Source organism: Anser brachyrhynchus (genome assembly GCF_964034855.1).
Source record: "Anser brachyrhynchus genome assembly, chromosome: 6".
In the NCBI taxonomy this organism is placed as follows: Eukaryota; Metazoa; Chordata; class Aves; order Anseriformes; family Anatidae; genus Anser; species Anser brachyrhynchus.
This window is the reverse complement of record NC_137700.1, coordinates 30,163,407-30,369,542: the sequence shown is the minus strand read 5'-3', so window position 1 is coordinate 30,369,542 and position 206,136 is coordinate 30,163,407. Positions and strand designations below refer to the sequence as shown.

Below are 206,136 nucleotides of genomic sequence, written 5' to 3'. Positions count from 1 at the left end.
AGCACCCACGTGCGCGGTGCCACCTGCAGCCTCCGCTCCTGCTGCGTCCCCTTCCTCAGATCTGGGCTCTCTGTCACCCCAACCTGTTGCTCCCCATTGAGACAGGACGAGGGGGCTGGGGGGGGGACATTCATGGGAACGTGGCATGGGAAGAGCCGGAGCCCAGCGGGACGTGCCGGGGCCACATTCCCCCATCCCCTTGGAGACGGGCCGTGCTGGGGGTGCTGGGCTGAGGACCCCATTAGAAACCCATTTGTCTGCAGGGGTTATCTGGGGCGCCCCCTCCCCTTCCTGCGATCGATGCCCCGGCCTGGCCAGCGCCCCCGTGCCGCCCCCAGCCCCTGCCCGCCGGATAAGGCGCTCTGCTAATGGGCGGCAGAGCAAACAGCCCGGCTGCAGGCAGGCGATAGCAGCTGCCCTTTGCCCCGGGCAGGGGGCAGGGAGGTCCCCAAAGCCCCTCCAGGAGCCATCCGCTATGGGGCCGTGCTGGCAGCCTCACCCGCACGCCGTGCCCGTGCCTGCAGCCCGCTCGCCCTGCCCGTTTCCACCGTGCTGGGCGCAGCGCCTTGGTCCGCAGCCCCCAGGGATGCTCGCTGCTGGCCTCGGGACTGAGCTCGGCTCTCCTGGGCCAAGCCCCGGAGATGGCACCGTTAATGTGTAACCGCCGGGAGCACGATAAGATAGAGCGGCCCCGTTATCAGGGCTGCCCGGTAGCAGGAGGGGAGGGTGCTGGAAGCGTCGGGTCGTCCCAGGAGGAGTGAGATTGCCCGGGGATAAATGGTGATGGGAAATAGCTAACCTGTGATGGATGGCCTGGGGCAGGGCAGCGGGCAGCTCGGCTGATTGCTGTGGGTTCTCCGCTGGGAAGGGGCCAGGGAGCGGGAGCTGCAGGGGCAGGGGTGGGAGCCTGCGGGATGGAGCTGTGGGGGCGTGCGGTGCCCGTGCGCGATGCTGAGCCTTGCCCTGAGCCCTACCCGGGGAGCAGCCTTGGCTGGTGGGACTGGGGATGGCGGGGGGGGGGGGGGGGGGCAAGGGGCTCCCTGCCAGCCCCTGGGCCCCCCGTCTGTCACGATGCCTTCATTAGAGCCACTGAGTCACCTCCTGGCAGCGAGGCTGGCAGCAGGGCTGGGCTTCAGAGGGTGTTCATAGGGACCGAAAAAAAATAAAAATAAAAAAGGCACGCTTAAAGGACAACGGTTGGGATGGGAAGAAGGACCTTGGCTCCTGGGGATGTGTCCCAGCTCTGGGGGTCCGTGCTGCACCCCTCAGCCCTTCTCAGCGGGGCTGTCACCCAGGTGCCCCCAGGGGAGGTGGAGCTGGGCCATGGGCAGGGCGATGGGATGGGGTCGGCGCCCTCCCGCTGTGGCAGCTCCCACGGCTGGGGATGAACGGCGCTGCCCTTCCCCGCACCCTGTCTGTGCAGGCTGTGCCCGTGCCCACGTCCCCAGCCGGCACCGCGCACTGGGCCGGAGGTGTGACACTTGCGCCTGTCACTCGGTGCAGCGAGGCCACCAGCCCTGCCACCGCCTGGGTCACCCTGCCCGGCACTGAGACCGGGACGGGGGCTATGGGGGCTGCCCCCTCTGCGGTGGGGACCCCAGGGATGGCCGGCCACGGGGACACGGTAAGGGGACGTCCCCTGCAGGGGGGCTGCCCCCAGCCCTGCCCCACTCCCCCATCAAGGCACCGGTGCCGGGCACGGGTTGCACCCAGCATGGAGCCACCGCCCCGCTTGCCCCGCGGTGGGGTGCCGGAGGGAGGTGAGGGCAGGGGGGGCACGGTGGGACCGAGCTGTCTGGGGGGCTGCGGGACCCCCAGGGCGGTCAGGATCGGCGGTGGCCACGCACTTGCCCTGCGCCCACACACGCTCGCGCTTGTCTCGCGGCCCCAGGAATGCGGCTGGCAGCGCTCCGGGCACAGCTGCGGGGCCGCGGCCGCCCTGGCGCCCTCCCAACCCCTCGGTGGCTCCTGCCCCGGCTCGTAAATCCTGCGAGCACACAGAGCACACAGAGCCGCTGTGTGCTGCCCGCCCGACCCCCGGCCCCGTGCGGGGCAGGGACCGCGTGGGGACCCCTCGACACGAGGCCGGGGGACGAGCCCCTTCCCTCGCCTTGTGCCTGGGGACGTGGGGACCTCTGGGCAGCGCCGTGCGGGGAGCAGGGGAGGTGTGGGAGCCAGCCCTCGCCCGGCCCGGCTTCCCAGCAGGAAGCTTTACAGAAGCTGGTCCGTCATTTTGGGCACCTCCTGCCCAAACCGCATCCCTCCCTGCCCGCTTGCTCGCAGAGCCGGCAGTGCGTGGGACCTGGTGCTGCATCCCCCTGGCCGCACACCCCGCGGGTGGATGCAGCCAGCCCTGGGGACATCGGTGTCCCCTCCCTCAGTGTGCCCAGACTGCGGGCAGCTTGGGGCAGCGTCCCTCTGGAGCAACACCTCCGGCACCAAGGGCCACACTGGGGTGCCTGGAGCTGTTTGCTGGTGGCTCGGGGTGTGGGGGATGTCCCCCCCCCCCCCCCCGGTGCTGACACACACACACCTGGTGCCTCCAGGAAAGGTTATCAGCTATCCTCCTCGCCTCCCAAATGTCACCGTTGTCCTCGACGGGGCGGTGAGATCACGCTCCCCCCTCGCCATTCATTCAAGCCCCCCCCAGCTGCCAGGGCTGGCACTGCCCTGGGTCCCTTTGAAGTGGAGCCGGGAGCTGCTGACAGCCCCGATGGGTGGCTGAGGAGGGGGCTCTGTGCCCCCCAGATGGGCAGGGGCTCGGTGCAGGATGGCGCTGCAGGGGGGTCCCCTCCGATGGTCCACAGCCACCGTGCTGGGAGTGCGGGGAGGGTCGGGGCTGTGGGCAGGGGGTGCAGCTCCATGCACCAGGGGACGTAGTGGTGGCACCCCCTGCTCCTGCACCCCCGTCCTGTGGGGAGGATGGCTCTGGAGCAGGGAATACCGGGAATAAAGGCAGCTCCCGCAGCAGCCGTGCGAGCGGTGGCCGCCTCTGCTGCCAGGCAGCCTAAAAATAGCCCCCTGGCAAGGCAGGGGGAGAAGGGCCGTCTGCTCACAGCTGGAGAGCCCACGGTGGGGCATCGGGGGGGGGTCTGGCAGGCCTGGGGGGCTCTGGGGAGCTGGGGAGTGCCATGGGGCAGGTCCCTGACACCAGGCAAGGCTCGGTCCCAGGCAGTGAGGCTGCACGGCAGCTCCTTTGGGACGGCAGCACCGCAGGGTGCATGCAGGTGGGCAGAGCCCGGGGGATGCATCTGGGGGCGGCAGGGACAGCTGGGCCCCCCCCGGCTGCTGTCGGCCCCTCGCCACCGCGTGGGAGAGCGAACCTCATCTCCTGGCATTGGAGACATTGCCATGGAAACTGGCACGGCCGCTGCCAGGCGGTGACGTGGTGTGGCACGCTGCACGGGAAGGGGCTGGCGAGCGGGGCCTGGCTCTGGGGGCATCCGGGGACACCCCGGGGTGTGCGAGCCTGTGCCCGTGGGTGCACGGGTGGGTGCATGCACGAGTGTGGGTGCACGCCTGTGCCTGTGCACATCCCCAGCTGTGTCCGTGCGCATCCCCAGCTGTGCCCGTGCGCATCCCCAGCTGTGTGTGTGCATCCCCAGCTGTGTCTGTGCACATTTCTATTTGTGTGCCATCCCCAGCCGTGTGCCCGTCCCCAGCTGTGTGCACACATTGCCAGGGCTCTGTCACCCTTTGCCCTGCCCGGTGTCCCCAGGCGCGGAGGGACGGGCTGGACGCCCTCCTGCCCCGCACAGGCCCTGAGCCCCCGGCCACCAGCCGTCACCCCCTTCCCTGCTGTGCCACCCCCTCCTCCTCCTCTGGGGACAGCGCCTGTTTTCTGCCCGTTTGCCTTCCTCTGGCTCTAACTGAGCTGTCACCGGGCAGAGATAACAGGGAATTCGTTACCGCTCCCCTTTGATGTCTGCCTGCGCCGTGACCGCAGCCCTCCCTCCGCAGCCGCAATTTCTGCCCCAGCAACGTGCCCCGGAGGGGGGGGGGCGGGCTGCCAGCCCCACTGCCGGCCCCCCCAGCGCCCTCCCCACGGCTGCCAGCCCCATAAGCACCCCCCGCACCCTCCCCAGGGCAGCCACCCCCCAAGCACCCCCCGCGCCCTCCCCACGGCAGCCACCCCCCAAGCACCCCCCGCGCCCTCCCCAGGGCAGTCAGCTCCATGAGCGCCCCGTGCGCCCTCCCCACGGCAGCCGCCCCCAAGCACCCCCGGCGGCACCCCCCCGGCAGCCGTTTCCGCGGCCCCCCGCGCCCCCCCCCGGGGCGGTGCGGCTCCTCCGGGGGTTCCCCGCTGACGGCTGCGGGCGCCCATCCCCGCGGCCCCGGGGCCGGCCCGGGCGGCTGCGCACACGGGGCCGTGCCGGGCCCGCCTCCGCCTCCGCCGCTCGGCTCGGCAGCACCGCGGACAGCGCCGGTCCCGCCCGCCCGGCTCGGCTCGGCTCGGCTCGGCTCGGCTCGGCCCGGCCCCGCGGACAGCTCCGCTCCCCCTGCTCCCGGCGCGGCGCGGGGCGCACGGCGCGCCATGGCCACGGAGGTGGGTGCGGGAGCCGCCCGGTGCGGGGCTGCGGCGGGGACCGGCCCCGGGGGGACGGAACCTCGGTCTGCGCCGGCTGCCCGGGGCTGGGGGTCGGAGGGGTGCGGGGGGTGGCAGGATGGGACCCGCGTGGGGCTGGGAGCTGGGGTCTGCGCGCACGGGTGGGTGCGGGGCTGGGGTCGGCGCGGGGTGCCCTTGCCGGAGGGGGCCGTGCGGGGCTGGGGTGCGGCGCCCTGCTCGCTGCGGGTGGGGCAGGTGGCAGGAGGCGATGCCACGCCGCACGAGGGGTACGAGGTGCCCTTGGCGCCGCCGTCCTCCTCTCCATCCCCGCTGCGACCCGCGGCTGGGGGAGCTGGTGGGGGTTCTCATCCCGCGCGGGGTGCCGGGGCTGGCCGGGCCCTGCCGATCCCTTTTGTGCCACCATTCCCCTGCTGCGCGGCCGCTGCAGAGCTGCTTTTGCAGCCCCCTGCTCGGCTCGTTGCCCTCCTCCTGCTGGGGACCGAGGGCTGACCCCATGCCGGTGACACCCCAGGGGATGCACAACCACGCACGCAGCAGCGGGTGCACACGGGGACAAACGCGGGGCCCACGCCGGGGGCTCCCTGGGGGAACGGCACCGCTGCTGGGCGCTCTGCCTGGGGACCCTCTCCCTGGCCGCAGCCCCCCGGCTCACCCCGCTGCCCCCCGGCCCCAGGTGCACAGCCTGCAGGAGCTGCGGCGCAGCGCGTCCCTGGCCACCAAGGTCTTTGTGCAGCGGGACTACAGTGACGGGACCACGTGCCAGTTCCAGACAAAGTTCCCCCCCGAGCTGGAGAGCCGGGTAGGGAACCCAGCGGCGTGTGTGTGTGTGTGTGGGGGTGCCCTATTTTCGGTGCCCTGTGGGGCCTGGGGGGTGGGAGAGGGGTCTGAAGGCAGGGGGTGTTGCAAGGCCCTGAGCCAGCCGATGCAGCTGGATTGTTGGGCGGTCCCTGGGGCAGGGCGTGTGCTGTCGCTGCACCCCTGCCTGGGGTTTGCAGGGACCGGGAGGCTCTGGTGGAGGCTCAGCAGGTCTTGGCATGCAGCGGCCAGAGAGCTGAGAGAGCAGCTGAGCAGGGAGGAGAGGTTTAAGTGGTCCCCAAGGCACTCCCTGGAGCGGGATGGGGCAGTGCAGGGGGCAGCTGCTGGCCAGGTTTGTCTTCACCGCAGCTTCTGCCCTAGATCGAGCGCCAGCTCTTCGAGGAGACCGTGAAAACTCTTAACAGCTTCTACGCCGAAGCGGAGAAGATCGGGGGCAGCTCGTACCTGGAGGGGTGCCTGGCCTGCGCCACCGCCTATTTCATCTTCCTCTGCATGGAGACACACTACGAGAAGGTGCCAATGCCCCGGGGAAGGCGCAGGGAGCGGGGGGGCTGGAGGCCAAGTGCAGGCACCCAGGGACTGCCGGGGGTGTGTGTGTGGGGGGGTGTCCTTGCTGGCAGGCCCCGAGCATCCCTCTGCATGCCGGCAGGTCCTGAAGAAGATCTCCAAGTACATCCAGGAGCAGAACGAGAAGATCTACGCGCCGCGGGGGCTGCTGCTCACCGACCCGCTGGAGCGTGGCATGAGGGTCGTATCCTCTGCAGCGGGGCGGTGGGGTGGGGAGGGCATTGCTGGGGGGAGGACGAGGGTGAGGGAGGGAGGCAGTGGGCAGTCGGGCGGTGGGTCTGCGTCTGGCGTGTCCCCGGCTGGTCCTTAGCAGCGCCCAGATCGAGATCTCCATCTACGAGGACCGGTGCAGCAGCGGCAGCTCCAGCAGCGGCAGCTCCAGCAGCAGCAGCGGTGGCGGGGGGGGCGGCGCGGGGGGCCGGTGACTGGCAGAGAGTCCCTGCAGGGACTCGTACTGCCGGGACAGTGGCCTCTCCGAAATCCGCAGGCTGCACTACCAGAGCACCCGCTTCTGAGCCCAGAGCGGGCGGGCAGGGGGGGCCCGGGGGCTGCCTGCCCCCCCTCTGCGACGTGCCCCCCACAGCGGCTCTGCCCCTGCTCAGACCCGCTGCGGGCAGGGGCTGCTGCTGGGGCGTCCCAGGTGCTTCCCACTGAGCCAAACCAGTGCCAAAGGGCTCCCGCAGCCCCCACCCCGGGGTGCTCTGCGCCGCCGCCCCTGCCCCGAGCAGCCCCAGTGCCTGCAGTGCCCCTGGCAGTGCTAAGGATGGGGGGGCTTAGCCCCATGCCCCCGGGGCGCCCTGCTCTTGGTGCCACGGGCCCGTTGCCCCAGTGCCACTTTGTCTGCGTGTCGGTGCCGTGCGCGCACCCCACACGCTGCCCATTGCTGCTCCTGGGGGCCCCGAGTGCTCCGGCAGCACCCCGCTCCCTGCCCGACCCCGTGCTGTCCCCGGCGAGCTCCCTGCTCCCACTGCTGAGCCCTCCTCTGCCCCACACGTCCTGCATGCCTCCGTCACCTCCCTGCATCAGGGGTGCCCTGCTCCCTGCAGGCACCAGCTCTGCAGAGCCCCCCCCCTCTGCCCCCAGCACCCCAGTTTTCAGCCTGTGGTGGGGACCCCTGGCTGCAAGAGAGGGCCAGGTGGGGGTTTGTCAGAATGGGGGAGCAGGAGATGAGCATCCCCACTACGCCCAGCACCCCAAGGAGAGTGGGTTCAGGGTGGAAGCGATCTGGCGTGGCCCTCCCGGGGCTGCAGGGGGAGGGCTCTGCCCCCCAGGACCCCCCTCAGCTCGGTCATTGTGCGCGTGGGGACCCCAGCCCCGTTGTTCCCGCTGGGGCACCCTGCATGGAGACCTTCAATAAACCTCACGCTTCATCCCCGCCGCCTGCCCTGCCTCCTCCTGCGCCTCAACAATGCCGGGGGCTGTGCTGGGGCTGGACGCCCCCTGGCACAATGGGGGGGCACCGAGCAGGCTGTGGGGGCAGCCCCGCAAGGAGGGTGAGCATGGGGGAAAATGAAAGGGAGCGACGGGGCAGCACAGCCCCAGCAGGACACGTCCCCACAGAAAAGGGTTGGGCTGGCAGAGCACACAGCCTGCACGGGGACCATGCCCAGGGGGGCTGGGGGGAACAGAGGCAGGTTAGGGGGGCCGGCAGCATCCACCCCCAGCCAGGGAGAAGCCACAGCAGCATCAACAGCATCATGCACAGGCCCCGTGGGTGGTGGTGCAGAGCTGGATGTGGTCCTGCAAGCCCTGGGGAGCAGCACCCACGGGCAAGGTGGGGGAGAAGCAAGGGGAGGCAGCACAGTCCCCAGGAGCAGGGAGCCTCCAGGCATCTCCTGCCCGCCTCCCCCCAGGGTCAGGGGGTGCTGGGGGTGCTCCCAGCCTGCACAGCCCAGTTAATAGACGGTGTATAGTTTATTGGGGACTAGGGCTGGAAGACTGAGCAGGGTCTGACTCCAAAGAGTGGGGTCAATACGTTAAAAAACAAACCGGGGGGGTCCCTCCCCTGCCGGGCTGGGGGGACCCTCCTCTGGCAGTGCTGGAGAGAGGGGTCCCCCCACTGCAGAGGGGACAGGAGAAGCAAAGAGGTCGCAGGCCAAACCAGCAGGCACATGGTACGGTATCAAGTCGACGGAGCAAGCGGCCGCCGGGGAGGTGCCGGCGAGGCGAGGGGAGCGCTGGGGCTGTTTTCCCTGGCTGCTGTCCCAGGGAAGGTGCCACCTTCCCCTGCCCTTCCCAAGGCGGCTGCCCCAGCATGGCACGGCCGGCGCTTGCAGGGCGGTTCGACATGGAGAGAGAGAGAGAGAGAGAAAGAGGAAGAGACAGGCAGAGGGCGGCCGGTCCTTCCGCCAAGGCTGCTCTGGCGAGTTACGGGCAGGGGCTAAAGTGCATAGAGGCAAAAGCAGAGTCCGAAGCCTAGAGGGAGGAGGACGCCTTGGGGAGGCCAGGGCCAGCTCCCAGCGGAGGGGTATCCCCCAAAAAAGGCCACTTGAGCTGCGCAGAGAATGAGAGAAGGAGCAAGAGAGAAAGAGAGAGAGAAGGGGAGTCAGTGGCGGCTCGGTGGGAGGCGCGGGACCAGTGGGTACAGAGGCGAGCAGCTACGGAGCCGGGGTGTGGGCAACGGGGCAGGTGCCCAGCGGGGTGCAGGAGGCAGCCGGGCCCTGGGCAGGGGCACAGCACCATCCCGGGGTGCAGCACCATCGGGGGGCACTGCCCCGGGGCTGTGGGCACCTGGTCCCCGCCGTCACTCACCCACGCAAGCCGTGCCGTCCTCGTTGGGCTCGAAGCCCCGGCTGCAGCGCTTGTTGCTGCGGCAGCGGTACCCGCCGTAGGTGTTGATGCACACGGGCTTGTCCCGGGGGCAGACGAAGGGGAACTCCGTGCACTCGTTGGTGTCTGCAGGCAGAGCGATGTGGGCTGGGAGCTGCTGGCAGTGGTCCCCCCGGCTCCCCCTGTGCATGTGCATGGATGGAGCCATGCACAAGCCCTGTGGCTCCCCATTCCCTGCTGCTCCATCCTCTGTGCCAGCCCCACGTCCCCCTGCCCTCCCCACCAGGTCCCCACACTTGCAGGCCACTTGCCCGTGTCCCCAGCAGCCACTCACCTACACAGCGTCCGTTCTCGTGCTGGGAGAATCCCTGCCCGCACTGCGTTTGGGGGAGAAGCAGACACAGCCAGGATGGGGCAGGAATCGGGAGAGCCCAGCCCCTCCTTTCTGCCCCTCAGAACTCCCCCTGCTCCCCACAGCCAGCCCTCACCTCCAGCGGGGCGGGCACCAGCGGCTCCTCAGCGTCCTGGGGGTAGGGGACCTCCAGCACAGAGTTGGTCTCACTGCTGGCCACGGCTCGCACCAGGACGCGGCCATCGGGCCAGGTCACCTCCAGGCTGCTGGCCTCGTCGCGCCCTGCAGGCGGGCAGCCTGTTACGGGGGTGCCTTTGGGGTGGGCAGGGACAAAACCTCCCCTCGCTCCCGCAGCTGGTCCCTGGGTGCTCGGCTGTGCTGGGGCCACAGAGCTGGCCCCTGCCCGGGGGTGCTGGCAGGGTTTTGTGTCCCCCCCCCCCGCCACTCCAGCTCACCCAGCCCAAAGTGTGCCACGGGCTCCATCTCGCACAGGTACCCCGAGCCGCCGTCGATGATGCGCAGGTGGGCGCCGCTGCGCCGCGTGAACAGCACCACCTTGGCCCCCCGCGCGAAGGCCCCGAAGCGGGTGCGGGGAATGACACGCAGCCAGTTGTTGTCAGTGCCCTGGGAGGGAGGGACGGGCAGGGGGTGAGCCGGGAGAGGTGGCAGGGACGGGGGACAACGCGAGGAGCCCCTGCTTGACTCACCTGGGTGCCCTTGAAGATGGAGATCGGCTGTGCCATGGACTCGCCATGGGACAGGATCAGGTCCAGCATCCCATCGCCGTCAAAATCTGTCACTGCACCCCCTGCAAGGACAGAAACAGGTCGTGCTTCGTTATGAGGGCACGTAATGACGGGCACACCCCAGCACAGGCCTCCCCTGACCCTGGGACCCACCCGTGCCCCGTCCCTCGGGCTCCAGCGCGTCCCCTGGGTTCAGCTCTTCCACGATGGGGTCTGAGTGCTCTCTGCGGGTGAGCCTGCCGGGCACAGATGGGGAGTTAGTGCCAGCCCCCATGTCCGCATGTCCCCCAGCAGCTTCTCCTGGCAAGTGCCTGCTCCCTCCTGGAGCAGCCTGGTAGAGAGGTGACAGCCCCGGTGGCACCTGGAGGCGATGGGGTTGGCAGGGGTGCTGCTGATGGCTGTGCAGGGTGATCAGGGGACTGGCCATGCACCTCACATCCCCAACCGTTGCCACAACCCTCGGGAATCAGAGAATCCCCCCCAGGGGCTCCCAGCTCCCTACAGCCCCCCACCCGCCTGCAGTCCCAGCAGCGGGCAGACAGCAGCGAGGTGAGGGGGTGCCGCCATGCAGCGGCGAGGAATTGATCCCCACAATTAGCAGCAGCCACGAGCAAGCTTCCAGGCAGCTGCTGATCAGCGGCACGGGGACCCCAGGGGCTGCTGCAGGCACGGCCACAGCAGCTGGTAGTGACACGGGGAAGGGCTCAGGCATGGCTCCTTCTGCGAGCAGAACCTGAGCGGGGACCCCCTGTGTGCCGCCGGTGGAGAGCGGTGCGGGCTGCTCGGCCCCCCGGTACGGGGCACGGCCCCCGGCCCTACCGGAAGAGGCGGTTGGCGGAGGAGCCGCGGTAGGCGATGTTGTTGAAGAAAACCTCCAGCTCCTGGTCGTTGTCGAAGTCGGCGGCGATGACGGTGCGGACGGGGGACGGCATGGAGAACTTGGGGGTGGCGATGTCCTGCGCAAGGGACGGGCAGGGGCTGCCAACGTGTATGGCGAGCGGGGCTCGGAGCCAAAGTGGGGTGAAGCTGGGGTCCCCCCAGCAGCGAGGGCTCAGCAGCCCCAGCCCTCACCCGAAATCGGACGCGGCCGGGGGCCCCCGCCTGCAGGTAGAGGCGGTGCGGCCCGTTCCAGTTGCCATAGACGATGTCCACGCGGCCGTCGCGGTTGAAGTCAGCCAGCGCCACGCCACGACCGTGCTGGTAGGGGTCATCCAGCCCTGCGAGCAGCAAGGGGACAGGGAGACGGGACCCTCCCTGCTGCTGTCTCCCCGGGAGACCCCTGGGGACATGGCCCTGTGGTCCTCAATCTCAGCCATCAGCCATCCCTGGCAGTCAGCGGGGCTGTTGGTCCCCGTGTCCTCTCCACCCAGGGTTGTCCCCCCCGTCCCCCTACTCACCCACGGCAGCAGCCACGTCCCGGTATGTCCCGTCCCCCCGGTTGTGGAAGAGGAAATTGGGGCTGTTCTCGTTACCGCAGAATATGTCGGAGGCACTGTCACTCAGGATGGGGCCCACGGCCACCCCACGGCCCCCTGGGGACAGCAGCCAGGGGTGAGGGGGCTGCCCTGCCCCAGGGGGGTGCGTACCCCTGTGCCAGTCCCGGTGCTCTCCGGACCCCCTGCGCCCCCTCCTCGCCTATCTCCCTCCTTCAGTCCCTCTCATCAGGAGCTAATTGAGGCTGGCAGCCGTTTGTGTCACTTCCAACCTAATCACTGCCATCGCCATGGTGACAACACTCCTAATTAGCGACAATTTGCCGCCACAGAGACGGGGCACGGCAGCGGTCCCCGTGGTGGCACGGGGCGCAGGCTGGCACACACCTCCGCCAGCATCCCCAAGCCCTGGCTGATGCCACGGGGGCGTCAGAAGGGTGACAACAGGCACGGGGGGGGGGGGGGGGGGGTCCCACAGGATGGGTGCCCCACAGGTCATTCCCACGGGCCGTGGGGCCGCTGATAGACAGGGTAGGCAGGCAGATGCGTGGCACGGGTTGCGGCAAGGGGCTGTGCCCCGTGCCCTCCGTACCTGTGTACCTGCTGACGCCCGCCTGGGCGGCCACATCCACCAGCACCACGACGCCGCGGGCAGGGTCGCTGGCGGCCACGTCCATCTCGATGAGGGCGTGGGGGCCCACGTTGCCGCTGGCGTAGTTGGCGATGTAGATGGAGTACCTGCCCGAGCCCTGCGGCCGGCGGCACCGCCTCAGCGCCCGCCCGCGCCGTGCGGCTTCACCCTGCTCCTCCCGGCCAAAACCTGGGCCCACGGGGATGGGTTCGGGCTTAATCCTCCCTGCCGTGGGGCTGGGTGCTCTCAGGGGCACTGGGTGCCCGGCATATAGGTAGCAGTGCCTGGTGAGGGCTGGGTGAGACCGTGGCTAAAAGCATGGTTTAGGGCACCCTGTCCCACCAGCTCCCCAGCGGGGCAGATGCCCCCCTCCCTCCCATCCCCCCACCACCCTCCTTGTCCCATGCAGCAGCAGCTGGGCCCTGATTTAGCGATAATCATTTGGAAACAAACTGCTGGGGGAGGAGGAAGAAGAAAGAGCAGATGACAGGAACATAAATCACCTCGACAGGCACGTTTATCAGCTAGCGGCAACCGCACGGACAGGCGCCCGGAGCCCTGACAGCCACCGGCTGCTGGGGGGGGGGGCGCCCCCAGCCCTGGCGAGGGTGGGATGGGGATGGTGCCCATGCAAGGGGAGAGCTCCGAGGGGCTGGCAGGGCAGTGGGGATGCGGGGATGCCCCCTGGCCACCCTGCCCTGCCTGCTCACCGTCCGGTCCACGCAGGCGACGGAGCGGCCGGCAAAGCGGCTGGCCACGTCCCGGTTCACCTTGTCGCTCAGCAGGTCCTCCCAGCGCCCGTTGCGTAGCTTGAAGAGCTTGTCCGTGTAGGTGGCCATGCCTGGGGGAGCACGGGTCAGGGGGCTGCGGCAGCCATCCTCCCCCCGAGCCCTGTGTGCAGCCCCCTGGGATGTGGGCTGGTGGTGCCAGATCCCAGTTTGCTCCTCGAGAGCAGGGATCAGCGCAGGGTGCCCCGTGGCAAGGCGAGCATCCCAGCCCCCTGCTCCTGTCACTGTGAGAGATCCCGTGGCTCTTAAGTGCCACCAGGAGACGGAGAGAAGAATCAACTCATTAAGGTAAAATGTGTCCCAACAGGGCACAGCCCCGTAGATCATCCCTGGCAAGGCAGAAACCGATGTGGTGCCAGGCGCAGGCAGCGAGCTGTGCTGCCTGTCACAGTGCCGGTGGCAGTGCCAGATTTAGGGACAGGCGTGCCAGCAACCTGGGTAATTGGGAGAATCTGGGACATACGTCTGCTGCCGTGGGTTGGGGACAGGGCAGAGCTGGGTTGGAGCAGAGACACAGGGAGCTCTGGGGGTGCCCGGTGCCAGCCTGGGGCACACAGGTCCCCTCTCCAGGAGGGGCATCCCCAGGAGCTCAGACAGCACCAGCAGGGCAGGATTAGATCCTGGCTTTGTCCAGAGGGCACAGCTGCTGCCAGGCACACCAGGACTGGCAACACAGGGTCCAGAGCACACATCCCCAGAGCACACATCCCCAGCGGCAAGGGGACGCTGCTGTCCCGCTTGGGGTGCCGCGGGGAGGGCGATGGGCAGCGGGAAGTGCTGACTCAGCAGCTGGCCGGGCTCCGCGTCCCACCCGCGCTGCCATCAATCAATGGAGCCACTCAACTGAGAAATTAACTCCAGCCCGCACACATCCCTCACGCGCCGAAGGTCGCGGGCAGCCGCGCCGGGAGCCTCCCCCCTCCCGGGGGCTCACCGGAGAAGGCGTTGTTGGTGTTGAGGAAGTAGACCTCCTCGCGGCCGTCCCCGTCGATGTCACAGGCTGTCACGCCGATGGCGTTGCCCTGCCGGTCCCGCAGCGCGTAGTAAGGGGAGCTGCGCTCGTCCTCCGCCACGTTCACCAGCCGGCCCCGCGCCTTGTCGTACTTGAGCACCAGGTTCGGGCCATTGTACCTGCGGGTGCGAGCAGGAGATGGCTCCCCAGGGATAAGGGACAGGATGAAAGCCCCTGTCCTGTCCCCGTGTCCCCTGGCACCGCACACTCCCCACGGTGGGCACAGCAAAGACCTGCGTGGTTTGCGGTGGCTGAGTGATGCATGCTGCCCTCAGCACCCAGACGTGGGTCTGGCTGCCCACGGGGAGGGCTCAGCCTGGGCCCCTTCCAGCACACATCGGGCTTCCTGCGTCTGCCCAGCCTGGGCACCCCAGGCAGTGCCAGGGCAGGATGGGGCACAGGTCCCTGCCTGCGGCCCTTTGGCAGGGCAGGGGAGGCAGCACGCAGGGCAAATCCTCTTGGCACGCTGCGCCCCACAGGCTCCCCGCCTGCTCCTGCCCTGCGCACCAGTAAACAAGTTATACAACGGGCACCGCTGCTTACAAAACTGCTGCTGGCTGCGAGCGGGGGCCTGTGCCCCTCCAGGGATCCCCAGCTGTGTGGGCTCGGTGCTCCCTTGGGCAGACACCAGGAGCCCCTGCAGGGATGAGCCCCCCCTCACAGGGGGAGCAGGTTCCTGAGCCAACCCAGCAGCACACAGCCATGCCTGTGCCCCTTGCCCCCAGCATCACGTTCTGTGCCATTGAGGGACAGCCGGGCTCCTACAGTCCCAAATGGGCTCACGGGTGAGGGATTCCCCCTCCAGGTGAGGGCATGTGTGTGTGCAAGCCTCCCTCATGGAGGAGTGTGCCGCACACACAGCCTGCGCCACTGTCCCCATGGCTGGACCCGCTGGCAGCAGCTGCTCCGTGTCCAGCCCCGCTCTGGTGCTGGGGCAGCGCAGCACACGGCTCCTGCCTTCCCGGTTCCTGCCAGCCCTTCCGAGCCATCACACCAATAAAGGGCTATAAAAAACCTCCAGCCAATTAAGCGAATCTCCAGAGAGCGCTGAGTCCTGTCAGCGGAGCCGAGCCGGCTCAGGGACACGCTGGCTGTGTGCTGCAGGGTGGGACCTGGCCATTGGGAAGCTTTCACAACCCTACAGAGGGTACCTGGCCCCAAAGCTGGGCTCAGGGCACACGTGTGGCCCCACACAGGTGTCCTGCCAGCAGTGAAGCAGTGGCACCACACACCTCCTGCCGGCTGGAGGGGCTCGGCAGGGCATGGGGATTAGCAGAGCAGTAAGCCTTCCCACAGTCAGGGAGCTCAGCTGGGCACCACGTGTGCTTTTTTTGGAGAAAACAGGGTTTGAGCAAGTCGGGAACTTGGCAGGGAGGCTGCCAGCACCAGGACATGGGGCTGCGAGGAGCTCCTGTCCCTGCAGGGCCACCACATCCCGCTGCCCCCAAGGCATCGCGTGCAGGCTGCCCCTACTCACCCCGCCACCACGATCTCAAAGTCACCGTCGGCATCCAGGTCGGTGACGGCCACGCCGTAGTTGAGCTGCGTGGGGTTGCTGTCGTAGTCGGGCGGCAGGAGGCGGTGGGTGACGGCGGTGAACATGGGCTCGCTGCGCTGCGAGCCCTCGCTGAGCCAGGCCAGGGACAGCAGGCACAGCGCCAGCATCCTGGGCACCTGGGGGAGACCTGCAGCCTGTTGGCTCCCCCCGCCAAGCCCCCGCTCCTTGGAGCCCGAGCACCCCTCTGCCCTTGCACGGGAGCCGCTCTCTTTCCCCTCCTCGCCCCCCACCCCACAGCCCCTCGTTCCTCCAGCCCCAACCCCCCCAGGCACTGCCACAGCACTGAGCCCCCGTACGCATGGCCCTGCCCGGCTGCAGCTCACCCTCCGGGCTCCTCGGGACAGAAGTGTGGCACAGTGAGCCGGGAGCAGGGCCGTGGGAGCCCATCCCGTGGGAGGGACCAGGGTGCTGACGAAGCTGGGCTCAGCCACGGCTCACCCTGCCCCAAGGGGCTGCGGGCACCCAGGATCCCAGCAAGAGATGTGGATCACTGGCTTGGCAGGGCCAGGGGGAGCAGGCAGTCGCCCGGCTGGGGAGGTTGTGCCCTGCCTGGCCAATCCTCCAGAGCTGGGAAGGCCCTGGGAGCAATGCCTGGTGACTCCAGTGTGCCTCAGTTTCCCCATCCTGACCCGCAGAATGCCCCGAGTTGGAAGGGACCCCCCAAAGGATCATTGAGTCCAGCTCCTGGCTGCACACAGGGCCACCAAAAATCAGACGGCACACCTGAGTTGTACGAACACTTCTTGATCTCTGTTAGACTCAGTGCCATGACCACGTCCCTGGGGAGCCTGTCCCAGTGCCCGACCCCCCTCTGGGTGCAGAGCCTTCCCCTAACCCCCAGCCTGACCCTCCCCTGTCCCAGCTCCATGCCGTTCCCTCGGGTCCTGTCGCTGTCCCCAGAGAGCAGAGCTCAGCGCCTGCCCCTCCGCTCCCCTCGGCAGGAGGCCGCCGGCCGCCACGAGGCCTCCCCTCGCCCAGGCTGGTGCTGTTCCTCCTGGGGACCCCGCGGGGCCAGCTCCCCCCCGGCTGGCAGGGAAGGTGCCTGCGCGGGGTTGTGGCCGCGGGAAGGAGGTGCAGGGAGGAGAGGCTCGATTAACCCGGACTGCGGAGAGCAGTGGCTGCCAGCACTGCTGGCAGGGCTGCGGAGCTTCTGGAGCTGGCTCTGACCTGGCTGTAGCGCAGGTGACAAGTGAGGTGGCACTCAGGACAGCCACCCACGGGGCAGGCAGTCCCCTCCGGGGGACAAAACCCCAGCAGCAGCGAGCTGCACGTCCCCAGCAGCGGGTACAGTCCCATGAGCTGGCTGGGAGCAGGAGAAACCAGCCCTGCTCCCATGGCCTGGAGGGATGGCTAGGTGGCCCAGCAGGGGACAATGGCTCTGTGGTGCCATTTGCCTGCTGTCCCCACTTCCCCTGAGCGGCAAGGTGTCCGGCAGCAAGGGAAGGGGAGTCTCTGCCCCCAGCCCACCTGGGCTCACCAAGGCAAGCTATCCACACACAGAGACAGGGGTGCAGGGCTGCCCTGTGACCCCAAGCCCCTCTCTCTGCCCCCAGCCCGCAGGGATGGTGGCTGTCCCCAGGCAGGGCTCTGCCTCCCCTCCAGCTCCCCCTCTCCGCAGCTTGGCCCGCTCCCTGGGTGCCCCCCCGCCCCATCCAGCTGCAGCCACAATCCCTCCAAGTTGGATGGAGCTTTTCCAGGAGGAAACAATGCTCCTGATTAGAGACAAAGGGCCCTTCCCCACGGATCCGGTGCTGGGTGCCATGGTGGGGGCTGCCCGGCCCAGAGCCAGGCCATTTTGGGAAAGGAGGAGGAAGATCCAAGCTCCTCGTGGCGGATGGGAGAGGCCCTGTGCCTTCCAGCATGGCAGGAGCCTCCACCGGGGCTTTGAGGACGCCAGGCCCTGCTCACGCAGCTGGCACAGGGCTCAGTCCCGTCTTGTCCTGACAGGGCTACATCCTGGCCCACGTTGTGGCGCCTGGGGGCAAGGTGACCCCAGGAGCTGCGGTCACCCCAGGGCACCTTGCTCTGCATGGCGGAGCCTGGTGGCACCGAGCCGAGCTGCGGAGGACAGGTAGAGGCGGCAAGAGGATGGGAGCGCCATGGGTGCCCACGCAGGGGACAGCTGGGCAGCACGGGGACAGGGTGCTGGCCCCACAGCTGCTCCATGGCAGGGAGGTGGCTGAAGGCTCTTCCATCTCCATGCATGGCCGCTGCCAGCAGTGCCCTGCAGGGACGAGGGGATGGGGCCGGGGTAGCAGCAGGGTGTGCGGGACCAGGAAGGGGGCTCTGGGGCAGGCAGGGGGTTGCACCCCACAAACCCCTCACCACAGCTGGGGAGGTGATATCCTCAGGGCTCCTCATGCACATCCCCATGACCCTCAGCACCCAGCATGGGGAGGCAGGAGCTGGCTGCCTGCACAGCCCCCCCATCCCGTGTGCCACCATGGTATCGCCACCCGCTGTGCCTCACGTCCCGGCCGTGTCACGCCCCACCACTGCAGCAGCATCCCATCCCGGGCCACAGCCACCACCAGCACCGCTATAACATCGCGTGACATCGCGCAGCAAGGGCCCTGTCACACCCCAAAGGCACCTCAGAGTGGTGACAACACAGTACCATGACAGTGCCCCATGGCATCCCGCTGCCTGTGTCCCAGTGACATGGTTCTCCCCTTCCTGCCACAGCTGTGCCTCCCAAGGTAGAGGAGGTCTAGGAGGTGCCCTGCAGACTCACTGCCCCTCACCCACAGGGGCCACGATACCATGGGGATGCCAGCAGCACCCCTTCCACAGCACCTCGACCCCAACCAGCCCAGACCCTGCAGTGCCTTTACTCCAGCCGAAACCGTGTGCCCCAGTCCGGGCTCAGTGGTGCTCCCTTCCACACCCCCTTGCAGACCCTGGCCCAGGCACGCATCCCACCAGGGGTGCTTCTGACGGGCCCGAAGCCCCCAGTTCCTACCTGTCCCCATCCCCATCCCCGTCCCCTCCCATGCAGGACTCCTCAGCGCCGGACCCGGCGCGCTGGGGCTCAGCCAGCAGCGGCTAACGCAGTGTGGAGACGAGCAGTCACCTTAGCCTCGGAGCTCAGCCCGAAGGGACACCGGGTCCTTGGGGGGCTTGGCTGGGGCAGCACAGCCGGACACACCGAGACCCCTCTCCCCACGTCCCCCACCGGGTGGGAACGCCGCCGAGAGAGGGGCTCCCCCTTCTCCCCTCTGCCCCTCACCACCGCCACGTCCCCCGCACCCCCTCTCCCACCACCCCAACCCCACCGCCGCCCCCTCCCCGCACCGGCTCCCAACTTCCCACGCCACCCCAAGACCCCGACAAAGTTACCGGGGGAGGGAAACGGGGTCGGGACGCGGGGGCGCGCCCCCTACTCACGGGCGCGGGGGGCTGCCCGGTGCCCCCGCGGCGGCGGCGGGGGGAGCGCATCCCGCGGCGCCCTCCTCGCCGCCCGCCTCCGGTTCCTCGGCGCCCGGCTCCCGGCGGCTCGGGCCGCCCGAGCGGGGTTTATGTAGGGCCGGGGCGGCCGCGGGCTCGCCAATGAGCGGGGCGAGGGGCGCCGCTGCCAATGGGGAGCGGGGAGGTGGGGCCGCGCCGCGCTGATTTACTGCCCGAAATTGCAGTGGGAGCGCGGCCGGGCAGCGCCGCTCGGTACCGAGCCGAAATAATACGGGGGGACCCGCTGGGGGATGCGCCGGGAGAGCGGCTCGTAACCTTCACGGGGTGGTGGCCCGACCCACCCCACCCCATCCCACCCCATCCCATCCCACCCCACCTGCCCCCAAGACCCCCCGGCGCACAGGTCCGGGTGCTCAGGAGCGGAGCCACCCAGCGGGCAGTCCCCGCAGAGGTTGCCACCCGTGGTGATTTCCACCCCGGGGCACGGCGAGGGTGGCTCCCCACCGGCTGCCCGCTGGGTGCGCATGGCCGTGGGTGCGCAGACCTGCCCCGTCCCCCGTGCCTCGCCCAGCAGGGCGGTGTGACTGTAGGCAGGGAGGGGAGAGGGAAGCCCCCAGAGCTGCACCCGAGCGCTCAGCATCTTCCCTGTGCCCTCACCTGTGGGGTCCGTGGGTGCTGTTCCACTGCCGCCACCTACCCTGCGGGGGCCCTGGACCAGCTGTGCCCTGTCGGGCAGCGTGGAACAGAGGCCCCATCTCAGGCCACGCAAGTCACGGACTTGCCAAAACCTCGCAGCCAGTGGGTACCTGAGCCGGGGTCACGCACAGCCCCCAAGGGCTGCCTTCCCCGGCACATCTTCCCCCTGGGCAGCCACTGTGCCGCACAGAGCACCTCGGGATGCAGAAAGGGGCTGTGGCAGGGATGGGGGCAGCGCTGGTGGGGCACTGCCTGGGTCACCCCACCGCAGCACATCCGCAGGCACCGCAGCGCAGAGGCTGCAGCCACACCACTTGTGCCGGGAGGCTGCAGGAGCCCACGGCGGCCTGGGCTGCTCCGAGTGGCTGCTCTCGTGCCCTGCTGAACCCCTTGTTTCTCACCAGAACGTGTCTGGCTGCAGCCTCTGCCCGTTTCTCCCGTTTCTCCTCTCCCTGCTGGATTCGAGAGCTCTCAGTCCCGGTGATTGTCTCCCACGGTGGTGCTTCCATGTGAGCATCAAGTACCCCTCCACTCCATTTCCAGCGATCCCTCTCCCAGGGCGCCTGCCTGAGCAGTGGGCTTCTGCACAGCTGCCTGAGCAGGGTCCCCACGGCTGGCAGGAGGGTGGCCAGGCATGGGTGGCCAGGGAACCCGCTGTGGGGCACTGCTTTGGGGCAGGAACCACCGCTGCCCTCAGTGTTCACCGTGAGGAGGCCAGGATGCCAGGCAAACGTGGTGTGAGGGTGCACACGTGCGTGCAATGCTGTGCTCATGTGTCCTTGTGTGCCCCAGAGCTGTGGGCGCACTGTGCCTGCAGCCTTGCACACACGTGTGCACTCAGGGCAAGCACCCCCCTGAGCCCAGAGCCCCGCTGAGCCGTTAGCTCGTCCCCGGTTTGGTAACCACCCCGGTAATTATTCGCACAAACTCTTCCAACACCCTCCTGGCGAGCAGCATGTACAGAAAATGAACACAGGCAGCAAGCCATCTCCGGCGTGCCGTGACTGCGAACGGTGCCGGCCACATGGGGCCTGGGGCATATGTGTGGGGCCGCAGGGTGCCCCCCGATACGTGCTGCCCCCCCCCAGGGCCCTCCCCATGGGCATTGTCCCCCCAGCAGGCTGGGACATTTCTCTGGGGGGACAAGAGCAGGACCACAGCCACGGTGGCCGTGCTTCAGTCCCTGTGCCCCTGTGCTAGCTGGGGACACGGGCGAGCACCCAGGAGCTGCAGAGGGGAGCGGAGGGTGGGCGTGAGATGAGCCGGGCTGTGCCGGGGAGGCGAGGTAGAGCGCGGGGCGCATGGAGCCTGGCTGCGCTGGGGACCGGTGGCGGTGGCGGCGGGGACAATGGACAGGAAATTAGAGCGAGGCGGCAGTGAGACATGCTGCGGGGGGGAGGGAGCCTGGGCTCCACGGAGGGCTGCAGGCAGGCTCAGGGAGGCTCTTTTCCTGTGGCCCTCGTGTGCTCGCTCCATCCCTGCCGACCCAGCCCCTGGCACCCTGCAGCCCTGCGCCTGGTGGCTCATCCCCCAGCAGGATGAGAATCAGCCCGGGACCAGCTGGGTTCACGGCCCCCCAGCGTGTCCCCTCCAGCAAACCCCAGGTGGTGCAGCACGGACTGGGCGCAGGTGAGCAGAGCAATGCTGACTCTGAGCACTGTCCTCCAAGACACTTTGCTGGGGCTGTCGTTGCTCTTTTTGGAGCACCGTGAAGGCCGAGGCACCTGCACACAGCCCAGCGAGCACACAGCACGCACACGCAGTGTGCACACTCGTGCATGCATGCAATACAGCCTGCGTGCAGCACCCCTGTCTGCACACACCCTGTGCACGCACATCACGTGTGAGCACCCAGCACAGTGCCCAAGCACACGTGCAGCCTGTGCGCACACCCAGCGTGCACACCACATGCACACACCGTGCATGCTGCATGCACACACCGTGCACGCTGCCCTGCACGCTGCTCCTCGCTGCATCTCCTGCCCCGGCTGGTGGCTGCCAGCACAGCACGGGCAGCAGCCTGCCAGGCCTCACCACGCACCCTTGCTGCTTTTTGACAGTAGAAGAGGGCGCATGATGTCGCCAGCAGCACGCCGCAGGATCCCTCAGCTGCTGAGCTGCCCCTGGCTCCTGGCACCGCTTCCTTCTCCGGAGGGGCTGTGCTGGGACCTCCCCGCTCCGAGGGTCTAATTTCCACCCTAAATGTATTCATGGATAATTTATCCCCAGTTGTTCCTGTGCTAATGTTGTCTTTTAGCTGAAATAGCTCTTCTCCTCCCTGGCGTTTACCCCGCTGATGTATTTATAGTGAGCGCTCTGTTCCCCCGCAGCCTGCGCCGTGCCATACACGAGCCGCCGGCCTCCCGCTGCGGGTCCCCCGGGCTCTGCCTCCCCCGGCAGCCCTGCGATGTCTCTGCTCCTCTCCTCCCAGCACTTGCAGGTCCCCGAGACCCACAGAGGGCCACAAGCGAGTCCCCAGCCCTGCCAGAAATGCCTCTCCTGGTGCCTCCTAGGATTGCTTTTGCCTCTCCCATGACTGCACGCCCCTCGCACGGTGGCTCACAGCCTGCAGGCGATGGATGCCCCCACTTGGCAGGCTCCTCGCTCCATGCCTCTCCTCCCTGCTGTCCCCTCCCCGTCACTGTCCCATGGCACCCGCCCTCCTCTCTCGCACACCGACCCCTGCCAGCTCTGCTCCTGCCCCTGGTGCCCAGACACTTCCCAGCCCGGGGCTCTTTGTGCCAGGGCTCGCAGTGACCTGCGGGCTCCCATCTGTCCCAGCACCCCCCCAGGAGCACAGGGGCTGCTGCCTCCCACTGGTGACATCCTCACGGCCCTTCCTGGGTCCTTTCCTCCTGCCAGCCAGCCTGGCAGCCCCTGGCGAGGTGCTAGCACTGAGGCCAGGTCAACCCCGAGGTGCATTTTGCCTCGTCTTCCAGTCCCCTTCGTCACGGGCTTGCCGTGCTCCCTTGGCGGCAGCAGGGCACGGAGGCAGTGCCCCAGCACCCTGCCCCTGGCTCTCCCCGTGCCCAGACCTGCACGGCCCCCAGCCGCTCCTGTCCCCGTGCGCAGTGCCCCCGGGTCCCCACGTGGACTCTTCCTGTCGCCGGGACATCATTAGAAATGTTAATTATTAATTATCACTAAAAGCCCTTTTTGCTGCATTGCTGTTCTCTGCCGATCTCTCTGCCCCGTGCTGCCTGTAACCGGATCTGCCCGCGATCGGCTCCTGCCTCGCGGTGCCTGTCCCTGCTTTCCCTCCCTACCTGCGGGGGCTCGTGCAGGGCAGTGACAGCGGACAGAGCCCCTGTCCCCTGCAGGACACTGCCCCGCGGACGAGCTGGGCTTGTCCCACCTGGGGACATGGAGGAGATGCGGGACCGCCCTGCCCTGTGCCAGGAGGGGGGACACAAGGCTGGGGAGGGAGCTGGTGGGTGCCGCGATGGGGCTTGGGCCCACCAGCTCTTCTTGGGCAGGGCCATGGGGTCCTCATAAGGGGGTACAGGGACGGGGCTGCCTGGCTGGGGGGGGTCTCAGGAGGGTGGAGAGCCTGGGCTGTGCCCAGATGGGGAACAGCAAATGGAGGCTGTGGGGAAAGCTGGGCGCTGCTGGCAGCCAGCTGGGGCTGGCAGGACCCGTGGGGAGGCTGCGTCGGAGGAGCCGTGCAGCTGTGGAGAGGCAGGGAGATGTGCAGCCTGCCCCGCTCGGCCTCCTCTGCCAGGGCTCCTGCAGGATTTATCAGCTCCAGGTGGGTCCCGCAGATGGATCGATTCAAATCATGGACCACGGAAAGCAGCCGGGTTCCTGCCCATGGGGCAGTGGCTGTCACCCACGGGCAGCAGTGCCACAGCCAGCGCCGGGCGAGACACAGACAGAGACCCAGGCACTGCTGGCGGGCAGGAACCACCTCCCAACAGCATCCTGGGTGCCTCCCAGGGACCACAGCCACAACGGATCAAGCTATGACAGTGACAACAGGGGCTAACTTGGGCAAAAGCACAGCCCGTATCCCCCCCGAGGCGTCTCTCCTGCTTATCCTGCCCATTTCCCAAGAGCCGGGCTGCCCGGGGAGCACGCTCCCCTGCTCAGGGGTTGTCACCCACGCCCCCATGCTGCTGCACGGCCATCAGGCACGGTCCTGCTGAGCAGGCTGGCAAACAAGACAGTACCGGGAAGGAGACAACAGCGATTGCTCAGGGAGATTGCGCTCGGGGGCAGGCTCCCGGGGGGAGTGCAGGGAGGAGCACCCAGGCTGTTCCTGGAGCGGTATTGATTCCTGCAGCACCGGCGCTGCTTTCCATGCCTATTTATTTTCGATGTGCAGGAGAACAGAGGGAGCAGGAGAGCCCTGCTCACCCCCCCAGGCCAGACCTGTGCTCCCAGGGGCACGGCCAGGGCTGCCGGCCCGCAGCCCCATCGCCTCCCTGCCCGCCAGCCGCCGGCAGCACCGGCGCCTGCCCGCACCGCGGGCTGCTTCCTCGCATTATACAGCGCTGTCACGAGCCGCCGGGTCCCCAGGTGTTTGGTGCAATAATGCAAAGCAGATCTAATCTGCCCCAGCCCCGAGCTCTCCGCAGTCCCCTCCCCTGGCTGCTGCAGGCTCCCAGGCCAGGCGCTGGGGAGAGCTGGGGTGCGGGCGCACATGGCTGTGGTGGGCGATGCCCCGTGTGCTCCTGTGTGCCCACTGCAGCTCCCAGGGCTTTTCTCCATCAAAAGCACTCCGCTAGCACTTGCTCTGCAGCAATAAATCAGCTGGGTGCTCACGGCAGCGTGGGCCCACGCTGGGTTCCCTAGAACGGCTCAGCAAGGTGGGAGCTCGGTGCCAGCTCCCGGCTGCGCAGCGTGACCCATTTATTGCCCGGTGTTTCCACAAGAAGCCCGACGTGCACAGCTCAGGGGTCGTCCTGGCAGCTCTCTGGGCTGTACCTGGCTCTCGGTGCCTCTCCTGCTCACAGCCTGGCAGGGAGCTGCGTGGGGAGCCCCCCCTGCCGTGATGCACCGTGCGTGTGTGTCGAGCTGGCAAGTTCTCAGCTCCGAGGACACGGGAGCCCTGGGGCCACGGGCAGGTGACCAGCACTAGGGCTCAGAGGCAGGGCTGGGGGAGAAGAGGCTGCTCGGGGAGCAAGGGCAGAGCCGAGGTCGCCCCGTGCCGCCTCTCCTCCCCGCTCCGGTCCCCGGGGCTCAGCGCAGCGCAGGATGCCGTGCGCGCAGGAGCTGGATGCACGACTCGCCTCCGATCGGAGCCGGATCTGGGGCTGCCGACAGCCCCTTTCTCTCCCGCGCTGCTCCTTTCAGCCTGTGCCTCCCCCCGGCCCCGGCTGACGCAGCTGCAGATGAAGAGACAAGGAGAGGCAGGCAGCACTCCCGGCCCGCTCTGCCGTCCCCTGGGAGGCACAGGCACGGCAGCTTCAGACCCAGGCTCTCTGGCAGCCCCGCTATCAGCAGAGAGCGGCCGGCCGGCTGGCTGCCTGCGCTGTGTCAGGGGGGTTAAGATGCCCAGGCAGCCAGAGCTGGGGTGCAGGGGGGGGTCTGGGACCCCTGGTGCAGAGCCATGGGGTGCTGCAGCTCCCACCAGCGCTCTCCCCACCTGGGATGACTCCCGGGAACCCTAAAACCACCGCAGCCCAGGAGAAGTGGGGGCACGGCCATACAAAGCCCTGCAGCCCCGTGCTGGGGCGGCCAGCCTCGGGGCTTGGTGCGAGCAGGGTGGCGGTGCGAGGGGTCCCTGTCCCCTTGTGGCACTCTGGAGGGGACCACAGTGTCCCTTGCGGGAGGCAGGAGCACACCAGGAGGGGACACTTGAGGATGTCTCCAGCAGGGGGAAGCAAGGGGGGGGGGTCCTCCTGCAGCCCACACCTCGCAGCGCTTGGACCACGCTGCTGCTGCCATGGAAACTGCCTGCGGAGCATCATCCTGCCGCTCCGGCCAGGGAGACAAGGCCACCGCTGTCCCCAGCCTTCCCAGGCCCCAGCCAGGGTGCTGTGACACCCTGAGCCCAGCCAGGAGCACCCGGGAACGAGCACTGCCCAAGCCTGGCAAGCCCAGTCCCCCCAGCTGCTGGTGGCTGCTGACCCCAAGCACGGAGATGGGCCCGTACGGGGTTTTGGGGTGGGCTGCATGGGTTTGACTGGGCAGGCATGGCTGGGTGCTGTGGTGGGGTGGGGGCACCCCGGAAGGGACACCCCGGGCGAAGCGGCGATGGAGAGGCCAGGGAAGTGCTGGCAGGGGCTGCCTGGTGCCGTTCCCAGACAAACCCAGCTCCCACGCGGCCAGGGGCTCCACGCTGCTTGGCCTCCCACAAACATAAATCATTTTCTAATTTATAACATGAATAATTGATTTTGCCTCCGTAGCTGGCGATAAATCTCCTGTGCGCACATGCATAAGAAAATAATAATAATGAAAGCGATCAGGAGCTGCCGCCATCGATTACCTGCAAGAGGGGCCACGGTCCCCTCTGGGACATGGTGGGCTGGGGCTGGGGCTGCTCCCGACGGGCGCCGGGTGGCCCTGCTCGGTGTGAGCCTTCCTCATCCTGCCCTGGGGCCACGGGGCTGGCAGGGATGGCCCTACACATCTCAGCCTTGCCCAAGGGTTGCCCTGCTCAGCTCCCAGGAGAGATCCTGCAGGGCTGCGGCGATGGAGCACAGCCTCCTTGTTTCCCACTGAGCCCAAATCAAGGGAAATAAAAGGAAAAATGCATCATCGCCTGGGCCTGCCACCCAGCATGGGATAACCAGGTCCTGGTGCTCAGGTGCCCCCGGTGCTGAGCCCTCAGGGCTGTACTGGCACGTAGGGGCAGGCACGCAGCTCCGTGTCCCCTGGGCTGTCCCCTGCCTCCAGCAGAGCCCAGCCGGTCCCCGTGCGCCCCGTCCCTCCAGCCCGGGAGTGCTCGGCGGCGGCAGCGCCTCATTAGGAGCCGAGGCTGCGCTGCTCCCCGGCGCGCTCCCCCGCCGCCCACGCCGCCGGCGAACGCGTGCGAGCGCCGGGGCCGCGTTCATTATCTGCTCGGCAGCCAGCCTCGCTCCACGCCAAACCCCAGGAAGGATGCGGAGCCACGCGGCCCGGCGCAGACACCTTCCCTCCGCCCGTTCGTCTGGGCCTCCGAGGCGCTGAGCACCCCGCAGCCCTCCGCCTGCAGCGGGAAGGCAGGATGCGGCCCGAGGGGCGCCTGGGAGCCTCCGAGCAGCCAGCAGCGCTCCCGCTGCCTACGTGACATTAAAAGCTAATGGGAAATCAATGGCAGCCTCCCGCGGGGTCACGCCGGCGGGCAGCGCTGCGGGAAGCGGGAGGCCTGCGCCCACCGCTCCTGTTGGCCATGGAGCCCCGTGTCCTTTTGTCCCTGTGTCCTTGTTGCCCCATACCCTCGTGTCCCTGTGTCCTTGTCACCCCATGTCCTTGTTACCCCGTGTCCTTGTGTCCCCGTGTTCTTGTGTCCCTGTGTCCTTGTGTCCCCATGTCGTTGTTGCCCCGTGTCCTTGTTTCCCCATGTCCTTGTCACCCTGTGTCCTTGTTGCCCCATGTCTTTGTGTCCCCATGTCCTCGTGTCCCCGTGTCCTTGTGTCCCCGTGTCCTCGTGTCCCCGTTTCCTTGTGTCCCTGTGTCCTTGTTGCCCGATGTCCTTGTTGCCTTGTGTCATTGTCACCCCATGTCCTTGTCATCCCATACCTTTGTCACCCCATACCTTTGTCACCCCATACCTTTGTCACCCCATATCCTTTTTGCCCCATATCCCTGTTGCCCCATAATATCCTTGTGTCCCCATATCCTTGTCACCCCATATCCTTGTCACCCCATGTCCTTGTCTCCCCACATCCTTGTCTCCCCATGTCCTTGTCTCCCCATGTCCTTGTCTCCCCATGTCCTTGCCTCCCCATGTCCTTGTCACCCCATGTCCTTGCGTCCCCATGTCCTCGTCCCGCTGCCCCCCAGCACAGCTCCCGGCAGCACATCCCACTTGCCCGTCGGGGTTCCCGCGCCCACGGACGCCCTAGAAGCCACCACCGACGACCCTCGGGGGGGTTCCCCGGGGGACACGGAGCCCCCGTAACGGGGAGGGAGCAGCCGGGCCACCGGGGTCACCCGCCGCCGCCGCCCCCCCGGCCGCCACGGCGCCCCCCGGGGCCGCCCCGCCGCGCTGCAGCCCGGTGGCGGGGGGCGGTGCCGCGCCCCCGCGGGTGCCGGTGCGGGTGTGGGCGCGCGGGGCGGTGCCGGTGCCGGTGCCGCCGCACTACAGGTCCCGGCGCACCCCGCGGCGGGACGGGGCGGGCTCGGCGTGGCGGAAGCGGCGGCGGCGGCGCGGAGCGGCGGGGGACCCGGCGAGGCCACCGGTAACGCCCGCGCCGAGCCCCCCCCCCCCCCCCCCCGACGGGCGGCCCCCGCTGCGGGCACGGGCACCGGGGGGGCACCGGCGAGGGGCGAGAGCGGCCCGGGGGGGGCGTCCCCTGCCCGGTCCCCGCCGTCCCCTTTCTGTCCGCTGCCCCGGCGCGCCCGGGCGGCTGCCGGAACCCCTCGGGCCGCGCAGCCCGGCTGCCTCGTCCCCGCTCCTCGTCCGACGGGGCGGGAGCTCGCCGTGCTGGGCGGCCGCGGGCTCCGGCCCCCCGCACCGGGGGCTGATTGTGCGCCCGTGCCCCCCGGCTCCGGCGCTGGGGGGCTGCGTTTTGGGGCTCGCTCGCCCTGCCACCGCCGTGCCCCCCGGTCAGCCCCCGTCGGGGCCGGCGGGCTCGTCGCCGCCGCGAGCCGTCCAGGTGCCCGGCTCTGCCCGGCCGCGCTGGTTTTGCTTCCCTGCAGCTGCCTTGGGGAGGCCCCCGCCTCGTTTGCATTTTTCTGGTTAAAAACAGTAATTCTGCCCTTTCGAGGCATCTTTATTTTTGGGCCGTCATTAATTTTCCCTCCCCCCTTATTTATTTATAGACCTCCTCGCTTTTGTGCTGATCCTGCCCTGGTATATATTTGTAAAGCCCTTCGTATTCGCCGTACCCCCCTCGCCTACTAACTCCTTCTGCTTTTGTGTTGTCCCTTTTTTTTTTTTTCCCCTGCAGCTGTTAAGGGACGGTATCGACCTATAAATCACCTCCTGCCTGAAACGTCCCCCGTCTCTTGTTCCAGGTATCTCCTAGGAGCATCGGGAGCGAGAGGCGCGATTGAAATCTCTCCCTTTTCTCCGCGTGTTTCCCTTTGACAGCCCGCCAGTGTCGACGCTTTGCCGTCTCCTCGCATGGTTCCGTGCCCGGTGCCGTGCCTGGAGCACGTCCCTCTCCCGGGGGCAGGGCAGGGAGGTCTCAGAGCCCCAGCAGCCGCAGGGCCGGGGCAGGCGTGGGGTGGGCAGCAGCCCTCCGCTCTCGGGGTGCTTTGCTTGGCGTCGCGTTGTGCCGGCGGCTCTGTGCCACTGCATCACCCCGTAGCCAGTCCGGCCTCAGCCTGCCAGGTACCCAGGTCCTTCCGTGGCCCTGCTGCGTGAGCCTGTCCTGCTCTGGTTAGAGCAAGAGAGGTGTGGAACGGCTGATATCTGTGATGGGAGACACCTGGGAAGCCTTGCAGCTTCCTAAAAGGGCGCAGGGAGGTGGCGGGTGCGGACGGGCAGCTCCTGTCCCCGTTCTGGGTGCTGGCACCGTGCAGCCAGCGAGCACTTCGAGGTGAGCTTCCTAATCGGGGCTGTTTAGAATCTCCTCGTAGCTTCGTTTTTATTAGTAGCTGTAGGATATTTTTCACCCGAGCTGCGGCAGGCTGTAAAGAGTGACATTGCCAGCGTGCGAGCTGCGCGCCGAGGCTGCGCGCGGTCCCCCTGGGGCGCTTCCCGCTCCCCGAGCAGCGCTGCGAGCCGCGGCCCCCGAGGTGTTGCCGTTCCCTGCCCGCCGTCAAGGCTTTAAGGTTACGTGCTCTATCGATGGCAGTATGGATTGAGTGGAATTAGAAACCTCGAAGGCTAAAAATACAGCGCCCTGCCAGGAAATGAGGCAGCCTGCTGGGAGGGCGCTGGGTGGCACTTCAACTTTTCCAGGAACTGGCACGCTGCGTGCGAGCCCGACAGCCCGGCATCCGTGCATGGCCCTAAGAGAGGGAGGAGAGGAGCGCTGCCCGTGCACGGTGCCGGTGGTTGCAGAGGAGCAGCACGGGCCGGCACGGTGCCCAGGCAGCTGCTCAGACCTCACAAACTCGTGCCGGGGCCTTGTGCGCCCCAGCCGAGCCCGCACGGCGCAGGGGAGAGGAGATGCAGGGCGAGCGGTGACTTGGTCCCCAAGTTTGGGGTCTGTGGGTCTGCCCTGCCCAGCGTAGTGTGAATGAGACCTGCAGCCAGGGCTGTTGCTCTGCCTCCCGGAGCGTGAAATCAGTCGGAGGTGACGCGTGGCCGTGGCATCTGATGAAGTGTGTAATAGACTGGGGGCAGGAGCTGCGCTGCCCTTAGCAGTAAAAAAAAAAACCCAAACCCTCTGTGCTGCGGTGTCCCTGCCAGCCCGGGCTGGCTGCTGGGGGCTGCTGCAACCTTGCTGTGTTTGTGCCTTGCTTTGCCTGGTGTTCCCTGCATGACACGCCGGGGGACAGGAGCTGCCTGCCGCATGGCTGCGGGACGCGGCTCGTCCCCGGCAGCGCGCGGGGAGAGGATGCTCCCAGCACCGCCCGTCTGGCTAATGCCGCACCATCTGCTCTGGAGGGTGAGGCAAGGTGAATGGCAAGCTTTCGAGGAGCCCATAAATCCTGCGTGCGAAGGCTCTTCTTGGAGGTGACTTGGGATGTGCCTGGAGCGATGCTGCTCCTGGCTGGGCTCCCCGAGCGGCGCTGGCACGTGCGGTGGCTGAAGGGAAAGGAGAGCACCCTTGCTGGGCAGCGTCCCGGGGCTGGAAATCCTTGCTCCCGCTGGGGAGCAGCGCTGATGGGGCTCAGCAGTCCCCCCGCAGGCTCAGCCCCTTTTGCTGGAGGGGAGCAGGAGCAGCACCAAAAGCCCCGGCTCCTGCACGGGGCGCAGGTCGCACGGTTGGTGCGGTGGCACAGCCACGTTGTCTGCCAGGCCTGGCTGCGGGGGGCATTTCCCTGGGGAAATTCCCCCCTTGGAGGGAGTGGAAGCAGCTCCGCAGCCTTGCGAGCGAGGCGAGTGGTGGAGAAAGCTCTTTTCCCTATATTTTAGCTTTAAAATGCCCCCTGCCCCATGGCCGTGCCTCCGAAACGGCATCAGGCGTGTGGCCTCGCAGCTGGGCGCTGCTCCCTGTGGGCAGGCAGATGTGGCTGGAAGGTGTTTGCTGAGGAAGCGTGTGTTAGATAGCCTTACGTGTGCCAAAATGCTGATGGCCGGGGGCTCCCGGTGCCCCCTCCCCACCGGCACACGGCTAGGCTGGGCTGCCGCTCGGTGAGAAAATGCATAGCGCCTCGGTGCTGAAAAATGACTAACCCCGAGCTTGGACGGTTTATAGGATGCGTTGCTTTTTTCTCAGTCGATAAAGATAAAGGGGACCATTCGGCCAGCGAAATTAGTGTATCAAAGAAGGGAAAAAAAAAGACAAGCGCCGCGTATGTCTCTGCAGCGAGAAAAATGGTGGGGGCAGCGTCGCCCCGGTGCCCCCTCCTGCCCCGCACCGAGCACCCACGGGGGTGGGCAGGGGCATGGAGCTCCTGGGGAGCACCGGGGCTGAGCCTTGAGGTGTGGGGTGAGACCCTGCTCTTTGGGGGCAGTGCTGGGCTGGGAGGTGTGAACAGGGGGCAGCCGGGTCTTTGCCGGTGGTTTCGCCACTGAAGCCGCCGAGCCGCCTGCTGTCTCCATCTCCCCGTGCCAGGCTTGCTGGCGGTTTCGTGAGAGCCGGGAGAGACCCATCCATCACGCCAGGGCTCTGCGGGGAGCGCTGCCTCCATCCGTCTGCCTGTCTGTCCGTCCATCCGGCAGGCGCGGGCAGCCCCAGGCGCTTCCTGGCCGGCCGCGGGGCACAGCGGGCTCTGGCAGCCCGGCACCGCCGGCTCTCCGAGCGGGGCCACGGGCACCGTGCGTGCCACCGCCGGCCGGGGCCGCCCGTCCCGGAGGCTCGGCGCGGTTCGCGGGGAGGGGAGAGGAGCCTAATGTACCGGAGGTGCCGCGGAAATGAGAGCCTTGGACGGATTCCTGGCCCTATTGATCCGCCGGCAGTTTATGCATCCTGACATTCATAATCTCGGTAGGCTCTGATGTTCCAGATTAATGGGCCCAGGGGCTGTCCATCCGTCACTTCACATTAATTACTGAAGAGGTGTTTTTCCAGTGATTTACCTGACAGCGGCCCGTGATGAATACCCCTAAACAGAGTGGGCAGTGATTAATCACGGGGCCCCGGCCCGGCCCCGCTCTGCCTTCCCCTCAGCCACAGCGCAGCCCCCCACCCCATCCGTCTCCATAAACGCTGCCTGATGCATATTTATAGGGGCACGGGGCCTGGTAGATAGCAGCGCGCCTGGTTGTGCCAAAGATGATGAAAAATAAATCTCTGCTGGGATGGGGCAGCCCGGGAGCCTGGCACGGCCACGACTTCTCGCCAGGATGTCCCCGTCCCGACCTGCTCAGCGTGCTGGCACCGGGGATGCTGTGGGTGTGTGTTCAGCCCCATGCATTCAGCAGGAGCTGAGCTTCCCGTGCCTGCAGCACCAGGGCTGGGGTGGGCAGTGGGGTCCCATTTTTGCTCTCAGCACCTCCTGTCTCCTGTGTGATGTTTGCACCGTGATGGTGATGGTGAGGCTGGTCCCCTCCAGGGGACCTGGAGCACGGTGCCGAGCCACCGGGAACTGTCCTGGGAACCGCAGGCAGCCCCCGTCCTCTGCCCAGCTCCTCTGGCTGTGCCGGTCCTTGCAGCAGCGAGTCCTGCTGGTTGCAAGGCGCTGCAGGCGGCGTGGCTGCCCCTGCTGGCTGGCTTTCAGCTTAGCCAGACCTTTGGTAGTTGCATGCCAGCTCCTCATCTCACACCCGTGTGCCAGGTCCCCGCTGCAGCTCCGTCTCCTCCGTGCGTGGCACGGTCGCTGGCTGCCCCTCGTCCCTGCGCTGCGATTCCGGGTGCCCTGCAGCCCGGTGCTCCAGGGACGGGAGCCCTGGGACTGCCTCCTACCTGCCCACCCCGCTCCCGTGGTGCTTGGCCCGAGGGCTGCTCGGGGCACGGGTGGCACTGACGCTTCTCCCCTCCGCAGGTGGCGGCGGCACCATGCAGCCGGAGGCGGAGGGCGGCCGGGTGCGCCGCAGGAAGCCCGACATGGCGCTCTACGTGCCCAAAGCGCGGCGGGAGAGAGCGGCGCAGGAGGCGGCTGCGAACCACCGGGAGCCCGAGAAGCAGCGCCCGGCGCTGGACGTCGGCCGGGGCGGCTCCGAGGGGCAGAGGCGAAGCCCTGGGGCCAGGACGCACGTGGGCAGAGCAGCCGGCAGAGAGAGCAAGGCGGGCGCTCGCCCCAAGGAGCCCCGGGCAGCCTCCGCCGGGGATGGAAGGGTACCAGGTGCGTGCAGCCGGGGCTCCAGGGCTGGCACGGAGCCGGGAGGCAGCCCGGAGAACCTGAGGGCATTGCCCAGTGTGCAGGAGCCAAGCGTGGATCTGAGCGCCGCCCAGCCCTCGGACAGGCAGGACGATGCGTCACAGGACGCAGGGCTCAGGGACCGAAGCTGTGGGGTGCTGAGGACAGTGCCGGACCCGCTGTCCCCGCAAGGTGCCCAGCCTGGGGATGCGGGGGTGACCCCTGAGCCTGGGGGTGACCCTGATAACCCAACGGCAGCTCCGCCGAGCGTGGTATGTCGGACAGAGCCAGGCGGGTCGGAGCGTCTGGGGGACAGCACCCCGGGTCCGGGCAGGGACCTCTCGGGGTGCCCAGCACAGGGTGCCCTGCAGCCGGCAGGGGAGGGCAGCCCGGGCAGTGTGCCCCAGCTCACCTGTGAGGGTGCGGGTCTGGAAGACCGGGAAGAGGAGAAAAAGGAGCATGGGGTGTCTCTCCTTGCAGGGCAGAGCGAGGGCTGTGCCCCCCGGGCCACAGGGGAGGAGGAGGAGAGGCAGGGAGGCAGCGCCGTGGCTGCCCCAGGAGGAGCTGCCTGCGACGCTGGGTGCTCAAGGGGCGGCGTGGGTGACGGGTTGGTGCCACCGGGGCAGGCTGCAGGCAGCACATCCCAGCTCCTGCCGGAGCACACGGGGCAGCTGCCGCCCGGCAAGGAGCAGAGCGCTGGCAGTGCCGGGCGTGCCGGTGGGGAGGGGGTCCCTGCGCCCCGTGGCAGCACCGGCGCTGGGAGCAGCCCACCAGGGGCAGAGAGTGGCACTGGGGAAGGGGCTCCCCCGCGAAGCCACGAAGCCCCGCCGTCCCTGGAGCTGCTGTGCTGCGCTGTGGCGCGGCTCTCGCCCGGGACCTGGGCTGAGGAGCGGGCGCAGGCGGATGAGGACGAAGACTCGCTGCAGCAGCACCGGGAGGAAGAGGAGGAAGAAGAGGAGGGAGGTCTCCGTAGCAGCTCCCCAAAGCCAGGGCAGGCGAGCACCGAGACCCAGAGCCACGGCAGCCCGGGCGGCGAGGAGAGCTGGGACGCGCTCTTCAACGACGACGGGGACTGCCTGGACCCACGCCTGCTGGAAGAGGTGAGCTCGGCGAGTCGGTGAGCCTGGGGGTGGCTGGGGGGTGGCTCTGGGCTCTGTCCTTGGGGTGCTGCCTGGCCGTGCAGCGTGCTGGCACTTCCAGCCACCCCCAGGGGACGAGTGGTGCCGAAAGGTCCAGGAGGGTGCTGCTGGGAGCTCCTCGCCCCTGCCTGGACCCATTCCCCTCCTGTCCCTCGGTGCCAGCGAGGCCCTGTGAAGGCTGGGGGAGATCTTCCCTTTGTAGTACATAAAGTGCACCCAGTAAAACGTGCTCAAGAGCCGTAAACTGCAACTGCACCCTCGTGAAAGCAGGGCTGGTAATAAAGAAATGGGCTGAGACGTATGGGCTCCCATTGAAATAGCAACATGAAGTTTCCTGAAAACTACATCTTCTTAATCAGCTGCGGCTCATTACCATGCCCTCCTGTAAGCGTGTGCCTAAATTTACTACAATTAGCTGCTTAGCACTGGGAGCCGTGCCGTTCTCCTGCCGTTCGCAAGGAAAGCTCGGCTTCTGCAATGAGCCTGGAAATCCATTATTGCATTTTAAATCAGCGGCGTAAAACTGGTAATGTTCGGAATGACATTAATGGACCCAAAGTAACAAACAGCGCTAATATTAAAAACGAATGTCCAGCCCTGACTGAGAGCGGGGCTCCAAGTGCCCGATAATAGCGGTGTGCAGAAATGGGATTAGCTCCGGAGGGTTTTCCCTGGGCTTGCACGGGGACGTGGCCGTGCCGTGTTATGGTGTGGCCGTGGGATGCTGCGGGCGGTTTGTGCCACGCAGCGTCAGTGCTGGCTCTGAGGAGCTCTGGAGCACCCGTGTTACATCCCCCGTGCACTCGCTCTGAGTCAGGGTTGGCCTTCCCAGGGAGCTTCCCCAGATGGGTGAAGAAGGACCTGAAAAGGGGATTTATCCGTGAAAAGTTGCTGTTTTTCCCCCCTCCACCCTCGGAGTCCCGTGCCGAGCCTGGTTGCTTCGCGATGCCTCCGAGCTGCTGGGAGGCAGATGCGCCTGCTCGGGGAGGGTTCGGGCTCTCGGGGAGATGTAGCTGTTGTTAATTAACTAAAAGGACAAGAAAATTAGTAGCGTTCTTCGTCATAACTGAATCCTTATGCGCTGCGGATAGCCGGCAGAGAGCAAGATTTATGACGTTCTGTGTCGGGAAGAGATTTCTGATAGCAGACGGCTCTTTAATCTAGCAGGAAAAAACATAACGAGATCCACTGGCTGGAAGCTGAAGCCAGCTGAAGCCAGACTCGAAGCCAGGCGCACGTTTTTAACACGGAGGGTACTTAACCACTGGAACAATTTCCTTGCGGCCTTGCCGGATTCTCCACCAGCTTGCCGTGGCTAAACCCGAGCCGGGTGTCGGCGTGTGAGGGACCCGCTGTGCCTCCCCGGGGCTCTGCCCTCTAAGAGGAGCTGTGGGGTGAGGACAGCGCCTGGGGCACTGCATGCTGGTGGCAGCAGCTCTCCGAATCCGTCCCCGCAGGGCGGGGTGGTGGCTGAGGCACCTGTGCGTGCTCCTGCACCTCTCGGCACCCGGATGGTGCTGCTCCGCGCTTCTCTGGCTGATGTCTTGGAGCAGGAGTGTAAGCAAGGTGGGATGGGGCTTTGGAGAGCAGCGAGCCGTGGCAGACAGACTTCATGTCCTGGGGCGTCCTGCCTTGGCCATCCACGTCCCGCAGCTCTCCCCGGAGCCTATCCATTGCAGGGGAGGGCAGGCTGAATCTGCCCCGTGTCCCCTTTGGTGGTGCCCTGGGATGCAAAGCTGCACCGCTGCTGTTAATCCTGCCTAGCCGGAGCATCCTTGTGCATCGGTGAGCTCGGGCTTGGTTCCTGCCCTGGCTGAGCAGGGCTGGGGGCCGTGCTGCTGCGGCTGGGGGGCTGCGGGCACAGGGGGACCTGTTGGGCCGTGCCTGCCGCGCAGCCGAGCCCGGCTGCCAGCCGGCTCCAGTCCTTGCCGCCCCGCCACACTCGGTGATTTGTGAAGGTCAAGGACCGCGCCGGCACTCCGCGCTCCGGCTCTCCAATCATCGTCCCGGCGCCTGGCGCTACCCCAGTGCCCTGCTCCCTCGAGCATCGCGGCAGGGCTTCATCCTGCTCCCTCGCGTCCCCCGGAGCAGGCAGGGGGGCTGGAGCCCAGCCAGCTGGGTCGCTCGGCCGGCGGGAGACGGTCCTGTCCGGCAGCGCTGGGCTGTCCTGCAAGCTCCATAACTCAGCTCTCCCCTCCGCCGGCATCCAGCCGCCCCGGCGGCACCCCCTCACCTGCCGTGAATCCATCTTCCCCATAAAATTGTCGGAACGAGCACTTTTTATTGACTGAGCTGCCCGGGATTTATGGACTCTAACCTTCCAGCCGTGGTGCGCTCCGCTACGACCGCTTGGGGGATCGGGCTGGGGACCCGGCTGAGTTATGTGCCCGCTCCCCGGCACCGCGCCGCAGCCCCTTGTCCCCCTGGCACTACATATTTTGGGAAGCTGAGGTGCAGCGAGTGGTGCTGGGGGGGCCCACTGGCACTGGTGCTGCTGGGACACGGGAGCGGGGTGGCCGCGTGCCACTGCCGCGTTGTGCAGCCGGCAGTGGGAGACTGATGCCTGTATTTTAAAGTGAAGGTTGAGAAATTGGAGAGGTAGAAAAGAGCTACAGCCGTCATCTTTTAGGGCTGGAGAAATGCCCCGCTGTGAGATACTAAACGAGCACAGCCCGTTCAGCTTATCAAGGCGAAGGCTGAGAAGTGACTTGATTACTGTGAGCGAGTGCCGTCACGGGGAGGGGATGCCTGGGACCCAGGGCTCCTTAATCCAGCAGAGAGGCAGAACGAGAACCAGCGGCTGGAAACTGAAGCCAGACAAATTCAAATTAGAAATAAGGCATAAATTTTTAGCGGCGCAAGTAGTTAACCGGTGGAACTGGCTCCTCGGGGGAGCGGTGGCTTTCCCAGCGTGGTGCCGCTGGTGTCTGGCAGGCGGCGGTGCGGGGAGGTGGGACGGGGCTCGGCGATCCCCCTGTTCCTGCATGGTGGGATGCTCGTAATGGGGAAAGCAACCGAGTGGCACGAGTGTCCTGGTGGCTAACTCCCTGTGTCCCAACGCTGTTAATCCAGCAGCAGTGCTGGTATGTGGCACGGGGGTGAGACTGCTGCCCGGGCAGTGCTGGTCGTCCACCAGGCGCTGGTGCTGGTGCCGGGGTCGCTCAGCACCGTCCCTCTCCCACCCCGCAGCTCTCGGGGGGCGAGAAGCGCCGGCAGAGCCTGCAGGAGCCCCGCTTCGACTACTACGGGGCCGAGCCGGCCGCGCCGGACCTCAGCGATGCCGAGCTGCCCCACGTCATCGAGATCTACGACTTCCCCCCGGATTTCCGCACCGAGGACCTGCTGCGCGTCTTCTGCAGCTACCAGTGAGTCCGCGGCTCTGCCCCGCGCTGCGGGCTCGGCGCCGGGCCCCGCTGGCAGCACCGGTGCCTTGCTGACCCTCCCTCCGTCTCTCCGGCAGGAAGAAGGGCTTTGACATCAAGTGGGTGGACGATACGCACGCCCTGGGCATCTTCTCCAGCCCCATAACAGGTAACAGCCCGCGGGGTGTTCGGTGGGAGGGCAGAGGGGGGACGTCCCCTCCTGGCACCGTCTGGGCGCACCCCTCGGCTCAGCCGTGCCCCGTGGCCGTGCTGGGCTGCCTGGCAATGCGCCGCCCTCCCCACAGCACGCGATGCCCTCAGCACCAAGCACCTGGTGGTGAAGACTCGCCCGCTGTCCCAGGGCACCCGGGCGGCCAAAGCCAAGGCCAGGGCCTATGCTGGTGAGTGGGGATGTGGGGGCACCCGCAGCGCGCTGAGCACCCTCATCCTGATTCCCTGGCTGGGCTGGGGGCCGTGCCAGCCCCCTGCGTGGGTGCCCACGCTGACGCCCTCCTCTGCTCTCCCCCAGACTACCTGCAGCCGGCCAAGGAGCGCCCCGAAACGTCGGCCGCCCTGGCACGGCGCCTGGTGATCGGCGCCCTGGGGGTGCGCAGCCCCCAGACCCCTGCCCAGCGGGACGCCGAGCGCAAGAAGCTGCAGGAGGCTCGGGGTGAGCTCTGGCCCTGGGAGCCTCTCCCTGCGCTGCCCTGGTTTTCTCCTGACCCTGGGGAAGAGCTGTGGGCAGCTGGGGGGCGATGGGGGCTCGGGATTTACCCGGTTTTTCCCTGCAGAGAGGAAGCGGCTGGAGAACAAGCAGCGGGAGGATGCCTGGGAAGGCCGGGAGTGAGCTGCCTTCGCTTTCAGCCCTGCTGGAGGTGCTGCCGGGGGCCCGAGCCCCTCTCTGCGGGCAGGCAGGGCGCCGGCACCTGGCGATGGAGCTGGGCCTGCCGCTGCCCCATGGGATCAGGATGGTGCTGGGGCACGGCCACGGGGTGCTCGAAGGCTCTTTGGGGCCATGCAAGCGCTGTCCCCGTTGGGTGCTGTCGGCCGGTGCTGCCCGTCCTGCCGGCGCAGGGTCCCCTGGTGCTGTGGTGGCAGCCAGCGGGACGCGGGGAGCTCGGCGGCGACAGCGCCGGCCACGCATTGCGGGTCAGCCACGGCCATGCTGGGCCTTGTGAACCAGAGTGTCTTTTATTTTGCTAATAAATACCATTTATTTTGCCACGCCTGGCCTCCGAGGAGGGGACGCAGCAGCGCGGGGTGCCGAGCTTGTCCTCCCTGCATCTCCCTTGGCGTGTGCCACGTGTGTGCTGCGTCCCCCCGGCCGCTGCTGGGGCTTTCCCCCCTGCGGGGCGGTGGGCGAGCGGCAGGAGGGGCAGGGAAGGGCTGGAATGTGCTGGCAGGGCCCCTGTTTACGTGCGCGGCCCCGAACAGAACAGCGGGGCCCTTGTTGGGCTGCGGGAAGGGCGGCCCCGTTCCCACCCCGGCCCCGTTCCCGGCCCCGCGCGGGGCTGTGATGTGGGCTGCGCACCTGGGCCTGGCGGCGGGGGGCTTCCTGCCCTGCCCCGCGGACCTGCCTTTCTCCCAGGGCCGTGGTGCATCAAAACCCTAAAACCACCCCTGCTGCCGCTGCCGAAGGAGCACAGCCTGCCCCGCAGCCCCCAAAACTCTCAGGGCCCTTGTCTGGGGGGCTCTCGTGCCCGCAGCAGCAGGTGGGGAGCGGTGCTGCTGCCTTTCCGCCGCCCGTGCCAGCGGGTTGTGTGTTTTGGGTCACCTCGTGGCAGCCGCCCCGTGTCCCCTGGCTGTCCCCCAGCTCGGTGGCGGAGGAGCTGGTCGTGACCCCGCGGCGGTGGCTGCCTGCCCCCGCTGCCAGCTGGGAACCGTCTCGGCCGTGGCTCTTGGCAGCGAGCGGCCGGGTGGCTCGGCCAGCGGAAAGTTTCAGGGCGAGAGGATGCTCTCACACGGAAAGCATCTTCCCCCGGTCCGGCGGGGAGCGGGGGGAGCCTTGGCGGGGCGAACCTCCGGCAGCACGCGCCTTGCCACGGGCCTCGCTCGCCGGCATCCCACGGGGCTACCAGCCCTTGCGGTCCTCCACGTGCGGGGACAACACGTGTGGAGCCTGTCCTGGCTCCGGGGGGGGAGGAGACGGGGGCTGGCAGCCCCCCTGTCCCGGGCTGGTGTGAGCCAGGGGCATTGGAACAGGGATAGGGATGGGGATGGGGTTGGGGATAGGGATGGGGATGGGGATGGGGCAGAGGGGAGGTTAGGGCTGCAGGAGGGGTTGGCGGTGCCGGGTGGCTTGCTAGGTGGGATTCCCATTTATATCCTTTAAAAAAATATATATGCTGGAAACCACCCAGGGGAAAGAAACAGAGAGCGGGGGCACTTCGTCCTCTGTGTCCCCACCTTGCCCTGAGGAGTGAGAGCTCCCAGGGGCAGAGCAGCCCCATCCCTGCTCCTAGGGCTGCTTTGGGGCCGGGGAGCTGCCAGGAACAGCCTGGGAAAGCCCAGCAAGGGCTGCAGCCGTGGCGGCCGGCGGGCTGGCTGCCGGCCCGCGCTGCCGCAGAGCTGGCTGTGCTGTGCTGCGCTGCGCTGTGCTGCTCACGGGGTCAGGCAGTTCAGGGACAGGGTGCCCCGGCCTGCGGGCACTGCTGGCCGGGAGCCGGAGCCGCCTGGCACCGGCCCCACGCGGCCTGCACGAGGGCTGGTGGCCCTGGGTGGCAGGGAGGGGACCTCCTGGGGGCAGGATCTGTCCCTGCAGGGACCAGCTGCGTGTCCCGGAGGGGAAGGAGCAGTGAGAGGGGAGGTGTGGGGAGCTGGGCTGGGCTGCTAATGGGCTACGTGGCCCCGTGCCGCTACAGCACCCCCGTCCCATTGCACAGCACCTTTATTGAGGACGCGACTGCTGCACGGGTGGCAGTGCCCGGGGCCTGTCCTGAGTCTGGGGGGGCGGCGGGGCCGGGCGGGCAGGCTGAGGTAGTCGTCCTGGGGGGCACCGGAGTGGCAGAGCTGGGGGCTGCCGCGGCACCAGGGTCCCTCCCGCGCATCCTGCTGGCAGCACGGGGCTCGGCCCCCCTCCGGCCACGACGTTCATCCCCATCCTCTGTGGCAGCATCAATAAATACAGAAGGCTTCGAGTCCCTGAGCTCAGTCGGGTGCTGCCGCGGCCGGGACACAGGCTGGGAGGCCCCCGGGTGCTGGGGGGGCAGCGTGGCGAGGCGGGGGCTCACACGAGGTTGTTGGCCAGGCGCTCCCGCCGCTCCATCTCGCTCACCACGTCGGCGCCGTAGGCATCGCCTGGGGAGGGTGATGGTGGCAGTGAGGGGACAGGACCTGCGGCACCCCTATCCTGGGTATTTCCCACTGCCCCCCCCCTCTGCCCCTGGCCCTCCTTACTCGTGTGGCAGCCGTGCACCCAGACGCGCTGCCCATCGTACTTGCACTGGCACCGCATCACGTTGTTGGAGAAGTCCGACTCGGCCACCTCGTGCTTGGGGTTCACGACCACCTGGGGAGGGCAACGGGCACGGCTGGGGGCACCGCGGCGGTGCCACCGTGCCTGCCACACACACACACCACCACGGGCACACGTGGGTGGCCAGGATAAACCCCAAAGCAGGCGGCGGCATGCACCCACAGGGTGCCGGTGGTGCCCGTGGACCCCAGCCCTCACCTCCCGTTCCCGTGTCCCCCCCAGCCCCTCCGTGCCCGTACCTGGAAGGTGTAGCTGCCCGGCGGCACGTCGGTGATGTCGATCCACTGGCAGTCGATGTCGTGCCGGTAGGTGTCCCAGCACCCCACGCTCACCCCCTGCTCCCCAAAGTTGGCGCAGGCAAAGCGGCGCTGCAGCCCTGGGAAAGGATGGGTGGAGGGGAACGTGAGGAGCGGCGGGGCTGGGGGGCTCCCTGTGCCCCGCCTGCAGCTGCCACCTACCCTCGGGGCAGTTGGTGTCCTCCAGGCAAAAGCTGGCCTTGTGCCCTTCGGCCACCTTGGAGCCGTTGAGCATCAGCAGGTCGTAGTGGGTGAAGACCTCGATGCTGTGGAAGTGCCTGCGGGGACAGGGGGTGAGCGGGGGCCGGGGCAGGACGGCGAGCGTGTGGCCGGCCCCAACGCCGAGCCAGGAGCAGGCAGCACCTAGAGGCGAGCGGCTCTGCACAAATTACAGCCTTGCAGCCAAATAAAGCCCTAATGACAGTGCCGGCCCGGACGCTGCTAATTACCCCGGGCGGGCCGGCCTCTGCCAGGGTGGGGGCCGTGTAGGAAGGATGGATCCCAGCAAGCGCCCTGCAGGGCACCCGCCCCCGGCAGGGGGGACGGGGCTGCCAGGTCCGCCTGTACCCAGCCTGGCCCTGCGCAGGGGCAGCCCTGGGATGCAGGGCACCCACCGGTGGCACTGGTGCCAGGTCCAGGCGTGCCGTCCCATGCGGGGTCGGAAGTCGGCTCTGCCCAGGTTGTGGATCTGGGAGGAGAAGCGCAGCAGGCGGCGGTGGCCGTAGGGCCACTGCATGCTGTCGGCCGAGCGGGAGAGGCAGCGCTCCTCGTGGGCGCAGTACAGCAGCCCCAGCGGCCGGTCCTCCAGGTAGGCCGTCTCCTGCACCAGCTGCGCGTTCATCACCAGGTCCGGGGCGTCTGGCACGGATGGGATCGGTGGGGACAGAGCTGCTGGCCACCAGCCTGCACCACCCCGGCCACACAGGGCTGGGTCCCGGGAGAAGGACGGGCGCCCTGTGGGCTGCCAGGTACTCACGGGTGGTGCAGGTGACCCCCGCCGAGAAGCGTCCCCCGCCGCTGGGGCAGTGCACGGGGCCGTGGCGCTGGCACTGCTGGAGGGCCAGCTCGGTGCCCGTGCAGCGCACCCCGCTCATCACCACCTCGGAGGCGTTGGGGCTGCCCGCCCAGTACCAGGTCTCCTGGGCAGGGGGGAGCACAGCGCTCAGACCAGCCCTCGGGCTCCCCAGCACTGCCACCGGGGCTTGTCCCCGTGTCCCCACGTGCCCTGTCCCAGCTGCCGAGCCATCCCAGCACGCCCAAGCTGTGCAGCCCCTCGCGCCGGGATCCAACTCACCTGCAGGGCGTGGCTGGCGAAGCCCAGCCCCAGCTGCCTGCAGACGACCATGGCCTCATTCAGCCCCCACTGAGCACCACACACTGCGCCCCACCGCAGCTTGCCCTGCACCGGCACCAGCACCTCCACGACGCCCTCCTCGGGGCTGCGGCCCCCGGCCAGGCGCACCTGTGGGCAAAGAGGGGCTGAAATGGGGCATGGGGCAGCCCCCCAGCTCCCTGGGAGTGGGTCAGGTAGCACCATCCATCCAGCTGAGCCTTCCTTCCACCTTCCTCTTCCTCCCACGAGACCGATTTCACCACTGGCTCACCCTGAGGATCCCGCATCAGCGTGGTTTGGGTGGCTCTGCCTGTCCCCATCCCCTGGGCCACGCTCGGAGCATCCACGCTGGGCAGGGGGCTTGGGGTGCTGGGGCAGGGGCTGAGCAATGGGGCCGGGGCTCAGCGGGTGCTGGCGGAGAGGCAGGGACTCACCTGGCTCTGGAAGTCCATGTGGGGCACGTGGCAGCGGACGGCCGCGTCGTTCTCGTGCCGGCACCCGCTCTGCTCGGCGTCCTGGAAGCGGCACTCGCCCAGGGAGTGCTCGTGGCCGGTGCAGCGCACCTCGCTCATGTGGATGGGGCCCAGGCCTGAAGCAGGGGGGGAGACATGAGCGCTCCTGCCCCTGTGCCCATCCCGGATCCCCCCGCACACCCCCGGATGCTCCAGCAGTGCACAGAGGGCTTTTCCCCATGCGCTTCCAGGCCCAGCAGCACCCCAAGTCCTTGCCCCATCTCCCGCCTCACCTTGGCCCATCCGGGCTCCCACCAGGGCTTGCTTCGCCGTCCCGTAGCCCAGCTGCCGACACACCACGCTGGCCGCCGCCAGGTCCCACCGCTTGTCACACACGGTGCCCCACTGCCCGTGGCGCAGCACCTCCACCCGGCCCTCGCCGGCGTGGGCGCCCGCTCGCAGGCGCACGGGGAGGCCCTGGCACGGGGAGCGGCCCGGTCAGCGGCTGCAAGGGGGGGGTGCCGGGGTGCTGCCTGGCCCCAGGAGCCTGCCTCAGGGGGTACGGGGCCGTGCCAGAGCTCACCTTTCCCGGAGAGGCTTTGCGGGGAGGTTTCTTGCCCTTGCCCTTGCCCTGTTGGAAGGCAGGGCCGGGGACGCAGCTGACGATGGCGTGCATGCCGCGGGGACAGGCGTGCTGGCGGGGGGCCGGGGGGGCCAGCTGCGTGGGGCAGCGGGCCAGGTGGGGCTCCGTGCCCTGGCACTGCACCTGGTGCACCCAGAAACTGCTCTTCTGGCTCAGGTTCTTCAGGCTGCCGAGGGAGAGGAGCAGGAGCGGCGGTATTTTGGGGGGTAGGGGCTCCCCTGCAGGTGCCCCCTGCCCAGAGCTGGGCCCTACCTGGAGCTGGGGTCCTTCAGCTTCATGTTCCACAGCTTCCTGCAAGGAGCACGGCCGGAGGTCAGGGGGGGCTCAGCACACCCACCCCGTGCCCCTGCCCTCCCCAGCACCCCACAGCAGCAGCTGGGGCTGGAGGATGCTCCCATGGCACGCTGGGGCCCTCTCCCCGGTGGCAATTCCCACACCAAAGCTGTGCCCCGGCGGGACAGCACGACGCCTGGCACCGGCAGGGACTCATTATGGGCTGTATTTATAGCCCCAGCACAAGGCTTGGCTCTCCTGTGCCTGCACCCACGCTGTGCAGGACAAGGTTGGGGAGCATCCTGCAGCTCCCCGGCTGCTGCCAAGCCCAGCTCTGCCCCGCTGAAGCCCCCAGGAAGGGGGCACAGGCATGGACAGGTGCCCGCACACCCAGCTATGAGCGCACCCCTTCCCTGGCACCCCCCCCCTTCACCCTACTGACCACCGTGCCCCAGCTGCTTGTCCCAGGAGCCCCACGGCACGTCCCGCCAGCCCCCTGGCACCCTGCCCCGTGGCTCATCCCGTTCCCTACCGGTAGAAGTTGGTGTTGACGTGCTTCTCCTGGGGGAAGCCCAGCATCCCGCAGACCACGCGGCTGTTGTTCCTGGTCCAGCCGGCGTCGCACACCTGCCTCCAGTGCCCGTTGTGTTTCACCTCCACGGCTCCCTCCGTCACCGGCATGCTCAGCTTGGCCCGCGCCAGGATGGGTTTGATCCGCACCTCCTCCAGGCTCAGCCCTGGTGCCTGCGGGGTGGGCACGGGGGCTCCAGAATGGGACACGGGGTGGAGGGTGGGGACAAGGGGACCTGCCCCAGCCCCTCGCCATCCCAGCGGGCGCCTGGTCCCCGCTCACCTCTCCCAGCAGACCAGGGGCTGTGGCCGGGTCGGGGCCGCTGTGCAGGCGCTGCCCCGAGCACACCACGCCGGTGTCCTCGCCGTGGTGGCAGTCGCTCACGCCCCAGCCGTTGTGGGTGCACTCGGCCAGGGAGGATTCGCTGCCCCCGCACCGCACGTTGTCCAGCCAGATGGGGCCTGGGGGGGATGGACGCGGGCTGGGGGTCACCGCTGGTGGGACCCCCTCAGCACCATGGATCCAACAAGTGCCCCCCTCTTCAGGCTGCCCCCTCCCACAGCACCCCATGCACGTTTCCCCAGCTGCCCCTTACCTTCCCCCTGGCCGTAGGTGGCACTGTGTGTCCAGGTGATGGCCGCGGTGTAGCCCAGCTGCCGGCAAGCGACGGTGGCCGCGTGGAAATCGAAGCCGTCGTCGCACACGGTGCCCCAGCGCCCCTGGTACAGCACCTCCAGCCGGCCCTCCCCGGCCGGCCCCCGCGGCCCCGCCAGCCGCAGCTGCAGCCCGGCCGCATCCTGCGTGCTGGGGACCAGCCGGCACAGCAGCAGCAGCACGAAGGGCAGCAGGATGGGGCTCGCACCAGCCGGCATCGCCATGGCGGCTCCTGGGGTGGGATGCCTGGGGACAGCCCGACGCTGAGCCCCTGGGGAGCGCAGCGGGGTGGGGTGCTCCCACAGCCCCCCCGTGCCCCAGCAGCGTGGTGGGGGGGGGATGTTGTGCCCCCTTGCATGGCTGGGGCATCCCCGTCCCCACACTGTGCGGGATGCACGGCTGGTCCCTCCCCGTCCTGCACACAGCCCTGTCCCCGTCCCCACACCTCTCCCCCTGCACCCTCACTGGGAGCACTGCCCCCCACCCCCCCGAGGTACCCGAGCCCCCCCGGGCCAGCCCAGCACTCACCCTGGGTGTCGGCGTGGGGCAGATGTGGGGCAGGCAGCGGCGTGGGGACGCGGTGCTGGCTCCCGCTGGCCTCCAGCAGCTCTCCTGCCGCCGAGCACCGCCTGCTGCCGCTTTTATGGTGCGGCGCGGTGGGACGCCCCGGGTGGGGGCCCACGCTGCCCAGCCCAGCCCCAGCCCCCCCCGCACACAGGGCCCAGAGGCCGGCCCTGCACCCTGCCCCCCTCCTCCAGCCCCACTCTGCCACCCTGGGGCAAAGCCACCCCCGCCCACCCCTAGAAGATTTTTGGGGGCGCAGAGCACACATGGGACAGCCCCCACCTGCCATACGCCTGCCCCCCCACCCCAGGATGAAGCCAGGACCCCCAGCGGGGGCTGCCCCCCGCCCAGCATCACTGCACCGCGGGGCTGGCCCCCAGCCAGGCAGAGCGTGGCTGTGCTGGAGGTGGCGAATTGTCCCACGGGGACTCCCCAGGAGGACACCCCTCGCCCCACGCGGTGCCTGAGGGGGGGTGCTTGGACATGGGGCGGCACAACGGGGCCAAGGACTTGGGGGGCACTGATACCAGCAAAGGGAGCCTGGGAGGGGCAGGGGGCAGCACCTGGGCTATCCCGGAGCCAGGCTGGCTGCGGGGGTCCCCAGGTGCTGCCACCCCCCCCCAGCCCTGCAGACAGGGGGTGACCCCCCCTGAGCAGTCCCCGGGGCACCCTGCGCCCCGCCGCGGGACGGGGATAAACAGGAAGCGCCTCTGCCCCGGCCGTGGCCACCGGCTGGCCAGGAATGTGCCGGTGGCTACCGGGTTGTTTGTTTGGAGTTAAAGCAGCCGGTTCCTGCCGGGACGAGCCAGGAACAACACGGCCGGGAATAGCCCGTGAGCTCATCGCCACGTCCCGCCAGGGCCTTCGGCACCCCCCCGGCACCCTGCGTCCCCACGTAGGGCACCCTCGCCCTTACCCTGCGCCCCAGCTGGGCTGGTGGCATGTGCTGCGGCATCTTCGGGGGGGGGGGGTGCTGGCCAGCCCTGGTGGCCCGGGAGGATAAAATAAGGATTTGGGGCCACGGGGTGCGTGCGTGGGCCACGGGGCAGCGGGATTGTGCTGCTGCCACGGGACGGCGGCCAGGGGAAGCCCTGGGGAAGGGCAGGGTTGGGTCCAGCAGCGGAGCTCGTGACTCACGGAGTCACCACAGCTCACGGTGTCTGGGTGTTTGGGAGCTCAATTGCCTGAGTGTGAGGCCAGGAGCCCCCCCCTCGTCCCCCAGGGGATGGCTGCAGGCGGGTAGGGACGCCTGGGTCCTGCTCCCAGCTCTGCCCCTGCTCCTGGGGGGAGCGAGAAGAGGGCGGGGGGGGCTCCGAGGAGCTCTCGGCACCATGCCCTGCCATGGTTAGGCTGGGGGGGGGGGGGGGGTGTCCCCTCCTTGCTGCCACCCCCAGCCCAGCCCTCGGGGCTCGCCGGGCACCGGCACCTGCAGTCCGTGCAGCCGGCGGCAGCTAAAAATACGGTGCTGCAGCAGGGCAGCCCCGGGCGCGGGAAGCTGTGGGCAGCGGGCGGGCGTGCGGGGCTATTCTGAGGGCTGCGGGCCTATTCCTGGCCGGTCAATATTGATTCTGCCAGCTCAGGTGCAGCAGCGCAGCCCGGAAGTGCCGTATTTAGGGCCCGGCGGGAGGAGAGGCTGGGAGCTGAATCGGGAGCATTGTCCCCGGGAGGAAGAGGGCAGGGAGAGGATGTGAGCTCTGTCATCTGCTGCGAGCGGCGCCCGGCAGCGGCACGGGGCAGAGCGTGGCACACCCAGCGTGGGCGGCCTGAGCGGGGCTCCTTGTCCCCGTTCACCGTGACACTCCTGTCCCCTCCGGCGGGGCCCCCAGGGGCTGCACCAGCACAGGCAGCGCAGGTGGCACAGCACAGCCGCTCACAGCCCAGGACCAGTGCACCCCATAAAGAGAGCTGAAAAACCATGGCGAGAGGGCCAATGCATAGCCTCTGGCTGTGTTTATTTCCGTGGGTGCCACAACACCCAGGGCATGGCGGGGCCTGGGGAGGGGGTCAGCCCGGGCCCTGCCAGCCTGCCCCCCCACACACAGGGGTGCTGCTGCCAGTGCTTGGCCCGCTGCAGGGGTGGCAAGCAAGGTGGGGACAGCAGGCTCTGCGTGGGGACAACAGGGCTCACTGCAGCCGCATCCCCACGTAGGTGAAGTCGGCGTCACCGCTGCCGTCACCGGCGCTTGAAGTCCCCGAGAGCCACCCGGGCTGCATTGCGTCCCGCTGCTCCCATCACGCCGCCTCCTGAAAGGCAGAAACGGGGAGCGGTGGCCCCAGCAGCGGGGGCTGCTCTGGGGGGGCTGCTCTGCCTCGCCGCCAGGGCTGAGAGTAGCAGACCTCACACCTTGTGCTCCCCTTGCACCTCGTCCATGCGCCCCTGCCCTCCTCCTGCAGCCCCCCGGGGTTTTCCCAGCTCCCAGCCCTACTCACCAGGGTGTGCTCCGCTCCCACACAGGTACAAGCCTGGAACTGGGGACCGGTAGCCCGAATAGGGTGGTGCTGGCCGGGCAAAGTACAGCTGGTCCAGGGACATCCCTCCATGGAAGATGTTCTGCAATCGGAGCCCGGGCAGGGTGAGCGGGCCGTGCCTGGCCGCTTGCTGTGCTCAGTGCCGAGTCCGCATGGTACCCACCCCGCCGGGCAGCCCGAAGACCCTCTCTAAGTCCGGGGGTGCCAGGATGTCCCTGCCGATGACGGACGCCTTGAAGCCCGGGGCATAGGCTTCGATGCAGTCGAACACTAGGGAGGGACAGAGGCACTGGCAGGCAGCTCGGGGGGACGCGGTGACCGGCCCCTGAGCACGAGGGTGGCTCTGCCTGCAGCAGGGACCAGCGCTCCTGGTGTTACCTGGCTCCACGCACATGCTACGTACCCGTGTCGGCATACGCATTTCTGGCCTGCTCGTCCCAGGGCCGCCCACCTGCCAGCTCATACGGGGTGTACTGGGTGAAGAGGGACACGACGTGGCAGCCCCGCGGGGCCAGCCCCGGGTCCAGCGCCGAGGGGATGCACAGCTCGATCATGGGCCTGGGGGAGCGGGACTGAGCCACCCCAAACATCCCCCAGCACTGCTGTCCTGCCCCTTCTCCGGGACACCATGGGCAGGGAGCGAGGGGGGTGGGCTCCTACCGGCCGGAGGGGTGCCCGCCAGCGGCCTCGGTGTAAGCCTGGTGCAGGAGGTGGGTGCCCTCGCAGTTGAGGTGGATGGAGCACTGGTGGTGGGGCAGGGGCTGGCCGTCACGGGCGTTGGGGGCAGCCAGGAAGCTGGGCAGGCGATCCACTGCCACTGGAATGGGGGGGAGACCGGGGTGCAGGCTCCTGGGGAGCCCTACAGCCTTGTGCTAGTGTGCCCCCCGAGGTGGGATGGCGGAGGAGGCAGCCCCTTGTACCTACCGTTGATTTTGGTGACGGGGGAGCGCGTGTCGACACGCCGGATCCGCCGGGCAAAATCCTCCGGCAGCTGCTCCTGGAGGGGGACAGGGGACACCGCAGTGATGGGGCCACCACGGGGGTGAGAGCCCACCGAGCCCCGCGGTGGCCCTGCGTGCCCCATACCTGGGGGGTGAGCTCCAGGAAGGTGATCTGGGGGGAGGCGTTGGACAGCACCACTTTGCTCCTCACCTCCGTCCCGTCCCGCAGCACGACGCCCTGCGCCTGCCCGTCCCTGCCCAGCAGCACGCGGCACACGGCCTGGGCAGAGGGGAAGGGGCCAGCACCTCACCCGGCTTCTCCCTGGGGCCACCGGGCAGCCCGTGGAGGTCCCCGTGCCCAGAAACCCGGTACCTTCTCGGTAAAGATGTGGGCGCCCCGGCTGGCCGCTGCGCGGGCGATGGCTTGGGACAGGGCCCCCATGCCGCCAGCCACGTAGCCCCAGGCGCCGCGCCGCCCCTCCAGCTCGCCCATGACATGGTGCAGCAGCACGTACCTGCAGGGATGGGGACAGACCTCACCCAGCCCCTGAGCCACTCCGGCAAGCCTCGGGGCCACGCCGGGCTGAGTGGCGTGGCCTGGAGGGGATGGCGTGGCCGTGAGCCCCAGGGAGGGGACGGGGCCCTCACCCGCTGCCGGGGCTGTGGGGGCTGCTCATGGCTCCAATCACCGCGTCGGTAGCCAGGGTTGCCTTCAGGGGCTCCGACTCAAACCAGTGATCCAGGATCTGGCCCAAGAGACAAGGAGAGAGCCGGGCTCAGGGCTGGGCTGCAGCCGGGACCTTGTGGGCACGCAGGGAGGTGGAGTGGGCACCCGGAGGGTGGCTCTGTGCCACTGCAGCCGGCACGCACCTTGGAGATGGGGGCTGTCAGCACCTCGTAATAGCGGGGCAGCTGCCGTCCCAGCGCCAGCCCTGCGGGGAGAGGCAGCTCTGGGGTCTGCACGGCTGCACCAGGACACAGCCACCGGCACCTGGTGGTGTTGGGGCCAAGCAGGAACCCGGGACCAGGCACACAGCCATTGCCAAGGGGATCCCAAACGTACCTGCCCGCAGCAGGGGCTGCAGGGCTCGCAGGGCTCTGAGCCGCTGGAGCAGGGAGCCCTGCCCCAGGGCAGCTGTATCCACAGGGGGGGCATCCAGCAGCGGGTCAATGGCAGACACTAAGCGCCCCATGAACGCCTCATACGCAGGGTAAGCCTGAAAGGGGACAGCGGGTGGCCAGAAGGGACTGAGCCGTGGTGGGTGCAAAGGACACCCTGCCGTGAGCATCCCTGCTGCTCCACGGGGCAGGGCAGCTCCTCTTTGGGGCTTTGCTTTGCCCCGGCCCCTGCGGTACCTGAGCATCCTTCTGGGAGAACTGGGCGATCTGCCGCTGGGTCTGGGCCATGTCGTGCCCCAGCAGGAGGGAGCGGGGCGGGCTCCTGTCCTCCAGCAGCGGGGTGAAGGAGTAGGGGTCCCGCGGGAGCACCCTGAGGCCATGCCGCTGCGAGACACGGAGGGCAGTGAGACAAGGAGGCAGCAGTGTCACCCTGCCATGTGCCAGGAGGTGCTGGTGGCCCAGCTGGGGACAGGCACTGTACCCGCAGCTCCAGCTCGGTGTAGATCTGCGGCCGCAGCAGGCTGAGCAGGTAGGATGCCCGGGAGAACTTAAAGCCTGGAAGACGCAGGGTGGTGAGGGGTAAAAGGGGCAGACAGGGATCAGGAGGACGTAGGGCACGTGGGGATACCTGGCACGATCTCCTCGGTGACGGCCGCGCCACCCAGCACGTGGCGCTTCTCCAGCACGGCCGTGCGCAGCCCTGCCCGCTGCAGGTAGGCAGCCTGCGGGGAGCGTGGCATCATGCTGCGGGTGGCACGCGTCCTCCTGGTCCCAACCACCTCCCCGACCCCTCGCCAGGGTGGTTCCTGCTTCCCGAATCCCTCTGGGAGCCCCCAGCCCCTGCTCTCGCTGCAGACCCTCCCCGGCCCCACAGCGTCCCCAGGGTGAGCGCTCTGCCTCCGGTACTCACTGCCACCAGCCCGTTGTGCCCTGCAAGGAGAGACGGAGGGGAGCTGAGCCCGGCTGAGCCAGGACGGCCCCATGGCACAGCACATCCCCACACCGGGGATGCAGGGCACCCAAATAACAAGCTCTGGACACTGTAGGGAGCATTCTCCCCCGTCCCTACATCCCTGGGCCCCAATGGGATGGGGTAGGGGACAAAGGCAGATCCCCCAGCTCTGCTCTGACCCCTTAGCCAGCAGCACGCCGGGCAGCTGCAGCACACACCCATCCCTGCCAGCCCCCATGCAGCTCCCCGGCACAAGCAGCATGCTGGGGGCCGCCCCCTCCCCGCCAGCTCCTCGCCCCGCGTTACCTGCCCCGATCACCACCGCATCGTACTCCTGCTGCAGCCGCGCTGCGGCCCCGCTGTGAGCCAGGCGCCGTCCCCGCAGCCCGCGGGCAGCACGGCCCGTGCCCAGCCTCGCAGGGAGCCCGGCCGCCATCTCCGTGCAGTGCCTGCAGCTCCTGGACTTTGCTTCCACGGCCCCACTTCTCACGGGGCACAGGGAGGGGACAGGGGGCCCAGGGCAGGGGTCACCTTGGCGCAGGGCCGGACGCTGCGTCCCGGGGCTTGCGGGGAGGCTGGGCAGGACACGGTGCCCACGGCAAGGTGCCAAGCCCTGGCCAAGCATTGCCCGGGGTGTGCAGGGAAGCTGGGGAGAGGCTTTGTGCAGGGCCAGATCCTGCCTGGTGCTCAGCAGGGTGCCGGGCACACCAGCTCACCGCCCTGCCGGCACCGCAGGGACCCAGGGCACTTGGCTAGGCCATCTGGCCACTGAGTGGTGTGGGGAGGGGGCGCTCAGCCCCCCCGGAGCAGCTGGGAAAGGGGCAGCCTGGGGCTGGGCTTGGCTCTGGACCCACAGCTTTTGCTCAGCGGGGCAAATTCCTACCCAGCAGGACAGGGTAAAGGCCCCGCCGCGGTCCAGCGCTCCCCGACCCACAGTGCCCAGCCCCAGCTGCACGGGGCAGCGGCTGCGCAGCCCCCGGAGCAGGGGGAGCCCCGGTGCCGTGCCCAGAGGGCTCGCACATGCACCGACACCAGATGTGTCTGGCGAGCACATGGCCTGCCTCGGCTCTGCCGCGTGCTGCCTGCCCAGCTCGGCCCCGCCGTGCCCGGGAGCTGCGTGCAGGCAGGGGGTGCATCCGGTGCACCCCATCCCTCGGGGACCCCGACCCCATCAGCCCCACATTTAGGGGCGCAGGGGGGGGAACGGGGTGCACCCCACGCCGTTCACCGCGCAGGTTTGGCTACAGCATTTTGTTCTCGGGCCAAAGCCAGGCGGCGGGGCCAAGCCAACGCCATAAATCCTGCTTTGGAAACGCGCTTTTCAACAAGGCCGTGATTTGCCAAAAAGCTCTCAGCCCCGCTCCCGGCCCGTCCCGGGAGGCTGCTGGGTGCCAGCCAAGCAGGCGGGGAGGGGAGAGGCGGGCAGCGCAGCCCTGGCCGAGGACGGGGAGGCTGCACGTGGCCGCCCCCAGGCACGGCCGGCCGTGCACCCAGCTCACGTGCACCCCCTGAAAGAGCAGCACGAGGAAACATCCGCACCCGCTTTAATCCCGGCCCCGGGGGCGGCTCAGAGCAGGGGGATGCGGGAAGGCTCCCAGAGGCGCCGGGCCAAGTCGCAGGCCTGCTGGACCACCAGCTCGGAGGGGATGATGCCCAGGTGCACGGTCAGCAGCTCGTAGCACTTCACCGCCTCTGCCTGGTGGTTCTTGCTGTAGTAGCGCAGCAGCTTCCTGGGGAGGAAAAGCGGGGGTGTTCTGCAGGGCACGGCGCAGCCTGCAGGGGACGGGTCTGCAAAATCACCCCCTTTTGGGTCGTCTTCCCCTAGAAAGCCCCTGCCAAGGACATCCCTGCAGGGCCGGGACCACAGCCCCGGGCTGCGTGGCACCCCAGCCCTCCCAGCACGGGTGCCCCTCCGCTGCCCCGTCCCAGCAAGCGCAGACACCGGTGCCAAGCAGCAGGGCTGGGGACTGCCGACCTGTAGTAGTCTCCTGCCAGCATCCCGATGGGAGCGGAGTCGTCGGGGAGGACGGGCACCTCCATCACCTCCAGCTTGTAGCCCTGGGGAGATGACAGCAGAGGGCAGGACCGTACCAGGGAGGGGAGGAGTGAGGGGCCGGACCCCAGGGGTGCTGTGAGAGGGGCTCAGCCCCGTCCCATCCCTCATACCAGCTCGTTCTCGAACCAGAGGAAGTAGGAGCAGCAGTAGTCGCCGTCCTGCAGCACCAGAGTCGTGTAGCCCTTCTGCAGGTATCGCCGGGCCAGCGCGACCAGGGACCAGACCTGGGGGACAAGGGGCACCCGAAGGCTGAGCACCAACAGCCGGCTGCACAGCGCTGGCCCCGCTCAGGCGCTGCAGGGCCGCATCCTGCCGGTACCTTGCTCTTGACGAACTCGGCCAGAGGCCCCTTGCCCAGCTCCGAGCTGGACTTCTCCGCCACGCTGAGCGACGGAGCCATCATCTGCCCAGCCGTGCGGTCGACGTAGATGAAGTGCACCAGGCCAGGAAAGTCCTCCAGGTACGTGGGGCCGGTTAAGGGCGTTCAACAACCTCGGTGCTCTTTTGGGACAGCCCCCAGGCCCCGGGGAAGCCCCCCTGACTGCCTTCACCTTGCCCCCATGCCCGCCTCCGCCCTCCCTGCGGGGGTCCCGGCCCGCCCGAGCCGCGGGGAGGGATATGACACCATGGTGATGTTGCGCCTGCTCTTCACCAGCAGGAAGTCCCGCCAGTCCAGCAGCTTCTCCCTGCCGAGGAGAGGTGTGGTGAGAGGCTGGGACACCCCAAGACTGTGGGGCAGCCCCCCGGGGGTGTGGGTACCCCCCTCACCTCATCAGCTTCTGGGCACGGTCCCGCAGGCCCTGCGACAGGCTCTGGCTGGCGGAGCTGAGGAAGAGCTGGCGGTACACGGAGCAGAGCTGCCGCTTCACCGTGCCCAGAGACTGCAGCAGCCTGGGCCGGGGGACGAAGGGGACCCGCTTTTAGCCTGTGGTCAGCACAGCAGGGAAAACCCCGGGGGCTGCAGGCATCCCCCGCCACCCCGTACTCACTCCAGGCTGCTCCCAGGCTCGCTGCGGGAGAATATCTTGTTCTTGAACTCCACCCAGGCGTTCTGCAACTAGACGGGGACAGGGCTCAGCGCCTGGCCAGCGGGACAGCAGGACGGGGTCCTTGCATTCCCGCTCCCACCTGGATGTCCTGCCCGCCCAGCTTCTTCACAAACTTGTCCATGCGCTGCCGCAGCTCGGTCAGGATGGGAAAGCTGCGGGGGGCTCCCACCTCCTGCCCCTCTTCCAGCTTCTTCTCCAGCAGCAAGAACCCATCCAGCAGCTGGTGCAAGGTGATGGCCACGTGGGTCGTAGGGCCCTGTCGCAGAAGAGGGAGAGGGGTCAGGCAGGACCCAGCCCAGCTCCGCTGCCTTCACCTTACAGCTCACCTTGGTCAGGAGCACGAGGGAGATGCCCGGCCAGAGTGGGAGGCAGTGCATGGTGTGGGGCAGCAAGGGGCAGTAGCCTTCCCGCAGGTTGGCATCCAGGAAGATCCTCCTGGGGTTTGAAGCTTCAGGGACCAGAGGCTCCAAGGTCTGGAGCAGGTCCTCTGCCACCTGGGCAGAGAACAGGGATGCTCAGCCCCCCGCGGGGACAAGACAGCCCGCACCAACCCAGAACCTTCTGGAGGGACACGGGGGCAGAAGCAACGTCCTGAGAGCTGCAGCCAGGCACAGCCGAACTGAGCAAGCTGGAGGGGGCAAAACATCAGCAGCGAGGGAAGCGCCCAGGAATCCCGAAAGAGCAGCACACAGAGGGGAGGCTGCTTGTGAGGGACAAGTGGCGAGGAGCAGAGGCAGCAGAGAGCACCACGACAGGCTGGGGAGGCACGGACCTGGGAGCAAGTGCGGTGCCCGCGCTCACCTGGACATCCGCAGAGTCTGCATCCCCAGCAGCCGCCGGCTCAGGGCTCTCGGACCAGCTCTCGCTGCCTGCAGGGAACGCAGCAGCTCCGCTCTGCCTGCCAGTCCCCCACGCCCCCCCAGGCCCCCTGTGGGGCTGCAGGACCGGCGCACGGCTCCTTCCCAGCCAGGCACTCACCCGTGCTTTGTCTGCCCGGCGAGGGCTGGGGCGTGTAGTAAACCTCGGGCGTGGAGAGATCATCTGTGTCCTGCCAGCCAGGAAGGGCTGGATCAGCCGTGCCCTGCAGGCACGACTCCGGTGCGAGCAGCACCGCCAGCGTCCCACGCTGCAGCTCCCAAAGGCCCTGGGGCAGCCACCCACTCTCACCTGATCGTCTGACTCCTTCTCTGCACCTCCGCGGGAGCCGGGGCTGCTCACCGGGATGCTCTCGCTTCTCTTGGGTCCTTGAGGCAACACCTTCCCTGCTTCAGACTTCCGAGACGAGAGAGGAAGAAAATCAAGCCCTGGCCCCCTAAACGTCAGCCCCCCAGGGGCACCCCAGCCCGCTGCCTCCACACCTGGGGGCCGAGCTCCTCCTCGGCGCTCTGGCTGGGGTACAGGTCCTGCACCAGGAGGATGAGGATGAGCAGGTCGGCGGGGCGGATGGAGCTGGCGTTGCGGCTGCGCAACAGAGAACGGAGGGGTCAGGAGGGATGGTGAGCGGCCGCCCCGGGAGGGTTGGTGGGGCCGGGGTTGGGCGCACCTGGAGTAGAAGGCCAGCAGCTTGGTGTGCACCAGGAGGAAGGCATGTCCCACCTCGTCCCCGCCGCGCTCGGGGCTGGCGTTGATGTACTGCACCACCTGCCTCTCCAGGAACTCGATGCACTGCTCGCACAGCTGGGGGTGGATCAGCCGCTCCACGGCCTGGGGCATGGCAGGGAGGATGCTGAGCCCCCCCCAGACCCGGCCACACAGCCCCAGGGCAGGCCTGGGCTGCTCCCTACCTCTATGTACCCCATGGCTTGGGGGGCTCCCTACAAAGAACTCTTCCCCAGATCCCGGGACCCCACGCAGCATCACACCCTGCCAGCCTGAGGGGCATCCCCGGGCTGTGACCAGCAGGTCCCAACGCACGGTACCTCCACAGCAAAGCTCTGGTCCTCCTCTCGCAGGCGGAGGTAGGTCTCCAGCAGGCCCCGCAGCAGGCTCCAGACGCGCTCCCGCTGCTCCGAATCGGCCGGCCGCAACCTGCGATGGCCTCAGAACATGAGCCACGTGTGGGATGTCACCACCCTGGGTGGGTGGGCACCCCAAACCCCAAAAGCAGCCCAGCAAAGAGAAAGCAGGTGGAAATCCCACCGTATGGGAGGGTCTCAGCTACGGGACGTGCTCCCAACCGCCCCGTTTGGCAGCTCCCCCGGAACCCCCGTGCCCCAGCCCGCCCTGGCCGGCGGTCCCCGCTCACTCCTTGCGGATGAGGTGGGAGTCGAGCGTGACGAGGCCGCAGTGAGCCTCCACCAGGCGCCGCAGCACGAAGAGCGTCCTGCGCAGGTCGTCCTCGCTCTCCGTCCCGTCGCCGTTGACCGCGATGTACAAGCAATCCCCAAACTGCAACACGCAGCGGGGTCAGACGCGGGAACGGCCGGGCCCCCCCGCATCCCCTGCCCAGCCCTACCATGTGCAGGACGTGGAGGTGCCGCCCGTGCTCGGCCCTGAAGCAGGTGTAGGTGTCCGACAGCTTCTCCAGCAGCGCCGTGCAGGAGATGATGAGGGGCGCGAACAGCGTGTTCAGGCTGTCCTCCACCGCCGGGCCCTGGGGTGCACGGCCGGCTCAGCACCCCGGGACCCCCGCACTCCCTGCCCCACCCCAGCTCCGCACCCTGCCCCCGGGGCCGCCCCGTCCCGTCCCGTCCCGTCCCGTCCCGTCCCGTCCCGTCCCGTCCCGTCCAGCCCCACCTGCACGGCGGCAGCGGCGGGCGGCCGGAGCCGGCGGAGGAAGGCGGCATCAGCCCAGTAGAAGAGCAGCTCGGCGGCGCTGCTGGCGATCAGGACGCACCGCATGGCTCCCCCCCGCCCCGTGCCACCGGGACCCCGGAGCACCGGGACCCCGCGGCTCCGCCCGCCCCGCGCCGCTTCCTGCTCCGCCGCCCGTGGCCGCCGCGCCCACGCGTGCAGCGCCCCCGGTGGCCCGGCGTAAGCCTGCACGGCCGGACCCGGCTGTCCCCCGCTGCCGGTGCCCGTGCCGCTGCCGGTGCCGCACCCGGTGGCGCTCCCGGTGCCGCCCCGGGATGCTCCGGGCCGCCCCGCTCCCGCCCCGCCGCGGACAGAAGACGCCGGCGCGGTGGGCAGCCCAGCTTTATTACCCCTCTCGTCCCGTCCCGGTGCGTCCCGGCTGCTCCAGCCCGCACCCCCGGTACCGGCGGGCAGCGCTCCCCCATCCCCGCTCGGGCCGGGAGCTCCCCGCCGCGGGGCGCGCACCCCCTGCCTCCGGGCTCTCCGCTGCGGGCCTCATTAATTTAATTACCAACATTTACAGCCGTGGGCCCGAGCCCTGCCCGCACGGCCCGGGGCAGAGCCGAGCGCCTCCTCCTCCCGGGCCGGCCCGCAGCACCCCCGGAGCACCCCCGGAGCACCCCCGAGCATCCCCCGAGCATCCCCGCAGCATCCCCGCAGCATCCCCGCGCTGGTCCAGGCCGGGCCGCGCTCGCAGCGGCCGAGCGGCAGCAGAGGGAGCTGCTTCCATGCGCTTGCTGCGAGGCTCCGGGGAGGGTGCCCGCGCTGGGCTGGCCGCCCACGGCGCCGCCGGAGCGGGGCCCGGCCCCCAGCCCTCCCCGGGAGCCCCGGGGCTTCTCGCTGCCCCCCCCCCCCCCCCTCCCCTGACTTCGCCGTCGCAGCGGCTCCGGCCGGGCAGAGCGGAGCTTTTTTGGCCGCGGGTTGGGAGAGGCTGCCGAGGAGGAGGGCGTCCAAGGGTGCGAGGCCGAAGGGCGCGGTGCGGTGCCCCCGCGGCGGGGCTGTGCGGGCTGCCCAGGAGGCAGCGTGTCCCGGGGATGTGCGTGGGGCAGGAGCGGGGCTGCGGGCTCCGTTCTGCGCCGTGGGCTATCGGTACCGGCAGGCCAGCGCGTTCACGTTCTTCACCACGTAGAAGCTCATGGTCAGCGGGGGGATGACCAGGGTGCGGCCGGCCCGCAGCGGACGAGGCTTTAGCTCGGGGAGGGTCCCATCGTCCACCATGGCCAGCGGCTGCCCGTTGAGCTGCACAGACCTGCGGGGCCAGAACAGGGTCAGGGCGGCGGGGACGGGGCGGCGGCGGCAGAGCCAGCCTTAAGCATGGCACTTACTTGGAGTGGAGCCCGTCTTTGCCGTAGGGCTGCAGCAGGTACTGGTGGACGATCTTATCCCGCAGCGTCCCCGCCAGCTTGATTTTCTTCCGGGAGCGGTGCAGGTTGATGATGTAAAGGGTGATGGACCCCCGGACATAGTTGTGGCTGCGAAGGGGAGAGCGGGAGCTGAGGGGTGTGCTGGCACGTGCCCTGGGAGTGTCACCTCTGAGAAAAGGGCTTGGGGGTGTCTGTGTAAGAACCAGCCTTCTGCAGCCACCCGGATGGGATGCTGCCACCCTGGCTGCCCCTCCATGGGGAGATGCCACCTCCCCATCGTGACACCTTTCCAACCATCCACTGCCCTCCTTGGCCACGGGTGGCACAGTTTGAGGCGGTGCTGTGCCAGTGCCCGCAGCAGGGGTGGTGGTCCCGGGGCAGCCCCCCAGGGCCTCGCAAGGAGGAGGCTGAGAACGGACGGGAGCTCTGTGCGCGAGTGGCGTCTGCCCCCGCCGCCCCGGGCACTGAACTGACAGCTCCAGACACTGATCCTCTGTCCCTGCCTAATCAGACAGCCCCAAACAAAGGCTATAAAGCACTTTGCACCTGTCAGTTACTGGACAAGGTTTCCTACCGAGCTGGAGGCATGTTGAAAGCATCTGGACTGTGTAAAGAAACAGCCTCTCCTCCTCCACAATAGCAACTTGTGTCTGCGGAGGAGGTGGCCGCCCCCCCCCCCCGCTCGCTGGGGCGCTTTGAAAGACCTTATCAGCGAAACAATAACCAGGCCGGGCTCCCCGGCACTGCGGCCAGGCGGGTAACCCGACCAACCGGGGGCCCCTCGTGAAATCCACCCCCTTGATCTCTGCTGCCGGGGCTGCCCCGCAGCCACCGCTCCGTCCCCCGCCGTCCCCGTTCCCAGGCGTGGGCTCCCCCCGGCCCCCGCAGCCCCCAGGCTCCCTCGCCCCATCCCGGCTTACTTGTGGTAGCTGGTGCAGTGGGCGTAAATGCGGAGCTTGTCGCGGATCACCCTGCCCGGCCGGGGTTTCCTCTGGAGCCCGGCCACGTGGATGGCCAGGACCTTGGGACCGATGAGCCGCTTGTAGAGCAGGGACAGCCAGTAGTCCTGCGGGGCAGAGGGGACAGTCAGCAGCACCAGCCCAGGAGAGGCTGCTTTCCCGGCTTGCAGCCTAGCAGAGTTTGGGGCTGTTTGGGTGAAAATGTTCCATGCCTGATGTCTGCCTTTGGGGTGAGGTTTTTATTTTTTTTATTTTATTTTATTTTTTTTTTTCACAGATCAAGCCAAAATGGCATAGCTGTTTCCAAGAAAGAGGTTAAGGAAGGAATACATTGCTTTGCCCACACCAAGAGACATTGCTGTCCTCTGAAGGAGCTCAGCTTTGGCTGGGCTGTGGGGCTCGGAAGGGAGCAGCACGGGTGCCACCTCACGTTCCCATGGACCCGCTCGTAGCCCAGCCGCAGACCCACATTGCCACACACGTGGGACCATGATGTCTGTGAAGTCTGTGCCTTCACCGAGCACGCGGGTCCCCTTCCACCCCACTCTCTGCACGGGGCTGGAGCCCACCGGAGCTCTCCCATGCTCTCCAGCTACGCTGATGGCACGCTGACTTTGGGGACTGCTCAGGGTACTCCGTTTCCCAGAGGAATTTCTCCTCCTTTAAATCCTCCCATGGAGTTAAGCACCCATGACCATAGCGCGGGGAAGCCAAAGCTCTCAAGAAATAGGAAACGTTGAGCCCCTGCACACATGCGTTAATGATGCAGCCTTTAATTACGTCACCACATACTATTTTTTCCCACAGGGCACGGCCTCGCTCAGCACACAGGATGGGCCCCAAGCCCCGGGGAGGGAGGCGAGGCTGTGCAGTGACGGCGGCCGCCGTCTGCAGGGCCCCCCACTCATCCGCTGCAGAAGCTGGGAGGTGTGCGGTAAATGAAGCAGGGTTGTGGGAAGGGAAGGGGCAGTCTCAGGCGGCGGTCGCTGGGGCTCTGTCCCTGCCACTGCTCCAGGCACTGCAGGTGACACTGGGGACACGGAGCCTCTGCTGCATAGCGTGCGAGCGGGGCCACGCTTCTTCCCTGGGTGCTGCCTGTGGGCGCAGCCCCGGAGGACAGCCACCTGCTGGCGCAGGCTGCTCTGTTCCAGCAGTGCCTCCTGTCCCAGCACAGGGACGTCCAAACCCACTTCCCCTTGCTGGCTCAGCTTCAGCCACAGGGTTGGAGGAAAAGCCTCCTCCTGCCCTCCTCTCACCGCTCCCGGCCAAAACCACGGGGCTTTGTGCCACACCAGCCTCGTCAGTGCTTCCTCTGCAAACCCAGGGCCCCAGAGGAGAGGCGAGGGTGCGGGCAGAGGCGAGCACATCACTTGTGCACCCTGAGGATGCCCAGCCCACGAGGCCAAAGCTCTCAAGCTGCTCCATACCACAGACGTGTGCTGTCACCGATGCACGTCCTGCTGTCCCCGTGCTTCCTTGCAGCCTGGGGATGTGCCCACGTGCCTCGTTTGGTGCCTGCCAGCCTTTCCCCATCACGGGAAGCTGCTCACCCTGCTCGGGCGTGCTGCTGGCAGGATAAGCAGTGCCTGGCGCACTGAGGGCTCCCCGGGGAGCTGTGCTGGTTAGCAGGCGTCGTTACAGATGAGTAATTACCCGGGTTTATGGCGAGGCCAAAGGTGAACACAGATCGCGGTGTTTAGCCCCACGGTTGTGAGTTGAAAATAAATGAGTTCAGCGCCCCGAGCTACCTGTTAGCTCAGGCTCTTAATTCTCCCTAGCAGCTCTGTGGGGTTTCTCGCCTCCTCTGCACATTCCCGCCACCGAGATGCTGCATTTGCCTACGAATTATGGGGGCGACGGAGGCTACGGCCAGGGACTCAGAGGGTCTCCCTGAGCACTTGGTGGCCACCCTTGAAGTTCCAGGTGCAGCCGAGGAGCACGTGCAGATGCCACAAGACAGTAAGGCGGTGAGCAGCAGTGCAGGGCGAGCTGTCCTGCACAGCGTGGGATGTCTTCAAGGCAGTGGGAAGTATTTCAGTACAGCCATTGCCTGTGGGGTCAAATGCTCCCCTGAAAGCTGTGGCTTAGCTGTGTCCCTTTGGTGCCCTGTGTCCCTTGGTGCCACAGCTGCCAACTGCCCTGGCAGGGATGCTCAGGGCGGTGCGGGGACTGATGTGTCCCTCCAGCATCTGCAAGAGGAGAGGGAGAGCAGTGATACCTTGCTCTGAAACCTGTGTTTCGAGAAGGATGTGGAAATACCAAAGAGAGTTCAAAGGAGGGCCAGAAAAATGACCCAGGGGCTGGAAGAGGAGCCTTTCTCTGCAGACCCGGAGGAGCTCGAGCTGTTCAGCTTGCTGCAGGGAAGCGCTGAAGACAGCTGCAGCTTTTCGCGTCATCGCAAGCCCGCTTGCAGCAGGGGCCAAAATCATGTTCCTTGCAATAAATTACCAGGAGCTGGTGACACCGAGTATTTGGATGATGAATTGCACACGCACCTAGCATGACGAAAACAAAACCACTGGGCGCGGGCACTTCCCCAGCTGCTCTGGGGCTGCTCCGACCGCTTACACGAGCGAGCCCCAGTGAAAATCCCGTCGGGGCTGCTGGGCATCTGCAGCCACGGATCGTCTTCGCTCCTGTTCAAATGGTTACCAACTTGGGAAGAAGCTGGTCTTGAAGCCCATCTTGGCTGCCACCAGGGTGGCTTTTTTCCCAGCCGCATGCTCTAGCAGTGCTGCCACCTTGCAGTGAGCCACCGGAGCCTGGTGCAGGCAGCCCCGCATGGAGTGGCAATGTCCGGAGAAGTGCTTGGCTCCAGCCAGCCCCACCACAGGGAGGACTGGGGTTTTGGAGTTGCCGAGGGCTCCTGCTGTGAGCCATTTATACAGCTGTAACGTTAGAGGAGGAATAGCAGAAAGGAATCTGGTCCGCTATTAGTCCCCGGGGAACCGAGGGAGCTTTCTTGCTTTAATTACTTTGCAGACCCATTAAGCAGTGCTGCTGCTACAGCCCTCCCTGGAGCTGCAGGCGAGGAGCACCTGAACAAAGCCGCCCTGCACATCAGGAGGTCTCCTGGCTGGGACGGCTGATTTACGGGCAGGAAGGGCCGTTGTCTCACGCGGGTTGATTTGTGGGGCTTGGGCCAGCCACATCTTCTGAGTGCCACGGGGCCAGCGGAGGCCCGAGAGCTTTCCACCAGACAGGGAAAGCCCAGAGGGTCCCGCTTTATCTCTTTGCACGTTTTAATTCATTGCAGGAGCTTTTAGAAGCTTAATCTTTTGGAAAAGCGGCTGATTAGCCAGCCCTTCAGACAGACCTGCTAACCAGATCCTCCTGCCTCCAGGGCCGCTACATGGGGTGCAGGAGCGTATCCCTGTGCTCTCTCCTGCAGGCAGCAAAGCAGCTTTACAGCCTGTCCGAGTGTGTCCAGCTGTGCACTCTGCACACGTGAGATGAGGTTGCCATAGCCTAAAAACTTGAGTCCCAGACCTGCAGCCTCTCTGCAAGCGGCAGAGGCAGCTGGACATCTGGGATGGACACTGCCGACCCCGCGGTGCCCAGCCTGCCCCATGTCACCAGCAGCACTTGCTGGCTTCTCCTTTTCCCCTTGCTTCTTTCCTCTTCTGAACCCACCCAAGCTCTTCCTCTGTCCCTCAGGCACGCTCAGGTTTCAACGTCCTGCTCCATTCCTGCACCGCGATCTGCATTCTTACAGCCCAAGCAGCCTTACGGAGATAAGGGATCTGGCTTCCCGCACCTCACAGGACAGAGGAGCTCGCCCTTTTATCCCTCTGCTGAGCCTGATGGCTTGTTTTTGGCAAAAGCACCTTCCAGGAAAGCAGTGACCGTGGTTCGGGCAGCTTGGCAGGATGGAGAAGCCGCCACTTCCCATGGAGCCTGTTCCAGCAGCTAAACATCCGCGCTGTTAACAACCCTTACTTTCAGCTTGAATTTGTCTGGCTTCGGCTTCCAACCAGTGGTTCTCGTTCTTTCTTTTTCCGCTAGATTAAAGGATCTTCAGCATCCAGAGCTCTCTCCCTGCGGAGGTCCTTGCATCCTGTTCAAGACGCGGCTGGTCGCTGCTCCAGCACGGCTGGACCGTTGCGGCTTTTAACATTACACATGACCTTGGCGTGCTTCTTGGACGGTGCTTCTTGCCCAGCGCCTTTCTGCTGAGGAGCAGAGGGGAGCAGCTGGGCACCAGGTGCCCCGGCCAGGGCAGGAGCATCTCCATGGGGCAGGAGAGTTGCTGCTGCGGCCGCGAAGCCCCCCCTGTGTGCTTATGGGGGCTTCTTTCGAGCTGGCTCCTGTCCACCCCTGCGGGCTGAATGTCTCCTGGTGGTTAGGGAAAGGAAAAGGCCACACGCTGACGTTAAGGCAAAATCCAGGCTGGGAATGTGGCAGCCCTGGGAATCACCGCTGAGCACCAGTGGCACAGAAGGGAGAGGCTGCCCGGGCACCGCGTGGGTGCCGTGGCTGTAGCAGCCCTTGGTCAACACTGCCCTTCTCGTGCTGTCTCCTAGCAGGGCGGGTTCTCTCCCGGCCAGCAGAGCAGCTGGAGGAGCAGCCAGACCCCTCTTTGTCATCACCTCTCCCTAACAGGGTCCAGGCCATGGAGGCAGCAGGAAGGGAGCAGAGCTGCAGGATCAGATGTGTTGGGAACCAAATGCAATTTTTTTTTTTTTTTGCTGTTTTCCATTCTTCTGCTGCTCTTCACCATCACGCTACTTCCCTCTGCCCTGCTGGCAAGTGTGCACGGCCCTGGGGGGCGCCTTGCTGTCCCCACTGGTGGGTGGCACGGGGTGGCTGGGTGCACAGCCTGCGCACAGCGGGGCTCCTCGCTGCACGTGTCCCACAGCCCCAGCGTCTGGGGGCCGAGCCGCAAGCAGCAGCGCGGCTTTGAAGCGTTTGAGAGTCCAAGCATACGCACTTCAGAGGCTTTTTTTTATGGCGCACGAAGAGGGAAAGGGCCCTTAACCCAATGTGACAGCGAGCAGAGAGTAAGCGCTTTAAATCTGTCTCCTTGTTTGCAGATAAAAGGAGCCTCAGCGGGCTCAGAGGTCCTGGAAGACTGAGTGCAGCGAGGGCGGGGATGAGCAGGGGATGCCGCAGTCCTTGGCACATGGCACAGGGCTGAAGGAGAAGGCAGCAGAGGGGTGCTCAGCCCCTCGGACCTGCACTGGGCAGCTCCCACCTGCAGCTTTGGGAGCTCGCTGGAGATGTCTGCAGGGCACCATTTCCCCTCTGCCCATCAGAGGACCGCTCTCTGGCTGGAGCTGTGCTGGGAGAGCCCTTTCCCTTGCTCGCACTCGACCTGCCTGGGGTTTCATCCCTCCCTCCCGCGGCCAGAGCCCACGTCCCACACGAGGCACCCCTGCGCGCCCTCGCCTCTCCCGTCCCTTCCCAGTCTGCAGGCGTCGCTCGCGCGAGAGCCCGTGCTCCAGTGTGCGGGGCAGATGGGGGTGCCAGACACCCGCGCTGCAGATTTATGGCCCCGAGGAACAGCTTCCATCTGTGTGTGAGCTCCATTGGACCAGCTCCCTCTCCCCACCCTCCGTCACTCCCTGCCTTGGGACGCTGCCTTCCCCTCTGCCTCTGCAGCGCCTGGCGCCACGCGGCCCCATTCGGGCGGCCCCGAGCCGAGGGTCCTGGACCCCGGCAGCGGGGTGGCTCAGTGCTGAGCGTGCAGACGGGTCAGTGCCGTGGTGTGGCTGAGCCCCACGGCCCTGCAGCCAGCTGGCTGGGCCAGGGGTGGGAGCAGGAGCGTTTGCAGGAAAGAGCTCTCTGCAGACCCAGATGCTGGGTCTCCTCTTCGCCCCGGGGTGGGTGCACGTGGCCATGGGGCAGCGGGGCCAGGCTGGGCGCCGGGGGAGAGGATGCGTCCCCCACAGCCCTGGCCGGGGGCTCCCTTCTGTGCTGCACGAGGCAGGAGAGGCTCCGGCCGGGGGGAGGCCGGGACCTCCAGCTGCACCGAGCCGCGCCGCCGGCCAAGGCAGCTCAGCTAACGAGCGCACCGGGGACGCGTACGTGCTGCAGGCAGGGAGCACGGCCGGGAGCCCTGCTCCCAGCACTGGCACCGGCTCTGCCACCTCGATGCCGGACCCGGTACAAGCCCGGAGGCCTCCAGGGGCCTCCACCCTCCAGGACTGACCGTAACTTTCCCATCGAGTTCCCCAGTGCCTGGGGGCTAAGCAGAGGAGGTGAAAAATCACCCGCAGCATCCCGGCCCCGCCAGGCAGAGCACTGCGCACCGCTGCGCTGCTCTCCCAAGGACGCCATCAATTCCCGCGCAGCATCACCCTGTCTGCTGCTACCACAGCTGAGCAGGCAGCCTCTGCCATCGCCTCGCCCCGCCATCCCTGGTGCCTTTCGCACGCCTCCGTATGCTGTTTATTAAACTTACAGCCAGAAAGGAAGTTTTAGCATCTACCTGTGGCAGGAGAGCCAAGTGTCTCAGCATCTACAGCCCTTGGGAGAAGGTCTGAGAGGAGCCACATTATCAGGAGATGTAAGTCGGGATTTCAGCTTTGGCCTTTCCCTGGGGCTGGAATCGCTCTGGCCCTGCCTAGAAACATGGCCAAGTTTCTCCACACATAGCTATAACCTCACAGCACTTCTCCCTGCGCATTAAGGGAACAGGAATCAGCACTAAGGATGGGTAATAAAGAGGGGAGTGCTACATGGAGGAGCATCTAAAAGGGTGTATAACATGCTCTAACAACCTGAAGAGACAGCTCAGACCTACCTGGGGGGGCTTTGCAATGAAATAAATGTTTTGCATCATTCTGGACTGTTTCAGAATGGTATTAGACAGGGGGATGCATTACACACACGGCGTGCCTAAAATGAGCATACAGCCACCAAATGCCAGACGGGCTTTTCAAACTCACTGCCCTGTGAAGGGTGAATATCAGTGGGCTTCTGCCCTCGTTTCCTCCACTCCCCGCTCCCACACACGTGTGGATGGGTTTAGGTGCGTGCAGACAGCCTTACATACAGGACAGAGGCTCTGTGTGAAGGGCTTCTCAAGCACGTGCCACGCAGTCAAGCCCTGATTATTTTACAGCTGGCTGCCCCAGTCGCTCGAGAAGAAAAAGCTCTCCAATACCTGAACAAATTCCCTCAGAAATAACAAGGCATTAAAGCACTTGAGATCAGCCGCATTAAGGTCAGCAGAAGCATCCATACTCCCCAGGCTGATCGCATCCGTGCCCAGTCCAGGCACCTCGTGCCAGCCTGTTTCTCCTGTTTAGTACCCCAACAGTCCCAAGAGAAGCCCATTTCCTCAGCTCTGCCCCTGGAAGGAAGCTGGCCCGGCACATTAATGGCAGTGCCTCAAAGGAGAGGGTGGATGGGCACCCCGGGTGACCTGCAGCCCGAAGCACCGCTGCCCTTCTCTCAGCGGCCGGCTGACTCGCGCCCAGCCCGGCAGTGGAAAAGCCTTTGTCCCGGCCGCTGACGGGCAGATCGGGTTTCAGAGCCTGGCGACCCCGCACAGGTACATCCAGATTGGGTTTCAGGGCCCGGCGACCCCGCACAGGTACATCCAGCCGCTTTCATCCCGCTGATAGCTCCCACGGGAAAATTGCAGCCGCCGCGCCGCGGTGCAGGTCACGGTCTGGTCTCGCTGGGCTTTTTTTTCATGTCTGCAGCTTTGAAGCCCTGCACCAATTTGCACCTGCTCGTGGCTCTTTTGAAGCATGGGAAGGGGCCTGGGGAGCAACACTGGCACTTGTACAGGACCATGGTGCTGCGAGGTGGGAAGAGGATCTGCTCTGAAGCATGTGGGGGAGCGAGGAAGAGGCTGTGAAGGGTGTCTAATTTATTGGGAAAACTATCTTTAAAACAACAGCATGATCTACTCTCAATACCTTCATTGTCTTTACCAGCCCGGGGTTTATTCCCTGAACTCCTCCCCTGGCGCTGCCCTGCAGCAACCCCATAAATTCCTTCCCGGGGCGTGCAGAGCACCCAGCCGCCCTGCCAGCTTCTCCGCTTACAAGGTGGGGGATTTACTAGACCAAAGGGGAAAAAAAAAGAAAAGAAAAAAAAAAAAAACAGATGAAAAGGAAACCTGCTATTTTTAAAAGGGTTTTGCATATGCTTTCTTTATTAGCACCCTCTGCACGGGAAGCCCCAGCTGCCCAGGAGTTTTTGAAGACTGAGGGATGCTGCAGGGCACTGCAGCCCCGTGTGAAGCCATGCGTGCCCTTCAGCTCAGTTTCAGAGCCCTGCGGTGGGTGCCGAGGCTCCAGCCCTGCTGTCCCCAGACCAGCAATGGGGCTGGGACCGATCCTGCCATGCGCACCTGCCTGGGGCTGTCCCCCAGCCCGTCCCCATTGTGCCCTGCCCCATGTCCCCCATCCTCACTGTGGCACCATCCTCCCTGCCACGCTCCCGAGCCCTGGGCACTGGATGAAGTTTCAGGCACAGCGGCAACGCTCCCCCATCTGCCTCCAACATGCTGTGTTTGACATTAACTAATGCCTCCTATTAACGCTGAATGCAACGGATCTGGAAAAATTCATTTGCGAGCCGAGTTCAAACAGGCCACAAGCAGAGGTGGATCCTCAGCTGTGCCCTGGATCTTTCTGTGGTGAAGCCAGGCGTCTGCGAGAGGGGTCGGGGACAAAGGCAGCACATCCTTCTGTGCGCAGGGAAGAGAAAAACCAGATCCCCCCTCCCCAAAAAAAAACATCAAGGAGAAGGGCGCATCTCTGTGAGCGCCCCCGGGCAGACCTACCGGCAGGGGGTTGAAGTTCTGGTCCACCAGGTGGTTGTGGCCGTGGTCGAGGAAGGAGTGCCGCACCACCACGTCGATGCCCTGGCTGGCCAGCAAGCCCAGCGTGTTCAGCCACCTGCAGCCGGGGGGAGTGGGGAAAATGGTTTCCAGACTACAGCCTGCACCCTGTGCTCTGGAGATGCAGATGCCCGGGGAGCAAAGGAGGGAGTGAATGCATGCAAGGACATGGGGCTGCAGAGCAGAAAGAGGGCACGGGTGCTCCTGAGCTGGCTGAGGGTGGCAAGGCCACGGGGTGCAAGCCTCGGATTTGGGGTGCTCGGGTCACAGCCTCCCCTTCCCTTCCACACCTGGTGGGCACAGTGGGGGTGCTGTTGTGGGGTCCCCAGCAGCCCCCTCACCCACAGAGCAGCAGGGCAGACGGGTCATAGGGATGCTATGGAGAAAAGAGCAGCACCCAGGCTGCTGCTGGGGCACCGAAGCAGCGGGCAGGGGGGCTCTGGGCGCAGGGCTCACCCCCCAGCTGCAGCAGCCACAGAGCCCACACGGACGGCAGCACCCTGGTGCTGGGGAGCTGGCGGTACTCACAGGAACCCGGCCGCGTAGGAGTCGGAGAGGTTGTTCATGCCTCCGGCCGAGGTAGCGCCAATGCCTTCCAGCCAGATCTTCTTGCCCGGCGTGTAGGTGTTCACGACCTGTGCAAGAGACAAAGGCAAGCACAAGACCTCACTCCTGTGCCCTGGGGAGGGCACGGTTTGCTGTCTCCAGCATGGGACAGCTGTGTCCAAGGCGGGGACAGCCGCACGGGCAGGGTGGTGGCATGCTGGCAGCATGTGATGGGAGGGGATGTGGCCGCCAGAGTGGGAGCACCCACACCCTGGCGTCTCTGCAGCATAGGACAAGGCACCCACAGCCAAGCACAAAAACACCAAGGGCTCAAGAACACGGGCACGTGCTGGAGCCCCTTTTGAAGGCATGGTGGGAACCAGAGTGGCTGTTCCCAAGCATGGCAGCACCATGGCTGAGCAGGAGCCGCTTCACCACCTGCGGGGTCCCTAGCACAGCCGTGATGTCCATGGCAGAGCACACTGCCACCCCTCGGAGCTCCAGACAGCAGCACAGACACCTGCGAGATGCCGGGCACAACGGCACGGCTCCGGTGGCAGGAGCTGCCCTCTCCCAGCCCAAGCAACCTGCAGCACCACGCGACAAACCCTCTCCTCTCCGGTGACCCCGCTTCTCTGGGCCCGGCCACGGGCTCCCACAGCCAGATGTCTGCAAGCCCCGCGGCCCGAGGAGCGCGCCGCGCAGCCTGACGGATCCTGCCCCATTAGTGAGGAGCGCTGGAATGTGCTGGATGGACTGGGATCCCTCAAAGCTGTTAAATACGCCAGCTCTGGGCTGCCTCCCACTCACAGCCTGCGAGAGTCGACATCCCTGACTGAAGCCCCAGAGGTGTTGGCATCCTGCCTGTAATTATCTAAGCCCGCCACCTTCCCCAGTCGGAGAGGAAGCAATAAAACAGGGAAGTGGACAAGCCCAGCTGCTCTAATCAGCCCCGGCAGGATGCACGGACTCAAAGCCAAGCTGGAGGCTATTAGCACCCAGCGCTGTGCTTTCGCTCAGCCACACTGGCATTCCCGAGAGAGCCCTTCCCTCTCCCAGACCCGACGGAGGGCAGCTCCTCGCTGCTGCGGGTTGGGGCTGGATGGGGACCAGGGACCCCCAGGGCTTGTGCCCTGTCCTGCCAGGCTGTCACCGCCCTGCTGCCCATGAGCGCGCCCTGGCTGTCCCCTGCCCTTCCCCTCGGTGGCCCAAAGCTGAGATGGGATACGTGCCACCGGTTCCGGGCGGGAGCAGGGTGGGGTGATGCCCCGTGCTCGGCCCCATGCCCACCCTGTGCTCCCCGCCACGGGGGGATCGCCCGCATGCCGGGATGATTCCCAGCTTGTGCTGGAGGGCTCGGCAAGCAGCTCCTCTCCCCCAGTTTTGCTGTGCCGACCATCACATCCCCTTTCCCGGGGCCTCTTCGAGTTGTTTACTCATCCTATGGTCTCTCCCTGCAGGAATTACAGCAGCGTGGTGACTGGTATGGGATGAAAACCTAGACAAGACAAGCGGACGGACATGTCCCCTAGTCCTTAAACACCTCCCCAATTAATACGCGCTCCTCATTAGCTACAGGACTGGCAGCTGTGCCAGCCAGGCCACAGCCCCGGTGCCCACAGCGGACAAGGCAGGGACCCCTCGAAGCCCCCGTCCCCTGCACAGGGGCTGCAGCCGGAGCCATCCCTGGCCGGCGGGGACGGGAAGGCTCGCTGCGCGCTGCGCTAGCCAGGGCTGCGGGCTGCGACACAGCAACAGCTGGGTTTTATAACACAGTCAAAACACGATCATTGGGGGAAAAAAACAGTTGTTCATAGTGACCGTGATTCTCTGCTAGCGAACATCGCCCTGGAATTGCAGCAGTCACAGCGCCGCAAGCAGTGCTTTAAGCACGGGCAGAGAGCAGGGTTCAGGACGAGTCCTCTCCTGAGCCACTGCCCTGCAGGCAAGGCTGTGGTCATGATCTGGCTGATTTGGTTCCTCCTGGTCCTCTCCTCTTCCTGGGGAGGATGGTTTGGAGGACACTCACTCTATATGTTGCTCCCTTTTTGTGTGGAAGACTCCAGAGAGTCAGCTGCTTTAGAAAGGCTTTGCACAGCAGCGCCTGCCCACGTGTCCAGCACTCATCCTGGGGCACCTTCCCTCCTGATGCCCCACACATCCCGTTCGGGGCCAGCACTGGTGCTGCCCCTTCTCCCCTCCCATCCCTGGGCACTCCTGTCGGCTGCCCCCATCCTTCCCCACGAGCACCCGGGTGCTGTGCCAGCCCCACGGGGCCCCGAGCGGTGCCAGGCTGGGGTGCTGAGCTGCAGCACCGTGGGCACGTGCCCTCCCACCTTGCAGAGCCTTTGCACTCACGCACTTTCTGGATTTTCCTGATCTGGTCGGACAGCGTGTCTAGCAGGCGCGTTTTCAGGAAGTCGGTCACTTTGGCCACTCGACCATCGATGTAGTAACTGGAAGGAAAAAAAGAAGGCGAGAAATCAGACCACTGGCAGGAGCTCTGCCCCAGCCCACATCCTCTGTCCCTGCGCCAAGAAGGCTTTTTCCCTCCAGTACAGCCCCTGCCTGCACCCTTTGGCTGTGCCTGTGTCTAGAGGATACTTCTGGTCTCTGGAGTGCGACGTGATGTTGTTGCACCCTGCATACAGAGCATTGCACGCTGCAGAAACCACGGGAAGTTTTGCTTAACTATTGCTGGTGAAAGAGCGATGCTGGGAGCAGAATGCAAAGGGCCAGGAGCAAAACACGCGATGGCTTCGCAGCACCTTCTGCACTGAGACCCCACAGACGGGGACTCTCAGACACAGTGCCTGTGATAGCAGCACCTGGGCTGCACGACCAGGGGGGCTTGGGCAATAAGGGGTACCCTGGGGCACAGGGGTGCTAAACGCAGGAGCAGAGCAGCCTGCACCTAGGAGCTCCTGGGCTCCCCTCTGCAGGCTCGGCGCTCTGTCCCCTACTCCCCCAGCAGCAGCTACCCCAGGAGAGCACTGGCAGCACCCAGAAGAGCACTGACAGCACCCAGAAGAGCAGTGGCAGCACCCAGGGATGCCGAAGGACGTGCACCCTGCCCTCTGCTTCCAAAGGCACGTGCACAAGGGGGCCAGCCTCGCTGTTACCAGGAAGATTGCTTTTATGGGATGTCAAAAGGATGTCACACATCTAATGGCTTAAATGAAGGGCCCCTTAGGAGGTCACTACACAGACACCAAGGAGAAGGATGCCTAACAGCGAAACACCCTCTCAGACACACTGGAAAAAGGCAGTGCTGGACACCCTGGGAGGAGATGGGGGCACTGACATTGCTCCTGGAGACCACCAGACTGCGCTCCCCTTCTGCTCTGAGCACCAGCACCCTCCTGGCTAAGCCCTTGCTGTTTTTTCTGAGCAAGGACTAGTGACATTGGGGTCCCCAGGCTTGGAAGCTGGGGCACCAGTGCAAACCCTACTCCCAGTACTTTCCTCATTCTCCAGCCCAGCACAGCCCCCAGCCGTGCGCCCGTCTGCAGAAAGGCAGCGTCCTGCCCTGCATCCCCCACTGGGGAGGCTGCGGGGAAGTCCTGCTCCTGCAGGGATCCCTGCTGGCCTGGAAATGGCACAGAGCGCTTCCCATCCAGCGGGCTGGCTCCTGCTCTCCATGTGCTTGCTTACATAAAACACGGCTCTAGTGCTGCCAGTCATAATCTGAATCAGCTGTCTCCAAGTGTGGGAGGAAGGCTTTGAAACGCCTCAGTGCTGGCTCCTGGCTCCGGGACATAAGGTGAAGCAGTCTGCCCTGGGGTGCAAACATCCCACATTTGGAGGCTCCTCCTGTATGAGTGTCCGGGGCTGGCACCTCTGCCGCCACGCGAGGAGCAGTGGCACCCCTTGTAGATGTCTCAGGGGCTCCTGGTGACACCAGGATGCCTGCTGCAGCGTGCACTGACATACCCCAGGGACAGCCATTTGGCTGATAAATAGTTTTTGCAAGAGCGGCTCTGTGAACCTCCTCCTCCCGGATCCGCAGTGTGCAGCAGCGAGCCCCGGCGCACGTCGGAGCCGTGCCGGGTGATGCAGGAGCAGGGGGATGATGGTGGCTATGGGGGGGCTGGTGTTAACTTGAGTTATGTGGGCCCTTGGCCCCCTGCACAGCACCCGTGGGCACCTCAGCAAGGAGGTGACAGAGCATGAACCTTACAGCACCTGTACCTGGCCCTATGCGTGTTTTCAGGGCACGCTGGGGTGCAGCAGTGGAGTTTGCCATGGGCTGCCCTGCCACCCTTGGCACTGGAGCTGGAAAAATGGCAGGGAAAGAGGTTTCCTCAGGGCTCAGAGCGTGGAGATGGACACAGAAGAGTGCAGCAGGGCTTTTTGGTAACACATATCTTGTGGGTGATGCTGCTGCAGACAGGTGGATAGGTACTGCATGCTGGCTTTGGTTTCCTGGGGCCTGAAGAAAGGCAGATTCCCCTTTCAGGAGGTGCCTGCTCCTCTACAAGGTGATTTCCATGTGACAAGCATCTCTACCGCAGCGAGGCCCTCGTGAACAGCCTGGTGCTGAATGCTGCAGTTTCTCTAGGACCAGGTCCAGCAGAGATAAGAGGCAAGAGCGACGTCTCCTTGCAGGGACGCTGTCAGCAAACCCCTCTCCACGTGGGTGCAGGAAGGCATGTGAGGGCAGGAGCACCCCAAAGGATGCCACAGCCTAAATCAGCCTCAGCCCGAGCACACGGCACACGTGCAACATGCACGAATGCTCAGAGAGGATTTTTGCTTCTCACTGCTCTGACCCAGTGATCAGGTAATGGGGTAAGCTTGGAGCTGTGCAGGGCTGCAGGGAGGGAGCAGCCAGCACTGGCTGGCCCAGAACAGGAAAGAATTACAGCTCAGCTTGCGGATGCCCTAAACACCAAGGGTCTGCTCTGCAAATCCTCTCCCAGGTGCGTGGTTCCAGCTGTGTCCCGCAGCAAAAGTCAGGACCGTGCCAGCCAGACCCCAAAGCCTTGTATCGGGGGGGAATTAGGAAGAGGCATTTTGGCACATCTGTGCTGACTGCAAGGGCAGAGATTATCTCCGGGTGGGGGGCTTGGGAAGCGCTTGCCATCGCTCACCGAGCTGCTGACTGCTGAGAGGACAGCGGGTCTGAGCAGCAGGCAGCCAGGGGGCTTACAGAGATCACTTTTTAAGACAAAATTACAAAGCAGCGGACTCTGGGGATGGCAGATGTTTGGATTTTACTACAGCACTTAAGAACTGAACAGAAACGATTTTTTGGACTGCTGTGGACAAAAAAAAAAAACACCATCACCTGGGCTGAAAACTGGCTGCAGGGCCGTAAAAGGGAGGTTGTGTGAAGTGGGAGTGGATGGAGTTAGCGAGACCTCAGCCCGTGGGCTCAGCTTGTAAAACCAATGCAATCTCAGAGCCCAGAAGAGACCCTCAGAAGCCAAAGGCAAGCCGGCACCCCCTGGTCGGCTCCTCCTCCAGCAAGGTGTGCTCTCACCTACAGCTCTGCTGCCTACTGGGGACAAGATCTCGGCTTTAACCAGGAGCAGCCCTGGGGCAGAGCCACCATCACAGTTTTTTCACAGCTGCATTAACCAGCCAGAGAAATTGGGGTTGGCACGGGGACGAAAAGCAGAAATCAACCTGCTTTGGTCTCAGGAAATCTCCTTGCTAACAGCTCGCCCCTCAGGGCAGCAAGGAGGGCAGCACCGTGGCTTTGGGCTTTTAAATGGAGCCTGGAGACAATCCCAAGATTTCTCTGAGGTTGCCAGAGACCTCTTGCAGATCTGCCTTGCAAGTTTTCGGACACCAGCAAGTTCTTTCAACGCCTCCAAACGGGTTAGGAGGGGAAATAGCATCAGTTGCACAAGCCCTGCGAGAAGAGAAGGTGTGGATGTCTGCGCTGCTTTGGTACCAGGCTGCCGAGGGACAGGGAGGTGACCTGCGGCTGTAGGCTTCGTGGCACGTTAGTGCGTTTCCTTTTGAGAACCTCAGCTGTCAGTTAGGGCAGCACAGAAATCTGCACAAAACGCAAACAAGCGACAGATCTTTAAAGCAGAAGAAGCGATCGTTAGGCGTGGATGATTCCCAGGAGCAAAGGCTGCAGCTTTTCTGATATTCACAATGACTCAGTGCACTTGACTTAAAACAAAACAAAACAAAATAAAAAACCCCAAGCAGCCGCAACTCTCCAGCCTCCGAAACCGCCAGCAGCAGCTGCAGAGCCCCGGCGCTGCCGAGCACGTCCCCGGGCGGCAGCAGCAGCAGCAGCACCGTGCACAGGCATGGGCAGAGGCAGTGCCAGGGCTGCAGCCTCCCTGCTGAGGTCCAAGGCTAAAGGAGATGCACGGTCAGGTCCCCCCAGAGCAGCACGGGGTCTCTGGAGGCTCAGGGACAAGCAGAGCAGCTCCAGCCCTGGCTGATGGGTGGGTTCAGGGTATAACATGGCTCCGGTGCAGGCCCTGAAGGACACATGGGCACAGAGCATGCTGTTCCTCCTGGTATGGGAAGCGCTAGGTAGTGCGCCTGCACTCAGAGCTGGCTCAGTGTGTCCCCGGTTGGATGCTCCATCCCTGCAGACGGGCTATCCGCAGGAATATAAAGGCCAGCCAAGGAAAAGAGGGATGGAGCAAATAAAGTCTGGATGAGACACGTCTCTGAGGAAGGGCCACGTGCAGCCTCCTCGGGTGTCCCAGGGATCAGTGTGCTGTACAGAGCTGAGCCCATTGCAGAGCAAGGGGTACCCCACTGCTGGAAAAAAACAACAATGTTCAGATACACAACAGAAACCCAGTAGGTGCTCGGCGCACTGTGCTGGGGGAGGCCCCGCTGTATCTTCCCGGAGGCGGACACGGCAGCGCGGGCAGGACCCAGCCATGGGGTGAGCCACGACCTGTGCCAGCGCCCCGTGCCCGGCCCCAAACCCTGGCTGCAGCCACAGCCTGGGAGCCGAGATGCAAAGGCAAGGCGGCAGCCCACCAAAAAGCACCGCAGGGAGCCCAACGGCGCAGGGCTGAGCTGGAGGTGCCCCGGTGCTGGGGTGGGCTCTGAGGGTGCTGCCGGAGAGGGGCTGGCGGCACGGCCCTGCCCTGCCACCCCTGAGCCTCCTGCCACCTCCGCAACGCTTTTCTGGAAGGATCCACAGCTTTCTGCGTGGCACCACAAGCACCGAACCGTATTTAATGAAGGCAGTGCACTGGCTCCTGGGCAGCTGGTTTCATTTACCTCCCCTTTCATTTTAAAGAGAAACCTTTGCCCCTATTATCTGACCTCTTCTTCTGTTGCAGCTAATTACATTAAAGCCCACTTCCCAAAGCTCAGGAATTTCCGGATCTACTTTGTTGCCTGCCGCTACGGGGAGAGTCTGCTCGGAATTAGGGCCTGCCGGGGACGCGAGCGGGGCCGACCTGGCCGTCAGCATCACACCCGGGTGTCACCAAACCGGGACACCTCTGCCGACACGGGTGGCCCCGTCCCTGAGCATCTCCCCAAAACGGGGCACGGGTCCTGCCACCGCTGCCGCCTCGGGAGCATCTCTGCCTGCATATTCCACCTATCGAGGCCAGAAGAGCTGTCATCCAAACCCAGCCCAATTAAAGCACTTTAAGCAGCATCCCATGCATATCCGTGTGCTTGGCACCCCTGCTTTGCCATACAACGTGGGTGACTTTCCACCTCGGGAGGTAACATGGTGTTCTCCAAAGATCTAAAGGGACAGATGTCCACGGGCTTTGAAGATGCGAACATTTACCTTCCCCATGAGTAACGGGGATTTGTGTGCTGCACTAAGGGGATTTGCCCGTTAAATTGGCCGAACTTGGAGCTCTGCACAGCACTTGAGATGGAAAACCAGCCGTGCAGCCACGCACAGGAACGGGCCCAAGGCACGGCTGCAGGTTAAGGAGGCAATGAATCTTGAACGTGTGCAGGAACACCGAGCTCCGGAGCAGAGCCAAGAGGAGCTATAGCTTTGGGAAGGTTTCTGAATGGTGGAGACGTGCTTCCAGAGACTGAGGGGGTCTGCAATAAACCGAGCATTTACTCCTAACCAAGCATAAACTAGATTACACGAGAAACGCCAAAACTCTCCGAGCCACTGTCAGTCCTACCTGCCACACCCTCTGCGAGTGGAAATTCCCTGAGCATTTCTAAGCCATTCACACATCCCTCTCCAGCAACACATTACTTCTGAAGAGGGAGGCACACATGCTGAGTTACATATGTAAGTGAAACCATACTAAGAAAGGCTGGCAAGTCTGCTTATTTACACCCAGTGTCACTTCTCTGTCAGATGTATTTCAAGAAGAGGGAACAGTCGTGTGTTTTCGCACAGATGATAGGGATCCCTGCAACATATTCCCCACTCAATTCCCTCTCTGGATTGAGCACAACCTTTTCAAAGGAATAACAGATTTGACAAATTTATAACCAATATCCCGGGAGAACGCTAGGGTTTGGAACAGAAAGGCTCGTGCTTGCAGTTAGACAGCAGTTCAGTTTCCTGCTAATAATTTTCTTCTTGGATACAAAGGAACTTGTTTTGTTTTGTTTTGCTGTTTGGAGCAGAGGGATGAGACACTGTTTTGACATTTACTCATAAACAGTACAGAAGCCCAGATTGGAGCCGTGGCCATTGCCAGTCCTCACAAAAGCATACGGGTGCAACCCTCCCGAGCTGGAAACCCGGGATGGGGGAGAAGCGGCTCCTGTGCTTGGGTGGAAGCGTTCAGCATGCGATGTCCTGGCTGCTCTGCCCGCCTGCAGGGGCTGTGCCACCCGCCGTGCCTGCAGCACCTTGCCCTGCTCCGGCAAGGAAGGGTTTGCAAGGCGTCGTGCGGGCAGTTCCCTGCACGCCGGGCTGCAGTTCCCTGCGTGGAGGCTGGACGTTTGTTCCTGCAGCTCATCCAAGGGCTTGGCCCAGCCATCAAGCCCCGTTTCAGCAAGCGAATTCCTGGACTAAGTAAATGCGATCAGCACATCGTGTAATCATGAAAAGCAAACTCCCAGATGAGACATAGATCATCATTGCACAGCGTGAGCCTGTAAGTAACACAAATCCCGCTCCAAGCGCTCTGCTACCCCGCTGCCCCGCTCGCACCGAGCTGCTGCTGCTGCAGGGAAGCCCCGGGCGAGCCGCGCGGCGGCACAGCGCGGCAGCCCCAGCTCCCCGAGGAACGGCACCTGCCGGGCATAAACCACTCTCAGACGCAGACACTGCTTTTGCAGGAGGCTCCCAGGCTCATGCACCGACACAGAGACCCTGGGTGCACTCAGAAGAAATCCTTGTGTCTTAAAAGCCACTGAGCTCTTTTCTGCAGGTCTCCAGATGGGTTTACAACGGCAAGTGGGATCTGCGGGAGTGGAGCAAATGCCTTTGCACCCTGGCCAGGGAGCCCTGAATCACCACACTGCTCTGCTCCAGCAACCCCCTGAGCACCCCCAGAGGGCTGGCTGCTGAGGACCCACCTGGGGACACAAGCCCACCCGGGGACCTGAGACCCCAGCTCCTGGGCTCAGGGCACCAGAGCACACAAAGCGGTCTCACCCTGCCCTCCGCTTCCAAAGGCACGTACCCCCAGCTTAGCTTTGGGCCAGCAGTCATGGGGAGGGAGGAAAAGGGCTCTCAGGCAGTCCCCTGGACCCACCACATGCGTCTTTCCCCTCCCTCTCCTCCCCAACCAGCACCCCGAGCTGTGGATGCAGCAGTCCTCAGCAGGGCTTGGTTTCCTGCAGGCAGGTGGTTTTAGCCTCTGCCTCAGGCGCAGTGGTAGAGGTGGACACATCCCCTCCTCTGTTCCCTCCAGAGGCCGCAGAAGGAGGGGCAGCACCTCCTTTTCCCATTTAAAGGCAGTACAAGGGCAGCAGAGGTGGCTCCCGTGATCTGTCCCCTTCCCCACCCAGACATCCCGTTAGTTCTGCTCTAGACGTGGTCAGGTCGCTGCAGTTAGTGCAGGAAAGCAGGAGGAATGGCGAATACCTACTGTTGCCAGGTAACAGCATCCACCGTGCTGCCAGCCACTTTCATGAACCTGTGGGAAACAGAGGAAGAAACGAAATAAGCCCGATGTTGTCACAGGCGTCCATAAGCGCAGGGGCAATGCAAAAACAGCCGATGCCCATCCTACATCACAGGATCCCAGAGATGGTCACCATGCTCACGGGGTTGTCAGACCCTTTCTAAAGAGATCTGTGCATCCTTTAATTGGAAGAATAAATTATCTGTTAGAAACAAGATATTGGATGTGTACTTAGTTCTATGAAAGCAACGTCTTTCAACAGTGGTTAAAGAAAAAGCTTTAAATGCCCATCTTAGAAAAAGACACTTCTTCACCCAACATGTATTTGAGGTGAGGAACCCCTTCTGGGTTCCAGTCCCATCAGGGACTGGGAAAATTAGTGGAATTAAAACCCAGCAAAGCTATTAAATTCAAAGATGCCAACCCCAGCTCAGGAAGCCCCTTAGCATTGGAGGACGGGAGGAAAGTCTGGACAACTACTGCTACATGCTTGCCGTGTTCTGGTGCTCTTTCCTGGGCATTGGTTTTTGGAAAACAGGGAATTCAGCCATCAGAGTGGCCAAGAGGACATGGTGATGCATTTTGGTGCACAGAGACCCAGGAGCTGCCCCAGAGAAAGGAGCTGCGAGTACCACAGCCCCCCCCAGGTCTGCAACCCAGGGTGGGAGGGGAAGGGGAAGGTTTGTGGGGAGAGGGGAGACCTTTGATCAGAGCAGCTGGCGAGGCAGGGAACAGCAGCAAGCTTTGCAGCACATGAGCCTCTAATCAGGTCTGAAACAAGAGCAGCAACTTCAGCCTAAATATAGCTCGGAAACAATCATTCCGACTTTAAATTAATGACGATGGTCAATTATAGGCTGGGACAAAAGGGCAGCTGGACCCTGTGAAGCATAAGAGGACACTGGCAAAGGCAGAGGTAATAAATCCCTGCGGACAGGAGGGAAGAGACACAATTAGAAATGGAAAAACAATAACACGCTGTAATAGCGCTGATGCGCCGCCGCTCCCGCTGCCCGGCAGGGCAGTGACTGTCAGTTCCCAGGCTCGTTCCTCAGCAGTGCTCTGTGTCTCTCCCAGGGCCTGGTTGGAGTGGTGGCACTGGGGACATCTCCTCCCCAGCCGCACAGGGCAGGCGGGATGGAGCACGACGCGTGAAATCTGTGCTGCATGCACAGGGCGTCCGGCTCAAGGGGAAAAGGAGCACCCATCGTGGTGGAGGCGCCTCTGAGGCTGCTCTTCTGCAAAACTCACCCCTTGCGCACCCACCACACCGGTCTTTTGCAGGGGCTGAAAGCAAAGCAACCCCCCAACAACAGCCAGCATCCCTGGAGCAGAAGCAGTACCTCTGCCTGCCCGATCTCCCAGGAAAAATAATTGACTTCTTGTTAATAAGCTCCTGGGAAAAATTCGTTCTAGGGCACAAGCAGCACTCTGCAGACCAAAGGCTTCAAAGAAAAGGTCCTGGATTGCTCAGTTTTCCTCTTCTGTCTCCATGAGAGTGAAACAAATTGAATAGTTCTAGTCATTTTCAAATCTTAACATAAAAGATGCATATCTAGCTCAAATTTTCTTTCTGGATCTGTTTTTTTTTTTTTTTTCCCATGTTCCTTTTTTTCTGCCATTTTATTGAGATTTTCACAGAAGGAAGATCAAAATTTCCTGCTAAAGCTTAGGGCCCTGCCTTAGTGATGGAGTCGTGCCTGGAGCATCCCAGATAACTTGGGTGTTGGCCTCTACCCTCCAGAGGGAACCGGGATCAGCTCTACAGCCAACAAGCTGTACTGCTGGAGCCGGAGATGAAAGCCTAGGGCAGGTGGAGACCAAGCGATGCACAGGTACTCGAATATCTGCAGCTCAGGAATACAGATGTTATTAATCCCTTTATTCCTCTAGCACCTGTACTGCTCGAGCCGTGGATTTTGAGGCCAGCGAAGCTCCGTACAGCCCTGCAGTCCGACCAGTGCTGGCACACGTCTGCCTGGGATTTCCTGGACTGCACGATGCGCACATGTGCAGCACCACGCAGGCAGAGCGGTCCAGAGGCTTCCGGCATGGATCAGATCCCCTGCACATGTGCCGCCCAGATGCTCCATGCCGGTGCAGTAAATCTGCCATCTTCCCTAGGCTGGGCTCTGCGAGCACCGACCGACGCCGTGGTGCACGTGCAGAGAATCACCCCCTAGGAGCAGAGGGACAAGCGTGGGGCGGGCGACACGGGCAGTGCCTGGAGCACGTCCCGTAATTCAGGCGGCAGCCCCAGATACTGCAACGTGCCTGGCCGGGCTTCCACACAGCAAGTTTAAGCATCCTCAAAATCTGCTGGGGCTCGGATCAGGTGCCCAAAGCAGCTGGCAGCCCAGAAGGGTACTGCTGGTGTGACACGGGGCAGCACCCCGAGGCCAGGGCAGGCACGAGGACAGGGCAGGAGGGCGACTGCACTGCCTCTGTCCCCAAACCTCTGTGCTGTGAAACCTCACCTCGCGTCTGACCTCTCCCTGAGCACCTCCCCAGGCACATCACAACCTTCATCTGAGCGTGGGCACGTCTCGGGAATACATCTCCTGTCCTGATCCAGTACTCGCCAGTCCCCGAGCACCCACTGCAACCTCAAGCAAATTGCTCCCATGGTTAATTAGCCTCCAAGTATGTTATTCCTCATCTGAATGTGTCTGGCTTCAGCCTCCAGCCACTGGAACTTCCTAGGCTTATTCCTGATACATTAAAGAGCCACCTGCGTTTGGAAATCTCTTTCCCATGAAGGTAATTGCAGATTGTCAACCTTGAAATAAAAAAAATAATAATAAAAAAGTGATCCTGTAACAGAGAATACAGCTGCACAAGGGAGACAGATTATTATCTCGCAGCCCCCAGGTGGTTCAGCATGTCCCGGCTCCTGGAGCTGGACGTAACAAACATGGCTTATTGCATCTCTTACTCCTTGGAGTACTGTGAAAGCAAACTGTGCCAGGGCTTAGCCACCAGAAGAGCAGCTCTGGAAAGCTGGGGCCAGTGTCAGGCTCTGGGGTGGAGCATGCTCCCATCTGCACTGATTTTTCTGCCTTGCTGCCTTTCTGGTAAACCCAACAGGGCCAGCACCCATTCTCTGGATCCAGCACTAACTGCTAGAGCAGCCTCTGCCCATACGGCTGTGTCCTCTTTGCCATCCTAAGGCCTGCCTGACTATGGGGCTCTAGCCAATAAACTGAACAAATTGAGACCTGAGAGTGGCTGCTATAAAACAAACAAAATAATCAGGTGCATCTTTATCTGCTGACTGTGATGGGGAAAAAAAAAAGAAAAAAGAAAAAAAAACATAGTACAAGGTTTCCAGAAGCACAAGTACCTGCAGCAGCACTCAGAGATCCCAGCTGCTGCAAGGACTTTGACCGTGCCAGGCTTCAGGCCAGATTTCCCTCTGGGGAGCAGAGCCCACTGGGGACTATATAAAAACCTGCTGCGATGTCACATTCTCTTTCTGCTCAGCAAGACCTTCCTGCAACCAGCACGATCTGCCTCAGGGCTGGCCAAGCCTCCTGGCAGAAAGAGCTTAGGTGAGGGCAGCACCACCCAGCTGTGCAACCTGCAGCCCAGGGGCCCTGGGGGCTGCATTGCAGCGTGGCACTGCATTGCCACTGGCATGTTTCCCCACCAGCAGTTTGTCTAGTCCCTTTCTGATCACACACACTGACGACAGCTCCCGCAATGCCATGCATGCTGTGTCAAAAAGCCTTCCAAAGCTTCTTTCCAACCCACTGCCTGAACTGTAGGAGATAGCACAACCCACTTAATCTCCTCTCACGTGGCGGACATCGCATACCTCCGCACATCCTTGGCTCCTCTCTGCTACCTTTCTGGTTCTATTACATCTTTTCTGAGATTGAATGACTAAGACTGTAGATAGCAGCCAGGATGAAGGTACGCCATGTACCTATGCAGCGGTATAATCTCATTTATGTCTTTTCCTACCAGCTCGTTCTCCCTATACAGGTGACAGCGATTTTGGCTTACCAGCCAGATCAAGTTTCAGTCACAAAAATTGCCTTAAATCTTTACCCTGAAAAAGCAATAGCTAGATCCTTTGCTTATATCTCAGATCTTCATTCCTGCTGTAAAACTAACTGCAAAATGCCTCACCACATCCCTCATGTCTCATTTCAATGTATTTATGAATACATTCGTTCACAAGCTTAACGCTACCCAAGTTTGAGCTTACACTGCAGTGTCCTTCCCTTTGTATCATTAATTCCTTGTCCTGTGGCTGGATTTTTTTTACATAAAATTCCTGCTCTGGACCTATTCAATATCCTGGTACAGCCTGTGCCACAAGCCTTGCTGTAGCTTGCAAAAGGGTGAAGCTTCTGGCTTCTGAAGAGCCTCAGGTCAGCACGGTGAGGATGTACTTTTTAAAGAAAGTTAGACAAAATGGAGCTTCTAAAAAATGCGGAAGCAAACATTAAGCTGGAGCAGCCTGGCTCCTCACCCAACCCCAGCCACCAGCTGCGGTGCTCAGAGGGTGACCAGCGGGTGGACGAGCAGTGATGGCAGCAGCAGCAAAACGGGGCTGAGGAGGCTGGAGAGAGGGCACAGACAGAGAGCCGAGGAGGCAGCAGGACTGGTGGGGAAAGGCTGTAGCTCCGGACAAGCCTTTCTCTGCTCTGATTTATGCTTCAGCAGGGTCCAGCACCCTGAGTGCCCACAGAGCAGCCTTGTGTGGACAGGACCTGAGCCTGCCTGCCCTTGTCCTCCTGCCACTGCACCTCCAGCCATGGCAGAGGTCACGACTCGATGTCTGTGAGTGCCCAGTGGAGAACGAGGCACCGCCAGCTGAGGAACAATAAATGACAAGACCCCCAGCCATATCTGTCCAGGCACGTCAGCCTGAGATCTGTACCAAATGTCGTGAGCTTTAACACATGTTAGCATCTCTTCTTCCTAATAGCTTTCCCTGGTGCTTCTGCTCTTCCAGCACTGAACCTGTGATTCATTGATGCATTAACCTTTGTGTCTGATTCCTGATCTGCTGTTAAAATCTATGTTAATTCCTTAAAATCCTACTTTTTTTAATTTTTTTTTTTAAATTCTGAGCAGTTCTGGGATGCCTGTACCTACAGACGCCGTAGGTAGCTAAGGTGGTCTGCTCTCCGACAGCTCAGGCTGCATGAATGGTCTAATTAACACCTCATCAAACTCAACCATGAGCTGGGTCTGGACGAATTCCCCCTTCCACCTGCACACTCACAGGACACGGTGCCTAGCCTCCTGTGCAGCAGGGCCACAGCAGCGCTCCGGCACCGCAGAGCCCATCCCTGTGGCAGGGATTTGGGGCTGGTCTGCAGGTCGGGGCAGCCTGTGGTGGCACTGGCACTTACGGTGGCACTGCAGCTGCTCTGAGCCATTGCCCCGGGCAGGGTGGTGCAGGAGCTCCGCAGCAACAGGGAAATGTAATTTTGTGTAGTGCTTGGCAGCGAGACTTTTCTCTGGGTGTTTCAGCACTTCAGGTAGCCCTGGAGGCTTTCCCTGGAGAACACCTAACGCCACCTTCTGTGTTCTTCTGCTGCTGGCAGCCTCTCCCTGGCTCTCTCTGAGCTCACCTTTCCCACTTCAGCTGATTTCCACCCCACCAAAATTCACTCCCACACTTTGTGTAACAGGGCACTGCCTGCCTAGCACGCCAGCCACCCATCCTGTCTTCTGCACGGGGGTGTCTCATCTCCAGCCTTAGTGCTCACATCATAACCTTCGGTTTGGCATCTCTCTTCCTAGCTGGTTCACTTCTGCTATCGACCACATTTTTAAAATAAAATTCCTAAATTCCAAAATTCCTCCCAAATTCCTAAATTCCTCCTCCTGCCTGCTGGCTTAGTGGGGCTCCCCCAGGATCTCCAGGGGCACGCCTTGGCTGTGCCAGCTTCAGGCACAGGCTAAGTCGCATCCCAGCTCTGTGCTGCTCCTGCAGCAGGCAGGCAGCTCTCGGTAGCACAAACCCAGAGCACTGAAGAGACCTCGGGGAGCTGCTGTGAGCAAAGCTCAGGCTCTCAAGCAGCTTAGGCACCGGGTTTTATTTGTCTGTCTTTTTGTAACTCTGGTACTGAATACTGCAAATGAATGTTTAACCCTGTGTCTTCTTTTAATTTGACATTTAATTAAGGCCATGGAGCCACGTGCTGCTTGCCACAAGGACACAAAGGGGAGAGAAGCCCTTTGAGCAATGGGGACCAGCATCGCCCTGGCAGGCAGGGTTGGCAGTGGAGTAGTAGCATGCAGCTCAGAGGACAGGCGTGCTCCTTACAGCTCTTTCAGCCTAGTGTGGGGGTCCGGAGAGCCCCCTCCACCCGGCTCACAGCCTACCTCTCACGCACCTCCTTCCCTTCCATCCGAGGCTGGGTTGCTGTCGTCCTTCCCACCCCATGGCACACCACAGCCCCGCTCCCAGGTCACTCCCCCCTTCTTGGAGAGCTGCTTGGCTCTCATCCCCCTTGTTTCCCTTACTCAGCCCGCTCCTCCTGGTGCTAACAGGCTTCCTGCTGCTCGAGGCTACTACAGCACTTCGCAGCGCCCCGAGCCACACTCACTGCACCGAGCCAACCCCGGGGGCTGCAGCCGTCGGTGCGCCCTCGTGGCATCAGCGTGTCCACGGCCGTGGTGCCGGAGCAGGGGCTGTTCCCTTGCTGTCAGCACGAGGGACGCCGGCGTCGCAGCTGGGCCAACCAGCTTCAGGGGCTCCTTGTGCTGCTGCAGCAGGGCTGAGAATCTGGCCCTCGCTCCCTGCCTGCCTCGCCGGGGACCGCATCAGTGTGCTGTTTATTGTTTCTGCCAGATCATTCATGCAGATGTTAATGAATGCGGGACCCAGCTTTGCTCCCAGCAGAGCCCCTTCCACACCTCCCCCTGCCCAGCCCTCTGCGCTGGAGTTTCTGTTTACAGTCCTGCAGGGAATTTCCCCTCTGCTGGATGGTCTTCGAGCCCCCACGGCCCAAATTCCTGCTGCCAGCAGGCTCCCACACCTCCCTGGTTCCCGTAGCTGTCCAATGTCACCTCCAGGTGTCTGAGTCCCCCAGTGTCACCATTCCTTCTCCGCACTCTTCTCTCTGGCCTCCCCACACTCAAGACCTGCCAGTTGTCCTACCCATTACTTTAAGCATACTAACAGTACAACCACCTCCCAGCAACTCTGTCAGATCCTGAGTGCCATTTTTACCTAAAGGGATGAAAAACAAACCAAGAATCTAAAGCTAGAGGGTCAGTATTACCAATGGAAATCACAGGGGTTTGATTCTGGGATGTGTTGGCTGGAGCGACATCGCAGCACCGAGTGGTACCTAGGTACAACACGATAGGCAAGCCTTTCCTCGAGGGACAGTGGGAGGGGAGAAAAGGGCATGTCCCAGACAGGTCATGAACTCTGCTGGTGAAAGGGATTTGAATCTCTGTGCCACAATTGGGAAAGCTGTTTATGTAGCTTGGTCAGAATCAATGTGAGTAATCATGAGAAATAACGCCGTGACAGTGGCTCTGTGCCACGCATTGTCCCCTGCTCTGTACGGCTTGTCCTGGCTAGGAAGGAGTGAAGAAGGGTGCTACAGGCCCTTCTTCTGCACAGATGGGGAAAGCACAGGGAGAAGAAACCTCCAAATGGGAAGAGCAAAGTGTCCAGGAGCCAACATATGCACTGGCAAGAGGTGCCAGGACCCACCTCCTGGCACTGAAACCCGCAGGCGTGTGGCAGCCTCCAACCACATCCCTTCATTTTCTTCACATCCCAACAAGGCAGCACCCTGGTCTGTCTGTAATTCCCAAATAATCCCACCAGGGACCTTTGTGAAAGCAGACAACCACATCCCCAAGCCCCTGGTGCAGAGTTGGCTGAGCTGTCCTGGCAGCTGCTGGGAAGCCAAAGAGCGTGTCTGCCTGGCAAGGGGCATCAGGAGGGTTTTCTGATCCCTTCTGGATCAAGGCAACATCACTTACCCTTCCAGCAGAGCAACGACATTCTTTCTGGGTCTCCCGATGTTCGGCCCATAGAGGTTTGCTCTGGAATAAGTGCGGATAAGCTGCAGCAGGCTTCTCAGCTGGATGTAGTCCTTCCCCAGCTGGCTGCCGTTCACCGAGCGGCCGATCAGGGTCCGGTAGTTGTTGGGCTCTGGGCAAACGAGAACAGAGAGGCAAGGCTTGCCGGCTCTGCTCTCCCATCCCCAGTGCTGGAGAGCGCTCACGTGCTGTCACACAGCAGCAGCCAGGAGGGGCTGGGATGCTGCGGGGCTTCTCCTCCCGTGACCCTTTGGCTGTGGGCTGGGCGAGGGACCTGCACCTTGGTGTCACTCCCTGTCCCCATGGGGTGCCTGCGCCCCTGGCACGGCAGCTGCCCTACGAGTCCATGCAGCTGCTGCTCTGCCCACCCAGGACCAGCTGTGCCCAGCAGCTGGGGCAGCAGGAACATTTCTTTTATTCATACCAACCGACCAAAACTTCCAGCTGAGGTCCTAACACAAGCCAGGTCCGTCCTAGCACTGCACTGCCTTATAGCGGGGACCTTCAGATCCCTCTGAACCAACCGGCCAGGTGTCCCGGGACCTGCCAACACCCCCTTCCAAAAGGGAACAGGGCTCTGCTGCGGCGTGCTGTGCCCCGGGGCTCCCCGTTCCCACACCCACCGTTGCCCAGCTCCCAGGAGATGTTGTATTTCTTGCTGGCGCTGTACTTCAGCAGGCTGAGCGCGTTGGAGCTGTTCCAGGAGTTGTTGGGATTTCGGCGCAGGGCATTCAGCGCAAAGATCAGGTGAAGGCCAGAGCAGTCAGCAAAGTTATAGAGTTTGTCTAGAGACCTGGCTGGGAAGAAACAAAACACAGCTTGTAGTTCAAAGGAAAGCAAGTTCCGGGGAGGTTCAAATGATCCTGCTGTCCGTCGGGCCTCGGCTTCTGTGTGACTGAGCCAGGGTCAGGTGCCATCCCCGCGACTTCTGTAGCCGCAGGAATGCACCTGACCTTTGAGACCGGGGTAGGATTCCCGGCGTGGGCTGAACGACACTTGGATGCCCTCCACCACCGTGTCAGAGCCGGGGGCCACCTTGCCAGAGTCAAGGGACTTCATAACGTCCCTTTTCATCTGCTCCTGGCAAGGGAGGTTCAGCCTCTCCTCTGCTTATCCTGCCCGGCATCCCTTTCGGAGCAGACCTCTGCAGTGCGTGGGGAGGACGGGAGGAGACCTGCAGGAGGAACCACCAGCGTGGCAGCCCGCTCACGGCCACAGCTCCTGCAATCCATGACAGCCTGCGCCGCTGGGACACGGCACAGGTGGCACGAGGGACACGGTGACAGCCAGGAGCTGCCTGCGCCAGGCAGGACGAGCACACGCAGCCCTACGTCTGCCTCCAGCCCGTCACCTCTCCTGGCCACCGAGAGCCTCGGCAAACGCGGGGCAGTCCCTGAGGTCTGAGAAGAATGAACTGATTTTTCAAGCGGTGCTTTAGGGGGTCAGGGAAATCAGTTAGCCGAGCGGTTAGTGTTTAATGGATCACTGCAAAGGCATGGGAAGAAGAAAGGAAAAATGTGGAAAATAAATAATCCTCGTACAGCCTTTTTTTTTTTTTTCTAAATGCTACTGGTTGTTTGAATGAAAAGTAGCTGAGTTAGATTAACCTAATGTATTTATCCCGCTGGCTCAGGCATATTAGCTGGTTTTCTGGATGTTTAGTGGATTAGGGACAGATACAGTTACTTAATACTCATTTACTTCAGACCTCCAGGCAAAAAGCTGTGCTTGAAATGGAATTGCTATGGAGAGGATAAGACAGACACCTCGACGGCAACACAAGGACAGCCAAAAGGTGTCACCTGCAGCTCCCCTGATAAAAAAGAAATCTTTTCACCGTGCAGAACAGCCCGAGTTCTTAAAGGCTACAGGAGGAATTTTGTTCATCATTAGGAGTCTCTGCAGAGGGCTGGGAATTGATTTTCCATGCATCCACCAGAGGAAACCAGCCGTCTGTTTAACCCAGCGCAGGCCCTGCCACTGTGAAACGATATTTTCCCCATGACACTTGTTTCGTTTCTGCGCGCCTGCACACAGCGATGCCACGTGCGTTTCATGCTCTGCCACGACTTCCCAGGCTGGAAACCTCCACGGAGAAGGGCAGAGAGCTGGGGAAACACGCAGCTCTCTCGGGGCTGCTCTCCTAGCACGCACCAACCTGCAGAGCACAGCGAGGCCACGCAGAGCTGGAAACACTGTCAGACACCCCTGAGTCCTATTTGGGCCATCAGGCAGGTCTCAAACCCACTTATCTCCTTTATCCTGGATGGCTGCTGTAGGATGGAGAGGACTGGGAAGCACCAGCCCCTCTGGAGGCTCGGGCAGAGCCTCGATGCCCAGCTGGCACAGGGTGCCCAGCCATTAGGTGGCCCAAGGGCCCTTCGGTCCCACCTCATCTGGCCACCCAACTCTACATGTCTGCATCACTTTCAGCTGCAGTTAGGTGGGAAGAGCTCTGTCATGGGCGGCTAAAGTACAACAAGGAGCATATTTAGTAGACCTTGAGTGATGTCCAGCCCTCCATAAGTACAAACAGGGCCAAAAGAAATGGCTGTAAATATTTTACTGCCATGACTAGGGATGGCCACGTTACTTCTGAGTAATGAGAACACGAAGAATCACAGTATTATTAACAGCTGGCTAAAACTCACTTTGAATTCTGGATAATTGCACCATTTTTTCTTCATCAAACACAGAAAATCTTCCAGGAATTTAACCTTTCCCCAGCTAACAGATCATTAGGCAAGGCTTTCACAAAGCTTTTCAATAGAGAAAGCCATTGTTGTACCAGAATGAATCTTAATAGAGCAGAACTGGATTTATACGACGCTCTCACTGCCCCTTCTCCCCCTCCGCCTGGTGCACGTGCACACTCTCAGAGGGAATAAGGAAAAAAAATTAAAAAGTAAAGAAACCTGTACACAGCAGGATAAGAAAAAGCACTAAAACGTCCAATTCTGAGTGTGTAGACATGAAAACCAAGGCAGTGGTCCCAGTTAGCCATCGTGATGCTATACTGAGCAGCACGCAGCAGCTTTCCTCTGGCAGGAGCAAGCGGACAGAGGCTTTGCACCCCATGGCCCTGGCACAAAGGGAATTCAAAAGCTATTTGGGTCTTGCTGACCCTTTGCATCCTTGGTTGCAGAGGTCTGGACACATCTAGAGAGTGAAAGCCATCATACAAGGCTTGGGGCCGGCTGGCAATGAGTGAGGATCTGCTCCCAGTGCTGCCCTCAGCTGAAGCCATGCACAGGAACTGGAGATTCTGGCTGTCTGCCTGGACCTCTCGCCCTGCTCTGAGGGGGACAAAGCAGGAGGTGGTGTCTGTGAGGCCACAAGTGATGGTGGGGCTCATGGGGCAAGTATGTCCTATGAGATCGTCTCCCTTTTTTCTCCTTTTATACTGGGCTAAATTTTAAAGTTCTCTGAAGGATGGATGGCACTTAACTCTGCAGCACGCCAGCACAAAATCTGAGGCGTATTAAAACATCTCTGGCAGTTTAAAATAATTGGAAAGCATTTCCAGTCGCAGTTACTGAATTAAACATTGTACTAGAGACTTGATAGAGAACATAGCCTTGACTGCCATTTGGTAAGAGGGACAGTTCAGTAATCTCTGGGTTTGAAAGTCTTCCACATTTTTTATTCTGCTTCGGGAATTCTGCTTTGGCAGAGCTCAGCAGAAGTGGAAATTCGTGTGCACAAGAGGGAGGCTGAGACCCGGCGGAGGGGTGGGGGGCACAGCATGGCACAGCATGGCACGGCACGGCATGGCATGGCATGGCACGCTGGGGGCTTTCATAACCCTGGGAAGCCAACCAGAGGATGGGGGAGAAGAGCCTGTTCTTGCTCCATCTCACTGCTCACCACGTCCGTCCCATCCCTCCTTCCCCACCGCCTCCCGCAGGCGCAGCGTGTGCCAGCGTCCCGCGCTCCCCGCGTCCTCAGGTTAGCTGAGAAAGCACAGAGGGAGCGCCAAGACCGAGCAAATGCGCAACAGATGAAGCCTTCTGTTTATAAAGCAAAGAAATGCAGTTCTAGGAATAACGATTTCAACTAATCACGGGTAGTGCTCGGCTCCGCATTACCCATAAATTCTGGAAAACGCCTGGAGCATCCCTGCAACCAACTCCTCGTGCCAGCACCAAAGGCAGCAACATCCGCTGCCCCTCCAGCACCCCGCAGGAGATAGCGGAGGGAAGGGTTGGGAAAGAGCTGGCAAAGAGCAAACAGAAGCCCACGGAGAGCTTTGCAGGGAGGGGGGCATGAAGGGCAGGACAGAGTGTTCAGACGGGAGATGAGTAAGCTGGGGAGAACGATGAATGGAAAAAGAAAGGTATTCCCACTGACAGAGGAACAAGTGGGCACATGGAAAATTTATTTACAAACAAATTGCCACCATAGCCAGCTGAATCCCATTTGCACTGGCTCTCTCAGGCTGAAAGTCCTCAGAAAACCATGTGTGTGGCAAGGACTTGATGTTTTCTTAGCAAATAAATATGAATCAGAAGATATGTAACAGGCAATCAGAATGACACCAGCCCCATGGGAGAGGTCTGCAAAACTGGCTTGAAATCTTCCCATGGCTCCCTTCCCCAAGCATGGCAAGGTTTCGGACAGGGAAGTCAGACCCCCCTGCTCACAATGTGCAAGGTTAGAGCACCAGAGAGCAGCCTTCATCACCACCACTAGATCAGAGGGAAAGCCTCATCCCATTCTGTCCATACACACCATAACATCCAGCTTGATCCACACAATCACAGGAAGATTTTTCTATTCAAGCTGTCTACTCAACTATCCTTTCAAAGCTGATGCTTAAAGCAAATTTTAAAGCTTTCGAGGCTACCAAGAAACCCACACAGTTGCTGGAAATTGCATTCTAATGATGACCATCCCAGCTGGGAAGCTGTTTGGTTTTAATTCAGTCTTCTGAAGTGTTTTGCTATGCAGTAAAACCACACGGTGTAAAGATGCTCAAGAATTCCCAGGCAAAATTGCTGGCAGGAGGGAAAAGTTTGCTCGCCTCAGACAGACGGACATTTCACCTGAAATGCTCCCTCTACCTTGCGAAGCTCCTGGTGTCCCCCACAGAGGACGGAGGTGTGCAGAACCCCCCCCTTGCTCTCATCTCACCACCCAGGCTTCTTCATCACCCTGCTGGTGAGCAAACACAGCAGGCGTGCTGCGCCCAGGGCAGTGGGGAGCACATCCCAAGGCAAGGTGCAGCGTTGGAGGTCTGCTCTGAGCCACCAGAAGTGCTCTGGCAGAGCCTCACGGTGCTACAGAAAGGGGATCTGCTTTAACCCCATCTGAGGAATACCTGAAAGTTGAAGGGACTGGCTTTAATGCTGCCCGCCAGTAAAGCAACGCTGCGCGCTGTGTGTTAATGAGAAGCTGGATTTTGCATCCAGCTGGATGACAGATGGGGGATCTGGGGCTATTCCCCTTGGAGTATCGAGGGGGCTTTGTTCCAAGGGAATTGTTGTCATCATCCCTGGTCTTTAAGCAGCTGAACATTGACCCTCGATATTCATTCAAGTCTTTAACTAGATATTTTATTTCGTTGCCAATCCAGAGGTGATTATGCTGACCATGTGAGCTAGGTTTAGTCCGTAACAGCACCGTACAGAAATAGCAGTCTGGGGGCTTGGTGTCAATCTCTCGCCAATAAGGAGCTTGGCTGGCAGCCATGGATTGTGGGCTGAGTTCCCAGCTGGCATATAACTTGGAAGACAACCACGAGGTCTGGGTTCAATATCCAATTGCTAAGGAGTCTGGCTGACAGCCTCATTTTGTGGAATGAATCCCGAATTAATATAATGCTTTTGATACCAGACAAGGGGCATGGCCTGCTTCCAAATGCTGTAAGGGCTCAGATAAAAGCCGTAGGCATCGGGTTCAGTGTGTAAATGGTATCGAGGTCGGATAACAGTCAGGATTGGGCTTAATCCTTGGATGGTGAGAAAAAGGAATGAACCCTGAGCTCTGCCTTCATGCGAAAAGGAGCTGAAATGAGCAGAATAGCTCTGTTTTCCATCCTCACACGGTAAAGAGCTCACAGGACAGTAATGGTTTCTAGGAACAAGTGTATACTGACATGGAGCTTCAGAAGAGATGTGGGATCTGGGTTCAATCTGAAAGTGCTGTAAAGCTCAGATAATGGCCAGAGGGGCAATTTCCAAACCCTCTGTTCCAGCCTGGTGCCTGGGCAGGAACCAAGATCACATTACAGCTAGGAAAGCTGTTTTCCTGTGCTGCATAACTTGGAGATTTAAGACATTTTCCCTTTTTGATCAGGATGAAATCCAGCATCTTCAGAATTTGCAGAGAGAATTAGAGGTGGGCAGCAAGAGGGCTGCAGGTTTGAACAGAGCAGAAGACCAGGACAAGAGAAAATGAGGCTGTGGTCACCACCTGCTCACATGCACCACCTCAAATCGCTGAGCTTTAGCCACTGAAACTGCTCCAGAGAAGACAAGGGCACAGATTTTCAGCATCCCCTGCAGTGCCAGCACAGGGCCCCCCTGGGACTGCTGCAGGAGGCAGCTCATCCCACCAAGATGCAGCACCAACCTGCCTTGCACTTATTTCTTACACCGCTTGCACAAGGGACTGGTGTGAAACACTGTGTGCAACAAGAATTCACTCTCAAGCCTCACTTGTGGAGTTGCTTCCTTATGTAGTTAGGATATTTTGCTTGAGGTCATTCGACTCCATATAAAGGAAAACTAATAAAATTTATGTAGAATATACGAGCACCACTTTGAGTGGGCATTTGAAGCTGGTCTGTTATGCAGGAAGCCCTTCCTTGACAAGCTTTTTACCCAAAGCAATATTGTTCCTGTTAAAAATGTCAAATTTGACACTCCAGTGCAACCTCCTCTTCCTTGAAGAAATTCCTGAAAATCTAACTCTGTTCCCCGGGACTCTCAGCTTGAGCTCCAAAGTCCAAATGGGATGGACCACAGCGGGCCTGATCTCTGTGAGCACTGCTATAACAAGCTGGGGTCTGTAAGTCTGACCTCCAGCTACCCAGTATGTAGAGCATCAACCACAGATTTGGGGTAAAGCACCTCAAAACACCCTGTAAGGACAGCAACCGCCCCTTCCTAATGAGCAAGGGAGCAGAAGACAAGTGCTACCAGTGCCACCCCTGCACAGGCGGTATTTTTCTCTTAGCCTGCGTGAAGCTGCCCCGCAGGTGCTGGAGAGCTGCCACAGCCCACGGGGCAAATCCGCCTTCCCCTGGCTTCACCTACGGACACGGGGCGAGCGAAGGTGCCGGTGCTGGGAACACAAGTGCAGATATAACCCAGCTCGGCTGCCAGAGCGTTTGCTGACAGAATGACTGTTTTATACGGCTATAAGAGCAGCTATAAGCGCAGCTGTCTGAAAAGCAGCAAAATCTATGATGTGTGTTTCTAAATCCAATGACAGCTGGCAAGGCTGCGCTGCAGCTCATTCCTTCTTTTACACAGTTTAGCTAAAACACTTCTCCACGATCACCCCAATTTATCAACAAACAGCAGTTTCTGGAACAATTTAAAAGCATTCCCAAATAGGCAAGAAGTGGTCAGCTCTTCAAGCACTCAGCGATCCGTGAGCTCCCAAATAGGCAGGCAGCTGGGGGTGGACGGGGAGGGCTGACGGCAGGAGCGAGTGCCCTCCCTGCCACCTTGCGGGGAGGACAGGGCTGTAGGTGACACGGGGGGGATCAGCGGGGGCTTTGAGGTAGCTGGGAAACTGCAGGGAATTACCCGTAGTGGGGAGGATGGTGGGTTATATGGCTTAAAGCCGTCCTCAGGTGCAGACAAGAGCCATTTCTGCGCTGCCAGGGAGGAGAGGTGACACGGCCACTGTCCCTGTGTGGTGTGGACAAGACACAGGGACAAGCATTGTGCCTGTCCCCATGCTCACCTCCTCCTGCTGTGATGCTGGGTATTGAAACCACCATGGGGACCCATTTCCCTGCACAAAGCTGCTCAGCCAAGCTGCACCTACATCATCAACCCGAGGTGCCATCATTGCAAGGCTGAGGTTTTTTTTACAAATACTTTTTCTTGACAGTGCCTTAAGTGCTATCACTGTATCAAGAGGATGGATGTTTTCAGCACTTTCTTCTAAAAACTGAGCTGCAGCATGGGCTGATCAACACCCCAGGCACACTTGATCCCAGGTATCACGTGTGTTTTTAACATTCATTTAATCCCAGCAAAATGCCTAACCTGAGCAAGCTGTGCATCCAGACCACGCATTCCTGTGAACCAGGCTGGCAGCTCCAATATAATGCTCTTGCTTCGCTGCCTGATCCGCTGTCATGTGGCAGATGCACAGCTCGCTTCGGAATAGCCTCGTGCAGGGACGTGAGCCAGATCCACCCAGCAGCATCCGCGGAGCCGCCACGGCGCAGCGCCGCACACAGCTCCCTACATCCCACCCTGCGGCCGCGGAGAGTGGGACTCGACAGCCACATTAGGAAGCTTTAGCTACCACATCGGGAACAAATTCAAACCGAGGATTTCAGTGTTGCCAAGTCCCGACATGGAAAAATCATGAGTCAAATTCCCCCAAATCATGGGACTGGCTCGAGCACCCTGCTTTGAACAGAATTTTCACTGCCTGCTGTTTTCTAAAATTTTGGGAGCGTTGTAGGACATCCTTAAGCTCTTCTGCCACCAGGAGGGCTAAAACCTGGCTTGGTTCCTTTTTATTTTTTCTTGTAAATTGTGTTGTTTTACAGGTTGCTTGGGCTGGCCGTGCATCCCCGTGGGCTGCCTGGATGGCAGGGGCAGGCAGCGAGCAGAGATGCTCTGCCCTTCGTAAGGGAGCTGCGTCTGCCAAGCTCCCCTCACCATCCCCATGTATGCAGGGGGGAAACCAGAATTCTGAAAAAACAGGTTGTTTCACACTTTATGAGCCTGAATCTCCATTTCCTATTGTGCACGGAGCCTCAGGCATGAGGCACCTCTGCAAACGGCCGGTCCCGGTCCTGGCCTGTCTCCTGCCTGCCGACCCCCTTCTTGCCATCCCATCCGCCTTCCCCGGCCGCTCCAGCCCAGCGGAGCAGCTGATTTCCCCGGGAGGAAGAGGGAGTGACTGGGGCTCTTCGCGCACTTTGTGAGCTGGGCATCTGGTATTTTTCAAAACTCTAAAACATTTTAACTGAAAACTGTCCTGAAAAAAAAAAAAAAGAAAAAAACACCACAAAAAAACACCACACCACCCCACCAAAAAACAACGCATAAAACCGGAAATGTTTCAATCTGAAATCCTTAATTAAAACCACACTCTTTAGTACATAAAGAAGGAAGTTAAAAAAGAAATGTACTTTTGCACATTACAGACAGCATTATAATAAACACAAAGCGCTGCCAAGAAAGAGGCATTTTCAAGGCTAAAGTAGATGCCTCCAGCTGCACTAAAATAATGTCAGAGGGCTTGTCCACATTACGAAGTGTCATTGTATTTGAACACGATAGCGAACAACCAAGCAGGATGGATGGGGAAGACAGCAATTATTGGCGCGGGCCGCCAGCGCTGCGGCGAGGACCATAACCCGCTGGGGTCTGTGAACTCCTCTGCCTTCCCACAGATCCCAGACCCCGGTCTTAATCTGTAAAATATTTGAAGGAACTGGCCCCGGCTCTTCCTGCTCCTCTGCTCCGCGCCGCGGCTGGGCTCGGCAGATACGGCTCAGCTGGAGGGACCCGGCTTGGCAGGAGCTCTCCCCAGCTGATCTTTGGGGAATCTTGTACCAGAGCACACAGGGTGGAGCCTGAACCCGATTTTTGAGGCACAGACAGAAGGCCGGAAAAGACCGGTGTCACGAGCCTGACGCCCTGCTCGAGGCAGCCCGGGGAGCATGCAAGTAGTGCAGAAGTCAAACCCGGTGCTTCAGCAGGACGGAACTGAGCTTTCACAGAAGTATCCATTATGGGCTTGAAATCTGTTCTAGGGAAATCAGCTGATCCCAATAAACATGTTGCAATTATCACTTAATGTCCATGATCAAAATAAGCACCTGGCTTCTAGTCCAGACTTACCTGTCTTGATCCTAGTGACTGGATCTTGCTATATGTACCACTGCCAGCTAGGATTTAGTTCGTTTGGGATAGCTCAACTTTAAGAGCAAGCCACACCTAATTATATTTCCATTAAGCAGTACCTTTTGCAGCTCTTCTGTATCTTCACAGTACGGCAAGTTCTCCAAACTTCCAACCAGTTCTGTGGCTATTTGCTGTTTTACAAGTCCTACCAAGTTATGTCAACAAACCTCCACTGCGCTTGACATCTAGGATTGCATGAAACAATATTGAGGTGCTTAGGGAGGACAGAGAGAGGACGCTGCAAAAAGTAGTGTCTGTGTGAGGAGGGAGAGGGCACCGAGGCGATGCCCTCCAACCCAGCAGGACTGGAAACTAGGTCTGAGGGGAGCCACTCACAAAAGCTGCTGGGTGCCCTAAAACCAAGGCTTGGGGTCCAGGCAGGGGGAAAGGGAAATTGCAGTCGGATCAGAGAAGGACTGAGTGAGAATACCAGGACAGCCTTTTGATCACAGTTTATGTCTATACATAAAAACCAGGAGAACAGGGAATAAACAGGGAGGCTTCAAAGCCCTCATATACAACTACAACATTTAGCCTCACCCATACTACATGGAAACACATAGAAGGGCAATATTGGTATAAGAAGATATAACTTGCAGGGGAAAAAGAAGAACAGAACAGGAGGTTGTTGGGTGGTTTTTTTTCGTTTGTTTTTGTTTGGTTTGGTTTTTGTTTGTTTGTTTTGTGTGTGTACGAAGAATACATTGGGCTTCAAGCAGAGGTGAGAAGTAAACTCTTTGCATGTCCCCAGGAACAGAGAGGCAGACAGAAAGTTGATTAATAGTCCAAAACTGGAAGCAAATTTGAGTGAAAGTGCCTACAAAACCACAAAGCTCTGAAATTTAAGACGGTGAAGGAACAAGAAGAATGGATTAAAGATAATGTATCAAAAAAAAAAAAACCACAAAAACAAAATCAACAAATTTGAACAAATTCAGGGCACAGGTCAAGAGGATCTCTGGGGAAGGGAGTTTAAGACAGCATTTCCCAACCAGTGAGACATGGAGAGGCAACAGCTGTGCTCTGGGTCCAGGGGAGAGAGCAGCACAAAGAGCAGCAAGAAAATACCCTGGAAATACAAATAAGAGGAAGAAACAGGAAAATATCAACCCATAACTCAATGCAAAATAGTAAACAATGTATTGACATATAGAAAGATCTTTGCTTTGCTTTTCATATAAAAAAATTAATGTGACATGATTGTTAATCACTTTAATTTTAATTGTGAAACAGAAGCAGATCTGAAGAGGAAAGGAACAGATGAAATACGATTTAGGAAACCTAAACCACAAAGTGCTCAGTTATCACTATAAAGTCTGTGTGAGATTGTTTTGCCAAACACAGAAGTTTCATATTCATTCAATACATTCTTTTTCTGCATTTTCACTGAGAATTTTGCCATTATCAGCATTCCCTCTTGCAATAAATGCTGCCCTTCTTAGCCCTTTACTGAAATGGCTTTACTCCTGATATGCTTGAAGTTTACTGATTGCTTTACCACTTTGGACACAGATGCATTCCCTGATACCCTCTGCTTCCTCTCGCCGGTTGCCAGCGTTACAGGGGAAATGCATCTCTTCCAGCTTTACTGCAGTGGATATGTCGTCAGCCAAGCTGCTTCTGTTCACCCTTTTAAGGTGAGCAGGGAAGAACAGGCATGACTCCTGCTGAAGCAAGCACCCAAAGTGTCTTGGGTGAACTCTGTCGGGGTCCATGTCTCTCCATCTCCCTGGAGGGCAAGCCAAAGCCAGCCAGCCCTGAAGATCGATGCTACAAAGACGTGGACTTGGATGGGCTGAATGCTACGTTTCACAACAGCCACTGCTGCCAGCACCACTCCTCTGCATTAGTTAGCACATCCCCAGTCTCTGTGGAGATGGAGAGGGGTGCTTGCGCAGCCTGCCAGGACGGTAGCTCCAGACACCATCCATTAATTGTATAAGCATCGTGGCTAGAGGTGGCTGTCAAAAACGCAGGGAGCCACGCAGGAAGAACAGGCAGACGGGAGCACAGCTCACCCATGAAACCTGGGGCTCAGCTGAACACAGCAAAAGGCTCTGCCACGAGTTACTGCAATCAATGAATGGATTTAGATGTCAGAACTTATGTTAGCTCTTTTCCAGAGAGACCCTCTGCACGTTTCCTACCACGCCTGTGTACCCAACTGCCGAGTGACCTACAGCACTGCCCTCCCTCCTCCTCCTCCTCTCTTACTACTGCAACACAAATCCTCCAACTGAAAATACATCATATTCTGGAGCTAGAGTCATATTAAAATTGAGTATATGAGGTGCTGGATTAAGCTAATGGTATCATTGGCTTGCCTTCTGGGAGAGGGATCTGAGATTTTTGCAATGTACTTGTCAGATTTTTAAACTTTCTCAACTAAACAAATAACCACCGCTAAGCCTCTGAAAGGGATTCTGCCCCCAGCCAGATGAGAAGGCATTTAGAGACAATTCTTGGGGATAAAGGTTGATCTAAAGAAGCAAAATTTCTCAGGGTTTAAGTGTAACTATGTCACTGGTTAAGTAAACCTTTATCTTTCTGAATATTGCATAATCTCCGTTGAAAAAATAAATGCACGGAAAATAATAAAAATCAACTTATTAAAATATATTCCCTAAAATTGCATGGCAATCTCTAATTGAGTAACTCCACCTGAGAACCACATCCTCTCCAATCACATATGGGATATGCCCACTGGCTCTCACCTTGGTTAAATGGGAACCATGTGGACAGCATTAGGAGAGGGAAGTGCAAGAAAAGGTGAGCCCAGCGAAAGGCAGATGAACGCACCATGGCATGCCGAGGAAGATTAAAGGGAGACAAAAAAGGAGGGCTGAAAACTTTTGACAGCAGAGAATGGGAAATTTTCCGTATCTGAGAAATGCTACAATCTTTCTCTGAGTGGAAAGGAAGGTGTTGGAAGTTGGAAGAAAAGACTAGGGCTTGTCCTGGGAGGAAATGCTTCAAAAGCACTTATTTTTCAGCTTAGCAATGACCTTGCTCCATTTATTGCTGAGGTCTGTGGATGTTGGAAGCCTGATCCTGCAAAATGAGGCTGGCTGTGCATTATTGTACAGCTGATAAACGTTACACTTGCAGAATTGGAACATATATTTATGCTCACAGCACTCAGAAATGACTCAACAGATTCTCACTCAGATTTCAGGTCATCTCCTCAAGCCCTCAGTCTGAAAATTTAGCGTAAGGAATTCCCATTTAAACAGAGATTATAGGATAAAACCATAAACACTCAAAACAGTTTTGCAATTGCCAACCTGGGTTTCAACATGCTCTTGTGCTATATTGGCACCAAGGGGACAAAAAAGGTGAGGGGACAGAAACCAGGAGGTGAGGCCAGGCACCAGGACCACCTCCTGGAAAGAAACTGGAGGGTGCAAGGATGAGGGCAGCAGGGGCCACAAACTTGGCAGCCCCAGCCTCTTCCCAGCAGCACTGACCCCCAGGCCAAGCACCATCAAGAGCTGGTGGTGGAGCACTGCTGAGCAAAAAAGCTCTGGCCACAAAGTGGTTGAGGAAGGGATGTGAAATATTTTGTGTGCACGTGCACACAAACAGGTAACAACATTTTTAGCCTTTTTGGCCATCCAATCAAGAAGTCTCAAGTTCAGCGCTTGTGTTAGAAGAGAAGGTGGCAGCGGGGATGAGGGCTTTATCAAGCTGATGCTTCGGGTCCTTTTTAATCATGATGTTTTTCTGGTGAGCTTCTTTGGCACTTCAGCACACACAAGTCCTGGCACAACAAATGCAACACAAGCCTGTAACTATCAGAGGGGCCTGGAAAGCCTCGTTAGCTCTCTGATGGCCCCTCACCCTAGCGCAATCTAATCGCCAAAAGGTCTGAGCAGAAGGGAAACCCAGTCCCTGCAGTGCCCTGGAGGAGTTTTGGCAGTGCGATTGATAGCCATGCTGCAGGAGGGCATTGCCTGGGGCAGGGCACTGAGAGCTGGTTTCTAATCGGCGCGTTTCCTGCATACCCCGTTCCTTGGCACAAGAGGTGCTGCAAGTCCTATCACCGATGATTTCCCACTTCTTGAAGGATGGAGATCTGCAAAATTTCCTTAGCCTCTAATGGCTCCTTCCCAAGGACAGACTCGCTAGGAGGTGCAAGCTATTGGCAGCTCGAGGGCCCAGAGGAGCTGTTGACCGTGTTTAGGCCACAATCCAGAGGACTTGATTTCATCCAGTGTAAGTGGAGCTGTTTTATTTATTCTAGTGGTCTGATGGCAAGGGAGGAGTGCTCCCTGGCTGCCCACAACAGCCACAGCCCTGTTCTAGACACGGGGCCCAACACACGGCCCTGCCCCAGCAGTGCTGCTCGTGTGGGCCGGGTGCCCATCCTCACGTGCCACGGGGAGGTGAGGTTTTGGCAGGCCCATGCTGCCTCTCCAATCCCCTTTTCTGCCTTGAGAAACATTTGTTCTTCTCTTAGACTTTGTTGCCTGGCCCTATCAGATAAGCCCCTGTGGTTGCTCAACAGTAACAGCTCAATGTCATGCCAGAGGACCATTTGAGGCCTCTCCTATCTCCAGCAACGGCCAAGAGCAGATGCATGAGAAGAGCATGAGAGGTGCAACCATGCCACGACACCTCCCAGGGTATGCTCCCAGCATCTGGGAACCGATGGTGTGGGGACATCCTTAGCCAGAGATACAGTCTAGATGTTTATGAGACTCTTCAGGGATTTCTCTTTCAGCACCTTGTTCCAGCAGTCTCTGAAACGCTGTAAACTTTTAGCCATCTCGCAGCCTAGTTGCTGGTGGTGTGAAAACCTCTTCTTCACAAGGCCAGGGTGGCCTCCATGACCTTCACCAGGAGAGAGACCAGGAGGCACTTTCCTTCCACATCTCCACCACAGGCAGAGGGCCCGGTGTGCCTCTTCTGTTAGGGAAAGTAAGGGTTTGAGAAGCAGCGAGTGGGCAGAGAAAATGGAAGAGCATGAGAGGCACCCGTCACGGAGATGTAATCTCCTGGTGGCAGCTCTGCCACCGAGGTGCAGGGCAGAGCACTGCTGCAGGGAAGCACTCAGCATTGCAGGACATCCGGATCCCTACTTCCCGAATAAAAACAATAGCAACAGCAAGGAAACAACGGCAGCCCCAGCACTTCATATGCAACACAAGCATGACGAAACTCAGCTCGGAGTAACCTGCTGTCCCATCTAAAAGTCTGAGAGCAAGATGTCCTAGTTCACACAAAACAGCAAGTGTGCTGAGCCCTCAGAACAAACCCACGCCAAATTATAAATAAAGATCCAAGAAGACTTGACACAAATACTGAGGCAATGACTAGAGAAATGACTTATGAAGTGCACACTGAATGCCTGCAGGGCTGACCAAATGGAGGAGAAGCTTTTAAGAACTGCAGGAGCTTTCCAGAGGAACAGAATCTAAGGAGTGCCAATTTGTGTCAAAGATTTTCCATCTGCACATAAATAAATAAATAAGGAAGATGGAAGCAGACGAGGAGAAGCCTGTATTGTCCATCACAGAGCCCTATGTGGGTGTAGCTCCTCCAGTGCAGAGCCTGTGCTGGACTCCAGCGAGACTGAAGCATTGCAGATGGCCTGTGGTAGACATCTGTATGGAGCTGAGTTATATGTTATAGGTCTAATTCTGCCTCCAAAATTAATACCATGTTCTCTACGTGTCTGAATTACTCTCTGGACCCGCACAGCGTTCACCTGCTGGAGAGGGAGCAACACCATCCCTCTGAGGGATGGGAGACCAGCGAGAACAAAGGGGCAAGAAAAGAAGACGCAAGACAATAAGTAGAGGGGACAAAGCCATGGTGTCTTGGGTCCCATGAACTCCCATGGCTGTTAATCACAGCTCCTTGGCATAGGGACACTAGCCTTAACATCCACGGGGTGGTCAGCACGCCCGCAAGGGAATGGAGAGAGGGATGGCAGGCAAAGAGGGGAGAAGGCACGCTGGAGAGCGCGGGAGGGAAAAACATTTTGGGGTTTATTTTTCACACAGGATTCACAACATTCCTCAGAAAATTTAATTTTGTCGTCCTGTTCTTGTTTGCTAACCAGAACCAATTTAATTTTAAAACAACACGCAGAGCCAACGGGGGGAAAACATTTTGCAATGGCTCTTCGCTCCCACTTGGAACAGCCAGAACAACTTAACTCGTTCGGCTCCCGCAGCCACCACACCAGCCAGCCCGTGGGCCCGCCGGCACGGGAGGGAATCGGGGACTCGCCGGCGCCGGCAAACGATATGAGGCGAATGGCTTTTTTAGAGCAACTTGACAAATCCCACCCCGCGCATCTGCAGAGGCTTGAGGCCGCGGCAGAGGAGAGCAATCTGTCGTGTGCAGCCTCTTCCTCTCGCCGCGGGGCTGCCCCCAGCTCCCCGGCCGACAGCTCGCTCCGTGGTTTGGGGGGAAAAATGGTTTGTTACCGCACTTAACAAAGAGCAGAGAGCTCCTATTCCTCTTCCGCTACCAAGAACACGCACGTTTCTCGTATCAGCATGCGAGTCTTCTGTGGTTTTATGCCTTGTTGTGACAGTTTGGTAAACAAGCTGATAAAATCAAGCACTTTTCAAAGGCAAGGTTAACACACTCATGTGCAACCTGGCTTGTCAGAGAACACCAGAAACTCCAAACACATTGCTTCTGCTTACCATCTGCATGAGCTTATTCAGACTAAAATAACAAAGTGTGTTTCCTGATCTCCATCAACGTAAATAGAGCCATTAAGCTGCAAGGGTGTTTACATTCTAGAAAATAGTCATTGCATTCATCCTGATTGCTCCCCATCCCGCAGCCGCAGCTCTGCTGCAGCCCCACACCAAGCATGGCTGGTGCCAGCCCCACCAGCCACCAGTTAGCACTGGGCACCGGGACCCACGACGTCTGTGCCTCAAAGCCAACACGAAACCTTTCACAAATATTATATGTTGCCGTCCAAATTTGCTTTTATGACTAAAAACAGGGAGGCACTTGAAGGATCCAGCTCTCCTCGTTGTAATATCTGGCAGGCAGAAGTAGGAACGTTCACATTTTTAAATGGAGCTCTTCTGGTGGGTAAAACTGTAAATGTTAGAGCAGCCCTGGAGCTTCCAGGCAGCATGCTTACAATATCCCTGTCCTCAGCATCACACACACCCTGACACTACAAAGCAAGTGTGTAGAGGTGGCACAGCCCTCGTCCCAGGGGACGTGCATCCTGGAAGGGGAGGGGACCAGACCATCTGCTGAGCATCGCATCTCCAAGCACCGGAGCCAACCGCCATGCTCTTTTTTGGCTGAGGCAGTGCATCTGCTCACTGAGAAGGGCTGGGAGTGATGTGCCCCAGCCCGTGTGGAGGTCCTGGCCCAGGGTGGTAGGACACTGGCAAGGATGTGTCCCCATGTCTCTGCAGCATGCATGGTGCTGGACGCTCGCCCCTGCCGCTTGCCTCCTCGCAGCCCCCATAGGTGTTCCTTTAATTGCCGAGACCATTGTTTTCTCTTGGCCTAGCTTCACCTGCAGAATTTTAGAAGAATGAGAATTCCACATTTGGAAATAATAACAAAAGGATAAAACCGGGCAAATAATCATGCAGGCCAGGTCACACATTCCCGTTTTATTAGACTCAAACCCTCCTGAAAGAATTTCCTTGAATCTGCGTGTACTAGCTAAGCGCAAATATTTTCTAAAGGACATTCTGTTTCACAAAATGGAGGGGCTCCATTGCTGTAGGAGTTACATCATAAATTATCCATTATAAGTTCAGCAGGCTTTGTCTTTGCGCTGTGTAGCATAACAGCCCTGGACCTGCCCTCTCTTTCCCGCTTGGCAAGCCAACCCCACAGTTTCACGGTCCCATCAACAACGTTCCCCATCGCAAGGCCAGAAAGCTCCGTCTGTCTGTATCGCTGCTCTTCACAGCTTTTGTCTTTGTCTCAGTCCCAGCTGAAAATATCCCTTCCCTCCTTTGCATATGGCTCTTCCCTACCCTCTCCCTCTGCTAGCAATTAACTCTGGAGCATTCGGGAAGCAGAACGAAAGACAAGGTGGAAGGCAAAGCCGTTTTGTTCCCCACCATGCCGACAGGGACAGCTCTGCTCAGCCCAGCTTCATGCCCACAGGCAGCCTTCAGCAAAAAGCCCGCACAACGCAAATACGGGTGAGAAAGAAGCGAGTATGAGAGCATTTACTTCAGCTGCTGATGTTCTGCCAACCACGTCATACGCAACCGTTTAACAACAAGGCTCGTGAAAAACAGCACATGAATAGCTGCTTTTACCTTGAATTTCAAGGCATTCTAGCTATGCAAGTGCTGTTTTTAAGAGTAGAACAAATAGTTTTTTCATTTGTACGTGAGCAACGGTGAGATGGGACAGCACACACTGCAGGAGTGCCATCACCCTCAGCATAGCCAAATGTCCGAGGGAAACATCCTGCCGTGCCCAGAGCTGCTCATCCCACACCAGGAACCATCTTGGGTCCAGAGCTATGCAACCGCTGGGAGAGAGGCTTTCATCACAGCCTGTAATTAAGGGGAAATGTTAATGTTACGTGTTAACTTGGACCATGAGCTATCCTGGGAGTTCAGAGAATTTAAAAAATGCAAGTATTTTGATAAAACTGATCAGTTTGCATACCAACTTTAATTCCAACTAAATCAGAGAGGTTTGACTTTTTTTATGCTGAGATACTACTGTAGAAACAGAAAGCACCTCAGCAAATCTCGGATATGCTATAGGCAGGCACAACGTGTGAGCACTCAGCACCTTGCATCTTTCCTTCTGCATCTAAACTGGTTAAAGAATTACTCAACAGTTTGCATAATACACCCTAAATATCCTTACAACCCCACAGATTCACTTTGGGGGGGCATTGAGTAAAAAAGGATGCCTGTGGCCTGACTGTGTATTATAATCACATCCAGCCCTCTTCATCTGAGGTGTATGTATCAAATATCTGTCCAAACAGGAAGGACGCACACACGGGATAGTCAGAACAGCCGAAGCTCACGCACTTGAGAAGGAAAACATTTCTCAGTTGTGCGTGGGTTGGCTCTGAGCATCAGGAAATGCACGGGAGACGATGCCCAGCGGTGGGGCGGTCTCATCCACGGGACGTGCTTAGGCACACTGGGATGGGGTTACTGGGAAAGGGACATTTTGAGGACAGGACTGGGCAGGAGGCCACCCCCTGCACAGGGTCAGGTCCTACTCAGAAGCCACCCAACCCAGCTGCGAGAGGTGAAAGTGGCAGCCTCGGTCCGTTCTCAAGCGCATGGCAATGCTTCATTGTCAAAAAGACGGTGCTGGCCAGAAATGTTACTACATTATTCAGCATTAAGAAACATTTTCCACTTAAGAACAGACACAAGTTTCAAGCCAGTGCAAAAGCACCCTTTCAATCAGTAGTAACAATGGCATCATTCAGTTCTGCTGATGCTTCAGCTGAGATCGGTACTTCTGCCTGTATGGTTTTAATAAAAGCAGCCAAATAATCCAGGGATGGGCTTTCTAGAAAGCCCTACGGAGGGTTTGTGTACTCCAAACTGGAGCACGGCATTCATGGCAGTTAAGGTGGTACTCATGAGAACGCAGCCCCCTGGGATAAAGATGTTCCCGGCACAAGCTGAGGCAGTGCAGAACTGTATGCAGACAAGCCCCAAGAGAGAGGGAAGAGAATTATGGAGTGTTGAGCTAATTAAGTTCACAGCCTTAATTATTGGAGCACTACAGCTGATAATGCAAAACCAGCCTTGTAAACAAGCTTCTATTTTCAGCCACTCATGCCAACAACTTTCTTCCGAAAGCATCTGCTGCCGCATTCAGACTTGTCCCATCCCAGGGGCACGTTCTGGAGAGTGTAAAAAGACGTTCTGAAGTGCTGCAGTGTCAGGTAATTAAAGCAAAAGGGATCTTGACAATTCCCACTTTTAAACAAATAATGAAAACATGATGGAACATTTCAAACTCATCTGTGGGGTTGGATCACGCATGGCTTAAGTGCTGGTTGCAAAAAAAAAAAGAACATGGGAATTCAGTTTTATGTATGACTTCCAAACTCATAACCTTTAGCTTCTCTTCAGAGCATCCTCTCCCGAGCTGGGAGGAACGAGAGGCAGGGTCGCACGCAGCCCCTCCGCCTGCCTCGGGAGAGCACAGATGGAGTCGCAGCCTCACACCTTAAGTGGCCTCATCCTTCCGGCCATACGAAAACTTCTGAGAGGCTCTGAAGCCGGAGGAACCATCGTCTCACCTTGTCTGACCTCTTGTACATCACACGCTATAGTATTTCACCCACTTATCCATGTGCTGAGCCAAATAACGCAAATTTGGCTGAAGAGTGTTTTCTATAAAAGCATCCAGACTGAATGTAAAGCATTACAAGATGAAGAAGAGAAGCCACCCTTTTTTGTCCTCTGCACCCCTCATCTCCCCTCCTTAGGTAGTTTATGCAGACAGTTAAATATTTGTGTCCCATTTCTAATTGGAATTCTTTGGTTTTGGCTTCCAGCCCCTGGTTCTTGCTCTGCCTCTAGCCATTAGATTAACAGACTCTGCAGTAAATTATGAGTGTTTTTTTTCCCAAGAACACACAAATCAAGTAACTTTTTGGTCTTGTTTTTGATACACCAAGCTGCCTGAGTTTGTGAAGGTGCTCCCTCCACACAGCAAGTCAGTCTCTTTCCACCCCACAGATCACCCTCTGGCTGCACATATCCAGGTGAAATAGCAAACTGCTCGCCCTTAGTAGATACATGCCTCAGCTGGTGCATGGGGAGGGAGAAATGAATGGCGACAGCAGCCTGGAGATGGCACCAAACTGTCCGGCAGAGCGCTGAGGTTTCCATGTCAGTAACATCTAAAGCACCATCCCTGTTCATGTGAATGCTTCACACGTCAATGCACAGAAATTAATTCTTGAAGAAATCAATGCTTACGAAGGCCAGAAGAGGTCATCACATCATCTGGGTTACCTTGTGCATAGCCAGAGCAAGGTACCTCCCAGAGACACCTTCATCAAACTCAGTAGAATAAGAAAATCTTTTTTTTTTTTTAATGTAAAAAATGTACACCAGGTTTCCTATCCATTTATGATGCTACTGCCCACTCAATGAAGGGTTGAATGTTTCCTGGTACAGGGTTTAGGCAGTGATGTGAGGGTTTGGGAGCTGCGGCGGCTGGAACAAACAGACTGTCATGAGCTGTCAACATGTGAACAAAGCCATCAACTATGCGATGAGATTCCTGGGTGTTAAAATACATTTCACAATTCCCACAGCACATGGTGATTTATAATTCACCCAATTATCCATGTCTCTTTGTGGTGTACAGCAGAAATGTTAATGAGGGACTCAGAGCAGACTAAAATGACCAGCTCTCCATCATGGTCATACGTGTTGTAATGACAAGAAGCATATTATGATATTCCAGTGGCCATTCAAGGGAAGCAGGGCTGGAAAAATGGGGGAAGAGGTTAGAAAAGGACCAGATCACCTATTGCTGCTGTGAGTAGCAGTCTGAAGAACAGGGGAAACCAAGACACAGCACTTCAGTCCTGGGAGAGCAGCCGTGGCTGACGAGCCAGCCTTACAGCCCCCCGGTATCACGGCCTTGAGGGCAAACCAGACCTTTAAATGACAATGCATTTCACCACTTCTTACCTTTGCCCTACCACTGTAAATGCATGGGGTCGGGCAGGTTAATGAAATTATGTGCCGCTTAAGCCCTGCCTGGTGATAAGCCTGACCCCACGGCTCTCCACCACTCACCACACCCGTCCCACATCCCTCGAAGAAGTTGTGTGGAGGGCCTGCAAGCCCGCTGCTGTGTCCTCACTGCACAGAAGTGGGGGGTCCCCTCCCAGGCCAGGACATGCCCCAGAGTGCTATCGCGTTATCGGTTCTGTGTATCGTCTGTTTCACAGCACTTTCCAGCTTAACTCTGGCCAATCCACCACTTAATTGCAAGGACTTAGTCATTAAGCGAGTGACTAGAATTGGCAGGTTATGGGAAAAATCTTTTCTGGAAAAGGTTTTTCTCAGCTGCTTGATAAAAACCGTGATAGCAGGGCTATCATGGCTAAGATGCAGGGGTCACCAGGAGCTCGCTGCTGTCAAACTTTCACAGGCTCTCTTGGACCTCCAAAAGAAGCCACTCAAGAAACAGGGGCAAAATCAGAGTAACAGAGCTGTGAGCCTTCCTCTTGTGAAAGCAGAGGTCAAACACCATGCAATAAAAATATAAAAATAAAAATACAGAGCTGCTTTTGTGCACCTCTTATACAGACAGGGTGTAAGGGCCAGGGATGGAGAAGCCCTCACGGTCCCTGACACAGCTCTTCCTCGGCACTGCAGGGAGGTGCCAGGGACACACAGATGCGATTGTAAAGTCAGGAGTGGTGGCAGGGACGGGCCAATTATTTTAATTTCTAGCACGCCTTTTAATTAAAGAAGGCAGTGAAATTTATACAGCCCAAGTGGCTAGGGCATCCTCCTCTACATTGCTTCAGTAAACACTTCCTTCAGACACCAGGAGGCACCAGCACCCTGAGAGGGATGGAATTCTTGTGGGTGATGCTCCTGGCTAATTTCTAGGTATGGATGCGTGCACTTTTTCCAGCTGAGCAAGCACCACTTCCCCCTAAGTGTGAGACTTGTATTTGCACACAGCCTTCCCTATCCCTTCATCTTATCGCAGGCTTTCTGGTGTATGAATACCTGTACCAGCCATCATTTTTTCCCCTCCGCATTCCTACCCAAGACTTGCACCTGTCTGTCACCCATCAGGAGTTATTTATAGTAAAACCTTGCTTTTTCTCCCCAGAATGTGACAACCCCCCTGTGTGTGCATCATTACCCAGCAGAACTGCAGCAGCACCCACGTGCCCAAGCAGCTACTAGCCATTACTGCAACCACCAGCCCGAGGTGTCCCCTTCCCATCATCATTATCCCTAGACATTGCCACACTTGAATTGCAACAGGGAGACAGGCTCCTTTGTATATGATGCTCGGCTTAGTTCTGAGCACATAAAATCTCCTGTCTGTGATTAGTTACGCACCAAGGCACCCAAATGCTGAGCAAGCAAGCAGCCTGCACATCTGACGTGATGAGATGCACCATGGCAGCTACATCCCCACTGAGCACTTGGTGTATTTGGGTGTTTGTCTGTACTTGCAACAAGCCAAAATGAGGACGCACCACAACATCTGGCATTATTCTCTCCCTCCTCTCTTCTATCACACTGTGCATCCAGTGAGATAAACCCCTGAGAGGGACAGAAAACCACAGGAGTCCAAGGCACAGCCTTGGCACTGGCTGTATCTAAATTTTTGTTCAGAAACTCCTCCATCAGTGGGAATCGGGCTCCTTTGGTGCCCAAGGAGGGAGCTACAAGAGAGCAGGGTTTCTGTATCAAGAGCTGGCAGTCAGAACAGCACATCCCCAAATGGCACTGAATTAGTGCCAGAGGTGCTTGTCCCTTGGGAAGCCGCTCCAAGGAACCCACACCATGCACAGCCCCTGCCAAGGGGGGCCCCTGAGCCTTGCACACAGGCAGGAGGCAGCACTGATGTTAGAGCATGCCAAAGCACACGGTGCTGCGCTGAGCCTACAGAAAGCCACCAGAGTGGATCTGCCCCGCAAGGTCCCAGTCAAGTGTTTCTGCAAAGCATAAACCCCTTAAACCTCATGTTTCTGGAACTTAAATCTGCCATTTTAAAGCGGCTTAAACGTGATGTGAACACTAATAAAAACACCATCCACCAGCTCTGCTGCTGCAAAGCAGCTGGGCTTTGAAGTTGGATAATTCACTTAGCAGGAGCTCAGCCTCGCACTGCTCGCGAACAAGGACAGAGGGACTACAGGAGCATCGCTAACAGCGAGATCTAGCTGGAAAAACTACCAGGTTGTTTCTATTTACTGCTCAGGGTACTAACAAGTCCAAAAAGGAGAAAAGCACATGTACTTCCCTGCTACAAAGGCAATGCGAGCAGCCCAAACGCATGAGGTAACCCACACGCGAGCCTCTTAAAGCAGCGCTTGTAACCAGTTCTGGGTTCTGGGACACGGTTGCCCCAAGGGAACAAGTGGCTACGTGACACACAGCCCCTCTGCGGGATTCACGCTCTCGGGGGCTCACGAGGCTAAAGCTTTTATTGCATTTTTACTTTGTTTCAGGGCTGGATAATTTTATGGCCATTAATAGCACTTAGAGCTAAGTAAGATATGCCTATGAAAAGGTAATCGAATGTCATGCATGAATCCAGAAACCAGCAGTGGTTCGTTCAGAGAGGTCTGAGCGAATGGCGAAATAATTATCTTTGCAGGGAAAGAGGAGATGTACGTATATATTAGCAATTAGCAATACACACTTACACATTAGCAGCTATACACGGGCAAATTAAGCAAGGTGCTTGGAGCCACGGGCGCGGCTGGCTCGAGGTGGGTACATCAGCATCTGCCAGGGCAGGGCACCCTGCCTAGCTGACGGGTAGCGCAGGAGGGGATGGATGTGACCCAAGCTAGGCATTGCCACTGTGGCAATGGGGACTTTGCTACACTGACGGAGCAGAGGATTAAACTCTGATTAAATCAGAATGAGATGTGCTGTCTGCCTGCACTGCAATGGGGTCAGCGGGGCGCTGCAGGGAGCACAGCAGAAGCCACAGCAGCCGAGCACCTCCTGCTTGCATGTTATCGGTGTAACTGATGTCCACTACAAGGTTTTTTTCCGGAGAGGTTTCCTGAAAGGTTAATTAGTGTCAGACAGCATCAGAGAAACACGTGGCTGGTCTGTCCTGCCGAACAGAAGTAATGACTGAAGGTTTGTTTGCAAAGTGACCTCCATGTACTGGTGCCGCACTAAATCATCCTCGCCATCAGTTTCCAGCGTGGAGAAAGCAGGCTGCGGCTACAGGAGGGGAGGTTTTGTACAGCCAGGATGCATGCCTGCACCCAGCTTGGTGACACCCGTCTCTTTTTAATAGCACGTTCTCCTGTACTGCATGGGCCCCTCAAGCGCCCCGTGATGAGGATGGAAGTAAAAGAGATGGGACAGCATTCATCAGAAAAGGTATCTGAATAGATGCTCTTTGATCACAGGGAAGGAAAGGCAGGTTGTGACATTATGTGGAAAATGAACCCCTGAGAACCACCTCGTTGCAGGGTGAGGAGCAGGCTTTTTTCCCCAAGCAATGCTCCACACAGACTGCCTAAAAAAAAAAAGCCACAGAAAAAGCATAGACTCCAGCAAATTAAATGTAAAAGCATAATAAAGCAAGTCAAAAAGATTTTAAGAAACAACTTACTAAAGCCTTAAAAACTAATAAAAGCTTTTTTTCAAGCACATCAAAAGGAGGAAGCCTGCCAGAGAGTCTGTAGAGCCAGTAGATGGCTGAGGCAAAAAGATAAGGCTACAGCAAAAAGCTAAATTAATTCTTGGCATGTGTGTGAAGGAGCTTAAGAAGGTTCCCACAGCAGAGCCTTTCTCTCCGTGGGATGAGCCAGAGGAATGTCTCCAGCCGCAGCACCAGCAGAGGTGCAGGGGCTTGCAGAGCCGGGCAGGGAAATCACAAAGCAGAAATTTTAACTTGCACCCATGTGAGCTTCCCCCCTGCTCATCGCCCTTGTAATTAAACAGAGGAGCTCATTACTAGAGGGGCACTGTGGGTGCCACAAGGCTGGCTGAACTCCCCGAGCTCCGAGATGAAGGCATGGGAAGAAATGCCCCATCAGCAATTAGCACCGAGCTGGAGGTGCTGTGCTGGCGTTTCTGCACGCCTCCTGTTCGCCTTTCCATCAGAGGTGAGAGGGGCAGGAGACCCCTCAAAGGGAGGGAGAAGCAGCCCCAGAAGGAGGGGAGGCTGTAGGTGAATGTCAAAATGAGCCTCACCAACACACCGACTGTCACTTTGACTTTAATTATTTTATTTTATTTTATTTTATTTTATTTTATTTTATTTTATTTTATTTTATTTTATTTTATTTTATTTTATTTTATTTTATTTTATTTTATTTTATTTTATTTTATTGAGAAAAGACCCCAGTAAAGTTCCCAAACCAGCAGAGGTGGGGAGATGGTGCAGTGAAGCAGGCCGGTCTTGGAGGGGTTCAGAAGTATTTTGCTGAGGGTGCTAGAGGTCAGGGACTGCGCCTGCAACCACCCTGGACATCCTCGGCCAGAAAACTTGAGCCGCCAGCAGAGGGGAGATGTGTTGGTTCCAGTCCCTGGCTGCTTCCAGCACAAACTTTATGTGATTTGCTATTAAGCATATTCTGTCATCACCACTCACAGGGCTCTGCAGCCCAGCCATAGTACTGCAGATGACGAAATTAGGACCAGGGTACACGGCCCCAGCAACACTTACTTGGCTTTGCAGGGTACCTCCCAGGAGAGCCTGCTGCAATGCTGTCTGTGACAGAGCTGTATTGTTAAAGTTGATATTGTTTTTGTGGGAAAATTGCAAATATGGGAGCGGTAGAAAATTGGGGGGGTTGGAGGTGGAAGTGTGTAGGCTATAGAAAGGTGTTGTTGTATAAGTGGACTTTTTGTACACTCACGGTCATTAGAGAATAAGGAAAAAGTACCCAGCTATAGCTGGTTCTTTAGAATGTTTCCACTGCTGAGCCAACGTGTCAAAAAACCCACAAGTGGCTGCGTGCAGAGCTGGGCTGGCAGAGACAGGGGCAGTACCCCACGGTTTGGCAGCCCAGCTCTGGGTGCCTCCAGCACACGGCTTCGGGACAGGGGCAAGGAAAATACTAAAATACCTCCACAAACGAAGTGAAATACTGATTTTTAGTAAAGCATCTTCATCGGCTGCTGAGGACTCAGCGAGTGCTGGGGCATGGGGAGAGCTGCCTGGCTGCATCCGCTCATCGCCCGCTTGCCCCTCCTTGACCTGGTGGTTGAAATTTTCTCTGTATGAACCCAAATCCTACCTTCAACCCCCTGGAAAATTTCAATATTCCACACAAAAGACAGCCTATAGATTATACATTCGTATATTTAGTTAAAAAAAAAAAAGTCAAGTCTCGCTTACTCTTTTTCACTTAGACCTCCTTGGGGCAGGAAATGAGGGCTTTCAATTTGGCTCTGACAAGGGGAAATTTGCAGATGAATGGAAGATGGCTTTGCTCCTAGAAAAGCTGGCATAACTACTCCACAGTGAGACACCAAAGAACTTCAAGCTATTCAATTTATTCTAGTGACAGATAGTGCGTCAATCACTGCTTAACCACCGGAATATGTTAAAAAGATTTTTTTTTTTAATTATAAGTTACACTTTAATTTATCAAAGCCAGGGCAATTTTTAGACACAGAGAATGAAGCAAGACAAATGTATGTACTAGAAATAAGCCTCCTTTTTATACATACATACACTGAAGGCAGTTAATCATTGGAACAATTTATCTACACTGTGGAGGATTCTCCATCACGTTATCTTTTTAAGGCAAGAATAGAAAGTTTTAATAAAATCTGCTCTGGTTCACCAGGAGTTGGAAGTTTTAAGCAGGAATTTCTGAATAAGATTTTTTTTTCAATGTTATTATGCAAGACATACAAGATTTTTGTGTTAGTGCCTCCTGACCCTAAAAGCCAAGAATGACTGTAATGAGAGAGGTTTCCCATTAAAGGAGATATTAAGGGAGTTAAATTGTATTTCTTTGAACTATTCTGAAAATTTTTGCTTTGATATAGATATTCTTATTCAGTCAGTGTTTATTTAGATATCAAAAGGTACTGAAACTAATCACAGGAGTTTTTCTTAATGTATATTCAATATAGCACAATAGACTTAGTGGAGGATGTAAAATATCTGAAGTATATTAGGAGTTTAAAAGCTTGTAAAACTATGGATTACTAACCCAGTGCTATGAATGCATTCGGGGATTTGATGTGATGTTGCAGGATATTAATTTCCACCCCCCATCACCGCAGCAGGGTGAAGGGAAAGCTCAGGTCCCTCTAGCAACACAGAGACAAAACATTAGGAACCCAAGCACTAATTTCTTCTGAACTTGCAGCTCTCTGGTTGCACGAAGGTCCTTCCCTGGTCACACACGTCCTTTGCTAATGCAAACAACCGCCTGCGAGAAGGAGTGCTGAACTTTGAATCAGAACTAAAATAGGTAGAATAGTCAAGTATTAAACTAACCAGAGCTCTGGATCAAACTTTTCCACATTACATTGAACTCCGGCTTATGCACACCACACACCCTCTTTCAGTTAACACAGACTAAATCAGATCTGATTCATATTCCAGCTAAGGATCAGCTCTTAATTCCCTCAAACGAAATCCAGACACAAGGTGCCCCACGTTCCTGCACTGCACGGATTCTTAAACATTTTCTTCCTTCGTGTACACACCCGGGACACATGCGTACACATCATCGTGGTGCAGGCAGATACACAAAGATGGCTTTTCGCCAGATGTGCTCCTCTACAGCAAGACATAGCAAGCCTCCTGTCTCATCCCTGCTTAGCTAAAAGCAATTCACATTCGAAATACCCATGAATAGTTCAAAAATGACAACAAAAGTTAGGCATGGCTCACAAAAGCCAAGCTCCTAGCAGCTCCCTAGCTGCCAGGCATGCTTCTGTGCCAGCCACGGTGTAACCTCTTACGCACTGCCACCGTGCTGGTAACAAAGCCTGCCCGAGACCAAAGGGGCATAGGTTTTCATCAATCACTCCACAGCCAGACGGCCCTGGAAGGCAGGATTCACCCCAAAGTGGTCCCGGCCAGGAACCTCAGCACCTCACGTAGCCCTTGCCCCGCTGGCAGGGAGGAATGGGCATAGCTCACCCTTTATGGCTGTCTTCGTTAACAAACACTGCACATGCCACCAGGAATCAAAGGAGATGTGTTTGTTTGAAACCCCTCTGAACCGAATCTGAACAGCAAAAGTGAAATAATTCAATGCAACTATTGAACAATACTGGATTAGGCCCTTTAGGCTTCCTGCACGATTTTTCTTCCCAGTTTGACAGAAAACTAGCTGTACTTATTCCTTGAATATGTTTTTTCCATCCACTTTGTAGAAATTTCATCCAAACCAAGTGTCCTTGGATTGTTTATGAGACAAATGCTGCCTCCCAGTCAAAATATATCACAGCTACTATTACCTCCCCAGATCAATGGATGTCAAAACAGAAAACAAATTTGTTCTTGACTGGTCTAGGTTAGACCGATGTTTCTTGTCATCTTATCCTCAAAGTGCTTTTAAATTAGTTCATAATTTTCTCTAGCATCTTCCTCATTATCAAAGTCAAAATGATCAGCCCATAATTACCCAGATTTCCCTTCTTAGGAAAGAAGGATGGTGTTTGTGCTCCTTCTGCTGGGACACAACCCATCTTCTACAGACTGCCAGGCATGGCTGTGTTGGGGCAGGCTGGGTTATCTATAAAATCTCTGGAGCATCTTTTCCTAGCCTGGTTTCCTGCCCCAGCCATGCACAAGCCCCGCACTCACAGATGTTTTTGCCACATGTTCCATGCCCTCAGCAGGGGAGATGCTGGAAAGCTGGGACACCTCAGTGAGGCTGCCTTTGAGCAAGCCTTGCTTGCCGTTAAACACTGCCCAGAGCTCTGCCCGGTGTCAGCTCAGCACCACACAGGACCGGTCCTTGCATCAGTTACGAGTTGCATATCAAGGGCATGGGAGACCTGGGGAAGTGTCCCCATGCACCAGCAATGTCACTCGGCCACCTCAGCCCCAGTGCCAGCAATGACAGCATGCCAGGCTGCCGGCTGCCAGCACAGGCTCACCGAGCCCTCTGGTCCCCCTGACTGTTTACAAGTGCTTGTCTGAAGTTGGGGGGAAAAAAGGAAAAAGAGGAAAGAATAAGAGAAAATGAGCATTTTAATTTCCCAATAAAATCTATGCCACAGTATGAGTCATTGTTTGCTTTTTTACACTAGTTGGGAAAGGCCTTCTGGTTTTAATAACTAATACTGCTGAGTTCAATAAAAAGCACTTAATTTAATTTAATCCAAACCCTGATTAATGCCAGCTTCCCCTGGAATTTTATCTTTGTTTTAATTTGAGTCACTATGTTAAGGAAAAAAAGACAGAATGGGATAGGAGTCAATTAGTTCCTGTGCTTGTTTCTGGGCAAAGCACTGGAAAATGGAAGATTGACAGGTAGGGGCTAAGAGTCTATTTTCCCCCCATTCCTTGGGCTGACTTTCCCCTAAAAACCTAATGTTTGCTTAGTCTTAAAAAGGGAAGCTTAACGGCTCACAGCTCAGTTTGGAAAATAAAATATTCCGGGGCCAATTAGGATCAGATTTCTTTGCTGGAACTATATTGCTTTTAATGTGTTAATATTCAAAAGATATGCTACTGTTTAATTGGACACAGAGAGCCCTTAAAGCTCGACTGCTCTAGCATTAGAACAGCCAGCCTCATTCATGGGCTCTGGAGTGGATACAGAAGGAAATAATCTGGGATAAAACCTTGATAAGAGGTTTTCATCCTTTCCCTACAATTGTGCGCACATATGTTTATTCAGATTCATATCTCATACAAATAACCGACACTAACGAGTTTTGTTTTTTTTTTTTGGCTGGAAACCAGAACATCCAAAAGCTAGGAAAGCCTAGTACACGAGCTGCTGATAATTCAGTTCAACACCCGCTGCGGACGCTCTGCCCAGCATCACACAGGAATCCTGTGACAGCGCCAGGGTTAGGATCCAGTTCTCCCACATCCCTCACCAGTGCCTTAACTACAAGTAAACATTCCCTCTCCTCTTGCAGCCCTCTATCTTATTCTGCACAAGGAATACGCCAAGGTCCTGCCAAGCCAATAGTTTTTAATTACATGATCACATACTATTGTAATGCATATATGCAAGGGAACTGAATTAAGGTCGCATGGGCCTGGGTATTTTCTAGCTTTTGTGACTGATATCCGCAGCTTTACAGGGAAGGTTTTGGACACTGCGTCTAGGATTACTTGTCACGACAGAAACTGGAGTAGTAGTGAAATCACACGAACGTACAGGACGCCTCGCAAACACCAGCAGCAGAGCGTTCACTTAGGACCTTAAAACAGCAAGGCAGACCTTCGTCTTGTCTGCAAAGAGCCAGGGCTGGGAGCAGGAGGCTGGAGCAGTAATTACATGGCAGACACTTTGCCACATATGGGTTTCAGGTCTTTTTTCTCCCCTCTAGGCAGGCAGGGATGCTGGAAATTAGCGAGCGTGAGCTCTCTGCTGTGCTAGGGGCACTCGGCAGCGCTCTGGCGTAGGCGGGCACCGCACGCTCCTTCTCGGTCAGATGTCTGCCTGAAAAAGTCGTAACTGTGTGCGTGTGCAACAGACCTGTAGAACTATAAACAAGCGGAGCGGGGGGGCGAGACTTGCCTGGATTTGCTCGCTCCCAGCTCGTCCCATCATCCCCAGGTGAAGGGGCTTAGGATGACCACCGCAGCAACCCTGGTGGCCAGCAGCACTGGGACAGAGCCGTGCTGGATGGCACCCTTGGGTGCAGGTGGTGTGAGCCCTTCCTGCTGGCCTCCTGCACTAATGCCTTTCTCCTGGTGCTGCTGGAAGGATGGTCCTACTGGAGGCTGGGGGACCAAGGCCAGCCAGGGAGGGTGAAGAACCCAGCAGCTCCCCAAAAAACACAGCAGGAGCTGCAAGGCCCCTCCTCCAGTGCCTGCCCTCATCAGGCACCCTGGGGTCCCCCCAGCAGCAGAGTCCTACAGCAAGCCAATCCTTCCTGCTCATCCCTGGGAGAGGGATCTCAGGCCCTGCCCCTATCTTCAAAGAAATCCATCCCCTGTAGTTGTTGGGCAGCCCCTCTCTTAATAAAAATTAAGCAAACAAATGTAATAAAGAGTTTTATTCAGAATAGAGGCCAATTTGCTACTAATGGCAGCATTAAGGTCCTAAAAGGGTATTGAGTTACGGAGCGGTAAAGCCACAGAAAACAGCCTGTAGTTCTAAAATAGCTACAGGTGCCAAAATTAAGGAGGACAAAATTACCAGTCTGGTTTCAATGTTGGCCCACAAATACACAACGCAACATGAAAAATAAATGGCAAGTGATTGTTTTCATATTAAGAAGAAGTTGTTTGAACATTAAACGCGTTTCATTGTGTAATTTCTATATTTGCTCCGTTCCCAAAACAGGGTTATTCACCTAATAGATTAATGAGATGACACAAAACAGGGGGGGAAGGTCACGTATAATCAGAGCACTTTCTGCCAGTGTTTATAAAAGCCTGCACCCTTTAGCCACCCCAAGGAAGAGCACGCCGTACTCAGTACTATGTGCCTTGGGAGGGGCTGAGCACCTGCACGGCTCGGCATGTACAAGGACCTTAAAACAAACCAAAGCTGCCTCGGCGTGAAGGATGGCAATCCGTCTGGATGACAGAGAATGAGATTTCCTGCCAACTGACCTCCCACCTCCGAGGCGGTGGGGAAGAGCCGGCCATTGGTAGCATCACCATTCAGCTGGGAGGAGCGTGTGTTCCTCGCCCGAAAATGTGAAGTTTGGGCTCAACGTGACAGCTGCTTGCACAGCCACATGAAGCAACGTAATGGTACATGAAAGAAAAGGTCAAATTTACTAAGTGTTGAGGTGTCATCAAAAGCCACGTATTACTTCAAGATGCGCCTCCAGCAGCAGAAAGCCCGTTCACCCACGGGGAGCTCGGAAATTCCTTCCAGCCCTGGTGGAAATCGCTGATCCACATAGACTTGCACAAGACCTGGCTCTTTTTCCTGCTCTGTCCTTCTTTAAAGAGCCAAAAAATAAAACCAGCCAGAGCAGCATGAGCCTCTGGCAAGCCCCTGTGCTTTCCTTCCCATTTGCAGAGCCGCATGCGTTACCTGCAGGCTGCTAATGCAGTGCCATGGCTGTACCCCACCTCCCTCAGCTCTCTCTTTGCTTCAAACCATTTCTTCCAGCAGCCTGATGCTTCCCAGGGGGATTTGCCTGCCAGGAGGTGGTTAAAGTCAGGCTCCAAGCATCTTAAACCTGCTCGATTCCCTCGCCTCTGTGCTTCCCCTTGAGCAGTGCTGGAGGGAGCTGCCTGCACGGGGCAGGAGCTCCAGCCAGCGGCACCACCTGCAACATCTTCCTCACTGCCATCTTCCTCGCTGCTTCCTGCTACTTTCCAAATAAAACTAGCGCGGAGCCGCGGCCAGCACAACTGTCAGCAGCAAGAACAATGTGCTAAGGCAAGCACCAAGGCAAACAGAGAAGCCATCAGGCTCTCCACAGAGTAAACACAAGCTAAAACCCGGAGTCGCATAAATCACAGGGATGCTCCAGGGGGGAGGATGAAGGGAGGGACTCGTTTGTCTTCCAGCAGCCCCAGAGGCCCCTCTGAGACCCGAGCAGCTTGGGCAGCGGTGCTGGCAGCGTGCTGTCCAGCTTGGCCAGGGAGCTAGCTGTGGGGTGGGCACTGGCACGTCTGCTCCTGGGCTCCTCCAGGAGGGCTTTCAGGCTCACGGCCAGCTCACACTGCTCTGCTGCGGTGGGAGAGCTGCAGCCAAGAGGCAAAGCCCCTCTGTCACATCCCACATGAGAATGGGAAGTGGCTTTTGCTTCTTCTTAGGCTGCACACCACAGGGCACTTCTGAGGGTGGATCTGCAGCTCCAGACCACAGCGCTGAGGTTCAGGTGTGGTGGTTTGTCCTCGAGAGGCACTGAGGTCTGGACGGCTCTTCCCAGGACACAAGCCCTCTAAACACTACATATATGGGCTGAATATCACATATAAAGTCATTTCCATAGCAGTTTGGGTTTCCAAACATGCTTGGGCTAGAGTCACTGCACAGATGGCCTTCACTATCTCTTTTGCAACATCCTTCCAAACTGCAGGAGAAAAGCCATGCCCATTAAGGTCTCTGCTCCTGAGGGCCCTTGTTCCCCTGGAGGACAGTCACTGTATATACCAAAAGCAGTGCTGAGAGAACTTGATACCGAGTCCCAAGTTCCTCACTTGGCAATTCAGCAGCAACTCCCATTGTAAGTTGCATGACATGGAAGCAGGAGATAGTCACTGTGCTAGAAAATGAAAGGGATGCCAAAGTTTGAGCCTAATGCAAGCAGTCCCTTCACTCTCCAGCTTGTTTCTCCTCCTGCATTGTAGGGCCCTTGTGGTGTACCTGGGTCTAGTTCTGCCTGGCACTAACACTTGATAAAAAACATCTGTCGTACGCTAACTGCAAAATGCATGTGTTTTTCTTTTAGGTGCTATGCACGTTCTTGACCTTTACCCAACACTTCTTGGACGTCTTGGTGCTGCAGCACCAAGTCACACGAGTCAAAGACTCACCCTGCCATCAGGCATGGACAAACGTGGCACAGAATTAACTTCACAGAATTTCTTGAGTTCAAAGAGACCCAGAAGGATCACTGAGTCCAACTCCCAACTTGTGAGAGTCCCTAAAGGTACATGGCACAGGACGTGAAAAAGTTAATGTTAAGGATTAGTATCGAGACTTAAAGCACAAGTTTTTTCATGTATTGAAGTGCGCTGTGAGGCCAACATTTTCAGAACACTTTAAATTCATTAGTCATACAAGACTAAGCATTCGGGAACAAATAAACATTTGCCGAGGGTAGTGGAAACAGGGGTTGGCTGTTTGTACTGAAGAGCAACTCTTGTGCCCAACTTTTTAACACACTAGCATGCTCTGTGTTACATACTCTCAAGTTCTGCTCTCCATTCACATTATTTGGCTCTCGCTGAAACTTTGGGCTTTGCACAAACAGTAATTGTGCAAAACAGTACATTTCAGTATTAAGCTCATTTTAAGTTTTCTGATAATCTCTGCCTGGCAAAATGTACACAGAAAATAAAGAGATGATTACAATTAGCTGCTCAAACAGTAAACAGCAGTTATTTCTTAATTCAGTAGCCTCACTGTGTGTATGTCTGAGCTTATAACATCCCCGAGTACTGCATGTTGATTTAACCTATTTTGCAAAGCTCGGGAACAGAGATTAATTTAGCTCCTTTATAAGCATCTCCAACAGCTGAATACACTTTCCTTCAAAGACATTGTAGGCAACCCAGGAGTCATTAAGGCAGTGCCACATATGATGTTTTTGATACCAACATAGATAAGCAAGTTACAAACTTTTCATGAAACAGATACAGAAGGAAATGTTTTTCCTTTTGTCGTATAGTCAGCAAACAACCAGAAGAGTATTATTGCTAATTGCTCTGAAATAATAGGATTGAGACATTCATTTTAGATTAGCCATATACTTGTGCATTTTCCTTTGATCCCCCTGCCACCTCCCCCTTCACAAAGTGAGTTTAAGTCCAGGAAAGTTCTGAAAAATCTTTTTAATAGCAGTTGACAGTGGTTGTGTTCAAATCCAGTAATGTATTCCTCAAATGCAAGAAATAAGAAATGTGAAGTCTGTAACCCACTTTACATCCCAATATACAAACCGTCTTTAGCTGGTGTCACCTCCTTGCAGGGACACATCAATAGCCACAGTCCCTGGTCAAAGCAGCAGTGCTACATCCAAGTTATGCTGAACTACAGGACTTCCAGAGACTTGCCAGAGTTCTGCTGCCTTTTCTGGGTTTTCCTATTTCTACGTGTACACTTAGAGAATTATTCTTTTCCTCTATTTATCCAAAACCGGTAAGTTGAAAAGCTATCCACTTCCAAATCTTCCTGCCATGGGGAGCTCCATGAGCTTTCAGACAACAGCCAGCAGATCATCATGCACTTGGAGGAGACTCCAGAGAAACCAGAGAAAACAGGAACTTCCTACCCACAAAATTCCAGAGAGCTCATGCATACAGACCAAGTTAGAAGCCACTTGGGATGTCCATAAAGCCGTAGCAAGTGGGAGGCTACACCTCCAACCACCTCCCTGCAAAGCCTGAAGCCTGTGGGAGAGTATCCAGGGTGCTCAGAGACATGCAGACAAGCCAAGTGCCCTCCCTCCCGTGCCCTTCTGCACGCAGCCTCATCCAGCACAAGCCACATTGGCAAAGGATGGGATTTTCACTGAGCACTCTCCTGTAACAGAACTATGAGAGAAATCCATCCCACAACTCTTCAATGCTGGGTTACAGAGATGAACACTTTGAATCACAAACATGTTTCTGTAAGAGACACCCAGGACCTGTCTGAGGACCGCCTTAGCCAGATACCTGCTGCTCTTTCTCGGCCCTTCATGCAGGAGCAAACCTGGGATTTATGAAACACGAGAAAAAGCCAAATTCAGAAATAAAATGTGCTGCATCCTGCTTCTTCAAGGCAGGCTACTTCAGCAAAGTCCTGAGGAGGTCTCCAGCAGATGGATGAGGGTAGGACAGGGCGGTTATGTCTGTGCTGGTAACTGTCCAGGGACATTCCTGGCACCAAACCCAACTTGCACCAAATATCCCATGTCTACTGTAATTATCTAACAGCCTCCAAAATAAGCTTGTGAGTCCAAGTGTTCCAGTCACCGTCCCACACCCAGGAATTGCTTGCAAAAGACGGGCTGGCATGGCCAGAGCTGTGCTGAGGACTGCTAACGCATGGGCAAGCTGCCCTGGCACGGCTGGATATGCTCCCATCCAGCGTGCTGGGGGAGTACTGCCATCTGTGAACGCTGAACAGCATACATCCCCTACTGCCCCAAACAGGTGAGCAGGTTGGTGAGAAACCACAGTTGATCTATACAGCCAGAAATAGTTGGAAAGTGTGCATCGCCAGCATCTCTCATTTCTTCCCACCCTAAGAATTCAAGGGACTCCAGGGCAGAGAAGAGGGATGGAAAGTGCTTGAGGTGCACATGAACAGCATGTTTTGAAGAGTTTGGCACTGGTAAGTGACCTGATTTTTTCCCTTCATGCTGTCCACACGCACATTCATAGTGTTGGAAGCCCTCACGTACCCCTCTGAGTCACATTGAAGGGAAAAACTCTGGAGTCTTTGCAAGGGCAAAGCACAGAGGGATGCTGTGCCAAGTGTTGTGTCATGCCCAGAAGAGTGAGACAACACAACAGCACTTGGCAAAGATATGAAAAGCCCTGCAGGCTACCCAGAAAAAAAAATACACACACACCAACAACATTTAGGTATCCATTGGTGTCTGAGACAACCCTGAACATATGGGCAACACCACCAGTTATTCAACCTTGATGCACCTGCACCGAGTCCTGACACAGCCTGCTCCTCTGCGCAGCATCCATCACTGCGAGTAGCTCAGTTATTTGAAGTTTTGCCACAGAAACTAAGAAGGGAAAGTGTTTACACAGAGAATGTTATTTTATGTAAATATGATAAAGGTGAAGACAGAAAGGTAGGAAGCGGTCCATGGCACACAATTCAGGGATGCTGCAAACACACAGCAGCTCTGACATGCCAGATAGGCTCTGCACAGCCCATCTGATGCCTTGTTATTCCCCAGCTGTGCACATGCCACAGTAGTTCCCGTGAGAGCTCCACGGTGTATTTGGGAGGTAGGGGCTTGGAAAGCAACCAGGCACCTCTGCAGGGATTCGGTCCTCCTGCAGGAGCAGAGCGCCCATCCTGCCTGCATGTAGGCATCATGCTTCTCAGCGGGCAATCAACTTCTCAGTTGATGGGTAAGTGCAGTTCCGCTTGGTAATACCAGGTTAAAGCTAAAAGCAGCTAATTATGATATGGAGAGTTATAAAATGGTAGCATAATGGATGCACAGTCAACAAATTCCTGAAATTTAGATTATGGTTTGCTGGTTCCTTCCCTGTGGTATCACCCAGTCATTCAGGTTGGGGATGGGCTGTAGCCAAAAATCCTGTTTCAGAAAAGGTTTTAAGACATAACCTGAGCTTGGAATATTGCCTGCAAGTATCTGCTCTCTTGTTTCCAGCAAAATACTGAAGGGAAGCAAGTCTTCAAGCAGTTTCTGGTCCCTCCTACTCTTTTTCCGGTTGCTCACTTTGGTGATGGTAACATACGAATTTTGCTATTTCTCTCCTCTTCCATCATCTGCTCAGAAGCGCACTCTGCTCTAGCTCACACCAACACTGTTGTTCACACTTCTGTCCAAAAAGCCCTGCTTCCACTTCTTTCCACACAGAGGCCAGGAGATAAGGATTGCTTGTTTCAGCCCAATCATTTTTACTGTGGTTTCTTTTGTTTTTCCTGATCGGCCTTCTCAGCACAGAAAACTCCGCTGATGCATTAAACTTCCAAAAAAAAGCCATTACAATCAAGAAATAATTACCTTCAGCAGATCAATACACCTTCAGCAGAATGCTGAAATGACATTACATAGGCAGAATAAGCAGTGGTGTTAGGAGGGGGCATCTGGAGCATGTCCAGGTAGGCAGGGACCCCGTGGGGTCTCAGGCTGCCATCCCATGCTGGGACCAGCCCCAGCAGCCAGGGCGCTGGGTTCCTCAGGGCACCCACTTCATTTTGCTCCCTCCACCAGCACCGAGCTCCTGGCAGGAGCTCGAGGGTTTGTAATCACTCATCTGAGCACGGGGATGAGGCAGGAGGGAGGACGCACAAGTCAGGAGCATCCCTGCCTGTCCCACAGCCCGGCGGGAGGAGACTGACTGCCAAAAGTTCATACAGAGAGGGGTATGCAGCAAGCCATCGGCCATGACCTGCTCCACATCTCCTAGTGACAATCGAGCTGGCAAAACACTCCCTGCTCTGCAAACATTGCCCTGGGTGTCTTGCGGTACGTTAATCACCCTGCGTAAACACACCACCGTCTTAACCACCGCCCGGCACATCATAAATACAGCGGTTTGGAGCCGGCCATTGGTCACTTGTCCAAGGGATGGTGCTGTAAATTCAGAGAGCAGGAGAGCCTGCACAGGAACAGCCCAGGAGAGAGCGGGAGACAGCTGTTTCATTTCTACATCTTACAGGAAAATATTTCCATGAAGTGTAATGTTTGGAAAATGTCTAACAACCCGGTTCATGCTTTCTACAGATTATGTGGACTTAGCATTTCTGTTGTCTATACTGGGGTAGATGAATAGAGAGATAAAAGGAGGCATGAAAATATAAGACACTTGGAATGCAGGAGAATCTACAGAATGTGCGAAAAATGTAGGAAAAACTAAATAAAAGAAGAAAAGATAAATGAGATATCGTCAAGGCAGCAAGGGAAGGAACAGGGTCCCAGTTCAGAGGTGGAATCATTAAATGACAAGCGAGGCAGCTCTTGCCTAAAACCCACACGATTTTTTAGCCCTGGAATTCACTAGAGGGAGCGTGCACACCAGGGCGAATGCCAAAACAAATCTATTCCCCTGGAGAAGTAGGGAATATCCTGAGAGTTTCATCCCCTGGAAGGGGGACTCAGGGAATCAGCGGCTGGTGCCTTGGCCATAGCTGATGGGAGCCCTGGCACGCCACACAGCGAGCGAGGCAAAGCAGCTTTGCTCGTTTCTCAGAGCTAGGAGTGAACATTGTGGGTTTTCTCTGCTGCAAAGAGGAGGGGAACACACAGACCCCTGCAGGGACCTGCACAGAAAGGGAACAAAGGCAAGTAATCACGGAGCGTTGGCAAGGAAAAAGAGTTTGAGGCTCCGGACATACCCAGGATCATGCCTCCTCGAAGCCAGGCCATGACAGAGTGCCTTCCTACTGATTCTGATTGAAAACACCCACGTTTCAGAAGGGAACATAAAGGCCTAGCACAAGCTGGCTGGGATTTCCCAAGTATGCATGTCTGTATGGAGCAGGCTGTGCATGTGCAGCAAGCCTAATCCCTCCAGGGACGTGCTGGGCTTGGACACGCGCAGACCAGCTCCTCGTTGAGATCTTGCATTTCCTTCAAGCTCACTAGGAGCAATCGTATAACACACGCACACTTGGTCCATCCAAGGCTCCCCAAGAGGGTCCAGTTCCAAGAAGGCATCATCAGTTCCCGGACAAGCAGCAGCTCAGGGCTCCCATGCATGCGGGCACTCCTTACATCTCCAGACGTTTGGCAGCCGGTCAGGACTCCCGCGTGTGCGGACACATCTGGGTTCCCCAGACATGTGGCCGTGCAGAGTTTCTGTACACGCAACACGCAGCCTGCAAGGCCCAGTGGTACTTGAATCCCCCCAAACCTGCCAGGACAGGAGGACACATCTGGGGAAACTTGGAGAGATGGCTGGATGAAAACCAAAGTAGCCCAGGAGATGGAGGCGGTGGAAGAAGGCAGGGGCACCACAGATCGGCACAGCAGCCTGCATCCCTCCTCTTGCACCTTCTGTCTGGGGAAGGACCAGTGCTTGCACCACCTGGGGCCAAACCCTAGAACAACAGAGGGGTGAAGGCAAAGGCTCGTGCTGCTCCTGGACTGCCCTCCTGTTCTTGCACAGAGGAACAGGAGGCACGGAGTTACTCCCAGCTCCTCAGGGACTTCCAGAAATAACACAAACATAACATCTCGCACCAGCTGGCCAAGAAGACTAAGGAACAGCTTGAAGAGGAGCCAAACCTCCCATCCAGTTCTCATGGCCCCCTCCCCCAGACCCAGTCCTTTTTCTGGCACTACGGCATCCTCAGCGTTCAGCCCCTAGCAAGCTGCTCCTCACAAGCCACCATCATTTTGACAGTCACATAACTAATTGCAACTAATCCAACCCCCTGTTTGATGTAACTGTGTATCCTAAACCTATTTAACGTAGATGTTGGTGGAAACAAGGGATTATTTGCACATACCTCAGCCCTGCCCCCAGGGCTGTCCACCACATACCCATGAAAGCATCACCCTTCTTCATGCTCAGAGCTCCTCATTAGCTCCTTAGACCACATTTTCCTGATGTTTGCAAAAGACACTCTCCAATTAAAGCAAGTGCACTGTTTTTTCCCATGAACATTAGAAAAGATGTGCAAAAAATAATATATGTAGAAAGCATTTTCCTCTCGAGTCAGTACAAAAGGAGGCTGGCACACTCAGCAGTGTTTGGGCTGCATGTAAATGAGCCAAACAACATGTTTCAAGATGAAAAAAGTCCAAAAATGAATTCTAGAAGAACGAGCCCCTTATGAAAAGACACCCCTTGCAGCAAGCGGTCCTCTCTGCCGGGCAGAGCTAAATTAAAAACATTCCCAGCCCGATTCAGCCTGTAAGGTTCCTGTCGTCTTCTGTCACACGTTATTAAACAGATCAGAAACAGGATCTGGGATTACAGAACAGACTGAACTCGGGACTTCAGAAGACACCTGTCCTATAAATAGGAATCATTTACCAGTTCAGAACACCACACGTTTTGGCAACCTATCAGCCAATAAAAGCAGAAGCCCCAACACCAGAATTACCCTAGCACTATTATTTTAAATGCAGAACAAAGATTTACGTCATCGTGACTTAACCCCTCATTTCCCAATTTCCATCTAGCATATCTGCGCTGAATCTCCCCCAACATTTACCCTTCCTGTAGGAAGCCCACTATTACCTAAATCTTTCCCAGTTTCTGAATCGAGATTTTTTATTTATTTATTTATTTTTAATAAAATCCACACAAGAATAGCAGCAACTACAAAAGCAGCACTAGGTTTGGAGCTGTTTATCCAGATCTATTGATTTCTTAGGGTTTTTTTGCCTGTATCCCCACACCCCAGGGTTTCAGCTGTGAAACTCTGAAGCCTGCTTCAGTTGCTCCAGACATCAGACTTCCAATTGCAAAGTGCTTCAGAAACACCAATTAGTGATTTTGCGCAGGCTCTGATTTGTTGACACTTGGGTTTCTAGGAAAAATTAACAAAAACACGTGCAACAGCCTACATAAGGAACAACGCAAGGCGCTGCTTCCAAACAGGTGCAGCCGATTATCTGAGGCAACGCTGTGCCTGAAAAAAAACCACTATTTTCTTCACAAATTTTAAGAGCACTAAAAACTTCCAGATAATGGGAAGTCCCTGAAGCTTTTAGAAAGTGTTTTCTCATACTCCATACCTGGTATGACAGCTGCTTCTTTGCAGCTATGGGGAGTTGTGGTTTTCCATTTGTGAAAATTCAAGTGAAATCTATCATTTTTTGGAAAGAGTCGAAGTCCTGGGGTTCTCAAATATCTTTACAGGTTGAACATTTGGAAAGGATTCAAGACTCCAATCAGAGCTTGAATATGTGGAAATATTTAACTCTCTAAGAAACAGTATATAAAATAAGCTGTTTCTCTGCTTGATGACTATTTCAGGATTGACTAATGACTTGTCGTGGTGCCAAACACCACGGAGATGGCTCAAGAGGATAATTTCTGAAACTTGAATTTGTAGCATTCTATCAAATGAAGACTATTTCTGTGTCAAAACCCTAGATCTGGGAATTTATATATAGCAAGATCATAAATGAACTTTTGGACACCAAAGTTCAGAAGTAGCTCTACTACACTTTTCAATGAAATATCTGCTAAATCTTTTTTTTTTTTTTTTCCTGGGGAATGAACAAGCTTTAAAATAAAGCAGGAAAATAAAGACTACCGTATCAAACGCAGGCCCCTCCTGGGGAATCTCTTGCATTTCAGCTGTTTGGGCTCTGGATCTTGGTCTGGGGAAGGACCTGATGGCAGAATGACTACTACCCCACTGTCCTGGTCAGCCCATCAGCTCCTCTCTGGGGGGCGTTATGGCAACAGTGAGCAGCTCAGCTTGCCTAAATCCAGCCAACTCTGGCCAAACAGCCCAGACATACACTTGATCTTCCTTGTAGTGCACGTGATGCCAAGGCCAGACAAGTTCTGGCCTAGGCAGGGGCTGAACTCGCATCCTTGCTCAGCCAGGACAAAAACCATAGTCTGACCTCAGCATCGTTCCCTGCAGGGTGAAGGGCCCATTTGGCCAATTTACTAGCAAAGGCTAATTAATTCAGCTGGGTTTCAGGGAGCAACAAATCACTGTGATCAGCTCTTCTCTAATGGGCACACTCACGTTACACATTTATTCGGATTATAAGGATAGAAAGGGCCATTAATATAACATCGTTTTGCTTCCTGTTTGATAGGGGTTAGAGGACCTAACCTAATAATTACCACACAAAATCCATAACTTCTGTCTGAAACAGTTTCAGCAAGAGCCTTGATTTAAGGCTGACTGATTGTTAATTCACCTCATACCTAGGTAGAAGTGTTCCAACATTTATTCTCAGCATTATAAATCTGCACATTATTAGCCCAGGGTTGTCCTGCACAAGGCTTTAAATCATAGGTTCTCTTTGTGCCTTTCCTTGCTAACGCTTCAAGCTCTTTGCTCTGAGCTCCTTCTTCCCCTTGTTGGTACTTGTACACTATGATCAAGTTACTTTTTAATTTTCCCTTGGACAAAATAAGTAGATGAATCTCACTAGAACCTTGTCGACAACTCCGTATTTCCAGGATTTGGTCACATTTATTGCTCTTTTCTGAATATTTTGCAACTCGACAGCATCTTTTCTTCTGTAAAATGGACAGGAGAACTGGACTCAATGCCCAGTACTGCCTCACCAATGCCATCTCCAATGTTAAAGCTTCCCATTGACTCTTCCAGGGCTCCCTTTTTTGGCACAGGGAGGAACAGAGCCTGTCCTCCCAGCCACTGCTGCCCGTGCCCACCCTGCTATTTGCAGCATTTCCTTTTTCATTATCAACATGAGATCTCCAACTCCTTTTTCATTAACCACTTCCACCTCACAAATACAGCCTGTACTCTTTGATCCTGTAAAGACCCTATTTACATCCAGCATCAAAGCACACGGACATGTAGAACTCAGATACCACTCCCAGACTCGAAGCTTGCTAACAACAGGAGACTGCAAGAGCCAGGCAGCAGATTTTCCACCAGTCCCCTGACACAAAATGTGACATAATTGAAGGCTTTGGCACTGTGAGCACAGAGATACAGCAGGTGTTAGAGCAGTGATGTCTATTTAATATCTTACCGTTTTAAAATAGCCTTATACCCATCACTAGCATTAGCGGGGAGCCGCACCAGCTGGAGGTGGTGTCATGTGGGGTTTCCACCATGCCCAGGGCTGGAGCAGAGCATGATACCGACCAGGCAAAGAGAAGAGGGCCCAAGGTCTGATTAGCAAGAGAGGCTGCACAGCATGATGGCAGGGAGCACAACAGGGAGGATGAGAAAGGAAAAACCAAAAGAGTCCAGCAGAAGGGCCGTGGGGCTATGACGAAGGCAGATATCCATCAGACCCAGCTGAGCCCTGGCAGCACAACAGCTGCTGTGCAGGGAAAGGGGAGCGGGAGCAGTTTATGGGGACACGGGGAAGATGCCGCCCTATGGGAAAGGCAGGAGAGGGTTAAATGGGGGAGATGAACATGGAGTTGGGTTTTGGACAGGCTGGGGAAAGCAGGCAGCTGTCCATTGTGGAGGTTATGTGGGCTGTGCAGGGCTGGTGGGTAGGATGGGGAGGATGTCCTTTGTGGGACATTGCCACCCCAGAGAAGCAAGCTGGGTCCAAACCAATATAACAACCTGCAACACTAAGGATGAGAGACGTGAGCATGGGTTCTCATGTTCGTGCCGCAAGGGGAAAGCTGAGGGCATCGAACCCAGCCAGAAAGAGAGGAGAGCAGCATGGAAGCTCAGCCATCACTAGGAGCTCTGGCACTTGGTTCCTGTATGCCAGCCTCACGGGGCACAGAAACAGCTGTGGCACAGGCCCCTTGGCAAACAAGACAACAGACACTTGGCGAGGGGGATGGAGACATCTGTTAAGTGCCACGCATGTAGAATCATGACATACAAGTCAAATCTTAGAACGTACCAACTTGGGAGGGGCCCACAAGGATCCCTGAGTCTGACTCCTGGAACCATACAGGACCACCCAAAATAAATAAATAAATAAATAGATAGATAAATAAATAATATATATATAACCACAAACTATCACAAATATGTACACAAAATCAGGCTGCTCTGCCAGGCACTAGTGCCAAGCAGGCCGGGCAAAGGGCATCTGCCCCCTGTACCCACCTAAACGCAAAGCCTCCGGAGGTACAATTTCCACTTCCACTGCTATACACAAACACCTGTGGTTACAGCCTCCTGCCGACCTAAGGACTGTCACCGTGCCCAGGTTCCTGTTCTGCACAGACGACATAAAAAGGGTTACCCACCCAGCGAGGCTGTGGGTGTACGTGCCAGAGAGTGACAAGGAACAGCTAGCCAACATCAAAAGGTTTCCAGAAGGACCTTCTGCATTTGGTACAACTATTACTTTGTCAGATGTCTAAACAACTTATTGGACTGTGTCATCCCCCCCTTCCTTATTTTTTCCTTCCCATTAACCTCCAAACAAATCCCAGAGCTGAATCAGTTTCCTCCATTTAGAGGCTCCACTCAAATTGTTTCTAGGATTCCCATCTTTCTCTTTCTTTTTACTTTACAAATATATAAATAGTCACATCGTCATACGAGACAAGTAGAGACTGACTCTTATGGGTAAAAAACAGATGTTTCCCAATCTTCCCTAACAAAGTAATATTTTATATATGGCTCTTCAATGGATTTATAGCCAATGAAGGGATGTTACTACATTAGCTCATGGAGGGGGTGGGTGATAAAAACTGGAAAGGAAGAGCCAGACAGGGAAAAAAGAAGCTATCCAGAGCGCTGCAATTGGAGAAGCATGACAAATGGGCAGCACAGTTTTAGAGGGCTTCGACAGCAAGGCAGATTGCCTGGCTGGGAGTGATTGTCCACAGCTGGAGCATCGCAGAGACCATCTGGTATTTCTTAAACATGCTTTCCCCAGGTGATCCGACTCTTGGAGTGCCCCAGCAAAGAGAAGAAAAAAGGACTGCGAGTCTCAGCCCCATTTCCAGGGCTACCCTAATTAGTTAATAGAATTATAGTTGAATTGGTTTCAGTTTCTCCTACAAAACGTCTGCTTTTGCCACCTTCTCAACAGAAAATAAAAAAAGTACTTAAATTCATGGAGTTTCTCATTTCTTCAAGAAAGTCAATGATTGTGTCTCTTGGCACAGCAACCCGATATAAAACTTAATGAAGTAAAAAGAGATCCAAAGTTTCCTTTGAACACCTTGCGGCCTCGCTCTTCTCCCACCACGTTCAGCCGTGCAGGGCATACATTCCCACAGGCTCCCACATTTGTCTCCCACCTCTGGCGCACCCATCCCCAGCATGAGCCTCTGTAAAAGCAGACCACAGACCGCGGGTGGGACTTGGAGATCCTCCTGTTTCCAGGATTTTGACCCTTTCCTCAACTTGGAAAAGCGTTAAAGAATTTGATTAACAGTGCATGCCACAGGCTCCTGTCCCCACGGCGAGGGGCGCAGGCAGAGCAGCAGCACGAGGGTGTTCGCTGCATCCCTCACGTCCCCCATCCTGAGCCAGGAGCGCCAGGAGCCACTAATGAAGAGAGCAAGAGAAAGCAGTAAATAATAAATGAGCAGACAGATGGAAAAGGGGTTAGCATGAGCAACCGGAGAACAAATCCTGGGAAGCCAACCGCGTTCCCACCAGCAGGCAGTGCCCCCACCGAGCAGCACAGGCAGGAGCCCGGCTCTGGCTGCAGCTCCTCACCCCCCACACCTCTCCTTTCTCCTGTTTTCTCTACGTCTGAGCTCAGCCACGGAGCACGGGGCCGTCAGATGCATCCTGTACGCCACAGAGGAGGCAACCACCCCGCGGACATGCAGTCCTGATTCCCAGCTGCAAAGCTTTCCAGCAGCACATAAATACCGGTCCTGTTATTTTTCTCGGGGAGAAAATATGTTGGGATGGTGGCTGGAGCGCTGAACCTGATGATACTCCTCCGACTGCAGCGCGATTTGTTGCTATGTCACAGTTTGTTAGATTTTTTTTTTTAATTTATTTTTTAAACTGCAGAGAACTTGGCACACACAGTCTGTCCATATAGACAGCCTTGGCTCCAAATGGGTGCTGGAGAAGAGCTAGTGAAGCTGGGCAAAATGAACGTAATACCAGCCAGAAATACATTCACGAGGTGCTTCAGCTTCTCCAGGCTGAGAAAAATTCTGTAAGGAAATGATTGGGACAAAATACTGCATAAAAGACTATTTAAACTTTAAGTGTTTTAGATGGCCAAAAGCAGCATATTCCAGCACCAAAAAAAGCAGGGAATTTTGGATGAAAACCCATCCTTAAAAAGTGGCATAGACAGCTAGAAGAGCAAATAAAATAAGCTACAATTATAAAGCTAAAGAAATATCAAACAATCGGAAATTACAAAGTGTAGAAAAATTATAAAGTATTTAAAGACATGAAGAAAAATATAATATCTTGCACAGTTATTAGTGGGAATTTAAATATAAAGAAAAGGGAAACATGAACAGAGATATAAGTCCATTATTCTGTCCACATGATAAAATTACTGACTTAGCTACAAAAATATAAATATAAGCACTTTGTTTTGGAGGAAAATATATGATGATGAACTAATAAGATGATGTACTTCACAGTTTATTAATGATCGAGAGATGTGTTAGATAACATCTGCTTTAGATAAATACAGTTAAGTCATCTGCCCTGGATAATTTGCACCTCTAAGTATGCTAAGGAGATCTCTGACCCATTGACGCTAATTTTTAATAAATCTTGGAATGCCAAGTAATTCTAGATGGGTAGAAGAGTGCAAACCCTGTGCTGGTATTTAGCAGGACAGGCTAATTGCCTGGGGAATTGCCGCCAGTCAGCCTGGCATCAGACCTAGATAAATTAATTAAAAGCTAATTTGACAATCTAGCGATAATTCATTACATTAGTGTCTCAACTAATTACCAGCCAACATACATCGTACAGAATGAAGTCCCATCTAACTGTTACAAGTTGATTTAAGAACTTGCATTAATAAGAATAGCTCGGCATAAGTAGATGGCGAGAAGTGGCTGACATGACAAAAACATTCATAGCCCGCTTCCGACCCCACATGACTCAGTGTTTTTATCAATCATTTATATAAATATAAAATCCTTGGAGGCAGCATGCAGACAGCACAAGCAGGTTAGTAAATAACGAACAAAACAGACCGCGTTCACCCTGCGATCCGATTTGTATGGCTGCATGGCCACGGTCCAACAAGGCGTGCTTTAATGCAGCCAAGTGCAAGATAATACACGTACGGGAAAACAATATAGAGCTCGTATCGGCAGGATGGAAAAGTCTGTCCTGCAAGGCCACAAGACAAAGGAGGAGCTACAACTGGAGTTTTGCAAAGTGGAGCTTGAGGAGCCAAATCTGTTCCGCTTATGAAAAGAGAAAAGCGAAGGAGTGCCCCGAGTGCTGCACGTAGGCGCTGCACGGGGCAGCGAGAGGCAAAGCAAGGGCCCCGGATCCTGAGGCTGGAAGCCAAAGCTGGGCCCAGGGCTGGCAGAGAGGGAAGCCATCAGCAGCTCAGGGAGCAAGAAACATCCCATGAGAAGACCTGGATGATCCTGGGGCCCGGCAAAAAAAGCAGGGGTGAAATTCAGTCACGCAGAGGGCAGGTATAAAAACTCTGTGTAACATAAGAGTGGAAGGAGCCCAGACACTGGCACACTGGGGGTCTGCTTCAGGCTACAAGATCAGGGAGATCAGAAGCACGGGCTTATTGGGAGCATCTGAAATACAGAACCCGCTGGTAATTAGGGACCTTTAACTGCCCACACATTTGCTGGGAAAGGAAGACATCAGACACAGTCTTGCATCAAGTTCCTGGAATGCACCGAGGAAAAAATTGAGAGAGGAGACAGGAACTGCACTAGAAAGGAGGCTTCTCGAGATTTGGTTCTGATCAACAAAGAACCAGCAAAAGTGCGAAGGTAGAAAGCAATGTGGGGAAGGGATCACAAACGAGGGTGTTCGTACTCGTTAGGAACGGAGAGAGAGTAAGAATAAAAGCAGCCTGTTGTGAGCTGAGCTGCAGCTCGCTCTGAGGACTGGCAAGCAGGATTGCACACAGAAGGAAAAGGGAGCTCAGGGAAGATGGTATTCGGCAAACATGCAGCCAGATAAGGCAACAAATGCAAGTTCAGGAGGGGAAGGGGGGTATGATGAGAGCAAATCAGAACCACCACCACCCCCCCGTCCCCCCGACCTGCAGCACACGAAGAAGTGGAAGCTACAACAGAGTGCTATGGGAGAGTACAAAGGGAGGGCACAAGGGAAGAGGGACAAAGCAAAAGAGCCAAGCATTCAAAAGAAACTGCTCACAGCAAGGATCATGAATGGTAACGAGGAGACATTTGATAACTACATTAGTGGGAAGAGACAGACCAAAGAGTTCATCACCTCCTGAGCAGGGAGAAAAGGTTAATAGATGGTTTTATGCCACTGAACACGCCACAAGCCCTCCTGAAGCTGTTAGTGCGTGTCAGCCCTCCCCCCCTCACACAGAAATCTGTTTTCTGTTAGGTTTATGTGTTTTCTTTATTCTCCACACAGCACCCAGAAAAAGCTGGTTCTGGTAATGACATTACATATTAAAATCAACAATTATAGTTACATTATAAGATACACAATTTATAAAATATTTTCTCTTATGAGGCTTGTTAAATAGGATGGTAAATCGAACTTAATAAATACTAAATATGCGGTAAGAAGTCACATTCCCCACAGTTACAAAAGAAATAACCAAAACAGATAATGAGAAAGCCAAAGTGTTGTTTAACAGACTAGAGAGTGTCACCTGAAAAAGAGATTCACCTTCCTGACCTCTCTCACACACACACGCCGTCAGCACACAATGAGCTGTAAAACCACTAATTAGGGTAAGAGAAGGCAGTGGTCCCAGGGGGTTGGCTTGCAGCTGTCTCAGGAAGCAGAGAGGTATAAATTGGGACACAAGAAAGGTATTTCACAATAGCCAACAACTTGCAGAGCTGTGCACAGAGACAAAGCTGAAATGTTTCAGTGCTTTTGTTGGTTCAGACTTCATGCAAAATGATAACAGACCACACAGTTAACGCAATTAAAAGCAGCAGAGCTCAACTGTAAGCTATAGTAGAGAATGAGCAGAAGAAAGATTACTTAAATGTGATGTTCCTAAATGGGCCTGAGGTCCGTCAGCAACTATCTTTGAGAATTTCTGGAAGACAAATGAGGTTTCAGAACACTGCAAAAGGGCAAATATAGATGGCTATGTTCAACAGGTTGAAAAATCAAGGAAATTGCAGACCAGTCAACATAACTTCAATTCCTGGAAAAAATTTTGGAACAAATCATCAAACAACCCATCTGCGAGAAAGGGCTGGAAGTAATAGCAATGCCATGTGAAGCCAACCTGCTTTCTCTTTGACATAGAAAAGGAGTCTCATATGTGAGATAGAGGCAACAGATGTTATATACCTTTACTTTAGCGAGGCTTTAACTTCAGTTCTCTATAATGTTTTAATTAGCAAATTAGGAAAATAGAGTCTAGATGAAATTCCATACGGGGAACACACAACTGGCTGGGAAACTGTACACAAAAATGCAGACATGAACAAGCAGTACCATGCCAATAAAATCCACGATTGTACAGGGGTACACAGACAGGAGTGTCACACAGAAGACATGTGAAATAATCCTGCGGCTCTTCTCAAGAGAGAGCTCAGCAGAACATGGCTCATTTCAAGGCAAGACACTTCAAAAAAAGCCCAGACCAAGTGGAGAGAGCCCAAGGGACACCAAGCAAACAAGAACCACAAAAAATTTAAAGAGCGCTGAAAGGGACCTCAAGAGGCAGAGTCAGCCACGCATGTGTCATTCAAATTGAAAATAACATGGCCATGAGGAAAGAGCAAAAGAAAGGCAGTCGTTCAGCGCACAGAACAAAAGTCTTAGGGGAAACATGATAACAAGCCTCAAATATGCAAGAGATTTCTGCGAGGAGGAAAGGAGCACTGTACGCTGCTCTCCTTGTCCACAGGGAGAGGACGTGGTGTAACGCGCCTAAAGCAAAGCAAGAGATTTTAGAAACCTCAACCGCACAATGATATAAATAATTACATCCTAGAGCTGACTGCTGCAGCAGGGTATGGACTCTCAGTTGCAGGAGGTTTAAGAATAAAAGCCACATCGGTTAAGTCTGATAATGATGATGTCCCAGAAACTAGCGCAATGCTGGTGCCCTGCCACTGAGCCCCGCAGCCTGCTGGCTTCACACACACTCTTGGGACCACGATATATTTCAGCTACACACCAAATGCCCTCGGAAAGCTGTGTAGCAAAAACAAACAGCCACTTCATTTCAGAATGAGCTCATATAAACAGCTGATAAAGGCACAAACCCACTTGGTTACAAGAGAATGTTTTTCGTGGTGTGCTTGCCAGCACCACCCCCTCAGCTCTGATGCTGACATCTCAGAAGACACCTGCAAGCCATCTTCAAAAGGGACTCTGCCAGTCACTATCTGCAGCCCCAGCACAGATATCGCTTTTATGACATATTACAGTTTTCCTGACCCTTCCTCCTGGAAAATCCTTCTGTTTCAAGGCAATTATATTCTCCCTCTCTCTCCCCCATTGGAGCTAACAATGTCATTGCCTCCCTTTTGCTGGCATGACTGCTCCACCAGTACCTCGGTTGTGTTAATCAATGAGACGAACTCAAGAAAAATGTTTTCAATGTGTATTTAGCTTTGAATGTTGCTTTTCCTGCGTCACCTCTGATAAAAGGTTTGAGCCCCCAGAAGTCTGTCTGTTTTTCCAACAGTATTGGCTGGTCGGATAAAAAACACTGCCTCTCCTTATACACCTTTCCCCGAGCAGAGCCCAGGTACAGCTGATTTGTCATGGAAAAGGCTAGAAGATGCCCTCTTGAGGTCCTTTTCAGATCTATTTTATATGATGCTGTGGATAACGTGCACAACATAATGGTCTGTGATGGAGAGGAGGGCAGGCAGCTTGATCCGAAGTCAATAGCCAGCCCGTTACCAAGCCTCAGAAAGAGGGAGAGCGGGAGCAAGCACAGCACCAACCACCCTGCTGCAGCACCCAGTAAAATAGCACCAATACACAGTGCCGCTGTACGGACCACATCACGTTCAGGCTGAGCCAAAATAAGGTGTTGAAAAGGGAAGAAAGCTGCACTTACCTCTGGAAGGTGGTCAGACACCCCCCTGGGTCCTGTCTCACAAGCCCCCCCTCCAGCCCCACAGAGTGTCCTCCATGGAAGCTGGCTATAAACTGAGATAAAACTATATGTCTGGGGAAACTGTACCAAAAACAACCTAAGCAGCCTTTCCGTCTGGCAGCACAGGCACCTAAAGCACCTTCAGCCCCTTGCCCCACTCCCTGCACAGCCCCTTGCAACGTCAGCCCCCAACGCACCCCCCCAGCACCCCACAGGAGGGCTCTGGGCCCTGCCGACACCTCCTGCTCCAGGACCCCCATCTCCCAAAGCAACCTCCCTCAGCAGGAATCACAGAACCGCCGGCCACCGGGGGAGGCCCACACGTGCAGGAAACACAAAAGTCACAGGTGCTTGGCCTGAGCCATGCGATTCCCTGCCGCAGCAAGCAGGGCTCTCGCCATCATCGCAGGCGACGATAAAGGCTTACTGATGGTATAAAATACGGTATATTTCTCTCGGTGGGGCTGGAAGAGGCTCAGCGAGCGCCCCCAGTAGCGTGGGAACACGTGTGGTGGGCCGGGAGCTTTGTGTACCTTGGGGAGGGTCTCCTCTCTTGCTCCCTGCCTTTAGGGGCCGTGTCGCGCGGTGTGGCAGGGCGGGGGGGCTCCCACCGCACACCCTGCGGTTGTTTTGCTGTCTTCCCGATGCAGATGTGGGGTGGTAGGACAGGCTGGAGAGCTGTCAGCACCGGTCTCGTGGTGCAGGGAAGTAATCTGCTTTGCAGCTTCGACCAGAAGGCAGAGCAGAAAGAAGAGGCGCTTTCCTGCTGTTCAGAATGAGGAGGGGGGCACTATTTTGTTTCCTCGGGATGGGAACTCCTGAAGGCAAACGTACTATTTATGGTTCATCCTTGTATCTTGGGAAGCTCAGTTACACTTAACACTTCATGCAAATACAGGAGGGGACAGTTTCTCACACACGTCTGTTGACCTCCTGTGCAATTCCCTCTTCCATTAGGCTTAACGGGCTTTACTTAATAGCAGTGCAGAAACCAGTCTGTGTGGTGCAGACAGTGCAGATATCCAGTCCTTCAAAGCACAAATGCAGGACACCAGCCCAGCACAAACTGGCACCACAGATGGAGGGTTTCAGACTTAATCTGTCAAAGCTCTGCCTGCTACTGCCCCACTCTCCCCCCGAGATCACCACTAAGACCTGCATGAACCGAGTCTCCCTGCCCTGGGGCAGTTCCTCACACCTCACACGCTGACAGCCCAACACTGTGCAATCACCAGGGCTCCAAAATCCCCTCACTGTGACCTGGACATTTCTCCTGAGGGCTGCAAAGGAAGGGAGCCTGCTGTGACTCTTGCAACTTTTACTCCTGCTGATATGGGCCATAAAAGAAACACCTCCTGCTCCGGTTAGCTCAGCTGGGCAGAAGCAGAGAGGTGTTTGTAGGGAAGGGCTGAGCTGCAAGCAGTGGTTTCCAGAGGGCAGGCAACTCTGTGCACCCTCCCTGCTCCACCACCGGCTGGCCTGGCAGCACAGGAGATGCTGACGTGTGAAACGAGATACCTATCTCTGAGCAGCACAGGGAGGCAGCAAAGATTAATAAGCCTCAAAATGTTATACAGCATTTAAATAGCACTGTCACAGATCAAAGACTATCACTCATCTCAGGCAGGCAGGCTCGGTAAGCCTGGAGAGATCACGTACAGCAAACAAATGCAAGATGCAAGAGAAAGCCTGCAGACAGGAGCAGAGGAAAGCTCATACTTGTCCAGAGAAATTGAAGTGGCCTAAGCCAGAGTCCAACATGTGTTCCTGGAGAAACAAGAGCCAGAAAGACTGCCTGGTTTCACTCAGTCTCAGTTGTGTCTTAGCACAAAAAGCACATTTTGTTTTAAGACAGCCTCTTACCTTGGAGGTACCTGCTGCTGGGAGCAGCTCAACTCCCGGTGCAAGGACACAACCCTGCCTGGTGGCTGGGACAGGGAGCCCCCTGGGGACTATGTGCGACTGGTGACTGTACTTGGAAAAGCCCCTGGTTTACAACAGTGCCCCGGGGACAACAGAATCATGCTCCTTGCATTCTAAGATCTTTCATTTTTAAAGACATTGGGATACTGCGTGGAAGTGTGATGCCAATACCACTTGCCCACGCTTGCAGTACGGGAGTAAGTATTCTCACATGACTTTGGGCACGACACTCCATTTGCATTCCTTTGGTATAACTGAAGCATGGCAGGAACTAGCAGTAGCAGAAGCCCCGTTTACACAGAGGCTTGGGGCTGAATAGTCCTTTGCTCTGGGTGGGACTGGTGCTCAGGGTTGCCCACAGTGAGTGCACTGCATGAGACCAAGTGACTCCTGGATACAGCCCTCCAGGGGAGAAACCTCATCTTCAGGGATCCCCAGGACGCTCCATTCTTGCTCACTGATCCCCTTCAACATCCTTCCCCAAACCAGGTCTGGGTCCTTGCTCCCAAACCTCGCCTCGTGTACCTTGCTGCCGACCTGGGGACACCCTCCGGCACCGTACAAACACATTGTGCAGGACAAAAAGAAGTCCTTAAGCAAACCCTGGCTGATTGAATTTTGAAGGTAAGGAATGCCCTTCTGCAACAGATGTACAACCCCCTCTGCCCACCCCAAACACCAGATCCATCACGGAGAAGGGAAATATTTACACAAGTTAGTAGAGTTCCAGTTAAATATTATGCTTAGCTGTCTAGAGTCCATGTTCTCAGACTATGTCTATGAAATAAAAGATTAAACTTCATAACAATTATGAAGTTGCTCTGCTCACATTCAAAGGGAGTTAAAGGACATTAAAATAGTTCTTTGGGTAATATTACAGCGAAATTGCTCTCTCCCTCCTAGAGAGTTGGAGCTAAAACCTTGTGAACTCTCCTGTAAACACACTTGGAAAGGCTAAGAGCCGAGCTGATAACCAGGTAGCACCTCTGCTCCGCAGGTTCCGTAAAATATGTGAGCAATGCCTGAGAGCTTTTGAAGCAGTGAGGGAAGGAGGATAGGGGAGAGCAGCTTCTCTTCTCGAGGGAAGTTTGTTTAGTGGAAAGTAAGCAAGTTGTCAGGGGAAAAGCTGACAATGTTGATTCCAGCAGTTGTACTGGGAATAAACAGCCAAGTGGATTACGTTACAGGGAATGAGAAACGGCTCTGAGGATCCCATTTAAATGCTGGGCTTTCAGGAATGATGCGATTCAGCCACGCTCCTGGCCCCAGTGCCCACCAGCCCCTGGAGCCGAGCCCCCTGCCAGCCCCGGTACAGCTATCCCTCCCCAGGGGGGGTCCCCAAGAGGTCGGCACAGCCGATGTCCCCAGGGGCACCAGGGCTCACAGGGACAGGGGAGGACATGGACGCATGCTGGCTTAGGGCTGGGGGCTGGGTGCGAGGCTGCGCAGCACCCGCTCGCCTCTCCCAGCCCAGCTGCGGGGGCCGCCACGGGGTCTGCCAGCACCCCCCCGGCCGGAGCGCGGGGCCCTCCTTCCCGTAAAAATGGGATGCCTCCCTGCCTTCCACAGGAAAGGACCCAGCAAGAGGGGAAGGGGATCTCGCTTGATTTATTAGCCTCTTCCTCCTTCTCCTCGTCTGTGGCTCATCCAGCTGTAGTGATAAGAACAGCTATGAAAGGACACTGCTGGCTGCTGGGATCCCATCCTTCTGCCCACTCACTGCCTGAAGACATCAGTCCTTTACAAGCACCATTAAATGTGTATCCAAAATGTGGCAGTCTCCTCCATCCTTTGAGATTGTGTTCCCTGGATAATACAAACAGTTGCCAGAAAAAGAGTATCCTCTCAGCTCTGTCTGGGCCATTATCCCTTTATATTTGCTCTTTAATATTTACTGGGTTCACACAAAGTGCATGCTCTGAAAAAAAAAATAAAAAAATCAGCTGCAGCTTAAAGGACTCCAAATTTAGTAATTGCTGCAGCCCCACCGACACGAACAGTTAGCAGGGAGATTTCTCCAGCGCTTCACGTGCTGTGGTATTCTGTTTAGGTCAGACTGCGGAAAACCTTCTGTCCAGAGGCACCAAATCTGGAGTGTCTGCAGAGGTGCCAGCTGCAGAGGCCTTATGAGTCCACCATAATTTCCTGCAGATCCTTTCCCTCCCAGAACCCAGTAATCTTGGTAGGAAACGGAGGCAGCCAGCGAGGTGCTGATTCGTACCGAGGTGAAGCACCCGAGGGTTTTAACACACCTGTGAGTTAGCAAGAACTAGCCACAGCTCCTGGCTCCAGAGCTGGTCTTGCAGCCTTACCTGTTAGTGTGAGGTTGCTGTATGTGTTTGAAAACTGCTCCTTTAACAAAACCAAGTGCATCTGAGCTGCCTTTTCCCTCTGTAGCTCCAACATTATGTCAGGATGCTGGGCGATCTTACAGCCTTTCTGCTTATCCAGGGCAATGTCACTGCGAACAATGTCTACAGCAAAAGGGAAAGAAAAAAGGGAGATGGCCAAACCTCAGCTTTCATTTTCACCAGACGCTTGGATCAGAACCAGCCAACATGACAGCCACACAACCATCACTCAGCATGAGCAGCCCAAAAAAAAAAAGGGTCCAAACCCCTGGGATCCACCTATCCAATGAACCTCCTCTGCTCAGGTCTCCTTTTCTCCCACAGAAAGCTCAAGTCATTGACTTTAAGAGGCTCACACCACCTTCCGCCCCTTCCATCCAGAACCTGCCTACTAGTTGAGCTCTTACAACTATGACCCCTCCCTTGCTGGAAAGTGCAAGTGTCTCCCAATAATATTTATATTATGACGCTGTTACTGGTGTGTTTGACACTAAATAATGAGAAAAAGCTAAATCCTGTTCTGGTGACCCCTGCCTTCCATTTACTATGGCTTGACAAAGACAGCGAAGAAGGCTTGGTCTTGCCCTGTTCACTCAGCATGGCTCTTAGAACAGGTCTCTACACACTTCTAATGCCTGACATTCAATTCAGGAGGCAGGAAGCTTACCTAATAATTATATTCTCTTCATATGAGCACTTTTAAAAATCATATTGTGAAATAAGAATACAATATTCCCTCTCCTAGAACAACTCACCTGCTGGGGAAATGCAAAGCTGGGGATAGCAGGGGAGAACAAGAATAAGATGTGGCCAGTCTCTAAACAGGGCAGGGGCACAAACCAGTCCTTTTGGGACCATTTTCTGAGCTGAAGGAACTCTGTAACGTGCTCAGATCCACAGGCACCATATGTTGTACCGAATTCTTACAAAACCTTAGGCAGCCAGCAGTGATAAGGAATGATGGAAGCTGGAGTCCTTCCATCGCATTGCATGAGGTCACCCTTTGCGTCACAAGGTTGCCCTTTCCTTGGTTTAATTCCCATCTAGCTAGAAGTTTCTGAAGGAGCTTGTCATCAGAAGAGAGCCATTTCTTGCTCCACATGCGCTCTCCAGCTCCATTATCATTATGCACATCAAAAAACACCAAAGCTGTTTCCAATAGCCGTGTTTCTGTCTTTCAAGGTGTCAAGCCTGAGGCTGTGCAAACCTAGGTTCCAAACCCTGTCTTGGGCTGACAGAGAACCCCCTCCGAGGGTGATGGGCAGGGCTGGAGGCCACATTGTCTGGTTTGGACCAAAACAGGAGGGAACTTCTTCAGGTCATGCCTTGTGGGTCGGGACAGACACTCAGCTCACCTCCGTAGCAGGCAGGTGCAGGACTCCAGGCCTGCCACTGGGGTTGCTCAGGGCCCATAAGAGCCTGTCCAGCCTGCTGACTTTTTGGCTGTTACATGATGAGGAACTGAAGGGTGGGAGATCCAGCAACGGGATTTGGAGGGGACAAGCCATTTCTGTGAGGTTTGCAAAGGCCCCAGAAGAGTTTTGATGGGTTTGGCGAAAAGACAGAACAGGCTCTCCTCCAGTGGGACAAAAAGCTTCCAGGATCACAGTAACTGTGAAGGAGAGATCTGCAGGGTGCCACGGTGAGCTCTTTGTCCCCCAGCAGTGGCATAGCCACATTCAAAGAGCACACCCCTCCTGCTCGGGCCTGCTTTTGCTGCTCCTAAAACCCAAACCACAGTCCACATGGACCCAAAAGGAGGAAGCAGTGGCCTGGGACCAGGGGCCCTGTCCTTGCAGTCAGGGGCCAGGGCAGCACCTTGGAGAGTGCAAGGGGACATGGCAGCGGTCCTGTGTGACACCCCCACCCCTGTCTTTGAGGACTACGGGTCACAGCAACCACACGCTGTGTGCACTGTCTCCAGAAATGAGGGGCAGGAGCAGTGTTTGGGGGCCTGTCCTTAGATGATGGAGTAATAGGGATTAGCACAAGGAAGCCAAACCCCGTTCAGACAGATCCCCGGTCATTTTACAGAAGCTGAGGTCTGAGGTGGTGAGGGGGAAGGTGTGAAGGGCATGGAAAGTGAGGACACTTTTCTGGAGGTCAGCTTCATGGGGTTCCCAGAAAGCTGCCACTGCAGAAATGCAGGAAGCAGAAGAAAGGCATGCGGGGTCCCTGCCTCTCAGACACAAGGGTCCAAGAGATTTGCCCAAGACCTACAGCTGGAGGTGGAGCCCACACTCATTATAGCTGCAGATTAAACGCTGGGTGGATGCCTGGGATATGGGGCTCCCCAAAGAACTCGATGCCCAGTCACAGACCAGCGGCATTGAGGGAAGAGGGCTGGCAGGGTGCAGATGCTGTGGAAGCTCAGGGGAAACCTCAGCAAGAGCAACCCAGGGAAAAGAGCCCATGGCAACCAGATCTGAAAGTAAGGGAGAGAAAGGGGAGAGATGTGAGGAGAAGGGGAAGGGGAAGGGGAAGGGGAAGGGGAAGGGGAAGGGGAAGGGGAAGGGGAAGGGGAAGGGGAAGGGGAAGGGGAAGGGGAAGGGGAAGGGGAAGGGGAAGGGGAAGGGGAAGGGGAAGGGGGTGCTGGGCAGGGCAGTCCCCGAACAGGACACTGCCTTCCGGAACGTAGAGCAGCAATAAAAACAAACACCAAAAGTCGAAATAAAATTAAGAAAGAAAAAAAGAGAAAAAAAAAAAAAAGAAGAAGAAAAATACCCAGCACAACAAGAAACCAAGCGTCTCTTGCCAGAAGTGAGAGAGAAGAACTCCAGATGTGGGAGCCCCAGAGGACGCCAAATGGTTTCCAAAGCCGGCAGCTCCGCCTCGAGAGGGAGCGGCCGGGCCGGGCCGTGCCGGGCCGTGCCGGGCCGGGTCAGTACCCTGGCCAGCTCAGCACGGCACGGCTCGGCGCGGCTCTCCCGGGCGGGTCCCCGCGGCGCAGCCCCGACGGGGCGCTGCGGGCCAGCCCCGCTCCGGCGGGTCCCCGCTCCGGCGGCGGCGGCGGCGCGGTGCCGGGCCCGGGAGCCTCCATGCGGTATGCCGGGAGCACACCCGTGTGGCGGCCAGGTGAGCTGCGGCTGCCCGGAGCCGCCCGCAGCATCGCCCCCCGGCCCGCAGCATCGCCCCCGGCCGGTCCCTGCGAGAGCTTCCCCCTGCCCCGCCCGGAGCCCCCGGGACCGGCCGAGCTCCTGGCGGCCCCCCCGAGCGAGCCGCCTGCCCCCGGGGCTGCCGTGAACCCGCTGAGGCTCCCGGGCAGCCCCCCACGGACGGGCGAGCCGGGAGGAGCGGTCTCATGGCAGAAATCCAGCAGGCACCGGGCAAAACCCGAATCCGTTTCGGGTTGCCGGGCTTAGAGAATACCTACTTTTTCAATGAACGCCTTTAAAAATGCTTTAAAACTCAGATTTGTCTCCCGGAGTTGTCATAAAGAGCCCACTGTCTGCGAAATGAGGAGCACAGCTTTGATGTAGAAAGCCTAAAGATTTCTCAAGCCAGAAGCTGCATCCTCATCGTGTCTGTCTTCAATAGGCAATCCTCTGACAGATTTGTCTCATTCCTTTCTTTTAGATGGGAAAATTCCCTGACAATGAGTTCCACAAGTTATTTCGCACTATATAAAAAATCATATTTGTTTGTTTTATATGTAATAATTCCGCTGGATGCTCCTTATTTCTTGTGTAATGAAAGCAAGGAAATAATTATTCCCAAATTGTCTTCTCTGCATGCCTCTGAGTTCATAACATTTATCATATCATCAGTCATTTTTCCCAAGCTGAAAATACACTGATATCTGTGTCTGAAAGCTGTGATTTTGACTGCCTCCATCACCTTATCCTACACAGATGTATTCTTTGCACGGGTTCGTGTGGTCCCACTATAGCACAGTGTGCTTATAGCCTGAGAATGCTCTCAGTGGGTTTCTTTCCTAATGCTTCCTAACAGTGATTCGCTTTATACTTTCTTAAGTGCATTCAGAGAACAATCCATAATAAATTCAAAACATTTTCCATGAATGGCAACAGCCAATTTAGAACCCAGTTGTATAGGAAGTCACACGCATTTCCCCCGTGCATGTTATTTTGCATGAATTATTTCTAATTCATGAGAAGATGTAGCACAGAAAGAAATGCAGAACTTAAAAAAAAAAAAAGTAATGTTTTTTAGAGAATTTAGGATGCTTATTAGAAACAATGAAACATATAACCACAGGAATCTTTTGTCTCACCCATATAGCAGCAAATGGCTAACTAATCAGGATCTCATTGTTTGATTGCGCCATTTCCTGCAGTTATAAAGCAATTTTCATGCACGATTCTTGCAAAACAGTTTGAAATTTTACAAGAAAAACGGAAATAAACAGCCAGTCTTCGGAAGCATCTCCTGCACAGAGGTATCTCCCTTACCTCATGTAAGGTGATTTCTGTGGCCATTTTTTATTTCCCAGGAAACGGCTAAGCACGGGGGCTCCTTCCACAGAAGCCCCCGCCACGCAGAGCAGGTTGTAGTGCTCTCCCTGTGCTCGCAGCCCCTGGGACCCAGCAGGCAGGAGGCTGCTGCAGAGCTCCCACTGAGATGTGGAGCTTTCTGCAAGGGGCCTGGCAAATCCCAGAGCACCAAAGGCCATCAGAGGATCTGCTGGTCTTTGGGACAGAGTGCTCGCAACATCTGAGCTGCTGCAAGCCTCCCAGAGGAGCTGTGTTTTAAACACTTGGAGGGTGAAAAAGCAACTGTTTCCTCTGTGAGCTCTGAGAGGACAGATGCCTGAGCTGTCGAGGGACACAGGCAGACAAACAGGTGCTCTGGGAGATCAGAAACAGAAGGTGGTTCCTTGAGTAAAGGACAGCTCGTTTGTTTGTTTATTTTTACGGGGACAAAAGGATGATTCAGCTCCTTCAGATACACCTGCTGCACTCAGAGCAGTTTTATGAGCTGGTGGAGCCAAAGCAGCAATCCCAGCCACAAGACAATAACCCTCACTGCTCTGGCGTCCTCATACCCCCAGTGACCCTCATCATCCTGCTCACTAAATTCACAGAAACAAAAAAAAAACAGGTGCCTTATTTTCCTGAATTAGTTTTCTGCTGGTTTGGCAGATGATCAGAAAAGTGCCAGAGGCAATGCAAGGCGAGCAGCAGCAGGACGCAGCACAGAGCAAAAGGAAGGCACCGGGGACCAACACTTCTGGTGGCAGACACCCTAGAGATGACCTTCACCAGATTCAGGGGAGTTTTGTCAAATTTAATCTTACCAAGACTGATGCTGCCACAGTCCTACCTTTCACTGCACACTTTCCTTTCTTAGCACTTGTGGCCACACTACTTGGTTAAGGCAGCTGCACTAGCTGGCATGCAATCACCTCTCCGCCTTTCATTTCTGGCCCGAACTGACTCTCCACATAAATTCAGGCTCCAGATCCAGCAGACGGCAGGAGCGTGCCAGAAGGGGCAGGCAGGTAGGAGCAGCAGCGTGCTGGCACACACCTCCGCATCCGTGACCAGTCATTCCCATGTTCTCACCCTGAGAACTTGGGTTCCAGGTGAAGGGAAGTGCCACTTGGCAAAAGGAGTATCTTTAACAAGCCCAAGTGCAGGAGGCAGAAGATGCCAATTTTATGTTGAAAGAATATAAAGGAATCCTTGGGTCATTTAGCAGTTTACTGCCTTCCTTTCAACACAATACCTAAGACTTTCACACATAGTCTAAAAGCACAGCATCCTAGAAGCAGCCTGTGAAATACGGACTTGGCACGGGTGGAAGGTGGAATCCCCCTGCTGAACAAACCTCCAAGTTCAGGTGCAGTGCCAGATATAGAAAGGTGTCTGAAGGAGTGGATCCCAGACGAAAGGATGCCCACAAAACCCAGTAGCCAGGGTTACACAGCACAATACAAGGTTTCCCACACTATATGGCAAAATCTCCTGACTAGTACGGAAGGCATAAGGAACATGTCTTTTCCCAGGTTTTTGTGGTAATTGGCCATTTTTCCAGATGCCCTGTATCCTCTCCAAAAAAGGAAATAAAATAGAAGGAAGTAACTTACCAGCAATTAAGAGAGTATTTTTGAAATGTGTTGTCCATATGCACTTCAGCTCCGAAACTTTCCCTATGCACTACCTACAGCATGTATATGTGCTCCCTTTCCCCTCTCCCTTCCTCAACCCACACAGGGCCACGCTGTCAGTGCGCGGTGAATGTCCTCTGGTCTCTTCTCAGCCACAGACCCCCAGTAGGCTGTGAAAGGACAGAGAAGTCCCAGAGGCCACGCACTTGGGCCAACACATCTTGAAGAACCTCCGCTACAAGAAACTTCTCTTCTTCCCTCGAGTTTTCCTTTACAGCACATACGCAGAGGGGGAAACTCTAAGTAATGTTTATACTACCACAGGTTGTCCAAAACTGGTCTCTGTGGCTTCAAGGTAAGAGGCAGTTGAGGACAGGAGGCTTCACCTCAGCCCACCAGGCTCATGCTATAGCACCAGCGGGGACCTTCCAGAACAGGCTCTAGGATTAGGGTGGCACCTGTAGCACCCCTTGCTGAACCAACAGAAGAGACACCAGCTCTCCAAACCACCTGCCCAGGGATCAGACGTGTGCCTGTGGCAGGAGAGAAGCACCTCCAGCTAACAAAGCACAATTCTCAGCACAGCTGGTGAGGAAAAACAAACTCAGTAGGGCACACACAGAGAAGCTGCATTTAAGGGAGACACAAGTCTCTCAGGCCAAACACGTTGCACCTCTTGACCAACAAGTGTCAAAAAGTCCCCAGTACAGCCCCACCTCCTGGTACCAGAGCTTGGTATACAATAAACTGGTTTTCCGTTGCGAGCAGACTTCAGGCAGACCAATGCCATATTCAGAAAGGTTGGACTCGGGGACTGACCGTGCAAAGCATGGGCTGCACGGGATGGCAGCCACCCAGTGCGCACTGTACACGGGGATTTAATGTAACAGAAAATGTAGATGACCTTGTAATATTCCACAAAGTTCAGGGGATACATACAGATGTGCTGCCATCAACAGGGATCACATGCCCTACGGTGCACCCAATCCATTTCTCATAGGCAACTGCTTTTACAAGTTCCTCTGTCAGGTACGAACAAATCTGCCACGAGGTGATGGCATTTCTGTGCCAGCTTTATATGCAGCGCCGAAACGAGTTGCCACACGCACTCTTTGTGGGCACTGCAAGCTGCCGCCACAGATCACTCACCGCTTTGTTACCCTAACTGCCCAAACATGACGGGTCTGGGGTGGGGTGAGGCTGCTCAGGGTTACAAAGGAAGGATGCCATACACACCTGGTGTTTTATAGTGCTTCCAGGTCCGTGCTTCCAGGAAGAATTTGTGCAAGAAAGGAATGACCCCAAAGCCTAAAGGGAACGCTTTACTGCAGGAAAATGAAGTATACTTTAGAAACAAGCAAAAAGAAACCACTATAACCCTTGGATTCACCCACACTTTCTCAGGGAAAGAATATGTGGCTGTAGAATAAGCTGTTGAATTATTAAATTACCTCTGGTGAATCCATATCAGTTATGGACCTGAGCCCAGTTGTTCCAGCCCCACTCAGGTGGCTGAACACGAAGAGGAGATGAAACCAGGACTGTAAGGCACTACAGAGCACTCTGCTAAGCACTGGGTCTTTTGTGCTAAAGCCCCAGCAATTTTCCAGAGGCATCTGCCTGCCTGAAAGCTGCAGACCTAAGGAGGCAAGGCAGGAGGCTGACCTGTGCTGGCACCTTGCCTGTGCATCGGGGGGCCTCCAGGGACACCCTAAGAAGATACCACCTAAACTGATCCCTAATGTATCTACTCCTGCATACAGTCACTAAAAATGGCACAAGCGTCCAGTTCTGCGAACTGAATGGGTACACCTTGGTGTTTGTCTCTGTGTGTGTTTGGGGGTGGGAGGTGGTGCTTCCTAACCCAAAGCACTAGTACCAGGTACAATTACAAGGTGTATTTCTGCCCTTCAGTTATAGGAGGGAGAGAAAAGGAAAAAGGCAGGTGAACCCAAAGGAAGGCCTGGGTAAAGGCAATTTTCAAAAGGTGGAGGTATGCATGAATTTAACAGTTTGAAAGGGAAATAAATGTAATTTTACATGGAGGGAAAGAGTTGGGAGAATCTCTGAAAATTTCAGATCATCAGAAAGGTGAGGCACTACAGGGATTGAAAGATGATCAAAGGCAGCAGTGAGGAACCTGGTCTGGAGGGCAGCGGGGTAGCAGAGGAGGATTTGCAGTGCAAAGACCCCTGCCTGGAGATTCATTCAAACTCTAGCAAGCATCGTCACGGTGCAGAGCATCCATGAAGGATGCTGCAAAGCAGCCCTGTTGCTGCTGCCCGGCTGAACGCTTCAGCTAGCACATTTGGGTGGCCCGTGAGCATGCAGAGGTGCAGCATGAACACCGCTCACAGAAGGTACTTGCTAGTTCTCAGAGCAGCCTTGCGTGCATGCCCTTCACCTCTACCTCTCAGCCCTGCACATTACTGAGTAGTTGCAGCTGCAAGGAGATAGAGGGATATAAGATGTGCGCTTCCCTCCCGGTTATGGGCGCGCCACATGGGAACAACAGGGCACGGGAGCATCCATAGGGGCTGCAAAGAGAGGACAGGCTCTGGGTTAACAAGCCTGGAGTCTGTCTGCACCCATAGGACAAACGTGCAAAGAGACAAACACTCCAAGCAGAAAACAACTGAGCTATGACTTGTCAGACCACTAAAAATCACCAAGGTGACGTGTCAGGCTTAGACATTCACAGATTTCTCTTCTAATCGCTGTCTTTTTTAACTAACCATGTCCCATAGCTTCTTTCCTGCACCCATGCCACTAAATATCAGACAAGAAATTTCAGAAAATAGTTGCTGGCTGGACAAAAGCACATACACACAGAAAACAACCCAAATCACCCCAGATAACTCAGGGAGGGGGCAGGGAACTAGCAGGGCGCTTGCTAGCTTCCCCCATGCTCAGACACTGATTGCCATCTTTTTCTGTGCTGCCTGCTCAGCTCACAAGTTCTTCGAAGCAAGGGCAGGGTTGCACGTTTGTGCATGCCCTGAGCCCAAGCAAATCCCGGACAAGCCACAGATGAGGGAACGAAAACCAGAGCAGCGCTCCGAAAGGAGAACATGGCTGCTCAGATCCAGTACAGTGGGGCAGAGAGCTGCAGTGGCATCAGGATTTCATTTTGGAGAACTGGATCCCTCTAGTGAAGCACTCGGTGCAGCCTCAGCACAAAAAAATGAGAGCTACTAGCAATTCTAGCCCCGGAGTTTGCACACAGATCTTAAGAACAAATAAGAAAGCTTTGCTTCCAGGCAGGAAATCCCTTTTACCACACCTTTCTGATTTACACTGATGCTTGATACACACCACATGTGTCCCCTCCTTCCCTCACCCACATTTGCAATGGTTCTGTTCCATATTTAAGTGATGAAAAGTTAAGACCTGTGGTTACAACTTCTATGAGAAGCTTCATTCTGAAGGACTGCTACATTTCAACTTTATTGCCACGAGGAAAACTGAAAAAAAAAAAAAACACAAAAGCTTTCAGTCCTTCCCTAACATGAAAGCTGTTGTGAAGACATTTAATAAGTGTAAGTTCTCTCCTGCAAGTTGTTGAAAAATTGACCTTTGGGCTGAAGTAGGAAAATTTATTCCTACAAATGTTTTGTATGAATCCCCTCCATGGTTTTATGCGCTACACTTAATTTCTCCTATCCGAGGTGGCTGCAGCAGGGTTGGTCAGCAATTCCTCCAGAAGCTCATCTCAGTAGGCAGAGCTTACGAATAACCCTTCATCGGAGATTTGTTACGAGAAGGAAAAGTAAAACAACTTATAACATCGGGACTGCTCCGGGTCAGAGACCAAGCAGAAGAAGGAGCACACAGACTTACCCACCTGCCTGCGTGTGGGACTAGAGGGACGCTCACCTCGCCGAGATCAGACGTTACGAGGGGGAACAGCGGGAGGGAGAGCCATCAGAAAACTGGCAAACGCATCTGCTTTTTCCATTCAGCACTGTGCTGCTGACTAGATCTCTGCAAAACTTCCTCTGTTCCACAAAACTGCCCACTGGGATCTGTCTGGCATTAATTGGCCTTCAAAATTACTTATGGAAATATCTTCAGCTAATTTTTCTAAGTCATGAGTAAGAAAAAAGTGTTTTCATTAAAAAAAAAAAGGCAACGGAGAAAAATCAATAAATTCTTGCACGTGGACAGGGTATTCTGCTTCTTAAAATAAATGCCTGAGGATGGAGACTCGGCCCTGACTTTTCTACCAAGATTCTTTGTGCGAATTAAGGGCCACAAAAGGTAAAAACCTTTTGTGCAGCTGCAGAACCGCCGGGGAGGAGGGCACAAGAGCAGGGAGGGAGCAGAGGAAAGCAGGGAGCGAGTGAATTTGGGACAGAGCCGCGGTGGCACGGCGGGCTGGACGGGGAGCGACCCCACCGGGCACCGACGAGCGGCGGCGGCAGGCGGGGACCGGGCGGCCCAGCCGCCACCGAGCCCGGTTGTGCGGCGGGGAGCCCCGGGCGGAGAAACACGGGAACGACGCCGGGGTCCCCGGGGAAAGGCAGGGCTCCCCGAGAGCACCGCAGGCTCCGGGCAGGGCGGTGCAGAGGCAGAGCGGGGCGCGACCCGCGGGGACCCGGGGTCCGTCCGGTCCCCCTGCGGCTTGCGGTACCGTGCGGGAGCGAAAGGAGCCGGGGGGGGCACGGAAAGCCCCGCTCCCCGCTGCGGGCCTTTTGTTCCCCGGGACCGGCCCCCGCCGGATATACCGGCAACGGGAGGGAAAGGGGAGGCTCCCCCGCCCGGTGCCCGGAGGGCAGCACCGCCCGGGCACGGCACGGCACGGCCCGGCCCCGCCTGGGCGCACGGCGCTGCCGGTGCCACGGAGCCCGGGCAGGCGGAGCGGGGCCGCACGGTGCCCGCAGCCCCCCGGAGCCCCCCGGAGCCGCGCCCGCCCCCCGCGCACGGCCCGGCCCGGCCCGGCTCGGCTCGGCCCGCGGCGCCGCTCACCGTCCTCGTAGTTCTTGAGGTAGTAATCGGGTCCGGGCCCGCCGCGGCTCTTGGCCGGGTTCTTCACGTTGTGGAACTGCAGAAAGTCCGTCCTCTTGCCCGCGAAGCGCAGGAAGGCGGGGGCCAGGCCCCTCGCCAGGGTCACCAGCCGCCGGGAGCTGGGGAGAGGAGAGAGGGGGCTGAGGGGGCTGCGGGACGGCCCGGCCCTACCCGCACCCGCACCGGCCCGCTGCCCGCGGGGATCGGGGGCTCACCACGGCCCGGCCGCCCCGCCCGGCACGGCCCGGCCCGGCCCGGCTCGGAGCGGAGCGGGCACCTCCGCAGCTGCGCCCGGCTGCGGGGCTTTGCGCCGGCAAAACGGTGCGGAGCGGGAGCGGGGCCGCCCCGCCTGGTGGCGGCTCGGAGGTCGGTGGGACCCGGCTGTGCCCCCCTCCCGGTACCCCCCGGACAAGTGCAGCGGCTTGGCGGAGGCAGCGGTGCGCCCCCGCAGCCGTGCCGTGCCGTGCCGGACCGTCCCGCGGGCACGGAGGAGCGCAGCGAGGCGGAGGCGGCGGCCGGCGGGACCCTCGGAGCGGGCGTGCGGAGCCCCGCTCTGCCTCCCCGACTTACCCAGCAGGGAGGGAAGGGGCTTTCTGGCCGTCCCAGCGCCTCCAGGCCGCGGCAGCTCGGCGCAGCTGCAGCCCGGCTCTGCCCCCCGCGCGGGGCTGGAAGTCCCGGGGAGCGCCGGGCTCTGAAGACCTGGCCGACACCCCCGCTCTCCGCCCGTCGGGACCTGGGGAAGGCTCGGCTCGGTTCGGCAGGCGGCCCCGTCCCTGCTGCTGGTTGTTTATTTATATATTATTTTTTTCCCCTGCGCTGCCTCGGCCCCATGTTGTGCTTTTTTTTTTTTTGCGGAGGGGCGGTTGTTGGAGCGAGGGGAGCACGACATTTTTGCAGTCATAACTGATAAGTCTCCGAAATGCTTTCTCCATTGCAAACATGTGCATCTTAATGGAAACCATGGCCTCGCTCCCTCCGTCACAACAAGCGCCGCCAGCAGCGCGGAGCCCAGCGGGGCTGGGAGGCTGGGGCCGCCGGGGCGCCCCGCGGGCGGCGTGGGGAGGGCGCCGGGGGGCTCCTGCCTTACCTTAAGAAATCGAGCCAGCCATCATGAATGATGGAGGGGTCCAGCTGCAGGGAGAGGAAATTCTCACTGATTATCCTGACAGGGCTCTTGGTGTTGACATCAAGGAGAATGAGAGTTCTTCCCTTCACACCTGGAGATTTCTCCACCGGCAGCGCTCTCCTGTCCCCGGCCTGGGAGGGCAGCGAGAAGGTGGCCATGAGGGCCAGCCCAGGTGCCATCAGGGCTAGGAGCCCGGGGGGGCAGGAGCTGGGACAGGGCATGCCGGAGAGCAGGAAACCCCTAATTAACTCGCTGTCTGCAGGGGCTCGCTGGTGGCTAATTGTCCTTATCTAAAGTGTGGGGCGCTCTGCCTTTTTTTGCAATGTTTTGGTGCTGGTGGAGGGGAACTCACGCCCCTGACCAGCCTTTCTCGCAGCCGGTGCCAAGACTCCTTGCAGCCAGCACCGCCCCTTTAAGAGATGCAGGCTCCAGACATTTTTAACTTTTTGAAGGTAAGGGGAGGCTCCTGGTTTAACCCCCTCGGCTCGGGGCCCGCCGGCCCGCCAAGACGCCGCCAGCACCGAGCTTTCGCTTTGCCCCGGCTCCGCCGCGCACCGGCGGCCGCTTTCCGCCGCGGGAGCTCCCGGAGCGCGCAGAACCGGGCCGCAGCCGGGGCACCGAGACACCGGGGAGCTCGGCACCGGGACCGGAGCGCGGGCGCCCAGAGCGGCTCCGGCTTGTAAGCAGGCGGTAAGGCAGCGGGGGCGGCCCGGGTAGGGTTGAGGTGAGCCGGTCACCCCTAAAGGCACCAGCCGCGGGGAGAGCTCGTGCGGGGCTGCGGCAACCGGGGCCGAGCGCTGCCGGTTTGGCGGGACCCGACGGGCGCGGCGGGAACCCGGAGCCCTCGTGCTGGAGATTCGGGCTCGGATCGACCGGGACACGGACACTGTGGGGAACCGGGCCCCGCGGAATCGGGCCCTCGGCCGCCCTCGGGACCCGCCGGTGGCCGACCCGCCGCAGACGCTCCCGGTGCGGAAACGGCAGCGCGGTTCGACGGGACCGCCGGTGCTCCCCGCTCCGGTGCCAGCCCGTGCGGGACCGGGGCGGCGGGGCGAGAGCCGCCGCCGAGTACCGGGGCGGGACGGCCCGCGCTCGGTGCGCAGCGGAGGTTTCGGCGCTGGGTGCACCGTGCAGGGGGCTGCCGAGCTGCCCGGGGAGCGATGCCTCACCTCCGGGTGCGCCCGTCCGAAGCGGGCATCCTGCCCCGCCGGCTGCCGGTTCCCGGGCAAGCGCCGGGCTCCCGCACACCGGCAATCGGCGAGCTCCGGGCCGCGTAACGCGCCCTACCTGGGCCCTCCGCCGCCGGCGTGGTCCACCCCGGCCCCCGGCGGTTCGCGGGGCCCCGGTGCCGCGGAGAGGGGCCGGGCCCGGTGCGGGCCGCACGGAGCTCCCGGTGCCTTCGGGGCCCCGCACCCCCCGAGGACGGGGCGCCCGCAGCGGGAGCCCGCAGCACCATCTGCTGGTCACGGGCCCGGTCCGGGGGAGCCGGCACCCACCTGCGGCCACCCCCGCGCCGGGGGGGTCCGGAGGTGGCGGGGCCGAGCGGTGCGAGGATACCGGCACACACAGCTGCCTGCTCCCGGTGTCCCGGGCCCCGGGGAAAAAAAAAGCCGTGGGCGAGCACGGAGGGGGCACGGTGTGCCCGTGCGCTGAGTAGTAGCGGGGGGAAGGATGAAGCACCCCCCCACGCACCCCGTTCCCCGGCAGAAAGCTCCGCTGGGGCTTAACGGGAAATGCACAAAATGGGATTTGTCGTGGAGTGGCCCCGTGAACGCGGCCGGGCTCCAAAACAGCCCGGGAGAGGCCGCCGGGCGCGCACACGGTGACAAAAAGCAGCAAAGTGTGCCCCGGCGCCAGGCGCGGAGCAGCGGGGACTCGAGCGCTATAGGAGTAAGAGGATCCGGGGGAAAGGGCTGTGCAATTTCAGCTGTGCAAAGCCCTGGCATCCCGGGACAGGAAGAAGGCAATTTAAGCTTGGAAATTTGTGTTCGTCTGCAAACAACTTCAGTTTTCAATAGCACTTAACCGACCCGGGACCTGGAGCCTGCAGAAGTTGTTCGGTTTTGGGGTCACCGCCAAGGAGGGACACGAGTTTCTGAACCGTCGCCTTGCTTTTTCTTGTTTTTAATCTTTCGGTTTGTTTGTTTGTCTTGTTTTGGTTTTCGGTGTTATCAAAAGACATCAGCAGAGCTCCGGTGGCATTTGTTGGTCAAATAAGCGTTGCAGTTGCAGGCCGAAATTTCGTGTCCTGCCTCCTGCTAAGCACGGCTCTGTTTTAAAACGAAACGCGAGGGCGGTACGCGGCGAAGGACACGAGAGAAAACAATTTATCCCGCTTAACCTTTTCCCTTACAAACAAACCGCTTCGGAGGGGAAACGTGTTTACTCCGAAGCGTCCCCCGCAGTTACTCCCCGCTCCGGATGCCGGGAAGCGGTTTCTCTGCGGGGCCGGCCCCGCCGGCACGGAGCAGCGGAGCGCACAAAGCCTCCCGGCTGCCAGCGGCTCGCACACCGCCCGGGGGCTCGCCGTCGAAGCCCTTCCGACGCCGCTCACCTGCGGCCGGCGGAGGCACGGGCAGCCGGGAGCCCTCCGGGAGCCCTCCGGGAGCCCTCCGGGAGCCGGCAGCAGGGCGGCTACCGGCGAGGGAGGCGCCTCGGTTGCTCCTCCGGTAGCCCGGGAGGGAGGGAGGGCGGCTCGGCTGGCGGCGGAGGGGCTCGGGCTCGAAGCGCCGGTCCTTTCTTGGATTACGGTAATTGCTTTAGAAAGCCTGGGTAGCATTAAAAAAAAAAAAATACAACCCTATCTATAAAGATTTACTCGCGGTTTTGGCCAGTTGGAAATACATTTCTCAATTTTCCATCTACTCTGAACTTGCTGTTTTTAATCTCCAGAACAGTCATTGGGAAAGAAAACTGGGGGAGGAGAAGCATTTCTATAAAGAGTTTAACCAAAGCACATTAAATATTTTCCCAACATCACCAAATAAACAACAATTCTCCAGCTCCCAATAAACTATTTAAAGCATGTCATATCATCTCTTCTGCTCTTGCCAATGTACTTTCCTTCTAATTTATAAGCCGATTAGAGCAGGGGCCTGTCTTTTGGTGTATATTTGCAAAATGTCTGGCACCCTTTCAGTCAGTCACAGCTCACAAACACTTCAACGTGCATTTAACTTTGTTATCATAGGTAGTAACTGCGATTTTTTCCCTCACTTTTCTACAGCTACTGCCTGAGAAAGTGCTTGTTGTAAATGATCTGATCAGTTGTTGAAGGCTTTCAGCAAAGGAAACCTCTTTGGATCTCAGGGCTGACACAGAAAGAAAAAAAAATAAAAAAGAAAAAAAAAAGAATAAGAAGAAAAACTAAACTGAGATCTCTGGCTGTATAAATTGGCCCAAAAGAAAATAGGAAAACCTCCTTAGGAGGAACATTTTTAGCTCACTAGAAAATAAACGTCTGCTCATAAATGATGAAAGTTATTATCATCAGAGGATGTGCTGTACCAAACAAACCTCCATTAGGCTAGGAAGAATAAAAACAAGCTAGACAGCCTTTTTTAAAAAAAATCATCATGTCTTTGATTCCCAAGATATCAACCATGTCTGTTTCTGTAGTGCTGTCAAGTAAACCTGAGTTATGGATGCTCTAAAAGAAGCCAGCAAGGAGAAAATTCAGCTAGTGAAAGTAAAGAACGCTATCCATAGATAATTTACCAAAATATGTTTTCTTTTCAGACTCTTAAATGCCTGCCCTGTACCATGGCCTGACTTACTTGTTCTCCCCAGACAATTTCTGAGAAGATCAAGGACAATGAATGTGGTCATCAGACCCCATAACAGCACAGCAGATTCTTTTTATTGAGGTTTTTGCTCTTTCTGCACTGCTGTGTCCATCATTTTCACCACAAGAGCCTTAATGTCTGGAATGCAACCTCCTAAAATTACCAGTGCCCAAAGGTGGGTGCTGCACAGCCTGAACTCCACTGCTGAAACCATTTTCTAGCGTGTTGATGTATCATGTCTAACCTGAGCGAGCGGGCAGAAGACAATTGCTTGATTTAATGCAGTATCCGTGCATTAGTCTTTAATGGAGGTGTCCTGTGAAGTTCTGTAACAAGCAAAAACATCTGTCTGGGCTAAGACGACCGGCTGGCTAGGGAGCTGAGCGACAGCACGAGGAAAGCAAGCCTACTGAGAGAGCTTCCTCCTTCCATAACTGCGAAAGGCAAGGCATCGATCAAAACCCACCGCCTGGGCAGGAAAAGCACATTTGGCAATGCCATCTTTGCGTTTTTGCCAGCGTGAAAGGAACTCAAACTGGTATCTCCAAACCTAGCCACAGCACAGTTAATTAGTAACTCGGTAGCTACCTAAGTAAGAGCCCTATAAAAATAAAAAAATAAAAAAGGATAGGAACAAAAGGAGGCACCAGTGCATGGGCTCTCCCTGGCTGGGGCACACAGATGCCACAGAAAGATGCATGAGATCCAAAAGGACTGAAGTTGGATTTTAGGCAGCTGCTGCTAAATTCTGTATTTTTTTCTTGTTTTATGCCTTTATTCCCAGTTCTGTGAGCAGCTTGGTACCACTTACTCTGCTAGAATAAATTGTTTTTATTCTTTTCCTTCATCTGCCTAATTTGATGCATGGTCTCAGAAATACTCTGGCAAGCCCAGGGTACCTCAGCCCTGCAGATCTGTCTCCAGAGAGAACGATCAAGCTTCCAGAGTGTCTGACTCCCAACAGGTGTTCCGAGGATCCTGAAAGCTGAGATGCACGAACTGCACAAAGCTGTGAGAACTGCTCTGGAGGTGGTGAAACCAGGTGCTGTCCGGCCCGGCAGTCAGAAATCCCTTCTGCCCAGTGCCTCTTCAGAAAGCAGGAAAAAAAATAGAAAAGGAAAAAAAAAAAACAGTGGATAATGACTGGGAATATCTCTACGTGTAACGCTGCCTTTTGGCAGAAGGTGCTCTTTAGACCCATGAACTTCCCTGTGCTAATCAATGGCTGGGTCTGAATTAGCTTTTGTCTTTCATATCTTGAGTAGAAGCAAATGTGGCAGCAATTCGTCACAGCCAAGCAGATAGAGGACAAACACAATAGGAGACCCGTAGCTCTGCAGCGCTCCAAAGATCACAATAGCCTCATAAACATTTTCCTCAAACTGAGCCCAGCCCCAAGGAGCAGAGAAATGGGTAGAATTATCCTCATTTCACATCCTCATGTGAAAGAAAAAGAGAGGAGAATACGCCAAGTTAACAAGCCTGAGAACGAACACAAGCGAGTATTTGTCCCACCATCTGTGAGGAGATGATAGAGGTGAAGGAAGAGGGAATACGGGGGGGATGGTAGAAGTTCACAGAGACCTTATATTTTTCTGGAGAGATGCTTCACATTCCAGCAGCAAAAATGAAGGAAGCGGACATGAGGAGTAGATCAGAGAGGGGAAATAGGAAGATGGATGAAGTGCAAGGCTGGAGGAGCAAACAAGTCAATTACAAAAAAGAGGAAGGGGCTGTGTGCAGAGACCAACGAGGAGAAGGAGCTCAGAGGAAGAAACAGCAGCCAAAACACTCTCAAGTCAGAGACACTGCTGGGGTCAGGGAGGCAGAAACAATCAGAATCTGTCAGGTAATTATAAAATTGTAAAGCTCTGTCCTCTGTGTCTGCCTGATTATGACACCTCTGCCACCAGAGTCTGCAGCTCTGTCAGGACACCTGAATACTGCTCTACTACAGAGATGGGAAAAATCAGCTGTATCAAAGCTCCAAACTGATGGTCTGCAAAAGGAAATCGGAAGAAAAGTGTGCAACTCACAGGCAGGGAGCAAGAGAAGGAGCCACCGAGAACTATGGGTTGTGACTGAAAAACACACAAGTAGAAGAAGGAGAAGCAAAGTGAAATGCTGGCAGTGTAGAAGCAGTGGATGCCCAGGATGAACCCAGGAGATGAAGAGGATCAGATGGGCAAAAATGAGCACCACAGAACGAGGAGAGAAGGCCAGCAGGTGCTGAGGTATGCTAAGGGAGCCATGAGAAGATGGGCTGATGCTGGACAGACCTCAGACTGACCCTCTGCTTCCATTCTCCAGTGAAAGCTCTAAAATAAATGCAGAAAAAGCAATAATTTCAACTTACAAATTTTAAAACCAACAGTTAAGTTCCTGACCTACTCCTCTTTAAGGTGGTGTTGGAGAGATGAAGGTCTGCACGCATCGCTTGTCAGGCTGAAATCCATAATCTGGAGGATCTCTTTGGGATTCTCCAGCCATGCAAGAGCACGGTCTGCCTGCAGCTTCACGTGATTCTGGTACAAAACCCGTCCTTCCCACTGACCATCAACAACCACATAGTTCCTTCTCCCATCTCAGGAGCAAGGGGGCAGGAAAAAAGTGCTGCACAATGACAGAGAGAAACGAGAAGTATTTCCACGGCCCTTGCAGCAACACAGCCTCACCTCAGCACTGTTTCAATGCTGGCAGGTCTGCAGAAACAAGGGGGAAGGTTGCAGGGAGGGTGCAGTGTCCCTAGCCCAGGCACAGTAACTTCTCAGCTAGAAACAATTGCAGGGAAAGAGCACGTATCCACTGCCCAGGCATCTCTTTTGTCCTTTCTACCAGGATCTGGGTGTTGTATCATTTCTTCTCTCTCCAGTTTCTCTTCTGTTAGCCCTTTAGTAACAGCAACATGGAGAAAGCTAAAAATAAAGCAATATAAGCAATATAATAGGCATGCAATTGCATGTCTATTTGCTTTGAAAAAATGATGCTTTATTTCCTGTACAATGGAAAGTACAGTTTGATGTTACAACTATTGGGTTTTGACTGAATGCAGAAATTTGACTTAAACAATGACATTTCCCCCTGTATTTAGTATTACCATATGTCCCTGATTATATATTTAAGTTGCCGAAATGAATTAAATTTCATGGCTTCCCCAAGTTAGATTCTCTTGGAGTGGACTGTCTTTAACTATTAACCAAAATACTCGGAAAACACTTTAAATCAAAACAGCAGACCTTTTGGTATCATTTCAGGAGAAAATTGGTTATCGCAAACCAAGCGCTTAACATGTCAACATCCAGAAGGCTGGCTAAAGCTTTGCAAACCTTTAGTAACCATGTCCAGGACACAGAGAAAAGGAGTTAATTCAACACCACAGCCTCAGAAAGAGGAAAAAAATTGGAGCTCCCTTGCCTGGGGTCTTATTCCTTCTGCTTCAGAAGTTATCATATATCCCACATCTCAGTGCTTATTTCACTTACTTGGGTAAAGTATCTTCTCTCAGCTGGCTGCAGAGCATTAGTGACAATCACGTTGCAGACATGTTCCGTGAGAAGCCAGCTCTGTGCTTGCTAGTTTTCTTCCCACTTTCTGGGGGAAAAAAAAAAAAAAAAAGAAAGAAAGAAAAATCCAGCTTTTCTTTACTCCTTCTGTTTCCCATCACGATTTGGAATTGCTAACATTTCTATCCCCATCAGCAGTCCCCCAGCAGCTCCTCGCCCCTTTCTGGAGGACCAGCGGACACCAGACCCCCTGGGCTCTCCTCCACCAGGAAGGAAGCGAATTGCAGCCCGCAGCCTCTGGGACTCTGACTTCAGACCTCAAAGTCAAGTTGATCTGAAGGGGCTTTACCAAACTCCCCATATCCATGCTGCCCTCCTCCTCCTCCTGGACCTGCACCGTCAGAGCTGGACAAGGACAGCTGTGATCAGGGGTCTCCCCACAGGCATGGACCTTGAGAGCTGCGGCACAGAAGCCGCGGAGGGAGCAGATTATTATTCCTCACTGAATAGCAATAGCAATGTCACAACAGAGAACAGGTAAAAGGAGGAGACCACGGTATATGAAGAAAATGAGGGCAGCCACGCAGTGCTCGCTGAAGGACTCAAGAGGCAGGATGCAGCCAGGACAGGCCTCAGTGAGAGCCTTGGAAATTCATGTCATACTTTGCCAAAGACTCAATCAATTGAGCATGTGCTAAAGCTCAGTTTGTTTTGTCTTATTTTGAGCTTTGGAAGATATTTCCTATCTTGAATCATTGAACATGCTCCAGCCACACACCTGCAACTTCTGGAGTGCATCCTCTCGGTGAGAGGCTGGCTAGCACGTCGTCACTTATGCAGGTCAAATCCTACTGAAAGCACATCAGACCACAGCTTTCGCACCAGTTTACTTTTACATGAAGCACATATAAGCTAACATCTGGCAGGAACACAACTATGTCCTGAGCTAGATGCAGCTCATCGCAACAGATGGTGTGCTTGAGACCACAGGACTAGGGCAGCTTCGCCCCAAACCGAGCATTCTTTCTCCTCCACAGCCTTGCACAGAGTTGAGCTCTTGCCACGAAGGTTTTGCAGTCCCCTCACCTCCTAGGCTGCTCCAGACCGTACGTAAAACCCAGCCTGCAGGTCACTGCCTGGTCCAAGCACCCGGGTTATTTTGCTCCTGCGGAGGCACCTCATTGCATGAAGCAGGATCCTGGCACAATTATACTGTGCATCAGTGTAACGTGAGGTTAGCAATACTCAGAAGCAGCTGCTACAGACAGTGCCTCCAGTGAAGGAGGAAACTGCCTCGCCAACACACACGGTAGTTCTGCCAGCACACACAGAGGCAGCCTTGGTAGTTAGCGATCTAACAAGTTGCATCTGCTGTCCGCTTGGGGGCAAAGGATGGAGAAGTTACCAAAGAGGCGCCTCCAGTGCCACTTCTTCAAGCCTGAGAGCTTCATCCTAAAGGGAGAAACATACAGAAGAGAAAACCTGACAGCGCACATGGAAAATACAAGATGTGACCAACCGCCTCTGCAGTCTTACAGTTACTGCCCGAGACTTTTCCTCCCAGGTTTATTTTGCCAGTAGAAGCACGGAGAGAGGTTGCCACCTTGTGGTTCCTCCTCCTGCAGTGCCACGGCTCCGTGCGCTCGCCCAGAGCAGCGGGTGTGCAACCTGCCGGCTGAGGATCTCCGGCGACCAGGGTACTACGGACAAGAGAGTTTCCCAAGCACCTACTTAACTAAAAAAAAAAAAAAAAAAGAACACTGTAATTCGCAGCCCTCAGTTCCTACACTGGAAAATCCTTCGGGAATCTTCAGGTTAATAAGGATGAGTAACCACTGACACAGGTACCTAGCTTCCAAACGGTGACACAAAGCGCTGACAGGGATGCACAAAACCAGATTGTCTTTATGATATTCTCAGCATAAGGTTTTTGGACATTTCAGGGCTGGTGACAGCTTGCTGTTGCAAAAATATGGGGTAGTGTGAGACAGTGGTTCCCACATGGCCCTGATACAGACGGAGCAGCCATGTGCTTGCTCCCAGCACTTGCACACAGAAAGGCAGGAGCAGACTGAACTTCTCCCTGTCCCTTTGGGTACTGTTCAGGGCAATTTATGAGATGTGTTCCTCGGGTGGTACAAGTTCAGCCCGGGGGAAGGTCTGGAAAAGGAGGTTATGAGTTAGCCTCTGTAAGTCATGCCCAGGTAGAGCACCAGACAGTGCTCCTACACTGGAGCTAGGGAGGTAGAAAGGGAAAACCAGCAAGAGCTTGTGAAGCAGCACAGAGCCCCCAAGAAATCCCAGGGAATTAACCAATTTTGAAGAAAAAAAAAAATTTAGCTGCCTCTTCTGCAGAAGGGGAGAGTTTCTCCCAACTCAACAAGGAACACAGGTCTCCCTGGTAGCTCCTCATGCCTGTGTGTCTGCTGACATAGTGACGCACAATGCAGCCCATTTTCATGGGTGTGAGGAGGAGACGGTGCTGTTAAATGACAGCACTGATTCACCCCACCAGCCACCTTCTCCTATAAATCCCTCACTTGGCCCTGCCCAGCTAAGGCAGGGCTGTCTGGCTCTGCCTGAAGGCAGAGGGACCGATGGTGGGGCTTCAGGGCAGGCCCATGGCAGCAAAAGCCTCTCGTGGCTCCAAGAGAGGTCCCCAGCACTGACGTGCTCATGTCACACAGCCTCTGCTCCAGCCCTGCTCCTGGCACTGGGAACAAAGGCAATGGCTCTTGCAGGGGGTCTGGGCTTCAGCTTCTCCATCAGACTTAGAGCAAGGTGGAGGAGGATGCAGGTCATGTCTTGGGCCACTGTGGATCTGGATGCCTTCCATGGAATGACAGAGTGGGGAGGAATAATAATGAATAACAGTAATTTGGGGGGAACTCCATGACGTTTTCTGGCTAGCTTTCCGCTTTGCCATTAGTGAGTCTGTCAGAGATGTAAGCAACTGACTCTTTTCCAGTTCCCCAGCCTCTGCTTCAAGGCTGTCCTGGATGGTGGTCCAGGACGGACACAACAGTTCCAGCACTAGGCGACTTGTTAGCAAGAGTTAATACCCCCTAAGTAAATGGGGGGATATTCAGCACATACTTCTGGAGCTGATAAATCACTTTTGCATACCACACTCTCCATCAGGTCTAGGCACAAGAATAATGTTCGTTCCAGAGCGGTACATTTGTCTCCTAGCAAGACTGCAAACTTAAAGCTGTCCTCCCATTAAAAACCAATAATAATGATGCCTCCCACAGGAAGAAGAGAGATGAAAGCTGAAAAGCAAGGCGCTTGGGCCTCAGCAGACCGCAGGGGGAGGCCGGCTGCGAATCCCTCGGCAAGGCCACCGCACGCTCCCCAGGACACTGAGCCGCTGAGCACCGGGGGGGCGCAGCCAGCCCCCAGCCCCGCACCGGCCGGCTCCCCCGGCTCCGGGAGCGGGGCCGCGCTCCGGGGCATCCCCGGCACGGCCGGGCCAGAGGCGGGGGGAGGCGCGGGGCCTCCCGCAGCGGGGATGGCTGTACCGGGGGCTGCCGGTGCCAACCTCCCCGTGCCACGCGTGGGCTCCGCGCAGCGCGGCTCCACCCGCCGGCTCCCGGTCGCACGTGGCGCGGCGGCTGCCCGCCCCCCGGCCCACGTGTGCCGCGCCGTGCCGTGCCGTGCCGTGCCGTGCCGTGCCGTGCCGTGCCGGCTCCCCGCTGCAGTCCCGGTGCGGCGGCGGGCGCTGCGGCATGGCGGCGGCGGGCCCGGGGCGCGGCGGCGGCGGCGGCGGCTGGGGCCGGAGCCGTGGCGCCGTGCTGCTGCTCTTCTTCTCGCTGTCGCCGCGGCCGCCGGCCGGGGCCGCCTGGCTGCTGGGGCTGCGGCCCGAGGACACGGCGCCGGGCCGGGTGTCCCTGGAGGGCGGCGCGGTGCAGGCGGCCGAGGGCAGCCGCTTCTTGCTGCGCCTCTACTTCCAGCCGCCCCCCGAGGGCAACGGCAGCCGCGGGCCGGCGGGCGAGCGGGAGCCGCGGCTGGTCTTCATCGAGGAGGCGGCGGCGGCGGCGGGGGGCAAGGCGGCCGCGGGGGCGGCGGCGGCGGCGGGGGCGCGGGGCCCGGCGGAGCGGTGCCGGGAGCGCAGCGCCTGGGCCTCGGACGTGGAGGTGGTGGGGCCGCTGCGCTCGGGGGGCGCGGCGGGCTCGGCGCTGGCCGAGGTGCGGGTGCGGGAGCCCCGCAAGGGCGAGGCGGCGGCGGCGGCGCCGGGCGGGCGGCTCTTCTCGCTGTGCGCCTGGGACGGGCGCGCCTGGGCGCACCACGGGGCGGCGGGGGGCTTCCTGCTGCGGGTCCGGCCGGCGGCCCCCGCGCTGGGCGCCTGGCTGCTGCCGCTGCCCGAGGCCGGCTGGCTGCGGGCGCTGGGCGCCCTGCTGCTGCTGGGGCTGTCGGCGCTGTTCAGCGGGCTGCGGCTCTCGCTGCTCTCGCTGGACCCGCTGGAGCTCCGCGTCCTGCGCAACAGCGGCTCGGCCGCCGAGCGGGAGCAGGCGCGGCGGGTGCAGGCGGTGCGCGGCGGCGGCGGCACCTACCTGCTGTGCACGCTGCTGCTGGGCCAGGCCGGGGCCAACGCGGCGCTGGCCGGCTGGCTCTGCGCCTCGCTGCCCGGCGGAGGGCCGGCGGCGGCGGCCGGAGGGCCGCGGGGAGCGCCCTGGCTGCCGGTGCTGCTGTGCGCCGCCGCCGTCTTCCTGGGCGGCGAGGTGCTGCCCTACTCGGTGTGCTCGCGGCACGGGCTGGCCATCGCGTCGCGCACCCTGTGCCTCACCCGGCTGCTCATGCTGGCCGCCTTCCCCCTCTGCTACCCGCTCAGCCGGCTGCTGGACTGGGCGCTGCGGCAGGAGCTCAGCGTCTTCTCCACGCGGGAGCGGCTGCTGGAGACGCTGCGCGCCGCCGGCCCCCACGGCGACCTGGTGCGGGAGGAGTTGGCCATGGTGCAGGGCGCGCTGGAGCTGCGCACCAAGGTGGTGGAGGACGTGCTGACGCCGCTGGCCGACTGCTTCATGCTCCGCGCCGACGCCGTGCTCGACTTCGCCACCGTCTCCGAGATCCTCCGCTCCGGCTACACCCGCATCCCCGTCTACGAGGGCGACCGGCGCGACAACATCGTCGACCTGCTCTTCGTCAAGGACCTGGCCTTTGTCGACCCCGACGACTGCACCCCGCTGCAGACCGTCACCCGCTTCTACCGCCGCCCGCTCCACTGCGTCTTCAACGACACGCGCCTCGACACGCTGCTCGAGGAGTTCAAGAAGGGTGAGGCTCAGCCCCGCGCCCCCTCTGCACCCCCGGTGGTCCCCGATCGGCAGCCCCCCGTGGCCCACCCTGCGTCACCTCGTGGTGGGACCTGGCAGGTACTGGGGATGCTGGGGGGAGTCGGGCCCTGCATGCGCTGCTGTGGCGGTGACCTTGGTGTCCCCTGGGGGACCAGCCCCCGGGTGGACGGATGGAGGGCCTGCAGTGCTGGCCGCGCCTGGGATGTTAACGGAGACCGTCAGAGCCTTCGGCCTCGGAGGTTGCTGTCCCACAGGTGAGCCTGGCTCGCAGGGCCTGATGTCACAGCGGGGCTGGCATGGGGCACAGCACCTGCCCTGCATCCCTCCCTGGGCAGGGCAGCGCTCACGGCTCTCTTCTGCATGGGGGAGTTCATGGCAGGAGATCGCATCTCATTGCTCAGCTCTCGCGTTTTCAGCTTGGCAGTGAGAAGCAGGTCTAGAAAGTGTTTCCATGAAAGTAGTTAAAAGGAAGAAGAAAAAAAAAGCCTAAACCCTTAGAACAAGCTCTACTTTCTTTGCAGCTGCGATGCTATTAATAATGCAGCAGCTGCCAGCAGCCCCAGCGAGGCTGAGAGTTGTGTTTCATTAACCCTACCTTGAGAATACACACAGCATGCATTTTCTTTTACCCCCTGGGAATTGTGAAGCGCTTCGCTGTGTGATGTTCGGTACGTCATACTGTGGTGCGTGAACCTTTAAGAAATGGCTGCAGCAGTGACATCCTGCGTTATGTAATGCAGGATACGCTCGGCTCCCGGGCTGCCTGTGGCCTCTCTGCTGCAAGCAGAGCTGATCATGTGAGAAGGGCCAATCTGGTCCATCCCAGATACAGAGGAGCCTCTCTGTGAGTCATCCCCACACTAGTTTTTGGAGCTGGGGGGCACTGGGGGATAGGATGTTTCCTGAACACCGGGAAAGCAGTCATCAGATACATGCAGGTCAGCATCCCCTCCGGAGATGCACAGCTGCATCCCCAGCACCGAGAGGGATCGCAGGGAGAGGAGTTCTGTGTGGCACAAAACACTCAACCTCTCTGCCCCGCAGCACAACTGGGGACTCCTCATGTGGTGCAAATCAGCAAACTCCTGTTTTTAATAACAAGGCTGAGAGCAAAAGCATTATGATTGCTCTCTGGGTTCAACCTTGATGAGTTGGAGGAGCTCCCCCTAATACCTCTCTTAACATAACCAGCAGTGTCTCCTCTTCCCAGTTGCTTATGTACCTTGCAATTCTTTCTTAACTCTGTTTTCCTGCATGATGCTACAGTGTCACTGAAGTTCGTGTGAGATCCCCACTGCCTCTACCTTGCCTAGAGAGTCAGCTGTTAAAGATATCAGATGAGGTGGGCACAGTCTCCCCTTGTCAGCTTCCCCTGCATTTTATCTGATTTCCTTCGACGTATCCAACTACTTTTCCTTCCAGATTTGTTTTACAGCCCGGTACCCTATGGATCAATAGACCTATATAAATGGACTTGCGGTTGCTCAGCTCCCTGCCCTTTGCTTGCCCTCCTTCCCCCTCCTCCTCTTAGCTGAAGATGTTTTCTCTGTGTCACTCCCTCAAGTGGCAGGCGCATTAACAAGCCTTGCTACCAGCCTTCTGCTGCCCTGTACTAGCCTTCATCCCAAATGAAGACTTTCCAGCCTTCTCCAGCCTTGCTCCATTAAACTCTTGGCATTTTGCTTCGGGTTCTTCCTCCCCTACATCTGTTTGCCATCATGGTCTTCTGGGACATTTTGCTACAGCACTCATGTAGAGCTGTCCCTAGAACTTCTTTCTGTTCCAACCTCATTTCTCCTTGTGTTTCTTTAAATCACATGGCTGAAAAGTCTTGCTTTTGGTCTTACAAACTAACTCAGCTTGGTGTTTAGCAATTCCAGTTCTTCCCCCACGTGTTCGTATCCCCAGGTGTTGCTGTTCTCTTCCGATTAATCTTTCTGCTATTTGCAGGCCTTTTGTTTACCCCCAGTACCTTGTATTTGTAGATGTCCACCCCAGCCACCCCCAGCCCAGGCCTGAACCCCTCCTAAACTCTCATTTCCCAGTTCCCAACACAGGTTCCTGCTCCAGCTCCTGCTCCGCCACAGGTGTTCGCTCCCAGCTGCCTCCAGTCACATCCACTGCTGTCTCAGCCCAGTTCACTTGACTATTTAATTTCGAAAATAAAGATTTCCCATTTGTAATTAAGAATCTTCATCACTGTCTCATTTTCTGTGTCCATGTGAATTACGTTGAAATATCTCGCTTGATCCAATCGAGATTGCCTTCCCTGGCCAGGTCTTCTGTGACACCTCTAATTAGCGAGCAGGTTCGTTGCTTGTTGGCTCAGTGAGTGGTTAATGAAGGCATTCATCAGTTCACACATCCAAGGTGTCAGCAGGACAGCAACTGCTCCCACTGATAAGGCCCAGTCTCTTTCTAGGAAATTAAAGTGTCGGCTAATGATGGGCATTGCTAACCAGGTCCCCAGGTTCGTGACAAACTTCTAGAGCGACCCTTCTAGATTTCTTTTCCTTCTCCCATGATTAACACTTTTTGTATCCTTTATTTCTTTGGGTTATTGCAGTGTTTATACAAAATACCCATCACGTTTTGTATCTTTCTTTCCTCGATAGCAATATCTACTTCAAGATCTGCGTTTTGCTAGTGATTAATGTTCTGCCACATGCACTATGCCTGTAATGTCATTTTTTGCATAATGCGTAAGTAACATTCAATTTCACTGCCTGAGCTCCTTGCCATAGTACACAAACATTTGTTCTTACTGAAAATGTCAGTATGATTAAATACAGCACTTTGTGACTCTTGCTTACACCTCCGTTAGCGCTTTCCCTTTTTTCTCTCCCCTCCTACTCACTGCTATCACACTGCATTATCCTTGTTTACCTGATGCATTTTCCTCTCATTGTGCTATCCTAGCTATGAAGATTATCAGTTTTCCCCCCATCTCCAGTCTTCAAACAGGTTTTGAAGTTTTCCTTCATTAGTTTCTAGGTATGCCCACAGATAACTGTGTTTGAGCTCAGTTCCCTTCAGATGCGTTGATGTCTGCCTCAAGTTTCATCCACACGCAGCAGAGTCCCCTTTTTCCCCAGCAGGGCTTGGGGCAGGTGCAATTACCCTGCCACGGGCCTGGCAAAGGGCACTTCTGGCTTTTGTAGAATCCAATTGCCAAAACGTGTAAGCCAGATGCAAACAGCAGCACACACTTCAGTAGCACCTGGGGAGTTGGTGTGGTTGCAATGACCAAGAGCAGCGGTGAGCTCCTGCCCCATCGCAGCAGAGACGTGGCCAATCCCTTCCCACCTGCTCTTCCACAAGCATCCTTTGATGCCTGTCTTCTGGAGAAGGATGCTTAAACTGGGGGCACTGGTGGGAACTGGGAAAAACCCAGGGAAGGCTGCAAACAGCAGCAGAGGGGAGAGCTGGCCTGCGAGAGGAACAGCTTGGACCTCAACTCACAGCCTGAGAGAACAGGGCAGCTGCTAAAGCAGTGCTGGAAAATGGCTTTACAGCAGGGTGGGGCAGCTCCAGCTGATGGCAGGAAATGCTTGTGCTAGAGGGCGGTTTTGGCTTGATCTCCTCGGTCATCTCAGAGTACCTGCCTTTATTCTAGGCTCACAGGAGGCCTTACCTCATACACCAGAAAAACTGCTGCACCGTATTTAACAAAGTAAAGCAACATAGAGGGGCAGATGAGGTCCCAGTAAGATAGACTTCAGCTGAGGAGAGTCGAGCTAGGAGGAAAGGTTTATGCACACATTCGGTGTGGAATGCTGCAGGCAATGCAATGCAGTCTGCTTCCCCTCCACCCCCAGAAGATAACCGAAGCGATGTGTAGTGCACCTCCAGCCCTGTGGTCTATGGCGTAACTCCATGGGGAGCACTTCCCTGAGGTGCACCTCCTCGTTCCCTACGTGCCTTTGGGAAGTCACAGTCTCTGCCTGTTAAGTCATTTATGGGTTTTGCTGGCACATTTCCTGGGGGGATTTCTGTATTCAGAAGTGGTACCTTTCAGCGAATAACCTTCGACTGTCGGTGGAAATTTGCTCTTACAGTCATCTTTCTACAGTAGGCAAGAGACTGAGGTGCAACTCAAATTATTCTTCAGTGGTTTGGTGTCTTTTAAAAGACACTAAAAGTAAGTTCTCCAAAAGCAAGCTTCCTGGCTTAGCAGTGGAAACAGCCTGTTTTGTCAAGGACAATTTTGCCCTAGGGTCTGGCTTTGCTTTTAAAAAACACTCCACAGCCTCTATTATTAATAGATTTCCACAAATCGAACGTAGCTGGAAGAGGTGCTCAGGCTTGCCAGGAGCAGGGACCGGTCGCATTTCAGCTGCTTTTCTTACTGCCCTCCTCCTGAGCCCGCAGTCACCGTGAGCACAAAGCACGGCCTGAGCTTTAAACCAGCCTGTAGGAGATTTTTGCGAGCGGGACTGCTGCTGTCCCGGACATCCTGGCGGGATGAAGCCCTGCCCTCTGCAGCCAGTTGTACAAGCTGAGGAGCCCGTTGTCATCCAGGACCCATCCACGTGTGCTGAGCAGCGATCGCCAGGCTGGGAGTGGGTGAGGTGCTGGTACACAAAAGATGGTTTCAATGAGTCACGCTGCGACTCCGCCTGAAACATTACTTTAATTTCCCCCAAAACACCGCGCTAAGTCTCATCGTGTGAACGCTGTGCTGCTACACCCCGCCCCAGCAGGCCCCGAAACCAGTTTGCCCTGGGGAGGCATCCAGCATGGCCAGAGGGGAGCTGTGTCCTCGGGAGAGGCACCCAGCTGCCCAGCGCCCTCAGGGCCTCTGGGGAACTGTGGGAAAGCATAAAGCGTTCCATGCTACAGACACCACAGAAAATGGTTTTGCATCAGCCTTTTGGAAATATTTGGGTTTTTAGCTTGGAAGAGTCTCAGCACCCTCGTAGGCTTCCCTAGCAGCAAGGAACATGCAAGAAAAGCATTTGTGGGCAGGCAGATTGAGAGCCAGGAGGCCGGAGCCCTCTTGTACAGCAGATGGAAGATGAGACTCCGTGTCTGGTCTAATCTCCCTCTTACCCTCCTCATCTGTTTTGTCAACCATAACACATCAACTACTCCAAATAGCTTATGTCCCTTCTTTCCCCCAGTTTTTCTTAGGATTAAGAAAACACCACAGCGGAGTGTGAGAAAGGCTTTTGTACTCCCATAGAGGCAGAAGTAAGCAGATGAAATTCTCATCCCCAAGGAAGTCTGGATTCAGTTAGGATTCACGATTTTCCCTTTATATGGTGCTGATTCCCTGCAGAGCCAGGCAGCCTCACAGCCCTGCTGGGCATCTCCCTGGTGCTCAGGTGCAGACGTGCGTTGCCTCCTGGAGCAGCTCCTCAGGCGTGTGGCTTCATGCTTGGTGCAGGAGCCTGGTGACACAAGAGCATGCTCACTCAAAGTTTTCAACTTGGGGTCCCCAGTTAGTTCAGATACAAGTCTGCAAAGGAGGCTGGAGCTGCTGGCAGCACCCCCAGCCCAGAGAAGAGCTCTGATGAGAAGCACACGGAGAACAGACTTCAGTTGCATTGCAGTTGTTTCTTGAATCCAATTCACTTACTAATTACTATTCTTTTGCTTTCCATTTTGTAGCTGTAAATTATTTGTGCCTGTACCTTGAATTCATTGGAACAGCTTTAGACTTCACAGTAAAATTCACAAAAATAAATTTCATACTCGGAGTGCTCATCACGTGGAACGAGAGACAAGACTGAAGCATCTTTAACATTCCTCTGGCAGAGCACCTACATAAAGAAATGATAAGGAAGTAGTGTGGGCTATATTTGCAGCCAACAGCACTTTCTTTCCCACAAAGAGAGGCATTTCCATGTGTTCAGACTGTGTTCTCCCGCTGGGGAGGATGCTTTGAGGTGGATCTATGCGCCCAAGGTCGTTTGGGTACCAACAAAACCCAAGGCTCCTAAAAATGGGTATAAAAGCTTTATATATCTGTTCGGATGCTGGCTCCTTCCGGAAGCTTTCAGCTGTTTACATTAGCTCTGTAATTTTGCATTTTGAGGCATTAACTTCTCAGAGAAGCTGTTGTTTGAGAAGAGCAGATTTTGTGTGGCTCATAAAGAATTCAGTACAGTTGTATCCCGTGCTGAGCAGACACTTAATCACCTATAGACTTCCTGTGTGAGAGCAGTCCTGCCGAGGCCAGTGGAGCTATTCACACAAGTAAAGTTAATTGCCCGTTTGTTCGAGCATTTGCCAAGCCAAGGCTTTGATTCTCAAGAGTCTCACCGCGCTTCCTTGCAGCAGTGATCTCCCTGTAAAATTCGCATGTGACAGCCTGCTAGCGGTGGAACAGCTCGCCCTTATAACTCATTTCATTGGAGCTATCAAGCAACAATTACAATAGCACGGTTTTTGGAATTGGTTTTACAGATCTTAAAGCTGTTTTAGATCAAGTTTGTTGTTTTGTTTAAGTGATTTATCGCTCTTTATTGTGCTCCCACTGCAGCAGACCTGCAGGGTGGTGCTGGAGAAGACTGCCACCCCCTGCTGTCCCCAGCTGTGTCCCTGTACCACTCTCCTCTCAGACAGCTTTCACCTCAAAAAATTACCCAACTTCTGCCCTCATACCTGCTCCAAAAGCCTCTACCTTTCCTCTGGGCAAGTACAGCAGCTCCCACAGCCAGGCAAACACACCCTCACACAGCAGCACCCCTAGCCAGGGCACTCAGACACCTTGCTGCCCTCCTGAAAGGCCTTTTAAAAGAGCGATGGGAGGAGATGTGGGACCTAGCAGGTGTGGGGGCAGCAGTTAGAAAGTGGTATCGTGGCCCTCAGGGGGGAATCAGAGGCAAGGTGAGTGCAGCTGGAAGCAGTGGGAAGTGCACCCCTCTGGCTGGGAGGGAGGTGTGGGACATTTCTGCGATACGGGCATCAGCTGGCAGGGCAGGGGCTGAGACCAGTGCTCTCCTTGGGGGGCAGGAGCAGCCGCACGAGTTGCAGCCATTTTCCACTTCTGGGTACCTGCTCTGCTTCTAGCGTGGGTGTTAGCCTGGAAACCTAAAACTGGAGGTTTATAGCATGGCTCCGAGTGTTTATTTTCTGTGAAAATAAAGAACCCTTGAGCGCTCTAACAGCCCTCCTGGCTCTGCCCCCAGTGTGGTGAAGCCCTGGGTCTCCTCCCAGCACGATGGTGCCGGGTTATTTCTAAATAACCTGATTTGCTGCTCTGTGAGCGTGGGGCTGGGATCGCATTTCTCTGTGGCCGCCCTAGAGTAAATTATAGTGTCGATGTAGGTGTTTGGCCAAAAAAAGAATTGCCTCCATTACTCTCTGACTGCCTTTAAGTAGCACCTAAGCTTTTTGTAAGGGTTTGGTGGTTTTGGGTTGCATGTAAATGTCATTAACAACAAGCTTTTGGCCAAAAGAAATAACTTTTCCCCTCTCCTCGCTCACCCGAGGACTTGTAGGAGACCAGATGGCCCCAGTGTTTGGGAGTGGGTTTTGGCAAAGGAGTCATTTTCAAAAGTTGGACTTTGCTGAGATGAAACGTAGCTGTTGCTGCTGTGTTGCAGCCAACTCTGCTTCTTTTTGCTTTTTAAGTCTCGAGTTGTGTTGCTTTATTACCCGCCGAACAGACAATGTGCACAAACCCTTGTGTGAGGTGAGGGAAATAGCCTGGCCAGCAGAACGTACCGAATTCTCAGTGCCCCGAGGCTATTGATTTGTTTTGTAAAATGCATCTCCAGCTTTATGGGAAGAACAACAGTGCTACTTGCGGTGATGTTATGTTCTCATTTCTAATTCTGTAGGCGTGGGAGGCAGCGAGCTGCTCTCTGAAATCTTGCAATAAAAGCTTGGTATGAGGAGGAGGGAATTTATGCTGTGGAAAATGCCCAAGCTTTTTCTGTGAGAAATGTATAGTGCTGATCTTCGTCTGAGAAATAGCGTTTGCTCGTCTCGGATCCAGGGCAGGGTTGTTTGAAGGTCGCGTGTTCCCCAGAAGGACGCATTTGGTGGGGCTCCAGGCTGCCCTGGATGCAGAAGTCATCAGCGGGTGAGGAGGGACCTCTGCAGTAGGCAGGAGCCCACCCACATTGCATTTCTGTACCTAAATAGTGGTCCCGTCCCCTGGCCCAGGTGTAAATGGGAGAAGCAGATGCAGAGGCACAAGGAAAACTGCTCCCCTTTCAGGTAACCATTGCTGCTCGAGGAGCTCAGCTCTGGGTCTTTGGGGGGAAAAAGGGTGTTTTCAGCTTTCCCGAGGGCCCTGCAGTGCCCATGTGAGGGGTAGCTTTGTGCAGGATTAGCGCCAGGGAAACAGAGAACAACCAGAAGGGAAATCGTTGGATGTGGTGCTGCTGAAGGACATTTTTAGTGTTTTCAGCAAAAGTAGAGGTCCAGAACTCGTGTGCACTGCTGCAGGGCGTGGGAGCCACACTAAGTAGAGCGGTGCCGTTAGCTGGCAGGTCCGAGGTGACATCTGAGCTGGAAACCCAGGAGCTGTGCGGGGCTTGGGAGTTGGGTTCTAGTCAAGCTGTTGAGCAGGAGCATAAATCAGAACAGACAATAAGGGAAGGGAGAAGTTGAACAAGTCAAAACTGCTTACAGAGAGCAGAGCTGGACACGCGAAAGCAGATAGCGATGTTTAAAGTATGCCAAAAGCAAGAAGCCTGAGAATGTGTCAGCACAGCTGCCAGCTTACTGGGGGCAATCGAGGAAGCTGAAATTGTGATTGAGAAACATGGTGACTTCTGAGCAGGAGTCACCATCACTGCAGCTGAAGGAAGGTCCTGCTCCCAGTCTGTGTAAGGTAACGGGGTGCTGTCAGGGGCAGGGTTTGGAAAAGATGTTCAGGTGCAAGCCAATTGCTTGACAAGGGCTCAGCCTCCCTGTCCAGATGGTTCACCCAATAGTTCGGCAGGAGCCGAGCTGAAAGCTGCAAACAAACATACGCATTTCTGCATTAAAACCAGCTGCTGTTCCGCCGAGCTGGAGGCTTTGCCTGCGTTTAAAGGAAAACTTTCGGATCGGTCCAGACAGTGATGGATAGAAAGATGCGGGGGAGCTGTTCCTGGCAATTTGGTAGGAAAGATAATTAACAACAGAATGAGAAAACACCAGGAGGACGAGGGAAACCAGTAGAGCCCAAGGACGCGTTCACGTTTCTGTGTTGGAGGACGCTGTCTCCTTCCTCCATTAGAGCTGTCTCGTGCCAGTGAGGCAGTGGGTAAGCAAGAAGGAACTGGCACAACGTATGTGCAAGAGGCTGCCAAAGAGCTAAACAGGGGGTTTGGCTGTCCATCTCCTCGGTAAAGAAAGCAAGCAGCCCCAAAGAGCTGGGCAGACTCCTGCAGCACCCCCAAGGCATCAGCCTGGCAGTGGCTGATGGCTTCTTCTTCTTCTTCTTCTTCTTCTTCTTCGTCTGGGTTAGCACAGCCGGGGTGGGTTTGGGTGATGGGGACCGCTTCAAGGTGTGGCTGTGCCCCCCACCCAGCCCTGTCCTGCCAGCCCGCGGTGCTGGGGATACCTCTCGTGGGGTGGGGGTCTCACTGCTCTGCTCTCCCACCGCAGGGAAGTCCCACCTGGCCATCGTGCAGCGGGTGAACAACGAAGGGGAAGGAGACCCGTTCTACGAGGTGATGGGCATTGTCACCCTGGAGGATGTCATTGAGGAGATCATCAAGTCTGAGATCCTGGATGAGACAGATCTGTACAGTTAGTGTCCCAGAGCAGCTACTGCGGTGGTGGGAGCCCACAGACAGATATATGGGAAGGAAACGGGCCAGAGCAAATTGTGGCCCTTCCCCAGAGCAATTAACGGGCATGGTGGGAAAGACGAGAACGATGGAGAGATGCCGGTCAAATGCTAGGGAGTCTTGAATGCTTGAGACAGATCAGCATCAGACTCATGCCCGAGAAATAAGTGTGTTTCACCAGGGAGCTGCTCCTGGGGCCATGATGCCCAGCGCTATTTGTCCACCGCGCTGCTGCCCCAGCCCCACTACAGCGTGAGCAAGACGAGCTCTGCACGTGGGTGCTGCGGGCTCGGTGGGTAACAGCCGCTCTCTGCCCACAGCGGACAACCGCAAAAAGGAGCGCGTGCCCCACCGGGGCCGCAAGCCCCAGGACTTCTCCATCTTCAGGCTCTCGGACAGCGAGATGAAGGTGAAGATCTCCCCCCAGCTCCTCCTGGCTACGCATCGGTTCATGGCAACAGGTACCCTTGTCCCGGGGGATACGTGCGACACGATGCACAGCAGCGGGTGTTCGGGGTCCTGCATTTCCCTGCAGTACGACCAGGCACCCCTGAACTGGTCCTCGTTTGGGCTTCCCACCACCACCAGCAATTTCTGCTTGCCTGGTCCCCCCCCAGGCTTCCCTCTGCCCTGCCAGCACGGTCTGCATCTGGCTGCCCTGTGCAGGGGGGTGCTGATGCTGCGGGGAGGGGGCTGCTCAGCTCCAGGGGTGGCAGGTTCCTGGCACCCCACATTCCCCCCAACAGCCCTGGCCCCGCTGAGCCAGCCTGTGGTGCCTCCCCTGTAGAAGTGGAGCCCTTCAAGTCCCCCTACCTCTCCGAGAAGATCCTGCTGCGGCTCCTCAAGCACCCCAACGTCATCCAGGAGCTCAAGTACGACCGGAAGAACAAAAAGGCGGCCGAGCATTACCTCTACCAGCGCAACCGCCCTGTCGACTACTTCGTTCTCATCTTGCAGGTGCAGGGGCAGAGGGGCCGGGGAGCCCCCTGCTAAGTGGTGGCACGGGGTGGCCCGTCTTGTCTTGCTCCTGGCTGCTTCTGCAGCAGGGGTGGCTCTGGGGTTTGTAAGGGATACAGAAATTCCCGTCTTCTTGTAGGGTGGCAGGGACTCCCGCAGCGGGTCAGTGGGCAGGGGTGTGGGGGGCCCCATCTGAGCGGGTTTCCCTCCTCCTTCCAGGGGAAAGTGGAGGTGGAGGTTGGCAAGGAAGGGCTGCGGTTTGAGAACGGGGCGTTCACCTACTATGGCGTCCCCGCCATCATGGCCATCGTCTCCTCGGGTAAGGGCTCTGCGGGCCCCCTCCAGCCCTGCCCTCGCTTCCGTGGCTGGGAGAAGGGGCTGGACGTGGCTGTGGGGTGGGATGGCACCCAGGACCCTTCCTCTGTGACTCACGTGCCATCAACTGTCATTTCAGATAGTGACGTGCGGAAAGTGAGCAGCCTGGCTGGGTCCTCCTTCCTGCGTAGGTATTTGGGAGAGGCTGGGGCTCTCATACCTCTCCGGCTGGGGGGACGGTGGGCTCACACCCCAAAACAGCAGCTCTGGCTCTGCTGCGGGGTCAGAACCCGCTGAATTCGGACTGATGGGAGGTGCAGGGAGGGATGTTGTTGAGGCACAGGGAGCGGCAGGGGCAGAGGCACAGGTGTGCAGGGCTCACACCAAACCCTGAAGAAGCGAGTGTGAGTAGCGGGTCACAGCGGGGAATGCGGACATGAACCCTTCAGCATTTAACCACTTGTTACATAACCGGGGTTAATTAATAACCTTTTTATTGCCCGGCTATCTTTGGTGTCAGCGGCTGGGGCAGGTGTGAGGCGAGAGCTGGCCCGGAGCAGGGGCGCAGCACGGGAGGGTCGGGCACCGCGTACAGCACCAAGTGCCGGTGTTATCACCCCAACCTTTGCTCCCTGCTGGCTGAGGTTGCTCTGTCAGCTCCTGGTGCTGCTGCCACTGCTTGGACATTTATTTCCAGACGGTTTCGGACCAGGGGAGGACACAGCCAGGAGTTACTGGGGGAGGAGCAGGGAGGAGGATGCTGCAGGGCAAGCTTTCTGGGGAGTTTAGCTTGAAAGCAGCTGAAAACCATTCAGCAGATTGTTACCAGAGCATTGCAGCCCCGCGGAGGGCAGGCAGAGTGCCCCAGGCAGGAGAGCCAGCAGGGAGGGGTGACAGTGTGACAGCGGCTGGAGAAGAAGGCTGAGAGCCAGCAGTCTGGGCTCTGCCTCTGGTTTCTGGGTGAACACTGCCAGCAGTGGGAGCAAGATCAGCTATCGGGAGTGTGTTGCTGACGCTGTGTGTCAGTCTGTCCACGCTTCCCAGCCTGGGAGCCCTGCATCACTGTTGCATGGCCCAGGTGCTTGTTCACAGCACTGGGGTCTGTGTCCCTCCTGGAGTCCCTGTTCCCAGGGCTGGCGAGTGCCTCCCCCCAGAACAGCCCCAGGGGGTGGGAGCTGGGGGGGTGAGGGGAGCCCAGCCTGGGGCTACTGGCACACGATTCTCATCCTCATTTTTCCTCTTGGTCTGTCCCTCTCCTTACCACTTCCTCTTGCCTTGCCTGCCCCGTCCTTCCTCCCACCCCTCTCTTGCAGTGCCTGTCTCGGTGTCCCGTACTTTCGCCTTCAGCAGAGGGGACTCCCTGGCTGGCTCACCAGGTAACGGTGCGTGGCTCAGGGAAGGGGTCCCTGCATATGCCAGGCCTTACCCAGCTCCCGGTGCCCCCACAGCACCCCACACCGGGCAGCCCAGAGGCACGGGGAGCTGCATGGGTGCCTCACCCCCCATGCCCATGAAGAAAGGGATGGGGACAACTGGGAGCCATAGGTGGCTTGGGCTTTTTTTGCTGGGCAGTTTCCATAAGTTTAAATTCCTGCACGTGCTGCTTGTGCTGAGTTGTCTGGCTGCTTGCTGCTGCTGACCGCGGTTACCCACAGCTCTGCGTGCACGCCGCCCTGCTCGGCTTGCTTTCCGGGAAGCCAGGTAATAGAAGGGCGTTCCAGCAGCACAGTCAGCAAAATGGTGACGTTGCCCGTGCAAGGAACAAGCTGCCTTTGTTCCCTAATAAATCACCGGCCAGACAAAATCCATCACGCTGCGTGTCAGAGGCCATCGGTCAATGTGAGTGACGGGCCAGCTGGCCTCTGCAGCCCTGCTCCCCTTCGGGTAGGACACCCTGCACCGGGGACACGTGCCTGCCGGGTGGCCCCGGGAGCACAGCGCCCTGGTGCGCAGAGGACAGAGAGGACCCCCATGAGGGCTTCCTCCAGGGAGGGATGAGCCAAAGGGCCCTGGTGTGCACAGGGCACTGCCTCTGGACGTGACAGGGATCCTCTGGTCCTACTCCAGCACCAGAAGCCCACATGGCAGCACAAAATGATTTCCTCTCATCATTTCTTGCCCCTCTCTCTGCCTCCCCACCGGGCCCCGGCCCTCCCCAGTGAACCGGTCACCTTCACGGTGCAGTGGGCTCAACCGCTCCGAGTCCCCGAACCGGGAGCACAACGACTACGGGGGCAGCACCACGCAGCTCTACAGCAGCAGCAACAACATCTACACTCCCGACTACTCCGTGCACATCCTCTGTGACGTCCAGTTTGTCAAGGTACGGCTGGGCTGGGCTGGGCTGTCTCTTCCTGCGTTCCCAGGGGCATCTTGGTGCCCGCAGAGCCAGCTGAGCCGTGTGAGCATGCCTCTGTGTGCCCAGGTCACCCGGCAGCAGTACCAGAACGCGCTGGTGGCCAGCCGCATGGACAGCTCGCCGCAGTCCCCCGACATGGAGGCCTTCGACAGGGACTCAACCAAGGCTTCGACCACTCGGGGCACCCCACAGACGCCCAAGGAGGACACTACTGCCCTCCTGAATGAGAGGAACAGCGTCATGTGTGAGTCACCCCGCGGGCACCCCTTGCCTGCCATGTGCGCTTGTGCCCCCATCCCTGCCACCATGCCACCCCGCAGCCTCACCGGCCCCGTGTCCCCGCAGGCAGCCGGCCCGAGGGGCCGCGCAGTCCCAGCGAGTCCGTGTGCCTGCGCATGGAGGCCATCCCCTTCATCCAGGAGGAGCTGCCTGAGCACAAGGACAACAGCAAGCGGCAGGGTGAGTCCGTTCGGGGGCAGAGCCTGGGAGCGGCGAGGCCTTGTGCTGTCCCGGGGCGCTGCAGCCAGGCTGGGCTCTTGCAGACAGGGAGTGCTGCGGCACCGGGCTGGAGGCAGAGTCCCCGGGCAGGGAGGCCGGGACCGGCTCCTCTCCCAGCAGCAACGAGGAGACCCTGGGCAAGAGGCTGCTGAGATCGCTGAGTGAGTGACCGACCGGGGAGGGAGCGCCCGGGGTGCTCAGCGCCCTTCTGCCCAGGTCTGAAGCGCGTAGGGCTCGCCCCCACCCGACCCCCTGCACCCCTGGCCCTGAGCACCCTCGCCCCCTGCCCCGGGGCCCCCCCACCCCAGCCCCCTCGGTGCCGCTGCTGCAGGTGGGCGCAGGCAGCGCCAGTCGCCGGAAGGTGAGAAGGTGCCGGAGGAAAGCTCCAACCTCGTCCCGCTCATCACCTGAGCAGCAGCGTGGCCGGAGCACGGTGCTGGAGGCCCACGTGGACCAGAGGTAGGAGCCTGCCCCTTCCTGCGATATTCCTCCCCAGCAAGGGGGAGGGCGCTTGGTTTTAGTAGCGAGAAAATCAAGTTTTCTGTTGTTGAAGCAACGTGGTTTGGAGGGCTCCAGAAAGACCCACCCAGAGCAGACATGGGTAAGGGCAGTCCCACGCAGGCACGCGTAGCCGGGGGCTGGAGATGCAGCAACAGAGTCCAGCCACCCTCAGGGAAGGAGCAGAGGTTGGGGAGAGAGTGAGACCCCGACTCGTGTATTTTCACAGATAGGAACGTGTGTCTGCACCCGTGCTGCAGAGCTCGGTTGGGGTGCGGCAGGGCTGAGCAGCAGCAGGGCAGGCTGTGCACGTGTCTTCCAGGTCTGCAGCATGGGGGTCTCCCGCCGCGAGGCTCACGTCCAACAGCAGCAGGTCTGCACTCGCTCGCTGCCCACCCGCCTGCCCGCGCCGCCCCTCCCTGCAGGACCCATGCAGGCCCCATCCCCAGGCGAGAAAGGATGAGCCCCCGGGGGGGCCAAACCACCCAGGCGGCAGGGACCAGCTCACAGCAGCCCCAGGGCCCTCGCCCAGCTGCTGCCTGGTAGCATCTGGTCTCGAGGAAGAGGTGAAGGAAGGAAAAGGGGAGAAGCGTTCCCTGCGGCAGCGCAGGGAGGGGCGGCCCGACCCGAACTGCCCTCAGCATCATTGCCCATCCCCATCCCCGCGAGGCCCGGAGCCCCTCGGTGCCGGGCGCTGCACAGACGTGGTCTCCACCATCAGGAGAAGATGCTTTTGGGGGGGTGCCACGTGCAGCTCAGGGCCCCAGGACACGTTTGTGCCGTGCCCGGCGCCACGCACATCGCAGCACATGCTGACCATCGCCACAGCCCTCTCCGGGGGGGGACGGCCGCTCCACGCCGCGCTCACCCGTCCTCCCGGGCGAGGGAGGCTCGGGCCGAGCCCCCAGGGGGGCACAGGCCAGGCCGTAGTTTTTGTAGAGGCTGACTGCAACGGGGATATCAGCATTAAAGGTGATTTCTCCCCGAGTGAGGCCCTGTCTGTGTGAGGTGGGGTATGGGAGGCACATGGACGCTTCCCTCCTAGGCCGGGGGGGCTGGGCCAGGCTGGAGGCACAGCAGCAGCCCCGAAACCCTCACACACGTGTGTCAAGGGAGCAGGTAGATGTCCAGATCAACAAATGCTTCACATTTTCCCCCTGCCCTCCATGAACACGGGCTCCTGGGCAAGGGGAGCGGGCCTTCTCTCACTCCTGCAGCCAGGAGAGCCCTCAGCAGCGCGGGGTCAGACCTCAGAGGAGGACTGGGGAAGGAGAAAGGAGTTAATGATACGCCCCTGCAGACACAACAGTGGGATACACATGCTGGAGCACAGCCTGACTGATAACAAATCTCACAGTTCAGCCGTGCTGATAAAACCTCAGCTGGACTAAGTGCACCCCGGCCTGGGGACTGCCCTGCTGAGGAGACAGAAAGCAACTGCCAGGAGGCCAGAGGAAAGCAAGGGCTGGCAAACAGCCTACCCCGAGAGGCTGAAGGAAATGGGGTCGCTTAATCTGTGCTGGTGAAGGATGTGGAGGGGGGGAGAGGAAGTTTTCACATACATAAAAAGCCTTTGGAAAAGAGAAAAGGAATAATCTGTTCTCTGTTGCCATGGTAAGTGGGATAATGGTAATGAGCTTACACCACAGAGAAGGAGAAATTTAGGTCACTCATTAGAAAAAAGAAGTCTGGTAAGTGCAGCAAAGTGCTAGTACCGATCACGTGGGTGGTTCAGGCTCCACACCTAGAGGTCTGTAAGAACAGCAGTACAGGCAGATGTCAGAAGGAACAGAAGTTGGTTCCGTGACTCTTTTCTCTACAATCACCCCTGGAAGTCACCCGTTGACCATCATCACCCCAACTGTGGGTAGACACCAAGAGGAGAAAAAGCCTCCCACCTGTCCCTCTGCACAAAAACTGCCTCTGCCTCACCAACTTGTGTGATGTGAGCTACTGATCTAAGAGGGACGGACACACCAGGGTGCATGAGTCCCCTTGGCCCTACAAGGGAAGCAATAACAGGGGCAGGGAAGATTCCTGAAGGCCATACGGCATTCTGCTTCATTGCAAAGACCCCTGACAATCAAGAGAGACACACTGCAGACACAGGAAGGAAACAAGGCAATTTTCCCCTTTGCTTTCTAAGCTGCAGCACAAGCAAAATCCATCAGGACAGTAGTGACTGTCACTGACTGACCCTGTTCCCCTTTCCTCATCAAGGTTTTGGCAGGAGCCTGCTGTATCAAGGTGGTAATGTCAGCTCCCGAACAGATCTGCAAAGACAGAAGCAGATGGTCCCAGCTCCTTTTCAGTGCCAGAAACCCAGGCTGTTGCTGGCAGAACCCACTAAAGCCAGAGTAGGTGGTAGTTCACCAACAGCGTGCTGACAAGGGGAAGCAGGAAGGATCCACAGGCCAGCAGCTCTGGGCCAGGGAGAGACAGCCAGATGGTGGGGTAACACGCGAGCATCCAGCGAGGAAGCACAGCAGTGCCAGAAAGAGGAAGGAACAAGACAGACGTGAGAAACCAGTCAGCTTCACATGGAGTCACAGGGAGCTCCAAACTACTCTTCCAATAGGGCTGTGCTCCATTAAGGAGCAACTGTGATCATCAGAGATACGGCACACTGCAAGGAGAAAGGGAAACCCCTGAAACACAAGGAGTGAGACAGTGGACAAAGCAAGATGCTAAGACTTTAACCTCAGCCTGAAAGAGGCTAACATGGCCTGAAAGCAGCAGGGTACAAAGGACCTTCAGTGCTGAGCCTTCCTGTGCTAAGTGGTACAGCTCCGCAGCGTGGGCCCTTCCTCCAGCAGTGACCTGCTAACACTGGGAAGACATCACACAAGGCAGGGGTAGTGTTCAGAGATGGAGGTTTAATTTTCTGTCAGCAACACAAAGCAGTTATTACAATTATGAATATTTGCTCGCGTAAGGCTCAGAAATTGGTAGGGGAAAGCCAGCAACGGCCTTGCCCCTCCACAAAATACTATTGAGTAACATTAATTCACAACCCGTATGAGCCCAACTGTTTGGGCTGTTATCCCATAGCGCATTGCACTGGCACTGGCCTTAGCCTGGATCAAAACAATCAGTTACATGGAGTTGATTTGGATGTGCTAAAGATGCAGCTCTAAGTGCCTGAAGACCAGGCTACTGTCAGTCAAATGAGGGCCAAGGCAGCTCATACTGCCCTCACCTCCTGGGGCAGTGGCTTACCATATTGCAAGGAGTATTTCAGAAAAAAAAAAAAAGTCATGATTATCCCTGATTGAGCTACTGCTCCCATCTTTATTAAACCCCAAGAGGTGTGGACAAGGCAAGCTCTGAGCACGGAAATACACGGACTACACACTACAGCTTTGGTGACTTCATGTACGTTTGGTTGTTCCTGTGCTTCATTGGATTTTTGTGACAGCTTCATGGATGGACTTGGCCACATAGTCCAGGTTCTTGGTAGTCAGGCCACACATGTTGATGCGCCCGCTAGCCATCAGGTAGATGTGTTTTTCCTTGATCATGTACTCCACCTGCTTAGCTGGAGAAGCAAATGGACATCAGGTCAGAGCAGTAACCCCACAGCTCAGAAAAGCCCCAAAAAACAGTCAGGACTGCTTAAATCTTCCACAACAAGCAGAAGACTTCCAGCACTGGCCACTAAAATGCTGGTGTTTCAGCCCTGCCCTGCTACAGAGGCAGTGATACCAGGACTCCAGCAAGTTCCCCAAGAGATCCCTGCCTGGCCTGCTTCAGCCCATTTCACCCTTGCTACCACTTTCCTCCCCCGATCCTCCTTTCCCCTCCCTACGGCAGCACCAGGGCACTTTGTACTTACGGTTCAACCCCGTGAAGCTGAACATGCCGATCTGGTCCGTGATGTGGTTCCAGGTGCCCGGGGTCCCCAGGGACTCCAGGCGAGACCGGAGCTCCGAGCGCATCAGCAAGACCCGATCTGCCATCGTCTTCACGTTGTCCTTCCTGCAGCAGGCAGGAAGCAGAGCGTGAGGGCGGGCACCTAGCTGGTTTGGAGCGTGACACTCACGGGGACAGCTTCCCCCTTCCCTCTCCCGCTGGTGACACCTACCACTCGGCAAAGAGCTGCGGGGACGTAAGCGTAGTCGCCACGATGCGCGCTCCCTGGGAGGGAGGGTTGGACCAGGTGGTGCGCACGATCTTCTCCATCTGGGAAAGCACACGCTGCACGTTGTCCGCGTCTTTCCCCACCACGGTCAGGTTCCCCACGCGTTCATCTGCGGACGAGCCAAGAGACGTGAGCCATCGGCCCCGCGCGTCGCTGCAAAGCAGAGCTCTCCCCCCGACCCCTTTCCCAACCCCGCACGCCAGCCCCATCTGTCTGGGTGTGGCCAGCTTACTGCCGGACACTCACTGTAGAGACCAAAGTTCTTGGAAAACGACTGTGCACAGAAGAGCTCAAAGCCCTCGGAGACAAAGTATCGCACAGCCCAGGCATCCTTGTCCAGGCTGCCAGAGGCAAAACCTTGGTACGCCGAGTCGAAGAACGGAAACAGGAACCGGCGCTGGAAGGAGGAACAGTGTTAGAGGGAAACCCCTTCCCCACAGCTTTCACTTCACCCCCCGCTGTCCCCATTAGGGGACAAATGACCACTGAGCTTCTGGGGGAATACAAAAAGAAGCATGGCCCAGCAACACCAGACTAGTGGATTTTCTTTTTACTAGGGGCAAAAGACAACGAAGACTAAAGTGGCAAAGAAGAGGTCAAATGCAGGAGAAAACTCTGCTCTGGAGGATGAGGTAGGGCACGAAATATATACTGTCTTATACCCTAACATCCAGCACCTGTGAAAAGCAGGTGCCCCTGGAGAATCTTCCCAGCGTGAAAAGCCTCAACACAGCCCATTCCACTGAGTTTGGACGTAAAAACTTGGAGGTGTGAGCAGAACTGGGATGCTTCCATCCTCCGAGCCCTCTATCCTCACAGCACAGATGAGCAGCATCCTGTCAGCCTCTCCCTTCAACGCCTGCCCCATGGGACTCTTCCAGCCCCTGCCACATCTCGTGCCATTCCCCAGAGCCCAGATTTGGACGCAAGTCCTCCGGCTGGCTCAAGAGCAACCCGTCCCCTCGGCACGGCTGTAGCCCCACCGGGAGCCCGTACCTTCATAACGGCAGCAATCTGCTTCCACTGGTCCGGAGTAGGGTCTGTGCCCGTCGGGTTGTGCGCGCAGGCGTGGAGGATGAAGATGGAGAACTCCGGAGCTTTCTGGTGAGAGAGCGGGTTTCGGTCGGACGCACTGACAAGGCTCAGCACCCACAGCGCAGGAGGGCTGCGAGCTGCTCTGGGTACCAGCAGTGCTTTTAGCAGAGACGCTCTGCCAGGCACGGGACCACGCTCAGCCCGCCCCACGCCAGGTTTCCTCACCTCCATGTCATCCAGCAGCCCCTGGAGGTCCAGGCCCCTCTTGGCGGCATCCCAGTAGTGGTAGGTCCTGATGTCTTTAAAGCCAGCATCCAGAAACACAGAGTTGTGGTTCTCTGGGGAAAGAAATCGCATTTCAGAAAAGCGGGCTCCACCTCCCAGCAAGCCACCCACCCCAACCCCAGTATGTCCTTAAATTCCCTAAAACACAGAGACAAGTCCCTCTCCCAGAAGAGGAAGGGCTTTCCCTCACCCCCCAGGTCCCTCGGCCACCGACCGACCCGCGCGGAGGCGGCACTCACCCCAGGTTGGCGAGGAGACGTAGACCGGGGTGGCCGTGTTGTTGGTGCCGTTGTACCACCGCCGCAGGAACTCTGCGCCGATGCGCAGGGCGCCCGTCCCGCCCAGGGACTGCACGCTGCCGATCTGAAACGGGGGGGCCTGGCCGTGAGCACACGCGGCACGGGCACCCACCGAGGGGACCCGAGGCGTGATTCCTGGGTCACCCCGCCAGGAAAACCCCCTCCTTCAGGGCTCTCCAGCCACCGGGCCCAACCTGACACCTGTAACTGTAGGCTCCATTTTTTTTTCCTAGTCTTTTTTTTTTTTTTCCCTATTCTGGAGTTTTTTTTCCTATTAATTCACGGCACGAAGATTCCCAGCTGGTCTAAAAGTTGCTCCGTACCAGGAGGGCCGGCTGCTACCTGACTCCAGATTCCTGGGGGGACAACCGTTAAAAACGGCTGCGACAAATCCCGGGCACTGCCCTTCCCCGTAACCACGGGGGGGGGATTCATCGGGGTACGCCCAGCCCCTGCAGCCCACCCAGGCCGGAGGAAACCCTCCAATCCTTCCCGACCGCCGTTACCCACGCCTCTGCCCCCTGTGCCACGGGGCTCCCGGTGCCCTCCTGGTCTCGGTGCCCCTCCCGGTCCCGGTGCCCCTCCCGGTCCCGGTAACTCCCCCCGGTGGTCCCGGTGCCACCCACCCGGTTCTCCTTGATGGCGGGGCTGTCGTCGCCCAGGGCGATGCGGGAGGCGTTGGCGCGGAACTCGGGCAGCCCGAGGATGGGCAGGTACTCGTGGTTCAGCTTGCCGTCACCGGCGATCATCTGCTCCACCTTCCGCACCACCGGCAGCACCCACGGCAGCCCCTCGTCCGTGCGGTAGGCTGCCGGCGGGGGGGGAGGGGGGGGAGCGCTGTCACCGTGACCTTTACCGAGCCGCGGGGGGGCAGCGCCGCCACCCGCGGTCACGCCACGTCCCGCCGCCTCCCCCTTCCCCCCCCGTTAACGGGAGCCCCCCCGGAGGCGGCCCCGCCGCGGACTCACCGCCCACGCCGAGGTTGACCTTCCGCGAGTCGGCGTCCTCCCGGAAATCCGCCGTCAGCTTGAACACGGCGACCGGGGGAGCGCGCGGCACGGCGGCGAAGATGGAGGCGGCGGCGGCCATGGCCGGTGCGGGGCCGGTACCGGGGCCGGTGCCGGTGCCGGTGCGGGGCGCTGCGGGCGGCGCGCGGCCTCTGGAGGAGACGCTCACCTTCACCGCCGGGGCCGGGCGGGGCGGCCGCGCGCCTCCGCCAATCAGCGAGCCGCCGGGCCCCCCGCCCCCGCGCCCTCCGCCAATCAGCGGCGGGCCGGGCGCCGACCGGGAGGTGGCGGCGGGGGCGCGGGGGGGGGAACGGTCGCGGGACGGAGCGGTCGCGGTGACGTCAGCGTCGCGGTGACGCTGCGGCGCCGCTGATTGGTGGGATGCCCACGAGGCCCCGCCCCGTCGTGGCGCGCGGCGGCGCGCCGGCGGGAGTTGGTGGCGGGAGCGGTGCCCACGCGTGGGGGCGCCCGGGGCGCGGCGCGGGGACGGGTTGATAACGGGGGGTAACGGGGGAAGGGGGGGGGGGCGAGCTCCCGGCAGCACCGCGGCCTCCCGCCGGGGCCGGCAGCAGCGGCTGTGCTGGGGGGTGACGGTAGAGGGCAGAGGCGGCCCGTGCATCGCCGCCGCCCCGTCAGCAGCCCGCCGCGGCTGCGGGTCGCGAGCCCCGGAGCCGGCCCGAGGGTGTCCCCGTCCCGCCTCGAGCCCGCCGCGCCCGGGGCTCAGCCCGGACCCGCGCCACTCGGTGACGTTGATGACTTGGTGACAGTGCCGGGTGCTGCACGGCACCGACCCCTAGCCATAAGCCTAACCTTAACCCGAACCCTAACCCTAATCTCATTCCTAACCTCAACCGAAACCCTTCCCCTAACCTAATGGGGAGCACTTGGGCTCCTTGGGGTCTGTGGACACTCCTAACGCAGAGACGACGAGCAGGGAAGCAGCAGATGAGAACAAGGGCGCCAGAGGCAAATGGGGGTAGCCCACCTCTGGTGGGTCACATTTTCGGCTCACGAGGACCAAAGCTCTGTGCGAGTGGGATGCTGCAAGGGGAAAGGCCGACCGAGGCTGCGGAGAGCTTCCCATTCCTGGAGCAGACAGAAACGCAGGGGAGTCCCCAGACTGGCGGCCTCATGCTGCTCTTACTGGTTTCTAATCTGACCGCTCTCCAAAGAGCGCTGGGACACTTGGGGACGGGGCCAGGCCCTTCCCCAGTGCAGTGGCACTGCCTGCTGAGCTGGCTGTGCCAAGCCATCGCGCGGCCACTTGCTGGGGCAGGCTGAGCGGTGCCACTTGCAGGGAAACAAAAAAAAAAAAAAAGCTTTTTCCCCAAATGGCCATGGTTTTGCTCCCCTCCCTCAGGGACTGCCGGGCAGCCCAGCAGTGCTGGTGTGCTCTGTGCCACTGCCTGTGCCTGCGAGGCCAGGGTCGCCGAGCCGGCAGGAGTTACCGGCTGGTGCGGCGGCTGCCCCCAGCCCCGCCGGTGTCGCGCGCCCTCGGCTGCGTGGTTTGGGGCTCCTCTGGGAACAGATGCAGGAACAAGATAGACAGGCACAAAGGAGCAGGCAGCCGGGTGGCTGTGCGTTAGCAACATCCCTCTGGCCCTGTGCTTTCATCTCCCCAGCCTACACAAAGGGTGCCACCAAGACGCATGGAAAAGCAAGAGAAACATGGGAGCGGGCCCCGAGGCAGCCCTCCCTTCATCTCCTGCCGCAGACTGACAGCCAGCAAGGACCTGCCACTCAACGTGAAGGCTCGCACACCTTACCCAGAGCGAAGCAGCCCCCGGGCGTGCACCGCACGCAGGCACGGCCCCCCGCGCTCAGCCCCTCCGGCGGGGGCACAGCAGCCAGCACGGCTCCCGCACAGCTCGGGCACCCCAGGGACATGGGGACCGCTGCCCTCCTGCTGCCTGGAGCCCGTCCCAGGGGACCAAGGCTGGGCACAGGCAGGGTGCAGGCAGGGGCAGCATCACGGCCATTCCCACCGGTGCTGCGCGGGGCCGTTTTCCCAGCCCTCCTCTGAATACAGATGTTTTCTCAGTGCAGGATCCAGACAGAGGAGGGTAAAATGTTTTCATTCCAAGCTCCCGGGGTCAGGTCATGGTTTGTCTAAATGGCTTTTGTTGCTGTAATTATCAGATTAGCTGATCTCTGGCAGCGCGTTTAGGGGCAGCTACATTAACTGCGGACCCTGACACCCCCCTCTCCACCAGCACCCTGCCCAGCTGGGGCAGTGGGTGTGCAAAGCAACGGGGTGGGATCAGGGGTGCCACAAGAGCCATGGGAAAAACTTGAGCTTGATTTGGGGCTGGTACCCAGAACCCAGGAGCAGCCAGCATCTTTTGGGAAGACTCCAACCTGCAGCGCACAGCTGCTGCAGAGCCCCGTCCCAGGCACCTGCCTGCTGCCACTGCTGATGCTCAGCATGCAGACACGCGATGGGGGCACCTGAGGTGTCTCCCCCCTTCAGGGCTGGTGCTCCGGGGGGGCTCTGGGGTGAGGGAGGGGGCTGGTGCCTGGCCGTGGGGAGGGCAGCCTCCAAGCAGGCAGGGAGCTCCGGGAACAGGAGCATGAGATAGCAGGCCAGACGGGGAGACGAGAGAGCAGGGCGAGGGGCAGATAAAGAGGGATCAGGAGTTTCCGGCCCCCGCCAGCCCCTCGCTGGGTCTGTCTGTCAGCACCTCTGAGTGCTGATGGCACTGAGCCCCGAGGCAGCCGGAGCTGCCGGCCCCACCGCGGGGCACCAGCAGAGCCTCGAAGGGGCCCCGCCGCCATCTTCGCAGTAAGCCACAACACCAGCAGATGCTCGGCCCCCGGCATGGCCAGGGGTGGGCAGTGCCCATGCACAGCCCCACGGGTGCCCCCAGTTTTTCCATCAGACAGATTTGTTAAAAAGCAGTTTCACTGCATTTCAGTTTCTGAAGTCTAGTGGTGCCAGAGCGCAACGTGCTGCTAAACGAATGCTTCTCCCAGGAGCAGAATATCTACATCTCCGCTTTTGAAGAGTGTTTCTACCTCCTTAAATGTTTCAGAAAATTTCAAGAGCAAAATGTTGCCTAAAACACCATGTTCCTTCAGGAAGTGTTGTCTTCAGTAAAATATAATAAAAATAATGGGAGGTATATTCCCGTAATTTTTCCTAATTCCATGAAAGAGCTTGGTTAGCTCCAAAGGCAGGCTCTGGAAGCTGGAGAATAGCTCAGTGCAGTGAGGACAAGGCCTTTGTGCTCACAAGAACAAGGGAGCACACCCCCCCCACCTGGGCTCCAACCTCTCCTACCACCGCTGGGCACCACCAGAGGTTCTCCAGTTCCTCCTGTAAGTCCACAGACACATCACTCCTGGTGTCCCAGCGTGAGCGGGTGTGTGGCACCCGGCACCCACCTGCTGGCAGAGGGCAGCAGAGCTGCTCGGAGACCGTGGCCATTGCATGAGCCACCCAGAAAATGAAGCCCAGCGCGCCGGGGCATTGAAGGTGCTGTCCTAAGGGTGCAAAGGACCAAATGGAGAAGGGACTCGGTTATCGGTCCCCAGCATCCCCAGCCCCGGGGTGGGTGAGGCATCGCTGTGTCAAGGCACGGAGTTTTGCGCAGCTGGGGACGGGGGGGACGGAAGCACCCACGGCACAGCCGGTCCCAGCTGTCCCGTCCGGGCAGCGCCTGTCCCTCTGCCTGGCCAGGACGTGGCCAGGGGAGAGGAGCCCAGCTCCTTGCAGGGCACATCGTGCTGCGGGTAGGTTCAGGACCCTGGTGTAGGAGCAGATTTACTGAAAACAATTTATTTAATATAAAAAAATAATTTTCTTATGGCATTTTGGCTGGCGTCAGCCAAGCGCTTACTCACCCGGGAATTCAAACAAAGGCAGCGCTGGCGCCCAGCCAGGGGGTCGGGCGCTGGGTGGTCGTGTCCATCCCGGCCTCGGACCCGCCTCTGGGTCACTTGTGGGCTTGTGGCATGATGTCTCCATTTATTTATTGGAAATGTTTGAACAGGAAATGCTAATGGTTTGAGTTTTGGAGACAGCTGGAGGGGTCCAGCAGGAGCTGCTGGGAAGGGGAGGGTGCGCACGGACGGGGCGGCTTGGGGAAGGAGGGGTCGGTGCCGTCGGTGCTGCTGATGGAGACCTGTCCCCTCCGCACATTTGGGGTGGAGGACCCAGTGGAGATGAGGCTGGGGATGGCTCTGTCAGCTCCACTGCCTCTTCCTCCGCCTCTGACCTTGAGCACCCATGCGAAATGTGCGGCACTGCTGCTGCCAGCACACTGTCCTGCCCACTGCCCACAGCCAGGGGACAGCAACCACGGTCCTGCAGGTCCCATCCGCGTCCCTCAGGGCCTGGTGGTGCCCGCCAGCAGGGGACGGATGGGATGTGAGAGGTGCCTCCCCCTGCAAGGGGGTCGAGAGGTTCCTCCACAGCCTGGCTCTGGAATGGGCTGTTCCTGCATTTGCTGATAACAGAGGAGGTGAAGCCTGACCCAGGAAAGCAGGCAAGATCCGCAGAGATAAACTCCCTGCAGCAAGACAAAGGCACTGACCTCTGCGCAGCCCGAGCCGCCGCATTCCCACAAGCACAGCAACAATTGCCCGGGAGCAGCAGCGAGCCCCGCAGCGAGCCCCGCAGGGGCACGAACACCTCCCGCAGCCTTGGCTTTTAACCACGTCAGCTGCAGCTACCAACTGCCCAGGCAGGGGCAGCACAGCGAGCCCCTGCTTATTGCTCGCTCTCCACTTCGTGGTGCAGCATGTGCGGCGCTGCCTGCGTTGCATGGACGGAGAGCACTTGCACCTCGTAACCAAAGGGAAATTCCTCCTGGGCAGAGCATCCCTTGGTCCAGCTCCCCACGCCCTCCCTCTCTTTTAGCTGCCAGAGTTCAGCCAAGCAGGTGCTCACACACACTCCCCACCTCACATTTCAATGCATACGCCCATTGCTTTAGTTTTCAATCCCAAACGCGGCGGAGGCTCTCAAGCACTGGTGCACATCAGGGTGCGCTTTGTGCGGGGGCTGTGTGTCCCCTGGCACCCTGGCGCACCCCGGGAGGCTGAACCGCTGCCTCTGCCAGCCCTGCTCCAGGGCCCGAGGCTGAGACGCCAGGCACCCCCGCGCCTGGCCCTGCCACGTGTCCCTGCCCCTCTGCCAGCACTGCCCTGAGACAGCAAGAGCTGGAAAAGGCAGAGGCGCTTAATGGGATTTGCAGAAGCAGCCAGCTCGGTTACACGCCTCATGCCTGTTGTCTCGGGCATGTTTTTAAAATCTTTATCTCTGCATCATTAAGCACTGATCTGCATTTGAAAAGGCTCCCTTCGGTTCCCTACCTCTGAAATGAGGATAACTCTGCTTTACCTCATCGCAGGGTTACGAGGATAAACAGATTAAAGGCTGCGAGATATTGTGGCAGGGAAGGTTAAACAAGACCCTGTGACAGACAGCCCACGGGCAGGAGCGAGCATCAGAGCGAGGCGCACAGCACAAGCCGGCGACCCACCTCTGTGCCATGCAAATGACCCCCAAATCCCAGTGTCGGGTTTGCCACCGGCTGCCTTCCCAGGACACGGTCCTCCGGCAGCCAAAAGCCAGCCGAGGGGCTGCTCCCACGGCCAGACAGGCACCCGCATCCCGATTCTGGGAGCGGGGAGAGCAGGGGAGGCTGTGCGGAGGAGAGGCGATGATCAGGAGCTGGAGGCTCAGGGAGGACGTCGGTGGCACAGGTACAGCAGAGAGGGCACCCAGGGCAGAGACAAGCGTGGGGGAACGTGCACTTCTCCAGAAAGAGCTGGTGGGGGAGAGGATGAGCCAGACAATCACTGTCTGGAAAGTCTCACCCGGGTCCCTAGTAAAATAATGGCACAAATATTAAGAAAAGGAGCTCTGTAAACATCTAGAGGATAATGAAACCATGAGCTATAAGCAGGATGGGATTTGTAAATAAAGGGCCGTGCCAAAAACAACAAGCCCTCCATAATTGTTTTGGATAGAATGACAAGATTAGTGCGGGAATGGGACTCGGCGGATGTCATGAGAGGAGACCTGGAAGCACCAGGTCTGTCCCCCCAGCCTGGCCATTAAAGAGCCCCCGGCACGTTTGGGCAGGTTTCGGTGGGCTGACCTGCTGGGGCGCAGGCAGAGGTGTCCCAGCACCGTCCCACTGGCAGGGCTGGCACCTGGGGACATACCTGCCCTCCGGAGCTGGGACCTGCTGGCGCCTGGCACATGTCACAGTCGGTTCTGCAGTCGCTCTCGCCTTGGCCACCTCTGAGGGGAGGAATAACCCAGCTGTGGTGCCATGGATGGGAGAATGAGAAACAAAACTGAGTAGGGCTAACGGCAGGTATATAATGCTAGCACTTCCCATGCTGTATCCCAGGTTTAGGCAAAGATTTTTCCTTTGTGAGCATCAAAACGGCACATTCTCCAGAGCTGCAGGGTTCCCTTGTGCACTGCAGCATCAGATTTTTGGCCAGACTTGCAGGTAACATGCATGCACCTCCTTGCAACCAGGCCTTTGAAATGCAATGCTGTGAAAGCACAGAAGTGCCAGCACGGCACAGACCAGGCAGAGCCAGTTTTGATGCCACACAAAAGGCGGAGCAGGGGCCTGGCCAAAACGTACCTGGTGGCCAGCCCCTGGGCTCCTGCAGAGCACGGGGCCGTGCTGGGCTGGGTAAGAACCGCGCTCCGGCAAGCATCTGGCAGCATTCAGCACGCACTGCAGCATATACTTACAGCCGTGCACAAACCGAGGGTGAAATGCACCATATATGGTGAAGATATTATTAGTTCATAGCTGTCTTAATAGGATCTTCTTAGGAATTCTTGCTCAAAAATTAAAAACAAATAGGTTTCAATGGGGGACTGAAGTGTGGACACAAACTGTCCGAAGGACCAAAAGCAGCGGCTTCGAAGAAGCAGCGAGCAGTGAGGCCATGGCTATCTCACACACAGATATCTGCAAGGTGCTTAGCTTAGCATCGTACAGTATTCTGATTAAATATTTGTCCTAAGTAATGCCAATTGTCAAGAAATGTCCCTCAAAGGCTCTGGGTGCAGCCAGACCGAGGGGCAGCACGAACTGGCTGCTGGCATCCTGCTGCAGCCCCTGCTGTAGGACAGGGACACGGGGTTGCCTGCTGTGACCAAGTCAAAGCGAAAGCTGGATGTGAGCTTGATGCCGGGACCACGCAGCAGCTGCAGCCTGGGTTGTGAAGCCGGGAGCATGGGGAACAGGAGTTAGGATGCGGTGTCCTGCACCCGAACACAGTGTGGGAGGGGGAGCCAACCTGGAGGTCCCAGGGCTGGCCTGGTGCCCCATTTCAGAACCTGCAGAAGATGTCCTTTCCCCTCACCATTTCAGTCTTCCATAGCACCCTCACAGCCAGACTGGGGCTGAAAGGGGAGGGGAACGTGGGTTGAAAACTGAGAGCAGCACCAGCACTGGGGAGACGGTGGCATCTCCGTCTTCAGACATTTCCAAAATTTGACTGATGGAGGCCTGACCAGCGGGGTGTACCGCCAGAGCTCCCGAGGCCAAAATTATTCTGTGAAATGAGAGAGGGTGCAGAAAACAGCCACAGAAAAGACACAAGGGCAGGAGAACGCACCCCACAGTGACAGAATCAAGCTCAACCTGTTTTCTTCTTAAAAAAGCTTAAGAAATTTGACTGCTATGCACAAGTACTCTGATAGTAAGAAAATACCATGTACCAAAGTGTTTTTATTCCAGCCAAAAAGGCAGAACAAGAATCAATGGCTGGAAATTAAAAGCCAGACAAAGCTGCATAAGAAATAAGACATGCATTTTCTGAGCAATGCTGATTAGCCGCTGGATTAACCATTAGTCAGTAAGACAAATCTCTGAGCTCCCTCACTTCTCCAGACCAGATGCTTGAGTGAAAACCCAAGTTATTTGGATCCCAAAAGAATAATAAGATGCAGCACTTGGGGAGATCAGAATAGGTGATCTAATGACTAACTCTGATCTTAAACATCGTGAGTAAAAATGTATCATGTTTTCAGTACACACACAAAAATTCACATCGCATGAACTCGGTGTAAACACGGAAGAGTTGACATCTGCGGGCCCGCAGATGGAGGGGGGCAATTGTTGGGAGCCCTGTTTTACAAACAGAAAAACACCCAGCCCACGGACGACCCATGGGGGCCCTGCGGTGGGAGCGAAACCACGAGCTAGACAGGAGCTTGCAACACCATGGGTCTGTCACCAGACAGATTCACGAGCAAGGCTGGGTCTGCCCTAGGGTGTTCTCGGATCCCACATGTAGGCATACGGTCAATCGGATGGGGAAGAGGAGGTCTCTCTGTGCAGGGCTTGGTGGAGACCACACAAGGCATATGACCTTCCCAGGAGATGAAGGACCATGGGGATCTACAGAAATGGGGAAAAGATTGGATTAAAAAAAAATGTAGAAGAAGTGTTTCAGATTAAATAACAAAAAATGCTGATGGGGTTGACGGAAACCTGGACGGCATCCACAGCTGAAGAAAAACACACCTGGCAAGGACCAGTCCCGAATAGACTGGCTAGAGGCAAAATGATCTCTCTTTCTAGTATCCGTATTCACAGAATCATAAAAAATAAGCCTGGAAGGCCCTCGAAAGGTCACCCAGCCTGTCTGCCTGCCGCCGAAGGAGGCAAACCCTTCCTGGTGGTGGTTTTGTCTAAATTCTGCCTACAAGAAGCCGCTAGTGGTGAAGGCAGCTCCCAAGAAAAACGAGTTTTAATCTCCTTTGCTGCAGTCATTGCAGGGTGAGCCCATGGTTTCTCGTTCTTTCCACCCTGAAAAAAAGGAATAGCCCATTATCTCTTGCTTCGTAGCAGCGCTTTATGCATTTGAAGACTTTTATCTTATTTCCCTGCAGTCGTCTCTTCTTGATACTAAGCTACCCTGGTCCTTCAGCCTCCTCCAGTATGTCATGTTTTCTGAATTTCTGATCACTCTTGTTCTTCCCTGGGCTTCCTCCCAGAACCACAACTTGAAATGCTCAGCCCAAAGTGGGACCCAGCACTCAGGCTGACACTTTCTGAGTGCGGCAGGATTACATCAGGTGTCCCACAAACACCTTGTTTACATGTCCCAGTCTCACTTCGCTCTTCTCACTCAGCAGGACACTGCTGGCTCGCTCTCCCTTTGGGACCCACTGCCACCTCCAGCTACCTTTCTCAGAAAAAGCTTGCTCAATGCACAGCTGGGGGGTGTGCAGTTGATTTTCCCCAACTCATAGAAAAGCCTTATTTTGTTTTTTATCTGTAGTTTTCTTTCAGATTTCTCCAATTTGTCAAGAGAAGCTGAGCTGCACTCTTGCAGACCCTACCAGACCAGCACTGCTTGAAGGTGAAGATCCCATGAAAGCATTGGCCAGGCCTAGGTCCAGAGCAGGTCCTGTGTGAGGGTTAAGCCCTGGTAACTCCCCTTTCAACACCCTTTTCCAGACAGTTTTGCTTCAATGTAGCCCCATGTCCATCTAGACCTCATTAATTTAGACCACATTGTTCTCCCTCACCCATGAGAATTTTACATAGGAATTTAAGTAAAGTCCCACAAACGTCGAGACCGAGCACACCTTCTGTTTCTTCGCTATCGGCAAGCATAGATATCCTCAAGTTGAATAAAATTCAGTTGTGGCTCTTAGCTGACAGCCAAAGCTGCCACTTACTTCGTTATCTCTACTTGCATGTCGTGTCCCTTCATGATGTATTTGCCTGTCTTCAGTCTGTTTATGCAAATGTCCCATTTTTCCTTTGACTCTGCACCCCTGGTCTTGAGTAAAGCTCAGGAACTTGGAAAGATGCAGAGGTTCATTTTGGGAAAAAAAAAAAAAAAGGAAGAAAACTGCTCAACAACAACAAAATCCTCGGAACTCACATGTTTATCCAAATTCATCTGAACCTTCTGGGGACAGTGACTTTTTAGGGTAAAATGAAAACAAGTTCAAGTGAGTTTTCCATCCCTGCGACCGTACGGTGATTCCAGCCAATCTGAAATAATTTTCCAAGAAGATTTCCTGCAACCCCACAGTGATTAAAGGAAATAACATTGTGAATAAAGGGACATTCTTCAAAGTCAATGAAGGAGCCACAATTTGTACGTTCTCACAGAGGGCCGGAAAGCGCCGGCGCGAGGTGGACCTTGCGGCGTGTGGCCCCCCAGAAGGAAGAGGGTGGGATGTCAGGTCCGTCCCTCTTCCCCAGCCAGGGGTTGTGACCGGGCTCCTCCCGGAGCCGGCGGTGAGGGAAGAGGCCCCCCCAGGCTCCCCATGGTTGAGGATGAGAGGCTCGGTGGTGGCGGGTGAGCATCCAGCATGCTCGGCATTTGTTTGCTGATGAGCCGCAAGACCCAACGGGCCCTCTCCAAAGCGGGGGCGATGCGAAGACCACCACAACTCCTGCTGCCCGGCCTCCACGCTGCTTCCTCCATGCCGGGAAAGCCCCGTGCCTCCCTTTGTCTGAACCAAACCTTCAGCACGTTCGCCCGGCCGGGCTCCGAGATTGACAGGGCAATGTGAACGGGCCCGAAAAGCCACTTTGGTGGAGGCAAAGGCGCCGGGCAAGCAGGGTCCTGCCCGCTCCACCGGCTGCAGCCCCTCTGGCTGGGGGCTGCGGGAGCCAAGCAAACACCCCGGGAAGGGCGAGGGAGGGATGAGCACGCGCCCAAAATGGCCGAGCCAAGGGAAGTTTTAGAAGCCCGCCTTCCTAGCTAAAACAAAGAGAAGGGAGTGCGGCGGAGGCGAGGCAAGCTGGGGGGGAAGGCGAGAGGGGGCCGCCTGCAAACCCAAACACACATGCTTCAGTGGGTGCCGCGTAATAAGGGAATTAGCTAATGAGCTTACGGCGGCACAGGGACGAGTCCTTTAGAAATATCATGGCCACCTGGGGAGGCTCGCGGAGGAGCCGGGCGGCCTTAAGCTGCAGAGCTGGGAGGATGAGCCCCCACGGCCCCAGAGCCGGCCCTGTTCCCTCCCGACCAGCCCATGTCCATGGAGCGGGTGGGAACCGAGCGAGAAGAGCTCCCAAAAACATGGGGAACAAAACGGCGTTTTGGAAAAACCCGGCGACGGGCTGGGGCTGCTGGGTGCGGCCAGTCCCCAGCACTGAGCGCTGCCGCCGCAGCAGTGATGGATATGTCGGCAAACCAAGGAGCTCAACAATATGGATTTTTTTATTTTATTTTTTTTTTTCCGAGCCGTTCAATACAGCTGCATAAAATCCGAGCTGTAAGTGCGTGTGAGCACGCTGGTTTGAACTGAAAGCGGGTGAGAGAACGTAATGTTAAAAGTCACTTAGAACAATGCAAACATTAAATATACAAATACTCATCAAATGCTTCTTTAGAAAGCGGTTTTCAGACAGCAATCAGGCGGGGCTGCAAAAAAAAAATTGTTTGCTGATTAATAAATAATAACGAGTTTAAACTCATTGAGGAATTTGTGCACAACGCAGTATTTGCATGAATTAGAGAAGGGAAGTCTGAACAGCGCTGAAGACATAACACTCCTCCGAAGAAAAAAGGGAAAAGCAAAAACCTGAGCCAAAAATGAGGCTCCACTTGAAAGAAAAAATTACTCCCACAGCAGTGAGGACAGCACCCGAACCCAAATATTTGCTGAAAAGTTGGAAATCGAGAATTTTTATTTATAACGTAGAATTATCATTATTAAAAATGTGAAAAAATAAGTTATGAAAATTACTGAAGATTTTATTGCCTAAAACAAATTCAGTTGAAAACTATTATATGGAAAACAGGAGCTTTTCATTTAACTTTTCTATGGGATTTTTTGAAATTATTTTTTTTAATTACTTTTTTTTTTTCAGTTTCTTAAGCCAGAAAGCTGATCAAAATGTGGAAACAGCTTGTTTTAATGTTTCCATTGTCTCCTTTTTCTCCCCAACCCTGTAGCTGCTTGAAGAAAGCTGGACGTTTGCATGAGATTTCCTCCTCTGTTTTCTCATCTTGTTTTCGCTACGCTGTCATTTTTCTAAGCATTTGTACTCTTAGAAAAGAGAAAAGTATAAATAAATCCAATATCATTTGCTCAGCTGTTTCAAAGCTATAAGAATAAAATAGTAGAAGAAAGAATACAAAAATATTTTTAAGATTTCGGTAATTTTTCAGCTGTGATAGAAGCAGTTTGTGCCTATGTAGAAAATGCTGCAACTTACAGCCAGATGAGATTAGATCTGTGTGCGTGTGTGAAATTCTTTTCTAAAATGTTGAATTATAAAATTTTTGCAGGGGAAAAAAAAAATCCAGGGCTATTTTCCTGGGCTTCGACTGGCTTCCCCGAGGCCCGTAGCAGAGCGTGGCAGAGTGGGGTGCCGGGACAGCGCAAGGACAGAGGTGCCACAGCTACCTGCGGGCTCGGCTCCTGCAGAAGAGGAGCCCAAGCGCTGTCCTGCAGCTCGGTGGGACGGAGCAGCCAGACCCTGGTGGCGGCAGCGCCAGGAGGGAGCGGGTGGCCACAGGGGGAGCGCAGCTGGGGCTGGGAGGTGACAGGGACACGGGGATGAGACCCTGTGGGAGACGCCGGGTACAGGCACTCGCACACCTGCAGTGTGGCAAAAAGGGAGAAAACCCACCGAAGCTGGGTGTGGGGAAGGAGGGTAGGTGTCCCCATGCCGTGCCGTTCACCTCTGTTGCTGTGGGAGGTGTCCTGGGGACGCCCTGGGTCCCCCAGCGTGGGCAGGGGCCAGGGCCGGGAGCATCGCCCTGCCCGGGCCAGGGGCTGCAGGCCAGCCCCTCGCTTCTTCGGCCCCACGGTCCTTTCCCGGCTCCCCACACCTCCTCCTGCCTGCCGCGGGGGGGCTGTCACTCCGAACAATAGTCAGCCAGTGTTATTTATTTTCTAAATAAATCAGCGGGTCCCACGCCGAAGGGCTGGAAAGCGGCGGTTGAGATTAGACCCTCCCCGAGCCCCGGCTGGGCCTTGAGCCGCTGTCAGGGCTGCAGAGAAACAGCAGCGAACTCTCACGCAAATGGCCTATAAAAAAGGCCCCTGTCAAAGGCACCTTGACCTGCAGGCTCGCTTTGGTGCTGGGCTCCCCAGCGGCCCTCCCCTCCCCGGGCTGCGCTCTCCTCGCATGATGTATTTCCCCTGCCTTTTTTAGAGCTGCATTATGTTAGCTCCAGGAAACAGCCTCTTCCTTCTTATAAACACAGCCCTGGGTTACTGACCAGCGGCCCTGCCACTCCACAGCCACTCTCTGTCCATCCATCACACCTCGCTGTCACCCTGGCAACATATCTCTTGGACCGGTCCGGCTCCAGCGATGGGAGAGGCGGGGGGGGTGTGGGGGGGTTGAGCGGGGGGGTCACATACACAGAGCACAATTCCAGCCTGCTGACTAATTCCCTGGAAACCCTGGGGCTGCACAATGAGAAAGCCTTTCCGAGGGTTTCTCGAGCGTTACTGGAAGGTCAGCCGAAGGTCGGCGCAAGGACACGGCTCCGACTTTCCCCGCCGTCAGCAGGGCGGGTGCGCGGGGCAGCGGGGGCGGGCGGCGGGGGTACCGGGCGCGCGGCGGGAGGGATGTTTGGAGAAGGGCGCCTGGGCCCGAGTGGCCCCGCGGCACGGTGCCGGGCGCTGGGGACGTGCCTGGGACGGGGCCGCCGGGGTGTCCCGGCAGCCAGACAGGCGTCAGCGGGACGGGGCATGGCCGGCGGCGTGGCCCCTTCCCTCCCCGCGATGGCGGGGATGGGGAAAGGAAGAGCTGCCTTGGCCCCCGTGCTAGCTCCCAGCTGCCTTTGCCTTGGTCCGTGCGCCCAAGGATTGGCGTGACACCATTGTAAAGGTTGTTTGCAGCGTTGGTGGAGGTGACCCAGCATGGCTGCCCGTGGGCTCCAGTGCACTGAGACACGAAGAGCACAGGGACAAGCCGTGAGTCGCACCAAGAGAGCCAGCTCTGCCAGCATGGGGACAGGTTTTGGATGAGTCTTGGGCCCATCCAGCCTTTTGCATGTGTGCCTGAAGCACGGCAAGCAGGAGGGGTCACCCCTGTCCTGCTCCAGGCACCGGACACGCCAGCCCCACCGCCACCTGGTTGTCCTCCCAGGCAAGCCATCGCCTCGCAAACAAAATGCCATTGGAAGGCAAGTATTTGTGATGAAATGGGAGGTGTCTGCTCTCCAAACAGCACAGCCTCGCTTCTGCCCATTCCCAGTGCAAAGTTGGGAGTCAGATTTACATGGGGAAAAAAAAACAAAAGGCAAGCTTTTAAGGACACATCTTCACAAACCCAACCCAAAGCCCCATGAGGGCAAATCCTCTCTAATCCATGCTCTTCCTTAGAGGTGTAAGTGGAGTGGAAGGGTGGAGGGGGGATTTAAATCTGGAAAACTGAGTTCCCCATCTCTTAGGTCTGGCGGAGAGCCCACTGATAGACTAAAAACAAGTCTGCAGAGAAGCCTGTGTGGGATAATCCGGCACTGGCCCCAGAGGGGACAAGAACAATTAGGAATCCTCTCTCAAGACTCCACTCCAAGATAGAAAAACAGTTTATAATTTCATCCAGAGTTGTTGTTAGAAAGTTCTGATTCATCGGGATATACTAACAATTCCTGCGTAGTAATTACGAGGAGAATTCATTAAACTAACTCAGAGATAAACTATTAACAGAGACCTTCAAATCTTCCACCTGCCTGCCTGCGTGAGGGACCCAGGAGCTGCTCTATTTGTGCAGCAGCCACTGGCGAGGAGCTGTCGCAGGAGGAAGCAACATGAGCCGCAATGGCAAAACGCGAAAACTATTTTAAAGGAAAACGAAAGAATGGGTGTTTATTAAAAGTGCACAGGCCGAGTGCACGCTCCGCAATTAACCTTTCCAGCCACAGTAGCCAGACAGGGAGCTGTTTTCCTTCGCTTCCCCTCAACATGCCGCAGTCTCCACCCGCGGCAGCCGTTCCACTTCCAGGGAAAAACATGCCACGGCACCAGGAGCTCGCCTGCAGCCGCCTTGGGAAGCGGCGTGCAAAACGCCTTCCAGCCGAGCCCTCCATGCCGTGCTGCCTGGGGCTGCCGACTGGGAACAGCGAGGACGAGCTTCCCCTGTCCTGCTCCCGCACCCCGGCTGCAGGTAGGCGAGAAGTTTTCTTCCAGGCGGTGGGATGTTTGTGCTCAGCGCTGCCGAGCTCTCTGGTGACAAGTTACCGGCTCAGAGGATGAAGACCTGCAGTGCCCCGGAGCCCCTAGGGGAGTGCCACCGCACTAAGCAGCGCCGCTGCCTCTGCACTGCCTGCGTGCGCCCCGGGGAGAGCTGAGGCACAGCCAAAGTTGCAGCATGGTTTCTGCTGAAGGAAGGCTGGATTTGGTGTCCTTTTGAAGCCTGCTTACCCTGAGAACACCCTGGCAAAGCCACACCGTGTACGTGGTGGTGCACATTTGCCAGCTCTGGGGGCAGCCGTTTCCAGGACGGCCTCACCCGCATGGGAACAAGCCCTGCCTGCAGCCGGAGGAATCTCGATTAAGCAGCGAGAGAAGTGGGGACTGGCTGCCAGGGAGATGCCCTAAACAAGAGGAACTTATCGGCTCTGTTTCCAAGACGAGACATGTGTCAGCACCTCGCACAGATGCAGCCTGGCTTCTCGCTCCTCACAAGCACGCCTGTGCCGAGGCACGAGGCTTTCCATGTCTCGAAAGGACGCCTGCAGTAACAGCCGCGGAGCGACTTGCGAAATTTCTTCTAGAAAAGGCTTTGCTTGGGCTAGGAAAAGCACTGCACCCAGAATGCTCCGGGGGACGCCTCGGACGGGAACAGGAGCCAGCGTGCAGCTGCGCTCGCAGCGCCATGTGTTTGTCTGGGGACCGGCCCCGGCGGCGGCGCGGGGAGGGCCTGAGCCGGGAGGAACACCGAGTGCCGCGGTCAGCAAGGATCCGCTCGGCGAGTACACACACAGCAAAGCCTGACACGGCTAATCCCCCCCCCCCCCCCATTTATTATGTAATAAAACGCTTTCCAGACCTGTTAAAATTTAATTGGTTTAATCTGAATTGTTCCATTTTCTACAGCGCATGCAAACACAGAGCCTGACCCTGCCACTCTCGTGTGAACCGTCCCGCTGGCTGCGGTGGGAGCAGGATGAAACCCGCTGACCTCAGCAGGATTACGTGCATGAATCAGAGCTGCAGGCCTGGGCTCGAAGCTGAAATCCAGCGCCGGGCAGGCCGCCAGCGCAAGGCCCAGGGTCCACTTACGCTCCACTTAAGCCCTATGGGATGCAAGTGGTACGCGGGCCTGGGGATGCGAGCGGCGAGCGAGCCTCGTGCTGGGCCTCTACTGAGGGATGAATTTCAGCCCTGGTTCTTAACCTCATGGACGCAAGCATGCAGCAACAGCTCCCGAGGCACAGAGCAAAGGCGCTCAGAGAAAGGCTGCGGGTTTTGCTGGTGTGCGCGTGTTTGCGGCGGTGTCCTCCAGCTGCAGCCCTGGCACTGGAGCTTCTCGTCGCATGAGCGGTAAACTGTGATTTATGACAGATTCTCCTCCAGAGGAAGAGGTGTTTGACAACCCTCTGCACGTCCACAGTCACAGGGCCGTGTTGTGCAGCAGGGTGGCTTTGTCAAGCCTGCATATCCTTTGTGAGCAAGAGAAGACGAATCAAAGCAGGCAGGAGGGGGTCCTTGGTGCTGACATTTCCTATCCTGCATTGCTTCAGATGTGGGATGACCTTTACCTGCTCCTGTGGTTTGGCTCTCACTGAGCTCAAGATGTCAAGCTCAGTTTTGGAGCTGTATTGGGCACTGAAATAAAGGGCAGCCTCCTCTTTGGTGTCCAAACCCACCGAGCTTCCCTTGCTGCAAGGACCACCACCCTTGTGAGAGCCACTCATCCCCCAAAATGCTGAGTGCTGAATGTTACACGCAGCTACTGGTAGCCAGCACCACCCTGGATCCCTCAAATCAAGCTCCCAACTTTGAAACGCAGGTATTTCTCAGGACACTGGAAACTCTTGGTATGACCCTCAGAAAAACACATTTCTCATCGGGGTTTTGTTTGGGGACGCATTTCCAAACCATACATCTCTGTGAAGCAAACGTAAATCAGCCAATGCCAGAGCAAGAAAATATTGAAGAAAAGCAAATATTTGCAGTGACATATTTCTCCAGAAAACGGGCACTGCATGGGTGGTCGTCCTTGGCAAGGGCAAACCAGGGGGGCTCCCAGGACACTGAGAGGCAGATGCAGGAGTCGACTGGCAGGCCCAGTGGGCAG

The 206,136-nt window shown here is 57.5% G+C and overlaps 9 protein-coding genes and 2 long non-coding RNA genes across 53 annotated transcripts; 4 read left to right on the top strand and 7 right to left on the bottom strand.

The window, feature by feature from the left end:
* Positions 1–1,092: 1,092 nt before the first annotated feature.
* GOLGA7B (golgin A7 family member B) lies at positions 1,093–7,707 on the top strand. Of its 3 annotated transcripts, none has more exons than XM_080596849.1 (5): positions 1,093–1,624; positions 5,241–5,366; positions 5,744–5,896; positions 6,033–6,134; positions 6,271–7,707. In XM_080596849.1, the coding sequence occupies exons 1-5, from the start codon at positions 1,385–1,387 to the stop codon at positions 6,373–6,375; spliced, it is 726 nt and encodes a 241-aa protein (XP_080452975.1). In that variant the 5' UTR covers positions 1,093–1,384; the 3' UTR covers positions 6,376–7,707. The 3 variants fall into 3 exon arrangements, with proteins under 3 accessions (XP_080452975.1, XP_080452974.1, XP_080452973.1); XM_080596848.1 differs by lacking the exon at positions 1,093–1,624 and adding an exon at positions 4,364–4,546; XM_080596847.1 differs by lacking the exon at positions 1,093–1,624 and having other exon boundaries at positions 4,654–5,366.
* A 138-nt stretch (positions 7,708–7,845) lies between these two features.
* On the bottom strand, positions 7,846–18,762 carry CRTAC1 (cartilage acidic protein 1). Of its 5 annotated transcripts, none has more exons than XM_080596812.1 (15): positions 18,627–18,762; positions 15,159–15,355; positions 13,604–13,800; positions 12,592–12,722; positions 11,843–11,999; positions 11,215–11,349; positions 10,889–11,034; positions 10,637–10,773; positions 9,971–10,053; positions 9,779–9,879; positions 9,527–9,695; positions 9,208–9,353; positions 9,054–9,096; positions 8,702–8,845; positions 7,846–8,443 (listed from the first exon to the last, which is right to left on the bottom strand). In XM_080596812.1, the coding sequence occupies exons 1-15, from the start codon at positions 18,675–18,677 to the stop codon at positions 8,331–8,333; spliced, it is 1,950 nt and encodes a 649-aa protein (XP_080452938.1). In that variant the 5' UTR covers positions 18,678–18,762; the 3' UTR covers positions 7,846–8,330. The 5 variants fall into 5 exon arrangements, with proteins under 5 accessions (XP_080452938.1, XP_080452936.1, XP_080452940.1 ...); XM_080596810.1 differs by having other exon boundaries at positions 18,579–18,727; XM_080596814.1 differs by having other exon boundaries at positions 15,159–15,366; positions 18,627–18,703.
* An 8,810-nt stretch (positions 18,763–27,572) lies between these two features.
* On the top strand, positions 27,573–38,517 carry R3HCC1L (R3H domain and coiled-coil containing 1 like). Of its 3 annotated transcripts, none has more exons than XM_080597084.1 (8): positions 27,644–27,673; positions 28,385–28,451; positions 32,478–33,892; positions 37,121–37,296; positions 37,392–37,462; positions 37,599–37,694; positions 37,823–37,963; positions 38,085–38,517. In XM_080597084.1, exons 3-8 carry the CDS (start codon positions 32,492–32,494, stop codon positions 38,138–38,140), a joined length of 1,941 nt encoding a protein of 646 aa, XP_080453210.1. In that variant the 5' UTR covers positions 27,644–27,673; positions 28,385–28,451; positions 32,478–32,491; the 3' UTR covers positions 38,141–38,517. The 3 variants fall into 3 exon arrangements, with proteins under 3 accessions (XP_080453209.1, XP_080453210.1, XP_080453211.1); XM_080597085.1 differs by lacking the exon at positions 28,385–28,451 and adding an exon at positions 28,452–28,575 and having other exon boundaries at positions 27,651–27,673; XM_080597083.1 differs by lacking the exon at positions 28,385–28,451 and having other exon boundaries at positions 27,573–27,673.
* Positions 38,518–38,651: 134 nt separating this feature from the next.
* On the bottom strand, positions 38,652–47,351 carry LOXL4 (lysyl oxidase like 4). Of its 8 annotated transcripts, XM_080597057.1 has the most exons (15): positions 45,519–47,351; positions 44,932–45,236; positions 44,619–44,797; positions 44,298–44,509; positions 43,745–43,783; positions 43,433–43,658; positions 43,143–43,326; positions 42,832–42,986; positions 42,359–42,526; positions 42,041–42,203; positions 41,679–41,922; positions 41,227–41,342; positions 41,008–41,144; positions 40,690–40,801; positions 40,378–40,590 (listed from the first exon to the last, which is right to left on the bottom strand). In XM_080597057.1, the coding sequence occupies exons 2-15, from the start codon at positions 45,212–45,214 to the stop codon at positions 40,520–40,522; spliced, it is 2,289 nt and encodes a 762-aa protein (XP_080453183.1). In that variant the 5' UTR covers positions 45,215–45,236; positions 45,519–47,351; the 3' UTR covers positions 40,378–40,519. The 8 variants fall into 8 exon arrangements, with proteins under 8 accessions (XP_080453179.1, XP_080453180.1, XP_080453178.1 ...); XM_080597056.1 differs by having other exon boundaries at positions 43,433–43,783; positions 44,298–44,797; XM_080597053.1 differs by having other exon boundaries at positions 38,652–40,590; positions 41,227–42,203; positions 42,832–43,326.
* A 138-nt stretch (positions 47,352–47,489) lies between these two features.
* On the bottom strand, positions 47,490–52,423 carry PYROXD2 (pyridine nucleotide-disulphide oxidoreductase domain 2). 15 transcript variants are annotated; one of them, XM_080597072.1, is made up of 16 exons: positions 51,342–52,423; positions 50,994–51,013; positions 50,712–50,805; positions 50,565–50,638; positions 50,321–50,467; positions 50,028–50,181; positions 49,835–49,896; positions 49,613–49,710; positions 49,338–49,479; positions 49,110–49,244; positions 48,948–49,020; positions 48,684–48,840; positions 48,427–48,581; positions 48,187–48,293; positions 47,985–48,105; positions 47,490–47,798 (listed from the first exon to the last, which is right to left on the bottom strand). In XM_080597072.1, exons 1-16 carry the CDS (start codon positions 51,658–51,660, stop codon positions 47,728–47,730), a joined length of 1,929 nt encoding a protein of 642 aa, XP_080453198.1. In that variant the 5' UTR covers positions 51,661–52,423; the 3' UTR covers positions 47,490–47,727. The 15 variants fall into 15 exon arrangements, 10 of the variants coding, with proteins under 10 accessions (XP_080453198.1, XP_080453199.1, XP_080453197.1 ...); XM_080597073.1 differs by lacking the exon at positions 50,994–51,013 and having other exon boundaries at positions 51,325–52,423; XM_080597071.1 differs by having other exon boundaries at positions 48,187–48,496.
* A 142-nt stretch (positions 52,424–52,565) lies between these two features.
* HPS1 (HPS1 biogenesis of lysosomal organelles complex 3 subunit 1) lies at positions 52,566–57,084 on the bottom strand. Of its 2 annotated transcripts, none has more exons than XM_080597076.1 (18): positions 56,877–57,084; positions 56,596–56,733; positions 56,386–56,528; positions 56,060–56,168; positions 55,684–55,844; positions 55,499–55,601; positions 55,308–55,412; positions 55,119–55,188; positions 54,942–55,009; positions 54,467–54,634; positions 54,220–54,396; positions 54,081–54,142; positions 53,860–53,982; positions 53,713–53,777; positions 53,411–53,556; positions 53,202–53,315; positions 53,011–53,093; positions 52,566–52,765 (listed from the first exon to the last, which is right to left on the bottom strand). In XM_080597076.1, the coding sequence occupies exons 1-18, from the start codon at positions 56,979–56,981 to the stop codon at positions 52,603–52,605; spliced, it is 2,103 nt and encodes a 700-aa protein (XP_080453202.1). In that variant the 5' UTR covers positions 56,982–57,084; the 3' UTR covers positions 52,566–52,602. The 2 variants fall into 2 exon arrangements, with proteins under 2 accessions (XP_080453202.1, XP_080453201.1); XM_080597075.1 differs by having other exon boundaries at positions 54,081–54,148; positions 56,877–57,083.
* A 177-nt stretch (positions 57,085–57,261) lies between these two features.
* On the bottom strand, positions 57,262–167,182 carry HPSE2 (heparanase 2 (inactive); the record flags this gene model as incomplete). 6 transcript variants are annotated; one of them, XM_080597082.1, is made up of 13 exons in its annotated part: positions 57,262–58,182; positions 58,259–58,405; positions 59,218–59,363; positions 68,000–68,114; positions 68,585–68,691; positions 70,965–71,058; positions 78,571–78,618; positions 86,575–86,746; positions 87,258–87,431; positions 142,960–143,121; positions 154,037–154,194; positions 162,469–162,577; positions 167,043–167,182. In XM_080597082.1, 12 exons carry the CDS (start codon positions 162,504–162,506, stop codon positions 58,017–58,019), a joined length of 1,527 nt encoding a protein of 508 aa, XP_080453208.1. In that variant the 3' UTR covers positions 57,262–58,016. The 6 variants fall into 6 exon arrangements, with proteins under 6 accessions (XP_080453208.1, XP_080453206.1, XP_080453207.1 ...); XM_080597080.1 differs by lacking the exon at positions 167,043–167,182 and adding an exon at positions 163,268–165,672; XM_080597081.1 differs by lacking the exon at positions 167,043–167,182 and adding an exon at positions 163,576–165,672.
* Positions 155,753–160,182, top strand: LOC308197110. The gene is made up of 2 exons (XR_013952582.1): positions 155,753–155,891; positions 158,940–160,182. It is a non-coding gene; the product is annotated as an uncharacterized lncRNA (long non-coding RNA).
* CNNM1 (cyclin and CBS domain divalent metal cation transport mediator 1) lies at positions 165,864–185,465 on the top strand. 8 transcript variants are annotated; one of them, XM_080597059.1, is made up of 13 exons: positions 165,864–167,763; positions 177,336–177,479; positions 177,841–177,981; positions 178,308–178,477; positions 178,697–178,796; positions 178,932–178,979; positions 180,106–180,168; positions 180,952–181,115; positions 181,218–181,395; positions 181,497–181,610; positions 181,694–181,810; positions 181,958–182,108; positions 182,470–185,465. In XM_080597059.1, exons 1-13 carry the CDS (start codon positions 166,218–166,220, stop codon positions 183,152–183,154), a joined length of 3,621 nt encoding a protein of 1,206 aa, XP_080453185.1. In that variant the 5' UTR covers positions 165,864–166,217; the 3' UTR covers positions 183,155–185,465. The 8 variants fall into 8 exon arrangements, 7 of the variants coding, with proteins under 7 accessions (XP_080453185.1, XP_080453184.1, XP_080453189.1 ...); XM_080597058.1 differs by having other exon boundaries at positions 180,106–180,174; XM_080597060.1 differs by having other exon boundaries at positions 166,082–167,763; positions 180,106–180,174; positions 181,981–182,108; positions 182,470–182,608.
* On the bottom strand, positions 169,054–174,617 carry LOC308197109. Its single transcript, XR_013952581.1, has 2 exons — positions 174,393–174,617; positions 169,054–173,548 (listed from the first exon to the last, which is right to left on the bottom strand). It is a non-coding gene; the product is annotated as an uncharacterized lncRNA (long non-coding RNA).
* On the bottom strand, positions 185,004–189,548 carry GOT1 (glutamic-oxaloacetic transaminase 1). Its single transcript, XM_080597086.1, has 9 exons — positions 188,876–189,548; positions 188,534–188,715; positions 187,848–187,971; positions 187,549–187,661; positions 187,285–187,389; positions 186,535–186,685; positions 186,232–186,397; positions 185,983–186,125; positions 185,004–185,685 (listed from the first exon to the last, which is right to left on the bottom strand). The coding sequence occupies exons 1-9, from the start codon at positions 189,531–189,533 to the stop codon at positions 185,546–185,548; spliced, it is 1,782 nt and encodes a 593-aa protein (XP_080453212.1). The 5' UTR covers positions 189,534–189,548; the 3' UTR covers positions 185,004–185,545.
* Positions 189,549–206,136: the final 16,588 nt, after the last annotated feature.

Coding starts and splice junctions, on each gene's coding strand:
- LOXL4 (XM_080597050.1), bottom strand. CDS start 45,214: ATGGCGATGCCGGCTGGTGCGAGCCCCATCCTGCTGCCCTTCGTGCTG. Junction 44,798..44,931: donor CACCTACGGCCAGGGGGAAG/GTAAGGGGCAGC, acceptor CATCCCCCCCAG/GCCCCATCTGGCTGGACAAC. Junction 42,527..42,831: donor ACATGGACTTCCAGAGCCAG/GTGAGTCCCTGC, acceptor CTTTGCCCACAG/GTGCGCCTGGCCGGGGGCCG.
- PYROXD2 (XM_080597065.1), bottom strand. CDS start 51,660: ATGCTTGGCCAGGGCTTGGCACCTTGCCGTGGGCACCGTGTCCTGCCC. Junction 49,245..49,337: donor CCCACATCTTTACCGAGAAG/GTACCGGGTTTC, acceptor CCCTCTGCCCAG/GCCGTGTGCCGCGTGCTGCT. Junction 48,497..48,683: donor GGCGGGCACCCCTCCGGCCG/GTAGGAGCCCAC, acceptor CTCTTCACCCAG/TACACCCCGTATGAGCTGGC.
- GOT1 (XM_080597086.1), bottom strand. CDS start 189,533: ATGCACGGGCCGCCTCTGCCCTCTACCGTCACCCCCCAGCACAGCCGC. Junction 188,716..188,875: donor GGTCAACCTCGGCGTGGGCG/GTGAGTCCGCGG, acceptor CCCCGCCGGCAG/CCTACCGCACGGACGAGGGG. Junction 187,972..188,533: donor CCGCCATCAAGGAGAACCGG/GTGGGTGGCACC, acceptor CCCCCGTTTCAG/ATCGGCAGCGTGCAGTCCCT.
- R3HCC1L (XM_080597083.1), top strand. CDS start 32,492: ATGCAGCCGGAGGCGGAGGGCGGCCGGGTGCGCCGCAGGAAGCCCGAC. Junction 33,893..37,120: donor ACCCACGCCTGCTGGAAGAG/GTGAGCTCGGCG, acceptor CCCACCCCGCAG/CTCTCGGGGGGCGAGAAGCG. Junction 37,297..37,391: donor CGCGTCTTCTGCAGCTACCA/GTGAGTCCGCGG, acceptor TCTCTCCGGCAG/GAAGAAGGGCTTTGACATCA.
- GOLGA7B (XM_080596847.1), top strand. CDS start 4,665: ATGGGACCCGCGTGGGGCTGGGAGCTGGGGTCTGCGCGCACGGGTGGG. Junction 5,367..5,743: donor CCCCCGAGCTGGAGAGCCGG/GTAGGGAACCCA, acceptor CTTCTGCCCTAG/ATCGAGCGCCAGCTCTTCGA. Junction 5,897..6,032: donor TGGAGACACACTACGAGAAG/GTGCCAATGCCC, acceptor GCATGCCGGCAG/GTCCTGAAGAAGATCTCCAA.
- HPS1 (XM_080597075.1), bottom strand. CDS start 56,981: ATGCGGTGCGTCCTGATCGCCAGCAGCGCCGCCGAGCTGCTCTTCTAC. Junction 54,635..54,941: donor CAGACTCTGCGGATGTCCAG/GTGAGCGCGGGC, acceptor TTCTCTGCCCAG/GTGGCAGAGGACCTGCTCCA. Junction 54,397..54,466: donor CCCTCGTGCTCCTGACCAAG/GTGAGCTGTAAG, acceptor CTTCTGCGACAG/GGCCCTACGACCCACGTGGC.
- CRTAC1 (XM_080596810.1), bottom strand. CDS start 18,677: ATGCGCTCCCCCCGCCGCCGCCGCGGGGGCACCGGGCAGCCCCCCGCG. Junction 12,000..12,591: donor TCGCCTGCGTGGACCGGACG/GTGAGCAGGCAG, acceptor CGCCGGCCGCAG/GGCTCGGGCAGGTACTCCAT. Junction 10,774..10,888: donor CCGGCCGCGTCCGATTTCGG/GTGAGGGCTGGG, acceptor TCCCTTGCGCAG/GACATCGCCACCCCCAAGTT.
- CNNM1 (XM_080597058.1), top strand. CDS start 166,218: ATGGCGGCGGCGGGCCCGGGGCGCGGCGGCGGCGGCGGCGGCTGGGGC. Junction 177,982..178,307: donor GCATCGGTTCATGGCAACAG/GTACCCTTGTCC, acceptor CCTCCCCTGTAG/AAGTGGAGCCCTTCAAGTCC. Junction 181,116..181,217: donor GTGACGTCCAGTTTGTCAAG/GTACGGCTGGGC, acceptor CTGTGTGCCCAG/GTCACCCGGCAGCAGTACCA.